Here is a 288,358-nt window from a genome sequence, read left to right as displayed (position 1 = left end):
GGAAAATTTGCATCATAATAAATACTATTGGGAAAATTCCTAGCATAAAATCTTCAAATTGAGAATTATGGGTCTTTTTAATTGCACGGAATTTAATTGTAAAAACCCATCAACGAATTATTTGTGGCAATGTTAAGTGTCAGTGCTCATTTTATTATTCCACTTGCAAATACAGAAGTGTCTATTATGAGTGCTTTAAAAATAGGGAAATAAATGGCTGTTCATATACACCTGGGAGTAAAATTATGTTACAGACTACTTGCCCTTAATTTCAGTTGCAAACTATTTTTAATTGTGAAAATTTGAGTAACGAAATTCTGAAATTCGTGAAAAAATGCCATTCCTTAAGAAGGAAAAATAGCCCTGAGTTCTGGCCCCTTTCTGACAGACTATTATTTCAAAAAAGGCCGTGACAGATAAAATAAAGCAAAATATTAATCACTAATTCAAGCTGGAGACTGGAATGTTACCTCCCTGATACTGGATAATGATTTATATTTGTTGGCACCTCCAGATTATAAAAAATACTTGTTCATGGACACGTAAATTTGTGGATTCCTGATTTTGTAATAACAGGAATTAGCCCCAGGTTATTTTGTTATGTGTTTGAGTTTATTTCGTGGATTAGTAAACCCACCAAATGAACATTAATTAATTTCCAACAAATAATAATGAGTTTAGAGTTTTTTTCAATATTTTTTTAGTAAAGTGTTTGAAAAGCTTTATTGTATTTATTTTTTAATTTTGATACACAATTGTTCATTTAGAACAATAATTTAAAATCTTTTTTAGAGAGGTGTATTCCTTAGTTTAATTACGATAACAAGAGTTCCGCGGTCGGAGATGACCGCATTGAAGCCGGATTTTTGATTTAAATGACAGGAAAGTACCTTTCGTGTTTTTGTCAATGCAATACTTAAATTACTGAAATATTGTTCAAAGGTCAAAATGAAATGTAAGTACTTTTCAAGGCATGAGCAAACCTTGTGTTATGTTTTGAATGCATGCATATACATGAACAACAATAACACAGCAGACAGGTCTCTTCAACCTTGTCTTGTAGTGGACTGAAAGCTACCCCAACAAAGTGAAACAGCAAAAATTATAATATTTTAGAGCCCTTTCACATTTGAAGTTGCCGCAACTGTGAACCTCAATTGAATGTCCTTGAAATTACCAGTGGTAAGCATACCAAAGTTAAATCATGAAAAAAATATTCACATTTAAGGTCACTGTCAATTGAAAGACTTTAAAATGACCAGTTGTTCTCTTGACCAGTGGTCATCTGTTAGTCATGGCAAAGTCCATGTCCAAGCATACGAAAGTTAAAACAACTTTTAATTTTTAACATTCAAGGTCACAGTGACCTTGACCTTCAATGACCTTAAAATGACCAATTGTCATCTACTAGTGCTGGCCAACCTTCATGTCCAGTTTGAAGACTGTAAGTCCAAGCATAAGAAAGTTATACCATGAAATAAGAATTTTAACATTTTTACATTCAAGGTCACGGTGACCTTGACCTTAAAATGACCAGTGGTCATCTACTAGTTCTGGCCAACCTTCATATCAAGTTTGAAGACTCTAGGTCTAAGCATACCAAAGTATTAACAACTTTAACATATTTACATCCAAGGTCACAGTGACCTCGACCTTCAAATGAATGACCTTGAAATGACCAGTGGTCATCTAAGTGTGCTTGCAAACCTTTACGTCAAGTTTGAGATTCTAGGTCCAAGCACACCAAAGTTACAACAATTTTAACATTTTAACATTTAAGTTCACAGTGACCTTGACCTTCAAATGAATGACATTGAAATGAATGACCTTGAAATGACCAGTGGTCATCTAAGTGTGCTTGCAAACCTTTACGTCAAGTTTGAGATTCTAGGTCCAAGCATACCAAAGTTATAACAATTTTAACATTTTAACATTGAAGGTCACAGTGACCTTGACCTTCAAATGAATGACATTGAAATGAGCAGTGGTGATCTTCTAGTACTGGCCAACCTTTATGTCAAGTTTGAAGACTCTAGGTACAAGCATACCAAAGTAATAACATGGAATAAGAACTTTAACATTTTTACCTACCAAAGTTATAAGAACTTTAACATTTTTACATTCAAGGTCACAGTGACCTTGACCTTAGAATGAATGACCTTGAAATGACCAGTGGTCATCTAAGTGTGCTTGCAAACCTTCATGTCAAGTTTGAAGACTCTATGTCCAAGCATACCAAAGTTATAACAATTTTAACATTTTAACATTTAAGGTCACAGTGACCTTGACCTTCAAATGAATGACATTGAAATGACCAGTGGTCATCTTCTAGTACTGGCCAATCTTTATTTCAAGTTTGAAGACTCTAGGTACAAGCATACCAAAGTTATAACATGAAATAAGAACTTTAACATTTTTACATTCAAAGTCACAGTGACCTTGACCTTCAAATGAATGACCTTGAAATGTCCAGTGGTTACTTACTAGTTCTGGCCAACCTTCATGTCAAGTTTCAAGACTCTAGGTCCAAGCATACCAAAGTTATAACAACTTTAACATTTTTACATTCAAGGTCACAGTGACCTTGACCTTCAAATGAATGACCTTGAAATGTCCAGTGGTTACTTACTAGTTCTGGCCAACCTTCATGTCAAGTTTCAAGACTCTAGGTCCAAGCATACCAAAGTTATAACAACTTTAACATTTTTATATTGAAGGTCACAGTGACCTTGACCTTCAAATGAATGACCTTGAAATGACCAGTGGTCATCTGTTAATCCTGGCCAACCTTCATGTCAAGTTTGAAGACTCTAGGTCCAAGCATACCAAAGTTATACCATGAAATAAGAACTTTAACATTTTTACATTCAAGGTCACAGTGACCTTGACCTTCAAATGAATGACCTTGAAATGACCAGTGGTTACTAACTAGTTATGGCCAACCTTCATGTCAAGTTTCAAGACTCTAGGTCCAAGCATACCAAAGTTATAACAACTTTAACATTTTTTATATTGAAGGTCACAGTGACCTTGACCTTCAAATGAATGACCTTGAAATGACCAGTGGTCATCTGTTAATCCTGGCCAACCTTCATGTCAAGTTTGAAGACTCTAGGTCCAAGCATACCAAAGTTATACCATGAAATAAGAACTTTAACATTTTCGAGCACGCCGCCACCCCGCCCGCCCCCCCGCCCGCCCGACAACATCAATCTATAAGCCGAGATTTTTTCGAAAAAAATCCGGCTAAAAACATAAATTGCTCAATACAGGCGAAAACCAATAACTAAACCTCGCCGGGACCGACGACAAAAGTTCGACCCATCTGGAATTTGATTGAACTGATTTTAAATAGATGTATGTTTACTAACATAACTTTGCAATAATTTGTTGAATTAGTAAGAACAGAAAATATATACGTCATATTTTTAAGTCATCAATATTTTAAAATAGTTATATATACAATCAAAAAGTATCATATGTAAGGAATAACGCTAGGAATCAAAGCAATCATAAGCATTTTATACACATCACCAAAAAATTAAACAGCACATTATGTATTAATTCATTTTTTTTTTAAGAATGACATGATGTACAGATACAAAATAATTTATTCCTTCAAGATGACATAGAACATGTTGTGATGCAGCCGTTCCAGCCATTATATTACAGCATCAAAGAAAAACGCCAGATTTAATACAAAATGTCATATTTTACTCGAATCAATTAAACATTAATTGGATGACATGTTTGTTTGAAATTATAACATGCTTATAATCAAGTAACAGCTTTGTGCGACCCTTGCCGCTTTAAAGCAAAACGAACAAATGAATGTGTGAAAATTGAAATGTTCATGAATATATAGCAATACAAACGTGCTTTGATGCAAGGCGACTTTGAGCCATCGGGTTTCGATTGTATATTACAATTTAAAAAAATTTGCCATTCTGCTAATCTGTGAACAAGTCCAAATTCACCAATAGGTACTATCAATACATTTGTTAATTGTATTTTTGATTTGTTTTCATTCTTTCTTTATTTATATGAATTAAGCTTCCATAATTTAATAAGAATAAGTGTTTTACTATCGCTTAACAATTATTGTGAATTTTAATGTATATGTACGTCATTCTCTCATTAACCAAATTTTAATCATATTGTTTGTATACCATATTTCTTCTCATCCAAATGTAAAAATACCACCCTTAAAAAGACTGAAAACCTGGGCTTAATAAATGTGTATAGTGGTGCCCCACAGTAACCTAGCTGTGCAGTCCTAACAGGCTAACATGAGATGACACTTTCCACCAATACTTGATTTTTGTTTTGAAGAAAGTCCCTTTAAAAAAAAAATCATCACAATAAGAAAGTATCCTCTATGATTAGTCTGTGTGTGCAATACACAGGCTAATGCGTGGATGACACTTTGAATGCATTAAGCACTCCTTTCCCAGAACGAGGCTCATCTTGTTAAACTCTGTGACAGACTGTAGGTGGAATTGCTTTGAGCCTCCTTTTGAGAAAACAGTAATTTATTATTAATATTGCGTAAAGTGTCTTCCCAGATGAGCCCATACAGCCACACAGGCTACTCCGCTAGACGGAATTACGTTTAGAAGAGACTTCCTATATTCGAAAAATTTAATAAATGCATGGATGACATTAATGAAACTACATACTGTTCTTTTCCACCTCATCTTTTTTTTGCATTCTAAATAAAAAGGAAATACACATGCATACATTTTCCTTGCCAAGTTATGGGTCTGTTCAACGGACCCACACCCAAAGCGTTTATTAAAAAAAAATAATATCCTCAGGATAATTATATCTCAATCATATTTCGATAAGATCTAAACAAGAGATGTGTTTGTCAGAAACAGAATGCCCCCTATTGCGCCGCTTTAAAATTAAAATGCTAAAATGCAATCCCCAGCCATGGAATGCCGTGTCCCCCGACATCACTGGACTGTAATATGGCCAGCCTTTCACCAGACAGTTGTCTTCTTTGCTGTGCAGTAGCTGTAACGTTGAGCGAACCAATATGGAATATGCAAACTGCACAGGCTAATCTGGGACAACACTTTACACACATGCATTAAGTCTTGTTTTCCCATGCAACCTTACATTGTTGCCATTGCATGCATGAAAACTAACTCTAAAGCCTTATTACACTGTTCTGGGAATGGCCAGGGTCCTTCTTATTGAGAACAAATACATTCCATGGAATCATATTTATAAGCTTTATTAAATATCTCACAACTTTATAAAACCTCAAGGCCTTATGAGGATGACAGAAATTCTCCGGGTGTTGTGTAACTGAGGTTCCTGTTTGATAAGTTGGAAAGCATCGAGCTGAAGAAGGGTTTGAGTTATTGATCCTCAAGTAAAACAAGTCCTGCTGTAAACATGATATACACAATAAAAGACGCCATTTTATGTTTTGTTAAATCATATCATTCTTGTCAATTTCATCTTTAACATTCTTAATACACAGGTTACACTGTAAACCATTATTATTTGAGGGACATTATTTTGGTTGATTTTAAGGGTTCACTGATCCACAAGTTTATCACACACAGAAAAGTAACTGACACAAATTCATCATTTATTTTTCTGAACTGAGAAATCCACAAAATAAACTAATGTGTCCGTAAAAGTCATTTTTGACCACGAAATTTCGGATGAATATATATATGAGTTTACACTTTACAAACAAGTAAAGAGGATATTCTATCTTAAGTAAATTCATACTTTTCTTTTCCACCTAATCTTTTTTGCATTCTTAATACATAGGGAATACATAAGCAGGTCTTTTCCTGGCGTATTTATGGGTATGTGAAACGGACCCATACGCAAAGCGTTTTTCTTTCCTTAACAAGGGCTGTTTGTAAAACATGCATGCCCCAAATATGGGCTGTCAGTTGTAGTGGCAGCCATGGTGTTAATACGTTTTTTGTCACTGTGACCTTGACCTTTGACCTAGTGACCTGAAAATCAATAGGGATCATTTGCCAGTCATGATCAATGTACCTATGAAGTTTCATGATCCTAGGAGTAAGCAGTCTTGAGTTATCATCCGGAAACCATTTTACTGTGTCCAAGTCACCATGACCTTGACCTTTAACCTAGTGAGCTGAAAGTCAATGTACCTATGAAGTTTCATGATCCTAGGCATAAGTGTTCTAGAGTTATCATCCAAAAACCATTTTACTATTTCGAGTCACTTTGACCTTGACCTTTGACCTAGTGACCTGAAAATCATTAGGGGTCATCTGCCAGTCATGATCAATATACCTATGAAGTTTCAAGATCCTAGGCCAAATTATTCTTGAGTTAACATCAGGAAACCATTTTACTGTTTCAAGTCACTGAGACCTTGACCTTTCACCTAGTGACCTGAAAATTTAAAGGAGTCATCTGCCAGTCATAATCAATGTACCTATGAAGTTTCATAATCTTAGGTGTAAGCATGCTTGAGTGAACATCCGGAAACCATTTTACTATTTCGAGTCACTGTGACCTTGACCTTTGACCTAGTGACCTGAAAATCAATAGGGGTCATCTGCCAGTCATGATCAATATACCTATCAAGTTTCATGATCCTACTAGGCTTAAGCATTCTGTAGTTATCATCCGGAAACCATTTGACTATTTCGAGTCACTGTGACCTTGACCTTTGACCTAGTGACGTGAAAATCAATAGGGGTCATCTGCCAGTCATGATCAATGTACCTATGAAGTTTCATGATCCTAGGCCTTAGCGTTCTTTAGTTATCATCAGGACAATATCTGGTGGACGGACAGAAGGACCAACAGACTGACAGGCTGACATATGCATGTTTCTTCAAAAGGGGGGCATAATAAGTGCCTTATGCTTAATATGTCTCAATTATATTTCAATAAGATCTAAAAAAAGTATATTACTAGCATAATATGATTTTATTCTTTTAATTTTAAGTATTAGAAATAGTTATATTAAATTTGTTTTTCTGAAATCGATGGACTTTTCGCACGAAAAAAATAAAAATTCCAAAATGGCATTTTTTCCCAAATTGGCCATGAAAAGGCCTGAAAATTAAAATGTCTTTGTTACCTTAAGTGTATTCAGGTCATCCTTGTCCACCACATCCTCAGCATCCTTGTCCTGACTCAGCAGCCACTGTAGCAGCAAAATAGCTTGATGTTTTTCTTGTATGTATATTTAGGACTCACACAAATTTATATAAATGTAATGAAAATCAATAACAGATGTTCAACAGCACTAAATATGGCAAATTAATAAATCTCACATCAAGTGTTACCTTTCTGTAAACATTGCGTAAAATATCAATATATACTCCTCCAAAGATTACTTAAACAATTTCATATTTTATTTAAAAAATATTCATCCATATACATTTCTTACATGGCATGGTGTCTATAGAAAAGAAAGTCTAAAAATAGTCTCAGTTGCTATGTACATGTGCATCTATGTACAAATATGAAATTTTTAGTTGAAATGCTTTGTTTTTTCATGCACAGTTTACAAGAACTAAATGTTAGGACCATAATGACACAAATGATATGACAACATAACATAATATGCATTAGATCTAATGTTCAAACAAAAACCCCTCACAGTGTGTAATTAGATAACAATATGTGCACATAAATCATTTGTATCTTTAACTACACACTTAATGTTGTATTGTAACATCACACACTACTATGTTTGTATGTAAACAACACATGGTCATTGAAATACTAATCACTAATTACAACAACTAATACATACATGTTTACACTATTCCACTCTGAACACCAGGATGGTGTCCTTCAACCTCTGTCCCACAATGATGGATGATGTGGTGCTGCTGTAGCAGACTGACTCTGGTAACCTCACTCCATCTTCCTGTGTAGCAAGATTAGCCAGCTTACTCTCTCCCTCCCAGCCCACCTGTAGTACAGTGTTGGACCAGCAGTCACAGACCAGCACCTGGCCTGCAGGGGTCACATGTAGACCAGTTAGGCCATCTAGTGCTGGGTCTGTGTATGTAGCCAGGAGTGTGCCATCCCTGGCCAGGGTGAGAAGCTTGTCGTTCCAGTAGCCGATGATGTACAGCCTGTCTCCTGTGGGACTCACAGCACACCTGTCTACTGCAAAACAGAGTAACATCAAGATATTGAATTACTGTCAATGTTAAATAATATTATTAAACATACTGCAGTGATATTGTATTACATATGTGTTGGTTGTTATAAATAGACAATAAACATATGTTAACATATGCATACATTTGAATTATTTAATAGTTATGTGTGGCAATAAATGTCAGTGTTATTGTGTAAAAGTGATATGTTGAAATGCGACTGGTGAGGTAGAAATGAAGTGTTATATACACTTACACAGATGAAATCATTACAAAGATGAAAATAATTACACAGTTCAATCAACATGTGTATATGATTGTTACTTTTTGCTGCAAAAATATATTTCCTACACATGTACGAATATGATAACAATGTACTGACATATAAGAAAATTGACACAAGACATAATTTTTTATTATTATTGTGCAGTGGTACGACTGTAATTGTGTCTGAAAAGTGCTTATAACTAGAAAAATAATTTGGCAAACAACCAATACTGACACTTTTCTATCTAGTAGTGTTGCTTAACAATATAAAAAAAGACAGTTTCTAAAAATTGTTAATTACATTTACGTACATTTTTTGTAACACTTCTAAAGATCCAAATTCAAAAATTTAAAGAGCATCTTTTTTATACCATGTTATGAGATTTGTTCATGTATTAAAGATATTGTACATGTAAAGTATTTGTACAACATAATGAAGACCAGGTCAGAAAGTGTCTCTTTCCCAGGAACTCAGTTTCTATTTATAGACATGCCATGTAGTGACAATTAAAATGCTTCATAACTCATGTTTATAAATCAATAATACTGAAAATCTGTCTGGCTATAGCAACAATCAATAAACATATACATTATACACATTTACACTTTCTCAGTTATACATATGATATCAGGATGAGTCCTCCATGATTCTTACCTGTATCAGGACCTGACACATCCTCATACAGTATGCAGACCAGATTTCCACTCAGTGAGTACTTGTACAGTGCTTTACGTGAAGTGATGAACAGGTCCATTTGGTGGTAAGCGATACCTTGACAATCATGTTCTAACTGAACCTTCCTCGCTTGCACCAGCTGGGTTTTGTTTACTGTGATAAACTGGATCCCATGATTCACAGACACTGCAACCTCACTGGGTGTGATAACACACATGTCACATGGCTCAGCAGTCACACCACAGTGACTCACCACCTGGTACTGCTGGTTCAGAAGCTTGACTTTCTGATTATTTCTGTCTGCAACCAGGACCTTTCCATCTGGGAGGACACAGATAGCTTCGATTCTGCATGTTTTTGAATCACTCGGTATGAACACATTGTGCTCAGACTTTCCCTTGACAGTGAACACCTTGGCAGGATTCCCCTGCACTGATATCGTTGACGGTGATTTTAACCACTCAGGGATGGGTCTGAAAGGATAAAATGAACATACAAGTCACACAAGTTAAAACATTTGAAAATTGAATATGAAGTTTTGATCATTGTCTTCATATTAATAAAGAAACAGAATAGTGTTTTAGGAATGAACTGCTAAACATATCTGTTAGTGTTTTAACAAATAAGTGTACTCAATTTACCTTAATATACATAGCATTGTAAAAATTAAACACAAAATGTTATGTAGTGTTATACTTTAAATACTAAACCATTTATACTCAATGAAACAGTGTTATACAGCTTATATTTCACAAACCAGGTCATCAGGTACAAACAAATAGGGTCAATACCTTTGCTACAATGATGTAACAAGCGACTCTTAACAAATAACATGTTTGTGTAGACATTATATGAAGTAAGCAGATGTCTACACAGTTACAAACCTTACTTTTCCATACTCTACCCTGTAAATATATTCTTTTATCATCCTAATATAAAATATGGTTTCAGGGACATTTTTTTTAGTTATTTAAATTATATAAGTAAATACAATGTTTTCACATCAGTTTTTTCCACATTGGCATGATTTAACCCTTTGCATGCTGGAAAATTTGTCGTCTGCTAAAATGTCGTCTGCAGAATTTCTAAAATTAGCATTTTCTTCGATTTTTTTCAAAGAATACTATCAGAATAGCAAACAGTTTGGATCCTGATGAGACGCCACGTTCTGTGGCGTCTCATCTGGATCCAAACTGTTTGCAAAGGCCTTTAAAATTCAGCTCCAGCGCTTTAAGGGTTAATAAAAAAAAACTTTGCTATAACAAATCAAAAATTGAAATTTTGGGCCTTTTTGTCTCAGCAAAAAAGAAATTATTTTGAGAATAAAGCCTAGGTATGTATAACCATTGTGACCACAGGGTTTTTTTTTGCCCGATTTTATAGCCGAAATTCGGCTATGTTCCCAATCCCAAAAAGTATACTTTTTTCCCAAAATGTGGCAAAAAATTCCCAATTGCATTTTTTTTTTTTTTAGAAAGAAGTCTTATGTGTATTTTATCTCAATTTTAATTCAATTACATCTAACAAAGTATTATATGATTTTTTCTTTTAATTTGAATAATTTTAAAGAGTTAAATCAAATTTAGTATTTCCCTAATCAGTGGACTTTTCGTGTGGAAAAAAAGGCTAATGAATTTATTTTCCCAATTTCATGAAAATGCCGATAAAATTCCCAATTCCAAAGCCATGGGCTATCTTCCCAAAAAGTGGAAAAAAAACCCTGGACCAGAGGAACTGGAATTTAACCAAATTTGTAAAAGCCTATATTTATACAATACATATATGTTACTCATCTGGTCTTTATGCCTTCACACATGATTTTTAAAAGTTATTTGTTATATAAGTACTTAATAAGCAAGTGACATACCCCAAGGTGTGACACCAGGTTTATGAATTTAACAAACTTTGTAGAATGCACATACCGTTGCTTTGTGGACTTAACGGAATGCAGGTCACCTGCTGGTTTCAAGTTTGCCCCAATGCTGGATGGAGTATATGGTTTCAGGTTCTTGTCTGAGGTAGGTCTGGATGAATGCAGGTCATCTGCTGGTTTCAAGCTTGCCCCAATGCTGGACGGAGTATATGGTTTCAGAATATTGTCTGTTGTAGGTCTGGTGAAGATATGATATACATCTCTGGTATTGTTATCCTGTAAATTACATTAAACAAAAATTATGAAAATGCCACCTTATGGGATTTATCTGTGATTCCATCATTTTGTTCTTTGTTCAATAATAAGAGTTCAACTGACAGTATGGTCTGTATTATAATTATATCTATATATCATTTAGCAATTAAGGTCTACCATGAACATGTCTAGGTATACAAGGCACTTGTTTAACAGCTATCATCATGGTTACCGGGAAACTTTCATTCCAGTAAAAGCCAAAGGGACTTAACTTGTCATGTGTGTAATTTGGATAGACGAATAGCAGGCGCCATGATCAGTGGCAGATAAAGTACCATGGAGACCCAAAGGCAATTAAAATTTTTGGGCCGCATCCAAGGCCCCTTCTCAAACTAGTGCCTACTAGAATGCCCATGCCACTTGTCAGCCTGGTGCCTACTAAAATGACAATGCCCCTTGTCAGCCTGGTGCCTACTAGAATGCCCGTGCCCCTTGACAGCCTGGTGCCTACTAGAATGACAGGCCCCTTGACAGGCTGGTACCTATTAGAATGACAGGCCCCTTGACAGCCTAGTGCCTATTAGAATGCCCAGGCCCCTTGACAGCCTGGTGCCTACTAGAATGCCTGTGCACCTTGACAACCTGGTGCCTATTAGAATGAAAGGCCCCTTGACAGCCTGGTGCCTATTAGAATGCCCGTGCCCCTTGACAACCTGGTGCCTACTAGAATGTACATGCCCCTTGACAGCCTGATGCCTACTTAAATGCCCATGCCCCTTATCAGCCTGGTGCCTACTAGAATGCCCGTGCCCCTTGACAGCCTGGTGCCTACTAGAATGACAGGCCCCTTGACAGCCTGGTGCCTATTAGAATGACAGGCCCCTTGACAGCCTATTGCCTACTAGAATGCCCAGGCCCCTTGACAGCCTGGTGCCTACTTAAATGCCCATGCCCCTTATCAGCCTGGTGCCTACTAGAATGCCCGTGCCCCTTGACAGCCTGGTGCCTACTAGAATGACAGGCCCCTTGACAGCCTGGTGCCTATTAGAATGACAGGCCCCTTGACAGCCTATTGCCTACTATAATGCCCAGGCCCCTTGACAGCCTGGTGCCTACTAGAATGCCCGTGCCCCTTGTCAGCCTGTTGCCTACTAGAATGCCCGTGCCCCTTGACAACCTGGTGCCTATTAGAATGACAGGCCCCTTGACAGCCTGGTGCCTACCAGAATGCCCGTGCCCCTTGACAACCTGGTGCCTATTAGAATGACAGGCCCCTTGACAACCTGGTGCCTATTAGAATGACAGGCCCCTTGACAACCTGGTGCCTATTAGAATGATAGGCTCCTTGACAGCCTGGTGCCTACTAGAATGCCCGTGCCCCTTGACAACCTGGTGCCTATTAGAATGACAGGCCCCTTGACAGCCTGGTGCCTACTAGAATGCCCGTGCCCCTTGACAACCTGGTGCCTATTAGAATGAAAGGCCCCTTGACAGCCTGGTGCCTACTAGAATGCCCGTGCCCCTTGACAACCTGGTGCCTACTAGAATGCCCAGGCCCCTTGACAGCCTGGTGCCTACTAGAATGCCCGTGCCCCTTGACAACCTGGTGCCTATTAGAATGACAGGCCCCTTGACAGCCTGGTGCCTACTAGAATGCCCGTGCCCCTTGACAACCTGGTGCCAATTAGAATGACAGGCCCCTTGACAGCCTGGTGCCTACCAGAATGCCCGTGCCCCTTGACAACCTGGTGCCTATTAGAATGACAGGCCCCTTGACAACCTGGTGCCTATTAGAATGACAGGCCCCTTGACAACCTGGTGCCTATTAGAATGATAGGCTCCTTGACAGCCTGGTGCCTACTAGAATGCCCGTGCCCCTTGACAACCTGGTGCCTATTAGAATGACAGGCCCCTTGTCAGCCTGGTGCCTACTAGAATGTCTATGTCCCTTGTCAGCCTGTTGCCTATTAGAAAGCCCATGCCCCTTGTCAGCCTGTTGCCTACTAGAAAGCCCATGCCCCTTGTCAGCCTGTTGCCTACTAGAATGCCCGTGCCCCTTGACAACCTGGTGCCTACTAGAATGACAGGCCCCTTGTCAGCCTGTTGCCTACTAAAATGCCCGTGCCCCTTGACAACCTGGTGCCTACTAGAATGTACATGCCCCTTGTCAGCCTGTTGCCTACTAGAAAGCCCATGCCCCTTGTCAGCCTGTTGCCTACTAGAATGCCCGTGCCCCTTGACAACCTGGTGCCTATTAGAATGACAGGCCCCTTGACAGCCTGGTGCCTACTAGAATGCCCGTGCCCCTTGACAACCTGGTGCCTATTAGAATGACAGGCCCCTTGACAGCCTGGTGCCTACTAGAATGCCCGTGCCCCTTGACAACCTGGTGCCTATTAGAATGACAGGCCCCTTGACAGCCTGGTGCCTACCAGAATGCCCGTGCCCCTTGACAACCTGGTGCCTATTAGAATGACAGGCCCCTTGACAACCTGGTGCCTATTAGAATGACAGGCCCCTTGACAACCTGGTGCCTATTAGAATGATAGGCTCCTTGACAGCCTGGTGCCTACTAGAATGCCCGTGCCCCTTGACAACCTGGTGCCTATTAGAATGACAGGCCCCTTGACAGCCTGGTGCCTACTAGAATGCCCGTGCCCCTTGACAACCTGGTGCCTATTAGAATGAAAGGCCCCTTGACAGCCTGGTGCCTACTAGAATGCCCGTGCCCCTTGACAACCTGGTGCCTACTAGAATGCCCAGGCCCCTTGACAGCCTGGTGCCTACTAGAATGCCCGTGCCCCTTGACAACCTGGTGCCTATTAGAATGACAGGCCCCTTGACAGCCTGGTGCCTACTAGAATGCCCGTGCCCCTTGACAACCTGGTGCCTATTAGAATGACAGGCCCCTTGACAGCCTGGTGCCTACCAGAATGCCCGTGCCCCTTGACAACCTGGTGCCTATTAGAATGACAGGCCCCTTGACAACCTGGTGCCTATTAGAATGACAGGCCCCTTGACAACCTGGTGCCTATTAGAATGATAGGCTCCTTGACAGCCTGGTGCCTACTAGAATGCCCGTGCCCCTTGACAACCTGGTGCCTATTAGAATGACAGGCCCCTTGACAGCCTGGTGCCTACTAGAATGCCCGTGCCCCTTGACAACCTGGTGCCTATTAGAATGAAAGGCCCCTTGACAGCCTGGTGCCTACTAGAATGCCCGTGCCCCTTGACAACCTGGTGCCTATTAGAATGACAAGCTCCTTGACAGCCTGGTGCCTATTAGAATGACAGGCCCCTTGACAACCTGGTGCCTATTAGAATGATAGGCCCCTTGACAGCCTGGTGCCTACTAGAATGCCCGTGCCCCTTGACAACCTGGTGCCTATTAGAATGACAGGCCCCTTGACAGCCTGGTGCCTATTAGAATGCACGTGCACCTTGTCAGCCTGGTGCCTACTAGAATGTCTATGTCCCTTGTCAGCCTGGTGCCTACTAGAATGTCTATGTCCCTTGTCAGCCTGGTGCCTACAAGAATGTCAATGCCCCTTGTCAGCCTGGTGCCTACTAGAATGTCAATGCCCCTTGTCAGCCTGGTGCCTACTAGAATGTCTATGTCCCTTGTCAGCCTGGTGCCTACTAGAATGTCCATGTCCCTTGTCAGCCTGGTGCCTACTAGAATGTCTATGTCCCTTGTCAGCCTGGTGCCTACTAGAATGTCAATGCCCCTTGACAGCCTGGTGCCTACTAGAATGGCCATGTCCCTTGTCAGCCTGGTGCCTTCTAGAATGTCTATGTCCCTTGACAGCCTGGTGCCTACTAGAATGTCAATGCCCCTTGACAGCCTGTTGCCTACTAGAATGTCCATGTCCCTTGTCAGCCTGTTGCCTACTAGAATGTCTATGCCCCTTGACAACCTGGTGCCTTCTAGAATGTCCATGGCACTTGACAACCTGGTACCTACTAGAATGTCTATGCCCCTTGTCAGCCTGGTGCCTACTAGAATGTCCATGTCACTTGTCAGCCTGGTGCCTACTAGAATGTCCATGTCCCTTGACAGCCTGGTGCCTACTAGAATGTCCATGGCACTTGACAGCCTGGTGCCTACTAGAATGTCTATGTCCCTTGTCAGCCTGTTGCCTACTAGAATGTCCATGACACTTGACAGCCTGGTGCCTACTAGAATGTCTATGCCCCTTGTCAGCCTGGTGCCTACTAGAATGTCTATGCCCCTTGTCAGCCTGGTGCCTACTAGAATGTCTATGCCCCTTGTCAGCCTGGTGCCTACTAGAATGTCTATGTCCCTTGACAGCCTGGTGCCTACTAGAATGTCAATGCCCCTTGTCAGCCTGGTGCCTACTAGAATGTCTATGCCCCTTGACAACCTGGTGCCTACTAGAATGTCCATGTCCCTTGACAACCTGGTGCCTACTAGAATGTCCATGCCCCTTGACAACCTGGTGCCTACTAGAATGTCCATGTCCCTTGACAACCTGGTGCCTACTAGAATGTCCATGGCACTTATCAGTCTGGTGCCTACTAGAATGCATATGCCACTTGACAGCCTGGTGCCCACTAGAACGCCAGTGCCCAGTCAATATTTTCGAAAATGGCTCAAATGGCGCGAGCCCTGTTGCACCCCTTTGATGTAATAGTGTAGTTCAAAATGGCTGCCGCAAAGCGAATACCAAAGATTAAGTTGACAATTTGCACAGGAAAAATTTTGTTCTGCTCTAAACTCGTATATTATACGCACCCCCTACTTGAAGAAAACATTGGCAGATAAAAAAGTGCGTATAATATTCGTAAATTTATGGTACAATCTTTTAGTTAAGCCTACCAGTGGCAAGGCTTGCAAGAAATAAAATATGTCCTTTAATAGGTATAAAATATCATTATAATACTGTAATACAACATAATAATTATCATGTTAGAAATTTACAGAGACAATCAATGGAGAATGTATATTCACGATGTCATGCAGGGGCAAAATTAGTTGTACGACCCATAGGCAGTTTCCTTATCTGTCAAATGGCTCATCCGGGACTGGGTCCATTCTTAAACTTGTTTATTGAATTGTATTTATATTTCTAAGAACACAGTAAAATGTCTGTATATGTATATTTGTTTTTTATTTACAATTAAGTAATCTTTGTTTGCATTTTAAAGCACACCACTTTCGATAAATAATGTCCTTTTGTTTTGTGAAAGTGTTTATTTTAATATTTTCTATTTTTGGCACAAAATATTGAGTGCCAATTATCCAAAAGTGAAACATCTTATACAACAATATTGATGTCAATCACCAGTGTCGTTTATTTCTCACCATTTAGGAGAAGGCCGGGTCCCTTTGGATTGGGAAATATTGCATCCTTTTGACAAAAAACGGGAAATTAATGTTGCTGTTTTTATGCTTTAAATACATTCCAACAATGTTATTTGAAATGTATTATAATAATCTATAGTAAACACACACCATCATTTTAATTAAAACAACTGCATTCAAAATTCAGATGCCTTGACCTGAATGATGCATTGAATTATTTGTGTTGGCAGCGTAGTGAAATAATATCTTTTCAAACAGCTCTACAGTCAAGTAAGCTCTTTAGCATTGCATTTAGAGTGGCTGGTTTCAATGCGGGAGACCCTGGTTCAATGCCCCATTGGTGCTGAGATTTTTTTCTTTTAAGCAGGCAAGCATGTTGTGATGACTTTGTATTCATTGAAACAAATTAAAAAGAAGCGCTGCATTTGATTGATAACTGCTTTTATTTATATAGGATTTGAAATGTAAACATTTCATCAATGTATAAATCTAAATTTAACAAGAGCTGTGTTTGTGAAACACAATGCCCCATACTGCGCTTTGAAGCCATATATATGACCTTTGACCTTGAAAGATGACCTTGACCTTTCACCAATCAAAATGTGCAGCTCCATGAGATACATATGCATGCCAAATATCAAGTTGCTATCATCAATATTGCCAAAAGTTATGACCAAGGTTGAAGTTTTGGAATTTGGGACAGAATGACAGACAGACAGGCAAAAAACAATATACCCCCCATCATTCGATCCGGAGGCATAAAAACAAATGAAAGTAGAGAAATGCATAAAAAGTAATCTCTATGTTCAGTACACTCCACGCGTTTTCCCCCAATTTCCCTCCATACGCCGTGTGCATTAACGCCGAGGGCGATTAAGAAAAGTTTGCGATACGCGGCGTTTGCATGATTTTGGACGCCGCATTGAACGATCGGCAAAATTGATAAGCCGACGCGGTGGCCCTCCGCATTGGCAACACGGGAAAACTCCGTGTTTTACGATATAACGATCAATTTAACTTTGTTTGACTTCCTGATTTTCAAATAAAATTACATTTATTACAAGTACATACATTTATTTATTTAAATCTATATATATATATATATATATATATATATATATATATATATATATATATATATATATATATATATATATATATATATAATATACCATTAAATAAACAACACCTAAGATAGATCGATCCCCACGTGGTTGTAGAAGTAGTTGTAAGAAAACTCGTTGATTTATGACAAACAAAACATTGTCTTTAAACTTATACTTACCAATTAATATAATCAGTTTGCAACATTGTTTATATTTTGATAATTTAATCCAAAGTGTTCATGTAAGCAGGTGTTTTTTCTATACTGAACATGTAAACAAATGACCAAGGACCCTAAAAGTCTCGCACATCCGTATGAATTGACAGTTTGACGTTATCAAAGGAAAGCCGCTTCCTGTCTGAAGGCATAACTTACTCAAGTAACCACGTTCAAAGAATGCATTTTAATTGTTGGAACAAAGTCGATTCTCTGCTCACTAATGCATTTATTTTCTCTTTGTAGGTAGGTTATTCCATTGATTGCTAGAAGAAGGTGGTAACTATTGAGTTGATAGTTGTATTAAATATTCACAGTTGTATTCTAATTGCGTCGACATTCAAAACAATGTTTACCAGTAATTATGGACCAAATCGGCAGAGTGACATTCACACAAGTTAATCCCTTTTGTCAAAACACCGCAGACAGCAGTCTACACAATAGGTCAGTAGACAAGCTTTGCGTGTTTTCATAACATCAAACACTTAATCCAGTTCCGCCCAGATGTCTTCTTTAATCAGTTTACAGTACAATTACTGTTAAAATAATTACTCTACTAAAATACCGTAACGATAAAGATTCGGCGTGTTCAATTTTAAATTATTTTGTAGGAAATATCAACTTATTCGCGATATAATTTTGTTAAAATATACCTAAGAAACTTTTAACCAAAATCAACAGAATTAAGTATTCTCTGCTCTACAAAGTTTGTATCAAAAAATCAAACACTTTGCAGGAGTATACCTAGACCTTGTACATTGCAGCATAATTTTCGTGCGCTTTTGTCGGGAAATATACATGATGACTGTATATTGGAAGAATTTGCAAACGTCGTGCTAACATTAAAAATCGTAGTTAGATAGACTAATATTGTAGACGTACCTGTGAATTAAAAAACATAATTTTTATACGCATTAATTTTCTATACAATTATCTTTATTTTTATACAGTATTTAAACAATATTTAATAACAATGTTTTTATTTTTTGGCATGTCCAGTAGTACACTGCTAACGCGGTGTTGTGCAGCGGTCGCTGATAAGAACGGAAATTGTTTGCATTTAGCGACTAGGCTAAAGTAATACACGCTGCGTGTATTAGCGAACTCGGCGGAACGCCACGTTTTACCTCGCTTTTAAACTCCGCGTAAACACTCGCTAGCACGAAAATAACCGCGGAGTGAGCGAGTTTTTTGGGGAAAACGTGTGGAGTGTACTGTACATGTACTAGTGGTGTTAAGGCAAGGTTTTAAATAAACCTGAATGCCTTGTATTGCCTCTATAAAAATCATTGCGCTGTAGAATAAAGTACAAGGAACCTTTACAAACATATACAACAGAACCTGCCTGAACTATAGCAATTTACAACGCTTTATAGCAACATATACAATAGAACTTGCCTGAACTATAGTAATATACAACTCTTTATAGTAACATATATAACAAAACCTGCCCGAACTATAGTAATTCAAGGGCAAATAACTCTTGCACATCTTCACGTTATGGTGATTAATAAAGTTTTAATTTAATCGCTTGAAATTTTTCTAGGAGAAGTTAGGTCTTAAAAATGTATGTTGACAAGCCGACCGACTGACCAATATAATGACTCAAATACACCTCCTCTCTGAAGCTGTAAACTTGAAACCTTCACATACCTATATAACCGTGCAACATAATTCAAATAAGAAAGCGCATGTTTTCATAATTGCAATGCCTTATTACAACTTATTCATAATTGCAAAGCAGTATTACAGGTGTATGCATCAGCATATCTGTGTTTTTATCTTATTACAAGTACTTTTCCATGTGATAGATGTTCTGTTTTATTTTGTTATTACTAACTCTTGATTTGAGTTTAGAAAAAAAACATTAAAATTTAATTCTGGGTATAAAAACGCATACAATAAATTAATCCAAAAATATATATCAATGTAAGGACTGATTTGAATTTCAGTTTCCAAGCAGTGATATCATATACATGTATCATATTACCAGTTTGATCAGTGCTTTACCACTCTCTTGAACGCAATCAAGCATGATCTAAATCCTAAAGTGAAACTTTTGTTTCAAGGACAAATCCTCTTAAAACTAGCCCAATTTTCCGGTCTTGTTTTACCGGTATGTCAATGTAGAAATTCATTCATATGAAAACATCTTCATATTACGTGAGTCGCATGTCATAGCAAGCACACTGCACCCCGCATACTGCCGGACATAAGGTGATCACAATATTTGGCTTGAGCTAAAATGTTTTGAAATTCCCACATACATAAAATACAAAACAATTAATGCATGTTAAACATATTTATGAAGAAAAGTTTAGGAGAACATCTCCACACAAGATTGTGTCTCAGTGCTCCAGCTAGGATTTGAAAATGGCAGGGGGGGGGGGGGGGGCTTTTTTGTCAAAAGGTCGCTTTGAACGCGCAGCATTTTGTCAAAAGGGCACTTTCGAGCGCGTGGTCGTTTCAGGAATGCTTCCTGTTGCATGTTAATTTATATGTAATTAGTAATTGTTAAAATATGTTATTCCCATTATTATTAAAACATTATTAAACCATTCAAATACAATGTCTACAATAAGGAATGAATTAAATACAATGTAATAAGAGATTTATTAATTATCATATATAAAAAAAATGCAAAAAAATAAAAAAACTTTTTGTTAAGGGCAGGGGGGGGGGGCCTTAGGAAGGGTAGGGCCAAGGTTCGGAGGGGCAGGGCGGAACGCCCTTCAATTAAGGCCTAGCTGGAGCACTGGTGTCTACAGACGTACAGACAGACAGACACACATGATGATAAAAATATACCCCCTTTAGATTGTAGAGGTGGAATAACACAATCATCACAGCAAACATTTTGTTTATCTATATCAGTACCTTTAATTTGTCCACTCTGTGAGGAATGGGCCTTGTACCAGGCACAGCATCGTCTAAGCCAGCCCTCCTACCAGGCACAGCATCGTCCAGGCCAGCCCTCCTACCAGGCACAGCATCGTCCAGGCCAGCCCTCCTACCAGGCCTATCATCAAATTAGTTCAGAGTTAGATTGATGCAATATGCACATACCATTTCTGAAAATATGTTAATGTATGTGACAAACAACTTGTATTTTTCTGCATTCAATTTGATGATATGAAAAATCGCTGTTTTTACAGATAATACATGCATGTTTTTACCTAAGTTAATATATTACACAGGAGAGTTACTTGAACTTGAAATATTGGGCCATAAAATTCCAACACATTCTGTTTTTAATAAAGTCACTTGTATGAATAGCAATAAGCAATGCTGATTGTTAAAACGCCCATTGCATGAATGCCTGTAAGATTCCCTTGTGTGCCCATTAGTCGCCGCTAAGGTGATAACAACATCACTGGTACAGGCTTTATTCTTGATAAAAGGGGCCATTAGGGAAAAATAAGGAATAAGCGATGGTAAGCTTATTCAAACAGATTTTGAAAAGCTAGTTTAAGAGTAAAATTATAGAACATAGTGTTTAAACAAATGTCACAACAAATCGTCTCAAATGGAGACAGTGTTACAAACAGCCCAAAAGCAGGACTGTCCCGCTAAAAGGGACATACAGCATGTAAGGTTATAAGTGTCTTTGAGTGGTCCCCTTAGTGATTGCATTTGGTTCCCTTCGTGATTGCATTTGGTCCCCTTAGTGATTGCATTTTGTCCTCTTATTGATTTCATTTGGTCTCATCAGTGATTGCATTTTGTCCCCTCAGTGATTGCATTTGGATATTTGTTATCAAATTACTATCATTAACTATGGAAGGAGTTTCAATGGTAGGACTTGTACTTGTTGATGTTTGTTTATTTAATCACGCTTGCTTAAAAATATCTAAAGTTTTCGTTTGGACAGGTTTTTGCTTAGGAATCTTTTCACTTTATATTTCAAATTGTGTGAAATATTTGTTTTCCATTCAGTAGAATCACAAAACGCTTGAATCGCAAATATATAAGCAGCTGACTAACAACGGGAATATCGGGCGCACAAATAATGTTGACGTTATCCAAATCGAGGTACAGTATAGTCTAAAACCCGTACCAGACCGGATCGGATTGTTAAAAAGTAAAATTGCCGATGTAATTTGCATTTTTCTTCCCGATTGGGAATGTTTAGAAAATTTTGGGAAAAAAGTATACTTTATAATGCGATAAGGAATATAGCCTAATTTCGGCTATAAAATTCGGGAAAAGAAAAAACCTGTTGACAATATTCACGTGTCATGGTAAATATTCAAATGTCCTGCCTCATGCTCATAATTGTCTCCTTTTGGCCTACAAACAATTAATGACAATTATCTTTTGAACTTAAATTAAGAAAAAGTTGGCAGAAATCCAGGAAAAGTAGCAGTGTCTATAAAGGATGCAAGAGGTTACGAGAAACATTAACAGGTTAACCTTTTCCATAACAGGTTATTAACTGAAAAACCTTTAGTAGTAAAAATGTTTAAGTAAAAGTTAAACATTTCATAACGCTTGTTAATGTTTTCTATTGAAATGAAACTAATTTGAGATTGCTTGTGTTGATAACATATCAGTTTCTTAATAAAAATGAATTTTATCATTAATTTTAATAACTTTAAAAATGTATGCTTAATTTTGGATAAATTTTTATTGCGTAAAAGCATTTAAGTTAAAAGTTATGTTGTTTTAACTAGTCCCCAGCGCAAATTAGTGCAAATTGGTAGTATGTCGCACGCAAACCGTATAAAATCATACAAATTATTCCATGAAAAAGCAATACAAAAAAATTCAGGTTAACCTTTTCCTGAAAATGTAACCCGTAGTAGTTTGGTAGTTTAATCGTCAAAAGATGCGTATAATGGCTATATTAGACTATGGTTAATGTTCAGTATTACTGTTTCCTCACGAATATCATAACTTACACTAAAATTTGCAAATATGAGACAACTTTTTTCAATTTTGTCAATTTACCAAAACGTGAAAAGATCCTTTTAACAAGAGCACCGCCTTGCGGGTGCAGACCGCTCATCTATTTTCTTTTTAAAGGTGAAGGGACTCTCATTTTCAATCACAAAGGAGGGAGGGGTGGAGTGAAGAGCGGTGCATTGTGTGGGGGTGTGGACATTTATTACATTTTCTTCCAAAATGCGAAAAAAAGGAAAAAAAAAATCGGGGGGGGGGGGGGGGGGGGGGGGGGGATTCTTGGGTGCGATGGTTGGACGGTATTTCAAACATAAAATAATAAAAATAAATATTTGTGTTTTTTAACCGTTTCATAAAAAAAAATTGGGGGGGGGGGGGTGAGGTGGGGGGGTATAGTGTGAGGGTGTGGTGGTAATTTGTGAGATGATCTTAAAAAAAAAAAAAAAAAAAAATAGGGGGGGGGGATTCGGGTGGGGGGAGGGGGGGATTCTTGGGTGCGATGGTTGGACGGTATTTCAAACATAAAATAATCAAAATAAATAGTTTTGTTTTTTAACCGTTTAAAAAAAAATTGGGGAGGGGGTGGGGTGGGGGGGGGGTATAGTGTGAGGGTGTGGTGGTCATTTGTGAGATGATCTTAAAAAAAAAAAAAAAAAAAAAAAAAAAAAAATAGGGGGGGGGGGGGGTTGGGGGGGGCACGGGCGATGGTTTGGGTGGAGTCTATTGTGGTATGTCAGGTAAGAGTAGTTTTGTCAAAGTATCAATCAAATCTAATCATAAATAAAGAAGTTATGGCAATTTTAGAGAAATTTAATAATTTGACCTTGAGAGTCAAGGTCATTCAAAGGTCAAGGTAAAATTCAACTTGCCAGGTACAGTAACCTCATGATAGCATGAAAGTATTTGAAGTTTGAAAGCAATAGCCTTGATACTTAAGAAGTAAAGTGGATCGAAACACAAAATTTAACCATATATTCAAAGTTACTAAGTCAAAAAAGGGCCATAATTCCGTAAAAATGACATCCAGAGTTATGCAACTTGTCCTTTTACTGTACCCTTATGATAGTTTGCGAGTGTTCCAAGTATGAAAGCAATATCTATGATACTTTAGGGGTAAAGTGGACCAAAACACAAAACTTAACCAAACTTTCAATTTTCTAAGTATAAAGGGCCCATAATTCCGTCCAAATGCCAGTCAGAGTTACATAACTTTGCCTGCACAGTCCCCTTACGGTAGTTAGTAAGTGTTGCAAGTATGAAAGCAATAGCTTTGATACTTAAGGAATAAAATGGACCTTAACAAAAAACTTAACCAAAATTTTCAATTTTCTAAGTATAAAAAGGGCACATAATTCTGTCAAAATGCACGCCAGAGTTATCTAACTTTGCCTGCCCAGTCCCCTCATGATAGTAAGTAAGTGTACCAAGTTTGAATGCAATAGCATTGATACTTTCTGAAAAAAATTGGACCTAAACGCAAAACTTAACCAAAATTTTCAATTTTCTAAGTATAAAAAGGGCACATAATTCAGTCAAAATGCACGCCAGAGTTATCTAACTTTGCCTGCCCAGTCCCCTCATGATAGTAAGTAAGTGTACCAAGTTTGAATGCAATAGCATTGATACTTTCTGAGAAAAGTGGACCTAAACGCAAAACTTAACCGGACGCCGACGCCGACGCCGACGCCAAGGTGATGACAATAGCTCATAATTTTTTTTCAAAAAATAGATGAGCTAAAAATGACATTGATGTCCAAGACTTTACAAACACAAGCATTTTTATAAATACCTGGAGTCCACTTTGAATTTTTGTGAAATGCTGTCTTCTTCTCTGGACACTGGCCATTTCACTCCATGTTCCTTTCCAAGTACATTATGTTTTGTAAACAAATTGTCATGTAAGTCAAGACACTTTCTACAGAAGAAATATTTACACCTTTCACAGTAAAATTCAGCATGAATCACACTAGTTTTGTCTTTGCAGGTACTACATAAGGAGTCAGGCACAAAGTCACATCCCTTCTCAATAGAAGACCCAGAAAATGATGCCATTTTGTAAGTTATTTGTTAAACATTAACTGCACTTTCTAATTGCAAGTAAAACTACTTAACCTATCTCCAAATATAGAAATAAATTCTACACACACAGATGTTGCTTAAAAGTTCACTTTTTATAAAGATTTTAAACTTATCAGAAACAATCAGGAACAAATCAGATATACAGCTAAGATTGCTATGATCTCTCTACTAATATGCGGCCCAACTTTGTGTTACCAGTAAACAATGTAACCATGTCAACTGACTATCACGTGATTATTAAACAAGTAAATAGCCTATCAATTTTCACTGAATCTATCATGCATACATTGGGGAGGTGTTGGGTTGCATACAACTGACAATCACAGATATGAAGTGTTTTGGTTGATTTGATAGTTATACATTTTTATTCACAATTGATCACTTAATTTAAAGGGGCATATTGACATATAATAATTTTAAATGACATATGCATTTACTAAATTATATTATCTTTGATAAAGTATGCATTTAAAATTGCCCTACACATATGTCTTGATTTTGTAATTGAACATAATATCAACAAAAGGACTTTATAGGGTTGTAACAAAAGTCTCATTAAAGAAGGCTATTTTTGTAGGAGAGTTCAAACCACTTGAAGAGTGTTACAGTTAAATATTAATTGTTTGGCTTGGAATACATTTTGTCTCAACCAGTTCATAAAATAATTGTTCCTAGATACACATCTGCTTCAAAAGAGGTAACATGAATATAAAATTTAATACATATCTGTATTACAGATGTGATACAATCAAAATGCCCTTTTAATATTTTAAAAGACGCCCAGCCATGTCATCTCACAAATTTTGTTTCTAGGCCATCAGCATCATCGGATACCCACGTTCGACCCATTCCGTTACTCTCCATTTATCGACCGTGGGACATTACTAGCTCTTTTCACCGTTTTAGAGCGTGTCAAATCCAGTAATTTCATTGGATCCCTCAGCGCTTCATGAGGATATTTTTTATCAATGATACAACTCGTACTTTAGAGGCTTCGGTTTTGTTGTCAAAATTGCGTCGTCTGTAGAAATGGAATTTTGCATGCATGCGTATACTTTAAAATTGAGAATTTAATCGACTATCAGAGTAAAAGTATCTCTAGTCTCTTACATGGGCGCGATGTCTTTTTAAGCACTCGGACAGGTGGATGGAAAAGCTTGGTGTATCAAATCGCAATTATCCAGGCGAAGCATTGACACCGCCAAAGCGAAATTCTTTTTGTAAACTGCGATTTCGTCGGTCTACTGAAAGGTTACAGTTAAGGTCAAAACGGTGTGTTTTGTTTATGTCCCACAGCTAATGCTGGAGAGTAACGGAATGAATCAGTCGTGGGTATCCGACGATGGGCCTTCAGCATCATTGCTGAAATAGTGAACATTGACAATAAATAAATACTTCAAAATTGTGCAATTTTTAAAAACCTAAGCAATAAATAACAAATTTTTAATAATTCATATCTCCATTTCAAATTTTGGTATTGACATAAGAAATATTATAAACTGCCACCTCACGCCGGGTATGCGAATACTTCATTGATGGATGGCACTTCACTAACAGAGAACAACAAACGCCACGCGCGAGAGGTTAGTTCCTCTGTTTTATTTAAAGTTATATCCTAAAGATTAGTTTTTAAGACAAGACACATGGTCGAGTTGATAAATGGTGTACCCTTCTGTATTGGGAATACACAATTGCACGGAAGAATGGTACAGTTTTGCCCAAAAAAATAGAAAATTCGATCTGAAAACAGCATAAACTGGATGAACAGTAAACATTTTAACAAAATAAAACTACTAAGAATTATTGCAAGAAATTGTTTGCTATTCCAGCATGTAGAGTAATCACTGTGCTTCAAGTACTGAAATTTTGATAGTATTCAATGAAATATAAACAAAGATAGTGCATGTTGTAATAGGTGGCATACATAAAGTTGCAGGCACTTTGTTTACTGATAAAGGGCACTTCAGATTACGGAGACTTTACACAAAGCGGGCACTCTAATAACTGAGTTTTATCTTCTACCTTAAATGCATTTATTAATATTATGGCTATTCATACGAAACATTTTGAAAATATTTTTTTTCAAAAATCACATTACTATTAATTTATACTATGTTAATTATAATTGCAATTTTCAAATAAGACAATATTTATTATTAAATAAATGTGTACATAATGAACTTGTTTTTTATTGGTAACTTGAGATTCAGAGAAATGAAAATTCAACGGATAATGCGGATCAACACAATCGTGTTTAATTTTACTTATAGCAGACCTCTAGATAACGGTAGTGAAGGGGTCTTTATGAGGCAAATACACATTTGTTCTTCATAAAATCCTATTTAGGTTGTGCTTATTTGAATCGCATCATCAAGACGATACTTATGCGTAGCAACAAAATTAAAAAGAGAATGGTAAAACTCCCTTAATTTTGAGCCCTGCTTATAGGGAGCACTTCCCTTTACGCAACGCTAACGTTTGCTCGAAGTGCGATTCACCTGACCCTAAATCACTGTATTGGTTGAGTTTAAAGAAACACGGGTAAAATTAAATCGTAAAATCAACTGATTCTGGAAAAAAGGAATGCGTACATAAAATGATAAAATGTCATATTATGGAGTCAGTACTTAGTATACCCCCACAAACAAAGTTTAGGGTGCTATATAGGATAAAACTTGTCCGTCTGTCGGTCGGTCCGTATTAAGTGTCCGCTCTCTCGGTTTTCATCCGATCTTCACCAAACTTGGTCAGAAGTGGTATCTAGATAATGTCTAATTCAAGTTTGAATATTGGTCATGACGAGTCAAAAACTAGGTAACGGGGTCACTTAGTGCGTTTTAAACATTTAGCATGGTGTCCGCTCTCTAATTTAAGTAGTGTTCATCCAATATTTGCCAAACTTGGTCAGCAGTTGTATTAAGATGATGTCTAGGCCAAGTTTGAACATGGGCCATGCCGGGCCAAAAACTATGTCACGGGGTCACTTGGTGCGTTTTTTAACATTCAGCATGGTGTCCGCTCTCTTATTCAAGCAGTATTCATCAGATATTCACCAAACTTGGTCAGAAGTTGTATCTTGATGATGTATAGGCTAAGTTCAAACATCTCTGAGAGGCAGTTTAAGCAGAGTGATTATTCTTGACATGCTATCTAATATATAAGTAAATAGCCTTAGTAACTTCAATTGGACATAAAGATAAATGCTTTAGATCAACCGTTTAGAACGTAATTTAAAATATATGGTCATGTAGATTTTACTCATTAGACATATCCAATTTGTTTAACATTTATCTTTCACATTTATACCAAATCATAATCATATTTCAAAGGGATAAGAACATGCTTCGGTAATTCATTTTTTATTTGCGTACTAAGTACATACATTTTTATTTATTGCCTGCTTACTTTAACAGTATTCCACAGCGAATTCTGCATTTTTGATTCACAAAAAACGAGTGTGTTATATCTGGAAAAAAGTGTCTAGATGTCGGGAAACGAAGTGCCATTGTTTTTTAGATGATCGGTAAACGAAGTGCAGATGAAAAATGTGCATGCGACTCTTAAAACATTTGAATTTTCTCAAATACATTAGTAAACTAAAATGTAACATGTTGTAACATTACTAGATATATTGATCTTTTAATTCGAATAGTAAGCACGTTCTTGATTTATTTCCAAGTATATTAATTTTGTTAAAATATGTACTGATCATTCAATTCATGATATCGATGGAATTTTATTGTTTTTTTTTAATAATTCATCGTTTTTCCGCGAATTTTTTTCTTCGCAATACGAAGTGCTAAACCATTAATCACCCAAACAATGTTCTGTGTCTAAAAACCAAATAAACAGAACATAAATACAAAAAAGCTGAAGAACTCACCTCTCACGCGTGGCTTTTGTTGTTCTCTGTTAGTGAAGTGCCATCCGTCAACGAAGTATTCCCATACCCGGCGTGCACCTTCATAAATAAAACATATAAAATCATCATTTTCAAATATCAAAGTATATACATACGAGTATTCTTGAGATTCAGTTCCAGTTGATGTTTTAAACTGAATAAACACTGAAATCATACAAGAATAATAAAGTCCTGTATCTTTTTTATATGCACATATGGTGGTCTCATACCTACAAAAAGACCGCCATTCTGCAGCAGTACACATCTATAAGTGAGATAGTCATCTGAAGCTGGGAGAGTTGTCTGTATGTACCATTAGGAGAACAAGTTGTCCACACAGTCAAATTGTTACAATTATTATGATGTTACATATAAAACACCAAACCTCTGATCTTTGTGATTTCAGAGACTTTTAAAGCAATATTTATTAAATTCTATGAAAACAATATGACACCTGGGCTTGGCAACATTTGATCACTGGGAATTTTTTTTAAAACAAACCGTCATAACCACAACATTAAACTAAAGAGCAAAGATTTTTGTAACTTCCACTTAATACATAATACAAGGCAAACAAGTACTCCAGGACATTGCCAATCTTGACCTCTGTGAACTGTTTTAGAACACTTGTTCTAGAAATTTTTCTCATTTAACGTTCAACAACTGTTCTTTTATAATTCTACGCAGTATGATTACAGAACAGTTCTAGTCGGTGTGTCCTAGAACTGTTCAAGGACATTTTCAGAACTGTTCTAGAATGTTTTTTCCAGACTTATTTGAAGCAAACCTTCGAAACTGTTCTTAAACATAGTTCCAAGTGAACTAGTCATCAGGATTAACCTACTTACCTTACATTATTAAATAAAGTTTATATAAGAAAATATATAAGCTTTATTTAACTACAACAATATACTTCAAATAGTTACAGAATTAGAAAATAAGTATAATATTGTTAACATCAATATTATGTATAAACGATAAGCATAATTAATATATGAAAAAACATTTTAAAGGGAAATTCTCCTATCATTCAGGGAGGTAATACGTAGAACAATTGTAGAACAATTGTAGACCTTGGTTCTAGACCTGTTCTATATGGGTTATTATTCCCCATTAGAACTTTTGTAGAACTAACTGGTTCTTAAAGAGTTCTAAATGTGTTCTAGAACTACATTTTAGAACATTTTTAGAAATGTCTTGAACATATTTTGTCCTTAAAATGTTCTAAACATGTTCTTAAATATTATTGGAACAGTTTCAGAGCCAAGCCATGTTCCACAATGTTCTGGATTTATTCTAGAAAACTGTTTTGGAACAATTCCAGAACATACGTTCTAGAACTTCAATATGGAATATTCTAGAACTGTTCTTGATGTTCTAGAACAGTTCCAGAACTGTTCCAATTTCTAGAACAAATTTTGGCAGGGTGTGTAAATAAATCATTATATATCTTATTAGGTAACAGGTTTTTTTTTGCCCGATTTTATAGCCGAAATTCGGCTATATTCCCACTCGCAAAAAGTATATTTTTTTCCCAAAATTTGCTAAATCCCAGTTGGGGAAAAAAAGCTAATGACATCGGCTTTTTCGATTTTTAACAAAGCATTTTTTTAGTCCAATCCAGTCTCATACAGTTTTTTTACTTTACAGTGAGTTGGATAACATCAGCATTATTCGTGTGCCCGATATTCTCTGTGTTGTTCAGGCGCTTTGTGATGAAATTTAAGTGTTTTGTGATTCAGCTGAATGGAAAACACGTATGTCACACAATTCAAAATATTACTTGAACAAGAGATGTGTTTGTCAGAAACACAATGCCCCCTATTGCGCAGCTTTGTAGCCATATATTTGACCTCTGACCTTGAAGGATGACCTTGACCTTTCACCACTCAAAATGTGCAGCTCCATGAGAAGTAAGTAAGAGATTAAATGGAGATTTTTATTTTTTTTATTTTTGACCTTTGACCTTGAAGGATGACCTTGACCTTTTACCACTCAAAATGTTCAGCTCCAGGAGATAAACATGCATGCCAAATATCAAGTTGCTATCTTCATTATTAAAAAAGTTGCGGCCAATTTTAAAGTTTTCGGACGGACGGAATATTTGACATTTGACCTTAAAAGATGACCTTGACCTTCACCTTCCACCACTCAAAATGTTCAGCTCCAGGAGATACACATGCATGCCAAATATCAAGTTGCTATCTTCAATAGTAAAAAAGTTATGGCCAATGTTAAAGTTTTCGGACAGACAGACGCCATATATTAGACATTTGACCTTGAAGGATGACTTTGACCATCACCTTTTACCACTCAAAATGTGCAGCTCCATGAGATGCACATGCATGCTAAATATCAAGTTGCTATGTTAAATATTGAAAAAGTTATGACCATTAAAGTTTTCAGACGGACGGACAGACTGACATACTGACTGACTGACTGACGGACAGTTCAACTGCTATATGGTCATAATACACTAAATAGTTTCCCTATATAATTCAATGTATGTAAAAGCGACAACTTTGAGCGAAAATAAATGCAACATTTTGCACATAGAGACCCCCATAACCATACCTTTTCTTAAAGGCCATTCTAAGCGGAATCGATTTATGCAATAAAAAATATATGTCATGTACAATGCAAGAAAGAACTTGACACAAATCAAAATCGACTGTTTTTGCAACTTTTTTTTCTCGGCCGTTTCTTAGTGGAATGTAACCTTTTCTAGTGCAATGGTTTACTATAGTCTTCACGTGTATCATATTTCAGGGATTCAGTAGTGAACACCTATTCATTCCCTGCCATTATCTCCGCAAGATAACACCCGAATAATGGTAAAACGTGTAAAACATGCCTTCCTGTCAACTATGATATTTTTTTAGAGAGTACAGCCCTTCATGAAGCGATCATTTAGTGTATTGTAACCTATTAGACAACGTTTACTGTTAACATCGCGAAAAATAAGCACTTCTCGATACGTATAAACCTATTTTCTATGTGCATGCCAATTTTCAGACCGATCTTTCACGTAGAAATGCTTGAAAATGCATTTTATTATAACGCCTGATAAGCCATGTGGCTTTCGCGTTCGGAGCTTTGATTTATAACGGGCGTTCAGGCGTAAAACGATTACCCTAAGTAATTACAATCGGTCAAAATACTGGAATATTGTTACAAGCTATGTAGAAAAAGAAGTAAACAACTATTAAAACGTGTTCATGAGCTCTTTCAGCACAAATTGTTGCGATTTGAGATGCTCAAGACGAGTTTTTGTACGTTTTTTTTCTTATTTTCCTCTGAAAACGTATTTTCTTCTTAAAAACTCACGATGCTCCTTAAATTCGTGAAACAAACGCATTTATTCCGTGAAATTCGCCAAAACGCGTCATATCCCACTAAAAGAATGATGATTTTCTGTAAATACAGCTCCTTTGAGACTTGACCTGGTTTTGCGTTTAGGTCATAATACACTAAATAGTTTCCCTATATAATTCAATGTAAAAGCGACAACTTTGAGCGAAAATAAATGCAACATTTTGCACATAGAGACCCCCATAACCATACCTTTTCTTAAAGGCCATTCTAAGCGGAATCGATTTATGCAATAAAAAATATATGTCATGTACAATGCAAGAAAGAACTTGACACAAATCAAAATCGACTGTTTTTGCAACTTTTTTTTTCGGCCGTTTCTTAGTGGAATGTAATCTTTTCTAGTGCAATGGTTTACTATAGTCTTCACGTGTATCATATTTCAGGGATTCAGTAGTGAACACCTATTCATTCCCTGCCATTATCTCCGCAAGATAACACCCGAATAATGGTAAAACGTGTAAAACATGCCTTCCTGTCAACTATGATATTTTTTTAGAGAGTACAGCCCTTCATGAAGCGATCATTTAGTGTATTGTAACCTATTAGACAACGTTTACTGTTAACATCGCGAAAAATAAGCACTTCTCGATACGTATAAACCTATTTTCTATGTGCATGCCAATTTTCAGACCGATCTTTCACGTAGAAATGCTTGAAAATGCATTTTATTATAACGCCTGATAAGCCATGTGGCTTTCGCGTTCGGAGCTTTGATTTATAACGGGCGTTCAGGCGTAAAACGATTACCCTAAGTAATTACAATCGGTCAAAATACTGGAATATTGTTACAAGCTATGTAGAAAAAGAAGTAAACAACTATTAAAACGTGTTCATGAGCTCTTTCAGCACAAATTGTTGCGATTTGAGATGCTCAAGACGAGTTTTTGTACGTTTTTTTTTCTTATTTTCCTCTGAAAACGTATTTTCTTCTTAAAAACTCACGATGCTCCTTAAATTCGTGAAACAAACGCATTTATTCCGTGAAATTCGCCAAAACGCGTCATATCCCACTAAAAGAATGATGATTTTCTGTAAATACAGCTCCTTTGAGACTTGACCTGGTTTTGCGTTTAGGTCATAATACACTAAATAGTTTCCCTATATAATTCAATGTAAAAGCGACAACTTTGAGCGAAAATAAATGCAACATTTTGCACATAGAGACCCCCATAACCATACCTTTTCTTAAAGGCCATTCTAAGCGGAATCGATTTATGCAATAAAAAATATATGTCATGTACAATGCAAGAAAGAACTTGACACAAATCAAAATCGACTGTTTTTGCAACTTTTTTTTCTCGGCCGTTTCTTAGTGGAATGTAACCTTTTCTAGTGCAATGGTTTACTATAGTCTTCACGTGTATCATATTTCAGGGATTCAGTAGTGAACACCTATTCATTCCCTGCCATTATCTCCGCAAGATAACACCCGAATAATGGTAAAACGTGTAAAACATGCCTTCCTGTCAACTATGATATTTTTTTAGAGAGTACAGCCCTTCATGAAGCGATCATTTAGTGTATTGTAACCATATGCCACCTTAGCCGGGGCATAAAAAGATTCCTAAGCAAAAATGTGGCCAAACAAAAACTGTTGATTTTTTTAAGTAAGCATCATTAAATAAACAAACATCGTCAACAAGTCCTCCCATTGAAACTCCTTCTATTGTCAATGATAGTAACTTTATAACAAGTGACTCATTTTGCATCGTCATCGTTGATTTCTGAAAACAAAGTGCTGACTGATAAAATATTCAACATGTTGAAACTAGGGAAATAAGTTTGTGAGTGAAGACTTTGTGTGAGCTTATTATGTGGAAAACTTTTGATCATGATGGTGTTTGTGGAGTTTGTGATTAAAGATGTTGAACTCTTTCATGTAATTTTAAATACCAATTTATTTTCCCAATTTCTTGAAAATGACGATAAAATTCCCAATTTCAATTTTATTTGGGATATCTTCCCAAAATGCTGAGAAAAAACCCTGGGTAATTTAAGTTTGTAATTATTACATGACCTATACAATTTCAATTGCTGCTTAAATATACAGTCAATTGAAAGCCAAGATGGCTCATCAGTCCTCTTTGAACACACATGCCGATCTAAAAAGTGATCTCAAACAACATATATGGGAATCTGGTTGAAAGGGACCGTCAACCACGAATGACGAAAAAAGAAAAGTTCTAAAATACCGTATTTTTTTTTTACAATTATCAGTTTATATTGATTAAAATATTATGACTGGTATAAATTACATAACTTGAAAAAGTTGTTAAGTTTTCATATTTTCAGTATATTTGGTAATAAATTTTACTGGGTACAGGTAACAGGTAACTACCATTTAACTATAAATAACGCAGATAGATTGATCATCATCGTCACATGGTAAACCCAGGAATGCAAATTGTTCATTTTTATATGTTTTATATATAAATGATAAATATACCTGCGTTTTTTATAGTGTTTTTTGTTATGTCACCTCAGAGTATTTTTGCCATGTACTTTAGATTGCACATCGCGAAATTTTATTACCGAATATACTGAAAATATGAACTTTTTTCAGGTAATGTTATATACCAGTCGTGACATTTTAATCAATATAAACTAATAACTGTACCAAAATGCAGTATTAAAGAATTTTTCTTTTTTCGGCATTATTGGTTGACGGTCCCTTTAAATCTATGGGATAAACAATTAAGGCAGAAGGTAACTATTTGAAGCAAGAGATATATGAGATGATTGTCAACATAGCTCTCTCAAAGGAAGATTAATATAAGGGGTCACATGAAATACTGTGCATGACATACATTGTACAGTGCTATATCAACAACATATATTTTAATGCTATTATTCGGTTGGTAACGTGTTAAGCGCATAATAACTTACAAATGTCATGTAGGGAAGGCTGTGATTTAAAAACTCATTACATCACAAATGTTGTTCAATATTTTCTAACATGAAAGCGTTCTTTGAGTACATCACAAATATTGTTCATTATTTTCTAATATGAATGCGTTCTTTGATTACAACACAAATATTGTTTAATATTTCCTAACATGAACGTGTTCTCTGATTTCATCACAAATATTGTTCAATATTTTTTTACATGAACAGGTTCTCTAGAGTTTGTGTGCAAACCAATATTATGATACCAGATCATGTGACCTTGACCTTAAACTTTATATGTTTATTACTTTCCACCAAAAAATCACTTAACCTTGTGACATTTACCTTTGACCTGTGGCCCAAAACATCAATAGGTGCATTAAGTTTTTCTCAAATAACCATCATACCAATATATGTATCCCGGAATGAGCAACTTTTTGGAAAAACCCACTAATCTGCTGGTACAAATAAACATGACCCATTTATAATCCTTTCAAAATCACACACCGTATCAATCCTTATTATTTAAAGGAAGCTATCATTGGTTGATATAATGGACCAGCGTTGTTTGTACAGGGGTGATTAGTGGGTTTTTCTAAACTCGTGCTTTTCCGGGATCAGTCTATTTGCAAGATTGTACACAAACGCATTCACTAGATATCAAGCAGAACAAAATAGTCTACATACCAACCAACCCACCAACCCACAATGGGCATGTGCACAGCAATATACAAGCCAATTCTTTCAAGGTAAACTTAAGCTCCATTGGTCTTTTTCTGCTTGGGTACTACTTAAATTTATCTCGGATACGGGATACTCCTAAGTATACTTAAATGTACCCCGGGTATGAACACTATACTGAAACATACCCAGGATTTCTAAGGCTAAATTGGTCGTCGTCAGCTTTTTGTTTCAAATTAATTATGTTCATATTTATGTCAATATTCTGTAAAATGACCTTTATGTTATCAAAAATCCTACTCAAAAAGCATTTTTTGGAACTTTTTTTTTGAAAGAGAATTTTGTTTCATATTCCGTAGTGCGTTTTACGACATTAGATATTAGGTGGGAATACAACTTGGGTAAAATTTACCGGGTATGACTGTTAGTATATTTTCTGTATGCGAGGTACATTTTAGTATACTTAAGAGTACCCAGCGTACATGTAAGTAGTACCGAGCCAACAATAACCAATTGAGCAAAACTTAACTACATATATAGGAACTTAACAACATTGATTTTACAAGTTTTGTAAGTATGATTCATATTAAAGTAAATCAAGAATTGCAATATCAAAACTACTATTTCACACAAATCTGACATGCAAATTGCACAAAAAGTAATACAAAAAAATATGTTGATAAGTTTAAAATGCTTATTTAAATGGGTTAAATAAACCATTGGCTAATTTGCTTAAATATCATATTTAAAATTCTTCAGCTTAAAGGATACATTAGGCCACGACTTTTATATTTCTTGGTTTACAAAACCGCCGACCCTAATTTTTGGAAAATGGGAAAAAAAAATAAAATCGGAAAATCGTCTTTTTTATATATATTTTATTCCCGACCGCACTGAAAACCGAGCGAAACGAGAAAAAAACCGATCTGGTTTGAGTACGGTTGCGAATAAAATCAAGTAAGTACAATCAACGATTGGTTCACATATATTACAGAGATCAGGATATTTTTCAATGTGACACAGTATGTACCAGTCCTTTTATGGGCACTTCTCAAAATTTATTTAATTACAGACAATAGGAAAATCAGCGTCAGTAAAATGTCGACCACATCAAAATTTATTTCCGAGTCTGTGACGCAACTATATTGTTTAACATGTTTATTATATTAAACAAACCCGATATTATAGTAGATGAAAAAGTATTACCTTGCAATTTGATAATTAGTATAAATAATCCAATAAAACACTGCCATTATTTACGATATATGTGTTTAGGAATTTCGTAAACACGTCCGCCATAGTTTATAGGAACTGTACAGAAAATTTGGAAATAGGAACAAATCGGTATATCTCGGAAAATCACTGATAAATGTATTTGTCGTTTTAATGCCTAGGGCCGAGTAATTTCGGCAAATCGGAACTCAACTTGCGTAAAATACTAGCTCAATTGACCAGTCGCCAAATTATCGATCGCTCCGCCCACATAGTCACGTGGTCTAGTGATTAGAAAAATCCGACAAGCAGATCGCAATTATAGCGGATTACGTGAGGGAAATTCTATATTTGTAATGATTTATTATGCTCTTTTCTATAAAATAAATTATTAAAGCCGCACACTAACCTAAACTGCTTTGTAAAACGTTAATACAATCATAAAAACTTTAGAAAGAAATGGCGTAATCAAAATAAATGAGTTAACGACAGACTGACTATCCGAAACGTTTCTTATACATATTATATAGGGAAGTGATGAAAAATCCGTTGTAAAAATGAGCATTTATTTCATATTGATTTTGAACTTGTATTCAACCGTCTGACAGTGAACCCGGTGTCTATTCATATATAATTTTGAAAATATTTTTATTAAATGCAAATGACATATCCATATCATGATGGGTTTTTAGTTTCTTAAAAATGTTTAGATCTTTGTTTTATTGTGTTATTTTTAAAAAGACACCGATTTTTTTATTTGGATATAAATTAAATTTTGATTGTAACCATAATTTAATACAGGCCTAATTTCGTGGTTTCATTAACAGATAGTCTAATATGCATTTTATTTCATTTATGTTAATGCGAACCTGTTACATTTTACTATCAAAAAATGAAATGTTGGTATTACGGTGCTGTTCACGAACATTCGAATTGAATACATTTAGCATATTATGCATTTGTTTATTTATAACAAGATGGCCCTTATATGTTAATTGCAATTTTCACATTTCTCCCCGTATCAATATATGTTGTATTAGAAATGTTGTTGTTGCATTATAAGCCGTACATTTTACACTTGAAGTCGCTTTAAGCTGGCTAAGCCGCGTTGAAATCACCTTTGTGTTGTTTTTACTTTAGTTAAAACAATATTTAAGTTAACAATTTATAATGATTTCCCTTGTTTATGATCCACAGAAAATAAATATATAATTGGAAATCATTTAAGTAATTAAATAGTTTTCTTTTCTCGTGTACAGTACCTAACAATACCTTAATGTTCCTTCATTCTGAGATCCACGCAACATACTGTTATTTATTAATCATCGACAATTACGCTGAGATTAATAAGCACGTGTGGCAATTATTATGTTGCCCAAACTGCTTAATAATATTGTGCATCAAACGGTATAACACGTTTTATAGAACACACACCTGGTGTGGTTAAACTATTTATTGCTTTTGTTTTCTCATTACTCGTTCATATGTTCAAGAAATAAAGATAGAATAATAACCTTTTATAAAGTATGTATAACACCTACAATTTTGAATAATGATCGAACAGTAATGATCATGCATTTGATATAAAATCTGTGTAAACTCTTAAAAATTACGTCCATTCCATATGTACAACACGCTTTGTTTGTCGGACAAAATGGCGGCCAGATAAGCGTTGCTGAGGGGTGTGTGAAAAATCGATATCTGATTGGCTGATCGACAAAATGTGGGCGGAGTTGGCGACTGGTCAATTAACCGTTAAACTCGGCCTCTGTTCTCTGCAAAAGATTCGAAGGCGGAGCTATGCACGTGCTATTATTAAATTAGAGGATTGCAATTGAGAAACAAACGCACGATTGGTTCGGCATGTTGATTGCTAGACAAAGGAAGCCAATTTTGTCGGCGCGAAATTTGTCGCTTTATTGCTTCAGAAAGCAAGCGGCTTTCCTTTGATGACGTCAAACTGTCAATTCACACAGACTGCACATTTTCGGAAGACTTTAACTGGCTCCTTGTTTACAATTCAAGTAAAAACACTTGCTAACATTAAACTTTGGATTAAATTATCAAAATAAAGCAAAAGCCAAGATGACAAATATGATTGTATTAATTCGCGTCAGTTCAAATAAGACGTTTTGCGTTGTAAATCAACGAGTTTTCATGACAACAACAACTTTAACAAACATTACCGTGACGACCCGGGGATCGATCTACCTCTATTTTTTTTTCATGGACGATGTCATAAGTCGAATAAGAGCAAACACATACTTTGTGTATGAGTAGTTTATCTTATATAAGATTTATGCAACGGGCATCGCATTGCGTAATGGTGCGCATCGAATTACGGAAATGAAGCGCAGTTTTTCGTTTTAATTGGAGAAGTACGCATGTCATTTAATGGAGTGTTTAAAATTGCCTGATGTTACAAAAGGTGCTTTTAGGTGACTCATTTCATTTGAAGATATAGATGTGTTTCATTGCATAATTTGATTTTTCGTCTCTGTGTTAAGGTTATAAAAGATATGATGTCTTTGTTCTGATGTTATTAGTATTAACTTAGTTTTCCAATGATGTTTTTTTTTTTTTTTTTTTTTTCGACCGCCCGATGGACCATTTTCAAAATAATTTTTGTAAACCAATAAAAAAAAAAGTCGTGGCCTTATACAAAATAATGGTTGTGTATATTAGAACATGTCTATTTCACACAAAGGAATCTTCTTTAGGCAAGTATCTCATTTACTGAGCTATTCAAAATCTTTTAAGGAGTGTTGATTAGTTTTCAAACATCATAGAAACTTGTTGGACCAAAGAACATAATTTTTTTCCCAATAAAGCTAATTGAATTTGTTATGAACTAAAGGATAACAGTAGCTTAAAGGGGTATAAACAACGATATTTTCAATTTACCAAAACATTATTTAAGAAATACATATTCTCTCTTTTATAGCAGAAACTTATAACAGGCTTGGCGAAATTGCCGGTCCGTCCGTCCTGACCGGCAAATTTTCATTTGGTCCGGCAGGTTTAACCAGAATGTCGGTCCTTGTGACCGGCAAAATAAATGTGCAATGAATGCAAACATATCATATTTTTTCAAAGTTGAAAATTCGAAGAGCAAACCCTTTCCTACAGTCTACATCATGAAAATGAAATCGCTCATTGTGTTGATGTTTGCAATAAGTTTGTTATGTACAATTAGCAAATCCAACTGGTTACACAACACCTACTTCAAACTCGCAAAATCGGCAACTGCTTTCGCACATTTTAATCCCTTTTGTTAAAACATCGCAGTCTACACAGGGTCAGTAAAACCGCTAAGCGTGTTTTCACAACACTCACACATTCTTCGCGATATCATTCTATTAAAATTTACCACAAAACATTTAACAGAAATTTAATACACGCACGCTTTCCATGCGTTTGACGTGACGTTGTACATGTAGGGAATAATTTGCGCGCGCTTTTCTGGAGAGAAAGGATTAAAACACACTGTACATTTGCAGTTTATTTGAAGAATGTGATAACGTCGAGTAAAAATTAAATTGGGAAGAGTGTTTCGGAATACAAATTTAATTATGCGCATTTGAGAATTCAACAAAACACGGAATATGGACCAGTTTCTAGGACGCTCATACTTCGGTACGATGCGTTTTTTCCCGATTTTTCTGAGAAAAAAAGGGTTTATCTTAATGTACAAGTTGTGTTGTTGTTTTTTTTCGGTCCGGCTAAATTTTCTCCGGACCGGCACATTTTCTGAAATGCCTGTCCGGATGACCGGCAGTTTTTTTCCAATTTCGCCAAGCCTGTTATAAAGGAACATTGTTATATTTATGAATTTTGTTAGACAAGAGGGCAAAAAATGCCCTTGATCGCTCACCTGTGTTATGGGGCATGGCCAAAATGTATCCCAGGGGCATGTTTCGAACAGTTTTTTCTCAAGGACCAAAATCTGCGGTCCTAACCAAATCAAATCTGTGTGCTTTGTGTTTGGTAAGTTGTTATGCTATGTAATATGTGTACAATATAAAATATTTATTAGTCTCAACAACTTCAGTCAGGGCCAATTTTGACCAAAACGAAGGATTTTAACAAACTTAATACAGAACCACTATATGATGTTTCATGCCAAATATTACACTGTGACTTTGCCTGTAGAGAAGAAACACAATGCCCCCTCAGGGATCATCCTAGCCTAAAATTTTAGGGAGAAGTGACTTCTCCTTCCAATGGTATTGGGGAGAAGTGAGCGGACCTTTGATCACATGCGTAAAGGTACTTTAATATTAATGTTTCACAATTAATAACCATACATATATCTGAAATAAAATATGCTGAAACACTAACTAAAACTAAACATTTTATTTTAAACTGCCATGATGTTAAAGAGATATTGCTCTCTTAAAAACTGTAAAAACGTGTGTTTAATTTGGCCAAAATACACATTTCATTCATATGTAATTAGTACTTAAGCAAAGAGCCTGAGGATATAGGATAAAGGGAATATAGGGCAGAGCCCTAGCATATTGTTCTTTTTTTAGTCTTTCTAGGTGCAATTTCTGGTTAGTACATTGCGAAATATTGTCAACCAGATCATCCGTAACATTGCATGTTTATTCGTCATTCTATAAAAAGCTTATAAAGGACGTAAGAATATAATTAAAATCGACGAACCATTCGTATCCGAAAACGACTGTCCGAAAACATGTCGATATACGTCTTCTGCACATGCATATCGTTTGATGGCAGAAAATCAAAACCAGTAACCTCTAACCTAGCATATACACAATCAATATATTATTTGGTTGACATATTGCTTTAAATTACAATATTGCAGTGCTTTACTTTGCTAATAGATAGTTTAAAATAGCAAGATTACGGACATTAGCAACATCCATAGATTGGACGGGTTTCGGACAGTACCGAAGAGGTTTCATCAGTTACTGCTCATGTCAGTACCAATCAGAAATCAATAATTAAAAGACCAGACAATGTCTCATGGCGATATAATAAACGCATAACAATAACAATACAAATAGTATATATTCGTAATGCTATATTTTATCCCCTTTGCGCACAATAAGTCACTGTTGAGCATTTGGTTATTTCTATTCGATTTTTATCGCATGTGCACATTTTTTAACTGAATTGGCAATTTATCCCCATTAATTCCGCATTATGCAGCAGTCTCAATTTGCAATTTGACTAACGACAGAGAGTAACTTGTACTCTTAAAAACCTTCCGAACATTTCGTGGGAGATTCTTCAACAATACATGTTTATGTTCTATGCCGGCCATAGCTTAATTATTTCAAGATTTATTGTGTTTTATTCAATTATAAATACATAAATTGATGTAACACACCCGTACATTCTGAAATACCCCAAATTGTAATTCTCCCAACTGAGTGTCGCGTGCCGGTAATTCTAATGTTAAAATGGCGTCATTGACTTTTAATGGAATGTTCCCACGTGCTTGACTGCGTTTTTGGATTAAACTTTTAATGTGTAAGCCTGTTTCTCTGTTTGTGATATTTGTTAAGCTCAGTACTCAAATATATTATGACTGAAATTCAGCAGTGAGATTCGGACTGTTTTAAGTTGTACAAATCGTCAAGCATAACAATAAATGACCATCATGTGAACAATGGCTGTATTGGTACCCGGCAGCCTTGACAAATAACAAGAGCCGATTGAAAAACTGTAAACGAGGTCGGGAGCCTGGCATTCTATACATAGATGGTTACGTCAATTACACAATGCCTCAAATGGAATAAACCAAGGCGACTTGCATCAGCGGTCAGTGATGCGTAGCAAATCCTCTCGCTATCAGTAGATCAGATAACCGATAATTGCATACACAAACAATGGCAGTATGAGTGACGGCATTGCGCACACGTGCGGCAGATTATCAAAGGAGAAAATATAAGAAAATGTTGGCGATTTTGTTTTCGCTTTGATGTAATCAGAAAGCGATATCAAGCATCGTAAGGCGACAAAGTCGCCTACGTCGCCTTCTAGGATGATCCCTGCCCCTATTGCGCCGCTTTGAAATAAAATTTCAATATATCATTTGGCAGGTTTAGAAATTATCTCCTTTTTAAAGCTTATTACTTTCCTTGGATTGTATTTTTTTTACTTTTGACCTTGAAGGATGACCTTGGCCTTGAACTTTCACCACTCAAAATGTGCAGCTTCATGAGATACACATGCATGTCAAATATCAAGTTGCTATCTTCAATATTGCAAAAGTTATGGCCAATGTTAAAGTTTTTGGACGGACAGACAGACAGACTTGACGGACAGTTCAACTGCTATAATATGCCACCATACCTGAGGCATACAAATAATTCGACTATGTAGGTCATTATCAATTATGTGACATTGGAGCATTTCCGCTTAAGAAACCCGAGGAAAATAGCTAGAACAGTCTTTCTAGTGGAACACGTTAGGATTTCACATACGAAATAACAAAGCTGTAGACATTGTGGTTTAACAGAAGAAGTTATTATGCTAAAAAAAACATTAAAAAAATGTGATTCTTGTGGAATGGCCAATTTGTATCCCAAGGTCTCCATCTTAACATGTTTGTACAGGATCTACCAGATATGACATATCAAATATTTGGTCTGAGACTTATGACAGAATCATATTTTTTAAGTCATAAGTCTTTATTAATCATGAATCCACTGGGGCGTGGCCAGTCTTGACAAGAAGGGCATGATTCGGACGAACTTTGCAGAGGACAACAAATGCATCAAAATACGTATCTATGTGGTAAAAGGTTAATTTAATTCTACATTTACATTTAATTGTGCTGATTTCATTTGCAGTTGCACAAATGCTATGCTTTTCTTTTACTTGTTCCATGTTTTGTTTGCGTGACTTATGTACTAATGACTGACACATGGTCTGGTCAAGACACTTTAACCTTAGAGGTTACATTACACTAAATCATTGTGTATCCCTCCGTGGTCCATTCGAAAGTAGTGCCTATTTCTAAAGAGTTCCTTTTCTCTTCTTGAATATAAGCCATTTAACAATGTGAGACATGTCTTTTGTGGTTATTTGTAATATCCTGTATGTGTCTGGAGTACTTTGATGCCTTGGATTGGAAGCTTACTTAAAAGATGAACTTTTGAGGGCGTGTTTTCTATTGTGTGGGGCTTTTGTCGAAATTAGGAATCCGAAACACGTTTTTCTACGGTGGGTTCATTCGACAGCGATTTACTTTCTTAGAAGTTGCGAGACGGTATGTTTTTGATTGCAATTATTGGAAGAGGACAGATCCATCTTTAAAATGATACCAGGTTCGGAAACATTTATACGTCGAAAAGGCAAGAAACATGCTGTGAAAGTTGTCAGTTTTATAATGGGACCCTATGGGAATCAGAATTAGTGTAATATAACCTAGAGCATGGAAGTTTTTTGTGACACATTGTCAGATAGTCAGGAAAATATAGAATATGAAGTGATATTAAAATCCTTCTAGGAATGCAAACATTACAGAGCTGATATTAATTTCAGACAGAATACTCACACCCACACCCACACACCAGAACTCAGGCCAGCATAGAGGGAAGGTGTAACTAATATTTGACCTCCTTCAGGGCCTTAAACATGCCAAATGTGTGAACAAATCCCTTTAATGGCTTATCAACAGTGGATTTTAAATTGAACGTTTAAGATATGGTTCTCATATTGCAACCATTACTAGTCTATTCTTCAAGTGATTTGGCAGGTATTATATGAAAGCAATTCAATTGATTGTAGATCTTTTCAAATTGCCTGACACTACACTCACACAAAGAGATTTGCGGAGCGATTATATCTAATTTATATATTACAATTTACAGGTATTCACTGGGTAGGGTAATCTCATTGTAGGAGCTATTGAAGCATGGGTACTGAATAATTTTCAAATGTCATAATTGGACCAGAGAACATTTTAAGGTATAACATTTCCATTATAATTATACAAGTGTGCTATCAATTCAAATGATCAAATAAGCAATGTCAGTGTTCTGCCATTAGTATATTCAAGATAAATATGTTAATAGATCTGTTATTCAGCTTTTAAAAATTACTTTAACATTCCAACAGACCTACAGTGAGTTAAATGAATATACTCTATGGACATTTCTGTTTTGAAAAATTCTTTTAAAGCTATTGAGTTGGTCACAAGTGATACATTATCTTATGCAACTAAATTTCTTATGTTTATAATAATACTTCACATATTTATATATAAACCATTAACTGCTACTGACAATCAATTATTAAGTAATTTGAGTTTACAATAATGTATCCATGTCAATTTTATATGTATTTAAATCAATCTTGTGTGCCCTCCTAACAATGTACACCAATCAAGGACATAAATAACAAGCAAATTGGTTGAATTCATATCCCCACATGATGCAATAAAGTTTGTTTATGGATGGGTGCTCATCTCTTGAAATACAGTATTATTCTTCAACAAAATAATAAGTATAGGGTAATTGTTTTACAGCATTGAAATTTTCCTCCTTAATATTTATAAACCCATGAAGTTGCAATTGTTGAAATCTTATAGCTTATCCGAGACAAAGCCCTGAAAGGTTATATCATAGAAAAATAACAAAGGCCAATAACTAGTATTTGAATAAGTGTAAGGTTATGGCTCTTGTGCAAGGCAATGCTCCGTATTGATATCTATACACCCATGAATAGTGTTTAATCTAGAAGGGCAGCGGGGCATGGCGCATGACTTAAAACTAGAAATGGTGCGGCAGAGGCCGACACATATCCCCATGCCGCATGTTTGACCCAGGGGCGCCCCAGGGTTGGTAATGGGGCCATGCATAGTTGAGATTGACCGTATTGTCATAAGCGATGTTCAGTATGACTTTGAAGTAAATCGGTGTAAAAATAAAAAAGTTAATGTAAATTAATATAAGAGGGCCTGAAAGGCCAAAAGTCCCTCACCTGAGATAACAAGATATTATTGGGACAAATCTTCTGACCAAGTTTCATGAAAATCTGAAAATAAATGTGGCCTCTAGAGTGTTAACAAGGTTTTACTATAGCCACATTAGCAAAAATGCCCCGCCCCCTGGCGGCCATGTTTTCAACCAACCAACATCATTGTTTAACTCGTCCAAGATATTATTACTATCAATCTTCTGACCAAGTTTCATGAAGATCGGACAATAAATGTGTCCTCAAGAGTGTTAACAAGATTTTACTATAGCCATATAAGGAAAAATGCCCCGCCCCCTGGTTGCCATGTTTTTAAAGCAACCAAAACCATTTTCAACCTCATCCAAGATATCATTGGGACAAATCTTAGACTGACCAAATTTCATGAAGATTGGACAATAAATGTGGCCTCTAGAGTGTTAACAAGGTTTTACTATAGCCATATTATAGCCATATAAGGAAAAATGCCCCGCCCCCTTGTGGTCATGTTTGTAAAGCAACCAAAACCATTTTCAAACTCACCCAAAATATGATTGGGAAAAATCTTATGACCAAGTTTCATGAAGATCGGAAAATAAATGTGGCCTCTAGAGTGTTAACAAGGTTTAACTATAGCCATATAAGGAAAAAGGCCCCGCCCCCTGCAAGCGGCCATGTTTTTCTAAAAGGGACATCATTTTTAAATCATTCAAGATATTATTAGGATGAATCTTCTTATCAAGTTTCATGAAGATTAGACAATAAATGTGGCCTCTAAAGTGTTAACAAGATTTTACTATAGCCAAATATAGCAGGAAAAATGCCCCACCCCTTGGCAGCCATGTTTTTCAAGCAAAGGTTACCATTTTCAAACTCATCAAAGATTTTATTGGGACAAATCTTCTGATCAAGTTTCATGAAGATTGGAAAATGAATGTGGACTTTAGAGTGTTAACAAGGTTTTACTATAGCAATATAAGGAACAAGAAATGTGTTTGTCGGAAACACTATGTCCCCTTCTGCGCCGTTTTGAATTATTTTATTTTTACCTTGAAGGATGACCTTGACCTTTCACCACTCAAAATGTGCAGCTCCATGACATACACATGCATGCCAAATATGAAGTTGCTATCTTCAATATTGCAAAAGTTATGGTAAATGCTAAAGTTTGCCCAAACAAACCAACCAACCAACAGACAGGGCAAAAACAATTTCCCCCACTATAGTGGTGGGGGACATAAAAATGCCCTGCCTCCTGGCGGCCATATTTTTCAACCAACCGGCATCATTTTCAAACTCATCCAAGATATTATTGGGATGTCTCTTTTGACCAAGAAGATTGGACAATAAATGTGGCCTCTAGAGTGTTAACAAGATTTTACTAAAGACATATATAGCCATATAAGGAAAAATGCCCCGCCCCTTGGCAGCAATGTTTTTCAAGCAAAGGTTACCATTTTTGATCTCATCCAAGATATTATTAGGATGAATCTTATCGTACAACTCTTGCAAATGTTCTGGCACAACACTACTCTCACTAAAACTTGACTCACTAATCATTATAATATGATGAATTAATAAATAATATGCAAAGAACTTATCAGTATATCATTATATTGATTATATTAGTATAACATTTAATAATTATAGAATAAACAATGATTGACTCATGACATTGACAATCGTACTATGTGTACATCGTAACTGACTATTTAAAGGTAATAATAGGCATTGATATAGGTCATAGCAATATCTCTTTATGCTATGTACTTTGTGAAACAATTGTTTTAATGTATGAAACCAATTTGTGTATATTATTATCTGTCTACTCCAAATTAACATTGACCAACTCTAAAAAAAATATTTTGGTAATAAATAATATTTATTTTATACAATATTTGTATACATATTCTTAAATATCATTGCTAACGAATCAGAAAGTTTCAATAGGTCATCATTCCGAAAAAAATGAGTTAATGGTTTTCTGTAGAAGCGTAGTGTTGAGCACCTGCTTACAGTTTACAGTTTTTAAATTATACTATGTTAATATGACAGAAGTGGTTTCATTTTTTTTAGACGCTTGATCTACATTACAGCCAACGCAGAACAAACATAATCCGCGGCTATGCCACGGCCCGAAATTTAGTATGCGGCGGCCGTGGCGAGTGTTCACGCGGCGTATTGCTGAGGCACTCGGCATCGATCTGCGCAACGACGCCGAGTCTGTTTTAACCTGGCATACTTTCACAGAGTAAATCTGCTGCATACGTACGCGGCAGATTGAGTGAAAAGATATACACCTACATGTACATTTGTGTAGCATAGAAACCTAGATTTATGCTACTTCCATATTTATTATTTTCACGTTTTAATAAGCGATATGGCACGTAGTGCGCTTTAACAAATTATCGTTGAATAAATAACGCACAATATTAATGTTTCGTTCGATTCTGAAATGAGCTTTCTTAAATTTGTAATCCGCAACACGCTTCCGAATTTTAATGCTAATGCTACATTTACAAATTCTAGCGTCAAATAAACAGTGCTAAAATATCCTTTTTCTCCATAAAAAGCTCGCGAAAATTATGCAGACATGTACAATGTCGCATGGAAAGTTTGGGTGTATTTTGTTTGTATAAAAACATTCATCATGTCAGGCGATTTATGCGTGTTCAATGGGGAAAAAAACCAGTCCAATTGGGCGTTATTTCATCACATCTTAAATGGTAACAAACGCCAAAATGTACTTGATACTTAAGAATAATTGCGAATGTGTGCGTGTCTTGAGCACTTTTATCGTAAATATTTACCGGAATTTCCTTTAAAGCTGGAATATACGGGATAATCGGGTAATGATAAGCGATATCTGTATAATATAAACAAAATGAAACTAATTTATATACACATAGTCAAACAATAGTTATAATAGGCTGATAATTAACAAAACAACAATTAAGTGTTGGTTATTGATGTGGCTTCAAACTGCCAATTGTCTCAGCTAAAATATAAAAGCAAAAACAACAAGCAATTATAAATCAACCAACTGCTATATTCTTGACCACTTGTATGTGCCAACACATAATTACGTGACGTTTATGTGTGAAATACATACACTACGGGCAGGAAACAAACTAACTAGGCCAGCCACATTAAATGTGCTTATATGCTAATACATGTTGTCGTAAAAATTAAACCCAAAACAAATATGTCTGTTGATCATTTTAATATAAAGACAATAATCATACAGTGCAATAAACGCACACAAAGTAACTTAAAGTATTTAAGCCGATTCTATAAATGACAATGGCAAATGATTATTGGAATTTTATTAATACATGCCTGTGATAATCGTATTTTGTTTTAATTAATTCGATTTTTTTTTATTTGCATTCTTTTAAAATAATAATTATTTATATCCGGATGACAGCAATTTCTTTAGAAACGGGAATGCAATCACTAAAAATAAAACAACAGCATGTTTTTTTATTAACTAATTTATCTATTTTGAATCTGTGCGCATTAAATTATGATTTTAAATATAATTATAATTGTTCTTTTAAATTTCTTTGACTAACTTATCATTTAAAAAAGATTTTGATTTGAAGATGCGCATGGACTCGGCGTCATGTAGCGGATCGCGGCTTGCCTCGGCATGTCTCGGCGGAAAGATGCGAAGCTTCGCACGAAATGCTTCAACGGCCGACTCGGCATCAACTCGTTGCGCATTGCCGCCGCGGATCGCAAAATATGTTTGTTCCACGTTGGCTGTACTGTAATTAATCTATTCTATTTTTTTTTTAAACTTTGATCATTTTTTCCTCTTTGTTCTTTTTTTTGGTACAAATGTCTTAAAATTTCACCCATGTTGTATTAGTCAAAGATTGTTGATGAATGTCCCAGAAGTGGTTTAAATGCAATGCCAAAAGCTTGAATAATGACAATAAGGATAAATCCAGAAATAAGCATTAGTGAAAAATATAAGTGCCAACTAAGGCAAATGTGAAGTAAAGTACAAATGGACGGATTGGTCAATCAATATATACCTCACACATAAATCATGGCCGGGGCATACACACTATTGACTGATAAAATCCTAACAAGGGCTGTTTGTAAAACACACATGCCCCCAAATGGGCTGTCAGTTGCAGTGGCAGCCATTGTGTGATTACGTTAGAAACCATTTTACTGATTCAGGTCTCTGTAACTTGACCTTTGACCTAGTGACCTGAAAATCAAAAAGGGTCATCTGCCATCTGTCATAATCAATGTACAAATGTACCTATGATCCTAGGCATAAGCGTTCTTGAGTTCTCATCCAGAAACCATTTTACTATTTCGGGTCACCCTGACCTTGACCTTTGACCTAGTGACCTGAAATTTGCTAATCCACCGATAATTACGAGTTATGCCCATATTATATAAACTGGAATCACAGATCATTTTTTATACTAACAAGTCATAATACTACACATAAACATTAAGAAAAAACATTTCCTCGATGAGATACATAAATTATCCGAGTAGAATTAAATTGCTACGTCATGACCTTCCACATTGTAAATGGCAGACGTATTGTAAATTAACATTGAACCCGTGTTCAAATTAACAAATGGCGATTCAAATTACAAGTAATGGTGATTCAATAATGGAGAAAGCATTAACTGGATGTAACAAACATTTGATAAGGTTTGTTAAACCAGATAACAACAAGGAAAACTTGAATAATTAAAGTTAAACTACTACTGGTAAGGCCAGGGACTTCAATAGATTTTAGAAACCAGGAGTCAATGACCCCTGGATTGAAATTTTGAGGAGTCAAATTGAAAAATGCTGGGGTCAATTTTGAAGCGCGTTTATTGTGTTTTTGACTGTATTGTTCATTTTTTTGATAAAAAGATGCTCTAAGAGTAACACAATATCTTGAAAAGTTAACTTATACTGCTTTAATTATTAAATAACAATACCATGATACATAACACAACATATTTAAATGAATTGGTACACAAAGATAATGACAAACTAGTGACCTGAAAATCAATAGGGGTCATCTGCGGGTCACGATCAATGTATCTATGAAGTGTCATGATCCTAGGCAAAAGCATTCTTGAGTTATCATCCGAAAATCATTTTACTATTTTGGGTCACCGTGACCTTGACCTTTGACCTTGTGACCTCAAAATCAATAGGGGTCATCTGCAAGTCATGATCAATCTACCTATGAAGTTTTATGATCCTAGGCGTATGCGTTCTTGAGTTATCATCCGAAAACCATTTTACTATTTCGGGTCACTGTGACCTTGACCTTTGACCTAGTGACCTCAAAATCAATAGGGGTCATCTGCGAGTCATGAACAATCTACCCATGAAAGTTCATGATCCTAGGCGTATGCGTTCTTGAGTTATCATCCGGAAACCATTTTACTATTTCGGGTAACCGTGACCTTGACCTTTGACCTTGTGACCTCAAAATCAATAGGGGTCATCTGCGAGTCATGATCAATCTACCTGTGAAGTTTCATGATCCTAGGCATATGCGTTCTTGAGTTATCATCCGAAAACCATTTTACTATTTCAGGTCACCGTGACCTTGACCTTTGACCTAGTGACCTCAAAATCAATAGGGGTCATCTGCGAGTCATGATCAATCTACCCATGAAGTTTCATGATTCTAGGCGTATGCGTTCTTGAGTTATCATTAAAAAACCATTTTACTATTTCGGGTCAACGTGACCTTGACCTTTGACCTAGTGACCTCAAAATCAATAGGGGTCATCTGCGAGTGACGATCAATGTACCTATGAAGTTTCATGATCCTAGGCCCAAGCGTTCTTGAGTTATCGTCTGACAACCACCTGGTGGACGGACCGACCGACCGACAGACCGAAATGAGCAAAGCAATATACCCCCTCTTCTTCGAAGGGGGGCATAATAATTTATGCGAACAATATTGACTAACTTTTTCAAAAACAAAACATGTTCCTTTCACCACTTTTATTCTTTGTATCACTATACTATTTTTTAGAAAGATCTCTCTAATGATAAATATATCTCAAATTTATTTCACAAACAACTAACAAAGTATATAACAAATTAATATGATTTTGAATTTTTATAAAGAGTTATATTAAATTAGTTTTTCCCACATCAGTGAAATTTTCAAATGAATTGTAATTTTTTTCACAAAATGGCCAGGAAAAGGCCTGATGTATCTTTATTGTGTCAATATTTGTTGATAAAAACATTCCAATTTGGTCCATTTTATTGATAAAAAATGCTCAAATTTGCCATTTTATCGATTAAAAAATCCCAATTAGACTCAAAATGTCTAGGAAAACTCGGAGACAGTGCATGAAAGCCGAACTGTCTGAAACTAATGTTGAAAAAATCATTGATGTATATTTAAGAAAAAGGACAGAGAAATTCAGCTGTGAATATTACATTCATACATACACGTGTATTCATATGATAAATATCATAACATCATATAAGAGTGAATTTTGAATTTTCCCCTTTTCCTTAAAAACGATGTGTTTTTCCCCGTTGGACAGGCCATCCAATCATTCCCTTTTGGTAAAAAAAACACTCCTTGATTTACTTTTTCGCAAATAGCAAGTCATTAACACAAACCAGTAAAATGCAATCTCAAATTAATTTCATTTAATGATTTTAATTAATCTATTTGATATATATTTCACGTAAATAATTATTGTTTGGAAAAATTAGTATCAATATGCTCCTCCCCTTACTGCAAATTCTTCTAAGTGTATGTCTTATAAGAAAATTAGTAAATTTTAGATGTGCAGTTGCAATATTAGAAGCTATTATTTATTCCCTTCATAACTTACCATGTTAACCAGTGCATAACACTATATATCGTCCAACCTCTATCTTCTAACATAACTTATAAATTGTATAATGCATATATACTGAAAGGTTGTATGAACTTAATTGCTGAATAAATGTTGCGTTGTTCTTCACCTGTTTGGGTACAGGTCCTGTCCACTAGAAATTGGGAATTTTTGAGTTGCGAAATCCTTCAAATTGGGAATTTTCGCATCGTGAAATCCATCAAATTGGGAAATATCAAAAATCATACAAATACATCAACTGGAATCTATTTTATGTAGTAAACAATGCTTTTATACACTATCAATGGCATTCTGGGATAGGGTAGATCATAAGTCTATATAACAAATACCAGTTTATTTAAAAAAATAATTAAGAACTGGTTTTCTAGATATAATTAATGGGTATTGCCGCAATATTACTGAAAATTGTTTAAAATGGCATAAAGCCCAATTGAAAAATTACTTTGTGTGGCAATTTGAGATAACTTGTCTAAATTAAAAGGACCAGCAGATGACCATTGTTATAATGGAAAACAGAAATTTAGGTGGCTAAATTTATGCTTGGCTGATTTCGTTTTGTTCATCTTCTTCAAGTAGTATTTTGAATTGTGACTCATTTTCTGGCTATTTATATAAAAATCACGATGCGAGTGTGCAAAATCGTCGGAAGTAGTTGACTTTATAACTTCGCCGCGAGTATTTGAAGAGTAAAACGAGATTTTGGATTTCCATATTTGGGTTTGTTTACTACCTAAAGACTACGCTACGAATAAAACCAAAACCCGGGAAAATATTTTGTCAAAGTCGGCATTTCGAAATATCTATCATTCTTTTCGGATAAGGGTTTTATTTTGTATATTGAATCTGTATTTAACGAGAACGTTCAATAAACAACTGTCACGAACATGTGAAACATTGTTATCGAAGCGTACAAAACAAGGTCAATTTTACTACTATTGCCTTATTTGGTTGACTGTTTCCCCGCCAGCATTCAATAATGCCGCATATGAATGCCCGCCGGGGAACAGTCATCTTGGTAACTAGGTGGCTCCACCTATCGGAAGTTGCGTCGGCCTCATTCTAAAAGAACAACAACAACTACAACAACAACCGTTTCCTTTTCATACTCAGGGTTTTTTTTGGCCCGATTTTATAGCCGAAATTCGACTATGTTCCCAATCCCAAAAAGTACACTTTTTTCCCAAAATGTGGCAAAAAATTCCCAATTTAAAAAAAAATATTTTTTTTTGTTTTTTTTTTGGTAGAAAGAAGTTTAATGTGTACTTTATCTCAATTTTAATTCAATTACATCTAAAAAAGTATTCTATGATTTTGTTCTTTTAATTTGAATGATTATAAAAAGTTATATCAAATTTAGTATTTCCATAATCAGTGGACTTTTCGTGTGGAAAAAAGGCTAATGAATTTATTTTCCCAATTTCATGAAAATGCCGATAAAATTCCCAATTCCAAAGCCATGGGCTATCTTCCCAAAAAGTGGAAAAAAAACCCTGATACTTGTTTACTAACTTCTGAAGTCGTTTTGAGACAAAAAAGATAGTCTATTTGGGATTTTCAAATCGATACGAGGCCGTTTTTATATAAACTATTTGGGATAAGACTGTTTTCTAAATTGGGAAGGGTCCGTCGGCGATTTTGGGACCAGGTCCGGTTCCGATTGGGAACAGGGCCATTTGGACCCTGTCAAAGAAGGAAAAAAAACGCTGTGTTGTTGTAATATGCATGTTTTGTTTGTAACAATATTTGTATTATTTGAAAATAAAAACGGAAGATGATAAGATAACATAAAGTCATTGACAATAACATTCTTGATAAACTGAACCGTTTAATGTGAGATTTTTTTAATTATTGTATACATACGGCTGTTTTTCGTCAAGGTATTCATCATATAAAATGTTATCTTGTTCATTAAAAGTACGACTATCCACTTTAAACGAATACATTTTAAAATAAGACTGTATAGCTTTTGTTGGCTTTTACATGTGCAAATATAAACATTTTTTTGTCAGAAAGAGCTGCTTATTGATTTCTAATATAACAGCCCATTGTGTATTAAACAATTGTAATTTAATACCTAAAATAAAATTTATTATAAACGAAGATACCTCAATTACATTACCTATAATGTTTCCTATTTTTAATTGTGTTCAAATATATGGTACATTACAAATCCACTTAATACTATATTATTATTACATGTATTGTCACTTGATATTCATGTTTCTCTTAACTTCATAACTGTTGGGATATGATAAAAAAGGCATCATTCCCTAATATTATTCGAAGTCTGCTGTAATAATAAGTGGCGAAAATAGCGACTGTTTCTTTAGAAGAAGTAAAATTTATAAAGGATCAAATGTACTGTAAGTGCATAAACATTATGTTATTAAATGAATTTTTATGACTTGCATTTGTATGCAATTTGTTTTTCTGCTTTATGAGCGTGAGTACAATGCTCTAATTAATAAACCCTAATAAAACAATATAGCTCCATTAATTCTAATGGTACATAACTTCTATAATGTAAAATAGACCTTATAAGCAAATGAGATTGAAAGCTGGTTGCTGCTTTAAAGGGGTCCTTCATTTATGAAACCCGATTTATAAGCACGATGTGATCGTTGTCTTGACGCTATTAAATCTGCATAAGAACATGCCAATATTCTTTGGACAAAGATAAATAGAGTTTATAAGTTATTTAATGCAATTGATATAGTATAAAAAACCTTAATGTATCCACTCGATGCAGATTGATGAGGTTTCATTAGCCTATAATACAATTAAGACCATATAATCATATGTGAATGTTAACTGGGCGCAGATAAATAGGCATCCATCCGTGATTTTTTCCGAATTCAACCGTATATAAGCAGATTTGGGCGTTTTCTGGATGCTGTTGTTAATGTTTGTTGTTTTTGAGGGGAGGGGCTTATTAGTTCTACAATGGTAAAACAACGTATAAGAACACGCAGACATTTTATGGAAGTACCGGTACATAAATAGAAGATAAAATTAACTTTTACGCAAATAATAGCATCTGAGCACACTCAATGTGGTGAATCGACGCAGATTGATAGGGTTCTATTAGTAACAATGTCAGCATATTCTAAAGTAGCCTGAAAATGTGATGTCATACCCTATCCATCTTGTTTTACTGGTGGCAACCTGCCACCTTGTATAGGAGGTTTTGGGGATTCCGATAATGACGTCACGTTTGCGCATGCTCGAATTTTGGCCGTCAACACTGCGGCCATTTTGCTATTGTTTTCATTTGATGAACCGCATCGTGATAAAGTTATCGTGATAAAGTTATCATAATATTCTTAACTTGACACATATTCGCGACCATTTTTAAGAACAACAACATACTCAGAAATAGATTTTTTTTTCAAAATAAATTTAATGAACGAACACAAATAAGGACGAAAATAAACGAATATATTGATTTCATGTAATCAACAAATGGAAACTGATTTGAACCTATATGTCTGTAAAAACTTACCTTGTTACAGATCAACTAAATCCTCTTGATAAATGTAATTGCTTTTATTTAATGGTTCACACCAATTTTTGACACTCTTTGTTTCAGCATTTTGAACCCAGTGTTTAATTGACCCTTTGTTCATCACAAACCGATTATCTCGTTATGATCGGATACTGTCCAGACAATTACTAAGAAAACAGGGTGTCATAAACCCGAGGACCTATACCCTGAATAAACCACATGCGTCTGGTCATTAAACACAATTTATGATACCTCCATGTCATCCATACATGCCATAATTTTTTAGGTCCAAAGCGGGACATTCCATAAAAAATTGTCGGGACATTTGACCAAAAAGCAGGACACCTAAAACGATCTATCATTCCACGTTTACTATAGTCAGTATAGTACTAACAAAAACTCTTGATACTTTTATTCAAGACATAAAACATCTGATATGAAGCATGAAATCTTAAACATAACAATAACAGTTTTATTAAATAAGACAATAACAAACAACGAAGATAATATTCATCTGTTTAAGAGTACAAAATCTAGAACATTACGACAACAATACTCATTATATTAATATCAATGGCAAACATTAACGCAGGGGAGGCTATCCAGTTGACTGAAAGTACGGGTTACAGTACACTATCTACCGAACAGTTACATCAGTTACACACGGAATGCGCGGCCGTACACATTTCCGTATTTTGTTTTTTTCCTGTATACACAGATTAAACTGAATTGTGAATTGTCAGGCGCTGTATTGGGGTAGTGTCAAACTGTCATGAATAACAACACGTTGTTTTTATTACAATAACACAAGACAAGATGGGTAACTCTTTTACTGTTTGTTGCGATGTTTTTTTAAGCATGTGTCCATGCGCAGTTTGTTACTTGTCAATTGCCGCGGCTTAATTGGAGTAGGGTCAAACTGTCATGCATAGCACCTCGTTGTTTTTATTACAATTACACTAGACAGGATGGGTATCACTTATTGGACTGTTTGTTGCGATTTTGGTATATTGCACAATCGGATTATCCCGCTATATTGGAACTAAACATTGAATGTAAAAGACTCATTTATGACGTAGCGTTAATTTTACAAAACAATTGTTTTGTAAACCGTTTCAAACAAATACAAAATAAACACATTTTCAACATTTATTTCATTATAATAAAACTATCGATAGCAATAAGCGACCACTATCTTGAAGACCACCATGGTGTGAATGCCTGATGAAATCAATAATTAGCCGATAAATCGCTGATAAGGTGTCATAAACAACACTGGTACACACGATAAGTAGAATCGGATTGTTAATTGGAGGGCAATAAAGGGATTAGCGGTGTTAAGTGTTAGCGAAACAGAGCTTGAATAGCGAATTTTATTGGGAACCTATACACCTTACATCGTTTTTTACGAATGTCGGGACAAATCGTCTCATGGCGGGACGGCGGGACAAAGGGCCCAAAAGCGGGACTGTCCCGCCGAGATCGGGACGTATGGCATGTATGATGTCATCTCTTGGCATTTTGAGCAGTCATTTAAGCCAAATACTCAACATATGCTTTCATAAAATATTTGAACATATTTAAAAACTATACATTTGTCACAAATGGATTAACAGGAACTGTACAGTGTATATATATTACCCAGTTTAAGCATAACAAAAAAGTGTTTAATAACTATAAATTAAAAATATTGTACACATTTACTGCTTCACAATTAACGTATTTAACGGGTATATACCTGCAAATGTAAACTCTGCTATAACGTGTGAAGATCGTGCGTTACTGCAGAGTCATGAAAACAAGCAATTACGTTTGATCATACTTGGGATATAAAATACTTGCGTAAAATAAATTAAATGTATAGATTTATGGTATCATAAAATGCTAGATTTTTATCGCTCATTGTCACTAGTAAAGAGTTGTCAATATACATGTATATACATGCAAAGACAGTTAAATTTTCAAAATATGCATGCAGGTGTTTTTTTTTCCATTTGAATGCTAGCTTGCTAATATTTATTAATATTTTCATTCAATGTAAAGAAACGAAAATTCATTCAATGTAAAAGAAAATTAAAACTATATTGAAAGATTGTAATGTATTGCGCTTTTTAGGGCTTTGTTTTATAACTGATTCATTGCACTTTTTACAATAAATTTCTATCGCCGATGACCACTTATAATTATAATCAAATTAGAATCTATTACATGTTTTATTTTATTTTTTAAATATCATTTAGTTAGATCTAAGTCTTACTTTAAGAAAGAATACGGGTATTTGTAGTTTTGTTCTGTGAAATTGTCAGTATTTAGTCTTCCGACGACCATTACTCTAATACAATGTAAATGGCCGCATCGGTTTCCAGTCAACTCGTACCTAGGTCAACTCGTACCCTAGTCAACTCATACCCGATTTGGTCAACTCGTACTTTAGTCATTTTTCAGATTGGTCAACTCGTACCTTTTTAATTTTTGTTCTTTATGGAAACAAATTGCGATGGGTGTTTGCGTGCATTTGATGTTTTTTATGTTTATTGCAGGTACGAGTTGACCAAATAAAGTTATATTTTGGCATAGACTAACATAAATTGTATGTTTTTTTTACCAGGGTACGATATGACTAATTAAAGTAATTACCTAAGTATATATATATTATTCTTATTAATATGTCCAATATACAAAGAATATATTATCTAAGAAATATATAGAAATAATTTATCTTTCAAAATATATATTTATTAACAACTATCATTATCGATGTTAAAAGAAAAAATCTTACGGTATGAATCAGTAAAATATTTGTTAACTACCTCCATTGCATGATTTTTATAAATATTACCAAATTGCAAAATAATTATCATCCATGTTGTTACACTTGTGTATTAGTTAATAAATTTTGTTGTTGTTGTTGTTGTTGATATATATGCCTTGAATTATGGTTCGTCTGAAAATTGAGTCCATGATTTAATCAATTAATCAACACCTAAAATACTTATTAACACCAACGTGACACGGGTCGTTAATATCGTAATTTACCTAATCTTCACCTTTGTTAAATATTGATTAACACATTACTTGACACGGGTCGTTAATATCTAAATCGATTTAATCTGCACCTTTGAAAAAATGAAGAACACCTTTGTATCCAAACTAACAACTAACCAATCAATTTAAAAAGATTAGGATTATTGTGTAAAACAAACGGATTTAATGAGTATTTAGATGTTTTAGCATTCTTCAATAAAATTATTAGATTTCCATTTAAATTTGAAACAACGGTCATGATATTCGAATAATTTGAACATTAAAATAAAAAGAATGCAAGTTATTGTCGCATGTGTTTTTATTTTGGCATTTATAAACACTTAAATAACATATACATTTAACACACAAAAAACAATATATTTCACACAGGGTAACAAACAAACCATCTTATACAAATATTACATACATGTATTGAACACAAGGACTTTTATTAAAACAAGGGCTGTTTGTAAAACATGCATGCCCCCCATATGGGCTCTCCGTTGTAGTGACAGCCATTGTGTGAATATGTTTTTGTCACTGTATGTCAATGACCTGTGAAATGTATCCAATTAATAGTGCAAAAACCAATCAGGACCTATACTAATCAATTATATCCATTATATGATTGAGTCTTTGATTATTTGGATTCCTTTCACACATTTTGACTTATTTGACAATATGTGAAACGTGCACACAATTTGTAATGTTTTATTTATTAATGGTAATGAAACATGTTATTTATAGCATTTAACTCCCCTAGTCAATGACCACCATAGATAGCAATGCAATCTGATTAAAAATAGCCAAGGCTAGTGTTGTGTATTGGGCAAATGTATACAAGTGCAACTTGACCACATGACTAGTATCATGTGTTTATCACACACAGAAGTCAGTTATGTAATAGACCATTAATTTCACTCCGAACTTTGGCCACTTGCCAAGATACTGACCAGTATCAGATGGGGTTGTGAAACTGTGTAAACAGTGAACACCAGTCCATGTAATAATGGCCTACCACTTGTACTAGTTTATTTGGAGTTAATACAGTATTGCATGTACAAATGAGACATTAAGCTCAAAAGTTAATTATATGTGCCTCTGAAAACTAACCAGAGGAGAGGGTTGAAATTTACAATCTTTACTTGGCATTTGAGGAAATCTGAACTCTCAGGGTTTGGATAGAACATCCCCAAATTAACTTTTCTTTACACTGTTTTTATTTTTGTTCAATACACAAATATTAACCTAACTTTACAAATCCTGTACAGTAAAGGAAACTAAATCTAAGTTGATAGTTAAATATGCTTGATCCTATTTATGTATTAACATTGTTTTATACATACAAACTGTGTTGCTGTTTTTCAATTAACAAGCAGATTAAAAATTAATTATATTTTTATGTATAATTTGAATTGACAAAATTAAATGCAAGTTGCGTAGCAAGAATTACATGTTTGATTTATTGTCAGTGAATCGTGACATTTTCTCAATGTTTCAGACCACCAGTTTGTCAAAGCTATCAACCGCTTGGATGGTCAAGCTAAATAGAATTGACCCAGCAAATCACATCTGTCCTGTTGCCATATAATATTACATATCATGTTACATTGGTTTTTTAAATGTTGAATTCTCACGTCATTTCCATAAACATAGTATTTACTGGCACAGAAACAAAGGCTTATACATCATTATGAATGAACATGTGTCAAAAATTCAATTTGTAAGTCTCTTTACTGGACAGTGTGAAAACAGAATAAACTAGTGACCTGAAAATCAATAGGGGTCATCTGCGAGTCACGATCAATGTACCTATGAAGTGTCATGATCCTAGGCAAAAGCGTTCTTGAGTTATCATCCGAAAATCATTTTACTATTACGGGTCACCGTGACCTTGACCTTTGACCTTGTGACCTCAAAATCAATAGGGGTCATCTGCGAGTCATGATCAATCTACCTATGAAGTTTCATGATCCTAGGCATATGTGTTCTTGAGTTATCATCCGAAAACCATTTTACTATTTCGGGTCACCGTGACCTTTGACCTAGTGACCTCAAAATCAATAGGGGTCATCTGCGAGTCTTGATCAATCTACCCATGAAGTTTCATGATCCTAGGCGTATGCATTCTTGAGTTATCATCCGGAAACCATTTTACTATTTCGGGTCACCGTGACCTTGACCTTTGACCTAGTGACATCAAAATCAAAAGGGGTCATCTGCGAGTCATGATCAATCTACCCATGAAGTTTCATGATCCTAGGCGTATGCATTCTTGAGTTATCATCCGGAAACCATTTTACTATTTCGGGTCATCGTGACCTTTGACCTAATGACCTCAAAATCAATAGGGGTCATCTGCAAGTCATGATCAATCTACCCATGAAGTTTCATGATCCTAGGCGTATGCATTCTGCGCGTATCATTTTAGATGCACGACAAACAAATTGTTTAACAAATCGCCGACGGTCCTGTTGTCATAAAGGTGTTATTAGTCAACATTTTATCAAACAAAACGCCGACAAACACGTCCTTTATAATTATACCCGTGTGAAAAAATAATGAACTTGTCTACTTTTGAAAAAAAAAATCCATTTTTTTTATGACCTTTATCTATATTCATATCAAAAAAATATACAAAAACATATTTCACGTCTTTGATATATATAAATAATTTTTTGGAGGGTACGTGTTGACCAATTCGGGTACGAGTTGACTAGTGGGGGTACTAGTTGACCAAAAATCGGGTAGGAGTTGACCAAATCGGGTACGAGTTGACCGAAGGTACGAGTTGACTTAGGTACGAGTTGACTAGCCAGGTGTGACGGCCAATCTATTTTTAGTAACGGAAAACCCCTCTTGTGACGTCACGCCAAAACCTCCTATTACATTAAGGTGTAGCTCAATATTACCAGAAAACTTATAACACTTGATAGTTTGATGAAAGAGAAAATTTGGCCTGTCTTTGTTACTATTAGCTCTATAATGCACCGAGCCGCAAAATAAACAACCAGAACAGTTCATAACTAAAACACAAACTGCAATATAAAACTGTTTTCAAATTTAATCTGGTGTGCACGTCTGCACATATCAAACAGTATTAACACTAACCAAGTTGTGTAGCTTCGGCCATGCAAACGGGATCGAACCTGTCGTGGGGCGAATGATCAGTGTAATTATGTGGTAAAATGTCATGATTTATAAATTAAATATATGGTAAAAAACACTATGGATTTATTATAAAAAGGGCCTACCACACTTTCATCGTTGCTGTTGCAGAATTGAGCTTTATGGTCGTTTATTGGAAATACACAAAAGATTCCCGCGTTGTTTACTGCATCGAGTTGTGAAAATAGCTTCTTTTAGATCAATTCGTTCCTCCGGATTTCGTACCAAAAATGTAGAAAAATTCCTTATTCCAATCCGGCGATAGCATCGTTGCCATGCCGAATTGCGATACAGCAAAATTAAATAAAATGTTTTTATCGGTTGCTGAATAATCAAATAAATTCACTGAACAAGAGGCACTTTTGCTCCCTTCATAATATCGCGATGGATATGACTGAAGAGCGCATAGGGCCCATATCCGCAGAAAGGGTTTTAAGTGAACGGAAAGGGCCATAATTATGTACTTTATTTTTGCCTTGTATACAAATTGATCTCGATGATACAATTATACCATGAACCTAGTGTACAGACTAACTCCACCCTGACTGTCGCCTGCCAGGGCATTTCAATTTGACAAAAGAATTTAAGTAAAAATTTGGATTTTTTTAACGCGAAAACGCTCATTTTGGAATTGTTAGCATCTATAAAAATCTTGCAAAAAAGAAGAATATATTAATGTAGGTAAATATTATAATTAATAAAAAAAATGCACGATCATATAACAATGCGAGGTAAAAGGTATTGAAACAAAACACTTTTTGGAGGGGTGGGGAGGGGGGGGGGAAGGGAGAATGGAAGCTGGATGCAATTGGAAAAGGGTATGTTTCAGACAATCAGCTTCTCGTTAAAAAAATCGGCTCCCGGTTAATTTGTCATCCGGACAATCGGCTCCCGGCCTTATTTTCAACTATTGTGTATATTGTGTGATCTGTCTTGACCGCAAAATGGTTATATGTAAGTCTGACTTTATGATGCATTGTTGCTTTTCTTCTCCATGAAATATCAAACATTTCTGAAGTCAAAAACATTGGTCTTAAAGGTGTTGATTAATTTATTATATTCCATAAAGTTACATCACAAAGTAAGGTTTTTGAAAAGCACTAAAGAGACACCTTGCAATATGCCAAATTAAAAAAATCCCCAGTGGCCCCCCCCCCCAAAAAAAAATCCTGCGTACGGCCCTGATTTACTTAAGAAAATAAGGAATGGTGTATGTTATAGTGTTATAAAAGTAAGACCTCCGTAAACAAATACGATTCCAGCCCATAAGGCATAAGTACGCCATAGGCGGGACAGTCTATTACTGAACCCCAATGGACGGAATGCAATAAGATTGTCGTAGAGTCTCAAGCGATCCAAATACCATTTTTGTGCCGTTCCGCGGAAACCCAGCGTCTGCGTCTCATCGGTGTATCGTTGCGTTCTACCGGGCTGCTGTTGCAAAGACGCCACCAATAAGATAAACTTAGAAATATTTCCCGCGACATAGTGCACTATTGGTTCTTCACCAAGAGAGATACCGTTTAACGCAGCGGCCCATACACGAGCCTCTCACGTAGGCGACCCGGTTTCGATCCCCGTTAAATTAGCTTTAAAAAGTAATTCATTGTACTCAGTGTGAACAGGCGGATAATAATAACTCCCCAAACACAACAACTGACATATGTCCGTTATGGTCTTTTAGCAATAAATATACCCTTTGTGAAACAATATTAATCAAGTTTATGCATTGGTCAGGTTTGTATCCATTTCAAAAAGGTAATTCGTTCAGTTATGATACATAAATAATTAAAATTATATATGTGTGTGCAGTACTTTGGTTTGGACGTGTTTTTATGCATATGCATACGCAGCGGGGTAAAAATATACAGTAAACGGGTATTTCAAGCAGTTTATGCCAACATCCAATCAGCGCACTTGTATGGTATTTTAAAACCTTTATAATATTTTAAACGTTTTTTTCTCCCAAATATTTTTGACGAAAGTTTAGACTGAATGTTAGAACATGTTCCTTTATAAATGAATATAAAATAATATCAGATGCCGGGCCATATGAAAACAGCATGATGCTACTGCTTTATGTAATTTAAAGTGGATCAGATTCAAAAGCATACATATAAATTGTAAGTTAGCGCAAACTTGTAACGTTTTTATGTGATTAACACAATCCGTATCAGCAACCGCAAAGACATCGTAAGTGTCACTACACCGGAATGTGGACAATGTATCACTAATCTCTCGCTTTACGGACAAGTAGAGTTACCGAGTGAGCCTAGCGGGCCGCGTACACAGCTTTAGTTTGGTACAGGGACGAAAGCATAGTTTCATTAAAACACTCACATATTTTTCCATAAAATTAAAGAAAATAATGGGAATTTCAAAATTTTAATCAATTTAGTAAAACAAGTATCAGATGCCATTAAACACTTCTTCTCATGTTTGTAATAAAGATTTCTTATTACATTATATCGATGTTTCTTTTTTGTAAATTTACTAAAACTTACATTTCCTCGTTGATAAGGCATTTGACTTTAAAATTCCTCTATGGGAGTGCATTTGTCCATTTTCTCAGGAGTGGGAATATGCCGTGTTGTAAGTTTAGCAGCGCTGTGGGATAACTAGGCTTTAAACATGTGCGTAAGTGTCTAAGTCTAATCAGGGAATGAGAATATGCCGTGTTATAAGTTTAGCCGCGCTGTGGGATAACTAGGCTTTATACATGTGCGTAAGTGTCTAAGTCTAATCAGGAACGACACTTTCCGTCTAAACTGGATTTTAAATTTGGAAGACACCTCCTTAAACGAAAAAAACAACATTAAAAGAGGTAAGTGTCGTCCCTGATAAGCCGGTGCGGAATGCAAGGCGTATCAATAATGACACTGTACGCATTAAGCCCAGTTTTCCCAGAACGCTTCTCATTTGTATACGTTTATGTTATTGAAATCATTTAACTTGTTTATGTACCGGCATCTAAGATTATTTTATTTAATAAAAAATATTTTTTGAATAATGTTTTTTCAAGTTTCTATTTAATCAGGAGCACTCATTCCATAAATGTGTATATTTTTAAATATTCATAATTGAGGTATTGCTTCTGAAGATTGTTTACCTTATTGCTTACTTTGGTCACACAACTCATGTTTCTGAACTAATGGGACTTAGGTAATAATAAGATGTCGTTTAAAGACTGCTCATAAAACGTATATTAAAGTGGCGTAACATTTTCCCTTATTGTCTTGTGTTCTTTGGAAACTGTGTTATCAATATTTGGTGTTTTTTTTCGGAGACCGAAACAAGTCTTATTAAGGGACATTGATGACGATTTACCTTTTATCATTATAGATGCGATTTTATTAATTGATTATATGCGTGTATGCCATAAATAATTGCCCACGTGCATGTTATTGATCCTTATGTGATCAATTCCGTGCACAGTACAGAATAGTGATCTATTCCGTTCACAGTACAGAATGGAGCCTCGTTCTGGAAAACCTGGACGTCATGCATGTGGGTAAATTATCTTCCCTGATTAGACTGTGCAGTCCGCATATTCTAGTCAGGGACGACACTTGGGCTGCATGCCAGTGGGTAAATTATCGCCCCGGATTAGACTGTGCAGTCCGCATATTCTAGTCAGGGACGACACTTGGGCTGCATGCCAGTGGGTAAATTATCGTCCCGGATTAGACTGTGCAGTCCGCATATTCTAGTCAGGGACGACACTTGGGCTGCATGCATGTGGGTAAATTATCGTCCCGGATTAGACTGTGCAGTCCGCATATTCTAGTCAGGGATGACACTTGGGCTGCATGCATGTGGGTAAATTATCGTCCCAGATTACACTGTGCAGTCCGCATATTCTAGTCAGGGACGACACTTGGGCTTCATGCATGTGGGTAAATTATCGTCCCAGATTAGACTGTGCAGTCCGCATATTCTAGTCAGGGACGACACTTGGGCTGCATGCATGTGGGTAAATTATCGTCCCAGATTAGACAGTGCAGTCCGCATATTCTAGTCAGGGACGACACCTGGACTTCATGCATGTGGGTAAATTATCGTCCCAAATTAGACTGTGCAGTCCGCATATTCTAGTCAGGGACGACACCTGGGCTTCATGCATGTGGGTAAATCCCAAATTAGACTGTGCAGTCCGCATATTCTAGTCAGGGACGACACCTGGACTTCATGCATGTGGGTAAATTATCGTCCCAGATTAGACTGTGCAGTCCGCATATTCTAGTCAGTGACGACACTTTCCGCCTACACAAGATTGTCTTTTAGAATCCACTTTGTGTAAACGCAAAATATCATGAAAAGCGGCGTCACTCAATAGTGTAGCTTTTCGTAATAGCGGTCAACCTGTGAACATTCAATAAAATTAACGATTACTAGTACATCCATAATCGCAAAAATCATGTTTAATTTATAAATAAAAAATGAAGACTATTATTTGTGGTATACCTTTACAAGAAATGATCAAATATAACTCGTAAATGGATGGAGCACATAAGTTATAAAATAGTTCCTTAATTATGTCAGAAAGCACTACAGTAGTATATCATTTTCAACCAAATATCAATCATATTCCTCCGCAATGACTTATTATTCTTAATCGAAAATGTACCATCGAAAGAGTCGCACGCGTCATATGAGGCTAAAGAAATAAACATAATAAGATACACTACGGGTAAAACTCGTCCCCACACAATGCCGTGTTTCCAAAAGATAACGAGGTTCCGCACAGATCTTTTTTATAGCTTTTTTTGTCTTACAAAGAAATAGTTTGTTCTTGTGTATGTCTAACGACGGAATATTGTCTGAATATTTGAGGCATATTTTAGCGGCGCCATACTGAAACCTTCCGTTTTCTTACAAACGACTACACAAATAATAAAAGTATTATTCCCTCCATTAAATTATATGATTTTGTCAATAAAAATTGTCGCATTATAATGGAAAAAGCATTGTGCAGATTCTTTGTTCGATATTTGAACAGTTAGCTACGTAATCATATTTACATGTATGTTAATGAAATTTAAAGAACGTACAACTTAATCTCAACACAGAACATGTTGCGTACGGACACCTTTTTTACCACATTTATATAGCGCCCTTTCCATACAGTATGTGCGTTCAGCCCCCCCCCTCCCCCCCCCCCCCGATCACTGGGCCTTAAGTCGTTCGTCAACATTCGGCGCAGTATGCAGCCACAGCACATGTATACACCTGGGTGGAGAGGAGCAAATGTGGGATAAATTTCTTGCTCAGGAAATTTCCAGTGGTCAGGGCGGGATTTGGACCTCTCGATCTCTAAGCCAGCGTCCTACCCTTAATCCACTGCTCCCACCTTTACTCTGGTAATTTTTGAAAATGACCGATTTAAATTACTGGAAACAAATAATATGCGAACGAACTGTCAATGTTCTCATCGACAAACAACACATTGATTATCGGGGTCATCCGCATTAATTTGATGTCGATTACTTTTTATTGGTTAAATGATCGTCAAACATTAACTGAAAAAACACCAACAAAGATCTGCGGCTCGCTTACTGAAACGTTATTTTCCGTTCTGATTAAAAGTCAAACGTTAAAAGTTGCGTTATTGGTCGACGACATGACAATCATTGAATTTGCGTTGTTTTTAAGATTTGCTTTAAATATTCCTTTAATTTTGAAATATTTATATCCCGAATACATATTTTTGTTTCGCTAGGAAGCGAAATGGTTTACGAGCAAAAACAAATACATAACTAAAAGGCATGTCCGATGTTATTTTCACCATACATTGAGCTGAGGCGTAAATAACGGTGTCTTTGCTAGCTTCAAGTTCTTTGCAACATTATAAACAACACGGTGAAGGATCCACTCGCGTAAGTGCATGATCACATAAGTTAAGTCACATATTTTGTTAAAACAACATATTTTCCCATCGCAATTGTCAGAGAATCGTCGTTCAAAACTGTCTCCGTTGAGTACTCTTTTACAACTGGTGCTTCAAGTCGCAAACAAAATTGTCTTGTACGTTGTGAAACTTATATAATATTTAAGCCGAGCAATAATACAAATATCTTTTTTTTTTTCAATAGTTTATTGGCAATCCGGAATTCTGCCTTTGGCCAAGATCGAACATATATATACACAAAAGATGTGGCCAAGACAGGGAATCATACAATATAACATATAACCTATTTAAGTATCAACAAATATGTCAAACAAAAATACAACGTGTGCATAATAACAAATAACATGTAAGCCTATGCAAGACATTAATGTGTGAAAACATGCAATTATACATCAGCTAAACGGTTTACTTTCTCAGATTCTAGTTTAAAAGCTCCTGTCAAGAATTTTGCAATAGTTTTGAGTTTTAGAACATTTGTGATAGACATAATTGATATGTATTAACTAGTGATAGGCCAGGATGTTCTGATATTATATTTTATACGCAATCTGTTATCTAATGGGCAACAAAGTAAAAGTGATATTCAGATTTGCATACATTTTGATAACAAAGTTTACACTTCCGCTCTTCTCGGGATATCCTATTATATCTGCCAATTTATATTTCAAGACAATGTTAACTTAATCGAAATGTGCTCATTAGGATTCTGGAGTTTTCGTTGGATATACAATCAAGGTGTTTTTCATATTCGAAGTTTAAAAAAAAATTGAATAGAATTCCATTTCGGCTGTAAATATAATGTATCACTCCATTCTTGAACAAATTGATCTTTCAGTCTTTGAGTTACCTTGCATTCAATGTCGTCTGTTAATTCGGGTGTTTTTAGCATATAGCCAAAGCCAAGGTTGTCTAAACTTAATGATAAAACCTTGCACCATAGATTATTTTTCGTACAATTTAAATTGGTTAAAATATGCATCTGCTCCGTAAACACTTGATATAATTGACCTTATCGCGATGACGTCACAAAAGGGGCAGTCCCTTAGCGACGGTGAAAACAATGCCCTAGATACGGTCGATTTACTACGCTGATTGAGCACCTCTGCTGATATTTCGTCAATTGCATTCCTATTGGGAAGTCGATAGGTAATTAAATGTCCTGTAATTGGTGTTTAAAATGTCTTTTGACTATTATGAAGGGTTAGATTGCACTTCGAAAGCCCGATATGATCAGAAAATAAAACTAATTGGACTTAATGAATGTCCGTACAAATTGCAAGCTGGATGTTGGAAAAATGACCCGACCAAGTGGCCGATGATCGAGTACGGCGACATTCATGATTAACTTTCTCACTGAGACACCGGGTAAATTCGTTTATTCTGTAATAATGGGATTATCCTTGTAGATGTTGATGTAATGAGTATTGTCGTTCTTTTCAGGGTTCATTCATCTTCGAACATTATAATTATATTTCTACTATGTCAATTTATCATGCTAATGTGAAGCTGTAAAATACGTAGGGACATCTGGTACATGACTTACTGAAAGCCTTAGTTGTGTTGATTGTAATGAGTACGAGTGACAAATATTAAAATTAACACACATATATCTGTATAAATATTTGTTTTTCAAACATTATTTACACCCGTTGCTGTCAAACGTAATTTCTTTTTTATGATGTCGATCGTTTATTGTCGTAACATTAAATCTTAATACGGAATGACGTCTTTTTAATTAACTGATACACGCTAAATACGTTACTTGATTTTTTATGTAAATTTTATAATTATTAAATACTTTAAAAAATTAATCGGGCTAGTATCTTTACGGTGTAAATTTCTGATAATCTAAATTGGACATGACTTTATATTTGACCATATGTCACATATCTAATTTAAGCAACTGTTAAGTACATCGGCGTTAATTATTCATCCAAGTGACTGCTTAATACTACCAGAAAGAGGAGACATGGTGGCATCTATCGTGTTAAATGACACTGTCTGGACCACCCAGTGTGGTTTATGACACCTTTTTGTCAGTTAAGTTTGGACAATATTTGATCAAAATAATATTTGATCAAAACGAGATAATCGGATTATGCAAAACAAAGGGGCAATTAAACACCAGAATACAAAAGCTTACACGATTTTAAGACTGATGCAAACAATCAAATGAAAAATATTGCATTAAATTTAATTAAATGTTTATTTAAGGTGTCAGCGTGTTTTATAAAGCAACTGTTTATTCAATTATTTCGGCATTTAAAATTTGGCTTAAATAACTGCTCAGTATGACAAGAGATGACATAGAGGTATAACAAATTGTGTTCAATGACCACATGTGGTTTATGCAGAGCCCCAAGTATAGGTCCCCAGCTGGCTTTATGACACCGTGTTTTCTTTGTCTGGACAGTATCCGATCATAACGAGATAATCGGTTTGTGATGAAGAACGGGGCATTCAAATACCTAACATGCGGAAACAAAAAGTGTCGAAATTGGTGTGAATTAAATAAAAACAATAACATTTATCATGAGAATTTATTTAATACGTAACAAGGTAATAAGGTAACAAATATAGAGGTTCAAATCAGCTACTATATGTTGCATATATTTAAAATTTATTGGTTGTTTGTTTTCATCCTTATTTGTGTTCGTTCATTAAATTAAATTTATTATGAAAGAATTTCTATTTCTTGGTATTTATATTCTAAAAAATGTGCCTTAACTTAAGAAAATTGCGAGCAGTGTTAAATATTTCAATGCAAATAAAATGGCGACAGCGCTTTTGTTTTCACCGTCGTCAAGGGGCATGTAACTCGAACTGACGCAAGTGCCCGGATGTTGCGATAAGGTCAATACTGAATTCTAAATACTTATTCGTTTCATCCAATAGCGCAAAGCCCTTACGTTGGCTTTAACAGCTAAAGGAAATCTACCCAGTTCACTTAGTGCAGCTTAGTTAGAAGTATAGATTGTTTTACACAAAGAATATTTTTGCAAAATTTGTTATGCAATTTTTCAATATCAGAGATGTCATAGATGCCCCAAACTTCAGAAGCATACAGGATCAATGAAGGTAACATGATTTACAATGTAACAGCGATTAATACATGGTAATGTAAAATAAAAACAACTAGGTTGTACATATATTACATAATGCATTTAATAACATTCGCTCATGTGACGATCAATTTAAGTATTTAGGAAATAAAAACACAATTTTTTTTTAACAAAAGTTGCAGATTATTCGTTTTTTGCAATTGGATCGTTTACAATTTCGGATAGTAAGTGGTTTTGAGATTTCAGCGGAACACGCGAGAAATGAATTATTTTAATATATATTTACAACACCACTGACCAAGGCTACTTCAGAAAAATATACAAACAATATAGTTGTATGGAATAATATAAACGACTTATGCACTTGCTAACGTTTAGTGGTTACGATCTGTTGATAACAATATGGAAGCTCGCTTGTCCCGAAACACTTCACAGCTTAATCTTTGACACGAGTGTTCCGTTTGAAAAAGCATAAATGGCATTACCAATAACACCTGTGTTAATACTGAATCAACTCTTGGGATACTTAAAAGGAGCGAATGCTGATTCCTGAGGAAAATCTGTTCAGTGGTATAGATCGCAGGGCCCAATTTCAAAAATATGCTTGAACATTTAAGCTTGCTAATATTAGTAAACGAAAACGCCCGTAGCTTCTTATTTTTTAATTTCACTGCTTAATATTTCTTCACCAAATTTATAAACAATGGACACTTAAACCATGTTTCTAAAATTATATTTGCATATATATGAAATTAGACTGCTGTTTATATTCAATAAATAGCATAGTTACGATATCATTCTATACAGTATGAATGATTGCATCATAGCGTAGGTTTATGTCTTACACATTTGACTTTCTTCATAAAGGCCAAGTCTCACTATGATGCCGGTGGAGCCCCGGTGCGTGATCCGGAATCTACCGGGATGAACCAGAGCCCCACCGGGGACAACCGGAATGAACCGGGGACGAACGGGAACAACCGGGGCTCCACCGGGATAGTATTGAAGGGAAGGACCGACAACGACCGGCGCGGCCCCGGCAACAACCAGGACGGCACCGTGACAACCGGGACGAAACCGCAGCTCCACCGGGGCCCATACAGACCCCTTCAGAGCTACGGCAACGACCCGGTCGCCGGTGTTGCCCCGGTGAATGCCGGCAGAGTCCCGGTAGCTACGGTACATCGGTAAACCGGCGCTCTGACGGGACGCCACTGGCATTTACCGGGGCTCCGCCAGGGCATTACCGGCGATGCCCGGGTTTAAACCGGGGTGTTGCCGTAGCTCTGCCGGGGTCTGATGCCGGTATAGCACCGGTGAGTGCAGGTGGAGTTACGGTATACCTGGGCTCTGTCGGGACGCTTCCAGCTTTCATCTGGGCATTACCGGCGACAACAGGGGCTTCACCAGGATAAACCGTAGCTGGTCCGGAGTTGACCGGGATTCTGCTGATTGTTGACCGGCTACAACCGGGGCGGCACCTGGAAACAGTGTGACCGCGTTAAACAAATTATACGAATCATTCCGGTTCTCGCCGGCGTTAGCTAGCCGCGACGGACCGGGGCTCTACCGACAATAGTGAGACTTGGGCTTTATGCTAAAAAATCATATATCGACGTTACATATATTGCATATTATATTATTACCTGATGTCTTATATAAATGATAATTAATTATTTTTTGCTATTTCCTCGTCGAAAAAGAAATTTGCAATATTTTTAACTGTTACCGGTGAATATCGAACTGTTGACCGGTCAACAGTTTGAACTGTTGCCCGCTGAAATAATGACGTCATTTCGTCGAAAAAATGACGTCATTTTACAGTTAAACAGTCAAAATTATTTATTTTATCGATTACTGTTGTGTGTAAATAAAAAGTTAGTTTGCTGTTATTTCTATGTTGGAAATTTGATCAGGTAATAAAACACTTATTTCATGGATGCTTAGTGAACAGTCGAAACTGTTGTCCCTCGGTATCAGGGCTGACATTTGGAACTGTTGCCCTCGGCCTATCGGCCTCGGCTAACAGTACCAAAGTCATCCCTGATACCTTGGGAAACAGTTTTGACTGTTCACCGCGCATCCATGAAATAAGTGTATACTATCACTTGTTCCGGTAAAACAGGTAGGTATTACTTAGACGTGTTTCTTTCGAACGTATTTGGAAACTTCATAAACGCATCCACTGTCTCAATAAATGATGCCGATAATAATTTTATTGCACGTTATTTGATGAATGACAAAACTCGATATTTTGCATTACAACGACACATACCGGTACCTTTACAATTTTAAACATTTCTTGATAATAATAGTAATATTCAGCATATTTTCAAATAATCATTGGTTATTCATAAGTAGTTGGACTTCTCTTGCCTCATGGTGTCGGGCAAACAAAAAAACAACGATTTCAAACAATAACTGTTTTACCACATATTTATTGGTGCAGAAATCGGGCATACAGTCGCTGACATAGGAAATAGGACTAACGTCTCCGGGATTGCATTAAATGCATCAGAACTCCAAATGGTAGTTAATTTGCCAATAAACTCATATGCATACATATATTGAAATACGTCTAACTTTAAAAGTTCGCCCATCCGACTCCTTTGACAATTACTGGAAATATCAAATACCGGTAAACACAATTTACAAATTAAAATCCGATATTCACATATGCGACTCAAGTAAAGTTTAAATTGCTATTTTTGCATTATTTTTTTTTAATCCAACAATGCCAAACAAAATGCATTGAACTACATTGGAACGCAAATCCACGTAATGATTTCAATGTTTCATTACTCGAACACTTTCAAACTACGCGTTACCTCAGTAAAAATAGTTTATCTAAGTGATCTCAGTTCACATGCTGGTCAATATATTTGTAGAGTTTCATCACTTGATCAGCACTGTTTTTTTACTTATGCATACAAAGTTAACAAGAGTGCCAAACTGTCACAAGATACGCCCGTTCGAAGGTTTTGGACACCATGCTCAATGCTTGAAATGCACTAAGTGACCTCAAGACCTAGTTATTGACTTGGCATGACCCATATTTGAACTTGACCTAGATATCATTTAGATGTAACATCTGACTAAATTTGGTGAAGATCAGATGAAAACTACTTCAATTAGAGAGCGGACACCATGCTAAATGCTTTAAATGCACCATGTGACCTCGTTTTTGACCGGGCATGACCCATATTCGAACTTGACCTACATATCATCTAGACACAACTTGTAACCAAATTAGGTGAAGATCAGATGAAAACTACTTCAATTAGAGAGCGGACACCATGCTAAATGCTTGAAATGCACTAAGTAACCTCGTGACCTAGTTTTTGACCCGGCATGACCCATATTTAAACCTGACCTACATATCATATAGACACAACTTTTGACCAAATTTGGTGAAGATCGGGTGAAAACTACTTCATTTAGAGAGCGGACACCATGAAATCCTTGAAATGCACTAAGTGACCCCATGACCTAGTTTTTGACCCGGCATGACCCATATTCCAACTTGGCCTAGATATTGTCTAGACTCAACAGTTGAGCAAGTTTGGTGAAGATCGGATGAAAACTATTTGAATTAGAGTCCGGACAAAGTGGCGCCGTTGAAAATGCACTAATTGACCCTATGACCTAGTTTTTGACCCGGCATGACCCATATTCGAACTTGGCCTATATATCAACTAGATGCAACTGCTGACCAAGTTTGGTGAAGATCGGATGAATACAATTTGAAATAGAGTCCGGACAAAGTGGCCCCTTTGAAAATGCACTTATTGACCCTATGACCTAGTTTTTGACCCGGCATGACCCATATTCGAACTTGGCCTAGATATCAACTAGATGCAACTGCTGACCAAGTTTGGTGAAGATCGGATGAATACAATTTGAATTAGAGTCCGGACAAAGTGATGCCTTCCGCCCGCCGCCCGCCCGCCCGCCAAGGGGTTTCACATAATACGTCCCGTATTTTATACGGGCGTATAAAAAGTGATTTAACTTGCTTAATTAGGTCCATAACCCAGCTTAATTTAAAAAAGGCACCAAACAAACTGTTATGTCTTAGTTTGTTGACAGAGGGCCTTAACTCAGCATATGGTCACAAGCTATTACACAGCTAACATGCTGATAAATATGTATGTACAAATAAATCACTTAAGAAAATGTACCTTTCATGTTACGTGCGACACAAAACTGACGGTCGGCCAGAACAATATAAAAGGGCACATCTACATGCCAATTCGTCCCCCTGAACGTGTAGGCATGACAATATTCATAGATTAATACTCTTCTAAAAGAAATCATAATACGACTTTCTGATTGACTGAGCCTTGGAATATTTCACTCAAGACAGTGTCTGATGTTGCTGAGCAATCGTATGAAGTTATATCAATTATATCGGTTATATAATCGAATAGTTTGTATATAAGTTTCATTTACGTCTAAAAAATGTGACCCATGTGACATAGACCTACTGAGCACATAATCACCGATGGTCTTGTACCCGTACACACATGAAATATGAAAGCTCTGTAATGAACGATTCTCATGATTTTAAACAGAATGCAAGTGTGACGGCCAAATATCTGACATACAAACAAAATTAACATGTCTCCCAATTGAGGGGGGGGGGGGGGGGGGGCTTTATTCAAATAATGAAAAGTTATATAGAAGTAAGAAAACAAATATCTTTTTTTTATTTTGATATTATAATTATTACGTTGGTTAGTATTCACGAATAATCTCATCCTAATAAATGAATTAATTGAAAACATTCCACAGAATTATAGTCTTTCCATATCATTAAAAAAAAAACAACAGCAATTTAAATTAAGATAACCTTTCAAATTTTATTCATTTCAAACAATCCTTTATCAAATGATGACAACATAGGTTTTGTGTCTTGAACATGAATACAGCTTTTAAAATATGATGAAACTGTGTAAATTAATTAATATTTTGCATTTTAAATTGTATGAGACTACACACGATTCTTGGTAAAATACTGAGTCCTCTAAGCAAACTAATAAGTATTGTATACAGACTGAAATACAGAAAGATCAAAATAGAAGTGTCAAAATTTTGAATCTTTCTTTAAAAAAAATAGCATGTCTAGCTATATTACTGGTTAAACAATACTGAAATATGTTTTATTTAATGAAAAGAAGACAATGAATATGACAATTTGTACAAGTTACTAGTATTATTTAAAGAGCTTTGCTTAAGCTGAAAGTCAGCATATGCGAACTCTTTATTTAAGTTTTTCCAAAATCTGGATCAAAATGAAGAGTGATAATTTCAGAATCTTAAAACAAGTAATATTCACTTAATTTCTACATGTACTACCTATGTTGACTTCATTTAACAAAAATCATTAACATCAAATCATTGACAGCATTATAATGCCCATAATACATGAAATGTATTCGCTGGTCACATGCCACAATAACACACTACTTTATGGTTGGGCACGTGACTTTCATTCTGCAATTTCATTTTGAACTATGCCACTCGTTTCCAACCCATCCCACAATTTTGATCTTCCATTATTGTAATTGTTCACAACAGAAGGCGAGGCTATAACACGACCAATGCAGGCACTAAGAAAGTAGCATGTGTTTAAATTTTATTTATAACTGATCTTCCAAGGTATGACTAACTGATGCAACAGGCTATCTTTCTGATTGGCCCGTTTGATTATGTTGAATGGTGTCTGAAAAAAGAAAGTTGCATTGTTGTTAACATCAGTTTGTCATTTTGTATGTTTTTTATCAATGAGTCTGAGATCAAAGAACACGCACAGTCATGATGATCCTGGGACTGTTGTTTAAATTAAAAAAAACTTTAGGTGAATAACAAGATGCGTTTGTGAAACACAATGTCCCCCTATATGACGTTTGACTTTGAAGGATGACCTTGACCTTGTGAAGGATGACCTTGACCTTTCACCACTCAAAATGTGCAGCTCCATGAGATACACATGCATGCCAAATATCAAGTTGCTATCTTCAATATTGCAAAAGTATTCATAAAATAAGCGATTTGGGCCACATATATTTGACCTCTGACCTTGAAGGATGACCTTGACCTTTCACCACTCAAAATGTGCAGCTCCATGAGATGCACATGCATGCCATTTATCAAGTTGCTATCTTCAATATTGCAAAAGTATTTATAAAATAAGCAATATGGGCCACATATATTTGACCTCTGACCTTGACCTTTCACCACTCAAAATGTGCAGCTCCATGAGATACACATGCATGCCAAATATCAAGTTGCTATCTTCAATGTTGCAAAAGTATTCATAAAATGAGTAATTTTGGCCATATATATTTGACCTCTGACCTTGAAGGATGACCTTGACCTTGACCTTTTACCACTCAAAATGTGCAGCTTCATGAGATACACATGCATGCCAAATATGAAGTTGCTATCTTCAATATAGCAAAAGTTATTGCAAAATGTTAAAGTTGGCGCAAACAGACCAACAGACCAACAGACAGACCAACAGACAGACCAACAGACAGACAGACAGGGCAAAAACAATATGTCCCCCACTACTATAGTGGGGGACATAAAAACTGAAGTATAAAAGTGTTTGCTTCTTTTTCACCTCTTCATTTCCAAATATCATCCAAACCCATCAATTAGGCAATATAGGATGGGATATCAGAAAATGATAATTTTTTATAGTAGAAAAAATATCACACATAATCAAAATATCTGTGTAAGGCGATATGTTCTGAGAAAACTTTTATGTCCTCTAAGAATAAGTGCTGACAACCATTTCACAGATGCGCCCACATTCTACTTTTGTCTAAAAACTCCATTAATGTCAACACTAAATAAACACAACATAGCCAAGAGTCCAACTTCAATCTCAGGTTAATATGTTTGGAGATTTTTATCCATAGCAGCATAAGTATTCCTTTTGTAGTTGCAATCATTTTCATTAATGACTTATTAAAGAGAAAATAATTGCAACAAGATCTTAATTGAAATGGAAGATGTCCCATCACTCCAGTCCAACATGCAATCTTGCAAAGGTCACCAAAGCCCATGTGAACTTGAACCTTTCCCTGACACCAAGGTGAGTACTGGGGCGAGTTGGAGGACGTCATGGTATGGCACTGTTGTGAGGGCTGACCTCGCATGGATCTCTTTGAGTTGATGTGCTGCTACATCAAAGTCCACTGATTTGCTCTGAGAGGTGAGGGTCAACCTTGGTAGAAGAGAGGCAAGGTGAAATATTTATGTTCAACATAACTTATTTGTCTAAGTGTAAAGAAAATACATACAAGCAAGTTTAAATACATATATAAGACTTGTAAGTTTTGTTTCAAAATGCACTTTTGTTCAGAATAAGTTAATATTTTTACAAAATTCTTATTTTTATTGTTGCATTACTTATTTCATAAGTTATAATGCTTTATAATTCTTGCCTTTATATAATGCTTTCTAAGTACCTTTATCAATATTTTGTTGTTTCTTAAATAAATAAAGAGTTATTATGCATTGGTTTAATATGAGTCTATTTTTAGATGAAATACCTCCAATATCACCTTTCACCCAAAATGAAAAATACCTTTCTCAAATAACAATTATTAAGCAGAAACAACATTTAAATTCACAATCTTCATTCTTAACTCCATTACAGGTTATTATTTAAAAAAAACACTATCCATACTGAGCTGACGTTTCCACAAACTACTGCACCTAGGCTGCCCAAACATGGTTGACGGCTTACTTGACTACTGCTTCTGGTGTAGCTGTTGCTGGGCAGAACTGGGTCTGTTGCATGGATACTGCTGGTAGCTAAATATGAAGCGGTGATGTGTACAGCTTCAAGCCATTGGAGAGAGATCTGTGACGATGTTTGTATCTAGGGGCACATTGCTGTGAAAGAAAATAATCTGCAGTTACATGACTTCTTACTTACCAAGAACGGGCAGAGAGTGTTGCTGAATCCAAATATGAAATTAAAAGGTCGCCGTGGTGTAATGGATATGGTGTCCGCCTAGCGAGGGAGGTCACGGGTTCGATCCCCACCGTGGGAGCGTTCTTTAGATCTCCCCCAAAGACACCAAGTACTGGTTCTAGGCCCAGGAAACGGACTCGAAAGCGTTTATATAAGCCTAAGGCTTTCGATGCAATCGAGCTAAAATTAATAGGTTTAAACTAAATATGAATTCACTCCCCTGTATTGTATATCCACATTGTTCCGGATCAGTGAGAAGCCATGAAATATATTGATGTTACTAAGTATCATTATTTCCACAGTATAACCGGTAACATAATTAGCTACACTGCATGACATCATCATTTTTATTTCCACACCATTTAACGTTGCTTGCAGGAAATAAAAAGCTACTGACCTAATAAAGAAAATTGAATGGTTATCATGTGAGCTTTGCCGATGAAAAACTAGTATTTTTTACAAGGAAAGATAGTTATTGATTTTAAAGTTATACTGCATTTTATTTCAGAATTCATTGAGAAGTAAAACATGTCCATGACAGGCGCAGATTTATTCTTTCCATTTTTTTAAAAGAAAAATCACACAACCTGACATTTGTTAAACTAAAACTGTGAAGACCCCGGAATATTCACAGTACACATTTTGAAACTTCATATTGGACAAGCCATTTCATATCATTAGTCCAACGATTCTCAATTGTATTCCTTCACAGCAATACTTTAACATGAGGACTCATGTAACAAAATACAGATATTTAATAGATTTTGGGTTCATTCAAATTGTTCTCCAAAGAAAATATTTTTAACTATCGAGACTGTGACAACCTTTCAGACCCACGTGACCCTGAACCTTACCTTTACCCCAAAGGGAGTACTGGGTTGATGTCAAGGATTTTGTAGCCAATTTTATTGCCATAGATACGGTGCTGTAGACCAGGGAAACACATGGCGCTGGACAAGATGAGAAGAGGGTCACAGCCACGGCCCTGAGAGCCAAATGGGCTCTGGAAAGAGCATGTTGACCCACGACCTGAGCAAGAGAACAGGTCTAATAAGGTCACATTGACAGAGTAAATATAAGGTCTGCTTCGTGATAATGAGGTCCTGAGTTCAATGCCCTTTCAGGTAATGATCTCTGGATTAAAATGAACATGGGAGCATCTCAATAAACATGAGGTTTTAATGCAATCAGCTTAAATTAATTTGTTTAAACTAAATATATGGAAATATATTGTTAAATGAACAGTTCCTAGCTTAAGTATTAAAACATAGGATAATTTGAATTTGAAATTTGCAGGTTGATATCACGAGAAACAATTAATGTAAGTTTAAATTTTATACATGATGTATACTTAGGAGACTGGTTTTGAGAAAACTGGGCTTAATGCAGTCAGCACAGGCTAAGGAAAGTTTAGCAAAAAATCCGAGACAACACTCTAAGTACATGCATTAAGACCCATTTTCCCGGGACGAGTCTCATATTATAATCATCCATACTGAGCTGGGCGTTGTAATAAACTGCTGCAAGAAGGTTGTTGTCCAAACATTGTAGACGGCTGAGCCGACTGTTGCTGCTGTTGCTAGGATACATTGAACGTGAAGCCCTAATTGGGCGACGTCTGAAGCCGAGTGCCACCAGACAATGATCTGTGACGGTTGCTGTAATGGGAGACCCCCTGCTGTGAAAGGAAAATAGGGAGAGAATATCAATAAAAGATTGCACAATGTTGTAAATAAAATTCTCCCTTCATTTTTCTCGCTGATTACAATGTCTGGAACAATAACACTTTCTGGTATCTGATAACAATGTCTGGAACAATAACACTTTCTGGTATCTGCCTTTGTACATTTACTGAAAATGCAGCTCTTTCCACAAAAGAACATTATATAAATGTAAATATCCATTACAAAGTTTCTCATTTTTAGTTCTGTGTTGTTATTTGTTTGATAAGCTTTTGTTGCTTGGTCTAGTCAACCCCTTAAGTATATGAAGTAGCACACTGGCTTTTAGGTGCCCAGAACTGGACAACTGATCACCCTGCATTTAATTTTGGCAAAATATTACTATTAAATTCACTCTTGTTTAAGGTACTTGTTTACAGTTTGAAATCATTAGAAATCTGCAAGATAATAAAGCATTTGTCAAGCTTTTCCTCCATATTTTTGAAAATACGTTGAGTACTAAGAATGGGTTTATGTTACTCTTATAAATACTTAATAATGCGTGATGCAGTTGAAGCGCATTCACTTTTTCTGCCAGAGGTCCAGGGTTCAAATCAATATTCAATATGTGTAAATCAATATTTTTTCTTGCTATTATAATTTGTTAAGAACCAGTCTCTTTAATTGGTTAATTATAAATATTTTCATGAGTTACACAGCTTTATGATTTTCCTGCAACTTTTTGTAAGAGACATAACTTCAGTAATTATTATTTTCAACAGTAACACAGTTTTATGTTGCTTTTTTGTTTAAATTGTAAGAATTGCCTTTTCTGGAAATTGTGGGACATAAAACATCAATTTTTCTTGGCACAGTCAAACAAATATTTTTGCAGTACTACTGGGGTAATTAGAACTATATTATTCTATGATGCACTCAGGTGCAGGATTTTTATTTTGCATTTTTAAGTTGGGAATTTTACCATAAAATATTTGTGTTCTTCATGGTTACAACATAGTTTAAGTTTCAACTGCTTGATAAATGTGGATGAAGTGTGTTAATCACACAACATTTTATGCAGACTAACGGACAAACTAACTGACAGTGAATAAGAATCAAGAAAGTGTAGGATTATAGTTCTAGTGCATGCATGGCACTTCTCATTGATATTATTTATACACCCATGAAGTTTCATAAATACAATCTTATATACATGTAGTTTCTGAGATATTGGCCAAACAAGTTTGTGACAGACGGACTGACTCACTGACTGACGTATGGACAGACCGACAGACAAATGGACAGACAACGCCATATCTATATCCCTCAGCCTTTGGCGGGGGATGTAAAATAGGATGCACTTTAACATGTTTGTGCCTTATACATGGTAAAGTACAAAATTGATGGCCCCTAAACTAACATTCATGCTGGGTCGTTATATTTTTCTGAGATAACGGAAATGTTGTCTACAAAAATACTAATGAACGGACAAACTTGGGCATCTGTGGTAAAAATGTTAAATTATAACCTGTATCATGCATGAAACATTAATCCACAGCTTACCAGGTGTTTTTTCTACCATTTTGGGGAATGGGGCAAGAGCCCTGTGAATTTAGAAAAAAATCTTGATGACTTCAAATGAAAAATTGGTGTTGTTATTGCTAACAAATATTTGAAAACATTGAGACTAAGTGTTCTCAATATTATAATTATTTATGTGAAACTCATATAGCTGGATATAAAAATTGACTAAATGTTCCATTTTATTTACAATAAAAATCATTTGGAAATCTTATAATGGGAAAACATTAATAATATATATACCAGCGCCTAATAAGACCAACTTTTTTTCCACTGCTACTTCAAGAAGCCCGGGGAGAGTTACAAGCCCATGGGCCTCATGACCCCTACCCCTAAGCTCACAAGGCTCTGGCTGGATGGCTGCTGTGGGAGCTTGGATTGGTCCTAGGGTTATATAGGGCCCAGAATCCTTTTTTTCTGAAGGGTCACGTTTGGCGCAGTGGCACTGTTCATTAGCTCGGTGAGGTTTTCTGGGAAGGGAGCCCTCTCCATCGACATGTCCTTTGAAATCAAATAAATTTAATTTAAGGCAAGTCAGCATTCGACATGATTTTATACACTGGACAAATATAGAGTACAAAATCACTACAGAGTTTAGCAATATGAGGAGTTGACTTTAAAGTGTATCAATTGTCCAGAAATTTATGTCTAATTGCAACGTTGGCATAGAGGCGACATTCACTCCTCTTTTTTTAAATTGCACTCCTCTTTTTTCTATCTCGTGGCCACGACTTAGTAACTCGTGGCCACGAGTTAGCTATGTCGTGGCCACGAGATAGAAAAAAGAGGAGTGCAAAACTAAATAAAAGAGGAGTGCAATTAAAAAAAGAGCAGTGCAGTAAATAAAGAAATGGTGCAGTAAACAAAAGTGGAAATAATTTCGAGATCTCGAGATCCCGACTTAGCTTACTCGTGGCCATGAGTCAGTCAGCCAATCAAATTGTTCCATATGGTCGTTCATGCTGATCTTTATAAAAAGGGAAGTAAGCATCAACAAAAAAGGAGATAATTTTAGCTATCTCGAGATCGCGACTTAGCTAACTCGTGGCTACGAGTTAGTCAGCCAATCAAATTGTTCCATATGGTCGTCCTTGGTGATCTTTATACAAAGGAAGTAATCATCACATTAAAAGCCCGCTTCGGCCAGATATATATATGCGTACATAATATTTACACATGTTACAGGAAATTTGATTGGCTGACTAACTCAGGATCTCGAGATCTCGAAATTCTCCCCTCTTTTGTCTTTTTTGTCTTAATGCCCCCCTCCTTTATTAACTGCACCGCTCTCTTTTTAATTGACTCCTCTTTTATTTAGTTTTGCACTCCTCTTTTTTCTATCTCGTGGCCACGACATAGCTAACTCGTGGCCACAAGTTTTTAAGTCGTGGCCACGAGATAGAAAAAAGAGGAATGCAATTTAAAAAAAGATGAGTGAATATCACCTCTATGCCACCGTAAATTGCAGAAATTCTGACGGCGTTAATGCATAGACAAGGCGCGAGTTTTTAGACAGGTAATACACCAAAGAAATGAAGAACAGCGTACTTTGCAATGTTTTATGCAGTTTTAAACTCCTAAATTTCATTTAAACAAGTTGATGCGCTTTAAACACTGACCCAACGCTATTCTGATAACTATTTTCATTATTAAATCCGAAATATCCATAATAGAAGCCATGTTTGGCTTTTTAAAAACTCCTATGCGTGTTATACATGGTTGATGTATTTGGTTCATTGAGGTATGAAAAGGTCACATGGACAAAATCAGGATGCCACATTAGATGATAATCCATGACATTGTAATTATCCAGTCAATTAAACAAAACAATCACCAAAAGTGAGTCTTAAAAAGTGTTTTCTCAAGTCTCCTACATGTTAAAACCTTTCTCCCAGGACCTGTTGATTGCTGAATTGTGAGTGTTGTTGTTGCTGCTGCTGCTGTTGCTTTTAATGCTGCAGCAGCGCTTTCTGCATGACATTAGCTTTTAAAGTTGGAAGTCCTGACTTCCAAGCCTAAAATTCTGGACGTCCCAGACATAAATGTTGACGTCATCATTTCATTTTAGAATTTTAATAAACGTACATGTTCCAACTCTATCTATTACCAGATAATCCAGTATTATTACGATTTCTATTTTCAAAACCAAAATACGGACAATATTAACATCCGAAAATGTCCGCCATTTTACGCAAGTTGAATTGTGGGATGGGGGAATTCCCATTGAACATGCGTTAATCACGTGACGCAATTTGAGAAAATAGAGCTCTGTTCATATTTAGTAATTATGACAAATCAACGACTGAATTTAAAATGTTACATGGAAATTATGATCGAAAACAAATACTGTATCCGAAAACTACTGTTAAAAAAAATGTACGTGTTTTGCACATGAAATAATCTGTGCACATCGTTTGACTGCAGAAAATGAAAACCAATTACTAATTTAATACGTAAGCAATATATAATTTGGTTAACATATTGCTTTACAATATGCTTTTGCACTACTTTACTTTGCTAATCGACACTTAAAATCTTTCAAGATGGCGGACATTTGACTTGTAAGATTTTTGGAAACTAGCGAAGATATTTCGTCAGTTGCAGTTCATGACTGTACCATCTGCTAACAAATCGGAAATAAATAAATAAAATACCGGGGAAAATTGGTATTGAAAAGTTTCGGAATGCAAACTGTTAAATTCGTTCTCAAATTATCGCGCACGCGAAGGAATTTTCGTGAATTTATTATTTGTTGGTTTATTCCCATACTGTCTTCAGATTTTTTTTCATCGCAAATCAGGCGATCAACAGACAATTTTTCTATCGCCAGAGCCGAGATTTCATCGCATTGGCGATCAGGCGATGGGTTAATTTTGCAGACTGCTTATTTTCCAATGCATAGAAACAAACGTGTTATCCGAAATCATTTCCAGATTTTATTATTCACGAAAAGTTATGAAAATTCTAGCAACAAATATACATTTCTCGTGTAATTCGTGTTCATATGAAAATCATGCGAAAATTTGACTTCATGTACGACATCACGTCATTCTTGCTCGGAGAAAGCGTGGACTCAAATATTTGATTGCTGAATAAACACATCGTAACGCAGAGGTCGCTAATGCTATTGTATACAGCTTCACGTGAGGTCTGCGTGTATTCGGTTGCCTGAGCGCTGATTGGCTGATGTGCTTACCAAGAAGACTTTGATTGACAGCTGGAAAAATCAATATTGGCCACTCGCTGTGAAATTCATTGAAAACAGTAGACCAAGGAGGCGTTAACGGTCTGAATAACCCGATTTACTGTTGACATTTGTACTTGTTGTGTATTAGAAAATAACGTACATGCAGATTATCGGACGTCCAAGGGACTTCCACCATTTGCATAAGGGACGTACGACTGCCGTTTTCGGGCGTAATTTACGCCCGGACGTCCACTTACGGAAGCGCAGCAGCAGCAGCATGTTCTGCTACTGTTAGATTTCGCTCTCTCACGCTCCAACTTAAGCTTCTCTTGTTGCAAGAGAGACTGACAGACCTTTGAACATTTAATGAAAATATGTTTTTTTTTTTTCGGCGTAAGCTGTATTAAGCCAGCTTTTCACCCTGACTTGACCTTTGTAAGTGTCCAATAATACTCAAATAAAATTTCCCGCGGCTAGGTACGAATGAATACACTTCATTTATTCCATTGGCTGATTTGAGTATAACACCAGAACATTGGAAACATATCCGCGTCTTTGTAACACTGTTTTACTGCATGAAACAATTTTATCTCTAATGAAAAGGCTCAATAGATAGAACAGTTTTACAATCAATTTTCGACATAAATACAGTTTGTGCGTTCACCTTTTATTTTCAGAGAATTAACAGCGCAAAAGCGTTTATACTAAAGGCTATGTTGTCATATTTAGTACTTACTTGCAATACATTTATACCCGCGAGGTTTCGGGTCATTACGCGGCCATTTGTGAAAGTCAGAGTTTATATACAGTTCATCACCGGAGTTCGCAGAAGGGGTTGCGATCATTGTGTTACACCGGTCTAACTGACAATAACGTAGTGACTGTAATGCATTGCATTCCAATCCGCAAGGTATCAAGGTCAGTTTGCGGTCAGTTGCAGAAATCTTTATATAAACGCCGTCTCGTAAACTTTGTGCACTTGCAGTCTGTTTTGATCAGAGAGATACTAAATAAAGATATTCGGCGATATTATTGTGGTATGTCAATTATCGATTTTTAATATGGTTTCAACATTTGCATGACCAATTTTGATAAAATTAATTTGAAATATTTATCCATTTGGACCAGTTTATTAAGCATGAGCACAATAATTCACTATACTATAATTATGCAATTAAATAAGATTCGAGTATTGCCGGCTGACATATATGCACTCGTCTATTTTCATGTTTCTTGTGTTTTTCTATTCTGTAAATATAGATATCTGAGTAATAATATCACATAAAGCAAAATAAGCCACGAAATCTGGCGCAACACCCCGTAATTGATTTGCTTATGATGTAGCTAAGAACTGCGCAGAAAAAAGGCATCCGCTACTTTTTATCTCATAGAGATAACTTTTGATCGTTCATAAACATCGACCACAATCAACGCCGTATATCTTTTTTAAAGATATTTCTTGTTTCAAATACAACATTATATGTATTTGACATACATTGAAAGAAAACTATATTCCTTCAGTGCAACAATTTTTCATGAAAACAATCTGAATAATATATATATATAAATACATACCTTTTGAGATTGGGAATATGGTTGAATTATGCCTCCAAATTTGACACACACAAAAATACTGATTTAAGTCCCATAGTTTGTTATGTAAGTTGATATCCAGATCTCCATTAATGAAAAACTCATCTTATGCATGGGTGCAAATAACACTGACTGGCGGTTCCATTTTGATAATAACATTTGATATGGAACATGATTTTGTAAAGAGTTAGAGTCAGGATGGTTGGTATATGCAAATAAATAGTTTTTGTTGTTGTTGCTGTGTTTTTTTAAACAAAGCTCTAGAATAGTAAATTAAAACCTCAATTTGAGGCTTACATGTGAACATGTTGTCTCGTCTTCACACATCTACCTAAAATACAAAAGGTTTGTGCTAAACATTTGAAATGGAATAAGAATTACTGGTCAATAAATTTAAGAACAGGGAACCCAGTTTGAAATAGGTTTCATCTATTTGTTTAAGCTTCTTTAAACATCTTAGGCCTAGCAGAGCCACATTCTGCACAATTAAGGCTTAAGGCATGCGCGTGATGTGTAGTCCCAGATTAGCTTGTGCAGACTGCACAGGCTAATCAGGGACGACACTTTCTGCCTAGACTGATTTTTCATTAATAAAAGACTTTCTTTAAACAATATTCCATAAAAGCTGAAAGTGTCGTCTCTGATTAGCCTGTGCTGACTGCATAAGCTAATTTGGAACGAGTTTACGCACAAGCATTTAGCCCCATTTTCCCAGAACAACTTATTACGACTTGGCATCCTGAATGCTTTGATGTCCCAATTTTGCCACAGAGACTCCTTTTGCAATTGCAAATGACTTACCTGTTGAGATGTAGTGGCTGTGTTGGAGTTTGGGAACATTGTTCTTTGGGCATGAACTAGTGAGGATGAGGCCCCTGTGAAAAGATAGAAGCATCTTAGCGAATCTCAGAAATGTATTCAGGTCCCAGTCAACACAAAATACGCGGTAGTTAAAGGCATTCTGAAATGGCATCAGAGAGCCAGCTGTGATACAGATCTGTAATTGCATGGGGTCAAGTAAGGGTGTTCACTCAAATTATGCCTATTTTAATTAGAAAAATTCTTAAAATTCTAATCCCAGGGTTAAAAGTTGGCAAAACTGAAAAACCTGAAAATTTTAGCTCGGGGCCAGGGGGCCGCCAGGACCTCCGGTGGGTCCAGGGCAACGCCCTGGTAGGGAGCCCAGGGGGCCTCGGCCCCTGGAAGCCCCTGAGACTCAGCAAAATAACAAATAAAAAGTAGCTAAGAAATTAACACAAATCTTAAAAATCACACCTGTTTTGCAAGTTTATTTTATAAAGGAGAGTTAATACATTATTTTTTTGTTTAGTAAGAAACCAAAAATTTCAATAAACAATGAACATATACAGTATGTCAACTAGCTGCGGATAATCAGCAGTTCCGATTAATTTGTTTTTAATTTTCCATAATGCCACAATAAAAACAAAATTATAAGTGTCTACGGTATACATTAGGTAAAGGAGAATATTAATCAATTTTTAGCAAGAAAGCTTTTGTATTATGCTTACAGGGGGGATAAATGCTGCAAAAAGTTAACCGGAACTGATTGAATGAGTTATGTTTTGAAATGTGCATATGAATATAGAAGGCTTTATTATTTTCAAATAAGCTTTTTTGCTGATTGAAAACAAATGCCATGACAATGTTTTGAAATGCTAATTCTGTAAATTGAATGATTTGTAATTCTTTGCCGAAGGGTGAACTTTAATTGGCTATTTTTGACAAAAACACTGCATATGCCGTATGGCCTAACGTGTTATCAAACAAAATAAATTTTACCCTTTATTTTTACATCTTCTCACATTGACACTAAATCCCGAAAGAAATTATTGTGGTCAAAAGAATTAACGTTTTTTGCCGGGTGATTCTAAACTTGTTGACTGACTGTACCAAACAATACATTTTTTCAGCCATTCGCGAAATTTAACTCCACGTTAATCAACTTCAGCCAACCACTCCCATCGCCATTTATTCTTGACGTCCGATTTTAGCACCTTTGTACTCAAATTTGGCTCAAGGAACTTCATTTTTTTGTATTTGTTTTACGTCGAAAAGCTACTATTTTTGAATGTGGCGCTCGTTTGACGTAAATGATTCGAAAATGTCGCAAACGCATGCCTCCCTTTTATTTTTCGTGCGGATTACAATGTAAATAACGATTACTCTTTCAGGCACCTGCTTTTGGTAATTTACCGAAATTGCAGCTCATTTACCGAAACACGTTCCGCAATATACATTTCAAAGCGTATTTTTTAGTTACGTGTTTTTGTTTGCTTGATAAACGTTTCGTGTTGCTTGGACAATGCTAGGGGGGTCATCCCCTACCTACCCCTCCCCCCCCCCCCCCCCCTGTAAAATCATGTTATTAATTTTAAGCCACACAATAATTAACAACAACAGTGAATAAAAATATCCTCCTAAACGCATGATGTAATATTTTTGTATTTATTAACTGCAGTATGATAAAAATTATACATGCACAACGTGCTTCATATGAGAAGGAACAAGCCCTGACAATTTGAATGCTGTACATGGAATTTTTAGGAGAATGCCTGCCGATAACGTTTATAAACAGACAGACTGCATGACAGACAGACATATGTCCAAGGTGATTTCCATATACCCCGCTTTAATTTGTAACTGGGTTTATAATGAATATATCTTTAGGGAAAATTCTTACTTCTGGGACAATTTTGTATAAATCAATTAATTTGCATATGCATATAATGTCATCCCAGATTAGCATTCGCAGTTTGCAGAGGCTAATTACAGACAACACCTTCCTCTTTTATAGAATTTTTGTTAAAATTGATTAAAATATCACGACTGATATATTGCATTACTTGAAAAAGTTGTTCAGTTTTCATATTTTAAGATTATACGGTAATAAAAGTTTACTGGGTATGTCTTCCAGGTAACTACCAGTTAACTATAAATAACGCAAGTAGATTGATCATCATCGTCACATGGTAAACCCAGGAATGCAAATTGTGCATGTGTAGTGAATTGTATATACTTTATATATAAAATGATCAATCCACTTGCGTTATTTATAGTGTTTATTGTTATGTCACCTACTTTCGCGATGTTTTTTCTATATCACATCCGGAAAGTTTATTAACGAATATACTGAAACTATGAACTTTTTAAAAAGAAATGTAATATACCAGTCGTGATATTTAAATCAATATAAACTAATAATTGTAAAAAAATACGGTATTTTAGAACTTTCATTTTTTCGTCAATCTGGTTGACATACCCTTTAAGATACGACAGAAATACAGATGAATATTCAATGGTGAATTCTGGTTAAAACTATTAGCTAAATAACTGATATGGAATCGATATAAGTTTATTTGTACATTATATGGCCTCCTTTTGGTAGGACTGACCTTAAGATTTAAAATTTCACTACTAGTAACTGTTGCTAAAATTGTGTTTATTATGATATAAAAGCAATCAATACAACTTTATGTTAAAACAATAACCATATTAAATTTTATGTGAAAAAACAACATACATAAAAAACTAAACACTATCAACTTCAAAATAGTAATTCAATTCAATCGATACTCTACAATTTGTATAGGTGTCAAATCTAGTTGTTAAAAATGTGATTTTTTCGTACACAGGCAAATTCGGGGATTTATGATTTTCACACAAAACGAGGAATTTGTGTTGGTCATTTGTTTGTTGTGTTTTTGTTAAATTGGTTGATATGTCATCCAAAGAAATAAACAAACATTTTTTTCTCACGAATAATAATAAGTTTACTGTAAGCAAATTAAGCAAGTTATCCTTTAACAAGAGCTGTGATTGTGAAACAAAAAACCCCTACTGCACATTCAAAACAAACGAGGGTTGCTTGTTGCGAAGCAGAAGATTATATGTTTAAAGTGAAGATATATTAAACAAGTGCAGTAAAATTCTCTTCTGCATAATTTTCAGTATTGTTTCTATTCCAAATATTTATTTTAAACAAGAGCACCGCATAACGGGTGCCACGCTCAGCTGCGAAAGCTTGTTAATTTTTTTTTAGAGGTCACAGTGACCTTGACCTTTAACCTAGTGACCCAAAAATGGGTGTGGCATGTAGAACTCATCAATGTGCATCTACATATGGAGTTTCAAAGTTGTAGGTGGAAGCACTTTGACTTTAGAGCTTATGTTTAAGTTTTATATAAGAGGTCACAGTGACCTTGACCTTTGACCTAGTGACCCAAAAATGGGTGTGGCGTGTAGAACTCATCAAGGTGCATCTACATATGAAGTTTCAAAGTTGTAGGTGGAAGCACTTGATTTTAGAGCCAATGTTAAGGTTTTAGCACGACGCCTACGGCGGACCAGCTGGCTATGACAATACCTCGGGTCTCCGAAAACAGCGTAGCTAAAAATGAAGTGACGCACCAAAAGCATTAACACCAAATATTATTTGCTTTCAAATCCCAAATGGAAATGTTTTAAAACAAAATTGTAAATTAAAATAGATTGATAACATTGTAAGGCAGTTAGAGCTTACAGTAAGTAACTTTGGCTTCTCCCATCAAAGTAAGAGAAGCTTTATTTTTGCTTGACACATGTTTTCTACACCTTTTATTGCTATTTCAAGTAGATAATGTTAAAGTAAGGTGATACTTGACATCCAATACTAGCATTGAATTTAAACGTTAAACATACATGAGTATACCTAATTAAAATGTATTTGTTGATCAGCTTTTCATTTATAATTAAATATATGAAACTTATAGAGATGATAACTTTCTATAACATCTGAGTTGACAAACTTTTGAAAATGAAATCAGATCATGTAAAGAAAATTAAATGTAGTTATATTTAATTAACTTACTAAATATCTGACCCAAGCCGATCCGAATTTTCTTTGGAATTTAAATTTTGACCTGCGGTCCTGACTGAAACTGTATTTTTGACCCGTTTGAGCCCTACATTAATGTGTTAGAGTAGCAGAAACTCCACTATCAGTCGGAATGCATTTTACCACCATAGCAGCATCTGTAATTGATTCCAAGTTTACAGCACGAATAAATTTCATAGTTGTCTTTTAGAGTTTCATAGATGTTGGGGATTTTTTAGTATGTTGTCCTGACAACTTAATAGTATCTAATTAGTTTGTTGTGTAAAGTGGTACATGTATCATGGCTGGCCAAATCCAGAGAGATTGATACAGGTATATTCTATGTATATACCTTTATTTTTATTTAAAAACCAAAAACTTAAAATTGCTACTTTTTTATGAAAATTGCTTATTTCTTATATCAATGACAATCCTCAATATACACACTCCCAAACTTGCTTTGCGGAGGTTAATTACAATAAATTCATATCCTCACCTGAGAGAGGATGTACCTCTACTGATGTGGGGAGAAGCACGGTTAGAGTTGTTATTCGAGCGACATCATGAACATAAAACAAACTAATAAGATTTTATTTCGAGTTTGATAGCAATAGCTTGGGTGGGAAGTTTGGACGGTCTTTCAAAAATAAAGTAAGGTTGAGAGGGGGGTTTAATGTAGGATGTGGTCATTTATTAGACGATCTTTCAAAAATAAAAAAGGAAAAAAAAAAAAAATTGGGAGGAGGGGGGATGAGAGGGGGGTATAATGTGGGGTGGGGTCATTTATTAGATGATCTTTCAAAAATAAAAAATGGAAACCATTTTTATTTTTTTGGGGGGGTGAGGGAGGGGGGCAGGGATTCGGTGTTGGGGCGTGGGGTATTGTTTGGGTGGAATCCATTGTGGTGTTCAGGTAAGTGTTGTTTTGTCAAAGTATTGATAAAATCTAATCATAAATAAACAAGTTATGGCAATGTAACTAAAGTAATATGCATATTGTAAATGGAAAAAGGGCCATAATTCTTGCAAAAGGCTTGATAGTTGTCTGCTCTTGTTTATAGATTGGGGTCATGTTGGTTAAGAAGTCTGCAAAATATGAAAGCAATATGTCAAGGGACATTGAAACAAGGGCTGTTTGTAAAACATGCATGCCCCCCTATATGGGCAATAAGTTGTAGTAGTAGCCATTGTGTGAATACGTTTTTTGTCACTGTGAATGGTGGTGGTGGTGGTGGTTGGTGGTGGGTGGTGGTTGGTGGTGGTGGTGGTGGTAGTAGTAGTAGTAGCAGTAGAAGTAGTAGTAGTAGTAGTAGTAGTAGTAGTAGTAGTAGTAGTAGTAGTAGTAGTAGTAGAAGTAGTAGTAGTAGTAGTAGTAGTAGCAGCAGCAGCAGCAGCAGCAGAAGTAGTAGTAGTAGTAGTAGTAGTAGTAGTAGTAGTAGTAGTAGTAGTAGTAGCAGTAGTAGTATGCATTACAAAAATGCAGTTAGCCTTACATTTGGTAAAATTTAAATATATTACAAGGGAGGCAAATCTGTAAAAAATAAATTTAAACTTATTGCATTTGTTTCCCCTGTAGTGTATTACCTCCCCTGTCCTGCTTATATTTATATTAATCAACAAAATTAAACATTAACACAATATTTAATATACAAAATATACAAAAAATCTCATATTCTGATAATTCTGTATTTTACTAAAAGGATGATGTTTCATTGGACTGATAATTATAGATTTAGAATTAAAGACCAGTTGCTTCAGTAATATTGTTCAGAGTGTGCCCTGTTGGCCGCGTATGCATTCTTGAATTATCATTCAAAAACCATTTTACTATTTCGAGTCACCGTGACCTTGACCTTTGACCTAGTGACCTCAAAATCAATAGGGGTCATCTGCGAGTCATGATCAATGTACCTATGAAGTTTCATGATCCTAGGCCCAAGCGTTCTTGAGTTATCGTCTGACAACCACCTGGTGGACGGACGTACCGACCTACCGACATGAGCAAAGCAATATACCCCCTCTTCTTCGAAGGGGGGCATAAATATTTGAGGTGGTACGCAAACTTTAACATAGATTTATCAATATTATGTATATTCTAAGTGAAAAAAGGGCCATAATTCTTACAAAATGATTGATAGAGTTGTCTGCTCTTGTTTATAGGTTGGGGTCATGTTGGTAAATTAGTATGCAAAATATGAAAGCAATATGTCAAGGGACATTGAAAATATTTGGGGTAGTACGAAAACTTTAACATTTGCACGCTCACGCTAACGCCGAAGCCGGGGTGAGTAGGATAGCTCCACAATATATATTTCATATATAATAGTCAAGCTAAAAATGATCATTTATGAACAATGACAATTTGGTTGAGTCAAACACTAGAATAAGCTTTTGAATTGTCCAAACTATAATGATCTTATTATTTAATATACATAATTAAAGGGGCAGAATGATGGTTAATACCTTATTATAGTTTGAAAAATAAGATTAACTTTAAACAAGAATGGATTAAATGGTTACTTAACACATTTGTTTGTATAATGTCTCCATTTTATAAACGCTCATTAAAACATTTGGAAACCTAAATAAAAAAGTGTCACCACTGAGACTTTTAGTATGCATGGGACAATTGGTAGTTGTAATAATATATAATGAAATGTACATTAAGTTCCACTATACACATGCACACTATTAATAAGAGGACTTAAAATTAAATCATGGAAGTAGGTTTTGTGTAGGCATAAGTTCGAATCCCACTAAAGGCATGTATGTAAAACAAAAAATAAAACATCTTTTTTAGATAAATACCTTTTTGAAAACAAAGAATATGCATTGTCATGAGGATACACTTATCATATGCCCCTTTAAACATTTTGGATTTTCTGATAAGATCATTCACTCAATTAACAAACTATGATTCAAAGAAGTGAGGTTTTGTGGAGCCTAATCTCATTTTGTGCCAACTGATGTATAATGATTCTGCTACAACTTTTTGAATCTTTATTTATTATCATAGAACTATATAACATTTATAAAGGCTTAAATTGTTTTCAACAATGAGGCTCAAAAAGGCTAAAGATAAATCAAAGACCAGTATGATAACAGACCAGTGTTGGTAGTGCTTTTGTTATTTAAATATGGCTACATTCAGTCAGTTTAAAGAGATATGATCAATTGTTTAAATATGCTTTGTAACTGAACGATCCCAAAGCCCAAATTACGGCATTCATAGCAGAGGTCTACTTGTTATTATGTTGCAAAAAATATCACTGCTCTAGGTGATTTTTTTTAAAGTTTTAACATTAGGCATTTTTTTAACTAACATATTTTGAGATATTTTTTATAAATCGTTAGGGCTGGAAGGAGGACGTACCTTTTAAAATATTTATCCAATTCTTAAGCAGTGTCTTTTTCTTTAAAAATCGGGTCCAGTCCGAATGGAAAAAAGTGACGTAACAAGCTCCAAGTGCCATTCTAAGAACCAGTCAAATATATTGCACAATGCTTCGTGGCACATTTTTTTTTTAATTGCATTTAACTGGCTTCAATCCTTGTGATCTCTGTAAATCCAAAGCGGAAAACCACACGACCGTTGCTTGTGAAGATTGTACGCAAAAATCAGCAGTAGAAGCGGCTGTTTCAACAATTAAATAACTTGTAATGTTTAAAAAAACTCAAAAAAAAATCATCAATTTTAATTGAAAGTTTTACCTCTTTTTTATAGAACAGGTTTGTATAGTTGTTATTTTATTGTATTTATATAGAATCTGGCACGAGTTGTCATATCATACTATATTTTATTAAACTTGTTCAGGAAATTTGTTAGTAAGCGAGTCTTGGCTCGCCTATTAACAAATTTCCTGGACAAGTTTAATAAAATATGGTATGATATGACGAGTGTCAGATCTTTTTTATCACATGCTTTACTATGAGCAAATTAAATAAATATTTACGCAAACATAATGATAAATCCCGAATATTGTTTACATTTCGTGACATCATTTGATGTTGCAACGTCATTTCAGCCAAATAACAAAATGCGATTGGTCAATAAACAAAAACTAAGCCAATAAAAACGCTTAAAAATGTTGTATTACACATGTGTAATATAACTAGAGCGTTGTCACAGACGTGACGAATACCCCCACATGCCGCGTTGACACATAATATTTTGCATGTTGTCTTCACAAAAAACAGCGGACACCATGCTCAATTTTTAAAACGCACTAAGTGACCCCTTGACCTAGTTTTTGACCCAGAAAGGCCCATGTTCTAACTTGGCCTTAAGATCATCTCCATAAAACTTCTGACCAAGTTTGGTGAAGATCGGATGTAAACTACTTGAATTAGAGAGCAGACACCATGTTGAATATTAAAAAACGCACTAAGTGACCCCGTGACCTAGTTTTTTGGCCCGAAATGGCCCATGTTCAAACTTGTCCTAGAGATCATTTAGATAAAACTTGTGGCCAAGTTTGGTGAGGATTGGATGAAAACTACTTGATTTAGAGAGCGGACAACATGGTGAGGTTTAAAACGCACTAAGACACCCCATGACCTAGTTTTTGACCTGGCATGACCCATATTCAAACTTGACCTAGACATCATCTAGATACAACTTCTGACCAAGTTTGGTGAAGATTGGATGAAACTACTTGAATTAGAGAGTGGACAACATTGTGATGTTTAAAACGCACTCAGTGACCCCGTGACCTTGTTTTTGACCCGGCATGACCCATATTCAAACTTGCCCTAGACATTATAAAGATACAATTTCTGACCAATTTTGGTGACGATTGGATAAAAACTACTTGAATTAGAGAGTGGACAACATGGTGAGGTTTAAAAAAAACTAAGTGACCCCGTGATCTAGTTTTTGACCCGGCATGACCCATGTTTGAACTTGACCTACACATCATCTAGTTACAACTTCTGACCAAGTGTGGTGAAGATTGGATTTAAACTACTTGAAACAGAGAGCAGACACCATGCTCAATGTGTAAAACGTACCAAGTGACCCCATTACCTAGTTTTTGACCCGGCAAGGCCCATGTTCGAACTTGGCCTAGACATCATGTAGATACAACTTCTGACCAAGTTTGGTGAAGATCGGATGAAAACTACTTGAATTAGAGAGCGGACACTTAATACAGACCGACAGACAGACCGACTGACAGACAAGTTCACTCCTATATACTCCCCTAAACTTCGTTTGTGGGGGTATAAAAAACAGGGTATGGCATGTGATAAAATATTGTTAACAATTGTGAACATCATTATAATACAAATAAACTGTATAGAAGGGATTTTCTATTGTTTGGTTAAAGAAAAATAAGGTCAGGGAAAACCTTGTAAGGTCCGGTGAATTTTAAAAGTTGTCGGACCTCATTTCCCGTAAGATTATTTTGTCTTTCGCATGGATTGAATAAACTACCAAATATTTTAGCATTATTAACTTGTTCAAAACACTTTAATGTAAGCAATTTATTTTCGACACATTATGCCAGTTAAGGAATTTAAGAATGAGGCATTTTTATAGGTTTCCCATAGGGAGTTTTGTGGAAAGGAAAAAGGTCTTTTCTAAAATAACGTGATACATATTTCTTGAACACTAAAGAATACCTGTTGCTGCGGATGGGAGCTCGCAATTAATAAAGACGGCGTAAGTCCCAATGCAGACATCTACACCCTAATGCCAGACAACAGTGCCTGCTGAAGAGCATTGATCACCAACGTTAGGCATCAGGTTCAAATTCTTTAACATCAAAATGTCAAGTTCAGTCACAATTGGCTCAGCACCAGGTCTATGTGTTGGATCAGATTGTTTCCGCGTGAGCCACTTAGGAACAAGTTGTCCGTACCAGACATTGAATTGTTGCTTAGCGTCATTGATGATGGAACAGACATGGAACTCACCAAGCGTCTGCTGGTTGAGCTATTTATGCCGAATTGGCCAGGTGAGAACATCCTGATAGGTGGTGTGGTGGACTGAAGTGATAAATTACACTTACTTGTTACACTTTAACGATAACAATGATTTTCATATTTGAACTTTGTAACAAAGTTACTGCTGTATAAACCCTCCACAAGGACGATGAGTTATTTGGATCCAACCTAAACAAAAAAAGAGACTGTCTGTTGGTGGGACATGCCATCTAGCTGATAATGCTAATCAATTAGCAACTGAGTTTATGTGTGTACAATAACCTTTTTTGGTATCATTTCTTTCTCGTTGTTGACACAAAGGGTGTTGTCTTTAGAATCAATCATTTTAAGTGATAAACAATTGTAAGTTAATGATTGTTTTTTGGAACTCGTATCACACTGGTTATTATTCTAATTTGCCTGTGATATACATAAAACTGTTCTAATAAGTGACCTCTATTTTGTTGTCATTTTTATCTATTCATGCAACAGATAAAAATGTCTGTACACTGGGATTTAGTTTGGGTTCTGAAAAAGTCTAGTGTTGCGTTTTTGTAAATCTCATCCATTGTGTGGTGATGCTTGTGAGCTGGACACATACTGACCAACTTTTCAACTGAAACTCTTCTGTATGGAAATTATGAAAACAATTATCTTGTTAATTGATGACTTCACTTATCAAAACTTTGACCTATACACAACAGACGTCTGCACAACACTAAAATGCTTCTTAGTAGTTGCCAAATTTTCTGTTTTTATGCAGATTTTTATACTTTTGTATTGAAATTGAATATTCTGCCTGCTTTTGAGTATCAGAATATTCATTCCCATCTCTACTTGTAACAAATACATTTATACAATAATAAAATAAACAAACTACATTTAAATAAAACAAGAGCTTGTCACAGCAGTGCCGAATCCCCGCTGAAATGTGTTTGCTTGTATGACAACATTTGTTTTAGAGAGAAGAATAATATTTTTTTAAACAAATAAAGGGAGATAATTCATTATGCTCCGGAAAAAAATTACTTTAAAGTTATATACAAGAGTTCCGCGGTCGGAGATGACCGCATTGAAGCCGGATTTTTGATTTAAATGACAGGAAAGTACCTTTCGTGTTTTTGTCAATGCAATACTTAAATTACTGAAATATTGTTCAAAGGTCAAAATGAAATGTAAGTACTTTTCAAGGCATGAGCAAACCTTGTGTTATGTTTTGAATGCATGCATATACATGAACAACAATAACATTTAAGGTCACAAATATGAACTTGAATTGACAATTAGGAAAGTTTGATCTCAATTTTTTATTAGCAAATTAGTAACATATTGTTTGAAGTTTCCATCAATTTCATTATCAAATGTAAGAAAATAAACTTAGATGAAATAATACTATTTATTGTTTTGCTTTCACATACCTACACAGAAATCCAGACAGCCTTATGATCACTCCAAAAGGTTTCTATCACACCAGTTCTAGCAGATAGATTGGACACATAAATATGATCCAAGCTTGAATGATAGTCTGTGGTTTCACTCTAGGTCCAAGCATACCAAAGTTATACCATGAAATAAGAACTTTAACATTTTCGAGCACGCCGCCACCCCGCCCGCCCGCCCGCCCCCCCGCCCGCCCGACAACATCAATCTATAAGCCGAGATTTGTACAAGCATACCAAAGTTATAACATGGAATAAGAACTTTAACATTTTTACCTACCAAAGTTATAAGAACTTTAACATTTTTACATTCAAGGTCACAGTGACCTTGACCTTAGAATGAATGACCTTGAAATGACCAGTGGTCATCTAAGTGTGCTTGCAAACCTTCATGTCAAGTTTGAAGACTCTATGTCCAAGCATACCAAAGTTATAACAATTTTAACATTTTAACATTTAAGGTCACAGTGACCTTGACCTTCAAATGAATGACATTGAAATGTCCAGTGGTCATCTTCTAGTACTGGCCAATCTTTATTTCAAGTTTGAAGACTCTAGGTACAAGCATACCAAAGTTATAACATGAAATAAGAACTTTAACATTTTTACATTCAAGGTCACAGTGACCTTGACCTTCAAATGAATGACCTTGAAATGTCCAGTGGTTACTTACTAGTTCTGGCCAACCTTCATGTCAAGTTTCAAGACTCTAGGTCCAAGCATACCAAAGTTATAACAACTTTAACATTTTTACATTCAAGGTCACAGTGACCTTGACCTTCAAATGAATGACCTTGAAATGTCCAGTGGTTACTTACTAGTTCTGGCCAACCTTCATGTCAAGTTTCAAGACTCTAGGTCCAAGCATACCAAAGTTATAACAACTTTAACATTTTTATATTGAAGGTCACAGTGACCTTCACCTTCAAATGAATGACCTTGAAATGACCAGTGGTCATCTGTTAATCCTGGCCAACCTTCATGTCAAGTTTGAAGACTCTAGGTCCAAGCATACCAAAGTTATACCATGAAATAAGAACTTTAACATTTTTACATTCAAGGTCACAGTGACCTTGACCTTCAAATGAATGACCTTGAAATGACCAGTGGTTACTTACTAGTTATGGCCAACCTTCATGTCAAGTTTCAAGACTCTAGGTCCAAGCATACCAAAGTTATAACAACTTTAACATTTTTTATATTGAAGGTCACAGTGATCTTGACCTTCAAATGAATGACCTTGAAATGACCAGTGGTCATCTGTTAATCCTGGCCAACCTTCATGTCAAGTTTGAAGACTCTAGGTCCAAGCATACCAAAGTTATACCATGAAATAAGAACTTTAACATTTTCGAGCACGCCGCCACCCCGCCCGCCCGCCCGCCCCCCCCGACAACTTCAATCTATAAGCCGAGATTTTTTCGAAAAAAATCCGGCTAAAAAGGGAAGATAATTCAAAAACTAAGGTAGATAGAGTTATGGTTCTTAGTCACTGCACTTTTCCTACTTGCCATCTGTTTATATTTCAAGTTTCAAGTAAATCCCTTCAGTAGATTTAGAGTTACGCTACGGACAAAAATTTACTTTAAAATTATATAAAAGGGGGGATAATTCAAAAACTAAGATAGATAGAGTTGTAGTTCTTGTCACTGCACTTCTCCTAGTTGCCATCTGTTTATATTTGAAGTTTCAAGTAAATCCCTTTAATATATTAAGAGTTATGCTCCGGACAAAAATTTACTTTCAAGTTATATAAAAGGGGAGATAATTCAAAAACTAAGGTAGATAGAGTTATGGTTCTTGGTCACTGCACTTCTCCTAGTTGCCATCTGTTTATATTCTAAGTTTAAAGTAAATCAATTTAATAGATTTAGAGTTATGCTCCGGACAAAGTTTCAGCCGGACGGACGGACAGGACCAATTACTATATCCCCTCCGAAAAATTTTTCGGCGGGGATAATAAACTTCAGCATTTATGAAGTGGAAATGCCTTACAACTTGGCAATTGAGGGTTTTGACGAAATAATTGTAGACAAACTGAATTTTCATAGGCAAAATGGGTCAATTCCTAAACTGGGGTTGTGCTCTTGACAGCAAAGTTAGCTTTGAGTTTGATTTTTATATTTATATTATTAGAGCTGAAGCCGTCTTGTAAACAATAATACTACACCGGATCATCAACTCACACTAAAGAATGTAATGTAATGTTTGTTTCGTCTCCTTTCATGAGCCAATTCTTTGATGCAAAAAATAAAAGACACGTGTGTATAAACTCACAAAAATTAATATTCATAAAATATGTTGATGGTTATCATATTGATCATAAAACTTTATCATATAATGCCTTAACAGATGTGTGATTATCAATACCTGTTTAAATAAATAAGAGACAAAAACACATACATTTCATGTATAGCAAACATTTTTAACATAGTTTACAATATGTTCACCAAAAGTGCACTGCCAAAAAAATTACTTCCATTCATACAGACATTTATTATTAGGTCCTAATACGGAACTCTTTTTTCTATTTTAAGTAACAGTGACCTTGACACATGTGGTCCAAAATCTAATCGATTGCTAGATCTGCATGAAACAAACCTTACACACACACACACACACAATTTTAGCAAAATATTGCCATCATAATTTAAGCTACTGAACACAAACCTTCTATATTTTACCTATGACCTAACCTTGATCCAACTAGCCCAAAATGCAACCGGCATGGTATTGGTCAGTGACATTGCATGATTATCACCAAAACATGTGAGACCTTCATTTTGAATACATGTAGTACGTACGGAATTATATACTTGTTGCATGCAAATCTTCGCTTACAGTTCAAGTATAAAATGGAGCATAATTCTGCTAAATTGCATTTCAAAATTATAGAACATGGAGAGTGAACTCACACAAAGACAGTGAACATATGATTGAAGCTTCAATTGAATGCCTGTAGTAGAAACACTGACATTGAGATGCTACACATTTACCTTAACCAGGTCATTAAACAGAGGCCACGACAGACGCTGACATTTGAGTGAGAAGTACAGCTAAGACTATTATATAAACAATAAACATGAGCAGCTAATGTTCTCTACCTTCACATTGTTCTTGTTGATATCATCCTTAGCATCCTCGCTCATCAGAAGCTAGTTGCTCTCCTTGTCATCTCTCAGAGAGGCTTGCTCCATCCATAGGTGATAGTCGTCATAGGATGCACTCTGCTGTTTGTGTATTTTGCTCCCTAATGATCATGTCTGCAGGGACTGGCTGCTGTCTGTGGGCGACATTGCCTAGCAATCCCAGAAGACTCTTGTGTTGACTACATCCACCTGGGAAAATAGATTTAACTGTTAATTACTGGAAAATACATGACCAAATTATCCCTACGACTATCTTGTTTACTACAGCCACCAAGAATAATATTTTATAAATATTTTTAAAGTCCCCGTTCATAGCTATATATATGGGCAGAATCGTTAGAAAACGTGTTTTTATTGAGGATATCACTGAAAATCCGGTTGAAATCGGTTGAAAACAAATAATATAGCGATTATTATTGTTGGGTCGAGTAAGGTAAAGTACGAAAACGACCTAATTAATATTCATGATTCGACACATGAATTCAAACCTTAGAAACAAAGAATTTGGCGGATACGAGCGAATTTAGCGGAGAGAAGGTAAGAACAAATGCAAATACATCTGTTACAGACGGAAACTGAGTTGCAATGCTACATTTTTGCGAAATCTATGATTTTATCTTCCATATGCCAATAATGCTAATAATAGCATTATAATTTGATAAACTCGTGACGCTGCAATGATTTCCGCCTATTGCATGTATTTATGATCATTTATATATTATTTTTTAGTGATTCAAAACTGATTTTGACCAGGTTTTCGATGTCAACCTGGATAAAAAATATATTTCAATGAATTTATGTGCAGTTTATTTCTTGCTATACGATTTATATGCAAAACAACGATCTATTCCGCAAACTGGGGCTTTAAATTAAGCAAAATTATTCAACATTAAAACAACGTAAATTACAAAAAACAGCCATTCCATGACTACATCACACAACAAAGCCAACAAATAAAAAAAATCAAGCCTATTAACCTCAAGGTGTTCCTGGAACAGATTTCAATAGTCCCCTGGGAGAAATGTGTTGCGACAGGAGCTGACAAAGCTTTCCCGCCAGGACCTGTTTGGTCTCTTGTTCCGGTCCAAGCAGAATAGCTACATTTATTTTTTATATGTCTATCTAGGATTCACACACAATTATACATGTAATTATACACAATACAAACGATTCAACAGCATGTGGTAAATTAATAAATCTCACATCCTGTGTCTATTTTCAGTGATTATTACTCAAAACAGCAATACATTTTCCCCTAAAGATTACTCAAACATTTTCATATTTCATCAAAAGTATTCATTAATACACATTTTTCAATGACATGATGAATGAAGAAATTCAATCCTAACAAGAGCTGTGTTTGTGAAACACAATGCCCCCTACTGCGCCGCTTTGAAGCCATATATATTTAACCTTTGATCTTGAAGGATGACCTTGGCATATCACCACACAAAATGTGCAGCTCCATGAGATCATCGACACATGCATGCCAAATATCAAGTCCCTGTCTTCAATATTGCAAAAGTTATGACGAAGGTTAAAGTTTTGGGACAGACAGACAGACAGACAGACAGACAGACAGACAGACAGAAAGACAGACAGGCCAAAAACAATATACCCTCGATCATTAGATCTGGGGGCATAAAAATAGGATAAACTGCAAAATACATGCGCACCTATGTATAAACATTATATGTACACTGCAAATTTTATGTTGTTTTTTTCATACACAGCTCACAACAATTTGTTAATTACCAGTAAAAGAGAATATTAACAATTGTTAAACCAAAATACATACTATATATTAGAACTTATGTTAAAAAAACTTCACAATTTATAATCAAATAACAAATACACAATGTGGTATTGTATTGTAACACGTTACAATGTTCTAATGCTCAACAACACATTATCATTGAAAGATCATTCACTTATTATAACTAGGGATGCAAGAGGTTACAAAAACATTAACTGGTTAACCTTTTGACGTATTGGGTTATTAACCGAATAACAGAAAAAATCTTTAGAAGTAAAAATGTGTAAGTGTACGTTTAAAATGTCATTCTCCTCGTACATGTACTCTCTATAGAAACAAAAGTAATTTGAGATCGCATGCATTGATATCATATCAGCTTATTAATAACAAGCAAATTCATTAAATTGATATCCCCTGCCAATACGCTTCTGGACACAAAAGTGTTACATTTGACACTCAGCTAAAAAGCATTTTTTTTAAATACAAAGGGCCATAACTCCGTTATTAATAGATGGCGTACAATGCCATTAGGCGTGCATCATCCTCTTATCCATATATATACTCATACCAAGTTTCAATGAAATCCGCCAAAGCACTTCCAAGATATGGCTCCAGACACAAAAGTGCCGGACAACGGACAGAAGGACAGACGGAAGGACAACGCCAAAACAATATCCCTCCGCCTATGGCAGAGGATAACAAGAGCACCGCCTTGCGGGTGCAGACCGCTCATCTATTTTCTTTTTAAAGGTGAAGGGACTCTCATTTTCAATCACAAAGGAGGGAGGAGTGGAGTGAAGAGGGGTGTATAGTGTGGGGTTGTGGACATTTATTACATTATCTTCCAAAAAAAGCGAAAAAAAAAAAAAAAAAAAAAAAAAATCGGGGGGGGGGGGTATAGTGTGAGGGTGTGGTGATAATTTGTGAGATGATCTTAAAAAAAAAAAAAAAAAAAAAAAAAAAAAATCAAAAAAAAAATTTGGGGGGGGGGTGGGGGGGGGGTGGGGTGGGGGTATAGTGTGAGGGTGTGGTGGTCATTTGTGAGATGATCTTATAAAAAAAAAAAAAAAAAAAAAAAATTAGGGGGGGGGGGGGGAGGGGGGGGAGGGGGGGGGAGGGCACGGGGGATGGTTTGGGTGAAGTCTATTGTGGTATGTCAGGTAAGAGTAGTTTCATCAAAGTATCAATCAAATCTAATCATAAATAAAGAAGTTATGGCAATTTTAGCAAAATTTAATAATTTGACCTTGAGAGTCAAGGTCATTCAAAGGTCAAAGTAAAATTCAAGTTGCCAGGTACAGTAACCTCATGATAGCATGTAAGTATTTGAAGTTTGAAAGCAATAGCCTTGATACTTCGAGTGGATCGAAACACAAAATTTAACCATATATTAAAAGTTACTAAGTCAAAAAAGGGCCATAATTCCGTAACAATGACAACCAGAGTTATGCAACTTGTCCTTTTACTGTACCCTTATGATAGTTTGTGAGTGTTCCAAGTATGAAAGCAATATCTATGATACTTTAGGGGTAAAGTGACCAAAACATAAATCTTAACCAAATTTTCAATTTTCTAAGTATAAAGGGCCCATAATTCCGTCCAAATGCCAGTCAGAGTTACATAACTTTGCCTGCACCGTCCCCTTATGATAGTTCATAAATCTTGCAAGTATGAAAGCAATAGCTTTGATACTGTAGGAATAAAGTGGACCTAAACACAAAACTTAATCAAATTTTCAATTTTCTAAGTATAAAAAGGGCACATAATTCTGTCAAAATGCCAGTCAGAGTTACATTACTTTGCCTGCACAGTCCCCTTATGATAGTTAGTAAGTGTTGCAAGTATGAAAGCAATAGCTTTGATGCTTAAGGAATAAAATGGACCTAAACACAAAACTTAACCAAAATTGTCAATTTTCTAAGTATAAAAAGGGCACATAATTCTGTCAAAATGCATGCCAGAGTTATCTAACTTTGCCTGCCCAGTCCCCTCATGATAGTAAGTAAGTGTACCAAGTTTGAATGCAATAGCATTGATACTTACTGAGAAAAGTGGAACTAAACGCAAAACTTAACCAAAATTTGCAATTTTTTAAGTACAAAAAGGGCACATAATTCTGTCAAAATGCACGCCAGAGTTATCTAACTTTGCCTGCCTAGTCCCCTCATGATAGTAAGTAAGTGTACCAAGTTTGAATGCAATAGCATTGATACTTTCTGAGAAAAGTGGACCTAAACGCAAAACTTAACCGGACGCCGACGCCAACGCCAACGCCAACGCCAACGCCAACGCCAACGCCGACGCCAAGGTGATGACAATAGCTCATAATTTTTTTTCAAAAAATAGATGAGCTAAAAATGTATAATAACATTTATTTTACTAATTTTGTAAATGTGCGCTTTATTTTGTATTTATTTTTCCTGCTTAAAAGCATGCAAGTTAAATGTTATAAAAACAACACAATGTTAATTTTCATGTGTCATTAATTAATTTGTAATTTTTAAACTAAAATGAACTTTATATAAAAAAAAAATCAATAATTGTTAAACTAGTGCAACATTCTCTCAGAGTTCAAGCAAATCAGCAAACATACATGTATATGCACAACATGCAAACACAAAAATAAATCATTTGTTCAAAAAAATGACTTTGTCCACTAAATTGTGGCTGATGCGGTTGAAATCTTTGGTAACAACATGACCTGTTTTCGAGAACACTTGCTCTGATGGTACAGATGTTGATGGCGCAAACCAAAGCTTCCGGGTCAAATGCCCAATTTTAGAGAAACTTTGTTAATTTTTTACACCACCATGTCGCTATTAGGTTTCCAAAATTGACGCACATGTTTTTTTTAAAATTTTGTTCCAAGCAACCTAAAGCAATCACTCAAATTTAATTAATTCCTAATTTGATTATTTTATTTTTAAATAACTTTTTAATTAATGTATATTTATTTAAATGAGTTTATTAAATTGCTTTCTTAAATAGAACATGCCTCAGACAGAAATGGTGGCATCATTGGTGAGGTAAATTAATAATAATAATACAATTTATTCTGATAAAACAAAAATGATGTTAATTCGACACGTTTTTAACTACGAATGCATTTCTTAATTAAATTGTTACTTACAAAATCTTTGCGAGCAATCAGTGTTGGATATTGATTAACAAAACCGTCTAATGTCTCAACTGATTTTATCGCGAGTTAGATAAATGTGCAAATAACATCTTTGCTAAAAGCCCCCACTCCCGGCAGTTTGCTAGTTAAATTTTCATTAGTAAAACACAACAATCGCACCAAATATCAAAACGTACCCCCTGTTGTTAACCACAAATGTACTTATTTATTGCTTTATTATTTTGTTTGTTGAAATCATTAATTGTAGTCGATGGTGCGGCATGCTGTTTTTAATAACTAGTGGATAGCGCAAGTTGGCAGTACGTGGCATGCATCACATAAAATCGTACGAATTATTCCATGAAAAAAGCATAATAAAACAAAAAGCAGGTAAACCTTTTCCTGAAAATTTTACAGGTTAACTGGTCATTTCGGTAGGTTAACCGGTAAACCTATTACATCCCTATTCAGTACAACTATTATATGAATATACACACTATTCAACTGTGAACACCAGGAATTTGTTGTTCCACCACTGTCCAACAAGTATTGAGGATGTGGTGCTGCTGTAACAGACTGACCATGGTTCCACTACTCCATCCATTTGGGTAGCCAGAGTGTCCAGCTTCCAAAACCCCTCCCTATCCACTTGTAGTATAGTGGAGGACCGGAATCCACAGACCAACACCTGGCCTGCAGGGGTTACATGTAGACCCAATGGGCCTCGTAGTTCCGGGTCCGTAAATGTAGCCAGGATTGTTCCATCCCTGGCCAGGGTGAGGAGCTTGTGTTGGGAAGGGTTGGTTATATACAGCTTGTTCCCTGCGGGACTCACAGCACACCTGTCCACTGCAAGCCAGAGTAACATCAAGATATTGAATTACTGTAAATGTTTAATAATCTGAATAAATGTACACATGTGCTGTTATAATAAGGCAATTAAACATCTTAAAGGTATCCACAAAATCCGATTATAATGTATGGCCTAGTGTGACATGAAGGTTCTGTATCAGCTTATCAGCTTATTGTGTTAAAATTTGACATGTTGAAATGCGACGGGCGAGTTAAAAATAAAGTCAGTGATTTTTTTTGCCCCAAATTACCGTCGATATTTGGCTGCTTCCCAATCAAAAAAATAAATGTTTTTCACAAAAAATTACCAAAATTTCCCCCCAAAACGCCAATTTTTCCCAATAAAATTATAATGTTATTCAGCGATAATGTCGTAGAACGAGTGCCAAACAAGCGTGTAGAGTTTTTGCCAAACAACAACTGACTTTTGTATTGGTTTGCGAATCTAACTGAATATATACAATCTTACCTTGGAAGATATTGAAAGGTAAACAAATTAATTATATCATAAATTAACTCTGTTTAAAACATCATTAACACAACAAGAACACTAAAGCGTCTTTGTTAATATTTGTTAATGTTTTCCCCATATGACATTTAATTAAAAAAAATATTTCATTAAACTTAATACTCTTAGAAAGGTTATGATTAAATGGATATTTAAGAATCTATACATTATTGAAAGTTTAATATGCATGTGAAAGGATATGAACTAAACAATTTGTCTTCAATGTAAGAAGAAATTAAAGCAGCACTTTGTAATGGTACAAGGGCTGTTTGTAAAACAAGCAGGCCCCCCATATGGGCTGTCAGTTGTAGTGGCAGCCATTGTGTGAATTGGTCACAGTGACCTAAAAATTAATAGGGTCATCTGCCAGTCATGATCAATGTACCTATGATGTTTCATGATCCTACTGTTTCGAGTCACTGTGACCTTGACGTTTAACCTAGTAACCTAAAAATTAATAGGGGTCATCTGCCAGTCATGATCAATGTACCTATGATGTTTCACGATCGTAGGTGTAAGCATTCTTGAGTTATCATCCGGAAACCATTTTACTATTTCGAGTCACTGTGACCTTGACCTTTGACGTAGTGACCTGAAAATCAATAGGGGTCATCTGCCAGTCATGATCAATGTACCTATGAAGTTTCATGATCCTAGGCATAAGCATTCTTGAGTTATCATCCGGAAACCATTTTACTATTTCGGTTCACCGTGACCTTGACCTTTGACCTAGTGACCTGAAAATCGAGAGGGGTCATCTGCCAGCCATTATCAATCTACCTACGAAGTTTCATGATCCTAGGCATAAGCGTTCTTGAGTTATCATCCGAAAACCATTTTACTATTTCACTGTGACCTTGACCTTTGACCTAGTGACCTGAAAATCAATAGGGGTCATCTGCGAGTCATGATCAATCTACCCAGTGCTCCAGCTAGGCCTAAATCGAAGGGCGCCGCGCCCTGCCCTCCCAAACCTCCGCCCTGCCCCCCCCCCCTCAAAAAAAAAAATATATTTTTTTTTTTTTTTTTTTTTTTTCCTTTTATGATAATTCATAAATCTCTTATGACATTGTAATTAGTTTAATCCTCATTGTAGACATTATATTTGAATGGTTTAATAATAATGGGAATAATACAATTATTTATAACATATAAATTAACATGCAATAGAAAGCATTCCAGAAACACCCGCCAGTGATTTTTTTTTGCTTTTTTTTCTTACAGCCTGTGCCTTTTGGATTGGGAAAATTAGGGCGATAAACCATGAAATTGGGAAAAATAGCGCGATAAACCATGAAATTGGGAAACATTATAAATATGATTATAAGAACAGAATTAAAATTATTAAAGTATGTTTGACAGCATTTTTATATTATAAAGTACTAATTTAATGTGTTCTTACAATGACGACAATGTTAAGTTAATATCCTTCCACATTCATATTGAACTTGAAATAATCTATATAGATTCTTAAATATACCATTTAATCATAACCTCTTTAACAGTAAGAATTTAATTCAGTATTCTTTTAAATTAAATATCATATGGTGAAAACATTAACACATATTTATAAAAAAAACGCTTTAGTGGTCTTGCTATGTTAATGATGTATTATATGGAGTTAAAATAATTTATTTCATTTCTTTACCTTTCAACATCTTGCACTTCAATGCTATTTTAGTAAACTGTAAAGCGTTACAAACATAATAAAGCAGAATATGCATATGAATCTGATTTTACACAGATCCACTAACATATAAATCATGTCATGTTTGTCTTTCCATTTTCGAACGATACTCATCTTAAATGCATTAACTTTGTGTGTAACGGTAGACTTACTCCAATTTCCCAACACTGATTTCTGTGATGCACATTCACTGTGAAGATTTGTAATAAATATTTGTTGTTTTTATCTCAGACGTTATATTTTGCGTTAATTGACACACGCATTAAATTATTCCGTAATAACCATATGATATCCGTTGTTAATTTGAATGTTATTTATCATTTGCGCCGCGCATCGCGAATTTCTCGTCTGCTTGCCGCCATCTTGGGCGTGTGTAAAAACAGGCGTTTACAATCGGGATACATCGACTATCGTTGGTATCCTCCGCAATATAGAGAGAGATGTGGATAGCATTGAAAATCGTATTCGGCTAAATTCGCGAAAAATACGTAAGTCAGTTGTTGTTCGGCGACGACTCAGCAACTCGATCGGCACTCGTTCGAAATTATTGCTAAATTACATTGTTATCTTATTGGCTTTATTGGGAAAATGTTGTCTTTTTTGGGGAAATTTTAATCAAATTTTTGGGAAAAAATGTCATTTTTTGCAATTGGGAAGCAGCCGAATATCGGCTGTAATTTCTGGCAAAAAAATCACTGCCCGCGCGCTCGAATGTGCCCTTTACACAAAATACTGCGCGTCGAAAGTGCCCTTTTCACAAAATACTGCGCATCAAAAGTGCCCTTTTGACAAAAAAGCCCCCCTGCCCTTTTCAAATCCTAGCTGGAGCACTGCTATCTATCAAGTTTCATGATCCTAGGCCCAAGCGTTCTTGAGTTATTATCCAGAAACCATTTTACTATTTCGGGTCACTCTGACCTTGACCTTTGACCTAGTGACCTGAAAATCAATAGGGGTTATCTGCGAGTCATGATCAATCTACCTATCAAGTTTCATGATCCTAGGCTTAAGCATTTTTGAGTTATCCGGAAACCATTTTCTATTTCAAGTCACTGTGACCTTGATCTTTGACCTAGTGACCTGAAAATCAATAGGGGTCATCAGCCAGTCATGATCAATGTAACTATGAAGTTTCATGATGCTGGGCCTAAGCGTTCTTGAGTTATCATCCGGAAACCATCTGGTGGACAAACGGACGGACCGACCGACCGACGGACTGACCAACATGTGCACAGGGGTTTTTTTAGAAAAAGGGGAAGACGCTGGACGCTGGGTAAAAGGGGAAAATCGAGCGCGAAAGAGACATATTTGGGGAAAAAATAAAAACTGTTCATTTCAATGTCTATAACTCGCCTACAGACTTCAGGTTTTATTTTTTTAGAAAAAGAGGCATGTCTCTGACCTTTTGTTCTTAAACACATGAACAAGTATGATATTAAAGTCAAAGTCCTAAATAAAGTTGCAGGGGTAGATCTAATAATGGGAAATGTTTTCAACTGGGGCCGGGGAACGTTGTTAATAATGTGATTTCAATTTCATGATGAATGGGTTGACAATCTAGATTGGCTACAGTATTGGAAGGGAAAGGTGCGGCAGCTGCCGATTGCTACTTTCACTTTCACAATAATCCGACAGTATTAATCGATGTTGATTACATGTACCTCCGAATCCTGCTGGGTTTCAACGGTTTTTGATGATTCATTCTTAAAAAATCCGTCAACGCAATTAATATTTTCCGAGTCCGAACGTTTTATTTTGTTCGTGTATGAACGCCAATTGTGAGACTTTTTTCTGTTTTAACGTTTATATCTTGGCTTTCACATAACACGGATGAAAATTCCACTGGTTTCCGGTAATTAATTGACGAAACACCCTTCTCGCACAAGACTGGAATCCAGTAAAATAGTCACATGATTAATACGATTAGTTGCCCGGTTTCCATGACGTAATTTAAGAGCTATATATAGAATCACTGGGATTCCCAGATTTGAGTGTTTGTAGGGAGAGAGAGAGAGCGAGATCGTTGTACATGGTACAAATTGGATAAGTGTTGACTTCCCAAAAGAGAAAAACAACATTTCTTTGAGGGTAAAATATTATATTTTGGTGAAATTTATTATATTTTTGGAGGGGAAATGGTAGTTTTAGGGGAAAAATTCTGGTAGGGGAAGACGCCGAATATCGGCGTCACTTTCTTAGTAAAAAAAAACCCTGGTGCAAAACAATAAAACCCCTCTTCTTCGAAGGGGGGCATAAAAATGCTGTCAAACATGCTCTTAAAAACAATTTTAATTCTGTTACTTATAATCCTATTTATAATTCTTCATTTTTTCCAATATCATGATTTATAACGCTATTTTACCCAAATTAATGGTTTATCGCGCTAATATTCAAATCACTAAAAGTGTATAACAATAATACAGCTGTAAACAATTACACACTACAAAGAATATGTACACATTAATATGTCAACTGACCCGGGTGTACTTTGTCCAGGGTTTTCCATGGAAATCCATGGAAAATATGAGGCTGGAGTATTCGGACTAATTTCCAGCCTTTTCCAGCGTCAATATTTTAAAAAAAGGGTGGAAAATTGTCCATGGTATGTGGAAATAGCCTGGAATAGTTTCCATGGTTTTCCAGGCTCCCTGGAATAATTACCATGGAACAATTTCCAGGGTTTTCCAGCCAGCATGGAAAAAATACCGTCCGAATACTCCATGTAATCTGGAAAACCATGGAAAACCATGGATTTATTTCCAGGGTTTTCCAGATTACATGGAGTATTCGGACGGTATTTTTTCCATGCTGGCTGGAAAACCCTGGAAAATGTTCCAGGGTTTTTCCATGTTCAATATTCCATGGATGCCTGGTATAACATGGAAAATTGTCCAGCGTTTACCATGGTCACTGAATAGAAAAAGAAATTTCTGGTCTAAAAACAATATTCATGTATTAAATGAATACAATACTCACAGCTTAAGTAAATCATAATTTAAGGTTAGATTAAAACAAAACAAAAAATCAACATAATGCCTTAGTTTCTTCGATGTATTATTTTGTTCACAATTCATCAAAATATAACATCAGATTACAAATTGTGTTACATTTATTTAACAAATTATTCAGATCAAACAAGTGTTGTTTAATACATGCTTACAAAGCCTCTAGGTCCATAATCATAAATCAGGCCCTTACATAACAGAACAAGCGCTCCTTTAAAAGTTAAAAAGTATAATGCAACCTTCACAACATGTATTCAAAGTAACAAAATACAAGCAAGTCAAGTAATATACAGTAACAATTCACGAACCCTGTACAAACGATATACAAGAAACAAAATGAAAAATTTAAGTTATTTTTAGCTGCTTCATGTATGTCACAATATATGTAGCTGAACATGAGCACAAGGATAATATTTTTATGTCCCCCACTATAGTAGTGGGGGACATATTGTTTTTGCCCTGTCTGTTGGTTAGTCTGTTGGTTGGTTGGTCTGTTGGTTGGTTGGTTGGTTTGCACCAACTTTAACATTTTGAAATAACTTTTGCTATATTGAAGATAGCAACTTGATATTTGGCATGCATGTGTATCTCATGGAGCTGCACATTTTGAGTGGTGAAAGGTCAAGGTCATCCTTCAAGGTCAGAGGTCAAATATATGTGGCCAAAATCGCTCATTTTATGAATACTTTTGCAATATTGAAGATAGCAACTTGATATTTGGCTTGCATGTGTATCTCATGGAGCTGCACATTTTGAGTGGTGAAAGGTCAAGGTCATACTTCAAGGTCAGAGGTCAAATATATGTGGCCCAAATCGCTTATTTTATGAATACTTTTGCAATATTAAAGATAGCAACTTGATATTTGGCATGCATGTGTAACTTATAGAGCTGCACATTTTGAGTGGTGAAAGGTCAAGGTCATCCTTCAAGGTCAGAGGTCAAATATATGTGGCCCAAATCGCTTATTTTATGAAAACTTTGCAATATTGAAGATAGCAACTTGATATTTGGCATGCATGTGTAACTTATGGAGCTGCACATTTTGAGTGGTGAAAGGTCAAGGTCAAGGTCATCCTTCCAAGTCAAATATATGGGTCAAAATTGCTCATGTAATGCAACTTCTGCAATATTGAAGCTAGCAATTTTATATTTGACATGCATGTGTATCTCATGGAGCTGCACATTTTGAGTAGTGAAGGGTCAAGGTCAAGGTCATCCTTCAAGGTCAAACGTCATATAGGGGGACATTGTGTTTCACAAACACATCTTGTTCTCAGCTACTTTCACTTTAATGCAATTTAGGTGCTTAATTTCATTAAAATACTTTTATATAATTTTATTGTTCAAAGAAATTCAGAACATAATAGATGTACATGTATTACTTTCCAAGTGACAATTTAAAATATAATTGCAAATCTAAAACTTGTGTAGGCAGCTTAGTAAATTATAAGTACCCAGGTGGGATAAAATTACAGTTTTTAAAAACTTTTTTGTTAATTAGCTGGGCTTCAGTAGGTCGTGGATCTTTTATAGAACTTGTACTGCTGTTATACTGTAGGGCTCCTGCATGATCTCTGAAAGAAAAACAAAGCAAACAATATTACAAGAAAGTCATAAGTTTTTTACATTCATCTGTAAAAGTAAATGTGCAGCAATCATATGATTGAATATCTATACTTTAATGCTCATTCATATTTTTATCTATTTTAGATATTTCATATCACTGCTCAATTCTGTACATCTGGCTTTTTGTATTCGAGCGAACATTTACGATCCTAAGTAGTTTGCAAGCGGGCTTTAATCTACTTGCAAACAGGAAAACTGAGACTTTAAAGTGAATAAATTGGTGATTTAACTTATATTTTTATAATGACTCTCTTTTATTTTGAAATTTATATTGTTGTTTTCTTAAATGCCCCAAAACGGGGTACACTAGCATGTTTCTGGAAACTCAAACATATATAGGAATTTTATATTCAGATATTGCTATATGAAAGTTATGCTAATTTGCTAATTCATATAAAAATAACCTGTAATTGAAACTAGACCAAAATATTGGATACCAAAAAGACAAATACTTTCAGGTGGTTAACACTAAATTACTTATATGAGCCCGGGGCATAACAATATTTACCATGAATTTGTGGCCATGTTAGTCCTCTTGGTAAATGCGCCAAAAGAGCCGCTTTGCTGTCTTGGGTTATTTCCCTGCCAAACTCTGCAGTATCTTCCATCAACTGGTCAGCTACAGTTAAAGCACATAATGAAAATGTATATAGAAAAGAATTCAAGTATTGTTTTAAATATTTAGTAAAATGGTCTTTTAATAATAACTTACAATGAAGTTAATACATCACAAAGCATAGCATAACAAAATTTGTTGGTATGATTAGTACAAATTTATTATTGCTATAATTAGAAAGATGTGTAATTCTATTGGTATGAAAATGCACAGTGAAACCTAAAAAACAATGCTATTGGTTTAATTAATTTATTTATAAACATTAACAGCATTAATGAGCATTGAGTTCTTATCATGCACAGCACATAACTCCCTTAGCCTCAGTTCCCTAGCCATGCATTATAAACTTCCGATACTACATTCAAGCTTATTAATATCTCCACATAGGACTTCCTTTATCAAGCTGCAAACTGCACTTAGTGAAAATGTGTGTGACAGCTGCTTTTAAACTTCTATATTTGCCATACTTTTACCTAAAATGTCACATAAAAAAGGTCTACAATGATGACATAAGAAGAATAAATTTAAAGGAATATTTAAAAATAATGAAAAGACAAACCTTCAGTTGTTGTTCTATTCCTAGACAGACTTCTGAAACACTTGTATGCATCACTTTTTAACAACATTTCATGTCACTTTCCAAATGATATCCATACATTATTATTTTAAGAAATTCTTGTTAATGGAAAAACTCATTAACTCTACTGTTTGTGAAATTACATTAACTTCATTTTAACAACAAGTTTAAGCTGCATTTTTTCTTCAATACGCCTTCTCCAGAAATTCAATCTAACAGGTAAACTTTCTGTATTTGAACTCAGCCAATCAGAAAAGGCTGTGATATTTTATAACCAATAGATTAGCCGCAGACACATCTGACTCACACACAGGCTTTTCAGATAGTTTGTTAATTGCAAACCTGGACTGTAGTTAAATATTAAGTGTGTATACACCTTGAACAGGGTTAAGGAATTTAAACTTGTAGACATTGCTTTGAAAGTTACTACTATTACTTCTACTACTAGTACTACTACTACTACTACTACTTCTGCAAAACTACTACTACTATTACAACAGCCACAACAACAACAACAACTACCTACTACTACTACTACTACTACTACTACTGCTACTACTACTACTACTACTACTGCTACTTCTACTTCTACTACTACTACTACTACTACTACTACTACTACTACTACTGCTGCTACTACTGCTACTACTACTACTACTACTACTACTTCAACTACTACTACTGCTTCAACTACTACTACTACTGCTACTGCTGCTGCTACTGCTGCTGCTGCTACTACTCCTGCTGCTGCTGCTGCTGCTACTACTACTACTGCTACTGCTGCTGCTGCTACTATTACAACTCCTGCTGCAGCGACTACTACTACTACTGCTGCTGCTGTTGCTGTTACTACTACTACTACTTCTACCACTACTACTGCTGCTACTTCTACTTCTACTACTACTACTACTACTACTACTACTACTACTACTACTACTACTACTACTACTACTAGTACTTCAACTACTACTGCTACTACTACTGCTACTACTACTGATGCTGCTACTGCTACTACTGCTGCTGCTGCTACTTCTACTACTACTACTGCTGCTGCTGCTAATGCTACTTCCTTAACTACTACTTCTACTGCTGCTACTAGTATTGTTATTATTATTTATACTACTATTGCTACCATTACTGCTACTATTCCTGTAAATGCTAAAACAACAACACAATAGTAACTGCTACTGTCACTTAAATTTGCACCAATAGTATAATTATCAGTAGTTTAACTGCTTGTACAACTTATACAACAACCACTTTTACTTCTACTCCTACAACATATTCTACTGCCAGCACCAGCATTACTACTTCTACTACTACTACTACTACTATAACTACTACTATTTCTGCCCAAACTATGCACATTGTTTTATGTTTTATTCATATGTTGTGTAAATTGTTGAACTCTGATTTACTTTGAATAAAATGTGTTGCATTTTTATAAGTTATTTTCTCCTCTTATAAAGTCTAAGTTTTTTCCAGAGTTAGCTGAAAATGTTAGAGTCTTTTCCATGCTTAAAAAATTCTATGTTCTACTTTCCATGCTATCTGGAAATATTTTCCAGGGTTATCCAGCCTAAATCCAGCGTTTTCCATTCCTTTTCCATGCTTTTCCATCCAAGGCTGGAAAATGCTTGGAAAAAAAGTCCACGTTTCATGGACATTTCTAGAACAAAACCCTGGAAAACCCTGGAAACTGTTTCAAATTCCAGGGATTACCATGGAATTCCATGTTATACCATGGATTTCCAGCCTAAGTTCCATGATTACCCTGGACAATGTACACCCGGGCATGTAACAATATGCGGTCATAAAAGATTCCTATACATGTATTAATGATAAAAATACATTGCCATGTAATTCAAATTGACACAAGCAGAAAAAACACATATATTTTCATCTACTATAATGTGGCTGCAGATGTTCTTTTATAAGTTTTGATATCAATATCATTATTTGTCATATCAACCATACGCGAAACTTTTCTATCTAGTTCTTCTTCACCAGTTATAAACAGCAAGTTATTGCAATGTGTACATAAAGCTGAAATTTTTTACTGATTAAACAACAACAATTTCAAGATAATTTAGTGTATACAGTGCTATGGAAATTATAATTTAAATTATAAAACCTACTATAAATGTGTAGTAATATGACAACCACAAACTATAAAGTGCAGGTCAGAGAGAGTCTCTTTCCTACGAACTCAGTTTTTAGAGACATGTTATAAAGTGACAGCCAATATAGATGATAAATTGACTTATTTTACATTCAACAACTAAGTAGATTTATAATTACTTTATAATACATATTCCCAATGCCATCTGATCATGATTAATTCACAATAATTTTTACCTGTATCTTCATGTGATATATTCTCGTATACTTTATTGAGGAGTTTCCCTCTCATTGAGTACTTGTACAGTGCCGTACCAGATGAGATGTACAAGGCTCCCTGGTGGTGGGCAATACATATACACTTATGTTTTAACTGAAACTTCCTGGCTGGCACCAGCTGGCTCTGGGTGACTGTGATAAACTGGACCTCATGTGGGTTACTAAAATCCTCCACAGTCACTGCAATGGCACTGGGTTTTATCTGACATATGTCATGAGGATAACCATTCACACCACAATGACTCACCATCCGGTACTGCTTGTCCAGTAGCTTGACTTTTTTATTATTGAAGTCAGCAATCAAGACCTGTCCTTCAGGGAGTACACAGATTGCTGTAATATGGCATGAATCTGTATCACTTGGTATTCTTACTTTGTGCAAAGACTTCCCCTGCAAAGTAAACATATTGCCTGACTTATCCAGCAAAGTCAAAGCCTGCTGTAATTTTCGTTCACATTTCATGCTGGCTATAAAGCAGAGGCCCTTATGCTCAATTTTCTGACTGTAATAATAATATGTTTTTAAGTCATTCTGAAGATCGGTGAATTTATTAAAAGAACGTGCAATTGAGACTTTTTTTCTTAAAACTTCGTCTTTCATCTCGTTGAGTTCCTTCACAGTAATATTATCAAATTCATTCACAATAGAAACAACATTTCTACACATCTCTTCTTTTAAATAGTGCTCATTTCCGCCTGATGTTCCCACATAATTATTATCACATTCATCTATATAAGTATTTAAATTGCCACGCATTTGCTCTATCATAACTGCCCCTTGTTCTTTGTATGTTTTCTGCAATGACTCAACGCTGGCCTCCTGACTGATCTGAAGGCTTTTTATTTCCCCCAGGACAGTTTCCAGCTTCACTGACAGTCCCTGTAGGTCTGTGGGCTGTGTGTTGGTCAGCTCATTAATTGGAGTCACTTTACTGCACTGGCTGAAATAAACAATCAATACATGTACATACCAAGGCATAGTCAGTGATATTATGTAATGCTTCAAACAAATCTACACATTAAAATAACAAGAACTATGGAAATGGAAATTAAATGAAAGCTTGATTTTCTGAGGCTTAATATGGGGGTGAGAGCTAATACTTGCCCATGTCTGTCTGTCCTTCCAACAGTGCAACTTTTATGTCACACTTTACTCAACAAGTATTCCAGATACTTTACAAATACAACTAGAAATGGCGCGGCAGAGGCCGGCGCGTATCCTCACGTGGAACGTATTGTCATAAGAGAAGTTCAGTATCAATTAGAAGTGAATCGGTGTAGAAATGAAGAAGTTGCCTAAGTGGGCAGGGCCCTGGGGTTGGTAATGTGGACATGGATGGTCGAGATAGACCGTGGTGTCATAAGTGATGTTCAGTACCAATTTGAAGTCAATTGGTGAAAAAATTAAGAAGTTATGTTTTAACTAAATTTTGGGTGGGCCTGGTCTATGTTGGCGGGGTGCCCCAGGGTTGATAAGGGGGTCATGCATAGTTGAGATTGACCGTATCGTCATAAGAGATGTTCAGTATCAAATTTGAAGTAAATCGGTCGAGAAATGAAGAAGTTAATGTAAAAAAACCTAAACAAGTGCTGTCAGAGGAAAGCGCGCTCGACTATTCGAGTGCTTGACAGTATAAAGTAAGCCATCATGAGGTAATTGTTCAAATTATTCAATAAGGTCAAGGTAATAGTTCAGGTATATATTCTGCAATATATTGAACATTTGTAAAGACATAAAACAAAGTAATAAGAATTTATTTCAAATTTGACAGCAATATCTTAAGTGGGAAGTTAGGACGGTCCTTCAAAAAGAAAGTAAATAAATATTTGCATTTGAGAGGTATAATGTGGGGTATGGTCATTTATTAGATGATCTTTCAAAAATAAAAAAAAGGAAATTTTTTTTGGGGGGGGGGGGGGGGGGGAGGGGGGGGGGAAGGAATTCTGGGTTGGGGCGTGGGGTATTGTTTGGGTGGAATCCATTGTTGTATTCAGTAAAGTGATGTTTTGTCAAAGTATTAATATAATCTTATCATAAATAAAGAAGTTATGACAATTTAACTAAAATTTACTCTTGACCTTGAGAGTCATGGTCATTTAAAGGTCAAGGTCAAATTTAACTTGGCAGGTACAGTATCCTCATGATTGTAAAAAAAATATTGAAGTTTGAAAGCAATAGCTTTGATACTTTATAAGTCAAGTGGATCTAAACCAAAATTTTAACAAAATATTCAGTTATTAAGACAAAAAAAAGCCATAATACTTACAAATGCTTGATACGGTTGTCTGCTTTTGTTTATAGGTTGGGGTCATGTTGGTAAAGAAGTTTGCAAAATATGAAAGCAATATGTCAAGGGACAATGAAAATATTTAAGGTACCTTACGCAAACTTTAACATAGATTTATCAATAATATGCATATTGTTAGTGAAAAAAGGGCCATAATTCTTACAAAATGCTTGAAACAGATGTCTGCTCTTGTTTATAAATTGGGGTCATGTTGGTTAAGAAGTATGCAAAATATGAAAGCAATATGTGAAGGGACAATGAAATATTTGAGGTGGTACGCAAACTTTAACATTTGCATGCTTACGCTAACGGGAACAGAAACGCCGACGCCGGGGTGAGTAGGAAAGCTCCACTATATATATTTTATATATAATAGTCGAGCTAAAATTAGTGAAAATCTCTGACTCGGCCCCACCCCAACCCCTAGTGGCCACTATCTCCTCCTACACTATTAGCACTAGAAGCTTGGAACTTAATCACATTGTAGGTATGAGTACATGTATGATAGTGCACTATTTGAAATTTTCATCTGATCCCTGGGTCAAAAGTTATGCCGCATGTTGTTAGTAAAACAAGAGCACCACCTTGCGGGTGCAGACCGCTCATCTATTTTCTTTTTAAAGGTGAAGGGACTCTCATTTTCAATCACAAAGGAGGGAGGGGTGGAGTGAAGAGGGGTGTATAGTGTGGGGGTGTGGACATTTATTACATTATTTTCCAAAAATGCGGAAAAAAATTGCAAAAAAAAAGGAAAAAAAAAATCGGGGGGGCGGGGAGGGGGTGGGGGGATTCTTGGGTGCTATGGTTGGACGGTATTTCAAAAATAAAATAATAAAAATAAATATTTGTTTTTTTTAACCGTTTCAAAAAAAATGAAATTTGGGGGGGGGGGTGGGGGGGTGGGGGGGTATAGTGTGAGGGTGTGGTGGTCATTTGTGAGATGATCTTAAAAAAAAAAAAAAAAAAAAAAAAATTAGGGGGGGGGGGGGGGATTCGGGTGGGGGGGAGGGGGGGGGGTTGGGATTCTTGGGTGCGATGGTTGGACGGTATTTCAAACATAAAATAATAAAAATAAATATTTGTGTTTTTCAACCGTTTCAAAAAAAAATTGGGCGGGGGTGGGGGGGGTATAGTGTGAGGGTGTGGTGGTCATTTGTGAGATGATCTTAAAAAAAAAAACAAAAAAAAACGGGGGATTCGGGGAGGGGGGGGGGAGGGCACGGGGGATGGTTTGGGTGGAGTCTATTGTGGTATGTCAGGTAAGAGTAGTTTTGTCAAAGTATCAATCAAATCTAATCATAAATAAAGAAGTTATGGCAATTTTAGCAAAATTTTATAATTTGACCTTGAGAGTCAAGGTCATTCAAAGGTCAAGGTAAAATTCAACTTGCCAGGTACAGTAACCTCATGATAGCATGAAAGTATTTGAAGTTTGAAAGCTATGGCCTTGATAGTTAAGAAGTAAAGTGGATCGAAACACAAAATTTAACCATATATTCAAAGTTACTAAGTCAAAAAAGGGCCATAATTCCGTAAAAATGACAACCAGAGTTATGCAACTTGTCCTTTTACTGTACCCTTATGATAGTTTGCAAGTGTTCCAAGTATGAAAGCAATATCTATGATACTTTAGGGGTAAAGTGGACCAAAACACAAAACTTAACCAAATTTTCAATTTTCTAAGTATAAAGGGCCCATAATTCCGTCCAAATGCCAGTCAGAGTTACATAACTTTGCCTGCACAGTCCCCTTATGATAGTTAATAAGTGTTGCAAGTATGCAAGCAATAGCTTTGATACTGTAGGAATAAAGTGGACCTAAACACAAAACTTAACCAAATTTTCAATTTTCTAAGTATAAAAAGGGCCCATAATTCTGTCAAAATGCCACTCAGAGTTACATTACTTTGCCTGCACAGTCCCCTTATGATAGTTAGTAAGTGTTGCAAGTATGAAAGCAATAGCTTTGATACTTACGGAATAAAATGGACCTAAACACAAAACTTAACCAAAATTTTCTATTTTCTAAGTATAAAAAGGGCACATAATTAACATGTAAAAATGCAGCCAGAGTTATCTAACTTTGCCTGCCCAGTCCCCTCATGATAGTAAGTAAGTGTACCAAGTTTGAATGCAATAGCATTGATACTTTCTGAGAAAAGTGGACCTAAACGCAAAACTTAACCAAAATTTTCAATTTTCTAAGTATAAAAAGGGCACATAATTCTGTCAAATTGCACGCCAGAGTTATCTAACTTTGCCTGCCCAGTCCTCTCATGATAGTAAGTAAGTGTACCAAGTTTGAATGCAATAGCATTGCTACTTTCTGAGAAAAGTGGACCTAAACGCAAAACTTAACCGGACGCCAACGCCGACGCCAAGGTGATGACAATAGCTCATAATTTAAAAAAAAAAAATAGATGAGCAAATGAGTGAAAATTTCTGACTCAGCCCCACCTCAACTCCCATTACTTTTGACCCAGGAATCAAATATAAATTCCAAATAGTGCACTGTCATAAATTTGCTCGTAGCTACCATATGTTTCAGTTTCAAGGTTCTAGTGCATATAGTGTAGGAGGAGATAGTGGCCAGGACAGACAGACAGACGGGGGAGATAACCACATAATCCCCATGCTTCTAATATTCGTGGGGATAATAACCAGCATTAGTGGACTTGTGTACCTCTTGATTTAAGTTATGATTTTGTTTACATTTTCTTCCTTATGTCTTTCCTTGTGTCTTTTTTAAATACAAAAATGACATTTTAAAATATGTGTCATTTGTAACTATAACAGTATTTGTGCAAGAGGGCTAAACTTTTACATATATTTGTACTGTCGTGTTAAGCTGCTCCATATTTCGGTTCATTTCCTTACGACACAAAAAATTTATTGCCCCTTTTTTTAAACACATATATGTTTAAATTGTGTCATGCGTAACTCAAACAGTATAGCTAATGTTAAAGGGATGAATCATATGAACATATTGCCAAGAATTTCAACTTAAGCATCTCAATATTTTGGTTAAGAGTTTTTCTTCATAACCAGATCAATGGCCATTTTAGCAAAAAATATTTTTGTTTAATTGTGAGAAGCGTAAATACCAAAAGTATTGTTGAAATAGGGTTCAATCTTAAGGAACATATTAAGCCTTACTTGCACATCTTCATATTTGTTTATCATAATTGTTTAACATTTGTACAGTTTAAAGACAAATTATATTACATGGGTATACATGTACATGTACTTAAAGCATAATTCTATGTGTTTGTATTATTTTCTACTTTAAGTATTTGCAATCTTGATCACACTATCCATAATCTCATATGCAATAAGATATAATCAATGCTTCTCCACCCCACAAAAGATGCTAAAGGCCCTTAGTATAATGCCACTCACCAAAGACATATAGAAACTAACCTGTTATTTGTAGATTTTGTAATGTCTGTGTAGTAACTTTAATAGTTTTTATCTAGGTATTTTACTCTGCATGACAAACACTTTACGTGGTCAGAAACAGCATTAGAGCAAATACATGTTTTTACTATAAACATTAAACTCAACAAGACTACTGCCAAGTAATATGTGTCCCCTACCGGCCCCAGCATTGTGAGAATTTTTCCACCATTGTCAGAATTTTTTATATATTTGTTGCCATAGCACACAGAATTTTTGACGTAGGAAGAAAATAAATTGACGTGCATAATTTTCATATTGCCATCTATCCATGTTTCAATTTTCATGAAAAAATATGAAGAACTTTAAAAGTGATCGCAGGATCCACCATTTTCAGCAATATTTATAGTGTATTTGTTGCAATAGCAACCAAAATTCTTGACGTACATAAGACGTAGAAACAAAATGAAATGACGTGCATTATCTCCATATTGCATTTTGCCATGTTAAAAGTTTCATGAAACAAGAGATGTGTTTGTCAGAAACACAATTCCCCCTATTGCGTCTGACTGACTGACTGACTGACTGACTGACTGACTGACTGACTGACTGACCGACCGACCGACCGACCGACCGGCCGGCCGGCCAGCAGGCAGGCAGGCAGACAGACAGACAGACAAGTGTGACAGACTCATGGACACACAGAGGGCACACCATAAGTCTCCTCCGGTGAAACAGGTAGGGGACAAAAACAAATAACACCTAGAGTAGGGAAAATTTTGACCCCAGCATCATGATTTGATCAAACTATGTAGAGGACCACATACAATGTTAAACACCAAACATTAAACCCCAGACCCTTGTGGTTTCAGAGAATACAATTTTTAATGTTATTTACTACATCAGTCTAAATAAATGATTTGACCCATAGGCTTGGTAAGTTTTGACCCCAGACACATGATTTGAGCAAACTTTGAAGAGGACTACCATACTTTGTTACACACAAAATATCAGTTTAAGAGAAGATTGTTTAAGGTTCATTGAGATAAACAATAGATGTGTTTATACATCTGATCACTTGGGGAGCCAAGTTTTGACCCCATCAACATGATTTGAAACAAACTGAGCAGAGAACCACTTTAAGTATTACATGCAAAATAACTAACAATCTAGGACCCTGTGGTTTCTTAGACGATTTGGTCAACATGTATATACTCACTGACAGATCAACAGACCAGAACAACCTCTCAAAATGCTCACAACTCTTGTATACCTGACTAAAAAAAGTACATGATATTGGCTTACATGTTTCAGATATCCACTTTTTACAAAGTATTAATAACGTCTAGAAGAATCATTAGACCATTTAATATACATAGGTTCAGTTGTTCATGAAATTGTGTGCAAACACGAACAATTTTATCTGTATGCATGTCCCTTTATGGTATATTGTAACTGTTTGATAATAGGTTAACATGTAAACCCTTAAAAAAGGTTTCAACTGTTTTGTCAATTCTGATCATTATTTTCTGAGGTCTAACCTAGAAACTAGTTACTAGTCAAACAGACAAAAGGATGGGCAGACAAGCATGGAGTATGACAGATATAATTAGCAGAGAATCTTGATTTACACACAAGTTAACTCAATTCCATCGAAACTGGAAATCAAACTTTATATTGATTATCAATAAAGTGATACATTAAAGCGGGTATATACGATTTTGTCAAATATTTATGAATTTATATAAACTGTGTAAAAAACTTATTATTTATGTATTTCAATATAAATTAAAATAAAAGTTAAGAAGAACATGTGTCGAAAAATGCGAAATAAGCCAGATATTTAATTCTGAAATTGAAAACGGCTGTACAGCCGAATTCGCCAGCATGTATACCATACATGTACGATGTGCATCTAAACTTAGTTTAACGGTTTATTTGAATTCCTGCAAAGATATCCATTCATACGACACACGAACACTATCTCCGATCCAAATACAAAGACGAATGCTTCGGTTATTGTAGGAAAATATGTACGTCACTATCGGCTCGGGGCGCTAATTTGTCTTTGCTGCATTTTATGAAATTCGGCTTTAATGTATAATTTTTCTTGCCTATTTTGTGTTATTGTAACATATTTTATCAATATATTACAATTAAACACATATAAAAAATCGTATATACCCGCTTTAAGCTCCCACCCGGTTGGAAAACATAAAATATATACATTGATAAAAAGGTTTATTGTTTAATATAAGAAGTAGCCTGAAAGCCAAGTTTGCAGACTGGTCATTAAGAAACTGTATGTAAATTTGTTCTATCTGCAAAAATGTCATAAATCAAAGTCCATATTAGTTGACTGATTTTGTTCATTTATAGTTAAGGATAACATTAGAATGGGACAATGATTTAGGTTTTCTTGAATTAAGTTATTGAAGCTTTGAATTACATCTGTATAGTTATTATTAAATTGAATTTAAAAATGGCATTATATAATAAACATCTTTTTCAAACAGTAAGTAAATTAAAAACTGACCAACAAATAGCATGCATGTAATGATTAGGAAATAAAAATAAAGCAACTGCTAACAATAATCTCAATGACTAACTATGGACGATAGTAATTTCATCATACAATTCCAGTATTTATACTACTGATAAACAACATAATTATTCATTATCAGGTACCTGTGATTAAGCTCAACACATCTGGAGCAGCACAGCTCACTATGGCCATTGCACAATGCTGTTATTGTTTCATTCTTGTGTATGTTGCATGTTATGAGATAATTCTCCATTTTCTTAGAACGTGGCCACTTCATAATTTTATCCTTTCCATAAGGAGATTTTTTATTAAACCACCAACCATGCTGTCTATGAGAGTGAATACATGGTTTGCAGTAATACTTGCGACATTTTTTACAGTAAAATTCTGCATCTATTTCTACAGACCGTTTTTTCTCGCAGATTGTACAACAATAATATTTAACCAAATCAAAATTTCTAGAAAATGCAGATGTCGCCATTTTGATAATTCAAATCAACAAACAAGATTATACAATCTAAAATCAATTGAAATTTGTATGTCCAAGTATTTGTTTACAATAAATATCCCAGAAAACACACACAATTATTATTTAACACAGGCAAGTCATCTGAAATTTTGAACTGAACTGAACAGCAACCAAGTTTACTGTCAAATGGCGCTTGTATGATAGGAGTAAACAGTGTAACTATGTATACTGTCACCTGACTATTGGGTAATGAGTGCCTTGATTACTTTAAACTGCACAAAGAAGCTGTGTAGATAAAAACTTTATCCCAAAGTGTTTAACACACCACATTTTTAATTGCTCTAATAAATGCCATGTTATGAACATAGAATTATAATGACAATAAAGTAGCTTCTTACATAAACCAATTTTAGTATCATATATCTGATCATTTTCCTCAAACAGTATTTAAAACTGACAGTTAATATAATGATGTACATATATGGAAGGGAATATCGGCCAGTACATGCATGCTGTTAGTTGATATTCTTATTTTAACTACTGGCATATGCTTTCTGATACATGGCAGTTGCATTTTTCCTAGTTATCCACACGCTTTTTGAAAATCTCCGCCGTCTGTCTGTCGGTCAGTCCGTCCTGGCCACTATCTCTTCCTACACTATAAGCACTAGAACCTTGAAACTTACACACATGGTAGCTATGAGCATGTGTGCGACCCTGCACTATTTGGAATTTTGATCTGACCCCTGGGTCAAAAGTTATGGGGGTTGGGGTGGGGTGGGTCAGAGATTTTCATTCATTTTTTTAGGTTATTTTACATTAACTTCTTCATTTCTTCACCGATTTACTTCAAATTGATACTGAACCTCTCTAATGACAATAGGGTCAATCTCAACTATGCATGGCCCCCATAACCAACCCTGGAGCGCCCCACCCACATAGACCGGACCCACCCAAAATTGCCTTTTACTTTAACTTCTTCATTTCTACACCGATTCATTTCAAATTGATACTGAACCTCTCTTATGACAATACGGTCAATCTCAACTATGCATGGCCCCATTACCAACCCTGCGGTGCTCGGCCAACATAGACCACACCCACCCAAAATTGCCTTTTACTATAACTTCTTCTTTTCTTCACGGATTTTCTTCAAATTGTTACTGAACCTCTCTTATGACAATACGGTCAATCGCAACTATGCATGGCCCCATTATCCACCTGGGGCACCCCGCCCACTTAGACCAAACCCAACCAAAATTGCCTTTTATTAAAATTTCTTCATTTCTACACAGATTCACTTCAAATTGATACTGAACCTCTCTTATGACAATACGGTCAATCTCAACTATACATGGCCCCATTACCAACCATGGGGCGCCCCTCCCACATAGGCCACACCCACCCCAAATTGCCTTTTACTAAAACTTCTTCATTTCTACACTGATTCACTTCTAATTGATACTGAACCTCTCTTATGACAACATGGTCAATCTCAACTATGCATGGCCTCATTATCCACCCTGGGGCACCCCGCCCACTTAGACCACAACCACCCATAATTGCTTTTTACTAAAATTTCTTCATTTCTACACCGATTCACTTCAAATTGATACTGAACCTCTCTTATGACAATACGGTCAATCTCAACTATACATGGCCCCATTACCAACCATGGGGCGCACCGCCCACATAGACTACACCCACCCAAAATTGCCTTTTTCTATAACTTCTTCATTCTACACCGATTCACTTCAAATTGATTCTGAAGTTCTCTTATGACAATAGGGTCAATCTCAACTATGCATGGCCCATTACCAACCCGGGGGCGCCCCTCCCACATAGGTCACACCCACCAAAATTGCCTTTTACTAAAACTTCTTCATTTCTACACTGATTCACTTCTAATTGATACTGAACTTCTCTTATAACAATACGGCCAATCTCAACTATGCATGGCCCCATTACCAGTAGCCCTGGGGCGCCCCTGGGTCAAACATGCGGCGTGGAGATACGCGTCGGCCTGTGCCGCGCCATTTCTAGTTACAATTGATGTGCAAACATTCCATATTCTATGCCACAAATTGATAAGTTTATAATCACTTCATAATTTATCTATCTTTACTTTGTGTGTGTTATTGACAACTGAAGTTAAACTTTCGAAATTTGTATTAATGCTATTTCTAAAGATGCTCTTTGTTCTTAGTTTTACTATGTGCATTTGGCTATGCTGCTACTGAATTTAACTAGCTGTTAACATCTTTGTGGATCTATAGTACTTCTTAAGTCGATTGCTATTGCGTCTCTGATTCAGAATTGGTCTTCTTTTCTGCATACACAGTCATTATATAATATTTCACGTTACAAAAAAGGGAACCAGTATTAAAACCCAAAAATTCCAGCACAAATTACTATTGATGGGTGATCATTCTTAACATCAAAATAAGACTTCCGATATCAACCGTGATACAGCAACTATATCCGAAATCCTCCGGAATGCGGTGAGCTAGTAAAAAACGTCCCCGTCTACATAGTGTCTATTGTTTTGACCAAAGTGATTTAAATCCCACTCTTAACACCTTATTCTTGTCAAATTGATTTGATACTTTTGATAATTGTACTTAGGCAGGGATCATATTTTCCAGCAACATCAATCGGTCTGGATTAAAATGGGGAAAAAGTGTCTGAAATTTTTTATCCGAAATTATGACAAATTGCATTAAAATATATACCATTGATTTTGCCACTCATGAAGAGGGTATAATAATGTACAAGTTAAATTGCCTTAAGCATTTTTTTTAAACGGAACATATGAGTTTTCTCAATTGGTTTTATCGTTAGCTTTTTCATTGTTGTTTCGGTAACTGTTTTATCTGACTTTTCATCGTTGTCAATATTATTAATCTGTGTAAGTCTATACCGATGTTTTAAATCGTTGTCGACTCGATACTAGCTTACAAACATGCACTGAACCAAACAAATGTCTGTGCGTAGGTTGGCTACTGGCAATAATAAAACCAAATAGTTGAAAAACAAATTGTGTACATTATAGTTTGTTGTCGAATAAACCACGGCTGATAGTTAAGATGCGTAGGAATTAAATCACGAGTGCAAAGCACGAGTGATTAGAAACCATGCATCTTAACTTCCTGTCGTGGGTTATTCAACAACAAACAATAAAGTATACGAATTATTCCGATTCTAACAAGATTTTTACTAAAGATGTATACAATGTTTATTATTTTTCTTGTGTACTATTTTATGTGAAGTTCCACCCATAAAAATAACTTTCGGCTGTTCTTTCAATGAAAACCGCAACTTTCATTCATTTATTGCCGGATTATTACGCTAGTGGAAAATGTATCGGCATGTTTTGTTTAGTTACAGCGCGTGCTTTCAGTGTATAAGGTCCGCCCACAATTATTGCAGAATATCCAATTTTCTTCTTTGTTTATATGAAAGTTTACTGACTGTATCATGCACGAAATGCACAATTTCCACGAGGATAACATCGAGGTTTTAATCTCCGAAGTAACTGTCAACGATTTTATCGTGGACGAGCACACATTATGGACCGATTAATGTGCTAGGTATAAGCCAGTGAAATTATTGATTGATATTCACACTGGGTTATTCACGCTTGACTAATACACAAACGTTCGTTGTTTGGGGTCATACGCTGATACTAGTCGGCTGACGAGCAATATACTGGTCCTGACTGGTTTAGAGACTGCAGTGAATGGTTTATCACACCTTCGAGATAAGAATGTAATTAGGGTATGCTAGCATGTGCACTGCGTAATCGATTTCATGACATGGGAATTTTAGCAAACAGAATCGGACCGACTCTTTGGGATTTTCAATCGGTCTTTCATGACCCCAATCGGTTTAGGACCGACAAAACCGAAAAAAATATGATCCCTGTACTTAGGTACACTTATGTAATTAGTATATTATACGGCTATTGTATATCTTTGTTTTGAGCAATTATCGATGTTAAGATAATGGGTAACTATAGTATTCTCCAAAATTTGCATAAGCAAAAGGAAAAGACGGTTACACATTCAGCCTCGTTATGAAATCCTATATAGCAGTAATACTAATAAATCATTATTATTTGAACTTGATTTTAAATAGACATCAAAATCCATTGAAGCTATAGCTTGTGAACGGATATTATTATCTGATAAGAGTATTCCATTTTATAAACAGTTATTCAGGTGGTATATCCATGGTCCCCATTCAAAATGCTGAACCTACATTTTTTTTGACATATCGTGATTTTTGCACTGTGTAACAGGGCAGGAAATCAGTGCGCACATGCCCAGAAAACGGTGAACTATCTAACCAATCAAAACACGCCAAACTGGCCATATGATAAAATGCTGAACTGTGATTGTGAGAATAAAATTATGCAAACATTCGAAGCTGATACTCAAAAATGTGAAGCTGAATATTATTGTAAAATGCAAAGCCGAATAATTTTTAACTGCTGCTTTTTGCATATAGTTATGAAAATGAAAAATTAGCCCTTCTGGAAAGTTGTGTTTTTGTAAGTTCGGCATTTGAAATGGGGACCATCAATATGCAAATGTGAAGTTTACAGTACATATCAAACTAAAAATAGTATAAATTACTTTTAAATAAGCAAATTGACTTTCATACATTTAATAATTCAGTTTGTATAGCAAATTATACATTTAAAAAAACGTTACCGTAAGACAACAACTAATATTATGATATATTATGTTTAAGATATTTACCATCAGTGTTCTAGTTTTTCATACAAATTTCCCGGGTGTACATTGTCCAGGGTAATCATGGAACTTAGGCTGGAAATCCATGGTATAACATGGAATTCCATGGTAATCCCTGGAATTTGAAACAGTTTCCAGGGTTTTCCAGGGTTTTGTTCTAGAAATGTCCATGAAACGTGGACTTTTTTTCCAAGCATTTTCCAGCCTTGGATGGAAAAGCATGGAAAAGGAATGGAAAACGCTGGATTTAGGCTGGATAACCCTGGAAAATATTTCCAGATAGCATGGAAAGTAGAACATAGAATTTTTTAAGCATGGAAAAGACTCTAACATTTTCAGCTAACTCTGGAAAAAACTTAGACTTTATAAGAGGAGAAAATAACTTATAAAAATGCAACACATTTTATTCAAAGTAAATCAGAGTTCAACAATTTACACAACATATGAATAAAACATAAAACAATGTGCATAGTTTGGGCAGAAATAGTAGTAGTTATAGTAGTAGTAGTAGTAGTAGAAGTAGTAATGCTGGTGCTGGCAGTAGAATATGTTGTAGGAGTAGAAGTAAAAGTGGTTGTTGTATAAGTTGTACAAGCAGTTAAACTACTGATAATTATACTATTGGTGCAAATTTAAGTGACAGTAGCAGTTACTATTGTGTTGTTGTTTTAGCATTTACAGGAATAGTAGCAGTAATGGTAGCAATAGTAGTATAAATAATAATAACAATACTAGTAGCAGCAGTAGAAGTAGTAGTTAAGGAAGTAGCATTAGCAGCAGCAGCAGTAGTAGTAGTAGAAGTAGCAGCAGCAGCAGTAGTAGCAGTAGCAGCATCAGTAGTAGTAGCAGTAGTAGTAGCAGTAGTAGTTGAAGTACTAGTAGTAGTAGTAGTAGTAGTAGTAGTAGTAGTAGTAGTAGTAGTAGTAGTAGTAGTAGTAGTAGAAGTAGAAGTAGCAGCAGTAGTAGTGGTAGAAGTAGTAGTAGTAGTAACAGCAACAGCAGCAGCAGTAGTAGTAGTAGTCGCTGCAGCAGGAGTTGTAATAGTAGCAGCAGCAGCAGTAGCAGTAGTAGTAGTAGCAGCAGCAGCAGCAGCAGGAGTAGTAGCAGCAGCAGCAGTAGCAGCAGCAGTAGCAGTAGTAGTAGTAGTTGAAGCAGTAGTAGTAGTTGAAGTAGTAGTAGTAGTAGTAGTAGTAGCAGTAGTAGCAGCAGTAGTAGTAGTAGTAGTAGTAGTAGTAGTAGTAGTAGTAGAAGTAGAAGTAGCAGTAGTAGTAGTAGTAGTAGTAGCAGTAGTAGTAGTAGTAGTAGTAGGTAGTTGTTGTTGTTGTTGTGGCTGTTGTAATAGTAGTAGTAGTTTTGCAGAAGTAGTAGTAGTAGTAGTAGTACTAGTAGTAGAAGTAATAGTAGTAACTTTCAAAGCAATGTCTACAAGTTTAAATTCCTTAACCCTGTTCAAGGTGTATACACACTTAATATTTAACTACAGTCCAGGTTTGCAATTAACAAACTATCTGAAAAGCCTGTGTGTGAGTCAGATGTGTCTGCGGCTAATCTATTGGTTATAAAATATCACAGCCTTTTCTGATTGGCTGAGTTCAAATACAGAAAGTTTACCTGTTAGATTGAATTTCTGGAGAAGGCGTATTGAAGAAAAAATGCAGCTTAAACTTGTTGTTAAAATGAAGTTAATGTAATTTCACAAACAGTAGAGTTAATGAGTTTTTCCATTAACAAGAATTTCTTAAAATAATAATGTATGGATATCATTTGGAAAGTGACATGAAATGTTGTTAAAAAGTGATGCATACAAGTGTTTCAGAAGTCTGTCTAGGAATAGAACAACAACTGAAGGTTTGTCTTTTCATTATTTTTAAATATTCCTTTAAATTTATTCTTCTTATGTCATCATTGTAGACCTTTTTTATGTGACATTTTAGGTAAAAGTATGGCAAATATAGAAGTTTAAAAGCAGCTGTCACACACATTTTCACTAAGTGCAGTTTGCAGCTTGATAAAGGAAGTCCTATGTGGAGATATTAATAAGCTTGAATGTAGTATCGGAAGTTTATAATGCATGGCTAGGGAACTGAGGCTAAGGGAGTTATGTGCTGTGCATGATAAGAACTCAATGCTCATTAATGCTGTTAATGTTTATAAATAAATTAATTAAACCAATAGCATTGTTTTTTAGGTTTCACTGTGCATTTTCATACCAATAGAATTACACATCTTTCTAATTATAGCAATAATAAATTTGTACTAATCATACCAACAAATTTTGTTATGCTATGCTTTGTGATGTATTAACTTCATTGTAAGTTATTATTAAAAGACCATTTTACTAAATATTTAAAACAATACTTGAATTCTTTTCTATATACATTTTCATTATGTGCTTTAACTGTAGCTGACCAGTTGATGGAAGATACTGCAGAGTTTGGCAGGGAAATAACCCAAGACAGCAAAGCGGCTCTTTTGGCGCATTTACCAAGAGGACTAACATGGCCACAAATTCATGGTAAATATTGTTATGCCCCGGGCTCATATAAGTAATTTAGTGTTAACCACCTGAAAGTATTTGTCTTTTTGGTATCCAATATTTTGGTCTAGTTTCAATTACAGGTTATTTTTATATGAATTAGCAAATTAGCATAACTTTCATATAGCAATATCTGAATATAAAATTCCTATATATGTTTGAGTTTCCAGAAACATGCTAGTGTACCCCGTTTTGGGGCATTTAAGAAAACAACAATATAAATTTCAAAATAAAAGAGAGTCATTATAAAAATATAAGTTAAATCACCAATTTATTCACTTTAAAGTCTCAGTTTTCCTGTTTGCAAGTAGATTAAAGCCCGCTTGCAAACTACTTAGGATCGTAAATGTTCGCTCGAATACAAAAAGCCAGATGTACAGAATTGAGCAGTGATATGAAATATCTAAAATAGATAAAAATATGAATGAGCATTAAAGTATAGATATTCAATCATATGATTGCTGCACATTTACTTTTACAGATGAATGTAAAAAACTTATGACTTTCTTGTAATATTGTTTGCTTTGTTTTTCTTTCAGAGATCATGCAGGAGCCCTACAGTATAACAGCAGTACAAGTTCTATAAAAGATCCACGACCTACTGAAGCCCAGCTAATTAACAAAAAAGTTTTTAAAAACTGTAATTTTATCCCACCTGGGTACTTATAATTTACTAAGCTGCCTACACAAGTTTTAGATTTGCAATTATATTTTAAATTGTCACTTGGAAAGTAATACATGTACATCTATTATGTTCTGAATTTCTTTGAACAATAAAATTATATAAAAGTATTTTAATGAAATTAAGCACCTAAATTGCATTAAAGTGAAAGTAGCTGAGAACAAGATGTGTTTGTGAAACACAATGTCCCCCTATATGACGTTTGACCTTGAAGGATGACCTTGACCTTGACCCTTCACTACTCAAAATGTGCAGCTCCATGAGATACACATGCATGTCAAATATAAAATTGCTAGCTTCAATATTGCAGAAGTTGCATTACATGAGCAATTTTGACCCATATATTTGACTTGGAAGGATGACCTTGACCTTGACCTTTCACCACTCAAAATGTGCAGCTCCATAAGTTACACATGCATGCCAAATATCAAGTTGCTATCTTTAATATTGCAAAAGTATTCATAAAATAAGCGATTTGGGCCACATATATTTGACCTCTGACCTTGAAGTATGACCTTGACCTTTCACCACTCAAAATGTGCAGCTCCATGAGATACACATGCAAGCCAAATATCAAGTTGCTATCTTCAATATTGCAAAAGTATTCATAAAATGAGCGATTTTGGCCACATATATTTGACCTCTGACCTTGAAGGATGACCTTGACCTTTCACCACTCAAAATGTGCAGCTCCATGAGATACACATGCATGCCAAATATCAAGTTGCTATCTTCAATATAGCAAAAGTTATTTCAAAATGTTAAAGTTGGTGCAAACCAACCAACCAACCAACAGACCAACCAACCAACAGACTAACCAACAGACAGGGCAAAAACAATATGTCCCCCACTACTATAGTGGGGGACATAAAAATATTATCCTTGTGCTCATGTTCAGCTACATATATTGTGACATACATGAAGCAGCTAAAAATAACTTAAATTTTTCATTTTGTTTCTTGTATATCGTTTGTACAGGGTTCGTGAATTGTTACTGTATATTACTTGACTTGCTTGTATTTTGTTACTTTGAATACATGTTGTGAAGGTTGCATTATACTTTTTAACTTTTAAAGGAGCGCTTGTTCTGTTATGTAAGGGCCTGATTTATGATTATGGACCTAGAGGCTTTGTAAGCATGTATTAAACAACACTTGTTTGATCTGAATAATTTGTTAAATAAATGTAACACAATTTGTAATCTGATGTTATATTTTGATGAATTGTGAACAAAATAATACATCGAAGAAACTAAGGCATTATGTTGATTTTTTGTTTTGTTTTAATCTAACCTTAAATTATGATTTACTTAAGCTGTGAGTATTGTATTCATTTAATACATGAATATTGTTTTTAGACCAGAAATTTCTTTTTCTATTCAGTGACCATGGTAAACGCTGGACAATTTTCCATGTTATACCAGGCATCCATGGAATATTGAACATGGAAAAACCCTGGAACATTTTCCAGGGTTTTCCAGCCAGCATGGAAAAAATACCGTCCGAATACTCCATGTAATCTGGAAAACCCTGGAAATAAATCCATGGTTTTCCATGGTTTTCCAGATTACATGGAGTATTCGGACGGTATTTTTTCCATGCTGGCTGGAAAACCCTGGAAATTGTTCCATGGTAATTATTCCAGGGAGCCTGGAAAACCATGGAAACTATTCCAGGCTATTTCCACATACCATGGACAATTTTCCACCCTTTTTTTAAAATATTGACGCTGGAAAAGGCTGGAAATTAGTCCGAATACTCCAGCCTCATATTTTCCATGGATTTCCATGGAAAACCCTGGACAAAGTACACCCGGGTTTATCCCCCATCAACGGCAGAGGGATATAGTTTTGACGTTGTCAGTCTGTCAGTCCCTCCATCCGTGTGTCACAAACCTTTTAGTTATAGCCGTGGATATTAATTCAATGATTTTGATCACTTGTTATCCCCCGCCAAAGGCAGGATATAATTTTGGCATTGTTTGTCCATCCATCAGTCCGTCCGTCTGCAGTCAGCCCATCTGTCAGCCGGTCAAACACTTTTTAGTTATGGTGGAGGATATCAAATCAACAAATTTGCTTGTTTCAAATTGCTCTCAGTGTATCAAATACCTATCGCAATACCGGTTAACAGTATTCAAATATATTACAATATGGATTTGCTGAATTTTTTTGCACATTCAAATTATAAATCAGTAAATTTTAAAAACACGAACTACGTTTGTGAAACTAAATGCCTTCTACTGCACTTTGAAACTGCACAGCAGCTAGATCTATTATAGAGAAAAGTTTCAAGTCCAAGTCATGTTACTTCGTCAAAAATCAAAATGTTCAAGAACGAAACTCAAAGTTGATCTGTAAGTCAATTAGGGGTTTTCCTGCTATGTAAAATAGGCCGTAAAACAGACCCGATCCCAAAGCAAACGGACCCAATCCAAACCCGAAATTATAAAAAAAATCCCAATTCCCCACTCCCCCCCTTAGACACTTAGAAATAAGTGTCTTATGATTATTAGACTCTATATCTCAATTTAATTTTTTAAACATCCTACATGATATATAAATAAAATCTATCAAATGTTTTCCCAAAATGGCCAGGAAAATAAATGTTGTGTCAATATTTGATGATGAAAAAATCCCGAAATGGTCCTTTTTGTTGATACAAACAATTCCCAAATTTGCCACTTTTCTTGATAAAAACAAAACTCTATTTAACCAGATTTCTTTTGCAAAAACGGCTACAAAACTCCATGGTAATGTAGGTACACTCTTACACCAAAACGTAGGTCAGTGTCTGAAATTGTTTAAAACCGATTCCAGACAGACAGAATGACGGTGAACAGTGAGACTGCCATATGCCACTCTATTGGGGGCATATACACACAATTGACCATTCACCAGCTGTCAATCAAACTCAAGCAATACTCAATCAGATTTCGTTTATTGCGGCCACAGTGTACGACAAACAAAGACTGTCGGAGTAATGGATAAAGCGTTTTATGAAAACACAACTCAGTGGGCGGTGCAATCGCGTATTTGGCGACTGGTCAATTATTTTTAATTTGAAAGTTATTTTCATTTTAGTAACCTTTTAATAGGTATAATATATCTTATATTGAGCTTGCATGGCCATTTATCTGAACGGAATTCACTGGGGAGAGATATCATGTTTAATATATTCAAGGCGTAACGGCTCTCACCAAGTACATTTCTTTAATTCTCAATGACAGGATCAAAGAAGCACCCATAGCTTTGTATGAAAGACCTATTAAAGAATTATACATTCACTTAAACACTAATGGCTGATTTTTGTATGATATAATAAATTTCAATTTAAAGTTGCAAAGTCATTTGAAAGTGACATAAATTCAATTAATTTGTAAAGCAACTTAGTAAAACAATAGTTAGTTAGTTACACTAATTACGATAACAATTTAAGACCAATAATGGATTAATAGTTCATGTTATCAAAATTATTATAAAAACAAGATGTGTTTGTGAAACACAATGTCCACCTATATGATGTTTGACCTTGTAGGATGACCTTGACCTTGTGAAGGATGACCTTGACCTTGACCTTTCACCACTCAAAATGTGCAGCTCCATGAGATACACATGCATGCCAAATATCAAGTTGCTATCTTCAATATTGCAAAATTATTCATAAAATGAGCGATTTGGGCCACATATATTTGACCTCTGACCTTGAAGGATGACCTTGACCTTGACCTTTCACCACTCAAAATGTGCAGCTCCATGAGATACACATGCATGCCAAATATCAAGTTGCTATCTTCAATATTAAAAAAGTATTCATGAAATGAGTGATTTTGGCCACGTATATTTGACCTCTGACCTTGAAGGATGACCTTGACCTTTCACCACTCAAAATGTGCAGCTCCATGAGATACACATGCATGCCAAATATGAAGTTGCTATCTTCAATATAGCAAAAGTTATTGCAAAATGTTAAAGTTGGCGCAAACAGACAGACCAACAGACAGACCAACAGACAGGGCAAAAACAATATGTCCCCCACTACTATAGTGGGGGACATAATTAATCATTATCGGTTACATACTTCTTATTTAAAATACTCAAACATATTGAAAATCCACAGATTATAACAAACAAGATGGTCTGAAAATCCCAAATTCGCTCACCTCAGATACAAAGGAACTGACATGTTCTGTCCAGCCCAAGTTTCATGAAGAGTGAACTATTAATGTAACTTTAATAGTGCTAACAAGATTTTAATATAGCCATATAAGGATAAATTGCAAGCCCCCCTTGTGGCCATGTTTTTCAACAGACCAGAACTATTTTCAAACTCATCCAAGATATCATTAAAACAAATCTGACCAAGTTTTATGAAGATTGGACAATAAATGTGACTTTTAAGAGTGTAAAAACCGTATTTATAAGGAAAAATTTCCTGCCCACTGGCAGCCATGTTTTTTAACAAACCGGAACCATTTTGCAACTTGACCAAGATATCATTGCGAAAAAAATTCTGACAAAGTTTCATGAAGATCAGACAATAAATGTGACCTTTACAGTGTTAACAAGGTTTTACGAAAGAAATATATAGCCACATTAGGAAAAAAGCCAACCAAAACCATATTTCTTACTCATCCAGGATATCAAATATTCTGATAAGTTTCATGAAGATTGGACAATAAATGTGACGTTTGGAGTGTTAACAAGTTTTTACTACAGCCATACATGTAATATGAAAAATGCCCCAACCCTGGTGGCCATGTTTTTCAACCAACCAGAACCATTTTCGAATTCGTCCAAGATATCATTGGGACTATTCTTCTGACCAAGGTTCATAAAGATAGGACAATAAATGTGACCTCCAGAGTGTTACCAAGGTTTTAATATAGCCATTTAAGGTAAAATGCCCAGCCCAATGGCTGCCATGTTTTTCAACCAACCAGACACATTATCGAATTCGCCCAAGTTATCATTAGGACAAATCTTCTTACCAAATTTCATGGAGATCGGACAATAAATGTAACCTCTAAAGTGTAAACAAGGCAAATATTTACGCCGCACGACGCCAAACACACAACAGACAAGGTGATCACAAGGCGAGCTTGTGCTCAGGTGAGCTAAACATGTACTTGAGAACCTCATTATTATCAAAGATGGACCACGTTTGACCAACTCTTTGCCAAACACTTTTTAAATAACTTAAGTGTTCCTCAATATTGAAATTATGACACTTCATTTGAACTTGCATATTCAATAAAATCACTATTTCACACCAATAACTCTGGCCCCCACTTCAGTTATATGCAAGTAAAAATCTATTAGTAATATTGAAATTATTTAACTATCTGTAAACGTGCAATTAGTTCAAAAGCAATTATTATCACTATGACGCCATTACCAAAATGTTGATCTTAAATGGATTGTACAGATTGCACATGATTTAAGTTATTTAGAGGAACAAATATTTCTACATCAGTAAAATTGACTTGAGCTTTGGCCAGACCAACACCAAGTGCAATCCACAGTGCCACTTTAAAAGCATACATCGATCTAAATTTATAGAAAGAAAATCATTTGTGTATTAAGAGTAATACTCTTTAAATTTACCATGAATTCAGCCACCAACCCAACATGAAATTATAAGCAGGATCATAATATAAGGTTTCTTAATTTCAATGAACAAAGTTGCTTAATTTGTTGCAATTGAGTAATTCCGCATTTTCATAATTCCGTCTTGACAGAGTTGTTGTTCGTGCGGGACAGTATACCTACTTCTGGTTTCAATATAAACACTAGGAAAATACTACTGCTGCATCTTTGAATGCCACAATTTTATAAGCAGAGTCAGTACATTTTCTGAAAAAAGAAAAAAATACCAAAGGACTAATATAGTAATTATACAAAAACAGACTGGGAAAGAGCAAATAGCCAGAAGAATTATATTCCAATGTTTTATAGACAGGTTTTCTCAGACCACTTCCCAGACGGTATCATGCCAAACTTTGTAGACCTAAAGAATCTTCAAAAGGAGAATTTACCTCAACAAAGAGTTTTACTACAGCATGAACAAATCAGCGTTAATTTCTACAACCCCATCCAGAACTTTAAAATATTGTTTGTCTTACATCATGATGAATTATAACACAAATTGGGACATACAATTATGATTTCAACAAATAAGCATCTTGTTTGGAACACAGATTGAATGTAAATAACGAAATTATAACGATGTATATATTTGATAGTGACATATTCTTTTCAGAGAAGTTGACATTTCAATATAATTTGATTTTTTTTTTTTCAAAATGATGTTTTCACTAATTAATATCATTAATTCACACGCCACCTGTGATTTGGAACGAGTATATACCAATGTGCAAGTACCGGTAATTTTTTTGGGTCATATTTTCATTCACTTTCGAGATACACTTTAACCGTCAACAATGATGAAATTAGTAAAGGAGTGAAATAAAGTGTTGTAAAATATATATTATATATTGTACTTAAATTAAGCAATTTCCAACAGCTTTGCTATTTAGCTAGCTGCTTATAAGCGACGCAGCTAGAGTTTCTGGTTACCACTTAGAAGACCGTGGTTCAATCCCCAGTTGGAGCTCAGGAATTTTCACTTTACTATTATTAGCATTCTACATTTGAATCACAATAATGGAGTTTATTTTGCAACAAGATGAACATGAAGTTATTTTTTAATGTTTTTGAAATTTTGTTTTCTCTTTAAAACATTACATACATACGAGCATTGCATATAGTAATATGTATTTTATATACAGTTTGTATTAGTTAGGTATTTTATATACAGAGTATTTGATGTGCAGCTTCTTGATTGGTTCATAAATAATAATGGTCTACTAAAATTATTGTAAAAATCTAATTTTTATTTCAAGAATTGTACAAAAAACTACCTTTTTAAATACAAATTAAATTAAGTTTGAATATAAGTATGTATAGCATTTATAAATAAAATGTTGCATGTAAGAAAAGTAATTAGAACATGCTGAATTAAATTATCTAATACAGTACAGCCAAGGGGGAACAAACATTATCCGCGGCTTCGCCACGAGAAGATTATTAGTACGCGGCGGCCGAATCGTGTGTTCACGCGGCGAATCGCCGCGGCACTCGGCATCGTTCCGCGCAACGACGCCGAGTCTGTATCAACCTCGCGTACTTTCACGGAGTAAATCCGCGGCATACGTATGCGGCGGATCAAGTGAATAGATATACATCTACATGTTCATTTGTGTAGCATAGAAACCTAGATTTACGCAACTTTCATAGTTATTAGTTTCATGTTATACAGTGATATCATGGGCATCGTACAGTTTATAGGTGCCTATCGCAACCGATGTTTATTGTTTGTGTGTTCACATATATACACTTATATTTGTTAATGCAGCATCAACATACTAAAACAATATCACGGAAAGAGGAAAATAATGCATTTGAATATCAACCGTACTTTGACAACTGACGACAGAAATTATTTGATTTACGATGTAAATCTCGGTTTAGTGCAGATTCGTTCATACGGCACAAAGACACTATTTTGTTTTACGGATCCTTTTTTCTTAGAGGACTGGATGAGTCATGTAAAATATCGACTATAATATTTTTTTTTATAAACAACTGGTAGCAGGATGTGTTGCAGATAATTGATCAGTAACCACATTTCAACAAACTATTTTGTACATAATTACGTGACCTTGTTCATGTGTGAAATACATTCTTTACGGACAGGAAACGTACAGTACAGCCAAAGCGGAACAAACTTATTTCGCGATCCGCGGCGGCAAGGCGAAACGAGTCGATGCTGCGTCAGTCGTTGAAGCCGCGTCAGTATGCAGCGGCAAGTCGCATTTCGCCGCGAAACTTCGCATCTGTCCGCCGAGGCATGCCGCGGTCCGCGACATGATGCCGAGTCGATGCGATCATGAATTTTTTTTTTTTAAATTATTAGTTGCATGTAGTTAACAAATTTTGAAAGAACAATTATAATAATAATTAAAATCATAATACATTTATTGTGCGCGGATTGTATTAGCATATACATGTAAGCATAGTTAATGTGTCTGGCCAATTATTAAGTTTGTTTCCCGCCCGTAGCGTATGTATTTCACACATAAACAAGGTCACGTAATTATGTTTTCGCACATACAAGTGGTCAAGGCTCCAGCATATGGTGGATTTATAAATTAATTGCATGTTGATTCCGCTATTATATTTTAGCTGAGAAAATTAGCAGTTTGAAGCCACACCAATAATCAAGACGGTGACGACGTATTTGTAGTTTTGTTAATTATCAGCTTATTATAACTATTGTTTGAATATGCGTATATAAACACGTTTTATTTTGTTCATATTATACAGTTAATATCGCTACTAATTACCTGATAATCCCGTATATTCCAGTTTAAAGCAAATGCTGGTAAATATTTACGATACACAAACATTCTCGATATTTCCTTAAGTATCAAATACATTTTGGCATTTGTTACTATTTATAGAGATGATGAAATAACGTCTAATCGGGGCGTTTTTTTTCTCCACTGAACACGCGATTTACGCCTGACGTGATGTTCATGTATTTATACAACACAAAATACACCCAAACTTTCCAAACGACGTTCTACATGTCTGCATAATTTTCGCGCGCTTTTTATGAAACAAAGGATATTTTAGCACTGTTTATTTGACCCTAGAATTTGCCAAAGGAGTCGCGTTAGCATTAAAATTCGGAAGTGTGTTTCGGATTACAAATTTAATAATGATAATCGAACGAAACATAAACAGTTGCGCGTAATTAATTCTACGCTACACATACATGTATGTACATGTAGGTGGATATCTTTTCACTCGATCCGCCGCGTACGTATGCGGCGGATTTACTCCGCGAAAGTACGCGAGGTTAATACATACTCAGCGTCGTTGCGCTGATCGATGCCGAGTGCCACGGCGATACGCCGCGTGAACACACGATTCGGCCGCCACGGACTAATAATCTGGCCGTGGCGTAGCCGCGGATTATGTTTGTGCCGCTTTGGCTGTACTGTACTTACTTGTCAGGCACACTAAATATGCTTATATGATAATACCTGTTGTCGTAAAAATAAAACCAAAAACAAATATGTTTGTTGATCATTTAAAGTTTTCTAATGGTCATCTAACAGTTAATAGGTGTCTATCACAACCGTTATTTATTGTTTTTGTTTTCACTTAAGATACACTTATATTTGTGAATGCAGCATCAACATACTAAAACAATATCCAGGAAAGAGAAAGTAATGCATTTGTATATCAACCGTACTTTTGTTTTTCCCAACTTACGACAGAAAGTATTCAATTTACGATGTGAATTTAGTTTTAGTGCAGATTCCTTCAAACGACACAAAGACACTATTTTGTTTTACGAATTATTTCGGCTTAGAAGAATGTCCAGTCATAAAAAATTATCTTATTGTATAAACAGCCGGTAGCAAGATGAGTTGCAGCTAATTGTCAGTAACCACATTTTCACTAACTCTTTTGACCTGTTTATTTTTTTCAGTTCAATTCAAAAGTGAAAAATGCCCATAATATCACTTCAATATAAAATAATAATGAAACGGTGCAGTTAATAGACGCACGCAAAGTAACTTAAACTACTTAAGCCGATTCTAAAAATGACAAAGATAAATTATTATTAAAATTGAATTAATACATGCCCTTGATTATCGTGTTTTGTTTTGATGACTTCGATTTTTGTTAAATTTTCAGGATTACAACAATTTGTTTATAAACGGGAATGCACTCACTAAAAACACAACAGCACGCTTTTTTATTAACTATGTTATCTATTTTATTTTGAATCCGCGCACATTAAATAATAGGATTTGACATATTATTATAAATGTTCTTTTAATTTTTTTAAACAACTAATCATTTAAAAAAGATTGTTTATTTTATGATACATGAAAGCATCAACTCGGCGTCATGTCGCGGATCGAGGCTTGCCTTGGCATGCCGCGGCGGACAGGTGCGCAGCTTTGCGGCGAAATTCGACTTGCCGCCGCATACTTACGCGGCTTTAACAGCTGACGTGGCATCCACTCGTTTGGCCTTGCCGCCGCGGATCGCGAAATATGTTTGTTCCGCCTTGGCTGTACTGTATGTGATATGATATCATTATGGGAGACATAAGTAAATATTTTAAAAAACTGACCAGACCCGTAATTGTTCATCTGCTTTAATTGTATTGTGTATACCGGTATGTCAAATCTGTGTTTAATACTATTTACAAATCTATACTCTGTAGGTCTTTTAAATTTCCTCTGACAATCAAATATATACCGTCAATCTCTAGCCACAATGTGTTTATATCATTAATGTATATTTTCCCCAGTCTATGTATATTGTGTTTGCCCAAGCAGTTTGTTTGTTTGTTTGCGTCAAACTTTAACATTTGCCATAACTTTTGCAATATTGAAGATAGCAACTTGATATTTGGTATGCATGTGTATCTCATAGAGCTGCACATTTTGAGTGGTGAAAGGTCAAGAGAAACCTTCAAGGTCAAAAGTCTAATATAGGGGGGGGGACATAGTGTTTCACCAACACATCTTGTTGTATTTGTAATACCAAGTATTATTTCCTTACATTTAATATGAACAGGTACTGAATAGTATGCTTTGTCTACTGCTAGAATCAATCTCAACAAAAACATTAACATTCTGTAAAAATAACACTATAAAGAAGCATATAATTTCCCCATTAACAATACTGTTTTCAAGTCTTATTATACAATACATTACATTATTTAAGGCTGATGGCCATGGTGCTAAATATTTTTCCAAAAATAACTTTTTCAATTTTAAACAAACCTTTATGTTTGGGGTGCAAAGATAATGTTGGTTTATTAAAGGAATGTTATGAATACAAGCAATGTAGGATTTATTAAACAAGCTGACTCTTTAACTAATTTCCAAACAATAACTGGATTTTACGACGTTTTTGCAGACAGTTCTAAAAAATACGGGATAAAGAGATATTGCTCTTTTGAGAATGTTCACCTTTTACCACGATTAATTTCCTACCATGTGTAATCTATTTCTTATTTGAATATTTTAGTTATATAGGATCTGGCACGAGTTGTCATATCATACCATATTTTATTAAACGAGTTCAGGAATTTTATTAGTAAGCGAGCCTTTGGCGAGCTTACTCACGAATTTCCTGGACGAGTTTAATAAAATATGGTATGATATGACAACGAGTGTAAGATCTGTTTTATCACATGCTTTTAAATGAGCAAATTAAATAAATATTTACGCAAACATAATGATTAATCTCGAATATTGTTTACATTTCCTGACGTCATTTGGAATGCCTCAGCTTTTACAAAGCAAAATAACAAAAGGCGATTGGTCAATAAACGAAATCTATATAATAAGCCAATGAAAACGCTTTAAAGATGTTGTATTACACATGTGTAATATAAAAATATATGTAATGGTTGTATTACATTGGAAACAGGGTATAGCATGTGATAAAATAGTCTAAGAACATTATCTAGACACCTGCTCCTTGTGTTGTGCAGACATCATTTGAACCATATTACTGAATTAAAAAGTAAATCATAAAAGACAATGACTTCTTTTGTTACAATGTTTGCAATACTTACAAAAGCTCATATAGACTTGCAATAAATGAAACTTCCCCCAAATTTGCAGTTTAAATTTAAAATGTAATATTTCTTCAAATAAAACTACAATACAACAAGGGACAAAATTGTCACAAAATCAGGTTTTCAATGTGAAAAAAGTATGATAAAGGGATACAACTCAAACTGAACTGATTGTTTATAATTAATCCCATATATTTTAAAATAAATCTTTTTTTAGTCGTGGCGACCTTGACCTTGGAGATATTGACGTAATTCTTTCGTGCGACACACCGTCCCATGATGGTGAACAAATGTGCCAAATGATTTTAAATCTCACAATAAATGACATAGTTATGGCCCGGACAAGCCCATTAATAGCCATTTTTGACCTTTGAACTCAAAGTGTGACCCTGACCTTGGAGATGTAATTCTTTCGCGCGACACACCGTCTAATGATGGTGAACAAAATTTATGTTCCAAATGATTTTAAAATCTCACAATGATCGACAAAGTTATGGCCGGGACAAGCTTGTTACGCCCGCCTGCCAGCCCGCCGACATTCGTCAATCTAAGTACCAGTTTTTTCCTTCGAAAAACCTCGTTAACAACGATTATCTATTTATAGTTACACTGTATGTATGAAGATTCGAGTACAATAATTCGGAAAACCTGGTTAAGGTTCATGTAGAGGCTTCATTTTGAAAAATGTGGGACCCCTAGCATTGAACTCAAATTTGACTAAAGGAAGAGTGCCACATTGAAAATGTATACATATATGCTTTAAAGGATGTTTTTCCTTCAAACTGCTACCAATTTTGTACATCAACATCTCATAACATCCACAAAATCAATCAAAATACAAAGCAATTTTAACACTAAAATAAAAATTATTTTCAAAAATCTGAATCATGTTTATTCCACATATTTCGGCGGAATATTATGTAACTAGTGAATAATATCGACATTGACGAGGGCAAGTTACGCTTAAATAGTAAAAAAAGTTTACATATGTAGAAATATCAAAACTCGAACACATGTCATTTCATCACCATGGGGGCAGCCATTTTTAAATTAATAAAATAGAAAGAAACATGCTAAAAACTCACTCATCGCCTAATTGACATTCCAAACGGTTGACGATGACAAATGCATTGGATTGTAATCTTTCAGTTGATGTTTGCAAACTGCACGATCAGACCTCATAAACACTCAAAAGAATAACTATGTAAGAAGCATTTCACCAATGTTTACAATCGTTGTCGAATCACACGACATATATTATTGCGCATAAAATAGTACGCTCACAATCTGATAGAAAGATAGATACGTAACTCTGTTCAATTCATCACGGTATACTATTATATAGATAATATATAATAATACATCGCTTTAACAATGTAAAAGTAGAAATAATTCTTTTTAACGGATTTTTTAATAAAGAAAGAGAAAACAACGGAAGTTGGATGGATATTCTGTGAGATGCACTTTGGCTCCAGAAAAACAATACAAATAAACTAAAAAAGACGTGTGGGGGACAATTTTCAGCTGGATAATATTTGTAATAAGGTAAGCGATGATATCTCTACGTGGTCATTTCTATTATTTAGTGCGATCTCTTGCTGATTAATGCTAATAGTTGTTTTACTAGTTGCCACCCAACTGTCAAAATAAGTATTGTGTTTTCCAGGTATGTGTATACACATACCCGTTTTTCTCACCACTGCACGTGGTTTCGACCGATTGGTTTTGCACGTTTTTATACGGATCACATCGATGGCCACGCTTTCAAAATGGGTAGAAGGAATCGAAATATAAAATCAATCGTTTTGCCAATTTCTTTATATTCCTTTACAATTATATATGTTGTCTGCAATCTATTTCAATTTGAGATGGTTTAAAATTTGCAATTTGGTTGAAAGGTAAATAACACAATTGTTAAGCCTTTGAAATAGAATTGTGACTCTTATTATCCACCATACCTGGATTTTTAAAAGTAGTAACGTTTTAGTTATTTTTAGAACTTTGTTTAGGATATGTATGCAAAAAAGGCAGTTGAATAAAAACTCATTTGTTGTTTTATGGCAATAATTTTCTGTGAAATGTTGCTAACTTGACCTTGTATATGTATATAGCTTTGTATTTATTCAACTTAAGGTAGTGCATATCCTTCCTAACTTTAGATTGAGATTTTGTAAATAAGTGTAAAAATGTATTGGTTTTAAACCAAAATATGAATAAAGCACACAAATATTGACTGTCAAAAATGTGTTTATGTTATTCTATCCGTCTTAAGCTTTAAAATGATATATAGTTTGACCATATTGTACCACTTTCAAGGAAGAAAAACCAAAGCGAAGTTTTAGTGAATTTTATCCCCCCATGAACCTTAACAACGATTATCTATTTAAAGTTACACTGTATGTTTGAAGATTGGAGAACAATAATTAAAGAGTCACTCATTCTTTATATTTATAAAACAAAAGGCAAGCAATTTGAGTTTACTGATTAAATCATTAACAGTGAAAGGTCTTAAATATTAACGGACTAAACACAAACATAACATTTAAGCAAGCAGATGAATAAGGCACTTGCTAAAAAGATCAACTCTTTTTTTAGGGAACAAAATCTTAATGATCTAGAATAAGTGCTGTATCCCAAGAAGAACTCGGTCAAATAACTTGGTCAGTGGACATTGAAAATAAACAAAAGAACACTGAACTATGACCAATCACAACACTTATACACAGTAATCGAAATAAAATATTTAAACCAGTAAACAGTTCAAAACAGCATAATTTATTAATCGAACAATCAAGAAATTTACACTAAACTGGTATAAAATTGCTGTTAAAACTAATATTTTAAGAAACTGATAGTTAAGAGTGACAGTGACAGAAGAATATCCATCAATATTTAAACTAGACACACTGGTTATGAATCAATGAAATACTTTACAGTTCTTCTCAATGGACAGCAGGGAGGGCCTCTTCAAGAGTCAGGACATCAGTGAGCATTTCATGAATTTGGAACCAAAAATAATCTTTAGTGTGTTAACTGTGTAAAATTTTGACAACGGACAATGCATGTTTAACAATGGGCAAAATGTCATCACAAAAGCTCACAGTCAACACATTGTGTTAGTGTTACATGTAGCTAAGAAGAACATATTAAGCTAGGTGCATATGTGTATGAATTAACAGAGCACTGTGAACAGGGTTTTTATTCAACATATTAGTAAATAGGCTGTTTCACTATAATAATACAATCAAAAGTGTACACATTTAATCTTCTGAAAAGAAACTTGTTGACTAAACAGGGGTTTTTATTTGATAAAAGCAAAATACTTTGTCAAGTGCATACTCACAAAGACGGTATTGTTCTAGTCTGTATATGCTTCCGACATCACTTAGTTTCAATTGAACACTGTTCACTATCAACAGACCAGCTGTCAATAATCTTCCTTGTTAAGTAGAACACTTATGGTCTTCAAGCAGCAGTTTAAGTGTGCTGGCATGACTAAGTATTAAAATCTTCCTTTCGCAGTACGTAGATGGTGTATAAAAAAAATTATGTAGAGGGTGAATATTAAATCATTATAATTTTAATGTGATCGTTACATTTAAGTCAATTAACAGTGTCCATATAGTTTACAATTTCAGTGTTTGAAACTTCATATTGACATTGCTAAGTCAATCTTAACTTCTTACTGTAGTATTCCTGTCTTATGTTAAATCACTATTGATGAAAATATTAATATACTTAAATCTAATTTCCAAGTCAGTCAGCAATTTAGAATTTTTTAAATAAAATATTACTTTAAAAAGAGATGTGTTCATCAGAAACACAATGCCCCCTATTGTGCCGCTTTGAAATAAAAAAATTATTTATTTTTTTACCTTTGACCTTGAAGGATTACCTTGACCCTGAACTTCCACCACTCAAAATGTGCAGCTTCATGAGAACGCCACTTTGAATTTATAAAAAAAATTGACCTTTGACCTTGAAGGATGACCTTGACCATGAACTTCCACCACTCAAAATGTGCAGCTTCATGAGATGCACATGCATGCCAAATATCAAGTTTCTATCTTGAATATTGAATAAGTTATGGCCAATGTTAAAGTTTTCAGACAGACAGACGCCATATTATTGACATTTGAACTTGAAGGATGACCTTGACCTTCAACTTTTACCTCTCAAAATGTTCAGCTCCTTGATATACATATGCATGCCAAATATCAAGTTGCTATCTTGAATATTGAAAAAGTTATGGCCAATTTTAAAGTTTTTTTCGGACGAACGGACAGACTGACATACTGACTGACGGAGTCAGTTCAACTGCTATATGCCACCCTACTGGGGGCATAAAAAGTACCATAGATGATTGCTACTGAACATAATTTAACAACACCAATAACATTTCAAATACATAACCTACCGGAAATATAATTACAAAACAAGTTCATTTTGCAATTATTATACCAGATGTCATTGACATTGTGACCACAATGGTAAGGCCAAGTTTTCTTTACCCCAGGGGCATCAGTGCTACAGTACAGCCAAAGCGGCACAAACATAATCCGCGGCTATGCCACGGCCAGATTATTAGTATGCGGCGGCCGAATCGTGTGTTGACGCGGCGTATCGCCGTGGCACTCGGCATCGATCCGCGCAACGACGCCGAGTCTGTATTAACCTCGCGTACTTTCGCGGAGTAAATCCGCCGCATATGTACGCGGCCGATCGAGTGAAAAGATATCCACCTACATGTACATACATGTATGTGTAGCGTAGAATTAATAACGCGCAACTGTTAATGTTTCGTTCGATTATCATAATTATATTTGTAATCTGAAACACACTTCCGAATTTGAATGCTAACGCGACATTTGGCAAATTATAGCGTCAAATAAACAGTGCTAAAATATCCTTTGTTTCATAAAAAGCGCGCGAAAATTATGCAGACACGTAGAACGTCGTTTGGAAAGTTTGGGTGTATTTTGTGTTGTATAAATACATGTACATCACGTCAGGCGTAAATCGCATGTTCAGTGAAAAAAAACGCCCCGATAAGACGTTATTTCATCATCTCTATAAATAGTAACAAATGCCAAAATGTATTTGATACTAAAGGAAATATCGAGAATGTTTGTGTATCGTAAATATTTACCAGCATTTGCTTCAAAACTGGAATATACGGGATTATCGGGTAATTAGTAGCGATATTAACTATATAATATGAACAAAATAAAACGTGTTTATATACGCATATTCAAACAATAGTTATAATATGCTGATAATTAACAAAACAACAAATACGTCGTCACCGTCTTGATTATTGATGTGACTTCAAACTGCTAATTTTCTCAGCTTAAATATAATAGCAAAATCAACATGCAATTTATTTATAAATCCACCATATGCTGGAGCCTTGACCACTTGTATGTGCGAAAACATAATTACGTGACCTTGTTTATGTGTGAAATACATACACTACGGGCGGGAAACAAACTTAATTGGCCAGATTAACTGTGCTTACATGTATATGCTAATACAATCCGCGCACAATAAATTTATTAAGATTTTAATTATTATTATAATTGTTCTTTCAAAATTTGTTAACTAATGTAACTAATAATTTTTTTAAGATTTTTTATTTCATGATGCGCATCGACTCGGCATCATGTCGCGGATCGTGGCATGCCTCGGCGGACAGATGCGAAGTTTCGCGGCGAAATGCGACTTGCCGCTGCATACTGACGCGGCTTCAACGACTGACGCGGCATCGACTCGTTCCACCTTGCCGCCGCGGATTGCGAAATACGTTTGTTCCGCTTTGACTGTACTGTATAACAAGTATAACAAGAAACCGTCGGAGACGGGTGATGCTCCCCAAAGGTTTTTTTTGTAACAATATTGCACAATATATTCAGATAGAAGGAAATGTCTTGAGGGGCATAACTTTGGACAAAATAAAACGATGGATAGTTTAGCCATTTAAAAATTTCAAAGGGCCATAACTCTCTAAATAAATCATCTAACCAGAACCCACAAATAACATGCGCATCTCCTCAAGGTAATTTAAAGCTTCCCATAAAGCTTCATTAAATTCCAGTCAGTAGTTGAGGAGAAATAGCCCGGACAAGAATTGCACTTTATGTACAGTTTATAGAAAATTTCAAAGGGCCATAACTCTGTGAAAAATCATCCGTCCGACCATAACCGGCTGATAATATGCACATCTCCTGTTGGTAGTGAAGCTTCCCATAAAGTTTCATTGAATTCCCGTAAAAAGTTGCTGAGAAATAGCTCGGACAAGAATGCACTATATGTATAATGGAAAATTTCAAAGGGCCATAACTCTGTGACAAATCATCTAACGAGAACCGGCTGATAATATGCACATCTCCTCTTGGTAGTGAAGCTTCCCATAAAGTTTCCTTGAATTCCAGTCATTAGTTGCTGAGAAATAGGCCGGACAAGAATTGCACTATATGTGCATTTAATGGAAAATTTCAAAGGGCCATAACTCTGTGAATAATCATCCGACCAGAACTGGCTGATAATATGCACATCTCCTTTTGGCAGTGAAGCTTCCCATAAGGCTTCATTGAATTCTGGTCATTAGTTGCTGAGAAAAAGCCCAGACAAGAATTGCACTATATGTACAGTTAATGGATAATTTCAAAGGGTCATAACTCTGTGAAAAATCATCGGACCATAACAGGCTGATAATATGCACATCTCCTGTCGGTAGTGAAGCTTCGCATAAAGTTTCATTGAATTCCCGTAATAAGTTGCTGAGAAATAGCAGACAAGAAATGCACTATATGTACAATGGAAAATTTCAAAGGGCCATAACTCTGTGAAAAATCATCCAACGAGAACCGGCTGATAATATGCACATCTCCTCTTGAAAGCTTCCCATAAAGTTTCATAGAATTTCAGTCATTAGTTGATGAGAAATAGCCCGGACAAGAATTGCACTTTATGTACTGTTAATGGAAAATCATCCGACCAGAATCGGCTGATAATATGCACATCTCCTCTTGGTAGTGAAGCTTCCTAATATAAAGTTTAATTGAATTCCAGTCATTAATTGCTGAGAAATAGCCCGGACAAAAATTGTGCACTGACGGACGGACACACGCACGGACGAAGTGGCGACTATATACAATTAAATTTGTGAGAAATTTAGTCACAAACTCTTCTAAATTTTACAAAACATTTTGTCACATACTTGTAGAGATTGTAAAATTATGTTTTAATGCATAGGTATAGTGAAATATTATTATAATTTCATTTAAAAAGCTGGATGTATTTTCATTCAAAAGATAAGGTCATACATAATCTGATCAACAAACTTCTGAAAGGTTAACTGTATCGTTAATGATCCATAGTCAATACTTTTGACAAACATTAAAATGTGTGTCTATGTGATGTCTGTTGTTTAGCTAGACACATTAGTTATACACTGTAACTCCAATATAAAGCGCTCCGTTATAACGCTGAATCCAATATAACGCGGAGGGTGCTTGGATCCCATTTTTTCTCCAACCTTCCATTTGATTTCTGATTCAATCTGTATTATGCAACTTCATGTATTTTCAGGCAATCGCAGTCTTGTTGATTGCTTTATTCAACCGTGCGTTGAACCGATTATATCGATAATCGCCTGGAGGTTAAAACAACACCGACAGCTAATTGGTGTTAATCTGTTGTGTAATGTCAATAAAGGTGTGAAAAACTCGCGTGTCAGTGTTTATTACATGTATTCCTCATCAGAGCGGTTCAGTGCGATAATTTCCATAAGTTATGTGCAAGCGGGATAGTTATACAATTCAAGTAATTCAAAACGATTGAAACATTCTTACTTTGATATGGTTGCAGTTTGACTATATGAAATGAGCGGCTGTGAAATATACTGCCTACTGTATAAAACAACTTCTTCTGTCATTTCATTATCATTCTAGTATTATGTCATTTAATCTTTCAGTTCGTGTATAAGAAATTAAATAATGCAGACGATTTATTTACATGCGAACGCAGTGTACCGGCAATTGTTAACAGAGTTTCACTTTCATTTTCGCGCGGTATCAGAAAGTCCCCGGGAAACACGTTTTTTGCATGCGTATGACGCAATAAAACAATTTTTTGTACATGAGTCGTATTGCATTCAATCTAAATTTAAAGTCGCTCGTCCAATGAAAGCTCTGCCCCATAATGCACTGTACTCTTAACACTTCTGAAAATGGCATATATGCGTACGTTTGTGTTTACGAATTTCTTAAACATATATCGTCATTAATGTTCAAGATTATTATTTTTTAAGTGATGTTGCAATTTTATTGGATTATCGGATAAATGTGCACATAAGAAAAGCGGTATGTATACTGTTATCGATACGATTCGGTTTATATGCATGTATTTGCGTCAACACAGCATGGCAATATACATGACGTATGTTATATAGGCTATTCTATACCTGTTTTTTTTTATAGCGCCCTGCAGTAAATGAGCTCAAAACCTATAACGCGGATCCGTTATAACGCTGTTTCGCGGCTTGGACCCCATTGACCGCGTTATATTGGAGTTACAGTATACATTGAATTTTAGTTATATTGTGAGAAATGTAAGCCATGTTATGTTGTCCAAGTTTAAACCCTTTGTCAATAATAATTGTGCTATGACACATGCCCGCAGGATTCCCTACAATGTCTGAAATGTTAATACATTTCATGAAAATGCAATTTTATCAATTTGAAAAGAAAGATTCAAACAATATTAAAACTTATAAATGGATAAGACTACAAATCAACTCCAGATTGCTGCATTTGTCTGGCTATCGGTCATCACCACATTACTCATGTGTTTTCATTTTCGTCACATGATCTTTCTTATTTAAGCTATTTCCGTTGTAAAAGTGCATGCTTTTATCTTACTGTGATTTCTTTAAAGTGAATCTAAACTGATTTTCTTAAACTAAGGATCTCAAAGTTTACTATACAGTTTAGACATCATCTTATGCAATGGTGAGCTTGCGTTACAACACTGTTTTCAAGAGTTTTATACTTTAAATTCCTTAACAACAAGCTAATTTGTTGAATCGATATCCCCTGCCTTCTCCTCATATATATCTATACACCAATGAGGTATCATGTTGTAAAATTATAGTGTCTGAGATATAGCCCTAACAAGTTAGTGATAGACAAACGGATGGACGGTCTGATGCCAAATGCCAAAACTAAAACCCTTTCGCCTTTGGCATTTAAACAAGCACAACCCATTATCTGAGTAGTTAACACAATTTGCAAAACAAGAGCACCGCAAAACGGGTGCCACGCTCGGCTGCGGGTTGACAGTTTGGAATAAATTAAAGTTTGTCAGATTTTTTTTTATAGGTCACAGTGACCTTGAACTTTTACATAGTGACCTTCAAATGGGTGTGACATGTAAAACTCATCAAGGTGCAGCTACGTATGAAGTTTTAAAGTTGTAGGTGGAATCGCTTTGATTTTTGAGCCAATGTGCAAGACCTTGACAAAATGTGAAGGTTTGTGGACGGCGGACGACGACGGACACGATGACAACGAGCTGGCTATGACAATACCTAGGATTTTCTCCAAAAACAGCCGAGCTAATTAGCAATACAAACAAAAAACAGCAACACATACATTACTTTAGAATATAAAATGTCTGTTTTTGACAGTGTTGAGCTTATAAGGTCCGTTCCAAACAGTTAAGAAAGGCTTTTTTTGTCAACTTATGTAGATATATTGGATTTGTGAAATGCTTGCATCAAAATTGTGAGATGGCTGACATAGACCACACTGAAACAAGGAAAAAAAACCTTCACCATTTATAGGTTTTGATTGCAGAAATATAGCTCCATGATTTATTGCAGTATAACCACATGATTTATCGCAAAACACACTTTAATTTCATACTCTGTCTACAAAAAATAGGTTGAATGACAATTAATTAATGCAAAATTAAAAACGATTATGTCAATTGCAGTGGAATTGTAAACTTGTTAACATTCACTTAATACTACAATTTGAACCAACACATTTGCTCAAGCCATTTATGTCAGTCAATTACAAATTATTGCAAAGTATCTTATGGAGCTTGTTTAAAATTGCATAAGAGTACGAATTGAATCTTCTAAAAACAAACCTCTTTAATCAATGATGGGTAAGACTAAAAATACTTTCCCAAGTAAGAAGTAACAATGAATGCATTGTTTAGTTGAGTGTGTCTTTCAGTTTCAGTCTACAATTTGTCATTATGAATAGACTTGCAAGCCTAAAATTTTCCTTGTTACTGAGAACACTGATTGTTATTAACTAGTGGTTGAAGTGTTCATTCTTGATTCTGTATTAAACCATTAAATAACAATGTACCTTACATCATCCTCTAGTCTGAATGTTTAAATATAAAAAGTGTTTTTTGAAAGAGGCCATAAAAAAGTTCCAACTAAAAGTGTGTTTTTTTATAGATTGAATGATTTCAAGCTAAAATGCTGATAAAGACATGCTGGTCTTCACATTGAAATAAAAAAAATAATATAAAAATGCCTACACAAAAAAGAGAAAAAACTTGGAAAATACAAATTACAAAACAATTAATAAATAAAGAATCCATTCAAGTGATTATACAACACTCTTAATATGTGTTGCTTTCAGCCCATATCATACAGAACTAGATATGTCACAGACACTGACCCCCATGACACATATTTGGACACAGTCAAATTTAATATAATTAAAATATTAACAAAAAATCCTCTTAATATACTAACTACATGTTCTTAAGCAAAATATTACAAAGTGTCATATTGTTTTGAAGCACGCATATATTTCTCAACACATGACAAATAACAAACAGACATAAGTTTGCAAAAATTGATTGCAAAAAATGCCTCCTTTTATGATCTCTTTTCATGATCTTTCTTAGGCTGCTGAGTGAAATTTGTCAAGCATTTAGTAAAAAAAAATATTTCAAGTTATTATATACTGAAGCACTCTTTCTTAGGTGGTTTCCATTAGCATCTGCTATGGCATTAGGCTCACTTGTGTTGGTGAAGGTCTTGAAGGCTGTATGCCTTTTTACTGCTGCCCGTGGTAATCGTGTTGTCAATGTTGTTACACTGCCCATCATTCCACTTCTCTTTGGCCTATTTCATCTGATAAAGCAAGGCAGAGATGCAGAACTTGCCACATGATCTGGTAGGAGAAGAGCCGGCCCCTGGGATGGATCCAGGCTATGGTCATCACCATTCCAAACAAGGGCAACTTTAAGATATGCCAGAAGTATCCAGCATCAGCCTCCTCATCCATCCCAGCATAGTCATATTAGGCATCATTCTCAAGAAATTGAAAGCAAAACAAACCGCTGGCAGAAGAGAATTATACTGTCAGGTCTGGGCAGTGTGAGATGACGGCCTATGGCAGATTCAGGGGGGGGGGGGGGGGGGGGGGGAAATTGTCAAAATTGTCAAATGTTGGTGCAAGTCATCCAAGAACTCTACCTAAACGCCAACAGCACAGTACTTCTCAATTGATAGATTGGTGACTTCTTCAGAATACAGTGGACGTCCGACATGTATGTCTGCTCTGGACCGTCTTGTTTAACCTTTTCCTAAAGAAGATAATACAGGAGACCCTGAAAGACCACTACAGCCCAATCTTCGTTGATGGAATAACCATTTACAACTTGAGATTTGCTGATTACATTCACCTTATTGGTGGAACTAGCAGTGAGCTCCAAGACCTTACCAATAGACTCTTTGCAAGAGTAAACAGAAAGAGGTCATCATTGGAATGTTTGATACCATAATGAACAGCACGAACAACACCAGTGCAGTTAGCACCATAAACAGTGAGAAGCTGGAGGAGGTGTCTAGCTTCAAGACTTGGCAGCAACCCTGGAGTCCAATAATGACATCAGTACTGCTAAGCGGCCAATAAGACCCCAGCTTTGGCCAGACTTTACAAGTGGACAAGTAGTCTTCCCCGCCAAGTGCGTGATCGTTTTGAAGTGACTGGGCTCTGGTAAAAGTAGTTACATAGGTTGTTGCAGTATTTGGTCCATCTGTTTAAGCTTGCAGCACTCTTGGTCAGAAGGTCCCTATCATTGTCTGCTATAACACTGGCCTTGGGTTGAATGATCTTCATGAGGGTCTTGAGGGTGCTCTGTACTGATGTCTATGGTCATGCCTTGTCAATATTGCTAAAATTGTCCTAAGACAATTTCTCATTTGCCTGTTTCATTGTCATTCTCACCTCCCTGTTCTCTTTCTGGTATTCTGTCTGAGAGTCCAGGCTGGTGTACTTCTCATGCCTCAGCTCTCTTCTGTTTAGATCCATGATCTCGGTCGTCACACATGGATTTTTCTCTCTTCAAAGAACTTCTTTGGCCAATGACAGAAGGACTTTATTGATGTTGTTTATGTGTCTCATTGTCAAAGATGTGCTGGGCTGCAACCTTGCAACTAATATGTACTTTGACTGCCTCTGCTTTGTTGGCATTGTTCAGTTTCAGTCAAATCTAATGAAGTGGTCTTCGGTAATGCGCTTCTTCTTTAACTTATTTAACTTCAGCTTGATGATGTCGAGGACTAACTTACTAAATCATGGTCACTACTAATGTTTGCTTGCCTGTTGATTTAAACCAGTATGTAAGTAATATAATACAGTTAATGATATACATGAAACTGTTGTTGTTACTTTGCATTGCCTAAATACAACAATGTGTTCAATTTTATTTGCGGTCAATGGTCTTAATGCATACAATAATGGAAACAATCTAGCTCAAAACATTTGGACAGCTACAATAAAACAAGAGGGTTAACACACATCCTTGCTGACTGAGAGTACTGGGAGAGTGGTTTGCTTGAAATAGCAGTTCATTAAGATTGCATGGTATTTCTGAATAAGTTCCTCTTGATTGACTTCATAGAAATACATTTTAAATGTAATTTACTAGTACCACACATCATTCCCTCTCACTGCCATGTCATGTTAAAGATACATACTTATGTGAACTGGAAACCAAGTATAGAAATGTTGAAGTTAGCTGGTATGGTGGTGGTAGTGAAATTTGTCGGAAGCACCACTGTTAAGCATGAATATGTTTTAAAATTATTTACAATTAAGATAACAGCATGCTTTGCACAAGAAACAGCCTTTAAGATCAGGGCTTTTTTCCTTCTTAGAGACGGCCATTTCACAATTTTGACATGGACATTTGACAAATCTAGTAAGGCCACATTACTTGATGACAAAAGATGTGCCCCCTACTGCGCCTTGAAGCCGCACTGCAGCTATTTTTAAAAACAAGATTACATATAAAATGTTAAGGTCACAGTGACCTTGACCTTTGACCTAGTGACCTCAAACCATGTTTGATTGTAGATCTCCATGAGATGCATGCACATTTGAAGTTTAAAGAACATAGATCAAAGAGTTTTCATTTCATGAGCAAGGTTAAAGGTTTGGGACAGAGAGACACACCTACAATGACAGACAGGCAGGCGGGCGGGCGGGCGGGCGGGCGTACAGGAGGGTATTCCCGCGGACGGGCGGGCGGGCAGGCAGGCAGGCAGGCAGACAAGACAAGACAAGACTAGACAGGCAGGCAGACAGGACAGGACAGGACTGGACTGGACTGGGCAGGCAGGCAGGCAGGCAGGCAGGCAGGCAGGCAGGCAGACAGACAGACAGACAGACAGTTTTTTTACATAATTTTTCGAAGTTTGCGACTCATTTTTCACAATTTTGATAAATTCGCGACCAATTTTTTCACAATGTGCGGGGCCAAGGCCGCTTTACAAAATCAGGAAAAAACAAGGGTTGTTTGTAAAACATGCATGCCCCCCATATGGGCTCTCTGTTGTAGTGACAGCCATTGTGAGTATGTTTTTGTCACTGTCACCTTGACCTTTGACCTAGTGACCTCAAAATCAATAGGGGTCATCTGCCAGTCATGATCAATGTACCTATAAAGTTTCATTATCCTAGTCATAAGCGTTCGTGAGTTATCATCCGAAAACCAATTTACTATTTCGGGTCACCATGACCTTGACCTTTGACCTAGTGACCTGAAAATCAATAGGGGTCATCTGCAAATCATGATCAATCTACCTATTAAGTTTCATGATCCTAGGAATAAGCGTTCTTTAGTTATCATCTGGAAACCATTTTACTATTACGGGTCACCGTGAACTTGACCTTTGACCTAGTGACCTCAAAATTGATAGGGGTCATCTGCTAGTCATGATCAATGTACCGATTAAGTTTCATGATCCTAGGCATAAGCTTTCTTGAGTTATCATCCGGAAACCATTTAACTATTTCGGGTCACCATGACCTTGACCTTTGACCTAGTGACCACAAAATCAATAGGGGTCATCTGCGAGTCATGATCAATCTACCTATTAAGTTTCATGATCGTAGCCATTAGCGTTCTTGAGTTATCATTCAGAAACCATTGTACTATTTCAGGTCACCGTGACCTTGACCTTTGATATAGTGACCTGAAAATCAATAGGGGTCAACTGCGAGTCATGATCAATCTACCTATCAAGTTTCATGATCCTAGGCATAAGCGTTTTTGAGTTATCATCCGGAAACCATTTTACTTTTTCGGGTCACCGTGACCTTGACCTTTGATCTAGTGACCTGACAATAAATAGGGGTCATCTGCCAGCCATTTTCAATCTACCTACGAAGTTTCATGATCCTAGGCATAAGCATTCTTGAGTTTTCATCCGGAAACCATTTTACTATTTCGGGTCACTGTGACCTTGACCTTTGACCTAATGACCTGAAAATCAATACGGGTCATCTGCGAATCATGATCAATCTACCACCAAGATTCATGATCCTAGGCCCAAGCGTTCTTGAGTTATCATCTGGAAACCACCTGGTGGACGGACCGACCGACAGACCGACTGACAGACCGACCGACCGACATGTGCAAAGCAATATACCCCTCTTCTTCGAAGGGGGGCATAAAAAGCCCTGAAGATCTGATAGATTGTTCAATGTTGTAAGCACATAGGCATAAACCTTCCATCAAAGACAAGAGAATGGTAACAATAATCTCTCTCTTACTTATGTTTGTGGAGTTTCATTATTCCTTTATTTTTCTATGTTGTTTTTTAAAAAGCTGTCACCATAGGATGACATATGCCCCCTATAAATGCTTGATAGAAGTTATGAGCTTTTTTTGAAACCTAAACGCAGATTTCGAAACCTAGGTTAAGGTCACAGGGGTCAAAACTTGTGTGCATATGGAAATGCCTTGTCCATATACACATGCATACAAAATATGAAGGTTATATCTCAAGGGACATAGAAGTTATAAGCATTTTTCAAAACCTATACGCAGATTTCGAAACCTTAACGGGGACCCTAACTAAGGTCAAGGTCACAGGGGTAAAAATTTGTGTGCATATGGAAAGGCCTTGTCCATATACACATGCATACCAAATATGAAGGTTACATTTCAAGGGACATAGACGTTATTATGAGCATTTTTCGAAACCAAAACGCAGATTTCAAAACCTAAACGCGGAGCCTAAGTTCAAGGGCAATGTCACAGGGGTAAAAATTTTTGTGCGTATGGAAAGGCTTTGTCCATATACACATGCATACCAAATATAAAGGTTATATCTCAAGGGACATAGAAGTTATGAGCATTTTTCGAAACCTAAACGCAAACTGTGACGAAAGACGGACAGACAGACAGATGGACAGTCCGATCACTATATGCCCCCTTTTCTTCGAAAGGGGGCATAAAAAGTAGACAGATATCACGGGCACTGTGACCAGATTTTTTTAAAGCATATGTTGTAGTGTTGTTGTTTTTTTTCATCCAGAGAAGCAGACAGGTAGAAGCAGTGATAAGCTGCTTTACGTTCATAAGAGATAGGGTCTTTCGTGAAAGGTCAATTTAAATGCCAAATACAGTTCGGACTGAAAAATTGTCATGATTTAAAATTAGTTATTTGAAGTTGCGTTAAACTGAAAACTCATTTGCTCTGATCCTAGGCCTTATAGGCCTTAAATGTATGCCCAAAATAAACAAACAAACGCAAAATGTCCTAATTCCTAGGGGCACTTACATATTTTTCGCAGGAAGTGTTCATAAAAAACTTACACATAAATTTGCTCAATAACAATTTGAATTTTTTTTTACCATAAGTGCATACAAAATGTGTCTTCTAGAGTTGTCAAATTGTATTCCTATAGCAACATAAGACAAACTGCTTGGCCTCATTGTGGACATGTTTTCAACAAACACAACCATATTTCAATCAGCCGAGAACATGTTTCAATCAGCCGAGAAATTATTATATGTCATGATCTTGATTATTATCTTACAACACTCTACTTCAGTTTTAAGTGAGGCTGATATCCTTGAGTTGGTGGTACTTTCAGTCCGGACATCAAGTTAAAAATACCGAACATAACATTTGTGGGGATTTTATAGCAATATTTCCCATACCTCTTATTCAAGAAGGACGGTTGTCACTTATAAGCTCAAGTATGCTTAAGTATGCGCACTTGATAATGGTTAACAACACATACTTGCTCGATAATTGTATGGTTTCGAAAGAAATAGTGAAAACTTTAAAAGGGCATTTCATACGCTATATTATGTTACACTCGCTATAAAAAAATGTATTTCTCCATTTTTTAACGTAGCTGTCTAACCCAGCTTTTCACCTTAGCTGACCTTTCTGAGCGGCCAATCAAGTCGAATATAAAATGTTGCCTTCCGTAGGTCTGAAACTTTTCGAGGTAAAAAATGTCCAATCTACAAACAGTTTTCACATTTCAATGTTAACTGCTTGATTTGCATGAAACAATTTTACCCCTAATTATAAGGGTTTAGAGATAGAGCAGTTCACAATCAACTTTCGACATCAATACAGTTTGTATGTGTCCTTTTACATTAAGAAGAGTGTCAGCGCCAGAACATTAGTTTTAGGCTGTATTTTCATATTAAGTAATTACTACCATATTGCATTCTGTTCTTTCTTATATGTTAGATCATATACATGTTGTTGTTCAAAAATCTGATACACGCTTTGACAAAAAATTTTTTAATTGTTTTTGAAAGTGACCGTTAAACATGTAAATGCATAAACCTTTAAACAAGCCGTCATGCCAGCAGCCGAATCGTTACCTCACTTTTATGCATTGCATTTCAACCCGCAAGGTATCAAGGTCAGAAACATAAATCATTATATAAACATTATGAATGCTATGTGCATGTGAAGTTTATTTTGATCAGAAAGATATTAAATGTGTTTATACAGTGATATTATTTTGGTAGGTCAAGCATAAATTATGTATGTGTTTGCAACAAATGAAATGATAAGTAGCAGTTTTGATTAATTTAATTAGATATTGTTCACCATATAGACCAATTCAATGATGCACGATACTATTAATAATGGAATCAGATAACAGTATGCAACAAACCAATAAAACATGTCTGTTCGAAGAAAGCGCGAATTTAATGTTTTCATTCTTCTTTTGTTTTTCTATTCTGTAATTATAAATATCTGATCAATTATATCCTATAAAGCAAAATAAGCCAACACCCCGTAATTGATTATCGTGTGATGCAGCTAGGAACTGCTTAGAACAAATGTATTGGCTATATTTGATCTTATAGATTTAACTTTTGATCATTCATTAACACTGACCATAATCAAATCCGTATATCTTTTGGAAAGATATTTCTTGTTCACTGTGCCACAGTCATTTTCTAAAATCATTCCAGGGGAATTCAAATAAATATATGCACATTTATATCTCAGTCGTTTGGTTATATTACATTATTATTATTATTATTATTATTATTATTGTTATTATAATGTAATATCTTCCAGGTTTTTATTGGTCATTTTTGGGGAAAATAAATTCCCCATTCTCAATCTCAACAAGAGATGTGTTCGTCAGAAACGCAATGCCCCCCTTTTGCGCCGCTTTGATTTTTTTTATTGATTTTTTTACCTTTGACCTTGAAGGATGACCTTGACCTTGAACTTCCACCACTCAAATTGTGCAGCTTCATGAGAATGCTGCTTTGAAATTTTTTTTTTTTTTAACTTTGACCTTGAAGGATGACCTTGACCTTGAACTTTCACAACTCAAAATGTGCAGCTTCATGCCAACACCTATTTGAAAAAAACAACTTTTTTTTTACTTTTGACGTTGAAGGATGACTGACCTTGAACTTCTACTGCTCAAAATGTGCAGCTTCATGAGAATGCCGCTTTAATTTAAAAAAAAAATTACCTTTGACCTTGAAGGATGACCTTGACCTCGAACTTCCACCTTGAACTTTATGAGAAGGCCGCTTTGAAATATTTTTTTTTTTGCCTTTGACCTTGAAGGATGACCTTGACCTTGAAGGATGACCTTGACCTTGAACTTCCACCACTCAAAATGTGCAGCTTCATGATAACACCGCTTTGTAATTATTTATTTTTTTGACCTTTGACCTTGAAGGATGACCTTGACCTTGAAGAATGACCTTGACCTTGAACTTCAACCACTCAAAATGTGCAGCTTCATGGAACGCTGCTTTGAATTTATTTTTATTTTTTTGACCTGCGACCTTGAAGGATGACCTTGAAGGATGATCTTGACCTTGAAGAATGACCTTGACCTTGAACATCCACCGCTCAAAATGTGCAGCTTTATGAGAACGCCACTTTGATTTTTTTTATTTTATTTTTTTTACTTTGAAGGATGACCTTGACCTTGAACTTCCACCACTCAAAATGTGCAGCTTCATGATAACGCTGCTTTGATTTTTTTAAATTTTGTTTTGACCTTTGAACTTGAAGGATGACCTTCACCTTGTAGGATGACCTTGACCTTGAACCTACACCACTCAAAATGTGCAGCTTCATGATAACGCCGCTTTGATTTTTTTTACCTTTGACCTTGAAGGATGACCTTGACCTTGAACTTCCACCACTCAAAAAGTGCAGCTTCATGATAATGCCGCTTTGAAATTTTTTATTTGTTTTTTGACCTTTGACCTTGAAGGATGACCTTGACCTTGAAGGATGACCTTGAACTTCCACCACTCAAAATGTGCAGCTTCATGAGAACACCGCTTTGATTTTTTTTCTTTTTGACCTTGAAGGATGACCTTGACCTTGAACTTCCACCACTCAAAATGTGCAGCTTCATGAGTTACACATGCATGCCAAATATCAAGTTGCTATCTTCAATATTAAAAAAGTTATGGCCAATGTTAAAGTTTTCGGACGGACAGACGCCATATATTTTACATTTGACCTTGAAGGATGACCTTCACCTTTTACCACTCAAAATGTTCAACTCCATGAGATACACATGCATGCCAAATATCAAGTTGCTATCTTCAATATTGAAAAAGTTATGGCCAATGTTAAAGTTTTCGGACAGACAGACACCATAAATTTGACATTTGACCTTGAAGGATGACCTTGATCTTGACCTTTCACCACTCAAAATGTGCAGCTCCATGAGATACACATGCATGCCAAATATCCAGTTGCTATCTTAAAAAGTGAAAAAGTTAGGGCCAATGTTAAAGTTTTTTTCGGACGGACAGACTGACACTGACGGACAGTTCAACTGCTATATGCCACCCTACCGGGGGGCATAAAAAATATTTTTTTGAGGTGGGGGTGGGGGGTATAGTGTAAGGGTGTGGTGGTCATTTATAAGATTATCTTTAATTAAAAAAAATAATGGGGGGGATTGAGGGGGGATTCGAGGAGGGGGGGGAGGCGTGGGAGATGGTTTGTGGTAGTCAATTGTGGTATGTCAGGTAGGAGTTGTTTTGTCGAATTATCAATCAAATCTAATCATAAATAAAGAAGTTATGGCAATTTTAATAAAATTTAAGAATTTGACCTTAAGAGTCAAGGTCATTCAAAGGTCAAGGTAAAATTCAACTTGCCAGGTACAGTACCCTCATGATAGCATGAAAGTATTTAAAGTTTAAAAGCAATAGCCTTGATACTTTAGAAGTAAAGTGGATCTAAACACAAAATGTAACCAAATATTCAAAGTTACTAAGTAAAAAAAGGGCCATAATTCCGTAAAAATGACAAACAGAGTTATGCAACTTGTCCTTTACTATCCCCTTATGATAGTCTGCGAGTGTTCCAAGTATGAAAGCAATATCTATGATTCTTTATGCTAGGTTTACATCTGGCCACGATTAACACGATGTCCCCGATTCCAGAGCATCGTGGCGAACGTAAAGGAGCGTGGAGTCGAATCGGGGTGATCGTGGGGGAGCGTAACGGAATGTGGTTGAATCGGGGAAATAGTGGGCATCGGGACAGTTTTTAAATCAAACTTACATTTCACCACGTTTGCCCCGATTCATTTTCTAATCTCAAATCGTAGGTCAAATCGCAGGAGATCACAACAAAGCGGCTTTGTTGTGGGAGATCTTAACAGGACGTAACGGAACGTGGTGGAGCGTGGAAGCGAATCGTGTTGATCGCAACAAAGTGTAACAGAACGTGATGCAAATCGTGGGCTCGATCGTAGCAACAAAACGTGCTGATTTCGTAAGGAAGTGTAACAGAACGCGGAGTATACCATTTAATCGTAGAGCTCCCCGATTTTATAGCCTCTGGCAAATCAGGGAGATCGTTGCCAGATGTAAACTTAGCATTAGGGGTAAAGTGGACCAAAACACAAAACTTAACTAAATTTTCAAGTATAAAGGGTCCATAATTCTGTCAAAATGCCAGTGAGAGTTACATAACTTTGCCTGCACAGTCCCCTTACGATAGTTAGTAAGTATTGCAAGTATGAACGCAATGGCTTTGATACTTTAGGAAAAAAGTGGACCTAAACAAATAACTTAACCAAATTTTCAATTTTCTAAGTATAAAAAGGGCACATAATTCTGTCAAAATGCCAGTCAGAGTTACATAACTTTGCCTGCACAGTCCTCTTACGATAGTAAGTGTTGCAAGTATGAAAGCAATGGCTTTGATACTTTAGGAAAAAAGTGGACCTAAACACAAAACTTAACCAAATTTTCAATTTTCTAAGTATAAAAAGGGCACATAATTCTGTCAAAATGCCAGTCAGAGTAACATAACTTTGCCTGCACAGTCCTCTTACGATAGTAAGTGTTGCAAGTATGAAAGCAATGGCTTTGATACTTTAGGAAAAAAGTGGACCTAAACACAAAACTTAACCAAATTTTCAATTTTCTAAGTATAACAAGATGTGTTTGTGAAACACAATGTCACCCTATATGGCGTTTGACCTTGAAGGATGACCTTGACCTTGACCCTTCACCACTCAAAATGTGCAGCTCCATGAGATACACATGCATGTCAAATATAAAATTGCTAGCTTCAATGTTGCATAGGGACCGTTAAGTAAAAATATTCTATTATACTACATATATATACAAGGGATACAACTGTGAAAATTCCTGCACACAACCATGGTGTAAACAATAGCGAAAAATTTGCTTCCAACCGCAATAAATACACCAATTAAACTGTATTACAACAACCAAGACATTTATATTTCAGAAAATAATACACTTGGCAATAAAGTACAAGCTTTTCATTGAACTAAGAGAGAAAGTTTCATTCAAAATGCTCAAAAATCCTTACTTGGACACAGGTGTGCACAGCTGAAAACTGAGAATTCTAGAAGTAATTTTCGTATTCCTTAGTTATAAAGCACTTTTGCTGGTACATATTCCTTGGATAGTTTTTTTTCATTGTAAAATAGAACATAATTACTATTTAGTGAGCATATTTTGCTAGAAATTCATATCAATCTGCTTCAATTTCACAATGACAATGTTTTACTTTCATTTTGGATAGTTCACATGTATTTCTAACATGCGATTTGATTGGTTTAAATTCCACTGCAGTAATTAATCCAGCCATTCACGTTCCACGTAACATTACCTGACAAATTGCATACAAATCCTTGAAGATAGTAGAAATGTAAACAAATTTAATATTTACGGTGTTTTACATATATGCAGTTACATGCAATTATGGAAGGTGTCTACTTTGATTAATAAAGTGTCTATGGATAATAAAACAAGGTAAAAAATTGCTCAACTTCTCTGTTTTAATTAAATTATGAAACAAAATGTGTCAAAGTGGGTGTGCACACCTGTGTCGCATTTTGAAAATGTTACCGTATTTCATGAAACTTTCGTTTCAAACACAACTATGAACACTTTTACTGCTATAAACATAGTTATTATCTGATAGATAAATGTCTGAGCTGTTGTTATACAGTTTTTTGGTGTAATTATTGCTTTTGGAAGCGATTTTTTTGCTATTTTTCAGACCATGATGTTGTGCAGGAAATTTGACAGTTGTATCCCTTGTATATATGTATATAGTATAATAAAGTATTTTTTACCTAACAATCCCTGTGCAATGTTGCAGAAGTTACATTACATGAGAAATTTTGACCCATATATTTGACCTAGAAGGATGACCTTGACCTTGACCTTTCACCACTCAAAATGTGCAGCTCCATGAGATACACATGCATGCCAAATATCAAGTTGCTATCTTCAATATTGCAAAAGTATTCATAAAATAAGCGATTTGGGCCACATATATTTGACCTCTGACCTTGAAGGATGACCTTGACCTTTCACCACTCAAAATGTGCAGCTCCATGAGATACACATGCATGCCAAATATCAAGTTGCTATATTAAATATAGCAAAATTATTGCAAAATGTTAAAGTTGGCGCAAACCAACAACAGACCAACCAACCAACAGACAGGGCAAAAACAATATGTCCCCTACTACTATAGTGGGGGACATAAAAAGGGCACATAATTCCGTCAAAATGCCAGTCAGAGTTACATAACTTTGCCTGCACAGTCCCCTTACGATAGTTAGTAAGTGTTGCAAGTATGAAAGCAATGGCTTTGATACTTTAGGAAAAAAGTGGACTTAACACAAAATTTACCCAAAATTTTCAATTTTCTAATTATAAAAAGGGCACATAATTCTGTCAAAATGCCAGTCAGAGTTACATAACTTTGCCTGCACAGTCCCCTTATGATAGTTAGTAAGTGTTGCAAGTATGAAAGCAATAGCTTTGACACTTAGGGAATAAAATGGACCTAAACACAAAACTTACCCAAAATTTTCAATTTTCTAATTATAAAAAGGGCACATAATTGTCAAAATGCAAGCCAGAATTATCTAACCTTGCCTGCCCAGTCCCCTCATGATAGTTAGTAAGTTTGACAAAGTGACCTAGATCCGGACTCTAGATGACCTAAATACAATCCCAATCCAGATTTCATCATGATAAACATTCTGACCACAGTTCATAAATATTGGATGAAAACTGTGACCTCTATTGTCAACACAAGGTTTTTCTATTTATTTGACCTAGATTTTTACCCCAGATGACCCAAATACAATCCCACCCAGATTTCATCAAGAATTCTGACCAAATTTTATAAAGGTTGGATGAAAACTGTGATCTCTAATGTCTACACAAGGTTTTTCTATTATTTGACCTAGTGACCTAGTTTTTGACCCCAGATGACCCAAATAAAATCCCAACCCAGATTTCATCAAGATAAACATTCTAACCAAATTTCATAAAGATTGGATGAAAACTGTGACCTCTATTGTCTACAGAAGGTTGTTCTATTATTTGACCTAGTGACCTTGTTTTTGACCCCAGATGACCCAAATACAATCCCAAACCGGATTTCATCAAGATAAACATTTTGACCAAATTTCATCAAGATTGGATGCAAACTGTGACCTCTACTGTCTACACAAACAAATTGTTGACGGACGGACGCACGGACACACGCAGGCACGCACAACGGACGCCGGACATCACACGATCACATAAGCTCACTGTGTCACTTCATGACAGGTGACCTAAAAATATGTGTCGGAGATAAACATGAACAGTTGTGGTTAAATCCCATAGAAACAAGGGCTGTTTGTAAAACATGCATGCCCCCCTATATGGGCTATAAGTTGTAGTAGCAGCCATTGTGTGAATACGTTTTTTGTCACTGTGAATGGTGGTGGTGGTGGTGGTGGTGGTGGTGGAGGTGGTGGTGGTGGTGGTGGTGTAGTAGTAGTAGTAGTAGTAGTAGTAGTAGTAGTAGTAGTAGTAGTAGTAGTAGTAGTAGTAGTAGTAATAGTAGTAGTAATAGTAGTTGTAGTAGTAGTAGTAGTAGTAGTAGTAGTAGTAGTAGTAGTAGTAGTAGAAGTAGTAGTAGTAGTAGTAGTAGAAGTAGTAGTAGAAGTTATAGTAGTAGTAGTAGTAGTTGTAGTAGTGGTAGTAGTAGTAGTAGTAGTAGTAGTAGTAGTAGTAGTAGTGGTAAAAGTAGTAGTAGTAGTGGCAGTAGTAGTAGAAGTAGTAATAGTAGACGTGGTGGTGGTGGTGGTGGTGGTGGTGGTGGTAGTAGTACTAGTAGTAGTAGTACTAGTAGTAGTAGTAGTAGTAGTAGTAGTAGTAGTAGTAGTAGTAGTAGTAGTGGTAGTAGTAGTAGAAGTAGTAGTAGTAGTAGTAGTAGTAGTAGTAGTAGTAGTAGTAGTAGTAGTAGTAGTAGTAGTAGTAGTAGTAGTAGTAGTAGTAGCAGTAGCAGTAGCAGTAGCAGTAGCAGCATTACAAGACCAATACTTAAGAATGATCAAATGGGAAAAGGTAACATAGCACCAGCAGTAAATATGGGGCTCATTTACAGGTCAGATTTGGAATCTCTGCTGTAAAATGAGATTTTGAATGAATTAAAGGGAGGCAAATCTGTAATAAAAAGAACATGCATAAACCGTAGTTGTTTCCCTTGTTTGAACCATGCTAAATCCTTACAAGTTTGGAAAGAATTGGATGAAAAATTTGGACTTTATTGCATAAACACCATTTTCTCAATTCAAGGGAGGTAATTCTGTACTTCATGGACCAATAATGCTCATTTTTTGTAGGGTTTGTGTCCTAATTGATATAAAGACACTGTGCAAATTTGGAAAGGATCGGACAAAAAATGTGAAGATTTTTGAAAGTTTTCACAAAATAGGCAAAAACGAATAAACATGCAAAGTTCAACGAGCTCCTGCGGCCATGTTTTTTGACGAATCAAATTTCTTTGAACAACTTTTTCAGGGGAGCCCTCAAAGGTCATCCCTGTGAAATTTTTTGAAATCTGATGAGCGGTTTCTGACAAGAAGATTTTTTAAGGTTTTTACCATATATGGTCATGGCGGCCATCTTGGTTATGTGATCAAATTTTTTTTAACAATTCTTTTGTCCCATGACCTAGGGATGCTCCACATGAAATTTAATTGAAATTGGCTCATTGGTTTAGTAGAAGAAGATGTTTACAAATTTGTATACGGACGGACGGCCGGACGCCGGACGCTGAGTGATCACAATAGCTCACCTCGAGCTATCGCTCAGGTGAGCTAAAAATGAATAATACAGACAAAAACACAATAAACTCGCTTCAAAATTGACCCCAGCATTTTTCAATTTGATTCCTCAAAATTTCAGCCCAGGGGTCATTAACTTCTGGTTTTTAAAATCTATTTAAATCCTTCATGATCGGTCCTCAAAGTGATTTTTTACAATTTTTCTTATCCGAGTCCTGGGACTCCATAACCTGCAAATCTACGACTCTCTGAATCGAAAAAAACGAGTCAGGGGTTTTCCTCGCTTCATTGGAAAGAGGCCCTAGCCTATGGATTTTGGGAAAAATTCTCGCTAAAATTACTGCTTTGGAAAATGAAAAAGCTGGTGTAAGTAAGGATCTTTGGAAAACTGCACGATTTTAATGAAATTTTCAATTGGGAAGGGGCCTTTAATAGGCTCCTGATATATAAGGCTGAAAACCGCTGCTACTGCGAGTCCAAGTATTAAACTTTATTTTTTTTTTTGAAGATTCTATGCATTTTTGGGACTCGCATAACTCAAAACTTTGCATCCCCAGATATTTTTGTGAGTCCAGGACGCAGGACTCACGGTAAAAAAAATCAGTGTCCTCGATGCTCTCAAATTGTGTCACCTGATTCACACATGTTCAATAGGAATTCCCCCATCCTACAAATAAATTTGTATATGCACAAATAAATTTGTATATGCACTCGTGTAAAATGGCGGACATTTGAGTTTATGAAATTCTTTGACACATTCATTGGCCGTATTTTGGTTTTGAAAATATAAATCGTAATAATACTGGATTATCCGGTAATGGATAGAGTTGGTATATATGTTTATTTATAGATTTAAGGAACATGTTTGTATCCATCGAAATCACAATCGGTAGGGTCTATTAAAATTATGAAATAAAATTTATGGTTTGGAAGTCAGGACTTCCAACTTTTAAAAGCTAGCGAAAGCGCTGTTAATTATTCATAACTAAAGGAATATAAATGTGTGAGATACCTGTGAATTGTTCCAACACATGCAGAGCAGCACAGCTGACTGTGGTCATGGCAAAACTGTGTCAGTGTTTCATCCTCATGCACCTCACACTTCCTGAGAAAATCTTCCACTGCCTTAGAAACTGGCCATTTCTTAATATCCTCCCTTCCACATGTCATATGTTTTGTAAAAAAATGACTATGCAGGATAACACATTTTTTACACCAAAACCTTAAACATATTTCACAATAAATGTCTGCAGATTCCGTAAGATTCTGCTCTAAACAACGTGTGCAAGAAAAGGCTTCAACCATACGCAAACCATTTGGAACCGAAGACAATGAACCTGTTGCCATTTTGTTACTGTTTATAATGTTAAAACCTTTTTGTTCAAATCGTTCAAGTATATTTCTTGTGAAATATGAAAGAAATAAAGCTAGTTCCAAAAGTTTATCAACCTTAGAAGTTAAAATTAACACTGAAACACAAATAAATTCAAACACAAGATGTGCGATAAAACTTTTTAACCATAGGCCAACGTTTCACAACATTAGAAATGAACCTGTCGCCAATTTTGATACTCTAGTGTATGAAGTTTTACATGTTAAAGTACATGTAGTTAAAGTATAATTCTGTTAAAATAGTCTGTAATACTGTAACCCGGATGGTTACGGCTGTGTTGTATCCCAATAAACAAGACATCATAAATAAGATAGTTCACAGTTCACTTCTTTTAATAATGTAGGAATGCTTTTCAGTCCTTTATGAAATACATGCAGACGAACATTCAAATAGCAGTTTATCCTACAGTATAAATCAGGATCTGAAATATATAAAACAATAAAATGCTAAACAATAAAACAATAGTTCTGTTCTAGAGGCCTTAACATTTACTTTATATGACTTAACTTCTCATATAAGATTTAGGTACAACAATGACAAAAATAATCATTAATACATAAAACGCAGCATCAAAAACCTTAAAAACAAGGACTGTTTGTAAAACGTGCATGCCCCCCATATGGGCTGTCAGTTTTTAGTGGCAGCCATTGTGTTAATACGTTCTTTGGCACTGTGACCTTGACCTTTGACCTAGTGACCTGAAAATCAATAGGAGTCATCTACGAGTCATGATCAATGTACCTATGAAGTTTCATGATCCTAGGCGTAAGCTTTCTTGAGTTATTATCCGGAAACCATTTTACTGTGTCAAGTCACCGTGACCTTTGACCTAGTACCCTGAAAGTCAATAGGGGTCATCTGCGAGTCATGATCAATGTACCTATGAAATTTCATGATCCTAGGCGTAAGCGTTCTTGAGTTATCATCCGAAAACCATTTTTCTAAGTCGAGTCACTGTGACCTTGACTTTTGACCTGAAAATCAATAGGGATCATCTGCGAGTCATGATCAATGTACCTATGAAGTTTCATGATCCTAGGCATAAGCGTTCTTGAGTTATCATCCAGAACCAATTTCGGGTCACCGTGACCTTGACATGTGACCTAGTGACTTGAAAATCAATAGGGGTCATCTGCGAGTCATGATCAATGTACATATGAAGTTTCATGATCCTAGGCGAAAGCTTTCTTGAGTTATCATCCGCAAACCATTTTACTGTGTCAGGTCACCTTGACCTATGACCTTGAGACCTGAAAGTCAATAGGGGTCATCTGCGAGTCATGATCAATGTACCTATGAAGTTTCATGATCCTAGGCGTAAGCGTTCTTGAGTTATCCGCAAACCATTTTTCTAAGTTATGTCACTGTGACCTTGTCCTTTGACCTAGCGACCTGAAAATCAATAGGGGTCATCTGCAAGTCATGATCAATGTACCTATGAAGTTTCATGATCCTAGGCATAAGCGTCTTGAGTTATCATCCGTAAACCATTTTACTATTTCGGGTCACTGTGACCTTGACCTGTGACCTAGTGACCTGAAAATCAATAGGGGTCATCTGCGAGTCATGATCAATGTACCTATGAAGTTTCATGATCATAGGCGTAAGCTTTCTTGAGTTATCATCCGCAAACCATTTTACTGTGTCAAGTCACCGTGACCTTTGACCTGAAAGTCAATAGGGGTCATCTGCGAGTCATGATCAATGTACCTATGAAGTTTCATGATCCTAGGCGTAAGCATTCTTGAGTTATCATCCGCAAACCATTTTTCTAAGTTATGTCACTGTGACCTTGACCTTTGACCTAGCGACCTGAAAATCAATAGGGGTCATCTGCAAGTCACAGGGTTTTTTTTGGCCCGATTTTATAGCCGAAATTCGGCTATGTTCCCAATCCCAAAAAGTATACTTTTTTCCCAAAATGTGGCAAAAGATTCCCAATTTCCAAAAAAAAAAAAAAAAAATTTTTTTTTTTTTAAATTCAATTACATCTCACAAAGTATTATATGATTTTGTTCTTTTAATCTGAATGTTTATAAAGAGTTACATCAAATTTAGTATTTCGCTAATCAGTGGACTTTTCATGTGGAAAAAAAGGCTAATAATTTATTTTCCCAATTTCATGAAATGCCGATAAAATTCCCAATTCCAAAGCCATGGGCTATCTTCCCAAAAAGTGGAAAAAAAAACCTGAGTCATGATCAATGTACCTATTAAGTTTCATGATCCTAGGCATAAGCGTTCTTGAGTTATCATCTGGAAACCATTTTACTATTTCAGGTCACTGTGACCTTGACCTTTGACCTAATGACCTCAAAATCAATAGGGGTAATCTGAGATTCATGATCAATGTACCTATGAAGTTTCATGATCCTAGGCCTAAGCGTTCTTGAGTTATCATCCAGAAACCATCTGGTGGACGGACGGACGGACATACGGACGGACCGACATGTGCAAAACAATAAACCCCCTCTTCTTCAAAGGGGGGGGGCATAATAATGAGTTAAAAATATATCATTCAACACATTGATACATTTTCTACAATTCTTACCAATTTATGGAATTCAGTCCCTTTCTCTTTCACTTCAGTCTCTCTTCTTTTAACCTGCTGGTGCTGTAAATTCGAGCATGCAAACAGATATTATGGTGTTTCAACTCAGTGTATAAGTTGCTTTCTAAAAGTGAATTTATTAATTTGCTGCCATTCGTGAAATCATGTGAGTTGAACATTAAAAATGTTCAAACCATAGGCTCTGGATGTCAATGACAATCAGGGTTCGCCAAAACCGTCGGTCCGCCAGTCCAGACCAGCAATTTTTTCTCGGGACCTACAAGTGATTTAAGATAATCGGTCCAACTGACTGACACAATTAGATGAAAAATGATTTCAACAATATGTGTTTGTGAAACACAATGTCCCCCTATATGACGTTTGACCTTGTAGGATGACCTTGACCTTGACCCTTCACCACTTAAAATGTGCAGCTCCATGAGATACACATGCATTTCAAATATAAAATTGCTAGCTTCAATATTGCAGAAGTGACATTACATGAGCAATTTTGACCCATATATTTGACCTTGAAGGATGACCTTGACCTTTCACCACTAAAAATGTGCAGCTCCATTAGATACACATGCATGCCAGTGATTTTTTTTGCTCAAATTTACAGCCGATTTTCGGCTGCTTCCCAATCGCAAAAATACACGTTTTTTCCCAAAAATCTGACCAAAATTTCCCAAAAAAAGCCCAAATTCCAAAAAAAAAAACATTTTTTTTTTTTTTTTAGAAAGAAGTCTCATATAACTTAATTATGATTTCATAAATTTAGGTCTCAACTTTATTTTTTAAACATCTTACAAAATATATAACTTGAATTTAGTCATTTTTTTTCCATAAATCATTCCCAAACTTGCCACTTTTATTGATTAAAAAAAATCCCAATTTGACCAGACTCCTTTTCTAGAAAACTCCCTGAACATGCACTTAAAAACAATCACTTCTGTTACTTATAATCCTATTTATAATGCTTAATTTTTCCCAATTTCATGGTTTATCGCGCTATTTTTCCCAATTTAACGGTTTATTGCGCTTATTTTCCCAATTCAAAAGGCACAGGCTGTAACAAACAAGCAAAAAAAATCACTGCAGGCCAAATATCAAGTTGCTATCTTCAAAATTGCAAAAGTACTCATAAAATGAGCGATTTTGGCCACAAATATTTGACATCTGACCTTGAAGGATGACCTTGACCTTACACCACTCAAAATGTGCAGCTCCATGAGATACACATGCATGCCAAATATCAAGTTGCTATCTTGAATATTGAAATACTTCAAGTGTACATAAAATGAGCGATTTTGACCCATATATTTGACCTTTGACCTTGAAGGATGACCTTGACCTTGACCTTTCACCACTCAAAATGTGCAGCTCTATGAGATACATATGCATGCCAAATATCAAGTTGCTATCTTCAATATTGCAAAAGTTATTGCAAATGTTAAAGTTGGTGCAAACCAACCAACAGACCAACCAACCAACAGACCAACAGACAGGGCAAAAACAATATGTCCCCCACTACTATAGTGGGGGACATAAAAAGATCACTCAAAGTGTATAATATGCTATATATATATATATAATAGAAAGTAAATGCTTTTTGTTCAACTTCTGTCAAAATCCTTTTATTTTTTCTAACCTTCATTTTGATGTTTAAAGTTTAAAGTTTGATGAGAATTGACATCACATGCGAGTTCAAAATCAATGGTCTTCGTTATAAAAAGCAACCGAGTGCGTCCGCGATTTTGTTTGTACCATTTAATGTCTCCAAAATAAAAACCGCATGAAATCTTGTTTCAACAGGCATTTGTGAGCATTTTTGTTAAATAGTTTATTATATTGTTCTGAGAAGGATATATTTTAATGTACATACCAACAATTTCTGAAATCAAATTAGATTTTTCACCCGATGTACAATATTTCGGATATTTTAAAATTCGGACATAGGATTATTTAGGTGTTGATTTGTTGTTGATAGTATGTAGCAATATGTTTTGTGTTATTTCAGACAACAAGAATGGATGGTGGTAATTATCATGGACCTTTCTATCAAGAAATAGGTGTGCAAGACATTCATTTAGGCGATAGAAAATAAATACCTAGATTCTCATCCAAATTTTGGGGAAAATTGGGGCGGGTGGGTGCTTTTTATTTATTATTTTTTATTTTTCATTTTATGTGTCGGACCTATATATAAGTAATGAAAAGTTAACGAACTTTTTGGTTTATATGCATAACGCCTATATGTATGTATCAGGGATCATATTTTTTTTGGTTTTGTCGGTCCTAGACAGATTGGGGTCATGAAAGACCGATTGAAAATCCCAAACATTCGGTCCTATTCTGTTTGCTAAAATTCGCATGTCATGAAATCGATTACACAGTGAACATGCTTACACACCCTATTTACATTCTTATCTCGATTAGGTGTGATATACCATTCGCTGCAGTCTCTAAACCGGTCAGGACTAGTTTATTACATGTCAGCCGACTAGTATCAGAGTATGACCCCAAGCAGCAAAAATTTGCGCGGTTATGTATTAGTCATGCGTGAATAACCTGTGTCAATATCAATCGATAATTTCAATGGCTTATACCTAGCACACTAAATAATCGGTCCGTAACGTGTACTTGTCCACGATAAAATCGTTGACAGTTACTTTGGAGATGAAAACCTTGATGTTATCCTCGTGGAAATTGTGCATTTCATGCATGAAACAGTATATAAACAAAGAAGAAAATCGGATATTCTGCAATAATTGTGGGCGGACCTTATACACTGAAAGCATGCGCTGTAACAGGGTTCATACAGATTTTCTCCAATGAAACTAAAGCACTTTTTAAGCACTTTTCAAGGGAAAAAATCCAAATTCAAGCAATTTTTTAGTCGGACCTACTGAAAACTGTATATTATTCTGTGGCCAATACTGACAATATTTTCGCTAAATTGGTCTCCTCTTGCCTAACATTCTATGTGAATTTCAACAGTCTGCACTACCCTGCTACAGTAACAACTGTTTAATCAAAAGTAAGATATTTCATTGTGATAAAGTAATTGACCAAGGCATTACACATACCAACAAGATGCGTTTGTGAAACACAATGTCCCCCTATATGACGTTTGACCTTGGAGGATGACCTTGACCTTGTGAAGGTTGACCTTGACCTTGACCTTTTACCACTCAAAATGTGCAGCTCCATGAGATACACATGCATGCCAAATATCAAGTTGCTATCTTCAAAATTGCAAAAGTATTCATAAAATAAGCGATTTGGGCCACATATATTTGACCTCTGACCTTGAAGGATAACCTTGACCTTTCACCACTCAAAATGTGCAGCTCCATGAGATACACATGCATGCCAAATATCAAGTTGCTATCTTCAATATTGCAAAAGTATTCATAAATTGAGCGATTTTGACCACATATTTGACCTCTGACCTTGAAGGATGACCTTGACCTTTCACCACTCAAAATGTGCAGCTTCATGAGATACACATGCATGCCAAATATGAAGCTGATATCTTCAATATAGCAAAAGTTATTGCAAAATGTTAAAGTTGGGCCAAACAGACCAACAGACCAACAGACAGACAGGGCAAAAACAATATGTCCCCCACTACTATAGTGGGAGACATAAAAACAAACCTGTTATTTGTATTGAATATCATTATGTATTCTAAATGTTCATAACAGATATTCCATGTTCATAACAGATATTCCAGTGGTATAATATAGCTGCTACAAAATGTTAAAAACAATTATGCATCTGATACAAATTAATTCTGAAGTAAAAATCGAAAACTACAAATGTACAGAATCTCGCAACGGCAATATAAAATTATACTTATTAAGTAATTTTTACAGCAGGTACATATATACATGTAAAATCTGTTATAGATGCAATAGTGTACTGTATACATGTATGTTCAGACTGAGAGTCTGCACTCATTTTAAAAGATTGCAGTTTCTTCACAGTATCATCTAATTTATTTGACAATCAGTCAAGTGCAACTTTTTTGTCTTTTGTCTTTTGCAGTACGTCTAAATGAATTGGGTTAACCGAATGAATTTGCTTCACAGACAAACTGCATTTTAGGTGGCTTTTCAACGCCGATTCCCCCATACTGTCGATCTCTATACCTGTTCTGCGTTCTTTACAAGATGCTTTGACTTTAGAATTGGCATTGTCAACAACCCAAAGGTACTTCAAAAGCCACCCTTTCTGAAAAATGCACTTATTCGCTGGCATATTTCAACTTGTCAGCACCGTAATGGCATAACGTGTACAACAAAAACCGAAGAAGACCAATTGGCGGAAGATAAGTAGCTGTTGCCTCCCTTTTGGTCTAAAACTGTACCAACCCGTACCAATCCAGTACCTGCCAGTATGAACTGATCAGAACCGTCATAAATCGTGAAAAAAAACTACGACTTCCGACTCACGGAAATTAAATATTTTTATCCGTTTTTCAAGCACTTTTCCAGCCAAATTCAAGCACTTTCTAAGCACTTTTCAAGGCTATGGTTGAAAATAAGCACTTTTAAGCACTCCAGATCGTTTTTAAGCACTTTTCAAGATAAACCTTGATTTTCAAGCACTTTTCAAGGTCTGTGCGAACCCTGTGTAACTAAACAAAACATGCCGATGCATTTTCCACCTAGCGTTATAATCCGGCAATAAATGAATAAAAGTCACGGATCTGATCGACAGAACAGCCAAAAGTTTTTATGGGTGGAGCTTCACATAAAATAGTACACAAGAAAAATAAAACATTGTATAAAGCTTTAGTAAAAATCGTGTAAGAATCAAAATAATTCGTGTACTTTATTGTTTGTCGTTGAATAACCACGACCGTAAGTTTAGATGTGTGGTATCAAATCACACAGATTAATAATATTGACAACGATGAAAAAAGTCATATAAAACAGCACACAAAACAACAATGAAATAGCAAATGATAAAACCAATTGAGAAAACTCGTATTTACCGTTTAAAAAAATGCCTAAGGGAATTTTACTTGTACATTTATTATACCACCTTCATGAATGGCAAAATCAATTGTATATATTTTAATGTAATTTGTCATGATTTCAGATATAAATTTTCGGACACATTTTCCCCAGTTAAATCCAGACCGATTGATGTTGCCGGAAAATATGATCCATGGTATGTATGTATGTAAAATTAAATAGAATAAAAGAAATACAGTATCAAACTTGACTAAGAAAATACAAATCTGTAACAGAACGGAATACAATTTCCTAGGCAGACGACAGCTTGACTAACTGTAACATCGGGTGACACCTGTGTCAACTCTAATTTATTTCGGCTGACGAAGGCACAGGCGATTTTTGGGTGGTCAACTTTCAATGATGGGGCTTGATAATTCGAATCACAAATGAACTCATTGTACAGGTCCGCGAAGGTTAAAGTTTCTGCACATTTTGACACCCGTACCAATCTTTTACAGTTGTAACACCGTTTTTACACCCCAAAATTAGAAACATTTTGTTGTTGTTTGTGCTATATCACTAAAATTTCAGACGACGCTCGTGCGCCATTAAAAATCAATAAGCGTCTCGGAGACATTGAGTTGCAGATTCACACTTCGCTATATTCGTACTTTCAGCCGTTTCCTCCTCAGTATTTTGCGGCTCGAATTTTTTTTACGGATCTTTTTCAAATAAAATACGTTCGAGCGGGACGATTTTCGAGGGGCGGGCGGGGATGAGAATATAGGAATTTATTTTCTATGGCCTTAATTGAATCTGGAAATCAACCACCTCAGGACTAAGACAAAATATTTTAACAATTGAAAGGTGTTGTTTTAGAACTTGTGAAATTGGCTAATAAACAGAAATTGAAGTAATCCAAAGTGTGAACGGGTGTGTCAAACTTGATTGGATGTCACCCTAACTTTTCAAGAACACGGATTTGTAGAGCTGTGCAGGCTAAAAAACTGTTTGACAAAAAAAAGTCTAAAAGTATGCCTTTGGTTTATTATTTATTTAATAATTGTTTAATTATATCGACTTTGAACATGTTTTTATTGTATTTTAATGTGATCAAAACCCATAAACATTTAAAAGGTTCTCTCTTTTGTTGTGTTTTGCTGTTATAGTTTAGTCAGACAGTGGGACTGACAGAAACTGATTCGGACTTTAAAATTTCAAGTCTGTCAGTCCGAATGACTGACAAATTTTTAAAGTTTTGGCAAACCCTGGACAATGTTGTTTTTTTTTTATTTATTTATTTTTTAGTTTCCCGTTGTTTACTATAATGCATACACATACTAAATTAAAAAAAATCTTCCCACAAACGTCTTCTTAAAAAAAAGATAGTTTGACTATGTACATAGATATTGACAAGGTAAATCACTCGCCATTTTCTAAAGCAACGGAAGTGCGTCCTTATGCATTATTAAATCGCTGTCACCCTGCTCGCTTATTTGAATGCGCGAGCAGTCCGGGAACCTTGCTCTTTCTTTATCTACTTTCAGTTTCAACAGAAACATCCACACAGGAAGTGATAAATCCTTGTAACTATTGTTTCTCACAATTAATGGGGCAATCAAAAAGATATTGTAAACTGCATACACATGAATCATTCCTTACCAATTCGTCTGCCATGGTGATTTCCAGAAAAAAAATCAGCACGTCAAAAATCAAATCTGGCGCCCAGTGTTAAGTGGCTGTTATTGTGTATAGACCAGTTGACGAGTGACGTCACGCGCACCTGCAAAGTTTAGATTCCGCCCATTGGTTGGCAAAAAGAGGTGGAATTCATATAAGCGCATATAGAGAAGGTTGACAAAATCATTGTATTTAATGATAATCATGCACATATCAAATATAATTTTACTAATTATGTCTATATAAAACATCAGCATGCAAGGGAATGCATCTTTGGAACGGTTATATTGTTGTTATTATTCGTTTTTACTCACAACGAACTCGGGAGTGGAACACAATCTAAGAGCTTGATATGTGGTGACCACAAAAATCTCTCTACTTGGCACTTCTTCGCGACCATTTTTAGTTTTAAAAAAAATCTCAGAAATTGAAATTCTTTCAGAATAAATTAAATTTAATGAACGAAAACAAATAAGGATGAAAACAAACAACCAATAGGTCTATTTTCTGTACGCATCATATAGGGTAACTGATTTGAACCGTTATGTCTGAAAAAAAACTTACCTTGTTACACATTAAACAAATTCCCTTGACTAATGAAATTGTTTTATTTAATTGTTCACACTAATTTTGACACTCTTAGTTGCAGCTTTTATATCCCAGTGTTTAATTGCACCTCTGTTCATCACAAACCGATTATCTCGTTATGATCGGATACTGTCCAGACAATTACAAAGAAAAAACATGGTGTCATACAGTAAAACCCAGGGACCTAAACTTGGGTCCCTGAATAAACTACATGTGGCAGACGAGTGTCTGGTCATTAAACACAAGTTACGATACCTCCAAGTCATCTCTTGGCATATTGAGCAGTCATTTAAACCAAATTTTAAAGCTAAATTACTGAACAGTTGCTTCAATAAAATATTTTAAAATTTAAAAAATGAAGACACTGTCGGAAATGGATTAACAGGAACTATATATATTATGCATTTTAATCATAATAATACATTGTTTAATATTTATACATTTAAAATATTGTGCAATTTTACTGCTACGCAATTAAGGTATTTAACGGTTACCGGCAAAAGGAAACTCAGCTATTACGTGTGAAGCGTGTACATTATTGCAGTGTAAGAAACACCATCACGAACAAAAGCAATCACAATAGGGTAAAACATAATTGCGTTAAATAAATTAAATATATGCATTTATCATAAAATGCTGTATTTTTATCACTCCCTATACTCAAACCTGGTTAAGTCGCAGGTCGGGTTGAGTCGCAGTATTTCATTAGCGCCCTCTGGATTTTGTTTATTAACAATCCTGCGTGACCTACTTGTCAAATCTGACAGAAAACATGTCTCCCTACAGATTGAAATCGATTTTTGGTAATTAAATGTCGTAAAACTCAGACTTTAACAATATTTGAATTTGTATAGTTCAGTTAATTGTCGTAACGAAAAAAATACGACATTGCCTAAAAATAACTGTGCTATTTATTTTATTTGATGTCTTAAATTCCATATATTTAAATTGTTATCTACTTTATTGATTGTTACTTTGAAGAGTATGTCGGAGCTTTGATAATTCATGTTCAATTTAAAATTGGTGCTGTTTAACCTATTTACCGCGAATCTACCGGGAGAAAAAATAAACAACAATGGCGGACAGTGGTGTTGGATTTGTTTCTACGGCAGTTAGTTTTGAAGAATTTTCGCCATAAAAAGGCCCTTGTCCAATAAAATTAAGTTAAACATGATTGCCCTTTAAATCATTTATCTGAAATATGAAGATCGTTTCTAGACGCAAGTGAATATTCCTCAAGTACCGCGAGTCAACCGTGTTGCAGTATATATATTACTAGTAAAGAGATTTCAATAATATACATGCAAAGACAGTTCAATTTGCATAATATGCAGGTTTTTTTCCGTTTGCATGCTAAATTGTATTTATTTTGTCATTTAATGTAAAAGAAAATCACCACAATATTTAAAAATTGTAATGTATTACGCTTTTTAGGGCTTTGTTTTATATTAAATGCACCTCTGACACTATCGATCGCTGATGAAAAATAACACTATCCACACCACTTACAATTATAATGAAATTGAATACATTTTTATTATTGTTGAAATATAATTTATTTAATTCTTACTATCAGAAAGAATACGGCTAATTTATTGTTTTGTTTTGTGGAATTGTCAGTATTTAGTCTTCCGTTCACGTTTACTTTATGCTTATAACTACTTTGTATTTTCATGACGAGGAATTTGATTTGTGTATTTACATTTCAGGGCTCAACATTCACCTAAAAACCAACTTGCCCTGTCGGGCAAGTATTAAGAGAATCTACTTGCCCTGAACGTAAAGCCACTTGCCCGAACATTAAATATCACATTAACTGTAAACCTCATATTTTAATAAAAATCAAAATGATACCCCACAAAACCTTTTTTATGTTTGCACATTTAACAAAATGATTACAGGAATTAAAGTCTCATTAAGTCTAAATGTAGATTTGTGCCAATGTTTGTTTATAAATGAAATAATTAGTCATTCTCCTCCACGTCTTCGTCAGCAACTTAGACTTAAAAGTTACTTGTAAAGACAAAGCTAAATAAACTCGACATTTCTCGTCTGCTAACAGTACTGTAAACAACATGTGAACCGTAACAAAATGTCAATTGACGTAAAGCAAAAGAAAATGTATGTAGCAATATATATATATATATATTTATATACCGAAGCTATTTGTTGTTGTTTCTATATAGTTATATAATTTAAGTAGTTTTCTTCGTGACTGAAAACACCAACGATGTTATGTGTAACTGAATATTAATGAAAAAGATAAACACAATAGCATTTGAAACCGATGTTTGGAATCCCAAGCCATTTACCATGGTGCATATACCACGTGACTTTTTAAGATCTGTGTGGGGAGTTAAATGTCAACAAAAGCATGACACAGGTAAAAATTTTAAGGATAACTTTTTTAATATGTCATCATTTTCAATGGGATAAAGTGGAGAGCCCGCTCATTCATGAGAGTTTTCTATAGGTATCATGATTTTTTAAAACAAATGAATATTTTTTCAGTAAAGTGCAACCGCGCGTTTAAACGGTTAGAAAAACGTAAGTCGCATTGGTTTATTCCAGTTGAGGCATTGTGTACACGCCGGTCTTACCGACAATAGTGTAATTGACGTAACCATCTATGTATAGAATGCCAGGCTCCCGACCTCGTTTACAGTTTTTCAATCGGCTCTTGTTATTTGTCAAGGCTGCCGGGAACCAATACAGCCATTGTTCACATGATGGTCATTTATTGTTATGCTTGACGATTTGTACAACTTCAAACAGTCCGAATCTCAATGCTAAATTTCAGGCATAATATTATTTGAGTACTGAGCTTAACAAATATCACAAACAGAGAAACAGACTTGCACATAAAAAGATTAATTCAAAAACGCAGTCAATCACGTGGGAACATTCCATTAAAAGTCAATGACGCCATTTAAACATAAGAATTACCTGCACGCGACACTCAGTTTGGAGAATTACAATTTGGGATATTTTAGAATGTACGGTTGTGTTACATCAATATATGTATTTATAATCGAATAAAACACAACAAATCTTGAAATAATTAAGCTATGGCCGGCATATAACATAAACATGTATTGTTGAAGAATCTCCCACAAAATGTTCGGGAGGTTTTTAAGAGTACAAGTTACTCTCTGTCGTTAGTCAAATTGCAAATTGAGACTGCTGCATACCGGTAATGCGGAATTAATTGGGATAAATTGCCAATTTAAATTCAGTTAAAAATGTGCATATGCGATAAAAATCGAATAGAAATAACCAAATGCTAAACAGTGACTTATTGTGCGCAAAGTGGATAAAATATAGCATTACGAATATATACTATTTGTATTGTTATTGTTATGCGTTTATTATATCGCCATGAGACATTGTCCGGTCTTTGAATTATTGATTTCTGATTTTTACTGACATGTGCAGTAAATGATGAAACATCTTCGCTACTGTCCGAAACCCGTACAATCTATGGATGTTGCTAATGTCCGTAATCTTGCTATTTTAAACTATCTATTAGCTAAGTAAAGCACTGCAATATTGTATTTTAAAGCAATATGTCAACCAAATAATATATTGATTGCGTATTTGCTAGGTTACTGATTTTAATTTTCTGCCGTCAAACGATATGCATGTGCAGAAGACGTATATCAACATGTTTTCGGACAGTCGTTTTCGGATACAAATGGTTCGTCGATTTAAATTATTTTTTTACGTCCTTTATAACATTTTTATAGAATGAAGAATAAACATGCAATGTTACGGATGGTCTGGTTGACAATATTTCACAATGTACTTACCAGAAATTGCACCTAGAAAGACTAAAAAAAGAACAATATGCTAGGGCTCTGCCCTATATTCCATTTATCCTACATCCTCAGGCTCTTGGCTTAAGTAGTAATTACATATGAATGAAATGTGTATTTTGGCCAAATTAAACACACGTTTTACAGTTTTTAAGAGAGCAATATCTCTTTAACATCATGGCAGTTTAAAATAAAATGTTTAGTTTTAGTTAGTGTTTCAGCATATTTTATTTCAGATATATGTATGGTCAGGGATTTCAATAGATTTTAAAAACCATGAGTCAATGACCCCTGGACTGAAATTTTGAGGAGTCAAATTGAAAAATGCTGGGGTCAATTTAGAAGCGCGTTTATTGTGTTTTTGTCTGTATTATTCATGTTTTTTTTATAAACATATGCTCTAAGAGTAACACAATATCTTAACAAGGGACAAAATTGTCACAAAACCAGGTTTTCATTGTGAAAAAAAAATCTGATAAAGGGAGAAAACTCAAACTGAACTTTTGAAATGACCAAAAAAAATTAACCCCCTTTGTAAGTTTTTTTTTTTTTTTTAAATCTATTTTTAGTCGTGGCGACCTTGACATTGGAGATATTGACGTGATTCTTTCGTGGGACACACCGTCCCATGATGGTGAACAAATGTGCCAAATGATTTTAAAATCTCACAATGAATGACATAGTTATGGCCAGGACAAGCTCATTTATGGCCATTTTTGACCTTTGAACTCAAAGTGTGACCTTGACCTTGGAGATATCGACGTAATTATTTCGCGCGACACACCGTCCAATGATGGTGAACAAATGTGCCAAATGATTTTAAAATCTGACGATGAACGACATAGTTATGGCTCGGACAAGCTCATTTATGGCCATTTTTGACCTTTGAACTCAAAGTGTGACCTTGACCTTGGAGATATCGACGTAATTATTTCGCGCAACACACCGTCCAATGATGGTGAACAAATGTGCCAAATGATTTTAAAATCTGACAATGAACGACATAGTTATGGCCCGGACAAGCTTATTCCGCCAGCCCGCCAGCCCGCCAGCCAGCCAGCCCGCCAGCCAGCCAGCCAGCCAGCCCGCCCGCATTCGCCAATCTAATAACCAGTTTTTTCCTTCGGAAAACCTGGTTAAAAAGTTATACTGCTTTATTAAATAACAATACCATGATACATAACACAGCATTTTTTAATGATATACAAAGATAATGACAAAACATAAATAATTTGTGCGAACAATATGCACATTAAGTTTTTCATTTCACAACTTTTATTATTTCTATCACTATACTATGTTTATTTGTAAAAAACAATAAATGCTTATTAAAATCTACTTCATCATAACACATTTAAGTCTTTTAACACATTTAAGTAATTTAAGATATATGGTAGCACCTTTTCATCACATATTTATCGTTATTATATTATCATCATCCCTATGATAGCTTTTGTAACAAAACACAATCTAAATGCATGGAACATCTAGTATATCTATAACTGTTTATCCGAATACTATACATGTCCAAAATATGTACACTTAAGAATGCCTTACCTGTAGTAGTTTAAATTTAATAATCCAAATTGTCATTCTTGTTTTCTGGTTTAACAAACCTTATCAAATGTTTATAAATCCAGTTAATGCTTTCTCCATTATTGAACCACCATTACTTGTAATTTGGATTGCCAGCTTTGAATTAAATGCGGGTTATAATTTAATTTACAATACATCAGCGATTTACAATGTTGAAAGTCATGACGTAGAAATTTAATTCTACTCAGATAATTTATATATAAACGAAGTAATGTGTTTTCTCAATGTTTATGTGTAGTATTATTACTTGTTAGTATAAAAAATTAACTGGTATTTCAGTTTATATAAGATATATGGGTGTTACTTGTAATTATCGGTAGATTAACAAACTGACAAAACTCGCTGGACTGAATAGTGGATCTACGTAATTAATAGACCTTTGATCAATTTTGTTTTTTCTTTATTTTTGCCGACTTTCTTTTACCTTGCCGTCTGCAAACAAAGTCTGCAAAAAACTCTGCAATTATCGGATGGTCAATCAATTATCACGTAATCACGGCTGCTAATTACCCAGTTAATGCGCACGCACTATTGAGACGGTGACTTGGTATTGGAAGAGATAAGATAAGATAAACAACGCCCGGGGTATTCTCTTGATTATAGACCGAGTTTCAAATTCTGATACTATAATTTCAATGAGAAGCACAGCCGAATTTATTACAATGGAACTCGATATGTTAACTGACTGACGCACGGGTCAATTTTACGATGCATCAAAATGACGCACAGCAGAAAAAAGGGTTGCGTCAAAAACGAGTCATTTTTAATTTACTCTCGTCAAAACGCAGGATTCTGCGTCTATTAAATCCCTGTATGGTTATTAATTGTAAAACATTAATATTAAAGTACCTTTACGCGTGTGATCAAAGGTCCGCTCACTTCTCCCCAATACCATTGGAAGGAGAAGTCACTTCTCCCTAAAATTTTGAGCTAGGATGATCCCTGTATGTTCTTTCCGGAGTAATACGTATGTTTTAAAATCAAATTTGGAATACAAACTGATAAAACAGAATCCACCCGACGTATTGGCTTGTCATTTTGTTGTTATTTAAAGTTTAAGGTAAACGGTATGTTTATTAAAAACAAAATACTGGTCATAGTAGAAACATATATATGTGTGTGTTTGTGTGTTTTATTTCATGTATGGAATTCATATTGTTGCATAGGTTTATAACATAGTATAGATATTGACAATCATTCGCCATGTGTTGGTGATAATGTCATGTTATAAATTATGTCTTTGTATTCAGTGTAACAAATGTATGCTTATCTTTAGCGTTAATTATTTTGAAGAGAATATAAAGTAAATGAATAAATATTATATTATATGATTATATATGTACGATTCTCCTCTTGTGTTGTGGATGGATGCAGCTCTGAAGAATGTCAAGACGTATTTCGAATTAAGGAGTATTGTATTGTATACACTACCACATTGCATACATTGTTTACTGTCAATAACCACGGGCTAGAGTAATTATAAGCAGGCAGTTAATTATGTAAAGCAATCGTGAAAATCCCTAGTATTAGAAACCCTGGCTGCTTATGATTATCCAACTAGCTCGTGACAGCGGTATTTAAAATTGAAACCAACGAAAAAACATCGCAAAACTTTAATCAAGTTATAATTAAAAAAGAATCACAGATTCGATAATACCAGGGGTGTGATTGAGGTGAAGTCTGAGGGGAGGAAAATTCTGTAGACTGATTTTGACTACAAGAATTGCATGCATAACGCAATGACAAACCGTAAAACAGACATTTAAATAAACACCATCTTAAACTCATCAACATGATTTCTTTGATGAAAATCTTTTTTAAAATCACTTAACATGTTATGCAAAGTCACCTGAGTATTAATTGTGATCAAAATCAATGAGTGTTCCGATACCTGTGAATGATGGCGGCAATCTTTCGTTTGAGCTCAATGCCTTTAAATTCTACAGAAGGTCAACAATGTTACAGTGTTCAACTAACGACATTTTACCACAGTTTGAGTTTACGTAGTTCAGATTTGTTCACAAAAATAAAATATGACTTCAGCCTTACCCATAGGGACCGTTAAGTAAAACTATTCTATTATACTACATATATATATATATATACAAGGGATACAACTGTGAAAATTTCTGCACACAACCATGGTGTAAACAATAGCGAAAAATTTGCTTCCAAACACAATAAATACACCAATTAAACTGTATTACAACAGCCAAGACATTTATCTTTCAGAAAATAATACACTTGGCAATAAAGTACAAGCTTTTCATTGAACTAAGAGAGAAAGTTTCATTCAAAATGCTAAAAAATCCTTACTTGGACACAGGTGTGCACAGCTGAAAACTGAGAATTCTAGAAGTAATTTTCGTATTCCTTTGTTATAAAGCTCTTTTGCTGGTACATATTCCTTGGATAGTTTTTTCATAGTAAAATAGAACACAATTACTTTTTAGTGAGCATATTTTGCTAGAAATTCATATCAATCTGCTTCAATTTCACAATGACAATGTTTTACTTTCATTTTGGATAGTTCACATGTATTTCTAACATGCGATTTGATTGGTTGAAATTCCACTGCAGTAATAAATCCAGCCATTCACGTTCCACGTAACATTACCTGACAAATTGCATACAAATCCTTGAAGATAGTAGAAATGTAAACAAATTTAATATTTACGGTGTTTTACATATATGCAGTTACATGCAATTACCGTAGGTTTCCACGTATAGCGCGCTCCCGTGTATAGCGCGCAGGCTGTTTTTTTAAATGCAAAAATGGAGAAAAAAAAATTAAAGACAATTAAACCATCAAATCGGACCGAAAATGGCCGCCATTTTACTATTGCACAATCCAATAATCTGGGGCATTGGAAAGCTTAATTAAGCATTCAAAATAGGAAGCGTCATTATGACTAGGAGCATGGGTTGCATAGTACTATACTTTTCTGACAATGTTGTAAGTTTCTAGCAAAAGATTAACAGTCCACGTGCATTTCGTGAAAAACGTGAGAAAATAAGAATTAGTGTACATCGTGTGATTTTTCCTCGGGGAAAGCATGGGCATTACCGGTAAATTTGAATGTCGCATGGGAGACAGAGATACAGTTGTTGAGGTACACCACTGTTGAACGTTCAATATTATACACACAAAATGCAATTGCATATCTTCACGTTCTCAAGTGTCAATAAGTGTCTCAAATGTCAATTAGCGTCTTAACAAGTCGTGGCACATATTACTCAATAACATCTGCCAATTACGAAGTGCAAAATGACCCCCTTTCACACCTACCGTTACCCGCAAAAAAGACCTCGTTCACACCTACCTTTGCCTGCTCTCCGGACTGTCGACAACAATCCCTATCGGAATTCATCAATAAAGAAGTGTAAAAACACAAACAAAGAAATGTCCGCAAGTTTATTCAAACAAATTTATTTTCGACCAAAACTTCTTCTACCGCATTCATATCTACCAGTAGCGACTTCTTGTTGTTTCGACAATGGCCCCTCAGTCTGTACGATTATACTATACTTAAATTAAACTGCGCGTGTTTTTCACGTTTTCCTTTGATTCAAATACGCCGCTGTTAGTTATCATAGTTTGTAAGTAAAACGATCAAATTAAATTATTATCACCTTTTCATTTCAATCGAAAATCTGCAGAAAGTTGTAACATCGACGACATAGAACTAATTATTTAATTATCACAGTTTATCGATAGTCAGCTTGGAAATAATTAATTTATTGTCACGCTTATTTTCATTTTTAATCTTATAATACGACATTTGCGACCGGCCGCTATTTTGTTTGCAGATGACAATTTTAACTGTGTATTCATAGCTCCACCCATTTTTACGTTTCATTCAGCAACGTCATTTCATGTGTAAGCGAGCTCAGTTTTGATTGGCTAGCTACCATGTGCACTTCAGTAACAATAAGGTCAAGCGATGTCTCGATACAGGTGCAGACCGGTTTTCGTTCACTGTTCAAATTGCGAATACTTTCATTGAAACAAAGAGAAAAATATAGAAAACCAGTTTCGGGTTAAAATGGCGGCTGTTTTCAATGAAATTTTACGAGATTTTAGCATTTTCGAAAATCGGATTTTTCGTGAGCCAAATTCTCAATATTTTCGCAAATGGCTCAAGTGGCGACCGACAGCGCGAGCCCTGATTATAGGGTGGTAGTTTTCTGGAAAAAACATGGCGGCCATTTTTATTATTTACGATTACACAACATATTTTTTACCAATTAAGCAGCCAGGATAGCGTTGTATCAATGTATAGCGCGCACCAGCTTTTTAATTAGAATTTTGGAGGTAAAAAACTGCGCGCTATACGTGGAAACCTACGGTATGGAAGGTGTCTACTTTGATTAATAAAGTGTCTATGGATAATAAAACAAGGTAACATTTGCTCAACTTCTCTGTAATTTTTAAATTATGAAACAAAATGTGTCAAAGTGGGTGTGCACACCTGTGTCGCATTTCGAAAATTTTACCGTTTTTCATGAAACTTTCGTTTCAAACACAACTATGAACACTTTTACTGCTATAAACATAGTTATTATCTGATAGATAAATGTCTGAGCTGTTGTTATACAGTTTTTTTGGTGTAATTATTGCTTTTGGAAGCGATTTTTTTGCTATTGTTCAGATCATGATGTTGTGCAGGAAATTTGACAGTTGTATCCCTTGTATATATGTATATAGTATAATAGAGTATTTTTTACCTAACGATCCCTGTGGCCTTACCAAGACAGTCGATCTTCCGTACCCATTCAGTGCTTTCTGATTTTTATCCACTGTTGTTTCTTCCCTTTCCCATTTAATTTTGTTTTTCAATAATTGCTAAATCTCCGAGATTTTGTGAGATTCGTTCGTTCGTCTTCATTAATGCTTCACAAAGGCGCCATTTGCAATCCAAATATGAAACACGTTTTAAAAGACCGATTTTAATTGGAAGATTGGGAAACGAAAGCCAATGACATCGCTCGTTTGAAAATATGTTATGACAGAATACCAGTGTAAAATGCGGAGAGGTTTCACAGGCCGCGGATTTTTTGGGCCGCTTATGAAAAACACCCGCAGATTCGGTCGTACTTCCACCCATTTTGTTTCAAATTTACGCATATCGCGGAAATGACCCCGGACAACCCGATCCGCGGAAATCCGCGAATCCGAGGAAAAATCACACCCCTGAATACAAATCACAGATGCGATATATTAATGAATAACGTAAATCCAAATTATTGCACAATTATTTGAGATGATTTCAAACACACAAACGAACTAAACGAAACCTAAAAATTAATCAAATTCGGATAACTTTAGAATCATTTTGAAAAGTAAAGTAAAAGTAAAACAACGAATAAAATAACGTAAACCGATAATGAAGTTACACAGACAAACTGTAAACTATTATGGTTTTTAATCAGTATTCACGGATTTATGTGAAGTCCTCACGTATCGAAAAAGGTTTGTTTTGCGTTTGTACGTTTTGAAACACCCCTCACTACTGTAACACTTGTCATGCATGTGGGTATTGACGTGCTCTCTAAAGTCATTCTCACTCCTAACTGCCAGCCCACACTGGTAACATTTCACCAATCCCTCTTTTTTGCACTTTTCTCTCTAGCCACGAGTAGGTACTTGTCCGCAAAGCTCCTGCCGCACTGTACACACATGTGACATTGGAGTCCTTTGTTCGTTGAAGCCTTCTAAGATTGTCGGCATCCTGAGAAAAAAACAACATATTTTATTCACGTGACATTTCAATGCGTATACACGCTATTTCAAAAAATGTTAGTATCTGAGGACACGCGTTCGTTAGTTTTAAATTACAAACGATTTGACGATTATTAACTTATTTCAAAATATATGATAACCTGAGAGATGAGATATATTGTATATTTGTGTTGTTTCAAGAAAATCCGTTCATCTGTTTGTTAGCATAACTGTATAAAAATGTAACTATTTTTAAGGTTTTTAATCTTACCTGAAATGCTTTCCCACAGCAGTTATAGTTTCCAGAGTTAGCGTGTCCCCTAATGTGGCGCAATGATCCAGCTCTGGTCTTCGACATTTTTCCGCATTCGGAGCATTGAGCCATACCTAAAAGCAAATATAATATCAAAATTAATATACGATACATTACTTCACCTGACAGTAGTGTTTGGCGCCAAAATAAAAATGGAATTTGATACAATAACATAAAGTATACACTTATTTAAGTAAGCATGGACTTGTCATCGATTTAAGATGCTCCAGCGTAAGATTTTAATATTATAATGGGGATTGTAGAGCATGCCTGTAAATCATAATTATGTATTACTTTAACAAGCGGTGCAAGCGTAGTGTATAGCCATAATAAGTTTTACATGCTAGCGCATTTAAAAATCCCGTTTCAAATACATTGTTGACAAGAATTTTCTTAAACAACTAAATAGAACTGAAAAACTTAAAAACAGTATACCACACAGATCCGTTGAAAATCGTATACCACACAGATCATATTACTGTAAGAATAGTTTTCTTGAATTTTGTTTCGTAAATAAATAAAAGAAACCTGATAATGGATGCAAAATGATATAGTGTAAGCTCCACCCATAAAATTTATTTCTTAATTTCACCATAGGTGATGTTTTTGTGTAAAAAAAAAATGTCCCCACACTGATCCTACCCTTTTCTAACCGTTCAAACGCGCGGTTGCACTTTACTGAAAAAATACTTATTTGTTTTATAAAATCATGATACCTATAGAAAACTCACATGAATTAGCGGGCTCTCCACTTTATCCCATTAAAAATGGTGACATATTAAAAAAGTTAACCTTAAAAATCTTACCTTCGTCGCGCTTTTGTTGATATTTTACTCCCCACACAGATCTTAAAAAGTCACGTGGTATAGGCACCGTGTTTACGGCGTTTCTAAAAATAAATTTGGAAATGCATGCGCACCATGCGTAGTTAGTTCGGACTTCCACAAACAACAATCGCCGAGGTAAATTCGTGCACAAGGCAAATCGTTTGTGATTATTTGTACTATTTAAGTTTTAACCACAAAAACCAGGGGTTAACGTAAGAAATTGACACTCACTTGCCCGGGGGGCAAGTTACTTTGAACATCTACTTGCCCTCATTAAAAACTGGTTGCCCTATTTTGAAGTCAATTTTTTATTGTCATTTGATCTTTGATCTTTGATACACATGCATTATTATGCTAGATTTAATTTCAGCTATATTCAATGTATCAAAAATAAAATAATAATCGTTTTTATAATATAAAGTTGTAAACAAAACAAAATCTGGACAGTTTTATTTCATTGATTAGTCACTATTGAATACAATACATATGAAGAGTTTATTACTATTAAAATTTTAAAACGGTATACTTGTCACTATATCTTTACAAGTTATGGCATAGATTAAAAGGGGGGAGGGCTTAAAATAGTACTGTGAAAATCATGTTGATGTCTTTAATGAAGAGTTTCTCACTATTTGTAACTGTGAATGTGTAACAAACAAGTTATTCACAGTTTAAAATAGTGAGAAACTCTTCATATGCATTCTTAGCAAGTTTTAAACGGTCTGCATATTCAACATGATTTTCAAACTCTGAACAATCCTTTTCACAGTTATTATATTCATGTTCATAGACATCACTATCACTAGTATACGCTTCTTCATCCAGTGCTAGTAACTGTTCTGAAATTGTTTCAGTTTGAGTGGTTTTACACAAGAAAATTGGAATAGCACAGTTACTACCAACAATTTTATCTTGCTTGTTATTAAAATCAGGGACATTGTTGTTTTGGTCTGGTTCAGAACATTTAAAATGTTTAAATGAAAAGATAGTCTTGACGCTACCGTCCGCCATGTTGAAACGTCTGCAGAGTTGAACTTGTTTTGAGCGTTTAGATTGGCTGATACAACGCAAGCGACCAATGAAATCTCGTTTTACTAGTACTTGATAAAAAAATATATTGACCCAAAGAAAATAAATAGATACAAGGGGAAAAGTCGAACAAATACCGCAATTATGCTAATACGAAACGGGCTTGCCCGGCGGACTATCTACTTTGGAAAATCACTTGCCCGCGACGATTTTAACCCGGCACGGGCAAGCGGGCGTCCGCTTAAAAAAAGCCCTGCAAAAACACATGTGTTTCTTTGTTCTTTTTTTGCACTTATGCCCGGGCGGACAACTAGATTATAAAATAACTTGCCCGAACCCAACTTTTACTTGCCAGGGGCAATCGGACAACCGTTAATGTTGTGCCCTGCATCTATTTGGTACTAAATATGATATATTTGCACTACATTTTAAGAGTTTTAATGTTTATTTCGGTCTTATTACTAATTTATTGACTAAACAAGAGCCCTTTATACATATTTTACGTTACTGTAACCAGTGTTTTTGCCAACCAGTGAGTGGGCATGCGCAGAAAATCCCGAATGTAAACAATAACATTCATCTGGTCTATAAAGAGCGAGGTTCCCGGCCTGCGCCCGTATATCAAAAAGCGAGCGGGATGACAGCGATTTAATTATTAATAATGACGCACTTCCGTTGCTTTAGAAAATCGTGAGTGATTTACCTTGTCAATATCTATAGATACATATCTTTTTTTAAAAGACGTTTTGTCGGAAGATATTTATTAATTTAGTATGTGTATACTGTTCATCTGTTGAGTTGCGGTACTTAATCTTATTCTCGGAAATAAAGCATCAAAACACAACTTACCAATCAAATGAAATAGTTTTCATTTAACCCCATCATGATGTTTATCAGAAATGATAAAAAATAGTATAAAATTAACAAAGAATCGAAACAACGCTGAAAAATACGAATGGCTATCGGCCATTTTAGTCCTAGTTTATAACATCACTTGAGGTAATTAGGTCAAACATGTTTACCGTAACATAATTGAGGATATTTTACACTAAATTTTCAAATTCATTACCATATTCATTGAAAAGGGATATCAATGTTTAAATGTTATAGTTTTTCAAGATTATTCATACATTTTTTTGTTTTATTTGATTAAACAGTGTTTGTCTTTCATTCTTCAGCAGAACAGTGAATGCACAAAAATGTGCTGTCTCTTCTCAGGACCCTAACATCACAGCAGTGACAGCAGATCACAAAAAGATCTGGTTAATTATCTTTCATTGATTGTCATTGTTAAGATTGTCAATACTTTTGTATTCACAAGTTTAAATGAAAGTGTTGAGCCTGACTTATAAACAAAACTGATAGAATTACTTTTTGTTAACCGTTTTATAAAGTGTTTTGTCTGACCTAATTGATAGGCAGACGAACTTGTAAACATTGATGAAAAGGTTGACAAATACCGATTTTTTTGATTTTTTTTTACTAGATTTTAATTAAAAACATATACATAACGAAGAAAATGAACAAACTTACCAGTATTCCACTCATTTTCACCCAGAAAATAGTATTTCAATGAAAAACGAAAGTAAGTCTGCTTGTAGTCCAAATTTTTGACGCTCTCAAATATTAAGCTACTTTTTATATAATGGGTAATATTTGGAGCGTACAAAGGGGGAAAGACCAAATTAATGGTGGGAATTTTTTCTTCTTTGTCTATATTGTTGCGCAAGGATTTTGTGCGCAACATTCAAGCCCCGATATAAGACACTTAATATCAACGGATTGCAATAATGTTTACATACCTGTGTAGATAATTCATTTCTCGATAATGTTCCGTAGAAATTATGTAATGACACTTTGAATTTTGCACGCCTGATCAATTTAAATCCAACCACTATTCAATTTTTCAATATCTCTCGATTCGCTCGCTGTGTAGATATAAATCAATAACACGACCTCGCTGTAAAGCATCTGGTTTAAAGTGGGAGAATAAACAGCCTAAAATAAAGTTTGCGTTCGCCTGTTGTGGTGCAGAGCGTTACACAACGCGTCCCGCGATTTTTGCCTAAATCACCGACACTCGGAGGTCATTATTTATTTTGGGTGAAAAATCATCACGATCTCGCGCATTTCATCACGCTAGGTCGAGCATGATCACCGTGTATGCTATAAATATCATCTCCGCGGTGATTCACCGCGATTCACCCCGTTCACGGTCAACGCAGTGAAGAACGATTTTTCTATGTTACATGTACATGTCTAATCTTCACAAAGATTATAGCAATATGGGATTATTAGTATTGTTGGCAGATATAAGAGTAGCCTTTTTAAAATATCAGCATGTATTTCACACCCATGTCCCTGACAGGTTATTTTTTACTTTTTAAATGCTGCGTATAAAACAAAACAGTGTTCGCACCTAGCTGTATGATACCGCAACTGGAGGAGTGATAATTGCGTTATTGATTATGCAATTAACAGTTTGAAGCCATGGAGAACTCATAACTGATTGTAATGTAATCGTCGTATTTTCCCACCGAGTCTCTCGCTTCCCCAAGCGAATTCTGGTTAATATTGACGATAAGAGTCCTAAAAAATGTCATACACGCTGTATTGTAACCGTTGCGCTGTTTCAGTTCCTTCATTATTGAAACAGTTATTGTATTGTATACTGACTACACACTTAAGTGTCATGTACAGTTCATAATCTTCTTCAACGACCAATAAACAACTTAATTTATATTTAGATTACATGCAACATGTACACGATCATTTTCTGGGAATCAAGAAAGCGAGTTTATTTTGTGAAAATAAACCAATATCTGTTTATTGAATTTGTCAAACTTATATATATATATATTAGCAAATCTTATAAAAATAAACATCGTTATTTTAAATGTTTTAAGCAATTTAAGTCTTTTTCTGAGAGCATATATGGGAATTAACTGTGTGAGCTACTTCAAAATGTTAACAGCTATACAATCATTGTTTTGACAGACAACGCGTGCTTATCTTAAGTTTGTTTCTGGTAATACACCGGATATTGGATGTTTGGGGCTTGATTGGATAATAAAACAAAGATGCAGTCGGCGGTTTTCAGTAGAACTTTTGTACAAACCAAGTTAATCAACAGTGCGTCATGCTTATCTAACATTTAAGGATCATCAACACAGGTCCAAGCAACTTGCATGGACCATAATACACAGTCCTATGGTTACATTTAGTAGCACACGTGGTCAGAGACTAACAAGTTTGAGTAATAAAGCAAATAGATTATGAAAAATTGCATGGGGTCCGAAATGAAACAGAATGCCACCAAATCAAACGATTCACAGCCTAATTTTAAGTGTAACAAACTATGTTTGAAACATTTAAAATAACGATAATTCCTAATGAGCACAGCTTCCATTTTCAAAAGTATAGGCTGTTCAACATTGCTCGAGAAATTGTAAAGACAAACGTCTAGTAATGTTCCATTAAATGAATTTTACATGCTTCTATTTTATTAAATAGATCTAGCAGCCCAATGGCGATTGGAGAAGCATACATCACCTGAAGCAATGTGTAAATTTAAATTTAGATGCACATGTTAGTCATTTTCTGAAAATCAGGACGAAGTAAAAGTATTAATTTTACAAATAAACCAACATTTGATTTTATTCAAATGGTCGACATTGTTTATATCGTCTGTGTATTTGAGCAACTCTTAAGCAAATAGATATCGTTTATTTCAACGTTTAAAGCAAGTCTCGTTTCCGATATTAAACTATAAAAATTTCTTCGGTATGGTTACTGACCTACACAATCATGCATTGACAGATGACATTCGATGGTAACTGTATGAAGTATGCAGAGAAGCTGACGAAATGTTAAAACAATCGTGTAGAAGTAAAAATATCAGACTATTATATGTACCTGTTTCTTTCGGAGTGAATACTCGTTGTGGCTGCGGAGAAACTTGAGAACAAAAGAATCTGTAGCCGCGAACTTTGTTGGGTTTGCGTGATCCGTACTGTACAATTGTTATTTCAACAAATAAAGATATTGTTTGTAAATCAGGATTCGACATTCAGCAAGTACGGTGTTTACTTTCATATTGGAATACATTGTCGCGATCTAATGTAATCGTCAATAGTGATGACATTAGTTAATAAGTTGAAATTTAAATCTAGTAGTCACCGCGAATCAAGGTGTTTTCGCAATGATTCTACAGCTGATCTTTATCGTCAGATGGTGGCAGTGAGATCACGGTGGAATCACTGTGAATCAACCACAGAGTGGATTCACCGCAATTTGCGGCGAATCACTGTGATTTGCCACGTTGGCCCAAACGCGGTGGTCGGTGATTTAGGCAAAAATTGCGGGGCTCGAGTGTACATAGTAAACCGATGTTATACTTTTCTGGATTAATTTAGCATTGTCTTTTTTCCAAATTGACAATTAAAAAGTTCTGAAATAAATTACATCTTTTTTTTTTATACTGTACACAAATAATTTTGATACAGATTGTACAGTATACCGTCCTCCTATGTAACATAGGATGTAAGTAAACAAAACAACACAGACAGAGGTGCGAAAAAGACATGCATAAAAACTTGCTGAAACTGAAAACAGTGAATAGAAACTGCACCATATCTGTTTTGAACATATGCTTATTAAATCGACAAAGATTAGCATACTAGATCTAGTTAGGTAAAAGTCGGTGTAAAAAGCTCATGTTAAATAAAATTAAGCGTACACGTTACACCGTAATGCCTTTCTTCTGATTGGTTCATTTTCAAATCGGTTTCATGACATGGCTACAGGTCAGTGATTGGTTTGCGATTTAAGCAGAAGTTTAACTGAAAAATTTATGCCTTTCCAACTTCAATTCGACGATATTTGAGGTAAAAATGGACTTCTGAACTAAAACTGAATGAGTTGGTAATGTTATTTTTCAATTTTACGCAAATCAATGAAAATTCAAACTTTCTGGTTTCCAACACATTTTGGACTTTTCCCCGATAAGACGTTCCAACGAATTTAGCCCATATAAAAAGTATCTCTAAATTCTTTGGGCGTCCTATAAATAAGACTTGCCTGCTTGTTGACAATGTAAACATCGGCTAGGTGGCGCACAACGAAATACCGCGAGATAAGTGATACGGGCAAAAGCCGCTGAGCAAAACTGACTGCGTGCTTTGTACTCAACAACGAAGCAATTCTGGACCTATAAAGCTTGACCGGGACTGAAACATTAGCAATTGTGACTCTGTAATGTTCAACGTTAGTGGACTGTTAAGAAACTGCAATTATTGTGAAGAGACTCTGTATGTCTGTAAGCAAAAAGAATATACAGCATAACAAATATCAGGTGTGAAAACAATGTGAAAGAATACTGAAATTATTAATTTGCAATCAGGCATGAATTGTTGATATTAAAAATGATAGTTCCCAGGCAGCTTTTTTTTCTGTATTTTTTTCTGTATTTCTATTACTAGTATTACTAGTATTAATTCAAAAAATGTATGCCACAATTAAAAAGCACTTTGACTTTGAGTAATACATTGTACATTAAACAATATCTAAGTGGTTTTTAAGTTTCAGATTTCTTGTTTATTATATAAATGAATGTTAATTTTTGCTTAAATATAAATGTGCATAATGCAGTGCCAGTAGCACACTTTGCAATATTTTTATTACAAAATAGTGTGTTGTACACTTGAACATAAGTCTTATACCTATAATTAATAATCCTTGGCTAAAAATTCATTTGACACACCTGAGACCATGTTGTGTATTACCATTATTATTTTGCACATTGTGCTGACACTTTGAAAAAAATGCAAATAAGCAAAACGCAGAAGTTTAGTCTTGTCAACTGTCTCTGATTAATTTTTTGAAGACCATATAAGAAGCAAAAGTGTAGGCTACGGTATTCATTTTATTTTATGACTGCTTGTTATTATTTCTTTATAGGAGGCGTACTGGATGAGTGGAGTTTTTCTTTGGTTCTACATCTTTGATGAAGTCAACTCATTGACATTTAGTGCCATGACTGAGCGTGTTTTTGAACTAACAAACGCGTGGTAGGAACTTATCCGAATATATGCAAACTCATAACAGTGTGTCTAATACTATATGTGTTGAGTGCACAGAAACAAGGGCGAGAAGATAAGGGTATAAATGAACATACTGAATGTGTTATTTTGTTTATGAGCTTGAACATACAAAAACTTGACTTTAATCAATTGGGATGTACATGCAGTTTAATAATCGGGTTGTTATTTTATAATCATATTCATGTGGAAACTGCCTCATTCACATGCAATACGCAGCTGCTGTCTATATGTTTAATGCAACATTCCATAATGACTGAATATCCTTACTTTCAAAACATGAAAATGAATTAAATGAAATGAAAATACTAGGAAACGAAATAATGAAATTAAATACAGGTGAAAAATATTTGATTATATTTTATTTAAATATGGTTTGGTAAATTATTTACTGGTAAAACAATTCTTGTTGATAACAGTAAATTCATGATAATAAGTATGTTGTTGTTTATTTTTTGTCTCACACATAAAGTGACAGGTACACTCATATATTTAGCTTTAAGCTTATGATGTGGGTCTTCATCATAAATCTAAATTTTTGCTACTAGTATTTTCACCTTAGCACCAACCTAGTAATGTTCAATCTGTGTATCACATAAGCGATAGTTTTTACCAACTGTTAATTCCTGAGGATTCCGAAAAATACAATAAGTTTACCACATTTCATGACATGAGCTCTAACAGTCAGGATTCGACATTAACTTTTTTTACAGCCAGACCATCGGACCAGCTCCTCTAAAAATGTACTAGCCCGAATATGATGTCTACTAGACCATAAATGACATAACAAATTAACACAATTGTGTCGTGTAACTGTTTAATCAATTATTTATCAGTAAATAATTAGTGAACACAAGAAAGTCATTTTGATGCAATGAGTAAAAAATAAAATAAAACTATTTAACAACATTAATTGTTTGTTATAATTTCACTGTTTATCACCAGTTAAATAAATGATGTCTGTGCAGCAGGTGACATTTATTCAAGGTCATCAAATTCTGGCCTCCTTGACCACTGTGCTCCATGCAACCACAGCTCCAAGGCCCTTTTTCCAGCATAATCTGTGTCAGTTTTACCGTCGGATTCTTCTTTATTAACTTATTTGTCGGATGAAAATCCAATCTTGAACAAAGCCATTCTTTAAATTACATTCTCTCGTCTGCTACGCCAAAATGTTTACATTGATGATACCGATTGTCAATAGAAGTCGTAAAAACATGATGTAAAGTTCTAAGACACTTCAGAAAATCATTAATATTCATGACAACTTGACCAATGGAAACAAGCAATTTCTGCGGGAAGCTCTCCTTCGCGTCTAAAAAAAGCGATGAATCATGTGAATTCTCCGCGTTTATTTATATACGCTAGTTTTGTTCTGATCTAAATAACGGATACGAGAGTTATTTTACACATTAAGAGAAAAAGGTTTTCGGTTAGGTATAGTTATATGAATCAGTATACAGCGATTTTCCTCCTTCTTTATAAAGTACCGGTAAACGGCACTTTCCCAATTACGAAAAAAATACAAATTTCCCAATTGCTGTCCTTAAATTCCCAATTTAAGGTAAAAAAAAAAAAAAAAAAAAAAATTTTTTTTTTTTTTTTTTTTTTTTTAAGCAACATTTAGTTAGTTTCCCTTTGCAGCTCTATAGCTTGAACCTAGGTTTATATAATATTGACAGCTTGAAAACACTTGGTTATCAATTTTAAAGTATTTGGGAGCAAAAAATCAAATACACCAATTTCCCAATTTGAGGTTTTCACGACTCGATTTTTCCCAATTTTGAGATTTTCACGACTTGATTTTTCCCAATTGGACCGGTACGGGTACTTTTCCCAATTGGACAAGGAAAATCGCTGGTATAGATTTGTTATGTACGACCAGTCGGACAAGCTAGCCCACAGTATTACTACCCCGACCACCGATCTTACTAGACAATGTCTGTCGGACGTGCCTTAGTGTCGAACCCTGACAGTGCGGAAGATATGCAAAGAGTATTGTGTGAATTTGTGTCCAAAGCCAAAGGTGATATTTCTGGTCTGTGTAATTTTGCGCAGTGAATGAGGTCTATGCACTTCTTTCAAGATAGATGCAAACACTCCCGCAAGCATTGTTGCATTTATATGTTTATTAACATTAATTAAGTACAAAAAGTTTTTCATTTACATATGCAGGGGATACATTTACGATGTCGATGATTTAGACATGGGACCAAAATAATGAAGTACGGCACCTTTCTTTTTTATGCTTAAGTTAAATAAAATCGTTTTAGAAATAATCTCGCCCTAAAACATAAATGGCATCCCTGCATATGGAAAACATCAATAAAACACAGTTTCGCGAGATTAAATTTTTTTTTAAATTCTAACATTGTTTTTAAAAGTAAACAAAAAATGAAATACATGTTTAAGAGTTTGAAAACAGTACAAGGGGTTATTATACATAAAGCATAGCTTCATAAACTTGTTTAAGATTAAAACAAATTATATTTTATTGCTTTGCTAAATTATCCTCTAAGGCCCGAATTCCGTGGGGGTCCGAATTCCGATGACATTTGTTTTTGTCTCGTATCGCGAGAGTTAAGATGACGTCATGCACGCGCAGTTCGGTGAATAATGACAGATGCCAACGCAACTGTCACCTACAAAAAGACGCTCGAAATGAGACCAAAACAGGTAACACTCGTGTATAATGTTTCTCACACCTTAATTTGTATGTTTTCTACTATTCCTAATTCATGGCCCCCTTTAAACCCCTTTATTTGGTCCCAAACTCGCTTTTAAACATGTGACAGTCCGTTTGCATTGTCGGCTGGAGTTGACTCGTAGAAGTAGACCGGAAGTTTTCGTTTTTTCAATTAGGCCAACCTATTTTTTCTATTAGGTTGCTGGTCGTATCCCTTAGACTACTTTTTCATATTTTTTCAATTATATGCATTTAATTGCTGAATGTGTAAATAAGTTAACCTATTTATGTGTTTGACTGTTAAAAGAGTTATTTTAAAAGAATATTTATAAGTTGGAGCTCTAAGGAGAGGTGACACTTTACTCTGTTTGTGTTGTGATTAGGAAGAAAAAACGAAGGAAAATATAAATGCATAAACTAATTGTAAATAAGTTTATATATTTTGACTGTTATAACAAAAATTAAAGAATATTTCCAAGTTAAAAAAAAATACAGAAAAACTAGCAAATAGCAGTTGCTTGGCCTAAATACACCATTAGGTTTGAGTAATTTCCCTTTGAATGACGTCACCGGAATTAGGTCCTTTCTAAAAAATGGCAGACAGCTTCGACCAGGGCTACTTTACAAAGCCGAATCTTATTTATTTAAGCACATATTTGCCAAATTTGGTTTGGTAAATGTAAATAAAGGATTTTTCCATAAAGGTATGTACACAATTTTGTGTTGTGTTTGTTTACTTTCACTTCTTTTTAAAAATCGATTCTTACCCCCAAGGACTTTGGTCCTTCGAGGATACATATTGTTTTGTAAAGAAATTGAATGTTTTGTTGCATGATAATGTGCAGACATATATTTATTTTATTACCCGTGTTATCTTAAACAAACATCAAATAAGCTTTTGCCCGTTAATTAGGTAGCACCTATTATCATATTACCGCGAGTCAAGTGATGTTGAGTATATTGCAATATAACTAAAAATAATAAATTAACAAAACATTGTCATAGACATCGAGCGCCTATGCATGGTTCAAACCTCAAACGAAATACAAAGAAAACAATGTATTGCAACCGTTTTCAATTACATACAATAAAATCCAAACACAAGAACCAATACTAACCACTAGAGTGAACTTGGACTCGTTTCCTCCGATTTGATCATGTGACTACACTCACAAAAATATCATGTTAAAATAATAAGTACGGGTTATAAACCACTAAACAAATCGGGAGAAAGTCGACCCGGTCACAAATAATAATGGCATATGTATAATACATCAAACAAAGATTTCTCTGCGGATAAATAATAATGCCGACGTACCACATTGATATAAACTAGATTGTTTACTGGTAAAAAAGAAGAAAAACTTGATGATTTCACAACCAATCAATGATGTACACAAACGATGTTTTCCATTGACAGTGAGGTATCAAAATTTTAGAACAGAATATATCAAAACAGCGAAACCCATGTATCAGTTATTGAATGTATGTAATTAGAGCTCATTATCATTGTCGACCTGAAAAGGCCCACAAGTCAACCGGGGGTGACTAAAAGCCGATTCATGTCACCCTGCGGTGACTTCAAGCCGACGGTAGTCACCCTTGGTGACTAGAATCGGCTTTATCAAGTTTATGTCACCCCAGGGTGACATGAATCGGATTCTAGTCATTCCCGGATGATAAGAATCGGCTTCTAGTCAACCGTGTATTTTTTATCAAACGGCACCGCATCCACAAATAATTTCCGCAATTAATTATTTTTATTTTTTTTAGACATTTAACTCTTCTTTCGTTTTTGTAGTATTGTTGCGTTCCGTGGTACTATAAATTCACAACGCAATTCCGATACGAAATGTTCAACGGGTTTATTCACAATAAACGGTTATAACTGTGTACCGATAAACAAAATGCTTAATTCCGATACATTCAATAAAACTTAATATTCATCGGATTTAACAGTCTTGACAAAGTAGCGTAGTCAAATAATAGTAAACAATGGATGTCAAAAATTCAATGATGCTCCTTTCAACGTAATACGGTAGTTAAAGTTAGATTTAATAGTTCAATTACTCCATATTTAAAAGAACTTAGAATAAGCTATTACTTATTTCTCAAAATTCAACGGTTCAATACAAAAGTTACTATTGTTAATGCTAATCTTACTTTTTTAGAGAAAACATTGATAGATGTTACCCCTTTAAAGATTATAACTAGAATGAACCCTGTGACCAAAATTTGGTCACTTTATACTATCGCGGCGTCATTTGTGACCAGAAATTGGTCACTGTGACCAAATATTGGTCACTGTGTGACCAAAAGCGGGTCACAATAACTGCCGTGACCAATTAGGGAACGCTCGCACGCTTAACACTTATAAATAATAAAATGGGCTTTAAATGACAAACCAATTTAAAACAGATTATATGAACTAATTAATAACCTTTACATGCTAATAATAGCGTAGATTTCTTACCTAATGCCTAAAAATAGGTCTTGCGATAAAAATGTTATCACAGCAGTTTGTTGCTATGCAAGAATTACCCATAAGTCAGCATTCCAAGATGGCGGACAATGGTGAAATGACATGACGACTTCTAGTGAAAAATGTGAATAACAATCAGACTAACGAAGATTATTGTGCAATACCTATGGATTCATAAAATATATGTGTTCATTAACCCAATACAGTACTTTTATTTATGAACAATTCGCTAAGAATATAAATAACTCGAGTAAAATAAACTTAATAAATTAACGTTATCATGCCTATCGGACTGTGAAGGCCAATCACTTATTGATATCCTAGACGAACATAGTGCTGAACAACTCGTAAATTTTCCCACGAGGGACGAAAACATTCTGGATTTGTTCATTACAACACTACCCGGTCAATTTGAAAATATCTACTCGCCAGACAAGTTTAGTGATCATGATGTTATCGCTGGTACGTTGAAGTGTGACATCCCGTACAAGAAACAACCAAAACGTTCTTATTTCCAATATTCCAAAAAGGAGATTATGATGCAATGAGAAAGGAAACTTCGGACTTTGCTAAGGACAAGTATTTCAACGGTTATCAAAACACCAGAACAGTGGAAGAAATAGTAAATTAATCAAGAAATTCTTATTAAAATGTGTAGACACTCATGTTCCAAGTAAACTATCTAAAAGTCTACAATATTTACCTTGGATTACCCGAGAAATTAAAACATTGGTAAAACGTAGAAATAAAACTCATGCAAATTAAAAAAAAACTGGAAATCTCAGACTGAAGATTAAGTGGAAATTGTTATGAAAACAAGTTAAAACTGAAGTTCAAGATGCTCATGACAATTATGTGAATAATTTAATTGGTGAAATTAAAAAAGACTGTAAGCCTTTTTGGAAATACATAAACTGTCAAAAATCCGACAAACAGGTATACCTCCGTTAACAACAAAATGTGGCTCTACTGTAGAATCAGATTTAGATAAAGCTAAAGTTTAAAATGAACAATTCACCAGTGCCTTTACGCACACTGAATATACGTCAGTTACATATGAAACACCTTTATACGAGAAAATGGACTTAATAAATATTACTGAAAAAGGAGTTGAAAAATTGCTGCAAGGCTTAAATACAACCAAGGCCATGGGTCCTGATAGTATACATCCAAAAGTATTAAAAGAACTTGCAACTAGTATATCAAGCGTCTTAGCGCATCTCTTTCAACAATCAGTAAACATTGGTACTAATCCGGAGGATAGGAAATCAGCAAATATTTGTCCGTTATACAAGAAAGATGACAGATCAAAACCTAGTAATTATAGACCTGTGTCGTTGACTTGCATATGTTGCAAACTTCTAGAGCACATCATCTGTTCCAACTTAATGCAACATTTTGATAACAACTCTATTCTGAATAAAAATCAACATGCTTTTCGTAAAAATCACAGTTGTGAAACCCAACTTGTAACCGTCATTAATGATTGGGCAACATCTATAGATAAATCCAAACAAGTGGACATTTTTATACAAGACTTCGAAAAGGCGTTCGTCACCGTGCCTCATGAATTATTAAAAACTAAATTACACAAATATGGAGTTCCTATAAACATTCTACAGTGGATAGATTCATTTTTAGTAAACCGTAAGCAATGCGTTGTAGTAAATGGCGCCAGATCAGAATCCTCAATTGTTAAATCCGGAGTACCGCAGGGAACTGTGTAAGGCCCGATCCTATTTTTGGTGCATATCAATGACATCTCTATAGACATAACTTCGAATATTAGACTTTTTGCCGACGATTGTGTTTGCTATAGGGAAATTAATAATTTTGAAGACTGCTTAGACTTACAATCAGACATAAATAAACTTGGTTATTGGGCCACTTCTTGGGGTATAAGATTCCAACCCAGTAAATGCAACACGATGACTCTTTCACGTAGAAATAAGAAAATTAATTTTGACTACACATTGAAAAATACTCGTCTAGACGTCTTATCTTGTATTAAATATCTTGGAGTGAATATCACATGTGATCTGAATTGGAACAAACATATAAATGAAGTCTGCAACAAATCGTACAGAACGTTAGGTCTTCTCAAAAGAAATTTATCCATGTGTGCTCAAGACGTAAAACTTCAGGCTTATAAAGGATTAATCCGCCCAGTGCTAGAATATGCCAGCGCGGCCTGGGATCCACATCAAATTTATTTACAAGAAAAACTTGAAAGCGTACAAAAGCATTCAGCTAGATTCATCACTTCTAATTATCGGGACTACGAACCAGGATCCATGACTAAAATTTTAAAAGTATTAGAACTTCAACCTTTGAAAGAAAGAAGAAAACAAAATAGATTAATATTACTATGTAAAGGTCTAAATTCACGTGCAAATTTACCATTGGATCAACTCCATCGACCTATTCGTTTTACTAAAAACATGCATAATGAACATTTTAATAGAATTTCGACAATGACAAACGTACTAAAGTTCAGTTTCATCCCAAATACAATATGTGCCTGGAACTCTCTTCCTCCGGACTTGATTCGCAAGTATCAAACAGCTACAAATGATCCAGTTTCTATGTTTAAAAACCAAATTAGAGGGGGGCTCGAAAACTAAGTATGTTTTACAGCTACTTGACGCACGCGCGGTGAGTAATTTTTTTTCAATGTTTCACCGCAACACATCAATATCAAGATCAAGATCAAGAAAAACAGAACAGAACAGAACTCGGAACAGACACTCTCTGAGTCATCCTAAATAAGAAAGAACAATGTCCACATTCCTGGTTAAAATTGCAAGACGCAAACATGGTTTGATTTATATGTTATGGGATCTGTTAATAGTCAGATTCATATACATATTCTGCTTATTATGTTTGTCAAAACGCACTGACTATTGGAGTGAATGAATCCAGAACAAGTATTTACAGGAAAGGTAAAACATTAGATGAAAACCCCAGTGCATATCATTACCCCCCCCCCCTCACAAAATTTGGCTAAACTACTGTAGCCAATACACATTTCAATAAAATTTAAAGTTAAACACAAACATCACCTATAGTTTTAAAACATTAACACTAGTAAACAACTGTCATCGTCACATTAGTTAGTGCCGTTGTAAAACAACATTAACACAGTAAATGTAATATGACACAGCTAGTGTTTTTATTTAAGTTTTTTGTTTTTCTTTCTGCAGTGCGTCCCGAATCTCCTTAAGCACATTAAGCATGTCCTTGTGATTTGCATTGATGGCACTCAGTATTGTAGAATGTCCCTCCCTAATTGTGTTTTCCATCAGTATTGTTGATTGCCTTATTGCCTCCCTGATCGGATCCTGGACTATAGCTGTCGGCACCTGTGAAGCTGTCATCGCAGTGGAAAGCACCGCTGGCTGTTCTGATGTTACTACCCGTGGCATGGGGCTCATCCAATCCCGCTGTTCAACAGAAGACAGTGTTGGTACAACCTGCTGATTAGGTTCCTCATAAGAAACCGTTTCCTGATCATCAGGGGCGGTCAAAAAGCCCAGCCAGACGTTGAACTCCTCCTCCTCCTCGTCGTGCTCGTCTAACAGGGGCGTTGGTGCATCGTACTGACCCATTGGAGGGTCAGTCAAACATCCTGGCTCGATGGATAGATCAGAAGATGTTAGAGAGCCGCCCATTTAAACGGACGTATGGAAATTCAAGGCATGTTTCGTTTGCTCCTGGTCCGGTCGTTCCAATTTTGACGCAGAGCCCTTTTCAATGCTGCTTAGTGGCAACACAGGATCTTGGGTTTGCACTGTGTCCTCTATGGCTTCTACATAATTGTCGATGTCAATCGGCCGTTCCGCTTGATCTAGGAGCACTGGCGTATTGGTCATACCAAGTTTACTTGCCTCATCGATATGCCTCCTGTACTTACGTACATGGTCCATAAGTTCGTGTTGCTCAAGGCAGCGGAAATTGCATAAACTGCAAGAGAATGGTACTCTGTCCATCGACACATGGTATTTTAAAACATGGCCTACCACTCTAGACTTTCTGTCAGTTTTTCCACAGGCACGACGTCTATACTTCTTATGACGATCGTCTACAGCTCGCCACATTTTCTAAAATAAACAACCAGTAGTGACGTAACAATTTATTATTACTAAACTTAATGAACTTGAGAAGCGTCATTGTTCTTTTGCGCCACTAAATGTTAGATTATACTTAAAATAATCCCTTTTTTGTAATAACCCCCCACCAAAATATTTATGCACTTTTCTTTTCTTTTCTTTTTTTACGCAACGTTTTTTTTTTTCGCGCAAGATCCCAAGTCTTTGATTATGAATTAGGTATTGGCTCACATATTAGTTATTCGCTTATGTGTTTCTTAAGTTTCTGTTTCGCAGAGATGAACCATTTAGGAATGTGTTTGCCGCTGTACGGGTTCAGTTTATCGTGATGCACCATTTTAGTATGGCCCTCTCGGTCAGTTTGCAATACAAACTGACAATACTTGCAATGCAAAGTTTACTGTTGAATTGTTTTTCAATGAGCATGGGCCCCTCGTATATATTTTCGAGTTTCGGACATAACCCAACTTTACGGCCCTCATTAAGACACCATACAAGGTCGCCCATCTTGAAGTCTATTAACGAAGCTTTTTGTTCAAAATGAACTTAACTGCGTTTTGCCCTTTGTTTAAGGTGTTCCATCGCTACCTTTCCCGTAGTTGTCCCGCATATCAGGCCTGTTGCATGGTGGTGATATTTCTCATCTCGGTGGAACCTCCAGAAGATGGATCAGCATATATGATGTCTGCTTGGAGTCTAACTTCACGTCCAGTTACCATCATATTAGGGGAGAAACCAGTCGCTTCATGCGGTGTTGCTCGGTACGCACCCGCCAAACTACCTAGGTGTAGATCCCAGCTTGTTTGTTCACCCGCCAGGAAGGACGTTACCATTTAAATAAGTGTGCGGTTAAACCATTCTACCTGCCAATTGCCAATTTGGATTCGGTGCACTCGTCCTGGACTTTGTCATTTGTAATCTACTGCACAGTTCCTTGAAGAGGTTAGACTTGCAAAAATAAACAATCTCCCTTGTTCTTCAGGTCAACGGGAGTCGCCATGTTCCCGATAACAACAGACTGGTTTATCACAGTTACTGCGTATTTATACGCACAAGAACGTAAAATACCAAAAATAGTACAACCCGACCGCTCAGTGCGCGATGTCATGTATAAAACGCGGAACGTTTAGAAAACTGATAACTGTTCAGACCATTTTTGTAGGATCGGGAATTTTTGTTAAAAAAACAATGTCAAATCTAATTTTATTTTTTTCGGGTTTTTGAAAAAAAAAACGTCTGCCGGTTTTGTATACCAATAAATATATCAAAGTACTGGCAGTACTGGTGTGACGATGCTTTAGAAGTGGATGGATATAAAACATCAATTTAAGTTTATCTATATCACCACAATTGTGTATGTTGATACGAACATTTGGGTACGATAACAAATTTGGGTACGAAAATTTGGGGTACGAAAATTTGGGGTACGAAAAAAAGATTGTTACGAAAAAAAATTGCGTACGAAACATTTTTGGTACGAAAAAAAGTTTAGGGGTACGGGGAAGTAGTACCCGTGGGTAACTTGACCCATTGAGCGAAACTGGGAGGCGGGTCACATTCTTGTTCATTAAGTATGGCAATACATTCATGATGATTCTCGAAAGTAGGTATGAGCACATAGCCGGACCATGTGAGCTCAATCGTATGAGCACTTGACTATCCGAGTTCGCCCACGAACATATGGATAAGTTACTTAATAGCGAAATGACCTTAAACATGTATATGCTGAAATCTAACAATCGAACGAAATATCAAACATGGTATGTACACTTAGGTGGTTGTGTAATTTCTGTTAGAATATCGTATTCAATATGTAAATTTTAAATGATTGTGCCCGCACTTGAGTTTGTTGCCTTGTTTGAGTCTATACGCGCCTAGGCTGCACCCAGTGTATGTATTTGTGTTTTTCCAAGGTAATGAGTTACCTCCGCGCTGAGGCTGCATAATGTTGGGACCCGGAGTGTGTCCAGCACTCCTACCTAATAAGATTAGATTGACGACAGTTGGGACGAATTTTGAATGATAGCTGCAATTTCCAGCTATTTGTTTTGTACTGAAATACTTTTTAATTTTTTATATGCTCAAATGCTGCGGGGGGGGGGGGGGGAATGAGATTTTCCGGAAAAAAAAAACAACTGTCAGGAATGGTGACCACAAAACATACAAAATATAACATTGCGCCGGGAGCGGGAATCGAACCGGTGTCGTAAAGGTGAAAAAGCGAACGTCCTTACCACTGCGCTAGCGGGACGGACAATAACGCAATGAAATGTTGTTTTATCTATATATATCATAGCAGTGCAGCGTTTACAATTTGCAGGTTCGAAATCGTTCGCATTCTTCAGTTTTGTGATCACGTAAAAAGTTAATTTTACATGTTTTTATGCGCAATTTATTTACTAAATCGAGAACAAATATCAAACAAAATAGAGAAAATATATAGTTGTTTCATTAGTCCATAAAAATAAAAAGGATGTAAAATTACTAATTTGAAATTAACGTTCTGATACACTTATTGAATCTGTTTCCCCAGGATATGCTGTTCTATTAATATTTACCTTTATCAACACGAACGACAACTCTGCTAGGAGAATGTTATCAATGAAAATCAACGAGCAATCTCCTACGCAGTGTCGAATGCCAAGGGAAGTAACTGAAAAAATCGAGTTATCTCAATCGGACTGGCTCGGTCTTTTACATAGGGCGCCATTGTGAAGATTTTTTTTACTGGTTATCAAACCTTGGACGCTGCTGTTCCAGCATCGTCAAAAAGTAGTCGCCTTATGTAATTAACAGTTTGAAGCCACGGAGAACTCATAACTGATTGTAATGTGATAGTCGTATTTTCCACGAGTCCCTCTTTTCTCCGATACATACGTTTCAACTGTCTCAATCGCATACATGCAACTTCTTCCGTCTTTATCCATGACTCGATAATCCAGCTTATGCCCGTTTTCATTTTTTTAAACGAATTCTGGTTAATACTGACGATACGAGTGCTAAAGAATGTCAAACACAAACGTTAACAATTTTTTGAAAGTATTAAATGAACTTCTGCATATGTTTCTATTTAAAGATTTGATGAAATGAGCGCCCAATCAGATCAGTTGTAATCCAACATGAGTAAATCACCTGACTCGGTTTGCACGCGTCGTGTACAGCTATTTTCGGTTACAAATTCTATCCAAAAAGTGCACATAAATTAAATGAGTTTCTTTGTTCTAATAAAAGCGCGCAAAAATTGGCGTGGCTGTATTTATTTGTAAATACACATTTAATAGCAGCAGAGACGAAGATATCTACCGACTGCATTTTTTTTATAAAAAAAATTAATAATCTCGTGTTACACTACTTGTCCCTTATTTAGATCGCAAATGTATTGATTAAAATAATGACATTCAAAACAATGTATTACGGGACATTATGGACCAAATCGTTAGAGTTGCATTCTCACATGTTAATCTCTTTTGTTTAAACACCGCAGACAGCAGTCTACACAATAGGTCAGTAGATGTGCAATGCGTGTTTTCATAACGCCCAATACTTAATCCAGTTCCGTCCAGATGTTCTCTTGAATCAGTATACAGTACAATTACTGTTTCAATAATTACTCAACTAAAGGACCGTAACGATGAAGATACGACGTGTTTGATTTGAAATTAATTTTGAGGAAATATCAAATTAATTGCGGTATAATTGTGTTAAAAAATACCAAATAAACTTTTAACCGAAATCAACATAATTCAATGTTCTCTGCGCTACACAGTTTGTATAAAAATATCAACACACGCTACCTTTATAATTTTTGCGCTCTTTTGTCGGGAAATATACATGATGACTATATTGGAAGCATTTGTAAACGTCGTGTTAACATTAAACTAGAGATGTGTTTGTCAGAAACACAATGCCCCTTAATGCGCCGCTTTGAATTATTTGTTTGACCTTTGACCTTGAAGGATGACCTTGACCTTTCACCACTCAAAATTTGCAGCTCCATGAGATACACATGCATGCCAAATATCAAGTTGCTATGTTCAATATTGCAAAAGTTATGAGGAAGGTTAAAGTTTTGGTTAAAGTTTTTGAATTTGTTTTTTTGACCTTTGACCCTGAAGGATGACCTTGACCTTTTACCACTCAAAATGTGCAGCTCCATGAGTTACACATGCATGCCAAATAGCAAGTTGCTATCTTCAATATTGCAAAATTTGACCTTTGACCTTGAAGGACGACCTTGACCTTTTCACCACTCAAAATGTTCAGCTCCATGAGATACGCATGCATGCCAAATATCGAATTGCTATCTTCAATATAGCACAATTTGACTATTGACCTTGAAGGATGACCTTGACCTTTCACCACTCAAAATGTGCAGCTCCATGAGATACGCATGCATGCCAAACATCGAGTTGCTTTCTTCAATATTGCATAATTTGACCTTTGACCTTGAAGGATGACCTTGATCTTTCACCACTCAAAATGTGCAGCTCCATGAGATACGCATGCATGCCAAATATTGAGTTGCTATCTTCAATATGGCAAAATTTTACCTTTAACCTTGACCTTTCTACTTTGAAGGATGACGTTGACCTTTCACCACTCAAAATGTGCTTCTCCATAAGATACACAGACATGCCAAATATCAAGTTGATATCTTCAATGTTGCAAAAGTTATGACCAATGTTAAAGTTTTTGGACGAACGGACAGACGCCATATTTTTGACATTAGACCTTGAAGGAAGACCTTGACCTTTTACCACTCCAAATGTGCAGCTCCATGAGATTCACATGCATGCCAAATATCAAGCTGCTATCTTCAATATAGCAAAATTAGACCTTTGACATTGACCTTTTACCTTGAAGGACGACCTTGACCTACCACCACTCAAAATGTTCAGCTCCACATCCATGCCAAATACCAAGGGATATCTTCAATACTGCAAAAGTAATGGCAAATGCTAAAGTTTTTGGATGGACGCACAGACTGACAGACAGTTCAACTGCTATCAGTGGCATTAAAAAAGGGAAAAACAAAATGTTGGGGGAGGGGGGATTCTGGGGTGGGGCCTGGGGGATGTTTTGGGTGAAGTCTATTGTGGTATGTCAGGTAAGCGTTGTTTTGTAAAAGTATGAATCAAATCTAGTCCTAAATAAAGAAGTTATGGCAATTTAAGCAAAATTTATTTATTTGACCTTGAGAGTCAAGGTCATTCAAAGATCAAGGTCTAATTCAACTTGCCAGATACAGTACCCTGATGATAGTAAGAAAGTGTTTGAAGTTTTAAAGCAAAAGCCTTGATACTTTAAAAGTAAAGTGCATCTAAACACAAAATTTATCAAAATATTGAAAGTTACTATAAAAAGGGCCATAATTCTGTCAAAATGCCAACCAGAGTTAATTGCAACTTGTCTTGTACAGTCCCCTTATGATAGTTAGCATGTGTTCCAAGTCTGAAAGCAATAGCAATGATACTTTAGGAGTAAAATGGACCAAAACACAAAACTTAACCGAATGTTCAATGCTCTTAGTATAAAAGGGGCCAAAATTCTGTCAAAATGCCAGTCAGAGTTACTTACTTTGCCTACACAGTCCACTCATGATAGTTAGTAAATGTTGCAAGTATGAAAGCAATAGCTTTGATACTTTAGGAATAAAGTGGACCTAAACATAAAACTTAAACAAATTTTCAATTTTCTAAATATAAAAGGGGGCATAACTCTAGAAATAATGCTGACAGAGTTATTCAACTTGACATACACAATTGTGTTGATGCCATAAAGAAGTATTCCAAGTTTGAGTTAATTATCTTTGATAGTGTTATAGTAATTTGACTTAACAAACAAGAATATCTGTGAAACTGATGGATGGTCCCCGATGATGCGCTTTGTCAATGTATGTGTTAATAAACACCTAAAAGAATCTAGTATAAGCCTCGGTGACCTTTACCCAGTGACCTCAAACCTCATCAAAAGGTAGAGGTCCATGCAAGGTACCTACATGCCAAATATGAAAGCGATTGGTAAAGTATTGAAGGCGCTATGAGCAACGGTAGCAAAAGTGTGCCAGAAGGAAGTCTATTATTAGCCTCGTTGACCTTGACCTTGACCCCAGCGACCTCAAACCTCATCAAAAGGTAGAGGTTCATGCAAGGTACCTACATGCCAAATATGAAAGTGATTGGTTAAGTATTGAAGGCGCTATGAGAAACGGTAGCAAAAGTGTGACAGAAGGAAGTCTATTATTAGCCTCGGTGACCTTGACCTTGACCCCAGTGATCTCAAAAACCATCAAAAGGTAGAGTTCCATGCAAGGAACCTACATGCTAAATATGAAAGCGATTGGTTAAGTATTGAAGGCGCTGTGAGAAACGGTAGCAAAAGTGTGACAGAAGGAAGTCTATTATTAGCCTCAGTGACCTTGACCCCAGTGACCTCAAACCTCATCAAAAGGTAGAGGTCCATGCAAGGTACATTCATGCCAAATATGAAATCGATTAGTTAAGTATTAAAGGCGCTATGAGAAACGGTAGCAAAAGTGTGACGGAATGAAGGAAGGAAGTAAGGAACTACAAACTGGCAACTTTATGCTCCTCTGAAAATATTTTCGAGTAGCATAAAAACTTTCACCAACGCCGACGGCGATGCTGACGCAGGGGCTAGAAGTATAGCTCTCATTTTTCTTCGAAAAGTCAAGCTAACAAGAGGGTCAACACACATCCTTGTTAACTGCCAATACTAAGACAATTTTTGTGGGAATAGCAGTTAATTAAGATTGCATCCGTTTTCTGAATAAGTGCCTCTTGACTTACTTCATAGAAAAAACATGTAGAATGCATTTTAGCACAAATCTTTCCCAATCACTGCCATGTCATGATAGAGATAAATTATTATGTATATTGAGCATCTATAATACAGATCCATGTGAGCTGATAGGGTGTTGGGTAGTTAAGCAGGACTTAAAAAAAAACATGATGAGACATACTTGCACAAGAAACAGCTTTTAATATACCATGTATAGATCAGTAATGTAAAGTCTGTAATTGGTCACTAGCCTTAGATAGAACAACAAGCGTCATCAGATAGGATGCAATGTGCACACATTATGTTCTTTGGTTAACAGTCAAAAGAAAATAAAGTACCAACTGAACAATTGTCATGATTTCAGATTAGCAATGGAAAGTGCTATTAAACTAAAAATCTGATCCAATTTTGATCCAGGCTAAGTTCTGACTGGCCTTGAGGGTATACAAGAAAAGACACAAAAGGCAAAAGGTCCTAAGGCGCTAATCTAAGGCTTTCAGACTAAAGCATTATGAGCAGGTGGTTTTCGCAAGGTATTACTTTTTTTATTTAAACTACCCCAGCACCTGGCAGCCATTTTTTTTAAACAACAACATAATCATTCCAAGAAATAATTACAACACATTTTGTGTTAATGTGTTTAACAACTTTCCCAATGAGTGTGTTACTGTAAACAAATGTGACTGCTGGAGTCGTCAAATTGTTTTCCTATTGCCACAATAGAGAACTGCTGCACCTCATTGCTGTCTTGTTTTTTTAACAGACATTAAATGACTTCCACTACGCATATGAATTATTATATTTCATCTTGATAAATAACTAACATAATCATCATCATCATCATCATCATCATCATCATCATCACCAACATCATCAGCATCATGTTATCCTCATCATTATCATCATCATCAATATAATCATTTTTCTAATTATCACCATCATCATTATTTTCATCATCAACATCATCATTATCATCATCATCATCATCATCATCATCATCATCATCATCATCATCATCATCATCATCATCATCATCATCATCATCATCGGTCTATGTTGTTTTGGGAACATATTGTTTCAATTTATTGAACATGCCTAAACCAATTTGGGTCATTTATTATCTGTCTTTTTTATTATATAGCACGCACCAATTCCACAAAATATTTAAAAACATATTTGTACAAATATTCTTAACTTTCATTGATTGTGAAATCAAAATGTTTCTATAATTATGTCATTGATCCAAAAGCATGAATAAATGGTTTTCTGTAAAATCCTAGTATTAAGCATATGTGTTCAATCCTTAAATTCTGCTATTTCGATATGACAGAAGTGGTTGCATTTTATTTCATTAAGATGTATATGCTTGATCTTATAAAATTGTTAATTTTATTTTTAACTAGCAATATACATCACCAACGTTTTGTTAGTCACATATGGTGAACACTGTCCCAGAAGTGGTTGTCACACACTGCTCATTATTCCTTATTATCAAATCAAAGGGTTATGTGACTTAATCAGTGACATCACAATTTGATCCAAAGACAGGACAAGTTCAAGGTCAAAATGAGATCAGGTGTACATTGTGTTATAAATGTCATCCTGTCATACATGTATAACAATACTTTACAACATTATAATTGCTGCTAGAAAGACAGACAGGCAAACAAACAAATGAATGGACAGCAAATGGCAATATACCTCTAGGCCACGACTTTTATATTTCTTGGTTTACAAAACCGCCGACCCTAATTTTTGGAAAATGGGAAAAAAAATAAAATCGGAAAATCGTCTTTTTTTTATATATTTTATTCCCGACCGCACTGAAAAACGAGCGAAACGAGAAAAAAAAACGATCCGGTTTGAGTACGGTTGCGAATAAAATCAAGTAAGTACAATCAACGATTGGTTCACATATATTACAGAGATCGGGATATTTTTCAATGTGACACAGTATGTACCAGTCCTTTTATGGGCACTTCTCAAAATTTATTTAATAACAGACAATAGGAAAATCAGCGTCAGTAAAATGTCGACCGCATCAAAATTTATTTCCTAGTCTGTGACGCAACTATATTGTTTAACATGTTTATTATATTAAACAAACCCGATATTATAGTAGATAAAAAAGTATTACCTTGCAATTTGATAATTAGTATAAATAATCCAATAAAACACTGCCATTATTTACGATATATGTGTTTAGGAATTTTGTAAACACGTCCGCCATAGTTTATAGGAACTGTACAGAAAGTTTGGAAATCGGAACAAATCGGTATATCTCGGAAAATCATTGATAAATGTATTTGTCGTTTTAATGCTTAGGGCCGAGTAATTTCGGCAAATCGGAACTCAACTTGCGTAAAATACTAACTCAATTAACCGTTAAACTCCGCCTCCGTTCTCTGCAAAAGATTCGAAGGCGGAGCTATACACGTGCTATAATTAAATTGGAGGATTGCAATTGAGAAACAAACGCACGATTGGTTCGACATGTTGATTGCTAGACAAAGGAAGCCAATTTTGTCGGCGCAAAAATTGTCGCTTTATTGCTTCAGACAGCAAGCGGCTTTCCTTTGATGACGTCAAACTGTCAATTCACACAGACTGCACATTTTCGTAAGACTTTAACTGGCTCCTTGTTTACAATTCCAGTAAAAACACTTGCTAACATTAAACTTTGGATTAAATTATCAAAATAAAGCAAAAGCCAAGTTGACAAATATGATTGTATTAATTCGCGTCAGTTCAAATAAGACGTTTTGCGTTGTAAATCAACGAGTTTTCATGACAACAACTTTAACAAACATTACCGCGACGACGCGGGGATCGATCTACCTCGATTTTTTTTCATGGACGATGTCATAAGTCCAATAAGAGCAAACACATACTTTGTGTATGAGTAGTTTATCTTATATAAGATTTATGCAACGGGCATCGCATTGCGTAATGGTGCGCATCGAATTACGGAAATGAAGCGCAGTTTTTCGTTTTAATGGGAGAAGAACGCATGTCATTTAATGGAGTGTTTAAAATTGCCTGATGTTACAAAAAGGTGCTTTTAGGTGACTCATTTCATTTGAAGATATAGATGTGTTTCATTGCATAATTTGATTTTTCGTCTCTGTGTTAAGGTTATAAAAGATATGATGTCTTTGTTCTGATGTTATTAGTATTAACTTATTTTTCCAATGATGTTTTTTTTTTTTTTTTTTCGACCGCCCGATGGACCATTTTCAAAATAATTTTTGTAAACCAATAAAAAAAAAGTCGTGGCCCTAACACCAGGAAATGCCAGGAACATGAATATATTGTCATAATAAGGGTTAACCAAGAAATTGGCACATGCGAAAAATGTAAAGGCCAAATAAGGTAAATGTTAATATTAAAATAAAGTCAGATGTGTTGAGAGTGGTCGACAACAACACCCATACAAGTATTAAATTTTTGTAGGAGGTGGTTTTGATGCTAGTCAAAATTATTAAATTCGGTTGAACAATAATTGTGAACTTCTGAATGAGTTTAAGTCCCACAGTTGGTCAATGTCTGTCATTGTCAAAATAAGGACAGGTGATGTGTGTTGATAGTGTTCAAAGATAACACACATGTAAGTATCAACCCTTTGTAGGAATTGTAATTGATGTCTGATGAAATGCTTAATTGTTTGTTAAACAAGAGATTGGACCCTCTGAATAACTCTGAGCCAAAAGTATGTCAGTGTCAACAGCAACAAGAGGTAGGTTTGATGTGGGTGTGTTGATAGTGTTCAAGGACAACATCTATGAAAGTATGGAAGATTTGTAGTAAACATTATTGATATTACCGGTACATGTATATGAAATGTGTCATTTTGTGTTAACCGTGTAGAGATGGAAGGGTGGGTCAAGCAATATGTACCTCCAACATCAGTCAATGCCGGGGCATACAAAATATTTTAGGATTGTGTCTGCTCTTAAATATATTAATGTTAGTACAAGACACACTTTGGTGTCACTATTTTTATCAACGGAAATAACAATTGGTAAAGAGCATCAAGCAGATCTTGTTTATGGAAGATCCTACTTAAATGTTCACTGTGGAGAATAGATAGCTAAGTACTGCTATTAAGAATATCCTAGTTCATGAATGCAACTACAACCAAATTAGCCCATTTATGCCTAGTGGACTCTCCCATCCTTCTAAATTGAATCAATTTAATCCAAACTTAGGGATGTCTAGTATATTTATTTATATATTTAGAATATTTCTTACAGAAATTTCTTTTAGCAAACAGCGCAGACCCTGATGAGACGCCGCATTATGCGGCTTCTCATCTGGGTCTACGCTGTTTGCCAAGGAATTTTTTCTAGACGCTAGGCATAAATGGTTTATGGTTTAAAAACGATAAAAAGTTTACCACTTTACAGTCATATCAGATAATCGCTAAAAATTGTTCTATTTATTCGTAGCTCAGGGTTGATACAAACAGGGCAAATTGTTATCAGAAAACACAAGTGGGACTTCCACATTCATGCTCACAAGAAAATCCTAGTAAGGCTAAATGAATGTTAAAAAATTATCTACAACATAACATTTTTGCATATTTTAATACAATTACCTTAAGGATGTTTCTTATAGGTTGTTTATATTTGTATGGCAGAGAAGTTTGCCTAACTGCTCCAGATGTATATTTTTGTTGTTATAAACACTAATCCAAATAGAAATTAAATGAAATAGAGTGTGGGTAAATGACATGAACTTAATTACAAAAATAAGATCTATGCCCTGCAATTTTGTTACCTTATAGAAATTAAGCAATTTAACAAAGGGAAGATAAAACGCTGCTAAATGAACGTAATATAAAATTCATACATCACTGTAAAAACTAATTTCTTTGTCAACGTATGGATGGCCATGGTTTAGTTGTAATATGCAGCAAAGACATTGACCTGATTGTTGGTTTATCAGTGCCCCAGATAAGCTGCGTGTCTGCGTCTTTCACCCTATTAAAATGTTTAAAAACGCAAAGAAATACAATATCATGCGTATTGAAAACGCAATCATTTTGACTTTCACGCAAATTTGTCAAATTTGATGCGTATGATACAATAGCTTCAATCATTTTTTTGGTATTTTCTCTTTGGAATTATTATAGTAACGCGCGACGCTTGTATTCAGCAAGCGCCTGGATGACGGAGCAGGCAAACAGTCAAAGTTATTCAAACGCTCTGCGGACTATATTTCTTAGTTAAATAAAGCGTCTGACCAAATTATTTTCGACGACATACATGTGGTTTCAATCTGACTTAATCCGTTGCTCATTGAGCATGTATTTGTAAAGCGCCTGCACTTTCAGTTTCTATTACGATGAAAAATAAAAATGTCTAAGAGAGGTCGAAAGACGTCCGCGATTGTTGCGCCAAAATATCAGTCGATCGCAAAAAAATTCTAACAAGGTAAGCAAGAGCCAATGAGTGCCGAAAGTTTAAAGTTGATGTTATTGACAGTTTCAAGGATTATAGATGTCACAGGGATCGTTAGGTAAAAAATAATCTATTGTACTATATACATATATACAAGGGTTACAACTGTCAAATTTCCTGCACAACATCATGGTCTGAACAATAGCAAAAAAATCGCTTCCAAAAGCAATAATTACACCAAAAAAACTGTATAACAACAGCTCAGACATTTATCTATCAGATAATAACTATGTTTATAGCAGTAAAAGTGTTCATAGTTGTGTTTGAAACGAAAGTTTCATGAAAAACGGTAAAATTTTCGAAATGCGACACAGGTGTGCACACCCACTTTGACACATTTTGTTTCATAATTTAATAATTACAGAGAAGTTGAGCAAATTTTACCTTGTTTTATTATCCATAGACACTTTATTAATCAAAGTAGACACCTTCCATAATTGCATGTAACTGCATATATGTAAAACACCGTAAATATTAAATTTGTTTACATTTCTACTATCTTCAAGGATGTGTATGCAATTTGTCAGGTAATGTTACGTGGAACGTGAATGGCTGGATTTATTACTGCAGTGGAATTTCAACCAATCAAATCGCATGTTAGAAATACATGTGAACTATCCAAAATGAAAGTAAAACATTGTCATTGTGAAATTGAAGCAGATTGATATGAATTTCTAGCAAAATATGCTCACTTAATAGTAATTATGTTCTATTTTACTGTGAAAAAAAACTATCCAAGGAATATGTACCAGCAAAAGAGCTTTATAACAAAGGAATACGAAAATTACTTCTAAAATTCCCAGTTTTCAGCTGTGCACACCTGTGTCCAAGTAAGGATTTTGAGAATTTTGAATGAAACTTTCTCTCTTAGTTCAATGAAAAGCTTGTACTTTATAGTCAGGTGTATTATTTTCTGAAAGATAAATGTCTTGGCTGTTGTAATACAGTTAAATTGGTGTACTTTTTGCGTTTGGAAGCAAATTTTTCGCTATTGTTTACACCATGGTTGTGTGCAGGAATTTGCACAGTTGTATCCCTTGTATATATATGTAGTATAATAGAATATTTTTACTTAACGGTCCCTATGATAGATGTATGAAACATCAGTTTATTTAAGTTTACAGTTAACAGTTTTATTGAATCAATACAAGTGTGCAGCTTCAACAGAAGTAAAGCCGCAATGATTTTAAGATATGCATTTTTATAACTCATTTCACCCTATTTCAAGAATAAAATCACCCTATTATTCAAAACCAATGGGTGAAAACCCTATTTCCCAAATAATTATCTGAGGCACTGGTTTATGCAGCAAACACATTGACCTGATTGTGTGGTGTTATGCAGTGAACACATTGACCTGATTGTTGTGTTATGCAGCAAACACATTGACCTGATTGTTGTGTTATGCAGCAAACACATTGACCTGATTGTTGTATTATGCATCAAACACATTGACCTGCTTGTTGTGTTATGCAGTGATCACATTGACCTGATTGTTGTGTTATGCAGTGAACACATTGACCTGATTGTTGTATTATGCATCAAACACATTGACCTGCTTGTTGTGTTATGCAGTGATCACATTAACCTGATTGTATGATGCAGCAAACACATTTATCTGATTACTGTTTGATGCAGCCAACACATTGATCTGATTGTTGTATTATGCAGCAAACACATTGACTTGATTGTTGTGTTTTGCAAAGAACACATCAACCTGATTGTTGTATTATTCAGCAAACACATTGACCTGATTGTATGATGGCGAACACACATTGATCTGATTGCTGTTTTATGCAGGAAACGCGTTGATCTGATTGCTGCATTATGCAGCGAACACATTGATCTTGTTGTTGCTTAATGCAGATAACACATTTACCTGATTGTTGTGTTATGCAGTGAACACATTGACCTGATTGCATTATGCAGCAAACATGTTTATTTGATTGTTGTTTTATGCAGCAAACACATTGATCTCCTTGTTGCATTATGCAGATAACACATTGACCTGATTGTTGTATTATGCAGTGAACACATTGGCCTGCTTGTATTATGTAGCAAACATGTTTATCTGATTGGTGTATTATGCAGCAAACACAATTTGACCTAATTCAGTTGTATTATGTAGCAAACACATTTGCTTGATTGGTGTATTATACAGCAAACACATTGAGCTGATTGAGTTGTATTATGCAGCAAACATATGGACCTAATTTAGTTGCATACTGCAGCCAACAAATTGACCTGAGTGTTGCATTATGAAGCAAACACATTGGCCTTATTTAGTTGTATTATGCAGTGAATACATCAACCTGATTTAGTTGTATTATGCAGCAAACATATTCATGTGATTTAGTTGTATTATGCAGCAAACATATTCATGCGATTAAGTTGTTTTATGCAGCGAACACATTGACATGACTTTGTTGTTTTATGCAGCTAACACATTCACCTGTTTTCGTTGTATTATGCAGCGAACACATTGACCTGATTTAGTTTTATTATGCAGCAAACAAATTGACCTGATTTAGTTGTACTATGCAGCAAACACATTGACCTGATTTAATTGTATTATGCAGCAAACAAATAGACCTGATTTTCAAAATTTCGATTGAAATAGGTTTACGTTAATTCATTATCTTCAAGGCTGTCTGGTTAGTGCAGTGCTTGGTACATGCAATTTTCACTTCTGCAACCCGTGTTCAATGTCAGTTCCCAGGGCATGTGAGTTTAGTAGGTTGTCACCATACCAGACAGGTGCGTTTCCTCAGGACACGCCGGTTTCCTCTCACAGCAAAAGACCACACCAAAATTATATTACTTTCGGTATGAACAAACAAACTGGAAACTGCAGCTTTAAATCAAAATTCATTTCCACTTTCTTGAGTCTAGTAATCAAATTAGGTCGGAGTGCTGGGACACACTCTGGGTCTTCACATAATGACGAGTGCTGGGACACACTCTGGGTCTTCACATAATGACGAGTGCTGGGACACACTCTGGGTCTTCACATAATGACGAGTGCTGGGACACACTCTGGGTCTTCACATAATACAGCCTCTGTAGGTAAGACATCTGGAACACCCTCTGGGCCTTCACATAATGACGCCCTGGCCCAGAAAGACCACATAAACTTCAAAATACACGCACATAATCTATGATTATGATCATTCTTTTTTTCATAACACAGCCACTTTAACTAACATAGATCTCTTTCCAGCGGTTAAACAATGCATGGTCATCAGCATGTTTCTCAATATTTAACATTCCTGCCAATCCCTCTTAAGAGTAATATTTTTGTCTACATTTAATCTCGATTAACATCACAAACACCAGGGTGTACATGAAAGGGTATATTACATAATCTAGTCTGAGTGGGATATAGATCAAACATCATGGCATATTCACATTATTCAGGGATTGGCTACAATATTTTACCACTGAAAATTGAAGTGTGATATACGAGTAATGACAGTCCAAGTGGGACAACTCAAAATTTAAATTGTACCAAACTTTTACCATTGAAAATGGAAGTGAGATATACCAGTAACGAAAGTTCAAGGGAGACAACTCAAATTTTAAAATTGTATCAAACTTCTCTGTTTGTCCAGGAATTATAAGTAAATTCACTTCATTGAATTTTAAAAGTTCTTAAAGGCCCGATTAAGGTGGTGATCCGTAATTATTTACCGATTTTTAAATATTTCTTTTCATATTTTATTTATAAAGGTTATCAAAAACAATATATATATATATATATATATATATATATATATGCTATTGGACATTACCATAAAAAGAGCAATACAACTTGTTTTGAGCTCAAAATACCGTGTCCTCCAAGTCAATTGTGTTTACAAACAATCAGTTTATTTACATCGCTGTTTACTCGGGAAAGTGAAAGTGAAAGTGACTCAGGTCACCAAAAATATATCGTTAATTTTCAACGTTTTCCGGTATCACTCACAAAGCAGGTCTCTTTTAAATGGTTTAAACGTTTGTAGTGATCTAATAAGTTACTTTCTGCTGGTAAAAAGTTGTTTAAAATATAATTAAAATTGAATTTTCTTTCGGCTATTTTAGCATAAGTCACCGCTTTGAGGCTACACATCACGTTAGTTGAACAGTTGTAAACATTTCATCCAATTATGAAACGGGTATATCTTCCATAATTCTTGACAACTTTGCACCTAAGCAGTGTTATTAGCTTTTTATGCAAAAGTAACTGAAACCTTTATATATTAAACCAGTTTAAATGCATAATAATTGGATTTGTCACCTACATAGGGTCTTTATTATTGCAATGTCTTTATAAAACTAAAATACATACTGCATATACTTTTAGACATGAACTAAAGACATGAACATGTCATATACATGCTTTAATGTTACAGGTTAATTAATGAGATTTATGAAAACACACAATTTAAAATAATTTTACTAAATTGATACAAGTATTAAATAGATAATGTCATAATGACTTGATAGTTGCTTAGAACAACTTAATATTGACTGCAATGAATTGACAAAAGATTACACTGTGTGACACAGTATCAAATATGGATTTCTTCTTAATTGGGTTAGGAATTGTGACACTATTCCAATGTTTTTAACTTCTTTCCTGTGTCTTCAATGAAGACGTCAAACAATTAAACTTGAAATGACAGGCAACACACATTTGACACCAGACAATGACTGACCAACATAGCATTTGAACCTCAGTTGAACACGCAATCTATGATTGGGCTGCATGCCACTAAGGCTGTGGCTATTATTGATATAAATGTAATCTTACCTGACACAACTTGGCATGTGATTCTTGACTTGACAACTATCCGAGGCACAGTCACTATCACCAAAACAAGAGGGAGGCCAGTTCAGGTCCAGTGTATGGCTTGAACTTTATTTCTGCTGCTCACTAGACAACCACTTTCACTTCCAACTCAACAGGAGGGAGGTCAGTACATGTCCAGGGTTTGGCTTGAGTTCCGTTTCTGCTGCTCACTAGATAACTATCCCAACAACTGTCACTTCCACCTGAACAGGAGGGGGCCAGAATAGTTTCAAGTGTTTAGCTTGAGTAACATTTCTGTCACTTCCAACTAGACAGGAGGGATGTCCGTGAATGTCCAACTAGGACTTTATGGAATGAGTGATGTATTGGACGTCATCATTGATGACGTTCATTCGAACGAATGATAAAGGGGGCTAAGTTTCGTTAAGCTGAGGCAAATCACTGCGATTTGAGGCGCTTGAAAACTGGTCGGTTACTTTTGCTGAAATTTGACATGTATATGGAAAAGAATGCGATCTACCTGTTGGCGTAGGCGTTATACCTGGAAAAAATCTAGTTTTTTGATAAAATCACGATAAAATTTCGCAAGTTTGACAAAACCGGAATAACAAAATGCGGTATGTGGATATACCGAATTCCCTACCGAAATCCCCGAAATCAAACCTTGATAAAAACAATGTTTCATAAGCGATTTCAGTGTATTTCGCAACAATCTATATTAAAATACGCAGTTTTTCGATAAATAATCAATATTATTGGGGATTTCGTGGGATCTCGGGGATTCCTGGGGATTTTGGTAATTGCGGGAACGTCGGTATTTTTTCACACCCGTCAAAATGGCCGACTTCGACAGAAAGAACGCTTAAAAAGTATTTACAAAATAACATCATCACAAACGATGTATAGTGAACGCTACTTATTTGTGTTGTAGATAAGTATACGATCCATTGGAAAACACTAACATTTGACATAAAAAAACGCCAGTGGATATGGAAATTTTCAGCATTCGAAATAGCAGACGGCGTCGACCAAAGGCTGCCAATACAGGTTCGAAAAGAACGCGAGAAAGTATTAACAAAATAACATAATTAAAAATGATGTAAAGTGAACGCTAATTCGCTGTTTTGTAGATAAGTATACGATCTATTGAAAACCATAACATTTGACATAAAAACACCAGTGGATATGGAAATCTGCGTAACGAAATAGCAGACATCACACGGCGTCTCATCTGACTGAGTCTACGCTGTTTGCCAAGGCCGATAGTATAATGAATGGAAATGCACAAACTCAGTAACTGGCAAGCATATATGCATAAGTAGGTTGTTTCGTGATTATTTAGAAACGACTACATAATTCTTTTGGTTCAGCCAGTGCAACTTAACAGAAATAAGTATAAAAAGTTTCTACACCTGACAACAATGTGCCAACTTAATACAAGGTAAGTTGTTTACATTATTTAAAATATTGCAAGCTTACAGTATACAACAATAAACAGCTGGTACAATGTAATGTCATCGTTTTAATTTTAATAAGCCCGTGGTTAATTACCCTTTTTAATCTTATGGATCAATGCATCTCTAACACCTTCAATTGACTTGTTCATGAAAAATATACACCCTCAGTGCATGTTATCCCATACATCACTCACTTACTTAGGCTCGATTGATCATTCTCGGCTCAGGTACTACTTACAGGTACATGTACCCCGGGTACTCGTAACTTTACTTACATGTACCCCGGGTACGGTAAATAAACTTAAACATACCCGCAAATATTAGATTGTATCCGAGTTGTATATCTGCCAAAAATCCGATGTCATTAAACATGCTACCGATTAAAGTAAAACAATATTGTTTACCTTAAACAAACTTCTCTTTTAAAAAATCTGCATCAACATGCTTTTTAGTATGAGTGTTGAGAGGACGCCGTAGGAATAAGCAAGTAATCAAGAATACATCTCTGTTTCTGCTTTTATTTCCTTCATGTATAATGACGATAAGGATTGACGACTAACATTGACGACAATGATCACAAGCATTTACGACTAACACTGACAACAAGCATTGGCGACTAGATGTAAAATTGACGATTCTCTACAATAAATGAAATTATCAATAAAAAAATCAATAATAAGATTATAGTACAACAGATAAGCTTTTTAAAGTATAATATAATAGCATACACTCATTAGAATAAGAGGTTTCATAAATAACAATTTGAAGCATTTTCAATCAATATCGAAATATCTTAAACAATATTTATTACACAGCATGAATTAATTGTTAAAACATAATATAAATACCGAATATGGTGTTCACAATTTAACGGACCTCGCAAACCAAATAATGTTTCTTTAAAAAAATCTATGGCGGTAAAAAGTGAATGTGCAACGTCGCGGAAAATATTATACTTGACGACGTCATACAATGATGCGACTTTTAACAATTTAAGATTTAAAATTAAATCACATTAATGATTTAACAATGAGTTTTGATAATATAAATGCCATTGAACAGAAAATTGACATAAATGTGACCATATATTAATATTTGTACAAAATAGCCGACAACAACGGATTTAGTGTTAAAATTCCCGGGTACATTTTAGTATATTTACCGTACCCAGGGTACGAGCCTTACTAACTGTATTATTATTATATCTCACCGACTACAAGGTACCTTTACCTTGTTGTGTTTATCAACCTGGAATTTATGTAAAATCCGGCTTTCTTTACTTTTATTTTTCATTCATTTGATTAAGCAATTGTTGACGTATCTCATGGACAATTATTTGAATCTTTGGATTTTAATGGCGACAAGCTGGAAGTGTCAATTTATTTTAAAAACAAATCTAAGATTTTAAGTTTTGTGTGTTTGTCATGCATAATTCAGTGTTTTCCAAAAAAATTTGAGTAGCCAGTTATATGGCCAGCAACAATGCAGTAAAACTAAAGCATTTGTGACATTTTACTTGATATACTTGGGGAAAGTAGTTGGCGTCTAAAGTAAATGTAACCGGTGAAATGGCCCGCTGCCGGTCTTACAGAGAACACTGATAATGGTAAACTAAATAAAAAAAACTCGCTGCGCCTGGATTACGGGTTTGTAAAATTGTTTCTTGGGTCATAATATGGTTAGCATTCAATACAAATGTTATTATAAAGTATTGTGGTTTAAAATTCATTTTCAGAATAGGATGGAAGAACAGAAAATGAAAGGGGATACAGGGATGAAAATTAGTGGTTTCCCGTGAGCCCAGGACAAGTAGTTTTGGCCTGGGCAACTCAATTTCCAAAGTTGATAGTCCGGCCGGGCAACTTGTTTTTTTTAAAGCTTAAAACAATTCAGTGCAATAAAAATTGAATAACAATTGACCACCATGGATCAATACTAGTTAAATAACATTCATTATTTAGGAATAGGAAATAATTAAATTCAGGCTCATAATAAAACATCAAACATTGAGTAGTGCAATGTCAGCAAATTTATTTAATTATCTATTATTTTATTAAAAGAAAGTATAATATACACATGTACATATTTCTGGGCTCATTATTCTTTATCTGGGCAACCAAAATATTAAGGTCGCCCTGGTGTAATGGATATGGTGTCCGCCTTGCGACCGGGAGGTCACGGGTTCGATCCCCACCGTGGGAGCGTTCTTTAGATCTCCCCCAAAGACACCAAGTACTGGTTCTAGGCCCAGGAAACTGACTCGAGAGCGTTTATATAAGCCTAAGGCTTTCGACGCAATCGAGCTAAAATAAATAGGTTTAAACTAAAATACTAAAGATGGTTGCCAGTGCGGGCAACCAATAGTAATAAGTTAGTTTTAATCAATGAAATATCATTGTAACTTTATTGTTATAAGCATTGTATTAAAGTTGTGATTGAGGTAAGCTTGTTGTTAATAATATAGTATATTTACTTTTTAGCTCGACTATTATATATGAAATATATAAAGTGGAGCTATCCTACTCACCCCGGCATTGGCGTTAGCGTGCAAATGTTATAGTTTGCGTACCACCCCAAATATTTCCTATGTCCCTTGACATATTGCTTCCATATTTTGCATATTTCTTAACCAACATGACCCCAACCTAAATACAAGAGCAGACAACTGTATCACTTGCATTTTATAAGAATTATGACACTTTTTCCATGTAGAATATGCATATTATTGATAACTCTACAATGTTCGAAATTCGCACTAGCCCGGGGCTAGTTGATCTTGTTTCGGGCTACTGAATTTCAATGGGTACTAGCCCGATTGGGCTATTGATTTTTCGAACTTTTGAAATTAAAAATGCTCAAAAATATTATTTTCATCCATCGTTTGAACCATACCTTAGAGGGTTTATTTAGCTTCGTATCGTGTATCCTCACCCTTCCGATTATGTTGACATGACGAGAGTTTGAATGAAAATTTTTTTTGATTCCGTGCAAATAAAATGCCGATCTACCCAGGTTGTTCAATTTGCTGTACTTTCAGAAAACCATACAAGTCTACAAATGTTTTAAATGTCCGCCATCTTGGATTTGTAATGATCTATTGACGAATAAACGCATTGCAATATCATATTTTAATAGAATATGTCAACCAAATTATATATTGATAGCATAGTTGCTTGGTTACTTTTTACTGGTTTTCAGTTTTGGCAGTCAAACGTTATGCATATTTTATTTCACGTGCAAAGACTTACATTGATTGTTTTTGGACAGTTGTTTCCGGATACGGTATTATCTGTCGATTTTAATTTATTTTCGACATTCTTGATAAAAAAATATCTAGAATGATGAATACACATGCGATGTTACGGATGGTCTGGTTGATAATTTTTCACATTGTACTCACCAGAATTGGACCTAGAAAGACTATAAAAAAAAACAGTAAGCTAGGGGAGGAGACACTGCCCTCTATTCGCTTTATCATACGGCCTCAGACTTTCGGCTAAATGTTTCGGATTTCAAATTTGGGACAATTGACATCTAAAATTATTTACAGACTGGATATAAACCTTTGCATCTTGACTGCATGTCAGGTATTGATTGACGAATATCGTCATACATAAATATTATAATCGTATTGTGTCATTGAAATATTATAATAACATTTCCAGTTAATTGGGATCAACTGTTAGTTGCAATCCTCATCAATTACACCCTACCTGCAATAAAATCTACCCAGAACCGCAAAAATATAAACTTATTTTAAAAACTTGTGATAAACAGTTCGGGCTAGTAAGCTTTGGTTCGGGCTAGTGAAAAATTCCATCTGGTAGCCCGAACGGGCTAGTGGTTTCAAAAGTGAAATTCGCACACTGACTCTTTGTTAAAGTGTGCGTACCACCCCAAATATTTCCTATATCCCTTGATATATTGCTTTCATATCTTGAATAATGTTAACGTGCATATTTTGTATTAACGTCTTGTTATTGTAGTGTACATATTTTTCGGATTTCGGACAGCCCATTCATTGAGTATTATTGTTGTGATTTTGTAAGTACTCTTCATGTAAAATACTGCTGTTTAGATGTTCATTTTTAGTCGTATATATATCAGGATTCAATACCTATACCTTAGTGAAAATGGCATCGGAAGAACATTTGTTCATTGTACTAGATAAAAGTAAACATTATATCTATCCATCTTATTGTTTATTGCAGTTTCAGTAATATTCTGTCTAAAAATGATTTCAACATGATATAATTATAAATCATGGCTAGGAAATGTGTATATATGAAGCAAAAATTAAAAATAGATGGTTCATTTTTTCCCCATTTACATGTATGTATATTTATCTATGTATACATCTTTTGTTGTAAATAGTTATGCGACATGTCGGGAAACGCCCAGGACAAATATATTGACGTAATGATTTTTTCACTTATGTGGGTGTATGTTGGCTCCACTTCACACGATACAGTCATTGTAGTTTAATTGAAAAATGCATCTTACAATGTGAGATGAGTTCTGGGTTCAAGCCCCAGCAGTGGCCTATCAAGTGTGAAATACGGAGCCTTTATGATAAAATATACACAGTTATCTTTTTAAACAATACAATTAAATATAAGGAATAATGTTAAAGGGGAATTGCTGCTTAGCTATTTTTGACATTGAATAACAGGGTTTATATACACCCCAAAGATAAATGCTTCTAAATTTGTAAAAAAAAAAAAAACAAGTCGAAGTGTGCAGAATATTAAACATTTGCAACTTTCTGATGTCTAAAAGTCATCAAATGCCACTTAAAGTTTACTTTTTTTTTTGTACAAAATAACCCATTTTGTGCTGTCCATTATCGGTTAATGTTTTACGCTGTCAGGTCCAGAAGCGCTCATTCTGTAGCATGTTTGGACCATAATCTATAATGCGACCAAGTTTCAGCAGATTCGGTCCAGTGGTTCTGATTTTATACGCTGTGCCTAGCTTTTATTGAGTATAAGTACTATAACTCACTGATTTATGCACATGAGCTCGGCTGTTTTCGAACAAAACCTGAGGTTTTGTCATAGCAAGCTCATTGTGTCATGAAGTGTCTTTTCGCCATCCGGCGTCCGCCATGCTAAAACCTTAACATGAACCCATTGTACCCACACATTTTTTTCGTACCTATTTTTTTCTGACCCAAATATTTTTCGTAATCAAATGTTTTTCGTACCCAAATTTTTTTTGTACCCAAATTTTTTTTGTACCCATTTTTTTCCTACCAAATTTTGTTTGTACCCAATTTTTTTTTTCGTACCCATTTCTTTCGTACCCAAATTTTTTCGTACCCAATTTTTTTTTCGTACCCATTTATTTCGTACCCAAATTTTTTTCGTACCCAATTTTTTTTCGTACCCACATGTTTTCGTACCCAAATTTTTTTTCGTATCCTTTTTTTTTTGTACCCAAACTTTTTCGTACCCACTCTTTTTCGTACCCACTCTTTTTTTTTACCCAAAATTTTTCGTACCCAATTTTTTTTCGTACCCAAATTTTTTTCGTTCCCATTTTTTTTACTACCCAAATTTTTCGTACCCAAATTTTTTCATACCCAATTATTTTTTGGTTCCCATTTTTTTCGTACCCAATTTTTTTTCGTATCCAAACGTTTTCGTACCCACATTTTTATATTCTTACCCTTTTATTTTTTTCGTAGCTACCCAAATGTTTTTCGTACCCAATTTTTTGGTCGAAATAATCGGTTTTCAATTTGATTTGATCTCCCCACTCATTCCATCCCGCGAAACCCTTAAGGTGTCGCAACTCTGGTAGTTCTATTTCTCTTGCGTAAAATGCTTAAGCCCCTTGCTTGCCAAAGTGCCCTCTGTACATCAACTGTGTATTAAAAACAGAAACATAATTAGCTCATTCATTATTTCCCAAAAAGATAACACAACTCTGTGAATACATATTATTCATGTCTTAATACCTGTTCAGCCACCAAACACCTTATTAGATTCTAAAATTATGTGTAAAAAAAACATCTACTTTAAATCAACTAACCAAAATGGCTACCTGATTTTGTTTAGGAGTGTGCGGGGAGTGCTTTTATCATGGCCACAAATATATTTCAATGTTTTATTAAAGGTTAATTATATCTTATTATAAAACTAAAATCAAATAATATTTATCTCAATCACATACAATGTAGGTTGCTATGTCTGATTCACAATATACACATCAAGGATAAAGGATGTAGAAGTAAAGAAAAGTGTAAACTTGCGATGTTTTAAGAATGAAAACAAAATGAAGCTTGAGAAAATAAGTGTGTTTTGTGTGTCTTTGGCTAATACAGAGCCATATAAATATTGCATTTATCAGTGGCCCTATTGCTTTTGAGATAATTCACTTTGTTTCTTTTCATACTTTATGTCCAGAGCATAATTATGAAAAGTTAGTGTACAAAGCGTGCTTTGCAACATAATCACCCTTGTCATAAGCTATCTAATGTCAGACAGCACATATGATTCGCTGAGTTTTATTAAAATAATATTTGTTCAGATAAGATACAAAAATAAAATGCTTAAAGTTAAGAAAGACAGTTGGCAAGAGAAAAAATTGCTGATTAAAATTCAGTGAAATTGAGTGGTTGAACATTTAATTGATGCAAAAAAGTGATATATAATTTCTACTTAAAGCCCAAGTCTCACTATTTCCGGTACAGCCCCGGTCCATCCCGGTTTGCTCATGCCGGTTGACCGGTGAGAACCGGGATGATGCGTACAAATTTGTTTATGCGGTCACACTATTTCCCAGCGCCGCCCTTGTTGAAGCCGGTCAACAACACGGCAGAGTCCCGGTCAACCACGGACTAGCTACGGTTTATCCGGGTGAAGCCCCGGCAGAGCCCCGGTTGTCGCTGTTTATGCCCAGGTGGAGCCCCGGTGAAAGCCGGCAGTGTCCCGGCAGAGCCCCGATATACAGTAACTCCACAGGCACTCAAAGGGGCTATACTGGCATCAGACCCCAGCAGAGCAACGGTTTAACCCCGGTCATCGCCAGTTATGCCCAGGCGGAGCCCCGGTGAATGCCGGCGGCGTCCCAGCAGCATTAGTCTATACTGATGTTAAAGTCAGAGACTTGTTGACACCGTGTAAACTGTAAGGGTAACAAGTAATGCATCAACAACCAAGTACGGGTCAATAGCGCTGTCTTAATAACTACCTAATTCATGGGTAAAAAGTATTGCTTGCAAATTTATTTTTATTTATTTTAATCAATTCTCTTCTTGTATATTTAAACTTTGTTTATGGCGTCAAAAAGATAAAAAAAGTCTAAGGGGAATTTTTATCATAAAATATTCCAACAATGTTCATGTCATATAACTGTGATTGCAAATTTTATTCGACATAAACTGATTATCATTATATACCATTTCATCATGTTTTCTATTCTTTCAGAATGTCTAAAAAAGACTTTTTGTTTTTTGTGTGTGTCTAAGTTATCTCTATAACTTAAAAAGGATAAACAGAGTGCCTACAAACCTTGCTTAAAGGGGCCGTCCAACAGATTTTGGCATGTCTTGAAGCATGTCATTAAATGCTTTATATTAATAAATTTAAACATTTGACCTAAAAATATCCAGTAAAAAAAACAACAATACAATTAAAAAAAGGAAAAAAAGTAACCCTCAACAGGGCTTGAACCACTGACCCCTGGAGTCCCGGAGTAAAAAGTCTCCCACCTAAACCACTAGACCATCCATGCTCATGCTTAGATCAGATGTATTTTTTACCTATACATGTATAAGCAATCCTTGTAGTTTCCCAAAATATAACTACAACAACAGAATTTTCCAAATTATTCAATCGTTTTGTGTCACATGGCGCTTTATAATTTTCAGGTTTTGAAATCGTCAAAAGATGCATATAATGGATATTTAAGAGCTAGGTAAATTGTCGGTATTACTATTTCCTCAAAAAGATCATAACAAGGGCTGTTTGTAAAACATGCATGCCCCCCATATGGGCTGTCATTTGTAGTGGCTGCCATTAAGTGAAAACGTTTTTAGTCACTGTGACCTCGACCTTTGACCTAGTGACATGAAAATCAATAGGGGTCATCAGCCAGTCATGATCAATGTACCTATGAAGTTTCATGATCCTAGGCCTAAGCATTCTTGAGTTATTATCCGGAAACCATCTCGTGGATGGACTGGCGGACGGACAGACCGACCAACATGTGCAAAACAATATACCCCCTTCGAAGAAGGGGGGGGGGGGATAACAAAAACGAAAATTTGCGAATCTGAAAGAACTTTTTTTAAATTTTGTCAATATACCAATATGTTGGACGGCCCCTTTAAATACATACTTTTTCCAAATTTGAATGGGTTGTGTTTATTTCAATATTGTATTCAAACAGTTATACCCTGATTTTGAAAAATGAGATGCGTCTCAGATTATGCAATGACTTACAACTTCGTTGCTTTCAGCGCATTGATAAATGTAAACAAAATCATCAATATTATGTAAATTTCTAAATGACCGAACGATATTTAAAAAAAGGGGAGCAACTCATTCATCTTTAATGATCTGTCTTGACAATATGTACAATTTCCGATTCATTTTGTTTCAGAAATTGAAATTGTATGAATAAGACCATCATACATTTATATTTATTTAAGATGATTGCATGTAAGAAACACATATTAACCTTGTCATGACATTTTAAGTTTCAGTTTACTGAAATGTATGTTTTATGTTCGTATACTTAATGCGTTGTCAAACGCAGCCATCTGTATCTGTGGGGGCAGGGGATATATTTTTGACCAAATTTCGAGTTTCGAAAGGCCGCAAACAGTCAAATCCATTGCATCAAAACAGAAAGTGACACAAGAAAGCCTTTTTGTGTCAGTGTCATAGCATAGGCAATATACATTGAAAATACAACCAAAGACAAGGCTGGCTTCTTCACTTGTGAAACTATGGCCCTTGATCTTTCCCCCCACCCACCTCATTTTTAATGAAAAATTGAGAAATTTGACCCATTTCATGGCATGCACAGAACATTCAAACAGAATGCAATCCTAGTTTTGGCTACATTACTCACTAATTTCATCCCTGTGCTTTGTTTATTTGCCTAGAAAAGTGTCTCCCATACGTTTAGATTTTTCACAATTTACCTTCAAAATTTTGTTCTGTTTCTGCAGCGTGAAATATTGACTTCCGACAAAAGTGAAAACCTCCTTTTTGAAGATTCAAAATTTCCTTGCTAGGGAGCTGTGGCTAGTTGTAATGTTTTTTTCCAAAATTTTGAGACATTCTTTCTACAACCTAACACAAGAAATACATCTTATAAATACCTAATTGATTTTTAAAGACCATAGGTAACACCTACCCTAAAGATATGTAATTTTCATGGACCCCCCTTTCACTGATATATCCCCTGCCACCTTAAGTTTTTTAATATATGCATAATAAAACAAAAAGCTTTTGTTATATTAAAATATAATGTTTAATGAATTAAATGCAACATTTCTGAACTGTATCCTGTGTTTTGTTTGTATTTCATAGTAATTCCAAAAATTCACACAATTCAAGGGAAACAACCAGAACAGAAATAATCAAAAAAATAGTGTTCCTATTCACAACATTTGACTCTATTTAGTAGAGAAGCACACAAGTTATATGTCAAATGTTTAAAATGATTATTGACACTATCAATCAGTCTTACAGATGTATATTCCCATATGATTACATAATACATGCACCAAATATTGATATTCATTCATTAAAATACCATTCAAAATTAGATCACTCCATAAGAAATCACAGCACAGTTATAAAAACAATCACGCTAGGAAAAACAAAGGTGTACTTTTCAAAAAAGGAGAATTTCCAAACTATAAAGTTTCTGCAGGCATGTGCCCTGTGTAGAGAAACAAGTTCAAGATTCTATTCCGTTGAATTCAGACCCTGACCTGGAAAGTGTCGTGCGATTGGGTGATTCTGTGGCTTACGATGTCTTGAATGCGTGTAATCGTTCTCGGGGTCCACTCGTTCTCCCTATTAAACTGCGACCACATCAAACAGTACCACAGTCTGAAAATCAAAGTGCTACAATTGGAAACAGTGGGCAAATATATCTGACTATGAGAACATCATTGTAAACAAGACACAGCTTGGAAACATTTTCAAGTGCATAAGGAACCTTTATGAATGAGCACATATTTTCCTTTTGTTAATGCTTTGAGGCCCATAACTTAAGTACTTGATGTTGACACAAAGTTTACTGTGGCATAAATGTGACACATGCATTTTTGATGACATGGCATGTTTATTTTCAAGATAATATAGTGCATGGTGAGCTTTAAGCCTTAGCCTTTTGCCGCGGAAACTACACCGCAGAACACCATAGACGCTTGGAGTGTACGCCCCCTTCCAGATGTGGCATTCACTTATTATTTCGTATTTTTTATCAAATAAATGCTTCAATCTTAGTCTTTCTTCATCGGTTAGGTGTCACATGAAGAAATATGTTGCCATAATGACTTCAAATAAGAAGAAAAAAAGAATTTATGTTTGCGGCATGTTACAAACCACTATTTTGCATACTTTTCCTATTTTTACCAACTTTTTCTACAAAACTGCAGACTTATCTTGCTTATTTAAGTATTCAAGCTCAGAAAATGTGCAAATGTAGATGCTATTACACAAATATGAGTTTAAACATTGTTTTCCAGTGCGAAACCAGCACACGTGAAATTTTCCTAAAATTAGCAATGGTTTTTACATTATTACCTCCCTTTGTTTTCCATAATCTCAACCATAGCGGTTAAAAGATATATGCAAAATTATGTTCGATTTGTTACCGCAACACATTTGTGGAATACATGTATCAATTTTCGTATGATATACACAATTTTAAAATTTTGCGTTTTGCTATTAAGTTTTTTAATATATGCATAATAAAACAAAAAGCTTTTGTTATATTAAAATATAATGTTTAATGAATTAAATGCAACATTTCTGAACTGTATCCTGTGTTTTGTTTGAATTTCATAGTAATTCCAAAAATTCACACAATTCAAGGGAAACAACCAGAACAGAAATAATCAAAAAAATAGTGTTCCTATTCACAACATTTGACTCTATTTAGTAGAGAAGCACACAAGTTATATGTCAAATGTTTAAAATGATTATTGACACTATCAATCAGTCTTACAGATGTATATTCCCATATGATTACATAATACTGTAATGAGCTGGTTTTTAAGATTGTAGGACATAAGCCCCCCAGGACAAAACCCCCCGGATGAAAAAATGAACATTTGGACAATTGCCCCCCAGTAGTAATAACAGGTAGGATATAAGCCCCCCAGTGCTTATTTTGCATCTGGATATTTGCCCCCCAGTGCTTATTTTAGGAGTGGACATTTGCCCCCCAGTGCTAATATCATATGTTGTTTCCATTAGACTAGTATATCTCTGTATTTGGATTCAGTATTATTTCATATCTCATAAATATATAATCATAGAAACTTGGATCATTATAATTCGAAATAAAAAAGGTCCAGAAACTCACTTTAATTGCCTAATCTTAGGTAAAACAAACATCTTAAAGAATTTGAATTGTTTTTTAATTAATCAATCAAAAGGATTATCAGCTTGTTAGTGGTGTTACATGTGGCGTTGATCATATACTAGTTAATGAAAATTAAAGGCTTCTGTATTTAATCAATCAAAAGGATTAAAAGGTGGTGATAATTGGACATGATTATCTGCTCAATCAAGTAATGTCGTTTAAAATTAGGCACTGGGGGGCAAATGTCCACTTCTAAAATAAGCACTGGGGGGCAAATGTCCAGATGCAAAATAAGCACTGGGGGGCTTATATCCTACCTGTCATTTCTTCTGGGGGGCAATTGTCCAAATGTTCATTTTTTCATTGGGGGGGTTTTGTCCTGGGGGGCTTATGTCTGGATCCCGGTTTTTAAGTACAAAAATGTTTACTTTTTAAATACTTGTGTGTACTGTAGTGTTTTCACCCGGTTAGCTATTCGTGGGTTTTAATGCAATTATCACAACCGCTAGCAAAGATAATATACTAGACTACTCACATGGGCATCGACTGGAATCCACGTCTGGACGGCACCAATCGTCCTCGTCGTCTTCGAGGGAACTTGTCGGCTTCACGCGTCGGCTCGTCGGGTACACTCGTCGGCTCGTCGGGTGCACTCGTCGGCTCGTCGGGTACACTTGTCGGCTCGTCCACGTCACGAAATGGCACTATACATGTACTTCTGGGAATACACTTCCAGGCAAACACGTACTTAAACACACAGCCACCGGCTTACATACACAGTCACAGACTCACTTATATCTTCTGGGAATGGCCTTCCAGGTAAATACGTGTTGAACGCACATAAAATACAATATAATACAATACACACAGGCTCACAGCTAGACACTGGCTTACATACACAGGCTAAACCCCCTGGAACTACTTACGTACTCAGGGTTACACGCACAGGTTCACAATTACAGGCTCACAGTTACCGACACACATATACAATACAATACCATATAATACAATATAAACTATACGCAGGCTCACTATTTCACACACAATACTCACATAGGGACATAGGCACATAAACACATCTACTCACCTCAACGTCCCGTGCACAAGAGACCGTACAAACTCGTGCTGCCCAGCATGCACTATACCGATTTGTCGCTGGTTCCCAGTCACGAGGTATGTGCGCGTTTTATAGGCTGGGCACCGGCACAACAGTACATTGACATTCGGTTGGTCTGGTGTTTTTACAAACATAATAAGTAGAATATGCACATGAATCTGATAATACACAGACCCACTAACATATAAATCAAACCATGTTTGTAATTTACCATTTTTTACCAAGAATCCTGCCACTGTTCTTTCTTGTAAAGTTGACTTGAAAACGGTCTGCTCGTAAACACACTTTTACTTCAATTATCTATGTTTAACACTGAATGTTTATAGCTTAAAATAACTCTCCGTGAAAGTTGAGTACACATATTTTGCTAATCCATGCATGTTATACGAATATCTTCATTATATGTATTGTTATTTGTAATGTTCAGTAGAATTCGGCATGTGATTTTTCCACTGTCCGCCATCTTGGAATGTCGACTTGTGGGTAATTTTTGCATAGCAACACACAGCGGTGTAAACATAAATCTCACCGGCGCTATATTTAAGCTTTAGGTAAGAAAGCTGCACTATTTTTAGCAGACGTAAGGTCATTATTTAGTTCATATAGTCTGTTTTAAATTGTTTTGTCATTTAAAGTCTATTTTATTATTTATAAGTGTTAAGCGTGCGAGCGTTCCATAATTGGTCACGGCAGTTATTGTGACCCGTTTATGGTCACACTGTGACCAATATTTGGTCACAGTGACCAACTTCTGGTCACAGTGACCAATTTCTGGTCACAAGCGGAACGCCGCGGCTATATTATATAGCCTATATAAAGTGACCAAATTTTGGTCACAAGATTCATTCTAGTCAAAACCTTAAGGCAGGCAACATCCACGCCAATTTTTTTCTTAAAAAGTACTTTTTCTTTTCGTGAGTAATTTAAGTAACTTATAATAACAGTAATACCTTTGTAAGCAGATAATATAGCAAACATTTAACATATTTCATTAAACTTGAGCATTATTTAAAGTATTCAATCTATTTTGGTTATGATCGTTGGCAAGTGTCATTGTTCCTTAAATTCGACGAAGTCCCGTTTACGAGTGTAATGTCCATTGTCAAAAATATCTATTTTGACGCGCAGTTTACCGTCGCAAGATTGAAAGTATTGTAAAACATTAATAAAGGTTGCAGGTCATTTTGTTGTTGGAAATATAACATTTTGTTGAGTTATTCGTGGAAACTGAATAAAAGTTGTTTGAAGTTGAATCGGACTTTGAGTTAAACATTAACCACCAATGATAAGGAGCGCACTAACGGAGCGTAACATAATTTATGGTGACGTAGCGGTGGGATCAGTTGTTATAATTATTATATGCTGATCCAGTGAAATGAACGAAACGCAGAATAAACAGTTGGTGTTAATGTAAAATAAAACCGCAACAAATTAACGCTTGATATTTACGCTACCAAATCGAATTATTTATAAACGAGATATTTAGCACATCTAATAGAAAATAAATAAATAATAAACTACACTAGAGTTGACATACACATTAAATAAATAAAATAGAATGTATTTCCAAACACACATTAACTGAAAATTATATTAAGCGAGAAAAGTAATAAACATTACTAAACATGCTTTCCCCAAATCTAGTCGATAGCGAAATAAGTTTTCAACGACGGACTGAAAATGAGGAGGAAGACAGCGACGTACAGGCAAGCCACGAAAGGGAGCGGGACGACGACGTGGACAGTACCGCCGACGTTGGCCAATCGACCGAGGGTTCGGTGATCCAAACGCAGTTGGCGAGTATCGCAACTGTGCTCAAAGATGTTGTTCGGGAGTTGAACAATTTGAAACAAGATCGCCAAACAAGTAGTACCGCTATGTGCATGGACACAAACAATAACAAGGACAAGAGCACTGGGGCAAGTGCTGTTGAGTCGGGGTCGGCTACTTATACGCGGAACGGAGTAGCAGGGCCTCTGCAAGGGAGAGAATACAGAGACGGGAGTCGGCAGGTGTACGAAAATATAACCTCCCACGGGCGTTGCAGTGTGCCTAGGTACCAGGATGGTACCGGTGCAGAAGAAAGGGGTTCATATGTCCATCGATACGACGGTGAACGGCGTGAACTGGACGAGGTTATACTTAACTACGATCGCAGACAAGCCGGTCAAACAAGGGACAGTGCGCGTTACGGTCCGGAAGTGAGGTATGCGAACAACATGGAACCATACGGGGTTAGGTTCGCTACTCCACTTGTCGCTAAACCGCTTCCAGTAAAACTGCCGGCATACTCCGGAAAGGAAGAGTGGGCTACCTGGATTGCACAATTCGAAATTATTGCGAGCAGGTTCCACTGGAGCGAAGACGAGAGGCTGAACCAACTGCTTCCTAGATTAGAAGGTGCTGCAGCCCAGTTTGTGTTCACGCAGCTGTCGCCGCGTGTCATCAACAATTACCACGAGCTAATTGCTGAAATAAATAGCCGTTTCAGGGTGATTGAGACACCAGGTGCGTTCGCTGCTAAGTTCAGCAGAAGGTCCCAGCGACATGGTGAAAGTTTAGAGGAGTATGTGGCTGAGCTCAAGCGTCTCTATGACAAGGCGCACAGTTACAGAGACCGGCGCACCAGGGACGAAGACTTAGTTAGAAGGTTTCTCGACGGCCTTAGTGATGATGAGCTTAAATTTGAAATTGAGTTCAATAAGGACCCAAGGAACATTGACGAGGCGGTCTATTACGCCGTAAATTACATCCAGATACGGAAGTCCGGTAGGGGTGAACGGAGGGACAAGCACAATGCTCGGAGGGTAACTCCAAGTTATTCAGGTGATCGCGACTTCCGGTCGTCTCGAGATGCTGAAGGAGTGGGTGCAGCAGCGAAAAGGACTAATGTGACATGGACACCTAAAGGATCGAGTGAGGGGGCGAGAAAGCAGATGGAAGCTGAAACCGATGAAACAAATAACAATGATATCAAGGAGCTGCTGAGCAGAATTGAAAAGTTAGAGCGACAGAAAAGGTCCAGTAGATGGTCGGGTAACGGAAGACGAAACGTAGAATGTTTCCGACGCCATAAGCAGGGGCATTATGCAAGGGAATGTCCAGGTACACCAGATGGCTGCTCAGAAAACCTCATTGTCGCATCAGATCACCATTTAAATGTGCAAGGACCGACTCTTGCGGCCAAAGAGTGGTCCAATTAGAAAATAAATCTGAAGGCCATACGAACACTGAATCATTATCAGCAGAATATCAAAATCCACCTAAAGCGCGAATCACTGATGAATACCGAGAAGTACATTTCGCCAAAGGGGTGTCCTATGTAAATCGGCGTAGCCAGGGGCTTTATGTCGAGGGGTATGTCGGGGACATACCAGTTGCGTTTACTGTGGACACAGGGGCGACAATATCCGTGGTATCCCAGAATATTTATAACAAGATGAGCATGCAGGAGAAACCAGCCTTAAATAGGTCTGTGAGTTTAATGGGAGCCAATGGGTTACCTATAACGGAGTTAGGTACGGGCTGGTTTAAACTCAGGATAGGACCAATCACGTTGGAGCGTGAGGCGGTTGTGGCAGATATTAAGGATGACGCGTTGATTGGTTATGATGTACTAGGTGATGAGTCAGTGGACATTTTGTTTAGCCGGAACGTTATGGTGTTGAATGGCATTGAGATACCAGGCATGAAGTGTGGATCAGCCAAAAGAGTAAATGTAATAGAAAAGGCAGCTAAACCATGTGGACAAAACACAGTTTCTGATGAAGCTTGCATTTTGAACAAGGACAGTAGTGAGCAGAGTGCTGGATGCACTGCGATCGAGTCGAGGGATACACAGCGACGAGTGAAGATGACGGAAGCTACAAAGATGAGACACACATCTGGGTTGTGTTGTAGCGGTCGACCCTTGAGGGGAACGAAAGCCTGTTCGCATATTGGGCGAGATTACGAATGCAAACAAAGTGTTACGGGCGAGACAAGCGGCAATCATAACGACGCGGTAAAGTCATCGGTACGTGATACATTGGAAGTTGCGGCGAGGAGGGCGAATGAGGCTATAGATGATGTTGTTATGACGGAACCACCAGACCATCCATTACTGCTGTATGAGAGATCAGCGTCAGAGAACGTGGAACCTCTAGGGCAACCAGTAGGCGATCCAGTGAAAAGGACCTTTCGTTTTAGATGTTCTAGGGAACCTTACAGGGAGTTGCAACTACACAGTCGCACTGAACAGATTTAAATGTCATGGTGTACAGAACATATTAAACAATTAAAACAGTCTATGGGAGCGCATTGATGACAAATACTTGACTTCAAGTGAACATCCCACTATCAGTTGACTAATATTTTTGTTCACTAAAATATTGTGTGTATTTAACAGAATGGCAGTGCTATTAATGCAAGAAAATTATTAAAACAGTGCGCGTTGTTGAATTTTCTAGTATTAAATTAATTAGGATGCCTTCTTTAAATTTGAACGGTTATCTTATAACATTAATTCTACGGAAGCTCGTTATTGACAGTTATACATGGATATTCAGGAAACTGACATTTTAGTGGAATTTAATTAAAGTGACATGTTGGCTACGGGAGTTTAGCCAAAATTTGTGGGGGGTAATGTAGTGAGCTGGTTTTTAAGTACAAAAATGTTTACCTTTTAAATACTTGTGTGTACATTGACATTCGGTTGGTCTGGTGTTTTTACAAACATAATAAGTAGAATATGCACATGAATCTGATAATACACAGACCCACTAACATATAAATCAAACCATGTTTGTAATTTACCATTTTTTACCAAGAATCCTGCCACTGTTCTTTCTTGTAAAGTTGACTTGAAAACGGTCTGCTCGTAAACACACTTTTACTTCAATTATCTATGTTTAACACTGAATGTTTATAGCTTAAAATAACTCTCCGTGAAAGTTGAGTACACATATTTTGCTTATCCATGCATGTTATACGAATATCTTCATTATTTGTATTGTTATTTGTAATGTTCAGTAGAATTCGGCATGTGATTTTTCCACTGTCCGCCATCTTGGAATGTCGACTTGTGGGTAATTTTTGCATAGCAACACACAGCGGTGTAAACATAAATCTCACCGGCGCTATATTTAAGCTTTAGGTAAGAAAGCTGCACTATTTTTAGCAGACGTAAGGTCATTATTTAGTTCATATAGTCTGTTTTAAATTGTTTTGTCATTTAAAGTCTATTTTATTATTTATAAGTGTTAAGCGTGCGAGCGTTCCATAATTGGTCACGGCAGTTATTGTGACCCGTTTATGGTCACACTGTGACCAATATTTGGTCACAGTGACCAACTTCTGGTCACAGTGACCAATTTCTGGTCACAAGCGGAACGCCGCGGCTATATAAAGTGACCAAATTTTGGTCACAAGATTCATTCTAGTCAAAACCTTAAGGCAGGCAACATCCACGCTAATTTTTTTCTTAAAAAGTACTTTTTCTTTTCGTGAGTAATTTAAGTAACTTATAATAACAGTAATACCTTTGTAAGCAGATAATATAGCAAACATTTAACATATTTCATTAAACTTGAGCATTATTTAAAGTATTCAATCTATTTTGGTTATGATCGTTGGCAAGTGTCATTGTTCCTTAAATTCGACGAAGTCCCGTTTACGAGTGTAATGTCCATTGTCAAAAATATCTATTTTGACGCGCAGTTTACCGTCGCAAGATTGAAAGTATTGTAAAACATTAATAAAGGTTGCAGGTCATTTTGTTGTTGGAAATATAACATTTTGTTGAGTTATTCGTGGAAACTGAATAAAAGTTGTTTGAAGTTGAATCGGACTTTGAGTTAAACATTAACCACCAATGATAAGGAGCGCACTAACGGAGCGTAACAATACATGCACCAAATATTGATATTCATTCATTAAAATACCATTCAAAATTAGATCACTCCATAAGAAATCACAGCACAGTTATAAAAACAATCACGCTAGGAAAAACAAAGGTGTACTTTTCAAAAAAGGAGTATTTCCAAACTATAAAGTTTCTGCAGGCATGTGCCCTGTGTAGAGAAACAAGTTCAAGATTCTATTCTGTTGAATTCAGACCCTGACCTGGAAAGTGTCGTGCGATTGGGTGATTCTGTGGCTTACGATGTCTTGAATGCGTGTAATCGTTCTCGGGGTCCACTCGTTCTCCCTATTAAACTGCGACCACATCAAACAGTACCACAGTCTGAAAATCAAAGTGCTACAATTGGAAACAGTGGGCAAATATATCTGACTATGAGAACATCATTGTAAACAAGACACAGCTTGGAAACATTTTCAAGTGCATAAGGAACCTTTATGAATGAGCACATATTTTCCTTTTGTTAATGCTTTGAGGCCCATAACTTAAGTACTTGATGTTGACACAAAGTTTACTGTGGCATAAATGTGACACATGCATTTTTGATGACATGGCATGTTTATTTTCAAGATAATATAGTGCATGGTGAGCTTTAAGCCTTAGCCTTTTGCCGCGGAAACTACACCGCAGAACACCATAGACGCTTGGAGTGTACGCCCCCTTCCAGATGTGGCATTCACTTATTATTTCGTATTTTTTATCAAATAAATGCTTCAATCTTAGTCTTTCTTCATCGGTTAGGTGTCACATGAAGAAATATGTTGCCATAATGACTTCAAATAAGAAGAAAAAAAGAATTTATGTTTGCGGCATGTTACAAACCACTATTTTGCATACTTTTCCTATTTTTACCAACTTTTTCTACAAAACTGCAGACTTATCTTGCTTATTTAAGTATTCAAGCTCAGAAAATGTGCAAATGTAGATGCTATTACACAAATATGAGTTTAAACATTGTTTTCCAGTGCGAAACCAGCACACGTGAAATTTTCCTAAAATTAGCAATGGTTTTTACATTATTACCTCCCTTTGTTTTCCATAATCTCAACCATAGCGGTTAAAAGATATATGCAAAATTATGTTCGATTTGTTACCGCAACACATTTGTGGAATACATGTACCAATTTTCGTATGATATACACAATTTTAAAATTTTGCGTTTTGCTATTAAGGGGGCAGGGGATATATTTTTGACCAAATTTCGAGTTTCGAAAGGCCGCAAACAGTCAAATCCATTGCATCAAAACAGAAAGTGACACAAGAAAGCCTTTTTGTGTCAGTGTCATAGCATAGGCAATATACATTGAAAATACAACCAAAGACAAGGCTGGCTTCTTCACTTGTGAAACTATGGCCCTTGATCTTTCCCCCCACCCACCTCATTTTTAATGAAAAATTGAGAAATTTGACCCATTTCATGGCATGCACAGAACATTCAAACAGAATGCAATCCTAGTTTTGGCTACATTACTCACTAATTTCATCCCTGTGCTTTGTTTATTTGCCTAGAAAAGTGTCTCCCATACGTTTAGATTTTTCACAATTTACCTTCAAAATTTTGTTCTGTTTCTGCAGCGTGAAATATTGACTTCCGACAAAAGTGAAAACCTCCTTTTTGAAGATTCAAAATTTCCTTGCTAGGGAGCTGTGGCTAGTTGTAATGTTTTTTTCCAAAATTTTGAGACATTCTTTCTACAACCTAACACAAGAAATACATCTTATAAATACCTAATTGATTTTTAAAGACCATAGGTAACACCTACCCTAAAGATATGTAATTTTCATGGACCCCCCTTTCACTGATATATCCCCTGCCACCTTAATGTATCTGTGTAGTCTTCACCGCATAAGATGGCGAACCCCAGTGGTTGCTGGGAGTACAAGTCCAATGTATAAATATCACACCTTCACCACACTAGTTCCTATTTACATGGTTTTCACAAGTATATCACAAGGTACATATATATACACATCACAGTCATTGCACAGTTTTCACAGGTATATCGTAAAGTACACATATATACACACGGGTTATTACAGACGTTGGGGACATATCTGACCACATGTTATTTTTTTCACACGTACATCACAGGGTTCGTATATCAGTTTAGGGACTTTGCCGGAGCCTCAGATGCACCCCAGAAAGCGTAGTAATTTCACTCGTGATGTAGTTAATTTTCACCTATGTGTTAATAGCCATTTTGTGGTCAGGTCCTCCCATAAACCAATTATCTCTGACAGCTTGACAGTGGTCAGTGGCTTATCAGTTCTAAAACTCAGAACTAAAGAGTGTTATCAGATAATATGAAAATGAGGCATTGTTACTGTATTGCTACAGTTTTGTGCTGAATGCTTTACACACCGGATTCTTAACTGCAAAATGTGCTGTGCAGTTTAGGGACTTTTCCTGAGCCTCAGATGCATCCCAGAAAGCGTAGACTAGTAATTTCACTCGTGATGTAGTTAATTTTCACCTATGTGTTAATAGCCATTTTGTGGTCAGGTCCTCCCATAAACCAATTATCTCTGACAGCTTGACGGTGGTCAGTGGCTTATCAGTTCTAAAACTCAGAACTAAAGAGTGTTATCAGATAATATGAAAATGAGGCATTGTTCTGTATTGCTACAGTTTTGTGCTGAATGCTTTACACACCGGATTCTTAACTGCAAAATGTGCTGTGGTCAGTTGCATGTGAAGAGAGATACTTTGCAAATTTTGTTACTGTGCAATGCTTAACTTACAAGATGATAATATATTTTACAATTGCTTCTTAATTAGTACTTAATCATATTCGTTTGCTAATCAGTGATTTTGCCAGTCTATTTTTTTCATTGAGAATGGGATTCTTGTTCAATGATAATTATATACAAGCAAGTATATAGCTCAAACTTGCTTGAATATTCTTAATTGCTTATGGGGAAAAAATTTCATGTAGATAGATCCATAAAAAATAATTCCCCCCATAGACCATTATTTGCCGAAGGTAGGAAAAGTTTAAAATTATCTGTTATCATCTGTTTTGTCCTATAACGAATTTTACTGACATAAATATCAGGGCAAGTTTGAGCTAGATTGAACCAATATCATGGAAAATAACCCCCAATATTTTAGGTAAAATCAAATGTCATATACAGTAGGTGTCCTGGTAATAGGGATTGGTTAAGTATTTTGCTAACAGATATATTCCAGATCAAACTCGGAGCTATTTGCAGAATAAATTTCACTTATGCATTAAAATTAGAAAAAACAACAACACAGGATTGAGACATTAAGGAGACACGGATTGTACACTTGGTTATAATCAGAGGCTTAGCTTAAGCTTCTGACTATAGATTTATTCTGTTTGCTATCAAAATGGACATTAATTTTACATTGAACATATATTCCATTTACACATGATATCAGTCCGCTGAAACATTATAAAATAACATATCTACATGTATATTCAAAACACATGTTTTATTTGAGAAATAGCAACATGTACTGTTACAATTAATTTCAAAACATTACATGTATGTAAAACTATTTAATGTTTACAAACGTTATGAGAAATACACATATAATACCAAAAACGTTATTGGCAGACACCGTAAATCAAAGAAATCAATAAAATTATAATACAATCAGTCTACTATTAATATCTCGAACTCGGTTATCTCGAGTTCCATGGATATTTATGATGTTTTATCTGAATAAAATACCTATTATTTTACATTTTTTTACTTGTATCATGTTAGGGATAACTAATAATACGTGTCCGAATTACCAGATATGCCAATAATTCGATAATTATGTGAAACCTTGTCCAATACAACTCCGAAATATTGAGAGTAGACTGCACATATATTATACATACAATTATACAATTACTATTGTTACATGAAATCAGACAAGATTTTTCGATGTGTCTTACATAAATTATTCAACTGATTAAGCCCTAAACATTCACAACAAAAAATCTGATGCCTTCACATAGAAAAACAGAAGTTTAAATGATTTCTTCTCCAACATGGTCCATGTTGCATGGCTCATCTGTTGTTGAACTGCAAGAAGGAAAGGAAAGGGGATCTAAGACTAAATCACATGATTTATATACCCATGGATTAACTTCTATATCTTATAAAGATTAACTTAACATAGATTCATATATCTGCTTTGTTAGCGTATGATAGTCGATTGAACTAAATAAAAAAATAATTCCACCAATAAGAAAAAAAGCTTCACCTGACATGTTCCGTTTTGCTGTTTGAGCCTTCTCCAGTTTTGCCTCTTGCCTGGCGGAAGTTCTTCCTCTTCCTGTGAATTTAGAAGTAAAAACCATATCCTTTAGTATTGTTAAGTAAAATGTTACCATCTATACAGTTTGGTATTTTCAATACAATAAATAAACTACATGTAATCGAGTTTGTTTAGCAATAGAGAATTAATACTGTTGTGATAAGTATTGCCTTGCTGACAATTAGTTTGATCATTTAAAGTAAACATACTGAAAAAATAATTCTGATAAATGTCACTTGCAATCCTAATTCAACTGTGAAAAGTTGAAAGTGAATGAAGCAAATCAAACATTAACCGAATTCGCTTATGTATTGTATGAAACAAAGTCCTCGCAAGGAAAAGAGAAACGCTAAAATGCGTCGTTCAAAGTGATCCATAGGTTATTACAAAGGCATGAATTGCTGCCTAATACATTTACATGTAAGTGTTCAAGATATAATGAAGCATAAAGATATAAAGATCACGCCATGCTAACCTCATTTAATAAACATATTCTTATTTCTTTTCAGACAACCCGCGTACATAAATTGGAAAATAGTCCGCACCCCCTGGCGGCTATGTGCTTTTGTTAAAAACAAAAACAAAGTGTCACTCTTGTCTCAAAATATTGTATGAATCTACCCAGCGGTTTCAGAGAAGAAAATACGCCCCGCCCAATGGCAACTATGTTTCTTTTAGATATCCATACAATTTAAGGTTCATGTAGAGGCTTCAATTTGAAAAATGTGGGACCCCTAGCATTGAACTCAAATTTGACTAAAGGAAGAGTGCCACATTGAAAATGTATACATATATGCTTTAAAGGATGTTTTTCCTTCAAACTGCTACCAATTTTGTACATCAACGTATCATAACATCCACAAAATCAATCAAAATACAACGCGATTTTAACAATAAAATATACATTATTTTCAAAAATCTGAATCATGTTTATTCCACGTATTTCGGCGGAAAATTATATAACTAGTGATTAATATCGACATTGACGAGGGCAAGTTACGCTTAAATAGTAAAAAAAGTTTACATATCTAGAAATATCAAAACTCGAACACATGTCATTTCATCACCATGGGGGCAGCCATTTTAAATTAATAAAATAGAAAGAAACATGCTAAAAACTCACTCATCGCCTGATTGACATTCCAAACGGTTGACGATGACAAATGCATTGGATTGTACTCTTTCCGTTGATGTTTGCAAACTGCACGATCAGACCTCATAAGCACTCAAAAGAATAACTATGTAAGAAGCATTTCACCAATGTTTACAATCGTTGTCGAATCACATTACTTATATTATTGCGCATAAAATAGTACGCTTACAGACTGACAGAAAGATCGATACGTAACTCCGTTCAATTCATCACGGTATACTATTTTAATGATAATACATAATAATACATCGCTTTAACAATATAAAAGTAGAAATAATTCTTTTAAACGGAGTTTTTAATAACGAAAGTGAAAACAACGGAAGTTGGATGGATATTCTGTGAGATGCACTTCGGCTCCAGAAAAACAATACAAATAAACTAAAAAAGACGTGTGGGGGACAATTTTCAGCTGGAAAATATTTGAAATAGGGTAAGTGATGATATCTTTACGTGGTCATTTCTGTTAGTTAGTGCGATCTCTTGCTAATTAATGTTAATAGTTGTTTTACTAGTTGCCACCCAACTGTCAAAATAAGATATGTGTTTTCTCAGGTATGTGTATACACATACCCGGTTTTCTCACCACTGCACGTGGTTTCGACCGATTTGTTTTGCACGTTTTTCTACGGAGCACAGCGATGGCCACGCTTTCAAAATGGGTAGAAGGAATCGAAATATAAAATCAATCGGTTTGCCAATTTCTTTATTTCTTTATATTCCTTTACAATTTTATATGTCGTCTGCAATCTATTTCAATTTGAGATGGTTTAAAATTTGCAATTTGGTTGAGAGGTAAATAACAAAATTGTTAAGCCTTTGAAATAGAATTGTGACTCTTATTATCCACCATACCTGGATTTTTAAAAAGTAGTTACGTTTTAGTTATTTTTAGAACTTTGTTTAGAAAATTTATCAAAAAAAGGCAGTTGAATAAAAACTCATTTGTTGTCTTATGACAATAATTTTCTGTGAAATGTTGCTAACTTGACCTTGTATATGTATATAGCTTTGTATTTATTCAACTTAAGGTAGTGCATATCCTTCCTAACTTTAGATTGAGATTTTGTAAATTAGTGTAAAAATGTATTGGTTTTAAACCAAAATATGAATAAAGCACACAAATATTGAATGTCAAAAATATGTTTATGTTATTCTATCCGTCTTTAGCTTTAAAATGATATATAGTTTGACCATATTGTACCACATTGAATGAAGAAAAACAAAAGCGAAGTTTTAATGAATTTTATCCCCCCCATGAACCTTAAACAAACTTGATAAAATGTGTTTAAGTACAATGATAATACATTTTCTCTAAAAATGACAAGACATTTATTATACAATTTGTATGATTTATTTAACATTTTTGCAAATTTAATTGCACAATACCTCTAAAGGCATAATTAGGGCTAGATGGGTTGGAATAATAAAAATAATAATAAATTCATAATAATAATATTTATATGATTTATATGAGCGAATCGGACCGTATAGACGTGCACTACCCGTGTAGTGAAAATTAGGTTTTATATACATTTTTCAATCGGTTCTGTGACACAAAAATATCGGATATTGTGAAAAAACTAATATGGAATATGAAACCGGTATGAAATTTTAACTTTCATCAAAAAGAAACGTTTTAAACCTATAAACTTGTTTACTAACTCATGTATATACCAGTAATACAGTCCAGTTGCCTGCATATACTTTGATTTAAACTACACGAGGAATACATGCACGGGTGACCACTATCAAATTTTAAATCTACGGAAGCGTATAAGGGATATCATCGCTTAACAAGTTCGCAGCTATTCCAGTTCTAGTTAAGGAGCAGCAAATTTTCCAAACAGTGCATATAAATAGCATTTGATCCACATAATATAGATACCCGACGGAATGGCATTTCTAAATTCAGTGATCGCGGTCATCACAGAGTTCATCGTATTAATCCACATTTTAAATAACGGTAGCCAAATACAGAGCGATTATATTGACTTGAAATTGGATCCAACGTCTTATATTATAGATCGTCGACAAACTATTGAGCATCTTTCCATTAGTGGTATTCTAATCACGAAACGTCAAACAATCATCGTTGATCGTAAACACTACGATCCAGAAGTTCGTTTCGTAACTTTGACTACACAATTTAGACCTAATCCCAAAAGTCTATTTATATTGTGTCTGTTACAATGTGGCGATATAGAGACCAATCCCGGACCCTCAATAGGAACAGCATCCTCTCAAAGAAAAAGACAACCAAAGTTCCCTTGTTCTGTTTGCTCAGGCGGTGTAATTGCTTCGAGCAAAGCAGTTAGTTGCACTCAGTGTAAAGCAAAAACACATATAAGATGCACAGGCTTCATCACAGACGCAGTCTTTATCAAAGCATCCAGTGAAAACATATCTTTTAATTTTACTTGTAACAAGTGTACTTTTAATCTTCTTCCTGGAGAAACATCACTCAGGGAATCAACGGAGGAACATCCAGGAACCTGTGATCTACAAGACTGTGATAGTTTTAATCATCATTCATCGTCATCAAACTCTTCCAGTGATTTTAACTCAACGAAATTAACAAGTGATTTTAATTCTTTTGATGTTTTTAAACAAAAAGGGTTACATTTTGTCCATTTTAATTGTAGATCTCTTTTATCAAAAATGTCAGAAATTAGACTATTTGCCAGTTTATGTAAAGTACATGTGATTGCAAACGAGACTTGGTTGGACGATACCATCACAAGCAATGAAATTTGTATACCAGGTTTTAATGTCAACCGGAGAGACAGAAATCGTAATGGCGGAGGAGTGTGCTTATTTATAAATGAAAGTATTGCATTTTCGGAAAGAACTGATTTACACAGTGACACTATTGAGGCGGTTTGGGCTGAGATACATCTTGTAAAAACTAAACCTATTCTGATTTGTTCTTGCTACCGGCCTCCGAATCAAAAGGATTTTACGGAACATTTAGAAAACATTTTATCGAATTTACGATCTGATTTTGAATGGTTTATTTTAGGTGATTTAAATATTTGTTTTAAAAACAAAATGTGTTCACTGTTTAAAAAATATGCACTTTTATTAGACATTTTTAACCTACAACAAATGATTGCTCATCCTACTAGAATAACTGAAACAACTTCATCAATTTTAGATCATATCTTGTGTAATCAAAGTAATAAAGTTTCACAATATGGTACTTTACCCATAAATCTTAGTGACCATTTCCCAGTATATTGTACAAGAAAAACTAGCAAAGAAAAAATAAGTAAGCATAACACAGTTCTTGTTCGGTGTATGAAAAACTATACTGTGGAAGATTTTATTAACAAACTGAACACTTGTGATTGGAATTCTATGTTTACTGCTGACACCGTACAAGAATCTTGGTTATTTTTCAAAGACAAATTTTTGACAGTTTTGAATAGTGTAGCTCCAACCAAAGAAGTTCGTTTAAAGCAGAGAACAGAGCCATGGATGGATTCCGATATTTTAGAACTAATTAAAATTAGGGACTATTTTATGTACAAATTTAAAAAAACTAATAATAAGGATTTTTTTCAAAAGTTTTGTTCATATAGAAATAAAGTCCAAAGGTCTGTGAAGAAAGCAAAGGCAGAATATATTTGTGATCAATTAGAAGAAAACAAACACAATCCTAAAAGTCTGTGGTCTCACTTAAAATCGTTAGGTCATAGCAATAATAGTAAATCCTCACCCAATGTTGTTTTAAATGTAGAGGGCAACCTATGTTTTGAAGCTAAAATAATAGCCAATCATTTTAACTATTTTTTCACAACTGTTGCTTCAGTACTAGTTGATAAGCTTCCTACTGCTCCAAATCTATTTAATACAGCATCTAACATTTTTAAATCGTTTTACAAAGACAGAAATCCTGCTCACAATTCTTTTAAACTTCATACAGTTTCTGAAGATTTTGTTTACAAAGAGTTAAGCAAATTGAATTGTTCTAAAAGTACTGGGTTAGACGAAATCCCGGCCAGATTTTTTAAAGATTCTGCTCCTTATATCAAAACTCATATTACATTTTTGATAAATAGCTCTATTGTTAACAATGTAGTTCCCACTGATTTAAAAAGTGCTAAGGTTAAACCACTGTTTAAGAAAGACAATAGGTCCGAGGTTTCTAATTATAGACCGGTTAGTATTTTGTCCATTGTTTCAAAAATATTAGAGAGAGCTGTATACAACCAGTTGGAATCCTTTTTAGTGAAGAACGGTCTGTTGTATGAGTATCAGAGTGGATTCAGGGGGAATCACTCCACTGACTCCTGTCTTATTCACCTGTCTGATCATATACGTGGACAAACCTCTAATGGCTGGTTTACTGGTATGATTATGTTAGATCTACAGAAGGCATTCGACACTGTAGATCATGACATTCTGTGTCGGAAGCTTCGTGCGATGGGAGTGGAGTCTGTGGAGTGGTTTCGCTCGTACCTACCTGATAGGACGCAGTCTGTACATGTTAATGCCGCTAAATCGGATTTCAAATCAGTAGTGTGTGGTGTTCCCCAAGGGCGTATACTGGGTCCTCTTTTGTTCTTGACCTACGTTAATGATATGAAAACAAGTATATCATCCAACTGTAAATTAATACTCTATGCTGATGACAGTGCTATTTTGTATTCACATAAAGATCCAAGTACCATCAGTCAAGTTTTAGGCAAAGAACTCGAGTCCTGTAGTAAATGGTTAATTGACAATAAGCTATCCCTCCATCTAGGCAAAACAGAATGTATTCTTTTTGGTTCGAAACGTAAACTCACCAAGGTGGACAATTTTCATATACAATGTAATGATCATGTTATAAAATCTCAGACGTATGTAAAATATCTTGGTTCTATTCTAGATGCTGATTTGTCCGGTACTTCTATTGTAAATAATATCGTCAAGAAGGTTAACTCTAGACTTAAATTTTTATATAGACAACGTGATTTTTTAAATAAAAGTCTTAGAAAAGGCTTATGTAATTCTTTAATACAATGTCATTTAGATTATGTATCCTCTTCGTGGTATTGTGGACTCACGAAACAGCTTAAGCACAAGTTACAAATAGTCCAAAATAAAATGGTTCGTTTTATTAACAATTCCCATTGTAGGGCATCACTTGTTGTATCGCATTTTGAAGAACTTGGTTTATTGAACGTTGAACAAAGATGCAAGCAACTTCGGCTTAACCACATCCATAAGATTTTCTACAATAAATGTCCAAGCTACATGAAAGACAGTTTTGTCAAATGTACAGATGTCCATCAGTATGGGAATAGATCCCGATTTAATTTTTATGTACCTCAAGTTGATGGCTTTACTAGTTCTTCATTTTACTACAATGGTATTACGGATTGGAATGCATTACCCGATAATATAAAGTCCATCGAATCGAAATTTACTTTTAAGAAACTTGTTAAGACACATCTATTAAATGATATGAAGGTAGAAGAGAATTACATGTATTTTTACTTTTAGATTTGTTTTATTTTTATGTAATTCATTATTTTTATGTTTTTTATTCGTGTCGGTGTATTATCATGTCAACTTTTGAAAGATTCACTTAATTCGTAGAAGAAATCATGTGTAGGATCATGTCGATTATATATTAAGAACTGAAAAAACAATATATTTATAGTCACGTATAAGATCTGTTCGACTAAATCCAGGGACCCCGTTGGAAATAAGCTTTTTCATGTTTACATGTCTAAGCTTTACGGGTTATCCTGTGTATACATCATGTCGTAATCTTATTTGGATCTGTGATAAATGGCACCATTCATGTAATGCATGTTTCTGAATATGATAATAATGCAATCTATACGTTATTATTGCCTTGATTGCATTGAATTGTAAATTGCTTGACATGTATGCACAAATAAAACAAACAAACAAACAAACAAACAAAATAATAAAAACAATAATAATAATAATAAAAACAAATGCTTACCTTTTATTCTCAACATCTCAGTACTTTGATTCTTTGTAAATTCCGGTCTTACTGCTAAACAGACACAAATACCAAGACCAGGGACTCATGTGTAATATTGATGCCTTATCTCTGTGTGTTGAAGAAACAGGGGCAGAGATTTATTGCTCTGTTAATGTTCCATGTGGTGAAAGGGACCCCAGTGGTCAGCTCTGGCTGATATCCCTAATCAGCAGCCATGAAGGTGTGAAAGTAGAAAGTACTCAGGTCCAGGGGTAAAGTCTCTAGACTGATATACACACATCAGCAATTACAAACACTGAACAAGTATCTAGACCGCATGACATGCAACCAAGAAGTCCTCAGTTTCCAGACAGTTCTTTATAAAGCCTATATCTTGTAGTATGTAAGTGGAAGAATAGTCTTCGTATATGAAATTCTAACATGCACGTTTTGTCTCTATATGAATGAAGGTTTGGGACTATGATTGACCAGTCAATCAGGGTTTGGGCTAGTTGAGCAGGGGAGGTAACTTGTTTGGTGAGATCCATAGATTCCAGTATATTCCAAATTTCGCACATAACTGGGGCTCTTACCTGTTCCAGTGCAGAGCAGTGTAGCAGGAAGTGTTCGACTGTTTCATCTTCCACTTTACAGTTCGGGCACACTGCGCTTATGTCATACTGGTTGAAGCGGCATCTATTTACTTGGAGTACGTAAGTGCGGGTAAGAAGCCTGAATCTTGTAGGGAGTCGAGTTACCTCTAGTGCTGAGGAGCATCCAACTTGTATCAAAGGATGAAATTTGCCAGGTGAATATTGAATGTTCATGTATTTCAAAGAGGAATATGTGCGGGCGATCCTATCGATATATTTTTCCAATAATTCACTACCGTTTTATGTACCTTTAATCTCCACTGGGATTTAGTAAGAGGGTTTTGCAGATAATCATCAACATCTCCTAGGCCGTATTTTACAAGGAGAGGGAGCACACAGTTTATCCATGATGAGGATTTTCCTGATTTCATAGAAAGTTGTCGTACCACAATTTGGCGTTCAATACTAGACTCATTTTGGCCACATATATTGTTGAAAAAGTTTAAGATTTTCAAATGATATATTGCTTCAATTGGTAAAAGTCCTGTAAGGATAAGCACGCAGGGATCTGTTTAAAAGTATCTGTTTAATAGTTTTCCATTGGAATAGGTCCAGTTGTTTGAGGATAGTTCTCTTTGGTGTGAATATTTCTATACCGTAGGTGAGCACAGGAAGAACAAATGACTTATAAAAACCCAGCATTGATTTGTGGTCCAGACCATTGTGACCGTGCAGCCCGGCTCCAAGAAGACTGTACAGAGCACGTCTTGCCTTTGAGATGTTCCCTACTACGTTCACTTCAGCTGTTTCACAGACAGACGTCGTTCTTGTTATACCTAAATGGACGGAGGTATCCACATGATTAAGGTTAATTTCACCCAGTTTGAAGCATTTACTTTTAGGGATTGTTGTTCTTTTGGAAGGTTTGATATTTAAGGTCACAGTCTTTGTGGGTTGAAGAAGGTAACGTTCTTCATTTGCAAATGATAGGGACATATTTATCATTAACTGTACATCTGTGTGGTCTCTACCCATTAACCATATATCGTCTGCACACGCCGAGCTATTAGCGAGTACGGTGCCAATACGCCCACCTCGTCCGGTGTCGGCTAACCTATCCAGTAAAGGATTGACGTAGAGCTTGTAGAGGTCCGTAGAGAGGATCCCTCCCTGACGTACTCCTTGTGATATATCAAAGGGACCACTTATTTAGGACCTATACTTAACAACACTGGATGAGTTTTCATGCAAGGATTTGAAGAGGAGCCAATGACCGTCGTTTATACCTGCATGGTCAAGTCTGCGTAGAAGTTGTGAGTGGTCGACCACGTCGAACGCTGACTTGGCGTCTAAGAACACCACATGAGCAGAGGTTTTTAGGTCTGTACACTCACGATAGTACTCTTCCAGAATAAAAGCAGCATTTAACGGGGAAGACCCTGACGTGAAGCCTCGTTGTGAAGCGTTTTGCACTTTTAAAATACAGTCTTGAATTCTATTTCTTAAAATTGTCTCTAAAATTTTACACAGAGTAGGTAGTACTGTTATTCCTCTGTAATTCCCTACTTCGGATGGGACGCATTTCTTTTTAAAGACCGGGGTTAGGATGCCTCTTTTCAAACAGGTAGGAATTTTTCGGTTATTGAAGATAATGTTGATGATTTCAAGAATACTAGTTCTTAAACTGTCCGGGCCAAATACATTGTGCTCTATGTTAATACCAAAAATATCCTCCGCTTTACCTTTATGAATTGTTTTCAGGGCTTTTGTCAGTTCAGCAAATGTCACAGGAATCACAGGTGAGTTGGAGACGATATTGGTGATTGCGGATATCTCACATTGAACTTGACTTTGATAGGTTTTATCAAAATCGGTGTCGTCTGAGTGTTGTGCTAAATGCTCGAAGTGTGCTTTGAGCCCCTCGAGAATACCATCTGTTCCTGAGTAGAGTGTTTCTCCTACATATAGATCTTTAACCACTTGTTTCAGGGATCCTCTCTGTTTATTAATCAGTTTATAAAATAGTTTCTTGTCACATGACCTAGAGTTCATAATCTCTTGTTTCTCATCGCTCAATTTCTTAGCGGCACTAACCCTACATAGTCGCCTAAATTCCTTCTTGGCGCTCTTTCTTTCAATGAATGTCTGGTCACACGAGTCATTCTTACTACCATTCGCTTTCCATAGTTTGTTTATTATTCTGAGATTCTTTAAGGATTGAGATATTTCATTGTTCCAAATTGCTAGTTTGGGTTTAGTGTTTCTTGGTTTTTTCCTTTCTCCCTGTACTTCATGAGCTGCATGGCACATAATATTACAAATCAGTAACTGACCTTTCTATCGGTTGATTAATACGCGATCCACCACTATTGAGCTTTGAAGCAACAAGATCAGCATAGTTTTGTTTATCAATTTTGTCCCACTTTACACTATTCACAATAATTAATTTAGCCTTAGTACAGTCTCCTGATGGTTTTGCTATAAGCTTAAGTTTTATAGGTTATGTTCAACTAAAACATCGTGTAATTTCTCAAGAGTTTTTGTCTCTTCTTGCATAAAAGCCATTTAAAAATCTTAGACCTGTAATATGTGGCTATTTCCTATATCATATATGTGTATGGAGAATTTTGATGACCACAATTGCATTCTAACTTAAAATATTATGTTAAGTGTGTGTTTTCTGTTGTATGGGGCTTTTGTGGAGCAATGGTTTGTAAAAACGATGTTTTTATCGTGTCTGCATTCGTAGGTCATGCCTTTTTATTGCATTTTTTTTTCAAGACGACATATAGATCTTTAAAATTATACCATGCTTGGAACAGAAAAATGAGAGGCCAAAAACATGCTTTAAAAGTTGGCAGTATTATAATTTGTTCACGTATAGTCACTTGCTCACGAGGTGTGTGTTGTCATGTGGTTCATTTCGTCACGCATAGTCACGTGCTAACCTAGTGTTTGCAGTCACGTGGTTCGTTCTATCACGTGATTAATTTTGTCACATTTAGTCACATCCTCACGTAATGTGTGTTGTAACGTGGTTTGTTCTGTCACGTGTTTTGTTAACGTATAGTCACGTGCTTATGTAATGTGTGTTGTCACGTGGTTCGTTCTGTCACTTGGTTCATTCTGTCACATACATCCACGTGATCACGTAGTGTGTGTTTTCACGTGGTTCGTTCAGTAACATGGTTCATTCTTTCACATATAGTCATGTTCTCACGAACAGTGTGTGTTGTCACGTCAATAAACGTTCAGATGTATTGCAGAGTGCCGGGGTGCGCAGGAGAAGGCGGAGGTTGCGGGAACTCAAGGAGCACCGAATGGAGCGGCGCATGCATTCCGACCATATCTTCCACTACAACGTGCACTGGGTCGGCCGGGAAAGTATGTCGGGAGCCCAAAGACTGGTCGGCCATACATTCGCTGAACCCTTTTACACTCCGCTTTTGAGCAGGAAAGGGTTAAACTCAATTACAATTACGCACGATTTTAGACGACAATAGCCCCTTATTCCCCGCGTTTGGCTTTCACAAGCGTACGGGATCAGCTACGGACGCTCTTTTCCATTTGCAGACAATCAAACGCTTATACGCACCTTTAATAAAAGTAACAGTAACAGTGTTTTCCACTATTGGATTGTATATGCGGACGAGAAAACAAATATCGCTACTAAACATGTACACCTTCAATTCAATGAATCTAATGTCAAGACAATTACTTCTTTACCAATTTAAATGCCACGATTGATTGTGTTTTATATTAATGTTCAAATGTTAAAGCACATCCGGTTTGCGCCGCAGGTATCAAGCCGGATACATGCTAAGAGCACCGGAAGTACCTGGCGCGCCTCTGCAAGGACTTCGCGGACAACATGATCTCCCGGGTGACGTAAGCTATTCGGAATCGAAAGCTTCTGCACGTCCGACTCACCGAGGAATTTTGCAGCACATTCGGTTGTGCGCGGTGTTCCATAGACGTACCGAGATGCTGGATGTACACGCGCTCAACATTCCAACGCTATCAATTTGGAGAATCATGAGCGATTTCTCTGTTACTAGTTTGCTACACCTAATTGTGTAATGCTCTATCGTATTCAAATCTGTATACTACACTTTGAGTATGTTCGGGTTTTCAATCAAGGATCCTCCAACTGTCCAAGACAGAGTGGTGATCAGAAATAAATTGGCACCAGTGTTTATCTTAGTTTACACCTATTTATTTTAGCTCTATTGCATCGAAAGTTTCAGGCTTAAAGAAACGCTCTCGAGTCCGTTTCCTGAGTATATAACTAGTACTTGGTGTCTTTGGGAAAGATCTAGAGAACGCTCCCCCAGTGGGGGTCGATCCAGTGACCTCCCGATCTCTAGGCGGACACCTTATCCATAACGCCACGGCGAACTAAATGTTTATCTTAATAAGTAGTTGTAGAGAGTAATCAATTGGTGGTTACTTGTGTAAGGTATTTTCTGTATTAGGACTTAAATATAGTATTTGTGTTAATAGTATGTGGATGTTCGATTATTACTGTTAAACATGAAGCTAAGACAAAACGTGTGAAAGTTATAAATGACTTAAGATTTGAGCCTCGCTCTGGGAAAACATGGCTTAATGCATGTGCGGAAATGTTATTCTCAATTTAGCCTGTGGAGTCCGTACAGGCTAATCACAGACGGCATTTCCCGCTGTTGATTTTTTCATTAAAAATGGGTCTCTTTAAAACGAGAATCAAAGTGTAGGCGGAAAGTGTTGTCCTTAATTAGTTTGTTGGGACTGCACAGGCTATTATGGGACGACACATGCATTAAGCCCTGTATTCTCAGCACGAGCCCCATTTGTTGCCACTGTGCATTCTTCTCTTACAGCGGATCATATCCTACTTGATGGACAAATCGACAAAGGCCCCGCTCGTGGTGCACGGAATTAGAGGTTCGGGCAATTCCATCCTGGCGATGTCGGAACAATTGAGCAAGATCTTGCTGGCCAAGACGCCCATGCTCGTGTTAAGGTAACTGATGCCATGTCGATTTGAGCAAATCTTGAGTGCCCTCGAACTGGTGGGTGTAAAGATTCATTGGAAAAAAAAAACACTTACGCACGCACGCACGCACGCATGCACTCGCGCGCGAGTGAGACGATGGATGATGGAAAATGCAGTATTTGTTTTAAACTGTTTAAAATAAGGTTTCCTATATGAACTACCGATATAGCAGTATTGGAACTAGTAAATTTACTTATGTCATAAATAAGTTGCGAAAGAGACAAATTTATCGAATATACTTTTTTTCGTAGTTTTGTAAGACCTTTATAAATTAAAACCGATAAAGTGTTCATTAGTTTACGTGTTTGTGTATTTCGAAGTTTAGTAGGCCAGTTTTGGCCTGAGGCTTCAATAATATTTTTTCTATGATGAGTCCACGAATAAATTGTGGTCGCAGAAACTAAATAAACGCGATTTATCAATTTTGTGTAGTCCGTTAGCAGTGTATTGTGATGTCCTCTTTATCATAAGAAATAACGTCATTTTGCTACCATTTACACGCAAACGCATTATTCATATATTTCGGCTTGTTCTGGAAAAACGAGGCTTAAATCATGTGCGTAGAGTGCCTTCCCAGATAAGCCTGTGCAGTCCTCAAAGGCTTATCAACGAAGACACTTTCCGCTTGGAGCGGATTTTTGTAAGAGTTTTAATGTAAACGAAAAATTTCAGAGAACGCGGAAAGTGTCGTCCCTGAGTAGCCTGAGCAGTCCACACAGGTTAATCTGAGCCTACACTTTACGCACATGCATTAAGCCTAGTTTCTCACACACAGGTTAATCTGAGCCTACACTTTACGCACATGCATTAAGCCCAGTTTCTCACACACAGGTTAATCTGAGCCTACACTTTACGCACATGCATTAAGCCCAGTTTCTCACACACAGGTTAATCTGGTCCTACACTTTACGCACATGCATTAAGCCCAGTTTCTCACACACAGGTTAATCTGGTCCTACACTTTACGCACATGCATTAAGCCCAGTTTCTCACACACAGGTTAATCTGGTCCTACACTTTACGCACATGCATTAAGCCCAGTTTCACACACACAGGTTAATCTGAGCCTACACTTTACGCACATGCATTAAGCCCAGTTTCTCACACACAGGTTAATCTGGTCCTACACTTTACGCACATGCATTAAGCCCAGTTTCTCACACACAGGTTAATCTGGTCCTACACTTTACGCACATGCATTAAGCCCAGTTTCTCACACACAGGTTAATCTGAGCCTACACTTTACGCACATGCATTTAGCATAGTATCACAGAGCAAGGCTTCATTATTATTATGTACCTGAAACGTTAACACATCACATGACGCATATTTCTCTGGGCTGCAGGTTTCTCGGTACAGCAGTGGAGAATTCTTCCGTACTGCCTCTGCTTCAGAGTCTGGTGCAACAACTGAGTATGCTGGGGAATCAAAGCCCACGAACCGGCCTGGTATGTGTGTCATTATCATCATCATTATCATCGTCATCATCATTATCATCATCATCATCATCATCATCATCATCAGCAGCAGCAGCAGCAGCAGCAGCAGCATCATCATTATCATCATCACCATCATCATCATCATCATCATCATCATCATCATCATCATCATCATCATCATTATCATCATCATCAGCATCATCAGCAGCAGCAGCAGCATCATCATCATCATCATAATCATCATCATCATCACCATCGTCGTCGTCGTCAATATCATCATCATCATCATCATCATCATCATCATCAATAATTTCATCATAGCAACTCACCCTTTTCTTATTTTCAGCTCGGCTGTTTTTCGGAGAAAACTCGAGGTATTGTCATAGCCAGCTCGTCGTGTCGTGTCCGTCGTCGTGTCGTGTCGTCCGCGTCTAGCTAAATCCTTAACATTATGTCAAGGTTTTGAACATTGGCTCTAACATCAAAGTGCTTTCACCTACAACTTTGAAACTTCATATGTTGTTGCACCTTGATGGGTTCTACATGCCACACATATATTTGGGTCACTATGTCAAAGGTCAAGGTCACTGTGACCTTAAAATTTTTTGAAAAGCTTTCCTTCATTCAAAATGCATCCGCAGCCGAGCGTTGGCACCCGTTATGCGGTGCTCTTGTTCTTATTATTTTTTGCTAGTAATGTTTTTCTTAAAATTTGTCTTCTTTGTCATAGTCATGCTTACATTATAAATCTGGTCGTACAGTCTTAAATATTGTAGAATGCCAGTTAACCTATGCAATACGATATTATAGAATTCAGTACGGTATTATGGAAATTTTCGTATAAAGGAAGTCTATTTCACACGCAAATTCAGATAAGGCGGAAAGTGTCTTCCCTGATTAGCCCCTGCGGACTGCACATGCTACCAAGAGACGACACTTTAGCACATGCATTAAGCCCAGTTTTCCCAGGGCGGGACTCATATGAGTCGTGTATTGAGAAAACTGGGCATAATGCATGTGCGTAAAGTGTCGTCCCAGATTAGCCTGTGCAGTCCGCACAAGCTAATCAAGGGCGACACTTTCCGCTTTTATGGTATTTTTCGTTTAAAGGAAGTCTCTTCTACACGAAAATCCAGTTAAGGCGGAAAGTTTCGTCCCTGATTAGCCTGTGCGGATTGCACATGCTAATCTGGGACGACACTTTACGCACATGCATTATGCCCAGTTTTCTCAGAACACGACACAAATGTATATCGAGTACCATACTATTTTCTTTAAAACACTCCTTTCTTGTTTTGCCTCGTGCAAAGATAAATCGTCATGTGGATTCTTAACAATAGTTTCTCTTTTTCAGACCGTTGAGCTCCTAAAAGTCCAGTTGAATCTGCTCTTAAAGCACGGCACGGCAGAGTGCCCACTCGTGGTCATCTTGGACTCGCTTGACCAGCTGGACACCTCTCACAATGGCCGCTATTTGATGTGGCTTCCGGCCTCCCTGCCGCCTCACTGTAAGATTATCGTGTCATCACTTCCGGAGGAGAAATACGAGACGTTTCCGGCCCTCAAGGTAGCGGAACTTTTATAAAGGCAACAGGTGTACTATTATAAAGATAAAATACTATGTAAGGGGGATATTTATTCATATAAGTACTCCCGGCTGTACATTTTAAACCTTGTTATGAGTGATAAAGAGCAACACACGAACCTACATTAATATTCAGTTGTCAGTAGCCTGTCTATTAACAGTTATTTATTATTATTATTATTATTATTATTATTATCATTATTATTATTGATTTAGTAATTTATTTATGCTGTCATGTGGCTTATAGGGAAATAACATTGATTTAAAACTGAGAATTTACTGTTTAAAACAGTAAAAATTATGTTGACGTCCAAATTGTATTATTCCCGCGAAAGTCATCAGTTTATCTCCACATAGGGCGAAAGGCATAAGTTAAGAACATGTATTACATATGGTAGACTATTGATTATTTTAATCACTCGTGACCATAACAAATCAAAATTTTCACTCATGACTGCTCCATAAAGTGTTAAGATATACATTGGTTACCGTATATTTTTTCTATCTGTTTAAAACCAGTTTTTCTAGTTTACAAAAAATAAAGAAGAGTTATGTATCTACGTGTCCATTGACTATTTAAAACACTGGTGGCCACATTTTGTATTTGATTTGTATTTGAGGAATATATTACTTTTTTTTAAATACCAAACGACATCAAAATCTGTGTAGATCTACAACTTAAAAACACACCGCTAAGAAGTCCTTAAAATAATTCAGCAAACGCAAAATATTTCATTATAAACTTGTGATACATGTTTGCCGTTTTTTATAGAAATTATTTCCTGACGAGGATAGGTACATACAGGTCCCGGAACTAGATCAGAGGGATGCACACAGCATAGTGGCATCGTGGGCGCAGAAATGGAACCGGACGTTGACTCAGACCCAGATGGAACTCCTGCTGACCACATTCCGGAAGTGCCCGACACCGCTGTTCTTAAAGGTGAGTGCACGCAGCTCTGGAAAGGTTTAATAACTGGAAAATGAGGAAAATCCGTGCAGAAAATTTAAATACAATGAGCAAAGAATTTTGACACTAAATCGGGCCGATAAAGACCATTCATTCTCATTGGTCGGTTGGAGACAGTACCTACATTTCCACGGGGTTCATAAGACGTCGCCCTTCGACTTGGTGATTATAAGCCACTGCAATCGCAATATTGTCTTCGATTTGTATAATACATATTTAACGTGTAAATATCTTATGTATTAGATTCATTCAGACGGTAGTAATTCACCTACTGGACACCGCCCATGCGCAGTTTGCCCCCTCTAATTCTCGTGCTAATACGGACGGACATCAACCAATATATCGGTATTGAACCATACTGGTATTTTCTCGTTTGAATTTAATGTTTACGAACGTCGATCTGTTGAGAAGACAATGATGTCCCATGCAATATCAACGTCGCATATTATTAAAATTAAGATAAAGCGTTTATCGCAACGGTTGAACGTCTGCCTTAAGAACTTGTGATCATAGGTTCGCTTCACCTTGATGCTTGCAGATTTTTTTCAGCTGAGTAACACTTACGTCAATGTTCTTTAAGTGATTTTTATGAAATTAATATCAGTGGTAAATTAGCTACATTCTGCATGTAATAAGTCAAGGCATTTAAAAAGTACATGTACTTCATACACACTGCGCGTATTTGTTTCAATGCTCTGTGATAGTCTATAATTAACAGATGTGTTGTTGTTTTTTTTTCACCGCAGTTGAGCGCGGTGCAGACGGTGCGTGCGTGTTGAACTGGTACCACCGTCAATTTACGGAAAGTGCGCACGGGCTCTACTGCGCAGACGAAGCGAAGAACAAGCGTCTCCATGGCAACCTAGCTGATTTCTTCGCGGGAGCCTGGGAAAATGGTAGTATTGAGCATAATTATGATATGTTTGGACAGTTAGTCATTATATCAGGAAGAATATCACAATAACTAGTATGCAAAAATAAAAATATACGTTGAATTTTCAATGAGGCTCAATTTGCTATGTGAGTCTTTGATAATTTTTGGTCCTCCAATATAGAAGTATAATGAAGAGCATTATCGTTATCATGAGTTTTTAAACGTTTCATTATTTTCAAATAGCCGCAAGTCATTTTTAAATAGAGAATATTTATGTTGTTTTTATTATTTCACTCCCTGTAATATCGAAATTTTCACCGAATATACATGTTAGCAAATTCATGTGCTAGCTCGTGAGTATTTATACAAGTCTCGCTGTAGGAAAACTGGACTTATTGCATGTGCGTACAGTGTCGTCCCAGATAAGCCTGTGAAGTCTACACAGGCTAATCAGGAACGACACTTTCTGTTTTAAGGTATTTTTTGTTCAAAGGAAGTCTCTTCTTAGCAAAAACCCAGTTAAGGTGGATATTGCCGTCCCGGATAAGCCTGTGCAGACTTTAAGGGCTACTCTGGAAGACACTTTAAGCACATGCATTAAGGCAAGTTTTCCGAGAACGATGCTAAAATAAGCTTTTAAGTGTTTTATTCCAGGAAGAAAAAAGCTGTACACGAACGCTAAAGGGGAGGTAATAGAAGAGGACCGCTATGTGACGTCACAGCCCCTTCGCTTCGGAGAGGATGACTACAACATCCGGGCTCTAAACAATCTGCCCTATCACCGCCTGCACGCGGGTCACGTTGACCTTCTCAAGAAGGAGTGTCTCCATTCTATACATAAATGGTGACGTCACTACGTTATTGTCACCTCTATACTTAGACGCATCACGCACCTCCATTTGGAGGCATTTATGACTACGACACAAAGAAGTCCGCGGATGAATGAAGAATTTGCTTTATAAGTAAACTTTCATGTTATGATTTAAAAGTTAAGTATAATTTTGTTCAGTCTTACGGTCTTATGTTAGAAGCAATTAAAATTTTCGTAAGTTTTCAACAATTTCGCTCTTTATTCATTTTTATAAACTGTACTTTCACTTTCGGTTGTATAACAACATGTGTCCTTTATTGACGAAAGTTTGCAATAAAATAGCGTTTTCAAAACCGCTTAAAAAGTTTCAGAAGGTGTATCTGATGCGTGTTATGAATAGACACAATGTCATAGCTATATTGCCGACTAGTATGGGAACAATTTGGTATTTCAAGTGGCTCCATTTGCATTGCAAGAGAAGTTCAAATTGACTTGTTCAGTTTGTTAAATCGAGGGCTTAACGGAAAACTGCAGTATCTCCTTCTTTATTTAATATGAGTTACAACAGTCTTCCGTTCACCCCTCGAAATTTTGACACCCTTATTATATATTTTTTTAAAAGTGCCTGAGATATTTTTTTCTTTAAATAAACGAGATCAATGAAAATTTTAGTAAAAGCACAGCATTGATGTTCTATGATGGTCATTTTTTAGTGGAATAGTATGTTACAATAAAACAATTATAACTATTGTATTAATGAATTTAGATTAGGTGTCATCTTTAAATGGGGTAGTTATTCATTATATGAGATTAGCACATTATATAGTTGAAAAATAAATAACACTTTAATGACTTACCATATTAAAATAAAGTAGCATAGAATATGTTGCAGGTCATAAAATGTAAAACTGAAATTGAAGAAGCTTTACAAATATTTACACTGACAACACTGTTGGTTTTCCAAAAAAAATCCTTCCTATCTACCTGCCCTAGTTTTTTGGGGCAAATTTAAATATTATGAATATCATTGAATTAAATTATTAAAATATCAATATGTTTTGATTACATTAGCTTATTTTATTATTAATAATAAATACTTTGCAAGGAAAGTCCAATTCTGTTTTAATTAGTCTTAATTAGGTACTAGTAAAATTGAAAATATCAGTGACATCCAACACTTGGCTTATATGCGTATGAATGCATATTTTCTTTGACAGTTACATAGTACCCTATGTAATTGGATTAAAAACAACAAATAACTATAGTTCCACAACCCAGCCCATGTTGACTCAAGCTGAATTAATTCATCAATTGATCCTATTTAATTATATAAAAAACAACATGTGTAAGATTTTGAGAATATCCCATGTTTTCCCCTAGTATTCCTCTAGTACACCAACATGCAGGTCTTACTAATGATTTACATGCACTCCTTAAACAGTTTAACAAAAATAATGAATGATTAATCCAAAGAAAACAACAAACAAGCTGCTTCATATAAAAAATATTACATAAGCAAAATAATCATTTTATAATAAATCAAGATTATACTTCAACCAAACCATTATAAATTTATTGTAGGGTGGGGGGGGGGGGGGGGGGGGGGTAATGTAAGCACTAAAACTAAAATGGGGGAAATGTCTGGGGAGGGAACATCTTAGGGGGGGCGTCCGGAATTCCTGCTAAGGGCGACAGTGTTGTTAATGTGTCTTTAGAAGAAATAACTGAAGGAAAGTACTCATTGGTGTATGCCCATCCAGAAGCATTTCTGAGCATATCAATTGGAACAGCAATATTGAGTGCATTTGAAAGAGATATAACTGTTTCATGCATTGCTTTTGGTGAAGCCCACAAGTCATGGTCCTTTAATGGTAGCTTTCTTATTAGGGAATTTTATACTTATTTTTTACTCTACAATCTAGCTCTTTTGTCATAAAATGAGAAGTTTTATTATCCAACAGGTTTTGTGTTTGAACCTCACAAATTTTATAATACCAAAGTCCCATCATATAATCATCATCACAATCAGCAGCAGCATTATCATATCATCATCATCATCGTTAGCAGCAGCATCATTGTGTTGTATTATCAGAATTAAATACAAATACAAACACAGCCATTACAACTCTTACTACTACTGCTACTAATTAATTAATTATCTACTACTACAACAAGAACAGCAACTACTACTACTGATCTTACTTCTACTACCACTAGTCTACTACTACTACTACTACTACTACTACTACTACAACTGCTACTACTTCTACTGCTACTACTACTACTACCACCACCACCACCACAACCACCACCACTACTACTACTACTACTACTACTACTTGGTACACCAGAACGTGTTGTCCATGGAGACGATAATGAGAACCTCCAGAGTATTGATCGAACCCACGCCCAGCGGACATCATTCTCTACACCATAGCGACCATGAATTAATATTTGACGCCATGTACAACATAATTCACCTTATTACAAAAAACATGGAATTCACAAAATGACTTAAAATGCTTTAAAATAAATGCAAATTTGAAATTTGAAACAAAACAACCTAAGCAATACATAATAAGAAACACTACATTATTGAAACACTGATACCATGAACATTTTAGGGTGTAACACCTTATGTACATGTACCAGACCTTTTATGTACTACCGGTACTTTGAAACTTTATGTACCACCTACATAAAATATAGGTGTTATTGTCCATTTATTCATAGCAGTCCTAATTAATTAAGGTCATTCTCTAAACATGATTAAAGTCTAAAGTAGGAAATAATTTGATTTTTTTACAGTTTGAAAATTATGGTCATTCTCTCTACTCTTCAAAGTATCACATTTCAATTATACAATATAATAAAAACATTTTAGACTTTATAATCCTTAGTCAGGATAAGATAAGAGACAAATGAATTTTTATAATTTACTTCAATTTCAGGTAAGACTAATAAATCATTTATTAAGTACTACATGTACTTGGGCTAATAAATTAAACTTAGACACTAAGTGACACTTAGACAATCTGACAAAATATAAAATCTATGGCCAATATATAAGTCTTAATTCATAAATACTATCACACAAAATACATTTCATCAATAACACACATTCATATTAAATTAGTTATCTCTTTATATTATAAATATGGTACATAAAGTGTCAGAGAGTGGTACATAAAGTGTCGGTACATAAACGGACTGGTACGTAATGTGTGACATTCAACATTTTAAAAATCAGTTAACAATATATGGACTTCATTGTTTTGCATATACGCAATCAAAGCATATTTATTAAAAATTAAAACACACTGTTCATGGCTGTATCTTTTTATTTATACATGCATAAACTATTCTGGTTATTAATACATTTTTAAAATTATATATAAACAAGAGCACCACATTATGGGTGCCAAGCTAGGCTGCGGTGCAGTTTTGAATAAATGAAATTTATTAAAAGAATTTTTAGAGGTTAGTGACCTTGACCTTTGACCGAGTGACCCCAAAATGGGTGTGGTGTGTAGAAATCATCACGGTGCATATACATGTGAGGTTTCAATGTTATAGGTGGAAGCACTTTGATTTTAGAGCCGATGTAAAGATTTTAGCACGACGCGGACATCTGACGACGAGCTATGACAATACCTAGGGTTTTCCCCGAAAACAGCCGAGCTAAAATTGAGCGCCATTAGTCCAAATTTTTGACGCTCTTAAATATTAAGCTACTTTTTATATGGGTGATATTTGGAGCAAAGAATTTAGCCCATATAAAAAGTATCTCTAAATTCTTTGCGCGTCTTATAAATAAGACAAGAGCGCCATATAAATTAAATGGAAAACATACAACATTATGTCAAGAAGAATAAAGCTGTAAAAATCTCACCTGCTCGTCTTTGATGTTGCAATTAGCACATTCAGCATTTTCAGTATCTACTAAATAAATATATGAAAGTGCCAAATGTCCAAGATACTATGACGTCCTCCTCAAAATGTTAGATCCTTTGAACTCCATTTATTTTATCCCTGACTAATCCTCTCACACATGAGGCCTACATGTAAGATTCCTTGTAATGTTCACAGCGTTTATTTTAAATCGTTTACGTTCTCAAATTTCAGCAGGTAGTTAATTATAAATATTTATTAATGATTTTGATTTATTTACTATTTCGAAGATACAGTCTTGCAATGTGTTTAGTTAGTCTAAGTTACGTGTTTAGTGATTCTTACAAACAATAGACTGACATGAAAAGTGGCTCCTTTTGAAGCATAAACTGCATCCATGTATATATTACAGCTGGCCCGGTTTGATGGGGCCTGTTTTTGATAATAATTAATTACCATTTTTCACTTCCGTGTTTATTATGTTTACCAACGCCATGTTCTGTTCTGTTCTGTTCTGTGTTATTCTTGAACCCCCTTTGTAGAGGAACCAAACAATCGTGTGTAGACAGTGAATAATCCTCCACCGAATATAAACACTATATTACACGTTCACACTATTCACTCCTTAAATCACACACCTTTCACTAGAATATAAGTCTATCCACTAATCGCGAATATATGCGACTTAGAACTGTACGCGCGATTTTTCATTAGTTGTTAAAATATTAAATGAGATAAAAATAAAAAAAATAAATCATTAAATGAATTTACGGAAGGCCGGAGAGTGCTTCTGTACATACATTAGAATTGTATTGCCTTGAATAAAAATACCCAATAAACACTATTGCCAGTTTAATTAAGAATTATGCCCTTCTTTAGTTTGTTTTTTGTGTGTGTTTGGTACGTGGTGTGTTTGGTACGGGGTGGTCGCTGGTTTGCATTGGTCACCAAGAGCAACTGACGTGTCCTGTCCAGACCGTACAACAACCGTCCACAATGCTTCTCAAACTCATGAAATTCTGAAGACAAATGGGTTTTCAGGAAAGTCTTTAAAGTTGGCCAACTGTTGATGAGTATGTAGAGCTGTTCGTCTACGGGTAAAGTATTAAATGAAGTCTCTGTTATCGCCCCCCACTGTCGTTCTATGTCTACCATAATTGACTGTCTAACACTATGTAGGGCACAAAATGTTCTGCGGTTTCGTTCTCTTCACCACACATCTGACATGTTGGGTTTATGTCATACTGGTTAAAGTTCTTACGTTTTGTTTGGAGCATGTAAGTCCCTGTGAGTAACCGTACCTTTGTTTTTAACCGTTCTGACTCTCTGGCCGTATATTCCAATGAGAGCAAAGGGAGAATCTTACCAGGCACATACTTATCTTGTCTCAGGAAAAACAATGTAGAATATAAGGGTGTTAAACTGTCTATTTGATCACTCCAGTAGCTATGAACCGCCTTGAGTACACGTGTCTTCCATTTTCCCTTCTTGGGTGTGTTGTCAGCTAAGTCAGCAACAGTCCCCAACTCGTACTTCCACATTATATGCTGAACTTGTATGAACCAGGATGAGCTGTCAACTGATTAAAAGCTAATCTGACGTTCAAGTAGCGCCCACTCAATACTGTTTCTATCTTGCGAGCATATAGTATGTAAGAAGGTCAGTGCCTGTATGTGAATTTGTGCTTCGATCGGTAAAAGTCCGGATAGAAGATATACTGCCGCATTGGCTGTGTTGTCTGGTAGTCTAAGAATTTCTTTAACAAACTTTCTTTGGAATGCTTCGAGACAGTTTATAATGCGTTCAGGAGGTAATAACAGTTCCAATCCATATAAAAGCACGGGAAGAACATAAGATTTGTAAAGATGAATAATGGACAGTACATTTAGTCCCGCTTGCCCTTTGTAACCACTACCGAATATACTATATGCTTTCCTTCTTGCTTTTTTTAAATTTTCATCCACATTAGCTTTTTGGTTGTTCAGCATAGAGTCAGTTCGTATAATACCGAGATGTATAGCTCTTTGCACAGATGGAATTTCGTCATTGTTCATGAAGAGGGGAGTAGACACGCCCTTTTTACGTTGGTGACTAACATGGATATGCACGCTCTTGGTAGGCTGTAACAGGTATCGCTCCATATTGGCGAATTCTGCTGAAATGTTTAACAGTTCCTGCGCTTCATTGGCCGTTTCGGCACATAAGCATATATCGTCCGCACAAGCACTGGCCGAACAGTTGACGTCACCAATAGTGGATCCCACCCTGGCTTCTTGTAGGCGATCAATCAGCGGGTTAACGTAGACCTTGTATAGGTCGGTGCTCAGTACTCCACCCTGCCTAACGCCCTGCTGAACACTGAACTCAGCCGAGACACGCCCCTTCCACTTAACTGCACTAGTGGAGTCCCTATGGAAGCTATCGATTAGGGACCAATGTTTGTCGTATACTCCAATGTGACCCAGTCGTCGCATAAGGTGTTTGTGGTCTACAACATCAAACGCAGATCTCGCGTCCAGAAAGATCAAGTGCATTTCGGATCTATTGTCATGACATTCACGATACAGTTCTTCTACTATAAAAGCTGAATTTAGTGGTGAAGAGTTCTTAGTAAAGCCCCGTTGGAATATATTCTGGCTGCTCTTTATGTTTGGTGCTATCCTATCGCGCAGTATTGCTTCAATGACCTTGCCAATCACCGGTAGAATTGTTATGCCTCTATAGTTCCCTGAAACATTGGGTTCACCTTTGTTTTTGAAAATGGGAGTCACCACACCTCTCTTCAAAGCCGCAGGAAACAGTCCACTAGCAAATACATGGGATACAACCTTTAAAAGATACTCAAAGGTGCTGTCTTCACAGTTCAATAAATGTTCGACTGACATGTTGTAAACATCAGGCGCTTTACCAGTATTCAGACTTTTAACTGCTTTTTCAAGTTCAATTTTAGTTACAGGTTGGACGTATTGATTGCGGTTCATATTCACAGTCAGTTCGTATTCAATATTGACGATTTCATCATATACATTGTCGAAAAGTTCATTGGCAGCCTGTTGCCCAAGAGCTTCAAAATGATCATGAAAACCACATAAAATTTTATCTTCTTGGTACCGTTGGTTACCTACGTATAAATCAGTAATAAACCTGCCCTGCTTGTTACGTTGGCTATTCACTAGCTTATGAAATGTTCTAGAGTCATATTTCCTGCTTTCAATTATCTTCTGTTTTAGTTCATAGTCTTTTTTCGCAATTGCCTGCCTAACACTGGATCGTAGTGCCCTCTTAGCCAAGTTCTTTTCAGTTAATAAACTACTCTCTCCACGCGGTCTACCCGCCCGCTTCCAAGCTTTGTATGCATTTTCATGTTCATGACATTGTCTCTAATATCTGGGTTCCACACCTTTAACTTAGGTTTAGAATTAAACGGTTTCCTTCTACTGGCAAGATTTGACGCAGATTCACTCATAAGCTCACAGAAATCTTTAACAACCTCCTCGACATTATCATCATCAATTTCAGTTTCTAGGGTTGCGAGACCGTCCTTGACCCTAATGGAATATACGTGTTTATCAATAGTTCTCCAGTTCACCCTAGTGCTTATTACGCTCTCTTCTGGCTTTATATTTAAAGTAAAATTACACAAAAGTTCAACCTTTATAGGATAGTGATCCGATGTATTTGTCCGCAGGTCATTAAGTACGACCTTTCTTGAAGTGATTAGCACTGATGGTACGTTGTACAGAAAAAAGTCTATCTCGGTGCACTCATGATGGAAAAAAGTCCGTTTCCCACAATGCTTAGCGCGCATTCACACAGGTCAGTAAGACCGGTGTGACACAATGGGAGTGTCTCGCCAATGTGCACTTCTGCGTTGCTAAGTTACATGCACTTCCTGTTGAGTAAGTTTTATGGTTAAGAAATGCCACATCGTATGTTATAATTACTCACTTAAATTGTTACGACCTTATCCTCTATCATTGGTTTTAGTTGTCGTTTACTGTCACTGTTACCACTGTAACTATTGTATGCGGACTTAGTTACCTGATGTATTTGTAGGCTGATAAAATGACTTTTTTACCTGTTTAAATACACGTTAAAGTGAGACTGCACGATTTTGTCAAATATTTATGAATTTAAAGAAAATGTGTAAAAAAAACTTATTATACAGATATTTCAATATAAATTGAATAAAAGTTCAGAAGAACATGTATCGAAAAATGCGAAATAAGCCAGATATTTAATTCTGAAATGGAAAATGTCTGTACAGTCGATTTCGCCAGCATGTATATCATGCATGTACGATGTGAATCTAAATTTAGTTTTAGTGCAGATTCGTTCATGCGACACAAAGACACAAGGTTGTTTTACGGATAATTTTAATTTCCTGCAACGATATCTATTCATACGGCACACGTACACTAACTCCAGATTCTAATAAAAAGACGAATGCTTCGGTTATTGTAGGAAAATATGTACGAAAAATCTTCGTCACAATCGGCTCGGGGCGCTAATTTGTGTTTGCTGCATTTTATGAAATTCGTCTTCAATGTATAATTTTTCTTGCCTATTTTGTGTTATTTTAACATATTTTTATCAATATATTTCAATTTAACACATATAAAAATCGTGCAGTCTCACTTAAATTTAGATTGTTTGAGTTTCTTATGTGAACATTATATATAGCTCTTAACAAATAAGTAAGTAAACTTTGCTCGGTAACATTTTTAGCTTTTCGTTAAAAAATATCCGAAGATAATAGTATATGTTTTAACTGTCCAAATAAACAAAAACACTGTGTCTTGTATTAACACTGAAACATGAGCCAAACACGTCTTAAAAGTATGTAATTTACGCATGTTTCTCGCGGCTCTCCCAGGGCGCTCTTAGACGACTTCACGGCGGCCAAAGCGGCGTTCCAGGGGGATTCCCTGCTCAAGAACATCCTTGAGGCGCTTCTGCTCTCCCGGACGGGACTTCAAACGGATCCGGTTCAGTTCGTGCCACAGCTACTCGGGCGCCTGGAGGACAATGAGGTTGGAAGCCGGACTCATATAAGACTCGTTCTAAGAAAACTATTCTTAATGCATCTGCGTACAGTGTCGTCCCAGATTAGCCTGTGCAGTCCGCCGAAACTTGATTTGCGTTTAGAGGAGACTTCCTTTTAACAACAAATTCCATAAAAGCGGAAAGTGTCGTCCCTGATAAGCCTGTGCTGACACTTTACTCACGTTGTCCCAGAACAAGACTCATCTTCATTAACATACATTTAGACAATACAAGAATACACAATCATGTATTGTACATATACGGTAGGCATGGAAAATCATTGAATAAACAAGACCTGATGGTAAAATATCATTATTACTAAAGAAAACCAGCTAATTCAAGTGAAAATATTTTTTTTATCAAAGTAATCAAAACATTCGGTTAGATTTCATAACAACTAATATGTATACAGCCCTTTTACAAGGCCAATTACTGAACAATATTTCTTAAAAGTTCTTTATGAATTGAGCCGCTTCATGCGACCACTGGTCTTATGCCGTATTTGGTCAGCGAAGCATGCATTCAGTCGGGTCAGGAGCTACCCTGTCTGCTAATGACATCACGTCTGGCATTGACATGATGACGATGACGTCATGTGGCAAATACGTCATCACAGGTGCATTATACGCTTTGTTGTTACTTTATAAAGTACCGGTAGTTGCTGTTTGTTGTTTTTTACGAAACTAAATTGACGTTCTTAGTTAAGCTCTCGTTGACATATAAACATTGTAAGAGTGGATATTTTATTACAGTTTTGAACTTTCTTAATCACCTTATATAAGCGTAATCGATGCCACATATTGCCATAATGGTGAAACAAATATTGCCCGAGAGAAATCCGTATTTACAGTTTAATGGTGTGATGAAAAATGAAATAATTCACAGTCATATACAGAAACGAAAGCAAAATAAATTGGTGATCAATTGTAATCAAACGTAAAACGATTAACAAGATGGTCTCATATACATGTAGAGAGATTATTAACTCTTTACATTCTTTAGTCTGCGAGGAGGAGGAGGAGATCAAAATCTGGAACATCAAGGTCGACCCTCCACAGTTGCTACGCAATGTGATAGGTAAAGCTCAGTGCAGAAAGGTCGCGTTGTGTCATGGTGACGATTGGATCGCCATGAAATTGGGCAACGGAATAAAAGTAGAAGGTCTGCACACAGGTAAGCATTACTAATAAAAAACTCTATATTGAAATATATATTTTTAATTTTGTATGTATACATGTTTATTTGTATTTTGCTAGTCTTTTAACATTGAGTTTACAAACAAACAGAACATCAACACAATAATTAAACCAAGCCGAAAATGACTTTCACTATATATTAGGATAGAACCTGTAACGAGTTTCTATTCAAACACCCTATTGTTATTCAACAGTGTTGGTTGTTACTGACGAATTTTCGGGGCGAATAAATGATATGAAATGAAATAACAACGAATGTCGGATAATTTTTATCAACAATCACTTGATTTTACTTTAGAAGAGATTTCCTTTAAACGAAAATTTCTATTAAAGCGAAAAGTGTCGTCCGTAATAAGCCTGTGCAGATTCACAAGCTAATCTGGGACGACACTTTTCGCACATGCATTAAACTCCATTTTCGCAGAGTGCGGCTCATATATAATTATATTTTACTTATTTTTAGGGCTGTTTCGGTTCCGGTTGCGTTTCAATTTTAACGTCATTTATTATATTTTATTAAGTTCAAGTTGTTATTGTTATTTTTTGCGCATGTTTTTAGTCCTCTTGATTCGCGACTTTAATAACATACAGCTTATTTATATTTATTTTTGTTGTAAAGAAATATTTCAGAGAAACGTATTTGCTTTTTATATAACTGAACAATTATATTAGTTAAAGGTTACACATATTATTCAATAAAACAACAACGGGGAATGTGTGCGCAGAGAAAAAAAACATTTCAATGGCCTCGCTATAAAGTAAAAATACACCGCAATAGCATTAAGAAAACTAACAATTATTCTTTAATTAGCCTCAATAAAGTCTGTCTACACAGAAAGTGTTTTCCGGCGGACCACCATAACAATTATATTAGTTTAATGTTACACATTATTGTTTTTAGAAAATATTAATGGTTTCGCTATCAAGTAAAATACACCGCAATATCATTCGGAACACTAACAATTATTCTTTAATTACCGGTAGCCTCAACAAAGTCTGTCTCCACAGGACGTGTTCCACTGGGCCACCAGGATGCGTTTTTTGTGACCGGCAGTGCGGGAGAGGACTCGCCCAACATAGTCGGCGTGTATGATGTCGGCAGACTGGAATACCGCGCCATCCGAGAACTTGTTAGACGACGGTTTTATTTCGCTCTTTGTTGATTGTATGTGTATTGCTCCCATTTGCTTCAATGAATTTCGACAACATATAATGATGACGTTTACATGAGCCCCGTTCTGTGAAAAGTGGGGTTAATGCATGTGCGTAAATTGTCGTCCCAGATTAGCCTGTGCAGTCCGCACAAGCTAATCAGGAACGACACTTTCCACGTTTGTTGATTTTTTTCGTTAAAATAAAGTCTCTTTTTTTAACGAAATTTCAGTGTGGAAACTGTCGTCCCTGATTAGCCTCTGCGGACTGCACACTCCACGCAATGCGTTAAGCCCAGTCTTTCCCAGAACGCGGCTCATATAAATAATCCATTAATTACAGTTTTGTTTTCAAATATTTTTTATTGAGTTTTTTATGTAATTATTCTTTCTACACTTAAAGCGTCCATATTTTTGTAAAATGTTGCATTCTCCCTGAAAATTATTCGATACTTAATATACGTTCATGATTAATTTGATTACAAAACAGTCCAATTAAGTAAATTTTTCAAAAATAACAAAATATCGTGCGTCATACTTGCAAACGTTATACTCAGCAGAAGGTGGCCTACAATGCAAACACGAGGTTTTTCGAAGCAGACAACAGATCAGTGGTCATGGAAATTTACGATAAGTTTTACTTGTTTGACCTTGAAAAGATGGACGTCAGCATCGTGTTTCCGGGTCGAGTAGTCGATACACGAGTGTGTATCTTGACCAAACGGAAGCGTACGTACAATTCTTATTTACATTTTACAATTCATGTGTGGATGTGGCAGTATTCACAACATAGTTATTAAATATTCCGGTCATGGTGTGTCATTACTATTCCGCGTCACTAAGAAATCAAATTCATGATTTAAAGATTTTGCTTACTGAACGATTTGGGTCAGAACGTGTTAGAAACCGTTCCGCCCACTTTATCTCTGTCTATGACGTCATTCTTCCATTGTAGAACTCCTCGTGACGTTTGTCACGTTTTGGCAAGAACGTTAAACTGTACAACATCACAAACGGCTGCATTGACGCCATAATAAAAACTGGGCACAAGAAGGACATCTACCAAGTTGTGGTCAGTTTTTTTACCTTTCTCAACATTATGTCATATGCCACCTGTTCTGTACAAGTGTAGTAGCAAGCAGTGAACATCTCAAAACTGTATTGCAGTTTGTTTTTAATGTTGTGACGAACATTTACATTCGCAAGTGATGTGTTCATATATATACGACCATTCTCCCCATACCTCTGATTCAAGTAGGCCAGTTAACAGATCTGATAAAAGCATGTGTACTAAGTAATTGGAAATCAGCTAGCCAATTAAAAGTGTATGTTAACTGGCCGCCACGATATGACTTGTATACTGTTGAAAACGGTGATCAATGGAAATAAACCCCGTTCTGCGAAAACTGGGCTTAATGCCTGTGCGTAAAGAGTTAGTTCAGATTAGCCTGTGCAGTCCGCACAGACTTATCAGGGACGACACTTTTCGCTTTTACGAAATTTTTCGTTAAAAAAGGTCTATTCTTAGCGAAAATCAAGTCAAGGCGGAAAGTGTCGTCTCTGCGAACTGCACAGGCTAATCTGGGACGACACTTTACGTACATGCCTTAAGCCCTGCTTTCCCAGAGCGAGGCTCATATCGTTGTTTTACAGGTGAACGATCCGGGAACGCTCGCTGCAGTGACGGTAGTTTTTGGACCTGTAGTGTTGATGGACCTTGTCACTCACTCTCGCATGTATGAGATCTCAAACAGTACGTTCAGGAGATGCGAAAGTATCTTTACCTCTCAAAATTAAACATACGTTGGAATTTCGCGGGCATAATGCATGTGCTTAAAATGTCGTCCCGGATTAGCCTGTGCAGCCCACACAGATTTATCAGGGACGACACTTTCCTCATAGAATAGATTTTCGTTTATAGGAGACTTCCTTTAAACGAAACATTCCATAAAAGCTGTAATTGCACATGGTTATCTGGGAGTATACTTTAAAAGCATGCATTAAGGATTGTTTTCCCATTGTTAGCTTTGTTAGTTTCCCGATTGAAAGAACTAAAATTACCGGTCGATGTTTTTAATTTCGATTTCTTTGGTATTGACAGATCATTGTTTTACAAGGTCTTATTAACACAAATGTTAGTACATGTATAAATATATGGTATAAATATATGTATATATTGTTTATACCCATATCCTTTTCTAACTCCCGATGCACATGGTTAAATGTCGTTCAGAATATTGCATCATGAACATGTCATTTAAATTCATAACTGGTTATTTAAATTTATATTAATTTCATAAAAAGATGTTCTCGACATGTATGTATTTCAAACGGTATAAATGTAAATATTTCAAAGCGGTTGTCAGCAACATTCACTTTTTGAGCACAAATACGAATTGCATATAGATCAAAAAGCGAATGTCAAGAAGTAATCAAGCAGTCGCTACTCTCAAGATTGATATCTGCAACAACGCATTTTTTTTCAAATGTTTATTGAGCAAAAGCAATTAATAAGAAGCAGTTAAGCATTCTTTTTTCACCTTGAGATGGTCTCATTTGAATAAATACTAAATACAGGTGTAAAACAGTTACGATTAAATGTAACATAAAGGTTTGAAAACAACAACAACAACATGGCTTTCATTCAACGTTGAATCCGAAATAGGAATCGTTTGAAATCAAAGCTAAATCTGAACCATATGACTTAACAAGGTCTGAAAGCGGATAGTGTCGCCCCTGATTAGTCGGTGTGGACTGCACAGGCTAATCTGAGACGACACTTAACGCATATGCATTAAGCCCGATTTTTCCAGAGCGAGGCTAAAATGATTTTACAGGTTTAGGATACCAAAGAATTGTGAATGGAACATCACGAAATATACCGGTAAGCAACAAAAAAATCGTTATGCCAATCACATGTACATCCAGGCTCCTTCGAGTAGCGCTATAGGTTTGAATGATGCAATATTGTCATAATAGCGATGGTCTATGAGCCGCGTCATGCGACAATGGGTCGTATGTCATAACCACTCACCTTATTCAACCACGTGGCAAGAGTTTGTTCGGGTCATTTAAAACTAGTAGATTATTGAAACAGATACGTTCATAAAAGTTTCGTTTATCTCGTAGAAGAATACATGCTGAGTCCGGTGTATCTGAAAAACACATGATAAGACCAAAAGTAAGTACATGATATTCCGCATCGGTCTTCATTTGGGTTTTAACAGACTGATTTGGGTTTATTAAACCCACTTCTAAAACCACACATGACCTATAAAGTAAGATAAGTCCTATTCATATTACATTGAATGTCCTTACCAACTTTATCATGTCAAGGTCTTTAAAATTTCGAAATTTAGACAACATGCTATAGTAGAAGCAAAGCAGATATATAACATAGAACAATATTTGACAGAAACGACTGCAAAAGTCAATGTCTTTTTGTGTTTCGACACGATCATCATTAGTTTACGAGGGAATACTTTATCATAAGTTTAACAACAATCAAAGTACAAGGCATCCCTAAGCTGTCGCATGACTTTAACCCATTTATGCCTAACGTCTAGAAAAAAGGCCTTTGCAAACAGCGTAGAACCATATGAGACGCCGCATCATGCGGCGTCTCATCTGGGTCTGCGCTGTTTGCTTAATGGAATTTCCGTAAGAAGTATTCTAAATATAGAAATAAATATACTAGACATGCCTAATTTTGGAAATAAATTGATTCAATTTAGATGGATGCGAGAGTCCACTAGGCATAAATGGGTTATGATACATGTATATTGTTTCTCAAAAGCGATGCGTCCGTATGTTGTTTTGATTTGAAAAACAATGTCCAGTAGGAGCGATTTCTACAATATTTTATTTAATACTAACGTAATTAAGGAATGCATTTTAAAGGGACTTTTTCACGTTTTGGTTAATTGACAAAATTAAAAAGAAATGTTTCAGATTCGTAAATTTTCGTTTAAGTTATGATTTTTGCGAGGAAACAGTAATACTGAGCATTTACCATGCTCTGAAATATACATTTTATGCATCTTTTGACTATTTAAAAACCTGAAAATTTTTAATTGTTGCAACGCGAAACGACTGAATGATCTGGGGGAGTTCTGTTGTTGTCGTTATATTTATTTTGTGACACTACGAGGATTGCTTATATAAAGTATAAAATACATCATTCATTGTATGAGAACGGATGGCCGAGTGGTCTAAGCATTAGACTTTAACGTCAGAGGTCAGTGGTTTGAGCCCAGTGGAGGGTTACTTTTTTGTTTCTTTCTTGATTTTAAACAGAAGCTTTTTAGATCAAATGTTTACATTAATTAATATAAAGCATTTAATGATACACTACAATACACGCCAAAATCTGTGAAACGGTCGTTTTGAGTCCGTACACAAGTCATTTAACTTTAGGCTTGCTATGCTGTTTAAGCATGTACTTAGACAAGACTTCAATGTGGTGTCACATACATAGGTAATACGTATGCTTTTCATACCAAACCTGATACCGTAGAGATGGTAATTAAGGAAATATTTACAAAACAAATATGCTCGATTTGAATCATTATTCCAAACAATCGCGGTTCAATATGGGAACATGAATGCTTTCGTCATAAAATGAGTCGCGTTCTGAGAAAAATGGGATTAATGCATGTGTGTCAAGTGTTGTCCTAGATTAGCCTGTGCAGTCCGCACAGGCTAATCATGGACGATACTTTCCGCCTAAATAGGATTTTTGCTAAGAAGAAACTTCATTTAA

At 35.7% G+C, this 288,358-nt stretch overlaps 3 protein-coding genes and 6 long non-coding RNA genes across 16 annotated transcripts in view; 3 read left to right on the top strand and 6 right to left on the bottom strand.

Annotated features, from left to right (window-relative positions):
* Nucleotides 1-1,484: 1,484 nt before the first annotated feature.
* On the bottom strand, nucleotides 1,485-3,178 carry LOC127860459 (uncharacterized). The gene is made up of 2 exons (XR_008039814.1): nucleotides 2,905-3,178; nucleotides 1,485-2,749 (listed from the first exon to the last, which is right to left on the bottom strand). It is a non-coding gene; the product is annotated as an uncharacterized LOC127860459 (long non-coding RNA).
* A 70,593-nt stretch (nucleotides 3,179-73,771) lies between these two features.
* On the bottom strand, nucleotides 73,772-76,099 carry LOC127860458 (uncharacterized). The gene is made up of 2 exons (XR_008039813.1): nucleotides 75,155-76,099; nucleotides 73,772-74,998 (listed from the first exon to the last, which is right to left on the bottom strand). It is a non-coding gene; the product is annotated as an uncharacterized LOC127860458 (long non-coding RNA).
* A 102-nt stretch (nucleotides 76,100-76,201) lies between these two features.
* LOC127860448 (uncharacterized) lies at nucleotides 76,202-211,282 on the bottom strand. 6 transcript variants are annotated; one of them, XM_052398529.1, is made up of 10 exons: nucleotides 207,064-207,689; nucleotides 176,622-176,684; nucleotides 173,690-174,491; nucleotides 88,170-88,243; nucleotides 82,832-83,089; nucleotides 80,843-81,024; nucleotides 80,201-80,375; nucleotides 79,116-79,264; nucleotides 77,581-78,590; nucleotides 76,202-77,434 (listed from the first exon to the last, which is right to left on the bottom strand). In XM_052398529.1, exons 3-8 carry the CDS (start codon nucleotides 174,022-174,024, stop codon nucleotides 79,251-79,253), a joined length of 1,038 nt encoding a protein of 345 aa, XP_052254489.1. In that variant the 5' UTR covers nucleotides 174,025-174,491; nucleotides 176,622-176,684; nucleotides 207,064-207,689; the 3' UTR covers nucleotides 76,202-77,434; nucleotides 77,581-78,590; nucleotides 79,116-79,250. The 6 variants fall into 6 exon arrangements, with proteins under 6 accessions (XP_052254489.1, XP_052254490.1, XP_052254492.1 ...); XM_052398530.1 differs by having other exon boundaries at nucleotides 76,202-77,078; nucleotides 78,442-78,590; XM_052398532.1 differs by having other exon boundaries at nucleotides 76,202-78,590; nucleotides 82,919-83,089; nucleotides 207,064-211,282.
* On the bottom strand, nucleotides 99,455-100,973 carry LOC127860455 (uncharacterized). Of its 3 annotated transcripts, XR_008039810.1 has the most exons (3): nucleotides 100,845-100,973; nucleotides 99,933-100,698; nucleotides 99,455-99,702 (listed from the first exon to the last, which is right to left on the bottom strand). It is a non-coding gene; the product is annotated as an uncharacterized LOC127860455 (long non-coding RNA). The 3 variants fall into 3 exon arrangements; XR_008039808.1 differs by lacking the exon at nucleotides 100,845-100,973 and having other exon boundaries at nucleotides 99,933-100,832; XR_008039809.1 differs by lacking the exon at nucleotides 100,845-100,973 and having other exon boundaries at nucleotides 99,455-99,678; nucleotides 99,933-100,832.
* On the bottom strand, nucleotides 113,713-118,298 carry LOC127860456 (uncharacterized). The gene is made up of 3 exons (XR_008039811.1): nucleotides 116,483-118,298; nucleotides 115,816-115,926; nucleotides 113,713-115,255 (listed from the first exon to the last, which is right to left on the bottom strand). It is a non-coding gene; the product is annotated as an uncharacterized LOC127860456 (long non-coding RNA).
* Nucleotides 132,391-136,827, top strand: LOC127860457 (uncharacterized). Its single transcript, XR_008039812.1, has 3 exons — nucleotides 132,391-134,202; nucleotides 134,759-134,869; nucleotides 135,430-136,827. It is a non-coding gene; the product is annotated as an uncharacterized LOC127860457 (long non-coding RNA).
* A 25,578-nt stretch (nucleotides 211,283-236,860) lies between the features above and the next one.
* LOC127860454 (uncharacterized) lies at nucleotides 236,861-243,821 on the bottom strand. The gene is made up of 4 exons (XR_008039807.1): nucleotides 243,146-243,821; nucleotides 241,007-241,127; nucleotides 237,735-238,182; nucleotides 236,861-236,919 (listed from the first exon to the last, which is right to left on the bottom strand). It is a non-coding gene; the product is annotated as an uncharacterized LOC127860454 (long non-coding RNA).
* A 19,555-nt stretch (nucleotides 243,822-263,376) lies between these two features.
* Nucleotides 263,377-271,527, top strand: LOC127859738 (NACHT and WD repeat domain-containing protein 2-like). Its single transcript, XM_052397246.1, has 7 exons — nucleotides 263,377-263,394; nucleotides 264,862-264,966; nucleotides 266,458-266,600; nucleotides 267,979-268,081; nucleotides 269,427-269,639; nucleotides 270,430-270,600; nucleotides 271,374-271,527. The coding sequence occupies exons 1-7, from the start codon at nucleotides 263,377-263,379 to the stop codon at nucleotides 271,404-271,406; spliced, it is 786 nt and encodes a 261-aa protein (XP_052253206.1). The 3' UTR covers nucleotides 271,407-271,527.
* A 13,381-nt stretch (nucleotides 271,528-284,908) lies between these two features.
* The window catches only part of LOC127860451 (uncharacterized), a 6,024-nt gene continuing 2,574 nt past the window's right edge, over nucleotides 284,909-288,358 (top strand). The window contains exon 1 of the mRNA XM_052398536.1: nucleotides 284,909-285,349. Coding sequence (XP_052254496.1) covers nucleotides 285,335-285,349 — 15 coding nt within the window. The 5' untranslated portion in view covers nucleotides 284,909-285,334. The remainder of the gene's footprint in view (nucleotides 285,350-288,358) is intronic.

This window comes from Dreissena polymorpha, chromosome 15, assembly GCF_020536995.1.
Source record: "Dreissena polymorpha isolate Duluth1 chromosome 15, UMN_Dpol_1.0, whole genome shotgun sequence".
Classification (NCBI taxonomy): domain Eukaryota; kingdom Metazoa; phylum Mollusca; class Bivalvia; order Myida; family Dreissenidae; genus Dreissena; species Dreissena polymorpha.
This window is presented reverse-complemented; position numbering and strand designations above follow the sequence as displayed.

Bases quoted from the DNA above. Each gene is read 5' to 3' on its own strand.
- LOC127860448 (XM_052398527.1), bottom strand. From the start codon at position 174,024: ATGGCAACAGGTTCATTGTCTTCGGTTCCAAATGGTTTGCGTATGGTT. The intron at 119,842-173,689 runs GTATCTCACACA...TGTTTATTTCAG, and splicing joins TGTGTTGGAACAATTCACAG to CCAGTGCAGTAAAGTGACTC. The intron at 108,478-118,858 runs GTAAAAATTATT...TCTGGCTTGCAG, and splicing joins TATATCACATGAAGATACAG to TGGACAGGTGTGCTGTGAGT.
- LOC127859738 (XM_052397246.1), top strand. The intron at 268,082-269,426 runs GTATGTGTGTCA...TCTCTTTTTCAG, and splicing joins AAAGCCCACGAACCGGCCTG to ACCGTTGAGCTCCTAAAAGT. The intron at 270,601-271,373 runs GTGAGTGCACGC...TTTTCACCGCAG, and splicing joins CGACACCGCTGTTCTTAAAG to TTGAGCGCGGTGCAGACGGT.